At 45.4% G+C, this 287,878-nt stretch overlaps 5 protein-coding genes across 6 annotated transcripts; 2 read left to right on the top strand and 3 right to left on the bottom strand.

Annotated features, from left to right (window-relative positions):
• Window positions 1-44,384: 44,384 nt before the first annotated feature.
• On the bottom strand, window positions 44,385-85,827 carry Pak (serine/threonine-protein kinase PAK 3-like protein). 2 transcript variants are annotated; one of them, XM_050187172.3, is made up of 12 exons: window positions 85,682-85,827; window positions 75,995-76,109; window positions 73,614-73,732; window positions 71,746-72,012; window positions 70,226-70,255; window positions 68,040-68,113; window positions 67,017-67,106; window positions 63,054-63,146; window positions 60,847-61,080; window positions 59,129-59,498; window positions 55,866-56,200; window positions 44,385-54,729 (listed from the first exon to the last, which is right to left on the bottom strand). In XM_050187172.3, the coding sequence occupies exons 2-12, from the start codon at window positions 76,051-76,053 to the stop codon at window positions 54,646-54,648; spliced, it is 1,755 nt and encodes a 584-aa protein (XP_050043129.1). In that variant the 5' UTR covers window positions 76,054-76,109; window positions 85,682-85,827; the 3' UTR covers window positions 44,385-54,645. The 2 variants fall into 2 exon arrangements, with proteins under 2 accessions (XP_050043129.1, XP_050043130.1); XM_050187173.3 differs by lacking the exon at window positions 70,226-70,255.
• A 3,312-nt stretch (window positions 85,828-89,139) lies between these two features.
• On the bottom strand, window positions 89,140-125,002 carry LOC126540380 (uncharacterized). The gene is made up of 6 exons (XM_050187180.3): window positions 124,778-125,002; window positions 122,045-122,359; window positions 118,605-118,760; window positions 107,688-107,861; window positions 105,250-105,622; window positions 89,140-89,235 (listed from the first exon to the last, which is right to left on the bottom strand). Exons 2-6 carry the CDS (start codon window positions 122,318-122,320, stop codon window positions 89,222-89,224), a joined length of 993 nt encoding a protein of 330 aa, XP_050043137.1. The 5' UTR covers window positions 122,321-122,359; window positions 124,778-125,002; the 3' UTR covers window positions 89,140-89,221.
• A 235-nt stretch (window positions 125,003-125,237) lies between these two features.
• On the top strand, window positions 125,238-143,854 carry TH1 (negative elongation factor complex member TH1). The gene is made up of 5 exons (XM_050187181.3): window positions 125,238-125,643; window positions 127,233-127,457; window positions 130,734-130,928; window positions 134,352-135,002; window positions 139,235-143,854. The coding sequence occupies exons 1-5, from the start codon at window positions 125,353-125,355 to the stop codon at window positions 139,652-139,654; spliced, it is 1,782 nt and encodes a 593-aa protein (XP_050043138.1). The 5' UTR covers window positions 125,238-125,352; the 3' UTR covers window positions 139,655-143,854.
• Window positions 143,855-147,203: 3,349 nt separating this feature from the next.
• LOC126540383 (E3 ubiquitin-protein ligase rnf168-like) lies at window positions 147,204-167,528 on the bottom strand. The gene is made up of 3 exons (XM_050187182.3): window positions 167,024-167,528; window positions 154,820-155,170; window positions 147,204-152,625 (listed from the first exon to the last, which is right to left on the bottom strand). Exons 1-3 carry the CDS (start codon window positions 167,358-167,360, stop codon window positions 152,375-152,377), a joined length of 939 nt encoding a protein of 312 aa, XP_050043139.2. The 5' UTR covers window positions 167,361-167,528; the 3' UTR covers window positions 147,204-152,374.
• Window positions 167,529-200,214: 32,686 nt separating this feature from the next.
• On the top strand, window positions 200,215-272,952 carry LOC126540384 (uncharacterized). The gene is made up of 8 exons (XM_050187183.3): window positions 200,215-200,682; window positions 201,275-201,349; window positions 244,999-245,076; window positions 246,935-247,036; window positions 248,763-248,847; window positions 252,328-252,534; window positions 255,806-255,918; window positions 257,745-272,952. Exons 1-8 carry the CDS (start codon window positions 200,374-200,376, stop codon window positions 258,024-258,026), a joined length of 1,251 nt encoding a protein of 416 aa, XP_050043140.1. The 5' UTR covers window positions 200,215-200,373; the 3' UTR covers window positions 258,027-272,952.
• The last annotated feature ends 14,926 nt before the right edge of the window (window positions 272,953-287,878 follow it).

Raw genomic sequence — 287,878 nt, 5'->3', positions numbered from 1 at the left:
GATTGATTGATTGATTGATTGATTGGATCATTCTAGGTGACACAGCAGAGCTTCTCATCTCTAGACTTCTACAGCCTTCGAGGCGGAGTCCGGGTTCCCATACATATGCAATTACGCAGGGGTGTTCCATGCTTAACATCTCACATTGTCATAATGTCTACAACTTAATTAGGTGATTTACTTAGGTGTTGATTGATTTTGCAAGATCTTTAGTAACGTTTCATGTACCGGGATGCATGAATGTACGAATGATGTGTTATGTATGCGATGGATCTTTCCACCTGTGTGAGCTATTTTATGCTAACCCATTGCTTTCCATTCAAGGGTGGCTGCGCCGTATGGTAGTTACTTTGTGACCCAGTCTGTTCTACTTCGACGCCAAAAAAAATATAATACATTGAAACTGAAGATTTTATTAGTGTGGATTTATGGGTTTCGTGTGTGGGAGAGCTTTTATGGGATTTACGGCTGTGGATTTATGACTGCGGAAAGTGAAACATTTAGGGGCATAGAATAGCTAATTGGTTTTTGCAAGACGTAAAACCAAGATTGCTGTGCCAAGTCCGGCGAATTCTCCTGGCTTTTCAATTTCATTGCCCCAAAGAATTGTTAGAATATTATAGTGTTTGCTAAAGTAAGCACTTCTATTTTCTCAGTATGGGCTCGAGGTGATCTAACCCATCTAGAGATGAAATAGCTTCAGCAAGAGCCACATTTATCACTAAAATTGCAATTTTTCAATTTGAATTTATTATCCTTAATAAAAACATACAAGGAAGGAGCAGCTACAACAAGCTACTGAGATCAGCAGCTTGGTGGGGTGGCTGCCCCTTTATAAAGCAGCAACAACTTACAAATACTCTTTAAGCATATGAATGCTTTTGCACACATTTACGCAAAATTAATTCACAGGGGAACTTAAGCATTTCACAAAACACGAGTACACATTAACACAGCCAAGACTTATAGAAAAAGTACAACCTATTCACAGCAAGCAATTTCGCACTTCCTTGTTTTGACAACTGCGACACATCTGCAGATCTTTCGCAAAATAATTGCAGTGGCTTTGAACCGTTTAGCTTTCAGTTCATGCATCAATACAAAGACATGACAATTACTTGCGCTTAATTTATAATATAGTGCGATTTGATTCGATCCAAGTCACTCTCCTCAGTTTTGGTCACCGTGGGCATAAAAAATGTGGCGGTGCTGGGATTCGTGGAAGTACAGCAATAGTTCAAAAAAGCACTCCTGGAGCGACAGTGTTATAGCGGCAAGTGCATAAAATATGATCGAGCGTTACGTATTAAACAGGACATAACATAGAGAAAATTAATGTCGTGCACTTGGACTCCTAAAACACTGTGTAAGGTTTTATGAACCCCTAAGTAACTGATGTGTGTGTGCGTGTTCATATGTGCCAGTTCTGTGGGTGCGAAATAACGTAGTGTATCGCTCCTTATAATAGCCCACTATTGAAACGCTAGTTAACTTCGAAAAAGCACGCCAGTAACTACTTTGAACAGCTCTCTCACCTAACAAAATGTTTCGGCATATCACATCACACACATTGCAGATAGCCCTCGCGCACGCACGTATTATGGGGCCTCGAATGTTGAGCTGCGAAAGCTATTAAATGCTAACAAAGTCGAGTGTGTCTTGCTTCCTGTGAAAACAAAAAAAAAGCGCATGAACTGAAAAGTACCTGACATTCATATTGATTCTATGTACATATATGTCTTTCCTCTTGCGGCACATGTGTGAGTCGAAAAGTATTTATGGCATTTTTACCGTCTTTCCCTTCTTTTCCAGCTATGGGCCTCGTTTCGACAATCAAGCTTAATGGCCTTGTGCTGCTTATGTTAAAGCGAAGCTTTCTTTGCCTACCCTCCTTTGCCTGCCTACACTCGTGCGGCTGCTGGGTCGGTAAGTATACCCGGCAGATATATGTGTGAATACGAAGGTTATACGAAGGTTATACGTGCGCCAAATGAAAGTAGCAGCGAACGGGCTTATTTACTCCTTGTATGCTGACCAACAAAGTAGTGCCAGAAAGCGCACCTTTGTTCTGCGCGACAAAAAGAAAAGTCCTGCATAATAACAGAACAAATAATATCGGCTGATAGGTATCTCCATAAAGTACAGCGGCCTGTTAATGGAATTGTAAATTGTATTTAATGGATACTTTAACTTTCTCTGATTTAGCCGTTCGGTATGTGCCACTGGGTGGTGCCAGTTCTTGGCCAATCCTCCAGATAAGGTACGTGCTACTGTGACGCAAGAGTTACACAGTCCTTAAACGTTGCCCTGAGACCGACAGCAGCAATAAATTAAAAAATAATTAAAAAGATAAGGTACGTGTCGGAACTTCATATGCGTACGCATATAAGCCAGCACCCTGTCTATCAAACGCGGAGAATTAGAGATGGCAGCAGTGCATGAGTGGCGATTCTGGCGTGCCACACTCCTAGGTCGGCATACTCGCCTACGGCCACACTGACTCATACTCGCTCCAGACTAATTTCACAGGTGTGAGGTTAGGCGTTAGTGGGGGAAGAATAGTGCGAATGTACGCGAGTATAAACGGGAGTGAGTGCCGATGAGTCTGAGCGAGCGCGAGTACGAACACGAGTGCCGTTTAACGTGAGTACGAGCGAAAGGAAGTGATTTAGAGTGGACGTGAATGTGAACTTAGGTAACTATCCGCGAGTGCTAGTGGACACAAATATGTGAGTGAGTGCCGGTTAGCGGGAGCGTAAATCACTATGAACGCAAGTGAGCGTTAGTGAGAATGAGCGTGCGTGAGTCGGGAACTTGAGTGAACACTCACAAGTGTAAGTACTTAGAACGACAGAAACCTGAGCTAGTTGGTAAGGATTCATTATGCAAAAAAGAGGTGAGGCGTGCAGACAGGACACAAGAGTAGAGAAATGGACAACACGTGTTGTCCACTTCTCTACTCTTGTGTCCTGTCTGCACGCCTCACCTCTTTTTTGCATAATGAGTGTAAGTACGCAGCCTGCGAAATCATTGGGGAGGGATTATAAGTGAGCATCTGCCTATGCTGCCGACCAATGCTTATGGTCACAGTCTCCACGTAAGAGACACTGAAAACAAGCATTTGTACCAAATGACAAAGTATTCTTTTACAACCCTATTTTAGTTAATTTTGCTGCAATAGGCCAGCTGCTAACAGATAAAATCAATGCCAAACTTTCTTTTTTCTAATTTGGAACCAAAACTCCATCACCGGCCCATCGGCGTGATGTCATTGACTTCAAAGCTCTTTAGCCGTGGTGGCTCAGCCAATTTCTCAAAACCATCCAAGTTCAATTTGTGGCTCCTTTAAATACAATTCCCTCTATCTTTACCGGGAAAAGAATTAGCTTTAGGGCCGAGCGGATGCCATCAAAATCCATGAGGTTTCAGCAAGCTGATGCGGAAACACCAAGGCAGTGTCATCCCCTGTCTATCGTTCTTGCCCAGTTTATGGCTTATCAAGCGTTCTCTCACGGTAACAGCTTCTTTTTTGTATTGTAGAAGCGTATTTACTAATAGAGCTCAAGATGTTCTTTTTTCTTCAGTTCTCATTTAGCCTTGCGTTGTTTTAAATGTTCCAATGGCTACAACCTAATGAACTATGCAGCGTTGCAGGCCAGATTGCAGACCGTTCAGCCCAGATTCACGTGAAAAGGATGCAGGCGGGCTTGCAAGCGTCCGGGATTAACGTTGTAAAAACGATGGCATGCTGCCTCTACAGCCAGCGTCAAGAAGGAGAGAGCACATCCTGCGACGTAGATGAGGATGTAATCAACAAACGGTAAGCCGAACGAGACAATGCCCGTCTTGACTATTTCAGGAATCGCGCTTCTTTTGCTGAACGTACTCAGGCCCGATTCTTCCAGCGCCATCAGCAATCGTCGGTGTTGGTGCCTGCACAAAGTAAAGGTGAAAGGTATCTCAACCTGCACACTACAATTCATACAAACTGCATGTTTCAGTTAAAGTACAACCGTAGTGAGCGCAGCGGTAAGCGCGCGCGTACGCTGATGCTGGTAACAGCTTGCACGCTCTTCTAAATTATTTCATTGGAAGTAGTGCGCAGTATTCAAAGCTCAAGAGTTGTGGTTTGTTTTAAAATCAAGAAAGGGACTGACAGATGGAATAGCACACTGTGGTATAAAGGTTATAAACAGGGATAAGGTGCCTTAGGCCAACGTTTCGACAGGAAGACCTATCTTCGTCAAAGGCGGCCTCGTCATCCTCGACATGTTAGTTTTAAAGGGTTAGTGCAGTGACGTCACTGCACAAACCTTCATAGACATCTTCTATGACAAGGAGTGCACGTTTTCGAAACTTCCTTACAGAGGCAAGATGTGGAAATAACTTCAAGGCTGAGAAAATAAATAAGCGCATATTATCGTTCACTCTGACCAGAAACGAACAAATGTCATAAATAAGAAATGCCAAAAGAAAAAAAATGGCATATTCTACTCCTGCTTCAAACGAAAATCAACGCGTAAATAATACTTCCTCTGGACAAAATATTGAATTTGCTTGTACATGCTACAATACTGCTCGACAATGTAAGCGCCTCAAAAAAAAAAGACATTCAGATTTAAAACCGCACGTTCTCATTAAACATTGTTTGTTGGCCACGAGCCCGGCAGCTACTGTATTCTCATCGATCTTCGAACAAGGCTCATCAGTTTCGTAACAAGCCATGACCCGCAGGAAGGAAACTGAGCACTAAGTCTGCCAACCTGAACGTTGCCAAAAATGTAACGCTATTTTGCTTTTCAAATTCTGTGGCACGCATGCTATCGCGTAGTTTAGATAGGGAGAGACAGCCAATCAGGGCCTATATTCTTGCGGCTATTACACTAGAACTGTTTGTAGGTTTCAGCCAGCCCTGGTGCTGGACAAGTTACTAGCAGAGACGGTCAACCAATCACAAAGAGCACTTACGAAACAAAAGCTTGGTCAATTCGGCCACAGGTGCGTGTGATCTAAAATTAACGGTTCTCAATCAGTCACCGAAGCCAACTGAAAAACCTGTAGCACAGCCTTGCCTGACCAGGCGTGCCAGCGACGTTGGTGGCACTCTGATTCAAAGATGTCAACAAGAAATAGCTGGTGCAAGCAGCTCGGCCTTGGCGGGAGTACGTGGTTCACCCACATTTGTCTCCGATTTTCGAGTGTTTCACGCGTGTTCAAGAGAAGAGAAGGTGTCTCAGTTTAATTGCTTTAAGCTGGATACCTTGCACCACCCCCGGCCAACATTACATCACCGTAAAGCGTGCAAAGCGTCCCTCGGGCAGCTGTCAAGGAGGAGGAATAAACTTTTATTTTGGAAACAGTGTTCCGGAGTAAGCCCCGGTTCTACTCTCGGTGGGAGGTCTCCTCATTCCAGGAACCCTCTGGCCTTCGCTGCCTCCTTGGCCCTGGCGACGAGGCGTCGTTGTTGTTCCAGGTCCTCGGAGACGAGCTTGGCCTCCCACGTTTCTATGAGGTCTTCGCTTTGTCTGGCGTTGTAACAGTCTCTCGGTGAAGGCAATGCGTCTTTGTCTAGATGCCATGGACATTCGATGATCAGGTGCGCTAAGGTGTCCGGTACGCCGCACATTGGACAGTGGTATCCTTGTAGCGTTGGGTACAGTCTATGCATGATGATTCCGTGGATGTAAGTATTACTTTGCAGTCTTCTGAGTATAGTGCTTTCTTCTTTGTTGAGCTTTGGGTGAGGTGGTGGGTACACCCTGCGTTCCAGCCTGTGATGTTGAAGGATCCCTGAGTACGTGATGGGTACGGTCTCTGCCTCCGCTGACTCAGACCGGGCGTCTCGAGAGTAGGAAGGGTTGGCCCGGCAGGTGTGGCCTCGGGCCGCGGCATGTGCCGCTTCGTTCCCCTCCAGCCCCTCGTGCCCAGGAACCCATGTCACGCAGGTGTAGGGGATCGGCGTACTGCGGTGCTTCAAGATCTTCAGTGCTTCTGTCGATACGCGACCCTTAGCGTAGTTCCTGACGGCTGCTTGAGAATCGGAGAAGATGACAGCTGCGTCCATGCACTTGGTAGTTGCTAGGGCGATCGCCGTCTCTTCTGCAGTCTCGGGGTTTTGTGCACGGACTGTGGCAGACGCTAGCTCTCTGCCCTGAGAATCTACGACGCTCAGGGCGTAAGCGTTTCTTTGTGGGTATTTGGCTGCGTCGGTGTATCTGGCGTCCGGATCTTGCCCGTGTCTTCACCGTAGAGCATCCACTCGGGCTTGTCTTCTTTCCTTGTGGTACGTGGGGTGCATGTTGCGTGGAATTGGGGCTATGGACAGGGATTCGCGGAGGTTTGAAGGAATTCTTTCTTTTCGGTCTGTGGTGGCTATAAAGGTTTCACCGTAGCTCAGCCGTTGCAGCACTGATCTTCCGGTGGGCGTGAGCTTCAGTCGTTCTAATTGACTGGCTTTGTGAGCTTCAGCAAGTTCTTGCCAGGTGTTGTGTACGCCCATCTTGAGCAGTCTTGTAGTCGAAGCCATAAATGGTAGGCCAAGGGCGATTTTGATGGCTTTCCGTATTTGAATGTTAATTTTTTCTACCTCTACATTCTTCAGCGCGAGGTAGGGCGTGCCGTATGTTATTCGACTGGTGAGGAGTGCTTGCATCCCGCGTAGAGTGTCTTGTTCTTTAAGTCCGCTTCTATGGCTTGCAACTCTCCTGACGAGATGCGTGAGCTGTGATAGCGTTCGCTGTAGTCGCGGGAGGGTGGCCGCCCCGGACCCGTCTTTGTGTATGTGTAGCCCTAGAACTCGTAGGGTTTCCACTTTTGGAATGGGCGTTCCATTGAGGGTGACGTTAGGATCGGGTTCATCGTACCCGGGTGGTCTGCCTCTCGTTCTTGACTTGAGGACGAGGTGTTCGGACTTCTCGGGAGCACAGCGGAGGCCGCATTTGTGCAAGTAGCTCTCGATGGTATCTACTGCTTCCTGTAGGCGTGTTTCTTGTGTTCCAGTGTTTGAAGCCCTTGTCCATAACGTGATATCGTCTGCATAGAAAGCGTGTCTTACGTCTGGTATCACGTCGAGGAGGCTGGGTAGTTTGATCATTGCGACGTTGAACAGCAACGGCGACATGACCGAACCCTGCGGGGTGCCTTTGCTCGGTAGTCGGAAGCTGTCGCTGCGCAGGTTGTATATTCCAACTGTGGCCGTGCGGCCCGTGAGGAAATTCCTGACATAGTCGTATGTCCGACAACCGCAGCCCAGGTCTTCGAGGTTGCAGAGGATAACTTCGTGACTGACGTTGTCAAAAGCTCCCTTTACGTCGATGGCTAAAATCGATGATTTGCTTCTGGTACTCAGGTGGTCAATGAGTTCTTCCTTGAGTAGAAGGAAGACATCTTGCGTTGACAGGTTCTGTCTGAAACCGAACATAGTGTTTGGAAAATATCCGTTGTCTTCGAGGTACGAGGTTAGCCGGTTGTGAATCATGTGCTCGAAAAGTTTCCCTACGCACGAGGTAAGGGAAATTGGGCGCAAATTCTCGATGCTGAGCTGTTTATTTGGTTTGGGGATCAGTGCTTCCAGGCAGCCGGTAGCTCTCCTTTCTCCCAGCATGCATTGAAGTACTGGAGCAGGGCTGCGGTAGCCTGCTGCGGAAGGTTCCGAAGATGCTTGTTCATGATCCGATCTTTGCCCGGGCTGGTGTTTCTGGTGAGCGTCGATAGTGCTGCAGAAAGTTCAGCATGCGTGAAGGGTTGGTCAAGGTCGGGGTTTGGTTTCCCACCGTAAGCTTTGTCATGTGCCATCGTATTAACGGGTGGGTCGCTGCACAGCTTCTTCTGAATTTCTCGGAGGAGGTTCTCTTCCGATCCGGCGTGGTTGTGCACGAGCCTACAGAGGTTCTGTTGCTGCTGCGTCTTCGTAGGGCCGTTGTCGAGAAGGGCGCGCAGGAGATGCCACGTCCTCTTTGTGCTCAGGGTTCCCTGGAGTTTGTCGCAAAATGCGTGCCAGTTCTGTCTTCCTAATCTCTCCGCGTATGCCTGTGCTTGCTCGGTGAGGAGGGCAATTCGCTTCTTTAATTTCTTGTTTAACTTCTGTCTCTTCCACCTCTTGAGGAGAGCTCTTCTGGCTTCCCAGAGGTGGAGGAGGTGCGTGTCGACGGCTGGCACTACTTCATTCAGCTGTATTGTTTTCGTGTGGCGTTCTGCTGTGTCGAGGACTTTCTTCAGCCAGTCATCTATGTTCTCGATGGTGGTCTCGACATTTAGCACATCTCTGAATGACTTCCACTTCGTTACCCGGGCCGTTCCAAGGCTAGCGGGCTTGCGAGTGTGAGCCACGGTTAGTTGGAGGATGTGGTGATCGCTGCCCAGGGTTTCTGGGAGTCGACTCCATTCTGCCGAGGGCATGTTTAGCGTGAAAGTGAGATCCGGGTTTGTGTCTCTGGAGACACTATTACCTATCCTCGTTGTTTGGAGTGGGTCATTCCATATGGTGAGTCTGTGCTGTTGTGCAGTGTCGTGCACTCGGGCTCCTTTCTTCGTGGTGGTCTGGTATCCCCAGGCCGTGTGTGGGGCGTTGAAGTCCCCTACTATAACGACCTAATGACCATCGGTGCGCTTCTTAATTTCTCGGACAAGGTGGTCGAAGTCTGAAAGGGGGTCTCTGGGAGGGCTGTACACATTGACTACAAATACGCTCTTGAGCGATTTCCTCTCCGGTATGATTTCGATGAAGGTGTGTTCGATCGGTGTATTGACGGGTTCCAATTCCTGTACAGTGAGATTCTTCTTGGTGAGAATTGCCGTGCGTTTTGTTTGTACGTGGGCGTTGTACCCTTGTAGCCGGACGTTTTGTGTATTTGTTTCTTGCAGCGCTATGAGGTCGGGTGGGTCTTGCTTGACAAATTCTTGTAAGGTAGCATGCCGTGGTCGATAGGAACGACAGTTCCATTGCCATATGCGGAGAGTCGAGAGCACATTTGTAGTCCTGCGATTAGGGACCGCCATCTTCAGTTGTTTCTGTTCCCTGCCGGCGCTCGCGGGTAGGTGAAACTGAACGAGAGGCACTTCGGTCATTTGCTCGCGGCCGCTTTCTGTCGGGCTGAATGTCATTTAGTGACGTGTTGAGGTGCTGTTTTGTTACGTACGTCTTCTTGATGTGGGCTATGAAGTTGTTTTGTTGCGCTGCAAGTCCATCCACCTTGGCGTCTAGCGTGGTGACCTTATTGGCTATACTTGCGGCGAAATTCGTTATTGCTGCCTGGACGATTTTCTCAATTGTGTCGTGGGTACTTTTCATGAGAGTTTCTTGGAGGATTTGGAATCTTGCGTCCACTACGGGTTGAACATCTGCGTCGGGAAGTGAGGGTCGCGGCTGTGCAATGTTCTCTTGGACCTTCGTACATCTCTGTTGCAGTTTATCAATGATACCTTTTTGCTCCTCGCACTTTTGTAGAAGCCTGTTTATGTTGTCTTGCTGTATCTGTTGACATTGGATTAGCTTGTCGATGAGGGCCTGTTGGCTTTGTAGTTGACTGTTTTGATTGTGCAACGTGTTTTGTTGAATTTGCACCTTATTTTCGAGAGCCTGAAGGGCCGCAGTTTCGGCCGACAAGAGTTTGGAGCTGCTCGTGGCTCTCGATCCACTCGATCCGCTTACCACATCCGCGTAGCTCACGCGTTTGGGCGAGTGCGAGCGTGAGCGTGATCGGGAAGGCGATCGGAGTATAGATCTAGAACTACTTCGTTTGGGGGTGCTGCCATCACTGCCCCTCGAGCTGGTGGTTGAGCTTCCTAATTGTGGGAATTGTTCGCCGCCTGAGCTCCAGCGACTGTCTCTCACTTTGAGCCTGTCGATGCGTTGCTGTCGTATGTTGAATGGCGGCGGGTTGGGTTTCAGTCTTTTCTTGCAATCTTTGCTTGCGGTTTCGTGCCCTTCTCCACATAACTTGCATGCGGGTTTGCACTCGTGGTCGGGTAGTTGATCGGTTTTGCCACATTTAGAGCAGAAGGCTGGCAATGGTCTTGGGCAGACATCCTGGCGGTGTCCCGTGTTGCCACAAGTTCTGCAGTATTGCACTGACTTGCGGTAGGGTCGGCATCGAAAGTCGAGACTCTGGAAGCGGACGTAATAAGGTACGTGCGGTCCTTGGAAAAAGATCACGGCCGCGGACGATTGCCCAAGCATACGAGCGTGGAGGACGGTGTACCTCGCTGGTGCGCGAAGACTTGCCTTGAGTTCTTCTTCACTCGTGCCGGGCAAGAGCCCGCTTATTACGCCTCTGGATACATCGTCCGGGGTTCTCGTGTTGCCTTTTACAGTGAAGAAAGTGCCGCCAAGTTGTATTCTGCTGATATTTTCGAGTTTCTTCGCGTCTTCCCAGTCGGCCGTGCTTGCAATAATCAAGTTCTCAATTCTCTGCACTTGAACACACACTTTTGCGCCGAAGTCTTGCTGCGAGAAACCGCTGGCTCTTCCGATGGCGTGCATAATGGCGACATTGTTCCACTTTGCAAGCTCGAGGCCTGGTTGTGGGCGGAATACGACCTTGTAGTCGTCGACTGGTAGAGGCGGCATTCGGGGCTTTCGCTGTTGCGGTGGTGGTGGCTTTCCATTCGTTTGTTGCTTGGCTGGGTTGCTTTCTTGTGCCGTTTGATGCTCTGCGTCCTTCTTGCCTTTTCTGCCCCTCGTAACCCAGATGCTCTCATGTTCAATAGTTCTTCCGCTGCTTGCGTCATAATTCCAAGCAGTTTCTGTGTTGCTTACTTCAGCCGGGTCCATCTGCATTGTGTTTGTATCTTCCAGTTGTTCTCTTGGTATGTTGATTGCTTCTATTGCTGCTTCGCTCATCTCGAGAGCTCGTCGCTGCGTGGGCAGGCGCCCGTGCTATGCTCGCAGATACGCTCGAGCGGCGCGAGCACGCGCCACGGGGTTGCAGCCGCTCGTTCGGCGTTGGGCTTAGCTAGGCGGCTGTGCAGCTGTTGCAGAAATCAGTAAATATGCCACTCACTTGATGGTGGCTAGTGTCCGCCGATTCCTCTCGTCTTGCCGGTTATGCAGTTGGCAAAATTAAGTTGGTCGCTGGCCGTGATCCTGGTTGACAGGCACGAGAAGCGGGAGCCCATGTGAAGCGCGTCTGTTCTCCACGGCCCCCTAGCGAGATTCACCGGGCAGCTGTCAATGCCGAAATTAAAATATACATGGCGTCACAACAACCTAGAAACTACCGCGTCAGAAACGGACACGTGTTTTGACGTTCCACGCCGCCTACCGACGGGCACACACATTGCTTGTCCAAAACAGGCGTCCAATTAAGCAAAGTGCACAAACTTTGCCTATGCATTTTAGCCACCGGCCGGCAGGCTTCACTACTATGCCCAACACCACGGTTAGGTAACACCTCCTCTCACGACCACTTCTAGCATAAGAAACTGATGGTTTAGTGACTACGGGCAAAGGATTTCAAGTTCTCAAGAGAACTCAATATGCCCTTCCTTTATTTCTTTATGTTTCGCTCATTACTGTGTACTGACAAGCAAGTTTTCTTCTCATTGGTATTAGTTACAATATTTTAGTTGACATTACGATAAAATAATGGAGCTGGGTGGACCATGTAATCTGTAGGGTAGATAACCGACGGGCCATTAAAATTACAGAATGGGTGCCAATGGAAAGGAAGCGCCATCGAGGCCGGCGGAAAATTAGGTGGGGCGATGATGAAATTAGAAAATTTGTAGGCGCAAGTTAAAGCAAGCTAGCGCAAGACAGGGGTAATTGGAGATAACTGGGAGAGGCCTTGGTCCTGCAGTGGACAGAAAAATAACCTGCTACTGCTGCTCATTATGATAATGACGATGACGAAGACAATATTTTATGCTTTCATCACCGTCCAAAGAACACAACACATTTCTTTCCGAAGTGAAATTTTGTGACACAGGCGTCTCGAACTTAATTTAATCGCAGTTTAATTCAGTGTGAATGGTTGTGCTTTTCTTTTTGTGTAATGCCGAAGGAAATTTAATATAATAAAGAAAAGCTTTGTGGAAACTTACCGCAGGGAGAATCTACCATGCACCGCTGACCATCCGAAGTGTGACAGGAAGCGATCCTTAACCGGCTCCATTCCGCTCTTGAATGCCCGTGCCAGCAACGGTACGACGCATGGAATTAACCCGACATGAGTGCCCTTCTTAATCTTGTCAGTACAATAATCCCAAGAAAAAGGAGCGAAACAATCTCGATTGCAGCTGTCAGCGGCTCTTCGCAGGGATACCAAAAACGACACGTCCGAGACGACATCTCGAAGACGGCTGGCCACTTGTTCATTAGTGCATAGTAGGACCCTTCCAGCGTTAAGAGGCGCTGTGAGCTCGTCGACTTCTTTTATTTCGGGCGAGTACTCAGGAACCGCGCGAGATGCTGTTATCTCCGTCTGGACGAAGTTCAAGAGAAAGAACGTGCCCATCATCCAGGCGGCAATCATCACGCCTGCGGACGCAGAGCTTGGACCCAGGCTCCGCGGCGGGCTCCGGCCGAGGAAAGTGCTCACGAGGAAAAGCCCGACCGACGAAAATCCGATCGTTGTGTCGGGGTTAATGCGACGCCTGACGGTGATTATCAGCGAGAACGTCATTGCAACGGGCATCAACGTGCAACAGAGGAAGAAAAACGAAAGCCAGTTGTGAATGAAAGATGGATGTACCGGACGCCTGCGACGGACAAGCATGCAGAATGCCTGCGGCTGCCGTACGGCGTACGCGTAGAAGTAACAACGAAGCGAACATTTAACGGGACGTGGGCCGAGGACCATATCAACGTTTCGGTCAAGAAGAAGCGAATCAGTGCGGGTGGAACTGCTACATGATTCAACCATCGTGTTGTTAAGTCTGGCATAGACGTCCCTTATGATAGGGATGTACAGAAATCTTTCCTTCCCGCAGTTTTTATTACGCCCGTCGAATAACGTGTAAATTATTCGACTGTCCTTGGGATATGTGCCCCTCGGTGGCGAACGGTCAGTTGTGATCGTGTCTGCATTTCTGAATATTTCACGTTCCTCGCAAGATCTGTATCCATCTCGAGGCGCGTTGATCTCGTTTTCACTCACGGTAAGCACCTGGCATTTTGGCTTTAACTCTCTCAGCAGGTCTTCGTGTTGGTCCACTGAAAATATCCACTGGACGTTCGAGTAGTACTTCTGGAACCGTGCCACTTCGCGTGAAAGGCGAGAGGGGAGCGACCTGTGACGTGGTAGAAAGACAAACCCCGGTCTAGCAAATACGTCCTCTTGCGACACGTAGTGACGGAAAGAAGCGTAACACGAGCCTGTCGTGCAGGTCCAGACCGAGCTTGCTATGGTAAAATTCCTGGCGACGTTTCCTGGAAACATGCAGTTGCCCCTCGAGCAGAACAGAGCAACGCGAGATGCAGGCACATCCAGAGCAGACATAACAGTGAGCATCAGTGAATTCATCTCGTCTGATTCTGTCATTGATAAAAGCACCGAAAGCACAGTTAATGCGAATGTCAGCGGTGTTCTCTGCATTCCAGTCATTCTTGAACACGAGCCGCTCATTTTCATATTTGCAGTATAACGTAGGCAGGTGCTCCTTTGCTTGCTATGCGATTAATTTTCTTGCCGTACGCACGGTAGGAAGCTTGTGTATCGGTGCAATTAAGTCCTTTTTTCTTCCTTGATGTCACTGCCAACACGGGTTAGCACAACCACTTATGGGAACGGAACTGTATCGTTCAGTAAATAACCTTTACCCGTGCTTTCCTATTTCTTGGCGCCGAACTTCAGGTCTGTTGGGAAAAGTGGCAGAAAAAGAGAAGAAACACGCACAACGTTATTTACGTAGTAGCCGCAGGTGGTTATGCATGCCATTTCACGCGAAATCCCACAGGAACAATAGAAACCACAATGACAAATGGGAATTGCCACGATAGTTTCGCGCCTATAGTATTCCCATGGTGGCAGTAAGGCATTGTAACGCAAACGCTGGTCTACACAGGGCGGTTTTAACACACGAATCAAATGTCTGCCTAAACGACCGGAGCGGAATCGACACCCCTTGGCCTGACTCCATACGTATAAGGATTCACAAACATGGCACTCACATCTGCTCGCTCAGAGTTTGTAATACATACTCATAAAAGCAGCAGTCAACTCAGTCCTATATAGCAAAGCCATTGCAAGTTTGGCCGTCAAACGAAACTCGAGAGCTTGCGTATGCGCGCGACTCCACGAGACGCTATGCGTAAGCTACGTAAACCAAACCTCTGAACCAAGCAGGATACAGGCGCTCACTGCCGCTCGTCCTTAGGACGTGGAGAAAGAGAAAACGAAACCCAGCACTGCCGGTCAAGTAGCAAAACCACTGCCGCTGCACGCAAACGCACGCCTTTATCGAGCGGCGGTAGTAAAACGACCCGTTTACCCTTTGCGCTGTCGCGTGCTTCTCGACACGCGGAAATCTGTTTGTGCAAGTGTTTGGAAGCACCTTTTGTTTCAAAGCTTTCTTTGTGCTTGTTGCCTCACCTCTCGAAAACTTTTTGAAGTATTGATTTCAATTGTTGACTTGAAGTACTTACACTTGGCAGCGTCTGCGTAGGAGAGCAGCACTTCTGTTTTTTTTTCCTGTTTTTTTCTGCATACTTGAAGGAACTAGGACTTGCAGAGGGCTTAGTTGAAGCATACTTGATGTAATTAAAAAACGCGCAAAACAAACACGGCACGAAAAAAAAGGTGCATGGACACGGGACAAGCGCTACTCCCAACTATTTATTACATAGTGTTGTCATGAAATACAGTATATATATATATATATATATATATATACATATATATATATATATATATATATATATATATATATATATATATATATATATATATACCTGATACGCGCACGCGCAGATGCGTTAATGAAAACAGAAATAAAGGGAAGGTTTGACTATTTGATGTACGCCTCGAGGAATCTCATTCCTTTGGCGTACAGAGAAATATAAGGCTCACTGATGCGTCACCCCCCCTCTTTTTTATGTCAAATCCTTCCATATAAGAAGCAGGCTTGCTCACTGTAGCTTTCCCCAGAAATATTTGCTTTCCATAACAATGTCCCATAACCGCAAGACTTCACATGCTGCGCCAGATGCGCGCGTTCATTCTTTCTTACGTTCGAAGCGCGCTCCCGGAATCGGGAAGCTCACACTTGAAGAAAGTTGTACGTGTCATTCGTAGCGTGAAGCATCCAAGGGACGGCGCCTACAATAGCGACGTCTTCCGAGCTTTTACGGAAAGAACTCGCGCTTGTTCACTAACTGTGACGATTCTTTTAGTTCGAAGGAGGAAAATATTCGGCTGTCAGGCGACCAGCGATCGTCCTGGGATGAGGTCATAGACGAAAGAAGGGACGATATAATGATCCTTACAAAAAAAAGAAACAATTTCTCTGGTGATTCCCCACAAGACCGCAGCGTGATGCTGGCTTGAGCCTGTACGCTGTATGAAGAACCTCAGGAGTAAGAAAAAATTCCTCAAATAAATCACTTATTATACGCGCCTGTTCTCAGGAGCGCTCTTTCTACGCGGTGCCCAAAACGCACGAAATTATTTCTTTAATGATATGAAGTGTGCACCAAGGCTCTCTGCAAGTCCTTTAGGGGGAAGCTGTCAGCCTATAGTTGGTCGGGATTTTTCGCGGTGCGTACTCACGGGGAAAAAATACCATCAGTAATTAGAAAAAACCTTCATCGATTGAACCGAAAAGTGCATACATTCTTTGGTATCACGCATGCAACATACAGCACAGCATTCGTTTCAGTAAAGAACAAGCACAAAACAAGCGTCCGAACCAGATCATTGATCATGCCTAGTAACTGATTTCATTGGGCGCGGCCGCGCAGCCGGCCGCAGCAGCCGGATTTCGACGGGGCTGAAATGCAAGCACGCCTGTGTATACCGTGCACTTGGGAGCACGTTAAAGAACTCCAGCTGATCAAAATTATTCCGGAATCCCTCACAACGGCGTGCCTCATAATCAAATCGTGGTTTTGGCACGTAAAACCTGAGACTTTAACTTATTTCGTTGTTGTTGCAGCACCACTATGGGTAAGCAAAGCATAGTTAGGACTCCCGAGTAACAGTGCGAATACGAGGAGCGGCATGAAGAGGAAAGGAATGGCAATACGACCAGCGGGGTCGTGTTGTCAAAATTACCATTACTCCCGTTACTACCATTACTCTAAAGCAATAAAGCATTGCATAGCCCCCTCAGCAGATGTAGTGGAGGTTTTGAACAGCTTTGCTGGATTTGCACTTTCGCAGGGCCGGGATGCCAAGTCAATTTTTTTTATTTCCTTCAACTAAGCCGCAAGAAAAGTTCTGCCATGCTGCGCGGACGCCGCGAAGTAAAAATACTTGAAATAAATACTCGAAATTATTTTCGAGAGGTGCTGCGACTAACACAAGAAAAAAATTTTTAAAAGCTGTTAAGATCGGCCTGCAGGGGCACTGCTCTGCAAAGCTATTTCAGCCCGCTGCACGTGCTTCGATCGACCCGCGGTGGTGGCGCCCTTCAGAGAACCGGCGAGGACGAACGCGCTAACCGACCATGTACTTCCTTCGGAGAATGGAGACTACGGCAGCGTTAATCCACCATGCGCCTCGTTCGGAGAATCGGCGACGGCAGCAGGGCTGGCCACGTCTGGCGCCCCGTGTATTGTTGGTTGATTTGCCGGGTCTTCATGGTCTCTCTGCAGCAAGAAGAGCTTCCCTAACAAAAGTGTGCTTTGCGGTACGTTTTCCTCGGGCCCCAGGATTCGTCGCAGTCTGCTGACACTCGTGTCTACTACAGGAGAAAGGCAGCTCTGGAATTTAGAGGCGCCGGCTGGGGTCAGGCGTGACCACCTGGCTACGAGGACGCGCTCAACTCGGGTTCTGGGAATCCAAAGTGCGTGCGTGTGTACCATGCCCTCACACGATGTCCCCTAAGCGGCTTGAAAACCCTCGTGTGGACCCCCGCTCACGCGGCTGTGCCCGGCAACGCGTCGGCTCACAGTTTGGCTCGAGATCTCGCGCGCCGAGCCTCGTCCGCAGATGCGGACGGCGTGAATGAGGAGGAGAGACACGGGGAACCCTGCGACACTTATCATGAAATAGCCCATAGGTATCGCTTGAGGCGTCGCGCGCTCCCACTACCGGCCAAGCAACTCGATAAAACGCAAGCGGTCGCGTTTCGGCGACTTCAGACAAACACATACCCACACCCAAAGTACATTAACAAAATCACAGGGGGCAAGGAAAGCGACCAATGTAGGCTCTGTTCAGAAACAGGAACACTCACACACATAATGTGGGAATGCACCTCGCTCCCGTTTTCTCATCCCCCCCGTCAGCAGCGAGACTGACTGGACAACCTGGCTCAGTTCCGGGGACGTCGACCGACAGCTTGAACTGGTGGACTGAGCGGAGAAGGCCAAGCAGGCCCAGGGCCTTACTTGAGCCCAATCCCTCAGCCACGTCCCCATTTACCCTTCCCCTTTTCAATAAAGTTTATCACCACCATCACCTGCTCCAAACAGGCGGGTCAACTTCGATGACGTTGCAGGCTACGAATTGCCGGTGAATTGCCGTTTCCCTCCCCTAGGCATCGAGGGAGCACGGAGTGTTTATAAGCAGCTCTTTGTCGGCTGCTAGGGTGTGCTCGTCAGTGTGCTCGTGATCGTGCTCGTGAGCTGTGTGCTCGTGCTCTATGCTGCGTGTTTGGAGCTTCATGCTCGTATGCTGTACATTTCGTCTTGCGTGCCCCATTTGGGAGTCACGCTAGACTGTCAAATGTATCTTGTTCTAATGTAAGTATCTGTAAATAAATCCTGCTCGCCTAGTCCTGTCCCCCCAAGTTCCTCCCTACGACCTACAGCTCTTACAACTGGTGGCAGCGGTGGGATCGGCCTACGGTGGCGAAGGATTACCTTGGACCTCCGTTGGTGCAGCGCGTCGGCTCAAAGCTCCGCCATCTCGTCAGCCAGGGCTGCGATTTGGCGTTGCAATGGGTTCCAGCGCACATCGGCCTGCTAGGGAACGAAGCCGCGGACGCTCTCGCAAAGCAGGCTCACTCCCTGCGCTTCCCCCTCGCTACCTCGGTCAGCGGCTTCGACGTGGCCAAAGCAACCATTCTGCGAACGCTCCGTGCGCAGCATCCGGACCAGCGCATCGCCGCGGGTGCGTCACTTCGACTCCTCCCCCGCGTGGGCTTCTCCCGGGCGGACCGCTCTTTCCTGCTTCGCCTGCGCGTCGGCTGCTACAGGACGGCTGCTAGAACGCACAGGCTGCAGGGAATTGGCGACCCCGCGTGCAGCAACTGCGCCGATTTGGAGACGCTCGACCACTTGCTACTTCGCTGCCCTGCCTTCGATGTGGAGCGCACGGACTTGTGTACAGTCTATCGGCGACTGGGACTGACTTACGGTACGGCGACCGCGCTGCTATTCCCTGCAGCCCACTCGTCCATCGTGAAGCACGCTCTTTCGGCACTGCTAGACTACTGCAATGCGACGCACTTGAGAGCGCGGCTCTGAGCCCCGCACTCACATTTTTTTTTTCCCTTGCCACGTTCGACCTGTCTTTTCCTCCTTCATCTTTTTCTTCCCATTCCCCCTTCCCCGTGCAGTGCTGTTGAGGTGTCCTCCTGTGAGAGACAGTTACGGCGCTGCACTCATCTCTTCCGTTTCCTTTCCTAAAATCACTTCACACACACACGATCGGCCTACGGCTCGTAGATCGGCCTACGACTCGTAGACAGCAACGGTAGCTCACAGACTTTGGGACATGGTGACCGACCGGTATCCTGATCAAGTTGGAGGCGACTTGGGATTGACCACCTCTTGCAAGTGACTGGATACGGCGGAGAAGGACTGGTGATATGGTGCTGCTTCAGTGGGTAAGCGTTTGGTTTTGGCTGTAAGATTTACCAGGCTTCAATTTCTCTGTGTGTGTAGATTTGATTCGCTGGGATCTTTTACTTGTATTCTGATTTGCGTGAGTATCGCAGCAAGTATTGTGTGACAGCAGAGCCAAAGCTTAAAGTAGCGACCATGGTCCTATTGTGTTTGACGATAGCTGACCTGTTGTGGTTGTGTGAAGAGGTCGAGGTAAACATAGAGGAGGACTTCACAGAATTAGAGATTCGTAAGACCATTCTGCAAAGTGGCAATGATTTGAAATTCATAGAACAAATTGGTAGACGAATTATAAGCAAAAGACAGGAACAGGAATCAATTAGGCAAGAACACCAAGAGCGCGAGCGAAAACGCCGAGAGCGTGAGCAAAAACGGCAGGAGGTTGAAAAAGAAATTACAGCAGTACAGAAACAGATAGAGGATTTGCAGCAGTTAAGCGCACGAAGTCAACAGCGGCTGGAGAAATCTGTAGGCTGGACGTAGCGAAAGTGGCAGGAAATAGACAGCAGATTTCAGTCGAACGCCGGGAGAAGGAGTACCTGTGAGAGTAGCAGCACGTTCACAAGTGAACTGGAAGTGCTAGCAGCTAACGATGCCTTAGTGGCAACAGAGGCCGTTAAAGGCCAGAGTGAGAGCGACGAGGTGTTGTGCCAACAGAGGACTGTAGAGACAGCTAGGCCAGCTGCGAATGAATTGGCACAGTTACCGCGCGTGTGCGTCGCTTGTAACGTTAGCGAGGTACAGAGTACTGTTGACCCGACAGACTCGAGCACCCATGTCAGGTCAGATCTGCGTGCCGAAGTGAAGTGCCAGCTGGACGATGCAGTTGAGGGCAGTTCGCAGGATTGCGAGCTCCGTAGCTCAAAGGAAGACAACTGCATTGTTCAGGGATCGGTGCAGCTCTCCGCCAGTCTAGTCTAAGTAGCCAAGAGAGGGATGATTTAATTAAGAATCATTCGAACTGTGCGGGTGAGACAGCGATCGAGACCGACGGGCTGTGTGCCGATGCACAGCGTGAGCTGGGCGATGCAGTAGAGGGCAGTTCGCAAGAGTGCGAGTTGCATAGCTCGAGTAAAGACTGCTGCATTGTTCAAAAGTCGGTTGATCTGTCCGCCAGTCGAGGCAAAGTGAGAGTTGATTTAAATGAAAATCACTCAGACTGTGCGGGTAGGAGAGCAATCCGGGCCGACGAGATGTGTACCGGACAGCACGAGGTGCGCGAAGGCGGCATGAAAGAGAATTCCAAGAGAAAGCGCCGCAGAAAGAAGCGCGGTAAAGATCGGGAAGCCGGAGATAATGCAGCGCGTCCAAAGTCGGCGACAGGCGCAAAAAGGCAAGGCGCGAAGAAAAGAAAGATGCGGTCGTCGTTGACGATGTTGGCGCCTCAAACACGTTCGAGCCACCGGTCAAAGAGAGACCGAGAAGCATCTTCTGCACGGACGCGGACAAAGGGCACGGGGCAGTTACGTTTCTCGTCGTTCCGTCGTTCTTTTCGGACTGCAGCATGTAGTGCGAAGGAGCGCAAGGTGGCAAGGCGAGACGAGGTGACAGGGAATCGCGACGCGGTCAGTCGAGTTCGTGATGAAAGCGTGGCGCCAGGACGCAAATTGGCAGGAGACTGTAACGTCTTGAAGGAGCTGATTGTGTGTCGGTCCTTTTGTTGGTCCTGGGCAGCCAGAATAGCTTTCGAACCGCGACCACCTCGAGTACGGCTCAAAAGTATGAGTCAGTCGTAAGCGTTTGGAACGGGAGGCCAAGACAGCTTCCTTAGAAGTAAAACGTGTTACTTTCTTTTGTTTTTGAGCATTTTGAATATTTTCGCGAGTTGAGACTGGAATTTCTTTAATTATGTAAGGTATGGGTTTTCTTTATGTTTTCGTTTGAGAAGCTCCGAAGTTAGAGATGTTTTATGCAAACATTTAGTCTCGCGAAGTGTTAATTAATGAGTAGATAGGCTTTCTTTCTTTTTTTGTGTGTGTGAGTAACCTGAGTGTCAAGGTTATCGGTGAGAGGCCTATGGTAACGCGCATGTGTATTAGTTAACCTTCCTTTTTTTATAAGTGTTTTGAATTTTCTAAAGGTTAAGCTTGTAGGCTTTCAGTTAGTGCACAATTTGCATTGAGAAGAGCTCTTAGGTCCATTAGCGCGTGTCCTGTGTGGACGGAAGGAAGCAGAAGGTTTATGAATGGGTTGCTCGTGTGTGTTTAGGGCGGCCGTGTTCTGACTTCTCTAGTGAGCGTGTGTGCAACTTGTTGTTAGAAGGCGCATTTTTTAACGCGACATCGTTAAGGAGCTCGTGTCGCAGAAAAGCCGGTGTCGTCGGCGTCACCGGCGTTGACCGTGAGCGATAAATACCAGAAGGCACGTCATAAATAAAAAAAAAAACATCTTGCAAGATGGGCTGCTGGGATTCTAACCAGGGTCTCCGGGGTGTGAAACGGAGACGCTACCACTCAGCCACGAGATCGCTCCTTCAAAACGGGACAAAATCGCCTCTAGTGAATGCGGTGTTGCCTTAGAAACGCACCGTAGAAAGTTATACTGCGGTATATATCGGTAATTATGACCATGTAACTTACAGAAGTCGCAGTTTCACGAGTAGCGAAGTACGTTTCCGCTACATTTCTTCTGCGCTCTGCGCACACGCAGAGCCATCTTGCGGCAAACACAGAAGACCCCCCTCCTCGCAATGCACGGCGCTGCCCCGACACGTGGCGCGCCACTCGCCCCATGATCGCGTCCGCCTTGATGGCGCGTCGGGGCCCGGCTATCTGTGCCGATCGCGACGTTTGGCTGGCGTAGCGCGTTTGAGTAGGCGGTGTGAACGGGCTGCGATAAAGCTATCGTGTTCTACTCTTGAAGGCGAAGCTTAAGCGTCCTCCAATTTTTTAAAGGTTCCTCTGAGTTACGTAAGTTACGCAAGTTCGGTTGTTCGTTTAAGTAACATGTCCTGTATGGACTGAAGGAACAAATGTGAGTAAGCGTGATGAAATGCTTACGTACGGCACAAGTACGTGTTCGGAATAGGGACCACAAAGCTAGCGCGATTGTGATTACGTACCTGTGGAGTTGACCAGACTGTTCAGTGGCAACAGTACGTGAGATAAGTACGCCACTGCGATAGGTTAAGAACAGGCTGTTCGTGAACTTAGGCTGCTTAAAGGGAAGCTGAAGAGTCTGTCGAATTCAATAAGACGCTCATATACGGATGCGGGAGCCTTATAAACCACGAATGTACAATTTTGGAGGGGATTTTTTACTTAGGAGCGACGCAATCGTCGGTTAAAATTGCGCTGTATAGCTCCGCCCCCCGTCGAGCGCCGCGCGCTGCTGCTGACGCTGACGATGCGAGCGGAGACCGGAAACGGCGGCGTAGTGACGTCAACACTGGTGTTCCGCTCCTTCGCAGCCTCCGCGACCGTGCCTGACCGGGCTTATTTCTGCGTGCGTGTCGTCCTAATCTGCTTCGCTCGACCCTACATTCCTTTATTTGTGTGTATATAGGAGTGGTAGTTGACGTGCGCAGCATCAATTGAACTTGTAGGCCGATGATGCCGGCGTTCTGTGCAGCCTACGCTTGCACGAACACCAGCGGCTGCGACGATGTTCCGATGTTTCATTAGTTCCTGCAAGACAAGAAGCTTTCAGCTAAGTGGGAGGCTGCTGTGAAGCGAAACAACTTCAAGCGCTCAAGAACAAGTGTTGTGCTCTAACCACTTCCGTGACGATTACTACCGGAGTTTATCAATAATGCGTGCTTTGGGTTCTCCTAAAAAAATAGTTAGCACGCTGAACGGAAGGTGCATGTTTATCGCCCACCCTTGACGCAGGTTTTCTCGCCAAGAGCCGCGAATTTTCTATTCGCACGTGTGTTGTGAAACAGCCTGCATGCAGCTACCATAACGCAGTGCAAGCGTAAAGTTTGCATGTGTTGGAAAGCGTGCTCACACCAAGACGCTGCACTCCCCCTTCTCTCGCACACATAAGAAACCGACCATCTCACGTAGCTGATGGAATTCGCCGGTTACGAGTAGCGTGCGGATGGCGCGCTGATGAAGGTTCTATAGTACACGTGCTACAACAGCCGGTAAACTTTTCCCGCGTTTAAACCGTCTGTGTAGATTGCCGACAGCTTTGGGGCAGCGCACAAATGCTGAAGATCGCATCACCGCTTACGTTCTACGAGGAGGCATGCAGGAACATAACACTACAGTTGTTTGCCCGGAAACGTACTCACTGGAACGCTGAATGCAGCTTAGCAAAAAAACATACTCGCCAAAGAACATTTCCAACACAAGGAGATGCTAACACTTCGCCTTCGTTCCCGTGGAAAGCAGTGCTTGCACCAGCATTTTTTGCTTCTTGGAGAGGCCGGCTCTTCGCAATCGGCTCGTACATGTAGTATGTACAAGTATAAACCGCTTACAAGTGATCTTGCACGCGACAGCGACAGCGCTACAAGCGAGGCGATGGCTGTCGCGTTGACTCATCGTCTGCAAGCCGAACTCCACGCGAGCGACGGCTTTGAGCGACGACTTCCCGGTATGAGGGCAGCAATATACGCGCCGAAACTAGCGTGACGCATGCTTTATCAATTTAAGTTGATGTATTTTACTGAAGAAGGAGCAGAAAATATTTCTGAAGGTCTTGCACTTGGTTCTTATTCTTGCAAATGTAAAATTCAATAGTTTGCTCGTTCCGTGCGACAAACAGCAGTATTTGAGTTATGTACATCCCGTTTCGGCTTCGCACAATTGGCTAGTCACTCATAGCATTTCCGAGCGACGAGCGATGAGTTCTAGGTTTCTAGAAACGAGCGATCGAGCGACAACACCGAGCGATTTGTTCAAGCGACGACCCGTTTTGTCGCTCGAAGCCGTCGCCCGTCACCGTCGCGCGCAAAATCGCTCTCATAGAGTTTGGACTTAACGCCGAACTCCTCAGAGAAACGTAAGCTCTCAAAAATTTCTATGACCGTCTCAGCAAAACACCACCAAACTACTTTGCACCGTGCTTCGTGTGTAGCGGCAGCAGTCAGTCCGGACGAACGCCATTGTTGACGTCACGAGGCGCCCGGCCAATCACAGGCGGAAACGAGGCGCGCGAGCTGGGCGTGTCTGCTGCTGCACTTTTCGTCGAAATAAAATATGTTCGCGCTTTCTTTCACACAATTTCGATGCGATATTCGAATTCAGAGGGTTGAAAACCACGGCGTACTGCTCTTCACTCATTTTTTCTGGAAAACCTTTCAGCTTCCCTTTAAGTTATGTCGGGTATTGGTGGTTGAGAGCCTTCGGTTTAGTTCTGCGTAAACCTTTGCTCTTGTGCAGCACGACAGTCAGATCTGATTAAACTCAAGGGGAACGTGATCGCTCGCTTTGGTGGAACAAAATTTTGGGGCGAAATTTGGGGTTCCCAGTTGAGCGGCTTGCAGATAAATTTTGATAGGAAGCCTGGTGGGTTAACAGCTGATTCCGGGCGTTTGCATGCTGAGTGGTATTGTGTTGCTGGGATCGAATCTTCTGTGCCGGTTGTTGTGAGATGGTTGAAGGAATTCCAAGTGCGCAGGGATTGCAGAGAGCAAAGCCGTATTCTTGCTCGCCAGCCATTCTCTTCCTGCCCAGCGGTTGTCAGCACTGGCCAGGCGAGATTTTCCGGGCCATGGAGGAGCTATTACGATCGGCCTGCAGGGGTACTGCTCTGCAAAGCTATCTCAGCCCGCTGCACGTGCTTCGATCGACCCGCGGTGGTGGCGCCCTTCAGAGAACCGGCGAGGACGAACGCGCTAACCGACCATGTACTTCCTTCGGAGAATGGAGACTACGGCAGCGTTAATCCACCATGCGCCTCGTTCGGAGAATCGGCGACGGCAGCAGGGCTGGCCACGTTTGGCGCCCCGTGTATTGTTGGTTGATTTGCCGGGTCTTCATGGTCTCTCTGCAGCAAGAAGAGCTTCCCTAACAAAAGTGTGCTTTGCGGTACGTTTTCCTCGGGCCCAAGGATTCGTCGCAGTCTGCTGACTACTACGCTCATTGCTACTACAGGAGAAAGGCAGCTCTGGAATTTAGAGGCGCCGGCTGGGGTCTGGCGTGACCACCTGGCTACGAGGACGCGCTCAACTCGGTTTCTGGGAATCCAAAGTGCGTATGTGTGCGTGTGAGCCCTCCTCCTCCAAAAAGGCGGGTCAACTTCAATGACTTTGGACGCTACGAATTGGCGGTGAATTGCCGTTTCTCTCACCTAGGGATCGACGGAGCACGGAGTGTTTATAAGCAGCTGTTTGTCGGCTGCTAGGGTGTGCTCGTCAGTGTGCTCATGATCGTGCTCGTGCTCTATGCTGCGTGTTTGGAGCTTCACGCTCGTATGCTGTATGTTTCGTCTTGCGTGCTCCATTTGGGAGTCACGCTAGACTGTCAAATGTATCTTGTTCTAATGTAAATATCTGTAAATAAATCCTGCTCGCCTAGTCCTGTCCCACCAAGTTCCTCCCTACGACCTACAACTCTTACAAGGCGCTTACACACATCTGACCAGAACGGATTTTCGCATGCCGTGAGGCACTAAACAAATGACTGCAAAGCGCGAAGGGTTTGCTTTGCTACGGCCGCTCAATACCAGCATACGTTTTCGCCAAAATTTCATCGAGCGGGCGTATTTTTGCAGCCTGACCGATAGTGCTCGACCTAATTTTCTCTTTCTTCACGACCCAAGGACGGACGACAAAGGGCGCCTATTTACATTTTGGTTAGATGTCGAAATGTTGCAAGACCTTTGTTACTTAGGGTGTGGTTGACGTTGCATTTATGAGCACGTATACGAGCCGCCAGGGAGAAGATTTGAACGCAGTGTATCTCAATCTTCATATGATCGAAGTGAGTTCAGGAAGCGGTAAATTCGCTTTGACCACTTTAAATTTTGTGTGACTAAACATACCTGTGTAGACGGTGTACAACAGTGCTTTTACAGCCAGGAAAAGAATCTTAGGGGCGAGATTGTTGTGGAATTTTGCAAATGACATTAAGATTTCAATTGTTCTTATGAGATATCGTGTGAAATAGCATTGCAATACTGCCTGCAGATACTGTGCAAATAACATTGTGCGTGATTTTTATTTCTTTCTGCCACTTTTCCCAACAGACCTGAAGTTCGGGGCCAAGCAAGAGCAAAGCACGGGTCAAGGTTAATTCCCGAACCACACGGCTTCATTCACATAAGTGATTGCACTAACCCACGTTGGCAGTGACGTCAAGTAAGAAAAAAAAACTTAATTCCATCAACACACGAGCTTCTTACTGCGCGTACGGCAAGAACATTTAATCACATAGCAAGGGAGAGAGCACCGTCGTACGTTGGCCCGAAAATATGAAAATGAGCGGCTCGTGTTCAAGAATAGTTGAAATGAAGAAATCACCGATGAAATTCACAGACACCGCGCTTGTGGTGCTTCTATCAGCGATGAAGTCTAAGCATGGGAATTCACTGATGATCACAGTTGTGTCTGCCCTAGACGCCCCTGCCTCTCGCGTTGCTGTGTTCTTTCTGCTCGAGGACCAACTGCTTGTTCCAAGTAAATGTGTCCAGGAATTTTCCCATAATAAGTTCCGTCTGTGCCTGCACGACAGGCGTGTGCCGCGCCTCTTTTCGTCACTACGTGGCGCAAGAGTGGCTAGTGACAAGGACCGCAAGCCGCTTCTAGAGAACGGCCTCTCCACGAGTGACCGTTCCACGCTCCTGCGCTTGCGGACTGGCTAAACCTGGACTGCGGCCCGGCTGTACGCCAAGGGCCGCGCCATGTCACCTGCTTGCAAGAGGTGCGGAGACCCCGAGACTCTGAAGCACCTTCTCTGTGTCTGCCCATCCTTGGCGCACGAACGTTCCATAGTGATCAGCACTTGCAGACGCCACGGCCTTCCAGCGGCCACAGAGACTGACCTGCTGTTCCCAGTTTGTCCGTGGCTCCCTGCGCTGCGAAGCCTGCTGGAGTTTATAAATTCCACTGGAATAGACAGCCTGTGAGCGCCCGCTACAACGCTGGCCACTTTACTGAGGACTGCCACCTGTCGCGCATAGTGGAGTCTGTTAGGCCACATCCTCCCTCTTTCTCTATCATCTTTCACTTCCCACTCCCTGTTCCCTGCTTCGCCGTGCTCCCTCATGGGTCTGAGCCACATGTGACTTGGTTCGCTCGGCTCTTGCTTTTTGCCAACCTTTCGGATGTTTTTTGATTGTGTACCCCTGAACTTTCTACATTTCCGGATTCGTTAAGTCAAGAGGAACACGCCGATACCCGACTTTTATAGGTGGGTGGATGTTTGTGACATTTCTTGCCATTTTCCTTTCGGCTACGCCATGACTGTGCGTTGTGCCAACGCCTCCTATAACTATTATAGGAGGCGTTGGTTGTGCCTAACTGCGTTAGGGTTCGCGCGGCGAGGCATCGCTCGCCTGTCTCTTCTCGTCGGAAGCTCTTCCACGGACTTTGTGATGGAGTGTGAGGTGGAAGGTGAGTTTTTAGCCCCCGAGGACTTCACTAAAGACTCCGGGTGGCAGCTCGTTGCCTCCAGACGTTCAATGAGAATGAGAAACGCCCCCAATGCCAGTGCGATCGACGTTCAGCATAACATCGGTTCCAACACTCGGGGCCGCGCCGACCGCGCGGGCATTAAAAGCAAGATCATTCGAGGGGGCAGGATGCCTCCGCTGCCCAAGGAGGAGGCAAAGATCGTTGTGCGGCCCAGGGGAGGCCTGTGTATCAGCAAGTTAGGACCTACTGCAGTCGCCGACGCCATATGGCAGGCTGCCGGGCTCGATTCGGCGTCGCGGGACACCGACACGATGTGTCTAAACTTTCAACAAAATATAATGGTGATCAGCACACCAAACAGGCACAACGCTGAACGCTACGTCGGCATTGAGGGCATCTCCGTGGCCGGTCAACAGTTCGAGGTGAGCGCTTACGAAGCCGCCCCCCACTCCACGTGCAAGGGCGTCATCTAAGGCATCTCCCTTACCGACGGGCCCTCGGCGATCGACAAAAAATTCGTCAAACCGAGAAATCCCACGGCGCTGGGCGCCAAAAGAATCAAGAACACTCGCGGCACCGTGGTGGTCCTGTTCGAGGGGTACAGGGTGCCAAATTTTGTCTCGTACGGCGGCACTATTGTCAGGTGCACTTTATTTCGCAAGCAAATGGAGGTGTGCGACAGCTGCGGCAGACTCGGGCACCGCTCCGACGTCTGCCCTTCGCCCAACGACGCCATCTGCAGAGGATGCGGAGAAGCAAACCCCGACGCTCAGCATAGGTGCCCAAATGCAAGCTGTGCGGAGGCGACCACCTTACCGCCGCCAAGGAGTGCAAGCGGAGATTTCAGACGCCGTATCTCGTAAGGCGCAGACGGGGGGAACACTCCCGCGCCCTCAACGCCGAACATTTCCCGCCCAGGGAGGGCGCGAATCAAGCCCGGCAAGCATCGCCTCAACGCCGATATGGTCGCAGCCGCTCCCGCTCCAGGGGGAGATTCAGGTCTCGTGGCCGCTCCAGGGGTCGCACCAGGAACCGCTCTGTTTCCAGGGCCAGGTCGAGGTCAAGATCCCGGGTGCGATCCAGATCCGGTTCCAGGGGCCGCCCGGGTTCCAGAACCCAGCCAGCATCCGGGCCTCAGCCCGCCTCCACACGTTGCGGAAAATAGCCGACCCTTGTTTGGGCCGATCTGGCACGACCCAAGCCCGGCACCAATACCGAGGCTGGTCCAGCATCTCGTAGCAACCCCCCCACAGAGCAAGCTAGAGACGCGGAAGTCATTCGCTTACGCAAAGAAAACGGCCACCTCAAGAACACGATCAAGAGGCTAGTTAGCGAAATGGTAGAGATCAGGAAACTCGTTTCGAATGTGTCGGGTAACGGTGCGTCAGTCACGGCCACCGAGACTCCAATCCCAGCTCCGGTAGACGGTACTGCGACGTCCTCCAAACGCAGGGCAGTACTCAAACAAACATGTGAATCGGGAGCGTTGTCTGCAGAAGTCAGCGAGATTAAGTAAAGTCTCATTAGGCCGGCAGACGGCCTCAAACAGGTCACCGCTAGCGTCGCTTGCCTCAGTGATAACGTTCGCCAAATTCAGGTTGCGCTCGGGGCCTCGGAGCTCTCGCAGATCGCATCGACGCCATTGAGACGCGAATGGCTTCATCCGCCTCCGTCGTACAACCGCTAACCGTTCCCGCCATACTAAAGGAAGCTAGACTTCATTATCCCACCAGCGCGGCGACAGGAGGTCCCAATCTTTGTGCAGGCATAACTACCCCGTAGGTGTTAGTCCGTCAGGTCAGCCATAATGGATAGACCCAAAGAGAGTTTTCGCATTTGGCAATGGACCTGCAGAGGGTATTCTAACAAAAAAGCCCCTCTGCAGCAGTTTTTCAGGTCTTTCGCTGCGAAACCTCAGGTCATTGCTCTCCAGGAAACATTAATCTCCGCCGCCTCGCTCCAGGGCTACACGGCCGTGTCGGGCCGGCCCGGGGGCGAGGGATTTGCACCTTGATCGATAAACGGCTAACTCATATCACCCACGACCTCAAGCTGGCGAGTGATAGAATCGAATATGTCATGGTTGAGATCCTGCTCGACGTTCCGCAGTGGAATCAGCGCAGAAACAGCGTGTTCGTCCTCATTGTATATAGCAACCCCAGAGACTCGCGCCAGCAGTTCAAGACCATTCTCAAGAAGGCAACGGACTTGGCCGGCCCTCGATCCTTGGTCGTCGTCGTCGACTTCAACGCACCATACGGCATCTGGGGTTACGTCTACGACATTACCAAGGGGCGCAACCTGTGGCAAGACGCCAACGAAATGGACCTCACTCTGGTCACTGACAAGAATTTTCCTACGCGCATCGGCACTTCCGTCACCCGGGACTCGACACCCGACCTCGCCCTAGTGAGGAACGTCGAGGACGTGGGTTGGGAGAACACCGCCATGGAGTTCGGCAGCGACCACTACATTCTCGAGACCAACTTCAAGGTGTCTCGGAGTAGGGTCAGGGAATTCACGTTCATCTATTGGGACCATTTTCGCAAGATTCGCGAAGAACCCGGGAGAGCCAGGTCACCCGCCATTCTCGAAGAATGGTGTGAAGGCATCCTGAACGACGCTTCCGCGGCCACCAAGAAATTGGAAACAGATCTCGACGTCGAGCGGATGGACAGCAGACTCGCCCACCTGATCGAGGCCAAAACCGCCCTGCTACGCCGATGGAAGGGTCAAAGGCTCAATCGCAGACTCCGAAAGAAGATTTCGGAGCTCAACAAGGTCATCGATGACCACTGCAAGGCGCTATGCCAGCAGCAGTGGGACGAGCTCTGCGAATCCATCGACGGACAGATGCACAATGGCAAATCCTGGGGTATGCTGAAGCACCTTCTCGACGAAAGCGGCTCGAAGTCAAATGAAAGGCATACGTTGGCCCGGGCCCTTCACGAAGCCACCAGGTCTCACACGGTCGATGAACTCATTGCAAAACTCATAGAGAAGTACCTGCCTGTCCGTCGCGACGGAGATCCGTCGACCCAACTCCCGGACTACCGAGGCCCTCCACGCCCCGAGCTGGACGAAGACTTCTCCATTGCCGAGGTCAGACAGGCCATCTTCGCGCTCAACCGCAAGTCTCCGGGTCCAGACGTAGTCACCAACAGAATGTTGAGAAACCTCGACGACACGTCGATTGTCTTTCTGACCGACAAGGTAAATGAGTCCTGGAAGAGCGGCATTGTACCTGCACAATGGAAGACGGCCTGCGCGGTGCTCATTCCCAAGCCCGGCAAGGCCCCGAACATCGAGAACTTGAGGCCGATTTCTCTGACCTCCTGCGTCGGCAAGGTCATGGAGCACGTCGTCCTCAACAGGCTTAACGTGTAGCTCGAAGACAACGAGGTTTACACATACAACATGATCTGCTTCCACGCCGGACTCTCAACGCAAGGTGCCATGAGACTAATCAAGCATCAGATTGTGGATGGCCGTTCCAGAGACGTCAAGGCTCTGCTCGGTCTGGACCTCGAAAAGGCTTTCGACAACGTGCTCCACACCTTCATCGTCAAGACCATTTCAGACCTGGGTCTCGGTTCCAGATTCCACAGCTACGTCAGCTCTTTTCTAACTGACAGGAAGGCCAAGTTTCGCATTGGAGACTTCCGCTCCGAAGATGTGCCCCTCGGAGGGCGGGACACTCCTCAGGGCGCCGTCATCTCCCCAACACTGTTTAGCATCTGTATGATCGGTCTTTCCGAGAGGTTGGCGTGCGTCGAGGACGTCAAGCGCACCATCTACGCCGATGACATCACCATATGGTGCTCCGGCGGCTGCGAGGGCAGAGTCGAAGAAGCCCTGCAGGAGGCGGTAGACGTGATCGAGGAGTATCTCCGCCCCACCGGACTTCGATGCCCCCCCCCCCCCCCCCCCCCGCCAAGTCGGAGCTCCTTCTTTACAGAAAAGAGAAGGAAGGCAGACCCAAAGATTGGAAGCCAGTCTCCGAAAGCAGCATCAGACTTCGCACTTGTGACGGGGGGTGATACCCACGGTCGAAGTTATTCGGGTCCTGGGCATGTTTGTCGAATTCAATGGCGGGAACGGAACTGCTCTCCGCAAGATCATCGCAAAGACGGACAACGCTTTCCGCCTCGTACGCAGAATCGCAAATCGGCATCGAGACATGAAAGAAAACAATCTTCTCAGGCTGATCAACGCCTTCGTACTCTGTCACCTCACGTACACGATTTCTATGCACAACTGGCTCAGAGCGGAGCGAGACAAGCTCAACATTCTCATCCGCAAAGTAGTCAAGAGGGCTCTCGGGCTACCCATCAGGACCAATACCGAGGATCTCTTGAAGCTGGGGATACATAACACCACCGAGGAGATTGCCGAAGCCCAAGAACGCGCGCAACTCAGTCGCCTGACCACCATATCGCCTGACCACCATCCTCGAAGAGCTGGGTTACCACCCTGCGGAATTCCCGATGGTCAGCACCCCGATCCCTAGGTGCATTCGAGACAAGTTCGTAGTGGCCCCTGTGCCCCGAAACGTTCATCCCGCCCACAACGAGGGCAGACGCAAAGCCAGAGCAGCAGCCATTCTCAAACAGATCAAGCAGCACGACATTAGAGCAAGCTTCGTCGACGCCGCGGAGTACAGTGAGGGGAAGACCTTTGCCGTCGTTGTGGTCGACTCGAGCGGCAAGATTTCCAATAGCGCCTCGATTCGCACTTCAGACCCCGGAGTCGCCGAGCAAGTCGCCATCGCCCTACTAGACGGTCGTGGGTCCGAAATCTATAGTTATTGCAAAACGGCAGTTAGGGCTTTTCAGAATGGTTGCATTGCCAAGGAAGCTGTTCGTCTTCTTAGCGGCTCGAGTCAATATGCTCTCACAAACCATTCAATTCACTGGTTTCCCGCTCACGTAGGGTCGGTCGAGGGTGCTCCCCCGAATCTCAATGAGTCTGCTCACGAGGCTGCGCGTGACCTCACCGACCGCGCTTCCTCTATAAGAAGCACTGACTCCCCTCCTCTCTACGATCATAGGGACGCTCCCGCTACTCACAACGAGATTATTAAACATTTCTACATGTCCAGAAGGGTCTTTCCACCCCCTTACCCCAAGTTGAATAGGGCGCAAGCCGTTTCGCTTAGGCTTCTACAGACCAGCACATATCCGTGTCTGTCCGCTCTCCACGAGGCTTACCCCGACGTGTATCGCGACGACGCATGCCCGTCCGGCGGCCAGGCCTCCACTCTACCTCACATGCTCTGGGAGTGCGGGTCGACATACCCCAAGTTCATCAAGGAGGAGTGGGACTCGCTTCTGCGTAGCCCCGCTCTAGAATAGCAAATCCTGGCCGTCCGGCGTGCCCGCGACCGGGCCGGTGGGCTAGACCTGCCGGTCCCGACGTGGGACTAGCCGGGTGCGCGAGTTCGCGTCCTCGCCGGACCTGCAATAAAGTTTGTTCACTCACTCACTCACTTCCTCATGGGTTGTAGAATCAAGCGTCTTTCCTTTTTTTAGATCACTATCACTATCATCCCTTTCGACCACTCTGCTCCGTCGAGGCGCGCTCGTGCCCGGCGTTCCAGCCCAATTGGTACGATCGCATTGAAGGGGCGGGATTAGGCGAGAAAATCTAGCAATTGTCTACTAAGGCCTAAGCATTCTTTGCCACCGAAAAGGCCACGGGTAGACACGTGTAAGCTAGAAAAAGCAAGTAAGCAAAACTAAGCATAAAAGTGGCTAGCTGCGGCTTAGCTCAGCTAACCATGGATATGCAAAGCAAAAGCTTGGTTTAGCCTGGTTAAGTCTTGGTTTCACTTGGTTTTTTGATTTAGCTGTAATTATTATACTTAGGTATAGAATCATCGTTAGGCCAAATATGACTGCTCTGCCTAGGTCGGTGGCTAGATATGACTGTGATTTAAAATTTTAATTATGGGGTTTTACGTGCCAAAACCACTTTCTGATTATCGGGCACGCCGTAGTGGAGGCCTCCGGAAATTTCGACCACATAGGGTTCTTTAACGTGCACCTAAATCTAAGTACACGGGTGTTTTCGCATATCGCCCCCATCCGAATTGCAGCCGCTGGGGCCGGGATTCGATCCCGCGACTTCGTGCTCAGCCGCCTAACACCATAGCCACTGAACAACCACCGCGGGCCATGACTGTGATTAGGCTTGGGTAGACACGCATCGTTCGACAGTGCGACGCCTGTTGTGCCACAGGGAAAGCGCAAGTGCTAGACATGCAAACAGACGCCGCGAACATGCGCAGCATCGAAGCACAAACGGACAGCGCTCGAACGCGGTCGCTACATTAATCTCGACGGTGATACACCTCTTGCATTTCGGACCCTCTCCAGTAAAGCAGTTCACCGGGCGATGCCCGCGGGGTGGTTACACGCCGCTTGGCAACGACGGCTCAAATGCTCCCGCTTCCGCGCAACGCTCAGAGAAGACGGGCCGGCCTCGCTCTCATCCATGGCCAAGCTCGCACTGCCTAGGCGAGCGTGGCGCTCCTCTTAGCCAGGCGCGGGACGAGTCACGTGGTCTAGCGGCGACCCAGCTGCGGAGAGCGCATGCGCCAAGCCGGTGGCTGTGGAGCTCGGTGAGGCGAGTCACGTGGCGCGTTGCCAAGGCTACGGAGCAGCTGCGGTCAAATGAAGGTCAAATTTGCGGCGACGGCGAAACTCGGCTCGACCAGGTTAGTAAAGTTTTCGCGTTAAAACAAAGTCACAGCCGAGCCAAACAATGCTTACGCATTAGTAGAGAATTCTCAGAATTTCTGTAGCTTTTTTAGAAGCGCCATTAGCACCAGTGTACAGCTCTGCTCATTACGGCTGTGTGCTAACTGAAACAAAGATGCGTTTTGAAATGCAGACATTCAGCTTGTCAAATTTTTTGCCGTGCAAGTTGCGATATCTTACACATTTGGTTTGCGCAGGCACCAACACTGACGACTACTGATGGCACTGGAAGAATCAGGACACAGTATGTTCAGCAGAACAAACGCTATTCCTGCAATATTTAAGCATTGTCTCATTCGACATACCGTTTGATGATTACATGCTCGTCTACGCCGCAGGATGTGCCCTCTCTGTATTCACACTCGTTGCAGAAGCTGTTTGCCGTTGCTGTTATGCCGTTAAGCGCGGTCACCTGCGAGTATACCTCTGGTCTTTTCACGTAAACCTGGGCCGAGTAGCTTGCGACCGCGGCACACTCTCAACACTCTCTGCGGCACACGTCTCAACACCTTGGGGAGGGCAGGCGTAAGGAAGAAAAAAGAGAGAGAAGGGCGTCGCAGTCACCGCACCCCTGACAGCGGCAGGCAGGCGGTGCATTTACAGCTTGGACTCCAGCCTTGTATCCTCCAGGAGCCTAAGAAGCTTCATGAACGCGGAGCTGTGGTGCCGACCGGGGAAGAGAAGTTTGCGGCCCGCGCGCAGTGCAGTGTTGATACTTCAGCAATTTTGTCGCTAGATTTACTGACTTTCATTTCATTTCATTTATTGAACCCTCAGGGCCAAAGGCATTAAAGAAGGGAGTGGTTACAAAACAGAAATACATAAATAAATACAATGCATATTACAGAACAAGTATTATCATCTTCCTGTTATACAATGTTAGCTAGTGCAGAACGAAAATGCTGGTTATCAATTATGTCGACGATATCTGCGGGAAGGCGGTTCCATTCGCGTGATGTGCGAGGCAAGAAAGACTGAAATGCAGTTGTGTTACATGTTTCAATGCCAACTTTGTGACGATGGTCAATGCGATTTGACACGTATCTGGGGGACGAAATGAGGGAATCGCATAGCATGGGGTGATGGTATAGTTTATGAAAGAGGCTCAAACGAATTGTCTGCCGGCGGGATGCTAGAAGAGGTAAAAAAAGATTAGCTTTCATGCTTGTTACACTTGCGGTACAGTTAAAGTTGGACAGGATAAAACGAGCAGCGTTATTTTGAACCAGCTCAAGTAAAGTTTTCAGTTTTTCATGATGCGGATCCCATATCGCAGTGGCATATTCCAAATTAGAACGTATTAGTGTTTTATAAAGCAGTAATTTCAAAGAAGATGGAGTTTTGGAAAAGTTACGGCGCACGTAGCCCAACATGCGGTTAGCTTTGTTAGTAATGTATTCAATATGGCGCGTCCAGTTAAGGTCAGTAGAAATATGAACACCTGCAGGTATTTATATGAAGTAACCGCCTCTAACGCAACGTTATTTAGGTAGTATAGAGGCGGAGAGTTGGCACTTCTTGATATTCGCATAATTTTGCACTTATTAGTATTAAGTTCCATAAGCCATTCATTCTTCCCAAAAGAAATGTTAGAGAGGTCACGCTCAAGACTGTTAGCATCGTCGGGGGATTTTATTTCGCGGAAAACAACACAGTCATCACCAAACAAAAGAATATTAGATGATACAATGGAAGAGAGATCATTGATGTAAATAAGAAATAAAAGGGGTCCAAGCACTGACCCTTGTGGCACGCCCGAGTAAACTTCGCTGAAAGGTGAGTTAAAATTATTAGCGTAAACGAACTGCGATCGGTTAAGAAGAAAGTATTCAATCCATTTCAGAACATTGTAGTCGATATTCAGTTGGGTTAGCTTTAAAAATAATAAGCGGTGACATACCTTGTCGAATGCTTTCGAGTAATCTAGGAAAATGCAGTCAGCTTCTGATGCGCGATCTAAAATATGGTGAAGTTTGATAGTGAAACTGGCAAGTTGTGTTTCGCAAGAAAATGACCTACGAAAGCCATGCTGTGCGGGTGTAAAAAATGAATTAGACTCGAGAAAGTTCACAAGGTTAGTGAAGATTACATGTTCTAATAGTTTGCAACAAGTACTAGTGAGCGAGATGGGGGCGATAATTTATAGGGGATGTTCTATTTCCTGACTTGAATAATGGAACCACCTTCCTGACTTTCCATTGTGTTGGCAGAGTGGAACTATCGAGAGTCTGCTGAAATAACTTTGCTAGTATTAAGGAACTGTGGACAATTGTATATTTAAAAAATTTAGCATGAATGCAGTCAAAACCGGGCGATGAATGAAATTTTAGGGCATCAATAAGTTTAGCAACGCCAGATGAATCGATGAAAATTTGAGGCATAGTTGGGAAATTATACCGGAGTGGAACGGGATGTTTGGTGTTTGATGTGCGCGAGAAGTTTAGAACAAAGGTTTCGTTAAGTTCTGATGCGCATAAATGAGCCGGAATAGGGTCACCTGACGCGTCAGTTAATAGATTCTTCGGTATGCGGGTTGATGACGCGCCAAAATTTTTTAATGTTGGTAGATAGCATCGATGGTAAAGTGTTAGAGAGGAAGTTATCTTTTGCTTGCTTAAGCGCAGTTATATACGCATCAGCGGCAGTCTTGTATGCGTCCCAGTGCGCGTTACATTGTGATAGCCTGGCTGTACGATATCGGCGCTTTTTTCTGTTAGATAGGCGTCTTATATGGGCGGTATACCATGGAGCTTGAGGATTAGAAGTGATGGTGCGTCTTGGAACATATTTTTAAGTTAGTTCGTGAACTTTGGCCGTGAACATATCCCAGTTAGCTTGCACAGAGCGTTCGTTAAAGTTTCTGAAGAAGTTTTGAGTAAAAACTGATAATTCATTGTTAATGGCATCGAAGTCTGCTCTAATATAATCTAGTATGGTCTTTTTCTTTCTTGCAGGTTTAGGACAGGCAGTGTTAATGTTGAAAATGAGCAAAGAGTGATCACTTATGTTAGGTAAATAGGTGATGGCTGAAGCAAAGTTGGCTTGATTGGTTAGGATCAAATCTAAAGTGTTGGCTGTGTTGACAGAGATTCTGGTAGCGTTAGTGACTAATTGGGTAAGTGAAAAAACAGAGCATAAATCAAGAAAATCGCTGGCGTCGGATGAAAATGGAGACAGGGTGGGAGGCTGGGTAACCCAAGAAATATTCGGAAAGTTAAAATCACCTAGTAAAAACAAGGAAGCCGATGGAAAGCTGGTGTGTATTATGTTAAGTTCGTCATGAAGGTCGCTAATAAACCAGCGTAGAGAAGGAGGACGACGATAGCATACGCCGTATATTATTTTCTGATGGTCAAGAGTAACTGATGCCCAGACAGTTTCCAAGACGCTATTAGTGTAGATGCATGATGACAGTATGTCTTTCGAAATAGCAAGGAGTAGCAACGTGGTGGAACAATTGGCGACATTTTAGCGACTTCGAATTAAGTTAGGAAAGTTACTTCGAAAACAGCCTTCCAGAACGCACTTCACTATTCAAAAGTTACAAGTAAGTGGCCGAAATTGGCTGCAGAGGGCTGTGTGACCATGATGAAACTAGTCCGGCGACTCTAGATGAAACAACGGTCGCCTTCATAGCGGTGGCCTTCATACTGTGCCTCACAGTATACCCATTGTGCTGCCAACTTGAATGTTATTTATTATTATTAGTTACAAAACGATTTAAACGAGTCTTAATGCTGCGGTGCAGCTTCTGCCCAATCCCCAAATACATTCAATTAGTGGACATTTGCAAAAGTTGCAGTCAATAGATTTACCAAAATGTATTGCGCTAAATTTCAAGGTGAGATTCAGAGCACAGCAGGTGAATAGTAAGACAGATCGACCGTGGAAAGGCGTAGAAATTGGAGCAGCTTGGCTCATTCACGCAAATCTCGTGGCTTTTGGACAAACCAATAATACTGTGCTCAGCTTCAGGTATATATAGAGGGGCGGAACCGTGGTATTTGACCCGTATTAAGTTCATGTAATTGTCATCACCATGTTGACATGTGACAAAATTCATGTCGCAGGATTTAGCTTTTCTTTCAGGAGTGCCGGGAACTAGAAAATTTGCAGGAATAATATTGATCAAGTGTCTTTCTGTACTAGGAAAATCAGATTCTTCTTGTTCTTTTGAGTCGTGCTGCATTTGTAACCTCACAATCACTTGTAACCTCACAACTTCAAGTACGCTGAAGTTTTTTTCATTGCCAATAGCGATGTTCAAAAGGCAGATACAGCGCACCATACACTTCACTGTCATCTTTCGGCGCTGAGCACTGAACGTCAGCGATCCACGAGTTTTGTGTCGCCTCGAGAGATGGCGCCACGCTGCGTGGCACCTTCAGGCGCTTTTTGACGGAGGCGCTGGCCCCATTTCGATGGAGGCAAAATGCAAAATTGCCTGTGTCCCATGTATTTGGAGCACATTAAAGATCCCCTTGGTGGTCAGCATTCGTCCGGAGTCCCCCACTATGGCGTGGCCTCAAAATCAAATTGTAGTTTTGACACGTAAAACTCCAGAATTAAATTCGTTCTTCTAGCTGGGCAGTGAGTGCGTTCTCTCTCTGGCGTCTTTCACTGCCTGTCGTGCGTTCTTCAGCCGATTTTCTCAGAACGACAGAAAGCCGAGCTAGTTGGTAAGGATTCATTATGCAAAAAAGAGGTGAGGCGTGCAGACAGGGCACAAGAGTAGAGAAGTGGCCAACACAATTTTTTTCTTCTAGCTGGGCACCGTCCATATGGACCAGTGCACAGTATGACATCGTGCAGTGGGGGGTAGTGGGGTGTACCATTACGAACATGCACTGCACCCATTTTAAGATTGTGGCATTTTAAGCATCATGTCCAACCAATCTGCTTTGCCGGTTGCCATTTCATGCTTGCATCTACTTTCGATTACGGGAGAGCCAGCATTTCATATTTTTTTTACTTTTCAGAAAAGGAAATTATTGTAATTGTGGCTTAAATAAAGGCAAGTGGAGACACGGTAATTTCATGCTTCTAAATAACATTCGAGTCAGCAGGTTCTTATATGTTCACTCTTAGGAGTCTGCAGCGACTGCGGGTACATATATTTATTGATCTTGTGTGCGTCCTTAAAAGATCCCCTTGGTGGTCAGCATTCGTTCGGAGTCCCCCACTATGGCGTGGCCTCAAAATCAAATTGTAGTTTTGACACGTAAAACTCCAGAATTAAATTCGTTCTTCACAGTTCACAGCAGTGTGAGCCCAAGTAACCATGGATATCCGGGGGACGTCCACCACAAGTCCCAACATCCATCCACTACGTTCATGCTTCTAAATAACATTTGAGTCAGCAGGTTGTTATATGTTCACTCTTAGGAGTCTGCAGCGACTGTGGGTACATATATTTATTGATCTTGTGTGCGTCCTTAAAAGATCCCCTTGGTGGTCAGCATTCGGATGTCCATGGGACATCCCGTTTTGTATGTCCGCTGGTTGTCCATAAATAGGCATGTCCAGGATATATACACTAGTTAATTATGTAAACTAACATAAAAATGTTGCTGGAAATTTTAGTCTGTTCATATTTACTTGTTTTGATTCTCTGTCAGACAGAGTAACTTCCTTTTGCAAAGCAAAATAACCATCTTTCCAACTTGATATCAATTCCGCCCACTTTAATATGGACAAACATGTTTTCATTTGGCAGAGCTTGAAGGTAATGCTTGAAATGGAGTTTAATTATTACTTGTCTGCTTCTTTCAGATGCGTCAGAGAAACCGAGCCATTCTTTCTTGCAGAGCCAGGAAGATGGTGCTAAATTAGGTGTACAGAAGTCGCGAACAATGACTAGTTCAATTATGGAATGTTTTACTGAAGTTTTACTGAATTTACAGGCCACACTTTCAGAGCCGGAAGGCTGTGATTTAATTATTTGCACTCTGTATACTGCCTTTGTTTTGCGATAAGTATGCAAAATGAACGGATGATTCACACTATTTTTCCTTGCTATGCCACATGTGATAAACATATGCATAAAGTTGTGTTGTTCTTCCAGTTCACAACAGTGTGAGCCCAAGTAACCACGGATATCCGGGGGACGTCCACCACAAGTCCCAACATCCATCCATCCAGATATCCAACAGGACATCCATGGGATGTACAGGAGATGTCCATATTCTGTTCGGATGTCCATGGGACATCCCGTTTTGTACGTCCGCTGGTTGTCCATAAATAGGCATGTCCAGGATATATACACTAGTTAATTATGTAAACTAACATAAAAATGTTGCTGGAAATTTTAGTCTGTTCATATTTACTTGTTTTGATTCTCTGTCAGACAGAGTAACTTCCTTTTGCAAAGCAAAATAACCATCTTTCCAACTTGATATCAATTCCGCCCACTTTAATATGGACAAACACATCATAGTATTAGAACAAGGATTTTTTTTTTTTTTCGGAACAGCACTCCAACTGTCACAAACAATTTGGACGAGTTTCCTTTAAAAATGCTTGTAGATGACTAGCAGAATATATGAGTGCCACTTATTTGACCTAGAGCCAGGCACTCAAGTCTCCCGCATTATGAAAAGGTCCTGACCTCCGTACACGTCACTGGGACTTGTGCTGCTATGTAGGTTCAGATGTATCATTCAAACAGGAAGTAAAACACATTGTTGCGCTAGCTGGTGCATTATATTAAGAAAAAACCAGCCAAGAAAAGACGCACACAGGAAAAATACAAGACAGGAAAGAGGCTGGTTCCTGCCTTTCCTGCCTCTTTCCTGTCTTCTTGTATGCTTCCTGTGTGCATATTTTTTTGGCTCGTTTTTTTTCTTAAAACAGGAACTAGTTTACTGTGTTCAAATTTGCATATAATTATATAATTGCACGCTACAAGTGGAGAATTCTCATTCCGTGTCACTTTGAATCCTCGATCACTATGTGCAGCCAAACAGCTCTAGTAAAACTTCAGTAAAACATTCCATAATTGAACTAGTCATTGTTCGCGACTTCTGTACACCTAATTTAGCACCATCTTCCTGGCTCTGCAAGAAAGAATGGCCCGGTTTCTCTGACGCATCTGAAAGAAGCAGACAAGTAATAATTGAACTCCATTTCAAGCATTACCTTCAAGCTCTGCAATATGAAAACATTTTCACATACACTTTTAGTCCTTCGCAGTGGCTGCACACCTTTCTTTGGCCTTGCGCAGCTACTCCTTTACGTGGTATAGGACATCATCTATCGTGCACTCTTTATGGTGGCGTGTCCGCCAAGCAGCTGCTAAAAGAATGAGTGCGTATTAAGTTTCAAGCAACAGTCACTCTCTACCAAATGTAAATAGGTACACTAGCAGATCAGAACTTTGATGAGCTTCAGATCTCTAAATCTAACCTTGCCTTTGCGGCCATCCAAACTGAATACTGATGCAGCCCTATCACTGATCATATAGGCCATCATTGCCTTGATAGTCATGTTGAGTGTTCTAGTTCCATAGGCCATAAGGTCCAGAACCTAGAAGAAATTTAGGAAATGTATGTAACTCTCAGCACGCTATTTCGTAGCATACTTCCGAGATGTAGGTGTGTCAGTAAAATGGGTTTACACAGATGCAAATACCAGGGACATTGAGCACATGTATCTATGAAAGCAAACAAGACGAAAATTGTATGCACTGACACAAGTGGATCAAAATTTGAAATCATTCAGCAGGCATACTTTTTTGAAACAGGTTATACATATGCAGATATTCACCAAAACCAAAGGCACTAGCATCTGAAACGAAATGTCTTACTGAACCATACCAGAGCTTTTTTTTTGCTTCAGTCAATGCCTCATTGAAATCTAATTCTGCTTGTACACTGTCTAATGAGCTGAGCAGCGCAGCCCTGGCTCGGGCGTCTTCAGTCTCTTCTGAAGTTCTCTGTAGGGCGACTGAAAGCATCTGCATAATTGCGACCTTGTTTTGCCTTATCATATTTAAACCGGTCACTAACCACCACATAAACTCTGTAAGAGGGAAAACAGAGCAATAAATAAATATAGCCAGAGTACCGCTGTTTGAAAACTTGCCAGTCCAGCTCAAGGCCGTCCCAGAACTTTGTTGGCCACCTGGAAAGTGTGACACAGCAATTAATGAGCAAGCACCCCAAAAGTGTGTTGCAACTGTGAGAAATAGGCAAAGTGAGTATTACAATTGGCACTGCGGCTGGCGTCCAAATGCTGCTGACTCTGAGCTTCTGTGATAATAGCTGCAGTGTTATGAAACTCGGTTCTGAATGAATGAAATGGATATGATTATCTTTCATGTGCAAGCAATAGACAGAACAAAATACCATGAAATTGGGAAAATCCTTTTACTTTCAAATTGCTGCGCCTTGTCACTCACACAATCCATATTTAGCCTAACCTCGTTCCCATTTTACATTTCCAAAGGCAGAACAGGTGTCTCCTGACTAGAAGCTGCAGAAACATATACGCTCAGTGCTATCAAACTACACCTGGCACTGAGCTGCGATGTCATCTCTGAATTTAGTTACAGAGGTTCCATTCTGTGCTTTTTTGGGGCTCTGCAAGCTGAACAAAACCAATGAAAGCTCACATTGAAAGCAACAACCAAATGGTGTGCCAACAAAACAAGACAATTTTATAAGCTTAGGGCCACCATTTAAAATTTACTAAGTTGCTCCTGCTACTGCATCCTTATCTAGTGCACCACCTGGCAATCAGTTTTCAACATGGCCTAGTATATACACGAGTGCCAGTAAAAGTAGCAACTTGACCCAGGTACAATATGAAAAAAAAACGTCTTACGTGTCTTGTGCTGCATAGAAAGCTGCAAGGCGGTGTGCGGAAGGCCATTGGAATCTGATTCAGAGCTGTAGCGCAAAGGCTTGAGCCTCTTCCACTTTCCACCACCATCAGACCCCGATAAATCCAACCTGAATCGGTCCTCATCCAACTTCGCATGGCCATTTTCATATGCGCCTGAGGTATAGTGCATTGCCAATAGTTAATAGGCCTAATTATGCACATGATTACATGTACCCTGAACACATATTAATTGGTAGGTTGCGTTAAATTTTTGGGTTTGTCTAGAAGCTGAAAAGTGAACTATGAGGGACACCATGGTGGCCTCCGTATTTATTTCACCATTTGGTATTATTCACTGCACACTCCAAACATGGTACAAGAGCATCTCTTGCACTAAATCTCTCTGAATGCAGCTGCCGTGGCCGCAGGAATCGAACCGATGGCCTCGTCCTAAGCAGCGCGCCATGCTATATAGCCACCAAGCAGATTGAGTAAGCAGAGCCAATGTGAAATGAAAGCAATGGTTTTGAATACAGGTCCATTGATATAACTCGCTTTCTGTTAACCTGTTCTTTTTTTTTTAATTTTTATTACTCAGCTTTAAATGTCAATGCTGTATCTCTCTTCCATGAAACATTAGACCCCTGGGATTGAGAGGGCCTGCTTACATGCGAAGAGTCTTGTCTATATTTTGTATTCTTGCTACCACTTGAAAAAAATAGGTTGCACTCCTTCCCCTCACCCCCCCCCCCAGCTTTACCTCCCACCCCGCTTCTGTGGCTCACACAAATAAACACTCTTGTTTTTGAACATTTTGACTTCTGTCATCATACTCTACACACCCACATAGCAATTTCACAGCTGCGTTAATTTTTTTTTGCTTAAAAGCTTCCATCAGCGCACAGCGATAAGCATTGTACGAAATCAAAAGCTTGTGCAGTTCCGACGGCACGCTCATGAAATGCTGATAAGACCTGTTGGGCGGGTACTTCTGCGTGCACGACGACGATGAATTAGCGTGGAAAGCTGCGTTACAGACAGCAGTCACCTCGATGACGATGCAGCAGCAAAACTTCGGCAGTGTGCAGCAGGATTTTGAATCAGTTTCAGCTTAGCCCTTGACAGGCAACATTTGCCTTGAGGGATGGCAATGATTACAATGAAGCAACATTCTAACAAAGCAACTTTTTCCGATCCTCAAATTTCGTTATATCAAGGTTTCACTGCATCACCACAGACGGCATCAACACTTGTACTGGAAAATGTACATAGGCTCACGCAGCACACGTCTGGTGACGAAAGGAAGCAGTCAACAGCCCACCAATCGCACCTCCTATAAAAGTCTTTATTCACCCAGCATTATTGCATCCTTGTTGTTCATTACCTCTAAAATAAAAAGTCACATGCAAACTAACACTTGCGCACACGCAAACACGCGCACACACTTCTCAGAGAAAGCCAGTTCCAGGTGTAGCTAGAGGTCAAATGGACCGTTCCAGCACCACACCCCCCCCCCATTTCACAGGGCAGTGGTGACAACGGCACTGCAGCAGGTGGCACAGTATGTGTGACACTTCATAGCAGTGTCAGTGGTACTAGCATAGTGGTTGACAAGAAAGAAGCAACAGCCATAGTGCTACAAGAATGTAGCCGGCAACATTTGCTTTGCCGCCAGTCAGCTGCACACAATGTGCAAAAGGCATCCACACATATGCCTGTCCCAAGAGACACATACACTTTCTCGATCCTCACACAGTGTCTTCAAGCTCACTAAAACAGAAAGGTTGTGGGAGCGAAACCACAGAGTACTTTCATATTGTTGGGCGTTTGCTGAATCGCCAAACCACACCATCGAGGCCAGCATCAGCGACCAGACAGCAGAAAGGTAATCACACTGTGCTTTGTGCCAATGCTTTAGGCAAGCGTCATACAAGAACAACCAAGCCTTCCATGTAAGTGACACAAGTGATACGCAACCACTAGCGCACCGCACCGGAACTATAGAAGGTTCACTTCCAAGACACTAAGGCAACACCATGAAGACAAATGAAATAAGAACAATGGGAACAAGTGATAAAAGCCACAATGGGCCTCCCGACTGAGTATGCACCTTCGACCAACATCGATAGTATGTTGCAGTCAGTAGTATAAACCAGTGATGCTAGCCTCGGCTACGAGCCATCATGGAAATGGCAACCAGCAACTCTGAGAAGTGCGACAGCAAAATGCATGTGCACTCCGCTTTCAGTACTGTTGGGTGTTGAGGCATGATATGGTTTTAGGGGCACACAAAGAGTGCGTACAGCTAAAACAGCATGCTACAAACTGACTCAGAAGCTTTACGTTTGACAAAAGGAGCTATCCATTAGTCTTCGCTACATCAGTCAGAAATGCAAGACTAATGACACCACCTAAGCTGATATCATTACATAGTAATGAAGCCAACCTTGGAGCCTGCTTGTAAACCAAACATGGTTTTACAAGCCACAATGAAAGAAGCTGCAACCTTGGTGGTGTGTTTGGTCACATGTCAGTTCTAGCAAAGACAGTTGTCATAGTCGTCATCATGAGCTGGGCCAAACGAAGGCCAATATTTCTGAAGATTCAGCTAAGAAGATAAGGCTGTCAGAACCGGATAACCCGTACCTTCACACTAAAAGATGACCAGAGCTGATAAACCACTAGCACTAGCCAACATGACTGTGCCCTTAGTAGGGAACACACTCATGCAATAGTGCATTTAGTAAAAGCCTGCTGAGAGTAAAATGATGTTGACAAATGCTTCAACGTTAATTCCTCGGTAGACTCTCTCACCATTAGTTCAAGTTGGACTGCAATGCTCTCAACTCATATATAATGAACATACTATTCTTTTACCTCTGTTATGCCGAGTCAACCAACTTGCACATTCTCTGCTTTGAAGGCGCTCACTTCAAGGTCTGTTTAGACTGTAGCATATCTTAAGAATTCTCATATGCTACGTTTAACAGAGCCACTACTACCACTTTAGTTGTGCATACATTTAAAGGTGTTCCTTTTCACACAGCGCATACTACCGTAACAGACTGCTATGCTGCAGGTACAGTCAACCGCAAAAGTTTACGGGACGCAGGATCGGCCAATAAGCTGAATTTTCGCGAAGCGTGGTCACACAGCCTTGAATTAAATGTTCCAGCCTTCGCCACCTACAGAATGATTCATTAAATACAAAGTGTCATGCCCTAACAGCGCAGGAATTCACATTTGAAGGGGAAACCGTATCCCGTAAACTTTTGCTGTTGACTGTACATACAGTGCACTGCCTCAAGGTAAAAGCAATGCTGATCTGTGTTTGCCCGAAAACCAGTCTTCTGAAGACTTGCTGTTCTGGTATAATTTGCAGGCCATGAGCAAGCAGTAAGTCTTTGAAGGCCACCAGCAATACTGGCAATTTACACAAATTGGACTATGCAAGGTGCCTTGTCTTGAAAGGCCTAATAAAATGGCAGATTAGTCATTTCTTCATTTGAAACAGCAAACAAAGATGAAACCATGAACAGTAGTGCAATACAGCTGCAGAATAAGAGCTCCAACCTCCAACCAAAATTGATTAAAACCCAATGTTTCAAAGCCTCTATGGCTCCTTCTTCGGGAGTCCTTGAAGGAGGAGCCATAGGGCTCTGAAACATCGGGTTTCATTTAAATTTTGGTTGGAGTTTTATGAGCTTTAATTCAGTCAGTTCAGCCAACCAGGTAGGTCTCTGTCGAATATTTACCTTTGAAAGCTGCAACTGTATATGTTCAGATCAAACATGAAAACTGCAGACCAAATTTAAATGACTTTTAGTCAGGCCTTCTTTTGTTGTTAAGCCAGGTACTAATGGCAATTTTTATGGGAAAACGAAAAACTCACTTGTCAGATAATCATGCCTGCAAGCAACTTCACCACAATTAGTTTTGCTTCCCTCCTCGACAACATAAAAAAAAAACTACTTTATCAAAGAGCCATGGCAGTTACACAAACCTTTCAGCAAATCTGTCTTTGAATACAATAGGAATGCCATGCTCTGTTGTCGCAGGGCTGTAGTATCTGAATATGTTACAAAGGTATGCCAGTACAGGCATGACAGCACAGGCACCAGAGTGACATGGTGCCGAAGCAGCCCTGCTTTATATGTACCTGCATAAAGATAATGCATGTTTTTTTTTTTTTCGTGTGTGTGTGTCAAATTATTAGCTAACCATCTTGCTCTGCGTTACACATGCATCTAAGACTTCCTCGAGGAAAAAAAGCAAGGCTCGCTGAAACATGAAAATTTGAAGAAAGAAAATGACTTCAACACAATACTACTGTAGAGAAAAAACGGGCACCATCATAGGCGCCAATATATATTTGCATCTCATTCGTGACTCACAGCTAACACAAGCTTGGTGTATGCAAGAAATTTGGCAAAAAGTACACCCAATGGGTAAAGCCCCGCACAATTAACATCGCTGCTGATAAAATCCACTCGCTGCACATCAAATTGAGAGGGTTGTTTGTCCAGAAGCCATAATAAATCAGCAGAAGCAAAAACAGCTACCTAAGCAAAACCTATGTACATGCAAACATTCCATGTCAGCAACCATTAATGAACTTAGTTCAAATAGCTACAAAACGCTTAACAGATAAAGAAAGATGGCACTCGGAAAGAACACTTTTTTTATGCCATGCAATGGTCCTTTTGAATTCAAATTTCAGTGACCACAAAAGGTTTAGAGGATTCTTGAAAGTAAGAAAACAGGTGGCAACTTTCTGTAGTGCTTTGCCCTATAGCAGCAAGTAGACAAATAATTTAACAGCCAACAGTTCTGTTTTTTTCTTTCCCCAGCTGCCAATGAGTACAACAGTGACCTTTTCTGTCATTAACCATTTTTGAAAAGTTTGGGGAAAGCCTAACGTACACTGTTAATTACGACTGTTTGACATGCATAAAGGATGTGTGCAAGCAAGGCCAGTATCTCGCAATACACTTCCCCAATAATTTGAACAGGACAGGTATAAATAAAACTTCAAACAATTTTCAGACGCAGTCATACAATATGCACAGTACAATATGCATACAATTTGCCTTTCTTTTCTTTAACTGTAATTTTTTTTCTCCACACCAAAATAATGTTTCTTGCTGCCTCAGATGTAGACCACAACATCGAAGATATTCACTGTGATTTAGCCATAACTTCTTATGCTGCTGATCAGTTGACAGTTAGTTGAATGAATATACCACAGAACAAGAAAAAAAAATACAGAGCTTCAAAAGGCACAATCAGTAACAGAGCTGCCTGACTACATGCAACAAAATAAGAGGTAAGGCCCTATGCAACTGCATCATTCTTCTTTTTGAAAACATTTGTACAAGAAGACTGTAAGACTGCATGTAAAAGCAGAAAGCTAGGTGGTGTCTGCTAACGAGAATTAGGCATTAAATGCAAGACACAAATGCAAATGCTTGTAAGACTTATCCAGAAAAAACATCAAACAATGCGGATGGCTAAGTGCGCATTGATGTGTAACCTTAACACGATATTTCTTTTAAAGAAAGAACCAACAGTCAAACTCATAAGCACAGACAACCCACTGAAAGTTCGTCTATCAAATCGTCATCATTGAGTGCTGCATTCTATCTTATCTCAATGGTCCAAGTTTAACGAATGTGCACTAGAATACTTAAAACAATCCGTAACTAAAGAACATGGTACACAACTTCACATTTGTGATGCAATGATAAAAGAGGCCAATGGCAACACTGAACCACAAATCACAAAGTTGTTTCAGTCAACAAGGAAAAAAAAAGCTTCAAATGTGACTATAAAAAGTGCAACTATGTGTCTCATCAGAAAGCAGGAATGCAAAAAAAAGAAGAAAAGACATAATAAGAACAGGACAGCAGTAGCACAATACAAAATACAATAGGTTTAAAAAGAGGACTAATGTGCAACTAAATGTGCAAAAATATAGAAGCTACCATTCCACAGCATCCACGTGTGGCGACCACTAAAACTGGATTAGCCCACGGATGCCACAGTGACACTCATGTCCACCATGTTTCTCTTTGTTCATTTCGTGCACTACACGACATTCTCAAAAAATTCTGCCGGAAAACTAAAAGCGGTGAAAACGTGACATTCGCTGATATTGCACAAGGACGTTGATGTGACCGAAACATCTTTCAAGTGTCTGGGCTGCTAAAAATCTAGTTTTTCAAACCTTTTGTGCAAGTTCGAGAAGCAGGTCTCAAGCAGAAAGACAAAGGAAACAGGTCTCACCTACACTGCTTCAGATTACAACACATGACCTGACTACAGTCACAGTGGAGTGTTTTACAAAGAGCATCTACCAATGCTTTCACTGCCACTTACACTAACTTTTCTCGGAGCCCAGCAAGCAATCGTGAATATTTCGGTCACTTCCACAATAATTTTTTTTTTCTGCCGGCATTAGTAGTGCATTAAAAATTGCAAATGATTTTAAGAACCAAATTACAAAAATGACAAGGACAATGCTGCAGCCAAAAATATGGATAAGCGAACTGCGTGCTAAGTTACCGATCTCCTCATCTCTTCTTGATCTTTGGTACCACTTGCATATTCGACTAAGACACTGCCTGGCGGGACCGCCCCTACAGGCAACTAGTCCCATCCCATTTTCACACCCAGCTAGTTCACTTAACAAAGCTGCAGAGGTAGGGAAGGGCTAATTAATAAAATAGCATAAATATACATCTGTAAGATAAATAATAGGCAGCAAAGGAGTAATAGCATCACCTGCTCTCATAAAACTGAACAAACTGCAAAAGGCACAGCTTGATGCAGCATCGTGAACACAACTGAACGAAATCGTTGCTCGAGGAGTTTAGAAAGATAAAAACACATCTAAGAGATGAAGTACTCTATGCAGCATATTCCAGCTATATGTGCACAATACCGACAAAACACGGCTGCATTCTCATTTATGAAGAAAGCAGTTTTTTACATTATTTCAAACACATGCCACAACCCTTTCACTACCAAACAGCGACTTGCATGCTGCAATTCTGTCCCACAGTGGCCCCCAATACCAAAGCCAACGAAAACCTTTGCCGTTTTCAAAGCTGCTCAGACAGTGAAAAACTTGCACTGTCACACAGAAAGCTGCCAAGAGAAAAATGAAACCGGCATGTACTGCCGGCCTAAAGCACCCATGGGGTTGCAAGGAAAAGGTTTTACTTGTCAGCGGAACCCCCAATAGATGCGCAAGGTTGCAAGCAGCCAAGTGAGCCAAGTTGCTTAGAAGAGTAAAGCTGCCACAAAACCAGCATCATCCTAGCAGAACCCTGGTATGTCTAGAGCACGTCTACACTAAGTTCACAATAAAGAGGTGCCTCAGTGTTCAGAAGACTTGCAGACTCATACCCTTGTGAAACTAGAAAAGTTATCCCTGCCGATACCGGAAACCAAAAGGTGCAATAGTAGACTCGGCGTGTGTGCTTCCAATGGCAACACGACGAGGTGCAGCTGCTCCAGAGTTGCAAAGGCAGATAGCACTTGTCGATCTCCTGGGCACACAAGATGATGAAGAATAGTGAAATACTGACGCCTTTTTCCTCACATTCTATGCTAGCGTCTGTGGTAAAGTGCCAACAACATTGAAAATGCAAGTTGTACTGTCTCCATCTGAACTTGCCTCTCAACATGGGCAGCGCATGAAAGTGCTGTGCATGTGCCGCTTCTCACGTCTCTGCCGGTTTCGTCCGCACTCGCACTCCACCTACAAAGCAGCAGCTCTCAAACGACTCAAGTCGGCAGCTATGCTAGTGCAGCTGAAACCAAGCCATCAGCCATCAGCCAAATAGGTTCATGGAGACTGACACACCTGTAACATGTGCCTGAATGAACGAAACCCACAGTGACATGTATCGGGGACACTCGTATCAATCATGGGTTGATCCACTGTCAAGGACTGTGTCTTATTCTGCAAAGTTGTAGCGTGCCTGTGACATGGAAAAATTTAATGTCATTTGTGTTAAATTCCACCATACAAGTGGTTATTTAATTTTCCCACATAATATTACCATTCAGAACTGAATGTGTTCTAGGAACTCATATGAATGTGTTTCAGAGACTTCACTAAATGGCATGAAAAAAGACAAAAGAATAACAAGAGAAAATATACATAGAATAATCCTTTGATTTCTAAGTAATTTACCTTTGTGGAATACAAGGACTTACTAAGCATCCCGCCTGCCACTGTGTGTTGCTGCATATTTATCGCACTCCACCATATCAGTCATGTTTGTTGCATTCATACCGGGTTGTGGAGTGTTGTCTCCATTTAGTATGGATAGATATCATTTCATTGCTTGTGTAAGCATCACATAACAGTTCCAGGTTATTACCATAAAACATCAAAATTATTTTAAATAAAAGCATGCACTGTTGAAAATATCTTACACACATGCTTTGACCTTTTTTTGTATTCTATTCACTGATGACACTTCACCATCACTGTCTGGTGCAAATTATTATTATTTTTTAAATCATGTAATGCCAGTACCTAATGTGATCTGATCAACGCACTTAACTACAAATGACAATGAATTTTCTTGTGTGACAGGGGCATTACTGCATCATGACGATGAAAATAACAAAATTCAATCCACAAGCACTCTTATGTCATCATATTCAGCATATGTTTTCTACAACAGTGTTAGCAAATCATAGTGCATCCTAGAAGCTGCACTTCATAGGGTTGCAAGCTCTTACTGCTCTTATTTAAAAGAACCTTTCAAAAGCTCAAGAGTGACATGACAGCAATCACAGCGTATCCATAAAGCCCACTATAAGCCTGCTCTGCATGGCAAAACAAAACAACTCACACTCTTATGCGTCCAGCACAACAGCATACAGCGTCGATGCCGCACCCACGGATTGAACTTCCACAAGCCAACTTGGTAGACTCCCATTAACGCAAATGTAAAGACACTTTGGAAACCTCGGTTGCATTGTTGACCTACTACTCTCAGGAATACATGACATAATGTCCAGCAGGACACCTCACTGAAGTGACTTGAGGGCTATGCCACGTGAAAATCATTCTGATAGGAGGCATGACATTCCCTTCGCAATGTACAATTCCACTGGCTTAGCCAATCAATACACACTAAACGAGATATCCCTGAAAGTGATTGATCTTATTATTAAAAGTTTGGCTCAGCATGAGTGTGCTGAAAGCTGTCTAGCATATTGCAGAAATCGGCTGCGTAAAGCTCATGTTAAAGGGAGTCTATCACAACACCTACCATACAGACACATCTGCATGCTTACAACGTTGACACTTCAGTCACACTCAGCAATGACAATGATCCTGGAAGATGCAGCTGCCAAGAAAAGTGGCAGAGCCAATTTCAAGACATCTGGATGCAAATGATTACATCACAAAGAAATCACAAAGCCATGTACACTAACAGTACAGCCACCAGTACTTGGCTAATGCTAAGCTGGACTGAGGGGATGTTGTCAAATTTTTTTTTTTTCTTCTGGCTAGCATTTAACACGCACGCGTTTTGAATGGTCAGTCTTTCAGTCATTGCAATGCCACTTTAACGTGACAACTGCATACCGTGACTGCCTTGCCCTCTACAACCAAGAAGTATCGCAAAGGAGCTCATTGTGCATGCATGTAATTCGCTCGAACAAAAAGAAAAAAAAAAGTGAGAGAAGGTTGCTCTAATGTGTGAAAACTATAAATGCTGAAATTCACGAGGTGCCTGGTCGTACAGATTTACAACCTTTGCTTGGGAGATCATTGCTCCCCTGTCACTCGCCTTAAATCAACTTTATCTACTGAAGAATACTTTCCTCGTGTCACTGACATGGAGCACAGTGTAAGTGCAGGAATATACAGCGAAGCCTGTTTGCAAATGAATCGATGGTGAATTGCAAGACACTGCTCTAAGTTTATATTTTTATCTTAACTGGCCTGTTCTTGTTGTAAATTCTGGCTAAACAATCATAGGCATAAAAAAAAACCTTTTTTTTATGTTACAGCTTCCGTAAAGTTTACTGCACTGTGACAGGGGTAAATTGAGAATGAATTTCTTGAGTGAACTAGTGCCATGTATCGTGGAGGAACGTCTCCTGTGTTCTATGAACAAATGCAAACGCTGCTGGCCACATAGAGCTGCATTTTGCCTTGCTGTCATTTGATGTAGTGCATAGAACTCCGTGAAATACAGCCTTGTTTTGTCCTGCACTCTTTAAAAAATTTTATACATATTTTAGGATGCATCTTTTCTATACAACAATTTAGGTGCTTGCGCTTCTGATGCTATCCTACTGTTGCTTATCTGTCATGATTGCTCAAACATATAACCATTCGCAAGCGTTGTGTTTCATTCACGAAAAGAAGGCATTTGGCAAACATCATTATGAAGGAAGGAATTCTCACTGAGAGAACAGAAGTGATTATTGTTGTGTGGCCAAAGCCCACCCACTGTGTCAAAGAGCGTATGAAAGTGCAATAAATGTGTGCTGTTCAGAAAGCCCTATGCCTGACCACTCACAATGGCTAAGCTTTAAAAGACCATGTTGCAGGTGGTTGCCGCATGTGATTCCGATGTGCTTGGTTTTGACAACTTGCACTTGTTTGTAAATGCAATGTAGCAGTCACTGCTTTAAGTTTTTCCTTCCAAAGGCTTTGCCGCAAAGCTCATTTCGCAGCCCAAACACAGCGAGTGCTAGGGGCACAAGAGCACAAGCACTTTGCACAGGCTCACCCAATCCCTCTGCTTGAGATCTTTCTTGCAACATGTTGCATGCAAGGCTGCCGAGTCGCCCTCGGTGACCGTATGTTGTACCTTCAGCAGCAACGTGAACATTTTCCCAAGCTTGGCCTTAGAGTGAAGTTCACAAGGCATTGTTCCATACGTTGAAACTGACAGCAGAAGGCTGAGCTCAACCCGAGAATGCACGTGCCTCTGTCTGTCAGACTTAACAGAGCAAGTGTGATCAGTATATATAGCTCTGCACGGAAAAAGAAGAAACCTCAAGAAGGCATCTGCAGGGCATACAATGAGAGTGCCATTACACACAAGTATTCTTCACTGTGGTGGCAGGTTGCAGCAGAAGGCTTTCCCAACACCGACAAAGAAAACAGATCACCATCACCATGTCAGGTAACAGGCGCCTGCAGTTCGGTCCCAGTGTGCATCTACCAGTTATATCACTGCTGGTGAAGCTTCACCGAAAAGTGACCTCAGCACTGACCAGTCAGAGCGACCGGGCGAACGCATCGGGCTTTTGGACACCAGCGCAGGAAACGAATCACCATCACCACCACGTCTGGCGGATGACCCTTGCTCCGCCAGCACGCTAGATCCTGATTCCCGAGGCATTCTGACACACGGCTGAAACTGCACCATCCAAGGTGATGAGTGCAGGCTCAATCTTGGCCTTGCTTTCTGGGAGTCAAAGCAGCTGCATGGCTTTCTTTTGGAAATGCAGGGCACTGTCTCAAGATCGCTCGGCCGTGCAGCAGAAGGCAGAACCAGAACAGCAGGGGAACCTGCTTGGCGTTTAGTGCCGGGCACTCAGTGGCTCTTGGCTGCCTCCTTGGCGGCGACAATGAGCGGGTGAAGGCTGGTAAGTGGGCGTGCTAGCTTTAGAAACGGGTGCTGGGAACATGGATGGGCAGAAAGAGGGATAAGAAATGAGGCAAGGTTGGTATTGCACAGTTTCACCGTCCACTTCTACTGCGATAGGTTGGCCTAACTCTAAAACCTAAATTAACAGGTTCACCTTAACTCCACAACCTCTTCCATCACTTCACCAAGCAATGGGCCACTGTTACCCTTTGCAAGGAGCGGTCACTGGACTTTGCCAGCACTCCTTTTAAGCAGTGTTGTCATGTCCCAAGCTCAAAAAGTAGCCTTGAAATTCCAAAACTAACTAAAAAAGTGCCCAGTTTAGATTACAAATGAGAAAAGTAGCAGAGAAAGTAGCGAAGCTGCAACTAAATGATGCACGCGGTACCCACACTCCACACTAGTCGATGTGGACATGAGACAACTCGCATGATCATTTGCAGATTGCAAGTACACAGAAAAATGTACATACAGTAATTTAGAATAACAGGAAATACACATTCTTGTGAATTTGTAGATATTGCATTTGCAACAAACAGAGGCCTGTACATTTATTTAGAATTGGACACTGTTTTCGTGGACTTAATGACAATGTTTCTCCACAGAGTCGCTTCTATGTCATATTTGCACGAGTTTCAGTGCCGATATAAAAATAGAATTTCTTATTTTAGGGATAAAAGTACGCTTGTTCCTAACATTGTCAGTCACAATCCATAGGGACTATAATCTCATGACACATCCTGGACGGTTGTTGGTCCCTTCAAGGTTGACTCAATTGTTACGTAATTATATGTGGTTTTTCTAAATTTAGTCTGCTTTCATTATTTTTATGCCCTTGTAGGTCAGTAAAGCCATAATGGATAGCGATTCACGAGTGAAAATTAAGCTGCGAGGTGAAAAGACACAAGGACGGAAAAGAAACAGAAGAAATCATAAACAGTAATGGCCGCATTGTGATTGGAACTGTTTTTTCAGCCTTGTCTCTCTGTGCAGCAGCTTAACCTTCAGACAAGGCAGTTTTGGAGTAATAAATATTGAATTTATATTTCACATTTTCCCTTTCTTTTGCTAATTTATTCTGCGATGGTAAGGCTGTACCTAATAGGGCAGGAAAGAGGGAGCCACCTGTTCACTTTTGAGAGAAGAGAATGAGAAAGCATATGCACCTTGAGCAGCTCAGCAGCCGAGTATCGTCGGTCGACGTCGACCTCAAGGCAGCGATCAAGCATGTCCTGGAAGACGGCGCTGAGCTTCTCACGCTCCTTGATCTCAGGCTTGCCATTGGTGGCGATGAGGTAGAGGGCGCGCAGGGGGTTCTCATTGAGATAGGGGGGCTCCCCTTCGACCATCTCGATGGCCATGACGCCCAGCGACCAGACATCCACCTTAGGGCCATACTGCTTTCGTGTCACCACCTCCGGAGCCATCCAGTATGGCGTGCCCACCATCGTGGTGCGCTTGCTCTGCTCCGGCGAGATCTGTGCGCAGAACCCGAAGTCCGCTGCGTACACAGGGTAAAGTGTTTCAGCAAGGGCAGCACAAGGATACGAAAAAAGGCTGTGTGCCTAAAGCAACGTACATTTGCACCTTTTGCACGGAAGTACTTAGCCATCGTGAATTTAACACAAAACCTCATTGCAGTGCAATATCATGGCAAACTCCAGCTGCACATCTCCCAAGAGCCTAAGTTCCACTTCCCAGAAAAGCATGCAAATATGGTGCAAAACATACAATAGCGAAGATTTACACAATACAGTAGAACCCACTTACAATGATTCCAGATATAACAATCTATCGGTTATAACAACATTTCAGTTTCTCCTACTCAACCTATTCAGTCTGCATCCAGATATAACAAACATCTTTTAAATCAAGGTGCCCACTGTTACAACAAACACTCCAAGCATGGTAACGGTAAAAATATGGAGCAGGCAACTGGAAAAAACGTCAAGGCGGGCCTTCTGAAGCACAAAAGGAGTGTGCAGCGCGCCGCTCCAGTCCAACCGCAACGAAGATGCAACATCCTAGATGAGTGTGCGCCATGCACAAATTTGGGAAGCGGCAAGCAAGGTCCCTCACTTTTCAGGCGCTTCTTTAGGATTTGAGGCTGTGCTAGTTGGCGCTCCATGTTATTGTGAATTACAGCGCAAACCGGATCAAGGACAGGGGATGACGAGGACAAGCGCCGACTCCCAACTATATTTCTCCCGTGGGTAGCATATGTATCTAGGATGCACGGAAAGCGAGGCGCCCACTTAGGGTGCTTCCCAGCCAGCACATAGTCACACGTTGATTATCAGGATTTGGTTGTATCATTTTCCCACGATTATGTATTTAATGTGTGCGTGTATATGTTGCTTGCGGGAAATAAAACACGCAGTTGGAAAGTCAGCGCATGCCTTTATCATTTCCTGTCCTTGTCCCGGTGTGCACCGTAATTCACAGTAACTTCTATAGGAGCAGTGCGGCAGTGACGTAAAGATAAAACTCGGAGGGAGCATGAGGCAGTCTGCTTACACGAGGCGACCTCCTTCGACGCTGTTCTCCACCTACCCTCCCTCTGCTTTCACTTGAGACAATCATGCGAAGCGCACAATGTGCACATTGAATCCTGCAGCTGAAGTGTTGCTATTGCTGCTGTTGATGCTCACGTGACCTGAGTCGCCATGAATGCGTTGCACATTAATGTGCAAAGGGTTGGCGGTTACTGCGCCATTATCTCAAGATCCCGGTTTGTCGACACTTCGTTTACATCATTGCTGACAACAAATTGCAATGACATTCAACCTTTCTTACTTTTCCATCGAAGTGATAGAGAAAACATAACTTCACGGCTCTCGGCGTGCGCAGCCTCGTGCGGCTGATTCGCAGGCACTGCGAGACCTTTGCAGAATGTCGGCACACACGCCAAAATAGTTTCCGCTCCCAGCCAACTAAAATGTTCCGTTCTTGTACCCAGAATCCCCCAAGTCTCACCAATTGTAAAGCAATTACACACTCTCAAAGAAAAATGGCGACTGTGCTTACAGTCTTGAAATGAGAGATGATCGAAATCAGAAGACGTTTTGAAAGAACTACGACAATGGATTTCGTTTCTACATTGACGCTGTGCACAAATTAGTAGGATGTTTTAAACAAATATTTACAGCTCCATAAAAACTGAAACATAGGTCGTGCTTTTTTCCAAGAAGTTTTGTGGAAATGTGCCCCCTCGTCTTATAGCAGTCTTTGGAAGAACTGAAATTGTCTGGCCACTACTGGAAAAAAAAATTAAAGAGAGAGTGCGTCACCATTTTTGTTGTTGTAATTGTGAACAAGTGAACTTTGAAACTCTGTGCAAACATGCTTTACTACTGGCTTGGGTTGCAAAATTAGCAAACCTTAGCTAAACTTTAGTGCTACATTTGAAAATGATTAGGTAAATTATGCGGAAGTGAATTCCTATTCACTTCTGTCGAGCAGGGCTTCGACTAACAGAAAGTAAAATGGTGCACCTGTTGACTTTCAAATGTCTTACTGAAAACAATGTTTTGTGATCGCTACACTACTTATATTGAACTTAAAGACATTCTGGAGGAATTTCTTCGCCGGCATCATGCACAAGTTCTGGTAACGGCAGACTCGATTCATTGCAAACGCAGTTCAATATGCTCGTAACCTCGCAGCAGGCTTCGTTGCTTCGTGAAGCGAAAAGGCTTGTCTTATTTCGAAAAGGGTTGTTAGCACTTAGTGATTAGACTGCTGTCGGAACGATGGTGTTGCTAATTTCTGCATGTTTTAAAGGGCTAGACAACATATAACAAACTACTGATATAACGACCACATTTCACATCACCATTGAATTCGTTGTGAGCAGGTTCGACTGCGTGCACACTGTGTGTTGCACTGCACAGCACACACCAGTGTTGCCAGCCATAGTGTAATTACCTTAGACACAAGTTTTTTTCCATAATTTTCAGTGCTCGGTAGGGTGGTAGGGCTGCCAGGCCATTTTGCTCCCTCACGTAGGGGTCTTTTTGTTTCCCACATTTGTTCAGAGTCAAGCAACACAATAGCCTTAAAATTGCACTGCAGCAAACATACTTAGCACATTGTCTTCCTCTTTTGACTGCAAATATCTCACAACAATGCAGTTTTAACGATGGTTCTAGGCTTACCTGTACTTAGTGACAACAACATGTCAATATGTCTGCTATCTACATGCATCTCATTTTCCCATTTTGTTGTTAAACTCTTGAGTCATACGATACAGCTCGACATCAGAACAAGTTGCCTAAAGAACAGTGGAAGGTGACAGAAATGCAAATGCAAGTGAGTCTAGTTTGCTACCAGTGGTATGTTTTTCTTTTTATCTCTTCTGCTCTGCTTTTTTAGCTTGCTCAGCTGTTGACTTGCATTCAAGACCAAACAAGTGAGGCATGGAACTCACTCAGCTTGACACTGCCATCCATGCCAAGTAGGATGTTGTCGCTCTTGATGTCGCGGTGGATGACGTGGTTGCGGTGCAGGAACTCGAGCGCTTGCAGCACCTCGCGGCAGACGGCTGCAATCTGGCCCTCATCCATGCACGTCTCAGTGACGACATCCGTCAGCGATCCCCCCGCCAGGTACTCCATGACAACCCAGAGTTCACCGTCACCTACCAGATAGCTGTCTAGATAGTTGACCACGTTTGGATGCTTGTTCTCGCGCATCACCAGTATCTCGTTGATGATAAGCTCCTTCTTTGGCTGCTGCGACAGATTCATCTGCTTGATGGCCACTTCCGCACCTGTCGACGTCTCGATTGCCGTGAACACCTGCAAGACAATGCATGCATGAAACCCTGTAAAGCATCCACATCAATCATAGAGAGATGCCAGTGATGATAAAAGGCCTAGTTTACAAGACAGGGGTATGGGTAATTGCATATGCAATGAAAGTACAGCCTATGAAGGGTTTTAACATTCAATAGTTATGAGAAACTTAAATGAAGATGCTGAGGAATTTGAGCGGAGTATAAAGGATGCACTCAATTAGTGTCAATGACTGTTACCTTACCTAATAAGCTAAGTGATGCTAACTTTTCTGTAAGCACCACTATAGATAATTGGCAGGAATAAAACCTGGACCCTCTCAATTCTGAGACATTCACTTAAAGCGAAACAGCAGTGCTGGTAAAACAAACAAATAGGCCATTAGCTGCCCCCTCTGGCATCAACATGATAAGCCCATGAACGCATCACACTTGCTAGGGACATGGCCAGCTACTGCAACTTTAGGACATCATCATGCTGCCCAAGTCACAATGCAAGACCAAATCGTGAAAAATAGCTGAATGGCACCTCGCATCGCACACACTTCTTTTTCATACTCCCTCCTGTGAACAGATAAGCATGGAGATATTTTAATGCCACCCTTCCCTTCACACACCTACAGGACATCCTCTCAATAAAGACATTTTTGCTACTACAACTAACAACGCTTACCAATGTCATACCAAAATTTTAATTAGAGGTTTGCAAATATTCGAGACTTTGAATATTTGATTCGAATTGGTTGCTTTTTGATTCGCTTTGAAAGACACTTCATTAGGCTCGTTTTACTATTCGAAATATTCGAACCACCGAGAACTGCTGTTGGTTCTTTAAGTCAGTTTCACCACAGTACAACCATGTTATGCGAAAAGTCATAGAATGTATATTGCAGTGAAGCACATAAAAGGTTAAAAAGGAACACTATCATGGGGTCACTGCTGGTGCTCATGGATACCAGACAGAAAATTCTGTGTCTACTATTTATCTGGCTAAGTGCCTAGAAACACGTTTTCCAAACTACAAATTCGACCAAGTAGCAAGCTTGGCAATGTTTTTAGACCCTCGTACTAAAGTACCTAGTTAAGTGCCCCCAGGATGCTCCAATGGCAGACTTGGTTACAAACCTGGCTTTAGAAAAAGCAAGATAAATTACAACACGAAGGAACCCAGATATGTCCTTAACAACAAAAGCTTCTGAAGAGGCTCCTTCCATGTCAGTACTGTGGAAATACTTTGATAAGCTCATCAACCAGCAGCAATTTTCATTGCCACAAGCACCGTTTGAAAGAAATGCGGACAAGGCTGCCGCTCCATGCCACACTGGATGAAAGCAATTAATTTGGGCACTTACCGTGCCCGAGGCGCCCTGCCCGATTTTCTCCATCTTGGTGTATTTGCGGTTGGGGTCGCCTACTGACACGATGCTGCGCAGCTTCTCCATAATCTCGTCGTCGGTCATCTTCTTCTTGCGGGGTCGTGTCACTGCACCTGGTGCAGCAGCCGTGCTGTTGTTGTTGGCGATGTCGCGTACGTCATAGCCAAAAGCCGCCCCATTCTTGTTCTCCTCCTCAATGGGCTTTGTGTACTGCATTTGGAAAATGTAACGGTAATCCTGTTAGGCTCCAGTGGTAGCAAGGGAGTAACAATGGAGTGAAAATCCAATGGCAACAATGCCCTGGGTGCTGTAGAGAATACAGCATGAGCTCACTGAGTTGAAGTGGTGCAATCAAGATTTCGATGCGACATCGTCTAGTCAGGTTATATCATCAACAGGGCACGGCCTATCTCATAAAGCAATACTTTTTTGAATCAGTACGAGCCCCTCGTTCACAAAGACCACATGATTTGCTTATACAGTAGACTTCCGTTAATTCGACATCTGCTAATTCGACATCTGTTAAATTGAATTCACTTAATCTGATCCTGGCTGTAGTCCCCAGCCTACACCTGTACAGTTTTAATGGGCCCAAAGTTTTGTTCATTAGGTTATAAAATAGGCCTTTGCAGGATAATTACAACTTGAACAGTCAGCACACACGCGCTTGACCTCTTTGGCGACCCATTCAGTGGCAGCCTCTGTCTTGTGGGAAGCACCCGCCTCCATTTCCTCCCGCGTGCCCGCGGCGTCCCGTTCGCACATGGCGACGGGACGGGCCGGCGTAGACATGGGAGAGAGGCACTACGCGCCCTCCCTTTCTCCGTCGCTCCGATGACGCGCGTACCCCTCTTCCCCCACGCGGCTCACGGGAAAGGGAAACGTATCCGGCGGGCGAGGAGGACTTCCCCTCACAAAAAGGTAAAAAAGCATAAAAGCGCGCGACCGGGAGAGACTTCCTCTCTTGGGACGCCGACACCTTGGACTACCTGAACCACAGCACCTGCCGCATCCCGTGAGTGATCTCGTTTGTCTGACCCACCCAGACAACGAGGCAAACCTTTTACTACTATTACTGAGAGGACGTCCCTCTGCGAGTGTTCGCTATTGCTAGTCGCAATAAACGTTGTTACCGTTGACACCGCTGGTTGCCTTATTCGTCCGAACCCGGCGTAGTCGCGATTCCCGCGCTACGGGTTGGGAGTACCACGAAGCGACTGCGTGGGGCTAGATCCGGAGCTCGCCTTCAGCCCTAGCCGCACGCAGAGTGGAACCCCCCCAGTCTCAGTGAAGCTTAGGGGACAATGAATGCGTTGAACATACGTCATCTCCCATCAAAAATGCCTACTTCCAGCGTGCCCTAGGAAGATTTCCTAGCTAGCTCACAACGTCTGATTACGGTATTTACCCCATTCTAACACGCGCCTTTCATATTTAGAAGTTGCTTTTTTTTTTTTCAAGAAAATTGGGCCACAAGTTATCTGTGCTGCGCAATCAAATATGAAACAAAAACCACCTTTGAGGCATTTGTATGCTTTACTGCACAACAATAATGTATTGCGGCAAAGCTAACTTTAAAAGTCAGTGCAGAGAAGCTGAATTTAGGAAACACCCTGCCACCAGTGAGCAATACATATTGGACCCTTGCCCATCTTTCTTGCTAAAAATTCAGGTGCACATTAGATTTCTACTTTGTTTAGGCATTTTAATGTCATTTCTATGAAAGTGTTCTACTTCGGACACATAGCAATCAGGCGCACATTTGATTTTGGGGCATGTTAGAATCTGGAAGATACTACCAAATGAATCAGCTATGTGTTTTGGCGTTTTTTCTGCATCATCTTTAATTCTACTCACTAGATAATTCAATCAGTTTTGCCAGTCCCGTCAGGGTCGAAATAACACAAATGAACTATACTACATGCTTGAGTATTCGACCCAAGGTTCAAGAATACACAATTTTCAGATTGCCATGCATCCTGTTTAGCGTGTTTTTCTGTGGTTTGGATAACCAGCCAGTTCAGATGTAGTGTTGCTGTTATGTTCCTTTCCATGATAATGGACTTCGCGGTTATTTTTTTTTCACCTTAGTCACATGTTGCATGAATGAGCTGAACCAGCAAACGCTCTACGAAGACTGAAGGGTCACAAAGTCATGTGCACAGAAGCTTGAAATGGCTTACAATGGACTTGGTCTTGTCTGGCCGTGTGGCAATAGGGGGCGGCGGGCCTGGCTCATCTTCTTCTTCCTCAGGAGATGAGGGTTCCTGCTGGGACTGCGAGGAGCCAAAGTCGTACTCGAAGCTGTTATCAAAGCTGAAAGCTCTAAACACAATATAATATTTGGTGTTCTACTGCAGATAAATGAAAAACGAACAAGTAAGAGCTAACTAAATTTCATTCTTTTGCTTCCTCTTTTGTCACTTTGTGTGACGTTGGTATGGTTTCAGATTTTACACTTAGTAGTTTGAAAGGTCCTCATCATCTTGGCAAAGGGATACCAGGCTGTGAAAAATAGCACCGGTGAGTTGTTACTCTGAAGTGTTCCAACTAAATCTATACTTTCCTGTTCACATTTCATTTGCCCACAATAGAACAGGCAATGCACTCATGCAGTGTCAAAACATGTGGCAGGTGTATCCATGTCTCTAAAGTTTCTAGTAAGTTGGTGCAAGCTATACAAGCTATGCAAGCAAGAGTCCTGAGAGCTGGAAACCAGAACACCCTTCATACAGCACCGAGGCCTTAAATTTTTGCATGAAGCAAGGACATAAAAAAAAGAATTGCAGTTTTGACCGTAATGCAAAACAATTACATGGTAGCTGGAGAAATATAAAGTGCAGTAAGTGTTGCACTGCTTCACATGGTGTCAGTACAAGTAAATGTTCACAGCTGCCTGTGAGCAATCTGCTTTCGAGAAGAAAAAGAAGACAAATTAGTCTTTATGGAAGTGACGCTCCCCAAGGGAGAAAAGTGGAGAAGCAGGCAGGCAGGCAATGACCTTTACTTAGGTCCTGAGGAGCGACTCCGAAACGCCCTTACGAGGGAGGAGCCCCTGCGGGCCGCTCCCACGTCAGGACAAGCAGACCGTTTTTTTTTCTTCCTCCTCTTACTGTCCTGCCTTTTCCTTCTCACCGCTGGCTTCGTCTGAATTATTTTAGTACTGATTCATTATGACAAATAAACATCACAGAGCAATGAAGTTTTCAATTTTCCAAGCACCTTGATTGTTCGAAAGATTTTAAAGCACTTGTGCCATGCAGAGCACAGTACATGATTTTAACTTTCAACAGCATTTACTCTATAGCAGTCCTGAAAACTAGTTATAATTACAACTTGGAATAATCCACCCATTTCTTGGCCAGTCCTCCATAATGGGTATGAGCCACATGTTAGCTGTACTACAGCTACATGATCTGTGAGCACAAGGGTGCCACAAGGTGCAGGGATTCAGTGATAACAAACACACAATCAGACCCAAAGAGAGGACCCCAGTGGCCACTGTACTCCTGCCACCAGAGGTTCTTGGCAATTAATGTGCCTGGAAAATCGCGGCCATGCTCATGTCCACAGCCTACCAGCTCACTTCCAAAGCATTCGGGCCACTGACATTTTTGGACCATGCTCGTGTCCAAGGCCTGCTGTCCTGCTACATGTTGTGTAGCATCCCCTAAGGCATTAGTACTATGTAAATACATTTTCTTCTTAAAATAGCCCTGCTAAATCTGGCTTTGGACAAGGTTAAAGTAACATCCTACATGGCTAAATCACTGTGTAGCACAGTATTGCGACAAAATTGATGTGGGCATTATGAGACCTCCCCAGAAGAACTGACCATATGACTTCTCGCTGTTGTGTTGGCCCATGCCCTGCTATTCTCCAGGCCACTAGGCCTTTTCACTGGCCAGCTTGGCACTGCTACTACACTGCCGAAGGTTGTGTTATACTGACCCCACACAGAAACAGCAAGGGGCCATTTATTGATGGCCAATGACTTCCCATGGAACTGCGTGGATGACAGCGTAGAATCCTTGCTGTTGTTGTCCCGCAACTGAAGCCGTGTTTACATGAATGCGACAGTGTCGCATCGCATTCACGTAAACAGCGGTAATGCGCTAGGACGGCGCATCGTATTAATGCACCAGGCGAGGGTAGATTTACGGGCGCGAGTCGACTCTCGCGGAGCATGTAAACGCAGGATCGTCGCATTAGGAATTATGGGAAGGAATTAGCTGCGGGACTGCCGCGCTGGTGAAGCTGCGAGACAGCAACGCCTGAAGCAGAAGCAAAATGGTGTCCCCCACGGCAACTTCGCTCGCCACAGCGTGCTCTACGCGAAACTATTTCTCGGCACTTAGCCACCAACGTGCGCTCAGCCCACTACCGGAAACCAGTTACACCGGAAGTCGGCTGCACTTCCCTTATACTACACCGTGTGGCGCTACATTCTCACGAGAGTTAATGCGCTACATGTAAGCGGCGTCGCATCGCCTTTCCCAAACGTGCTTGGAAATGCAATGCACCATTGTCGCATTCATGTAAACGGGGCTTGAGACAAGGTCCATAAGTGAGCCTTCAATGCAACCAGGAATAAGACATATTGCATTTGCTGAGCACATCTTGCCAACGTGCTATAGAACAGTTACTGCAAGGCTGGCAGGCATACGAACAGTATTAATATGTATCGCATCCATATGTTGTCGTTTTGTCACTCAGTACACGTCCCAGTCCTGGTGTAATCCAGTTGTTTTTCTTTGTGTCTCCTGGGTCTCCTCCCTTTGTCTGAGTCCAGGCACTACATAAGGACAAGCACCAATAGCACAACTGCACTCTCTAGGCACAGTATTATTTTCTGCTGTAGCATCAATACCACATGAAACAGTGCAAAACTTACTGCACATTATACTGCATCAGCTAAGGCATCAATGCTGTGCATTACAGATAGAACTGCAATTTTTATATTTATTTACTGTATTTAGGTACTCGCATAATAATCGCACTCGCGTAATGATATCACCCCTAAATTTTATCGTCAAAATTCGATTTTTTTAATTTCCCGCGTAATGATTGCACCCCGAACTTGCCACAGCGATATGTCATGTGCCAAGTCTAGCTAATAATGATCACGCTTACCATCTGTCGACTGCTATGCGAACGACTCTTCAAGACAAACCAAGCGGTCTGCACGCACCAAACATTCTTAAGCAGATGCCCCATTTCATTCCTTTCATCACTTTCATCACTTCTATGACAAAAAAAAAGCTACAACCAAACTTGCCTTTATTATGTGTAATAATGGTTTATAATGGTTGTGGTCAACAAAAATAACAAAAAAGGCGCCTTTCGATTCTTCTCATCTGCACTCGTGGGCATGCAACAAATCGCAAGTGGCAACGATAGCAGCCACGTTTACACTGATATGTTAGAAGTGTACCGTATTCATATACCGTCGTTTGTAACACAGCTAAGATATTCGCCCACCCTCAGCAGAAACGTGCCATATTAGGATAGTGGTGAAGACAAATGCCGCAGTTTCCGCAGCATGCCCGCCATGTGTTCCTATGTCACTGGCAGCTAAGCGTGCCCATCTGCTTCTGTCCCCTCAAAGTGGATGCGGCTATGTTATTGCCGCAAACTTGCCGATATTATTCATTACTGATACGGAAGAAACTGTTTGAATGCACGTAATGTACTCACGAGAAGAAAAAAAATCTCGTTCGGCGCGTTCGACTTGCTCTGCCAGCCGCCATTTTTTTTGGTGTCCCGTACCACATACAGCGACAGCCTCCTATTTGTTGACCTGTTGTCATCCCGTAGCAAATGCCAGATGAAATTTTTTTTCTTCTTGCGGGAAATTTAACCCGTGTAATGATCGCACCCCTGAATTTGAGTCAATTTTTTTTAACAAAAAAGTACGATCATTATGCAAGTAAATAGGGTATTTATAACATACTCGCAGACCCCTTTGGAATTTCTGTGATGAAAATTCGCGGACATTAAAACAAGTAAGTGAGTGACCCCATAACAGCTATCGCTGTAACATGCTTCCAAGGACTTCTTAATGAGCACTTTGGACCTCGCATGCTTGTTTCAAGTTCTCGTGGTACATGACAAAACAAAGGTGCAAGATGAGCAAGAATACTGACCTTATAGACAATTTTCTCAGAGACATTCCTCCTGGGCTCATGGGGTGACAAAAACTTGGGCGCATTCTCTGGCTCAGATATGCTGTCCTCCTGAATACCAAAAGGCAGGAGAGAAAAATTCTGAAATTTTGTGCTGCGTGCAACCTCTCTGGACATTCAACTTTTGCGAAACTGTCCCCCTTTTCCTCTAGCACAAAACGTAGCTGTATGCTCATGTTACAAAGATTAAAGCAAGTCAAGCATTAGACAACTGGCGCAAGCAATTGTAGTATTTCAATGTTGCTGCCCAAGAGTGCATAGTCTTACTATGCATCAGTGAAGTATCCTAGCTTCATCAGTCTAGATTTAAAACCAACTTCTGCATAAAAAAAAAGAAATTTCTTCTAACAAAACTTTATGACATTGTGCTTGCCCAATTACAGAAATCCTCCAGGGTGGCCAAGGTTCCCAATTAACGTCTAGCCAGATAGCTCTCGTTTTAGAAATGCTATTCTTTTATAAGAAGCCTCAGCGTATCTTTTGAGATTCGCTGTACTGAGATAGTCAAAGTGCTGACAGACACATGAACATCAACAGCATGACCCTGCAACACACGTAAGACCGCTGTCAGATTTACCCCAAGCATGTATGCCACAATTTGTGCAGCTTCGCATAACAGAGGCAGCGTTTACAAAGCAAACATAAGTGGTTCTGTGATAAAGACAGACCAAGACAGGACTATCAAGGCACAGTCATAGGAACACTCTGCCTTCACTGGCAGGAAAGAAGACGCAAGTAAGCCACGCTTGAGTCCTGCTCGACTGTAGCTGTTATGTCAGCATTGCAGTGGCAATCTTACTTTAAGTAAAACAGGCCAAATGTTTGCACCTCTCAGGCCACATCTCAGCTTCAATTACCATTACATTATTCAACACTACCTTTACTATTCAGCATACGTTGCAACTGGGCCCCTCATCATCTACACACAGCAAATGTTTACTGTGGAACAAAAAAAAGGCACCTGCAATCCTGCTGACAACTCACCGAGGTGGATGATCCGATCACCGTCGTTGCAACAGCATACTTGTCTCCCAAGTAGCTTGGCCGGGGAGAGGGATCTGCGTGTCGAAGGCATAGAGTCCTCAGATGAAACGCGTCACCTACTCCATAGGCAGGCTGGAACCACCACCATCATCAACACATGCTGTCCAACTCCCTCAAGATGCAAACATACTTGGCCGTCCAACTTCTTAAGCCCAAAAGTCATTGGCAGGCCACATTTCAGCAGAATAAGAATGTCTGACCAAACCCATATGACCATAAAAAATAAGGATGTTATACTGAAAGCCTGTTTGCTACACCCTACAGTCTAATTTTGCACATAAGGTAAAGTGCAATCACTCATGTTAGCAGGTTGGCACGCTACAGTCAAGTCCACTCATAGACGCCACACAAACTGCAATGTATAAAAACAGCTCCTCATCAATAACCCATTTTGAAAGAAGGCTGCGAAGGGCATCCCATGAAGACTCGGTCATCATGCCAGTTAGGTTACATTAGGTAACTGTGGTGCAGCACTGTCAAAACTAGCCAACACTCTTGAATGCAAAGAGTTTCTAGTACTATCTGTACCAGGAAATTGGCAAGAAAGAATGCTAGGCAAATAGGGGAGTGCTGGCCACTACCTGTGGAACTGTTTCGAATTTCAGCATGGCCTATCAGATGTGCTGGACAATGCAGCGCCTAGTGGTTCCACAATGACAACATTACATTTTTTTTTTTTCACCTTTCTACGTTTCTCCATTCCTTACAAATTTCTTCAGAGTCTACTGGCACCATCAAGCAGCCTTGGGTCACTCCTTTCTTTTTTATTATAGTTGCTTTTGAAGCAAGTGTCGATCCTCTGTGATCACTGGTCTGTCTACTTTCTTCGTAAACACTACTTTAATGAGGCCAGCACCCTGACAACAGTTTGCGCCCTTTGGGGCTTCTCTTGTCCCACAACAGTAATCTTAATCTGTCTTGCATACCTTTCCTTTCTATAACGCTGTGTGCCTGGCAATTTCAGGTCACCAACGGCATGCGTATTATCAACGTGACACTGCGCTCTCACAGGAAAGCATCAAGAGCAGAGTTTTCAAGAGGATGAACGCAAGCAAGGCACATAAGGGACAAGATAAGCCCCAAAGAGTGCACACATTTTTACGGGTGAGGCGCTGAGCATGGCCACGAAAATGTAATGATGTCTAAATGCTAATCTCTGTGTCATCACATCGTCTTCAGTTCACACTGCCGCATGCTTACAACGTTAGAAGTAATTCACGCAATTAACCCGACAAATCTCATAAGCCATCAGACATCACACCGTTATACTTGAAAGGGAAGATTTCTCTTTTGTTTGGTGGACAAGTCCAGTTACAACGAACTTATTAAAGTGAACAACTTTCTTTGGCTGTTTCATTTCTCGTGGGTGATGGCTGGAGGTTGGACTTTCACCACAATGCAAAGGGCTTGTGTTTTGCTGCAACCAGGCGGCAGGCCGCATTTCCGCCGAATGTTGAGCTATTACGGACACACGTGCTGCCCACCGATGTTACTGCCACAGATATGCTGGTTAAATGCACTGTTCTCTACAATATTACGCAATGAAACAACAACCGCTACCCAAATATCCTCACTACAACAAATATACGCTGTCAAGTGCACAGTTTCTTTAATAAAGTGAATAGCCTTCTAGAAATGTTTCATTATTTCGCTTATATTGACAATCATCATCAATGGTTTCTGCACTAATTTTATACTGAAACCACAAAGATGCGCCAAGTGGGCTTGACTGTAGCTGCAAATGATTCTCACATTACAATTCCTTCTTTATAAGACATTATAATTGGTGTTTTCAAGAAGGTATTTGTTTAACCACACACATAACTCTGCAAAACACTTAGTTGATATTACTGAGCACACCAATGAAGGAAAATAAATGGCATCCCATGTTAAAAAAAAAAAAGCCAGCCAGACAAACCTACATTCGTGCAGTAAGTGAAGGTAACTATGCTGTCAATAAATAAGAATAATGCAAGAACAGGGCAACTACAGAAAAAGGCAAAAAAGAATGCAGGAGAGAAGACACAAGACGAAGAACAACCAAAATAAATACAAGAATCTACATGCTCTTGCATGCATGAGGGCCGAGATAGAGGGGGATGAGACAATGCCAGAGTGTTACGTACGTGAGATCTGCCACAGCTCTACAAGCTCGGCTGGAGTGTTCCAGTGTAAAGCAGGTAGAAAGTAAGAAATGTGAGAACAGAAAAGGTGATGGGAGGTAGGGATAGGTTAGAAAAAGAAAGAGAAAGACAGTGAGAAGACAGGGTAATACTGCAAACACAGCAGTTAACAACAAAATTATCACAAGGCCAATGACCTAGCAACGCCCTTGCAGACAGGATGTTTTTCCTTCTTATCACAGGGACAACAATGCAGGGGCAAAATCAGATGCAAGCTTGTCCAAAACATGCCCCAATTTTTAATTGCTAGCTTATACCTTCCATTTTGCACGAGTCAGTCTGACTGACAGGAACACGCAAATGCAAAAAGTCAATAAAGATTTATGTTGAACATGAATGCTGTGCACACTACAGTACTTGCTTTCTGGACCAGACAAGTGTAACATAAGGCCTACTTGTAAGCCGTCTTCATTTCTTGTCAAAATATCTTTGACACTGACCATTTTTATGCACACAAGCCTGGGGACATTTCACATCTCAATTGATCAATATGCTTGTGCCTAAGAGGACACTACTGCCTACATTAAATTCCCACGCATGTTCCACAGACTGCGCTACCCTTGACACAAATTCAACAGTGAAATGACTGGCTTGGTCCAGTGTGTCCCACATTTGCAAAGCCAATAAATTGCCCAGACCCACACAGTGTACTTATAGGAGAGAAAAGCTGTTGGACCGATGGGAATTTTGACAGCCTCTTCATACATTTACTGAAGACTTAAAAAATGGTGTACGTATTTACTTTCATATCTTGCGCAATGTCACATGCATTTTATATCAAACAAGGTTTGCAACGTCCAAAACATTTTACACATAACAAGGACTTCTGTAAGCCAAGCGTCCAACCCATTTTGACCTACCTGAACAGTTACCACTGCCTTCCATGTACACTAAAAAATTAGGAACATGAGTAGGCATATAGCAGAGAAGCATAATGCTCATTTCATGGATCATGTAATCTTTGGAGCAAACTAGTTGTAGAAATCTTACAGCTAAGAAGGCAAACTACATATGCATGACCAACGCTCCTGAAAATAGTAATTAGATATAAATAGTAATAATATAATGCGCCCCATAAGTGCTAGTCTTCATACATATCGATGAGCACAACGCACATAATTAAGTGCCAGCTTGATCTTTTTGGCTACTTGGTTCATATTCATTGAATTGATTAATACAGCGTGATTTGAAGACTGAGATCAAGGCAAGAACATGTCGACACTTGTCTATGTGTCTCTACCTCTTAATTTTCATTTCACACTCTTCTATCTTTTCAATAGCTTGCTTACAAGTTAGTTAATAGCAACTGACTGTGCAGCTATTGAGAGCCGATTAGAAAGCAGTAACCAACAACCCACAAGGCAGTGAATAAGCTCCAGAGGCACAGTTGAAGGTGCATAGTCACACATTACACCGTTCCTGGGGGACAAGGGAATGCGACAAAGAGACAGCAACCAACTCACCGAGCGTCCGGTTCATGGTCATGTACTTGGAGGCCCCCTTGTCCTTGGTGGAGGCATCGTACCAGTTGAGCACATCCAGCACGGCCTGCGGGTTCTTCTTCTGCTCCAGCTTGGTGATGTTGGAGTTCTGCAGCAGCCGTGCCCATGAGTCCGGCATGCCTGTGAATTCGCCCGTCACGGCGTCAAAGCCCACGTGCACTGTGTGCTCAAAGTTGGTCGGCGGCGAGATGATGGGCTTCTCAAGCTCCTTGCGCTCTTTCTTGGCACCTGAAATTGCATGCGAGATGCAGATAATGTCTCAGCAGAGTGTCCCATTTCGACTACTATGGTTGGTCGCTGTGCTAAGGCACCTCACCCTGCACAATATCCCTTCATTTTCCCCGCTCTATTTGTTGGTTTTGCACTGTTTCAGTTCCCACTGTACAGTAGCAGCAAGTTCTAGTTACTCATCAATCTGTCTAGCCAAATACTAATGAGTGCATTGGATTAATTCGAGCACAGGTAAACTACCACTTCAGGTACAAATAACAGGGCAACAGTGTGCTCATGCAATTGCCAGACAACATCTCACAAGCTACAGTAGCCACTGCTGGGGACCTCACAATGTGTTACTAACAAATGCGACCCCAAATGTGTTCACCATCAAGCGTCAACAGTTGTCGAACAAGGAAGGTCCTGGGCTGGAGCTAATGTTACGACAGAGGGACTTGTCTTTTGACGAAACAGACAAGTTTTAAGAAGCAGAGAAAGCGAGAGCTATGGTTGCACGATGCTAAGCCAAAAAAATTTTAATATATAAACGAGTGTGTGAAGCCCTTGATTTTGTGAAGTCCTGAAGTCATTGAGTGAATGCAGGAGCTCTTGCTGCGACATTTGGTGAGGCTCCTATAGCATACTTCAGGTATCGTGAGACTGGAAGAGAGTGAGGACGGTGCCACACCCCTGAACCTTGTGAACTCTGAGTCCCCACAAGGAAAGTGCAAATGGCCTGGCAACAGCTCCATTCAACAGGTGGCCAGATTCAAATTGATTAGTGAAGGCTAGACCAAACGGAAACCAGCACTCCTTACATGGCCCAGATGCAATGCGCTGAACAAGCCAAATTCAACGTCTTAATTAAAGGGACTGTCTACAAGTCAGAATATGTCTGACTGCAGTGGGAATGAGAAGATGGTGTGTCATACTGATGAAAACAAGCAAGCTTGTATCCCATAATAAAAAAAAGAGACTATTTTTAATTTGGCTCTGGAAGTGGTGCGAGGATGACATGTGGCCTTGACTTATGGCGAAACAGTGCAACCAATCTGTGTACCGTTGCATAACCAGAAAGCCACGCAAGGAGAGTTTTGCTTGTATACAATATTGTATTGCCTGAAATTGTATTTTACACGCTTCTGCCAACTTTTCTTTACATGAAAAAGTAATTTCTTTCTTGTTTCTTCCAGCTAGCACATGTTGAAAAATGGTGCTGCCTTCTGCAAAGAGACGGAGTCGTGGGGAATGGAGTGGTGCACTGATATGTGGCCTCTGAGATTGCTACCGTGTCTAGTATAGAAATCAGTGTGGTCGGCATCTGTACACAGTTTTCACAGGAGACTATGCAGACCGAGAAATTCTGTTTTAAAAGTTTCTACACACTTTCCAGAGAAACCATTGCATGTTTATACACTTCGAATGGTAGGCTTTCTATAGTGCTAAAAAATAGAAGGTACTTGAAGAATGGTAGGCAGTCCCTATAGATTAACGACAACATCAGGACAATTATGAGATTGCATGAACCTCACTGACAATGAATGTCTGCTGGTTTTGCCTGAACATGTGTATCACAGATAGAGTCAGCCCGAGGAGAGGCAAGACAAATGAGGCACCTTTGGAAGGCTTGAGTTTGCCCTTCTTCTCAAGCTCGGGCTCTTTGGGTAGCGGCCGCATGTCCACAGGTACCGAGGAGGAGTCCCGCACAGGCGTGACGCTTGCGCCTCGCACCGTGCTGCAATGGAAAATGCATACACATGTAAGCCATTCATGACCTATGACTATAAAGACAAAAGTTTCACTGATGTCGTGTGCGCACAGCGACTGTTAGGCAAGAGAGTGAGGGAGCGGGTCAGTGCTTGAAAGGCAGACTTGCCCTCACTTGTAATATCCCGAGTTACCACCCAACCCCAATTTGCTAGAAAATGTGCTAGTGACAATGCTTCAGTGTAAGTAAACGCAGAAAGTTTTTACAAGCAAAGCATGAAGAATTGCCACAAGTGACCACATACCTGCATGCTTCAGGAACTATTTCCAGTGGCGTGTGTTTCTCACAGGTCACTTACATATGCGTGCTGTCACGAGCAACATGTGCAATGTTGTTAAACTTTGTTCATATATATTTCCGCAGAAGTGCTGCTGATATTATTATTATTGTTTCGCGAATTATAACCCCCCCACCCACTGGGCCTTCTTAGCGCTGTGGATAAAGCATAACTAAATAAAGTAGTACCTTGGTAAATGGAAATCACTTAAATTGAACAACAGCGTTACGGCTGGTTGGTTCTGCATAAAGGCAATGCAAAAGATATTTAACGGCACCACATTTTTCACAACGCTGGATAAACGTAACTAAATGTATTACCAAAAATGAAACTGAACAGCCAAACAGGCATCGCTGTTTATGGCTTTTATTTCCATGTTTTCTCAACAGTTCTATAGATGAAAAATTTTCATATCGCTAAGGCGGCCTTTGTTGGTGCCTTGCTCAGTGTAGCTGTACCTTGGTCATGGCTTCCTGTGGTTTCCTTGTGTTGGCAATATCAGTGAGCTGTGAGTTTGCTTAGCGTTTCCGATGGTGACACAGAAACGCCAACACAATATGCTCGTGGTCAGGGTGAAGATCGAACTTATCGATGGCTTCAAGAGTGGTTGCTTCACTTAAACAGCTACTTTATTTACTAAATGGCTCTTCGTTCTTTTTGGAATTACGTTTTGTGCTGCTACCTCTAGTTGGTGTCTGCATGCAAGTAGAAACTTTGTAATAAGCAGCGTTGTAATATCAAATATGCTACACCTACTGCTGACAAAGTATCTGCTTCTTTCGAAAAAGCATCTCGAGTACCTTTGAACTCAATAAATGGTACTTGTTAACCTGGTCCCTTGAGGTTCTGTTTAACAAGATTCCACTGTAAATAAATACTAAATAACATGCACAAAATTGCAAACGGGCTCTCGAGTCCTTCAGGTAACACTAGCCCAGTGACCTAGAGCTTGACCAGGTTGATCAGTGGCAGAGACGAGGCAAAATAATGAAAACAAAATGTTTATTTATATCTCTACATAAAGAACGGTCAGCTCGACAAGCTGCTCGTAACTAAGAGCGATGGTGAAGGCTCTAAAGCTGTCGCTGGCAATGGGCACTGTCTTTTTATAGCTTCCCAGGAACTTTCTTGCCCAGGAGAGAGAGGGAATCATCACTGACCATGCTCGCAGCTTAACACAGCCGACTAGTCCAGGCAGGCAACGCGAGTCAGATGCAACATTGAGTCAGAGAGGACAGAAGGCTCTGCGCTGGGGCACAAATGCACACACGGATGGCAGTGCACACGGACAGCTTTGTGCTCACTAAAAGCACTGTGTTTTCTGCATTTTTAACCGTCCAAATTGTTGCTGTTGTCCAAACAACAGCTTGAAGAACTTGGCATCATTTCTAGCCATGTGACATGAATTTTCGTCAGAGACAAGCTATAACAAGTAAATAATAAAATGCAGCATAGAGACACTATTGGAATGGCGATAAATATGTACATGGCTTTGCCTAAACTTCAGCCTTCCAGCTTCAAATAACATTAGGGATCTGCAAATGGGCCATATTCAACAAAACATTGCATTTTACTAAATGCAACAATTGGCGATTATATATGTGTGCAGAGATTTAGTGCCTCTATGCAATAGGAAAATATGATTTCCTTGAAATTTAAAAAACTTAACAAGAAAATGTGAAGTCACAAGTCACAAAGATTATACAAAATCCTTCATTCCCTTGGTAGAACAATCACGTTGCCAGAGTTTCCGCTAGTAATTTTTGTAGCGAGCTCCATGGTGATTAAGACTCAAGCAAGCAATTGTGGCCAGGAAAGCCACCTGACATCACTACAGTGCGTGAAAACAAAATCTAATGGTGCTTCTGCTAGCCGCGCTCCTGTTCATGGCTGCAATGTGGTGCGGTTTCTATAAACAACCTCATCCTCAGAGAGGATACACGTGGCCTCACCTGGCGCTGGTGAGCCGAACAGGGGGTGCCGGCGGTTTGTCATCCATTTTGTCAGCCATCTTCCGCCACTGCTACTGACCCTGGGAGGGAGGCAGGGTCAGGCCACCAGCCGTTTCTGCAGGAAATGTGGACCATGCATTGGTATACACTCACATAAGCTGTTGCCACTTGATGGCGTGCAACTGTTCACCTTGAGTACAAGAGTCCATCCACCGCTACATGCAAGAGGAGTAAGAGGAGCATTGATGGAAATGGGGCAATGAAACAGATTTGCTGGGACATGAAGGAGTGCATTTCCCTTCAAGGTAAGGTGACCTCTGTCACCACCTCGATTCAAAGAAGAAGCCTAAAGTACAACATTTGTCAAATGTACACAGGTTAGTCCATGGATTCGCTTTTTATGTGGTTCAGCTGTGTGGCATGGTTATCGTGGGGCTCACGACAACCCAATCCACTGGATGTTAAGCACAATGGTTCTTTTCATTCACCAGGGCATCAGAACATCTGGCATACCACAGAAACTCCTGCAGTTAGCCCAGTGGTTATAGCCAATATACGTTGTTCAAAGACTGTACCTATCGACTTACCAATGATTATTGGCACAGAATGAACTGACCAAGCTACAAATGCACGGGCCACATTCTGGAACAACTGCTTTCACTAAAACTTCACATAAAAGAAGATGTAGCCATCTGCTAATCCTCCTCATGGCATTTCTCTCTCCGATAACTGTGTTGCACTACCATCAACGGACCTTGCGAATAACCCTAGGATACGTAACATGCATTGTGTCTTCCATCGCACTGATGGCACTTCAAAGTATGAAGTGGCTACCTTCTAATTTTGAGCGCATCTGGAGTGATGGCACTGCTACACAGTGGCAGCCTTTAAACTTCTGACAAAAACTTGACCATCAAGAACCAGGCAACTCCTGTGGCACTCAAGCAAGCATTAAGGCACCAACAATAACAACTCCTTTTTCTTCTGAGCCAGTAAAAGAATAGAATTCATCAGTGTTGACAACAGCTTGTCCTAACAGTTCAACCTTATTGTACTGCAAGCTTTGTACAACAAGGTTTAGTGCCAGCATGTATAAAGAAGGCTATCTCATACAAGAATAGTTAGGAGAACTGTTCTGACAAAAATTATTAGTGGGATGTGTAACAACTGTCCTGCTTTTCTATGTGCATCTGTGCCAAAGGTCCAGTCCAGTACGTCTTATCAAAAACAAGGATAGTGATATACATGAAGAGTTCATTGCCTTTTGGGTAAAACCCAACCATTCTAAACTTTTGCACCCCAAACGAGTTTTTTAAAATCTGGTCAAACCAGATTCCCTCCTGAAATTTGCCCCGTAATAAAGGATAATAATAAATGTAGGTGTGACAAAACTAATCAACACTGCCCACCTTATGTGAGCAAGTGGTCAAGATGCATCATATTATTTACATATGGATGTGGTATATGTCTCCTTTTCACTTAACACTAAAGAGAAAAAAAGCACTTGTGGCCTTCAGTGAACAAAACCTTATTGCTCTCTACATGAATAACCACAGTTACTGAGTTTAGATGAATACGACAGTGATGTATCGTATCACATTTCCCACACTACGTACATGTAAACAGCGGTAATGCGCTAGGAAGCGAACACAGTGATGACATTGCTCTGCATGAAGAACAGTAGATGTGATGTTAAGAAGGTGTTCGCCCAACTGTGTTACATTCAAGGTGTAGCAGATTTGGCTAGTTGTTACTTCATTAATTTTATTGCAAAGACCACATAGCAGGAACCAGTAATACAGGACCATAACAGACAAGGTCCAGGATAAAAAACAGATATGGTCAAAATGCATATGATAATGCATGTCAACAAGGGCTTGTAAGATAAGGAAAGCTTGGCCGAGTAGGTGATTCAATATTGACATGTCTGCACAGCGCAAAAGACGAGGAAAGAAGACAGAACACAACACAAGAAAAGCACCACATCTTTGTGGAGCATGCCCGTGTGCACTACTATTTGTGTTTCATTTCCCACGTTAAAAAAGTGCAGAGAACAAGGTAAAGAAGGGATTGCCAAACACCTCTCTAGTTGTTCATGCGGTTTCCTTTAAATGTATAAGTAATGCCTGCGAATGAGAATTTGTACGGATGATTTTATCACATGATTTGCGAGCAACTCGCTTTGTCACCGTGTTCCTGCGAGTGATTGCGCTGTTTTAATGAAACTTATGCCTCTGAAAGGAAACAACCAGCTATGTTAATAGTTTGTGAACGTTACCAAGAATATCCCAAAGTTTTAAAGATAACATTAGACTATTACCTACCAAATTTCTAAAAAAAAGAAATTAACTCGTAAACGAAACAGATTTTTTTCATAATCTGTGAAGCTGCAGCCTATTCTCGATGACAGAGTTTATTGTTGTCTGCCGTGTTTTTTCCTCACTTTGCATTGCAATGATTCATCAATTGATATGTCTTCCCTCACATTTGTGTGGCAGCCCTGTAAGACATTGATCTTCATATAATATATACATGTTTCATTCTGCATGAATTGTCTTCTGTTTTAGTTTTCGTATTAATTGAATTTTTGTACTGACTTTTGACGTTGTGTGCTATTGCATTGTATGAACAGTGCTTTCATTACGCTGATGCCTTTTTAGTCATTTTGAATAATACTTGTATTGCGTTTATGCAACCACAGTCCCTCCTTACCCAATGCCTTTTTAAAGGTCTGTAAGGTATTCCTAAATTAAAGAAAAAGAGGACATATTACTGTACTAATACTACATAGTGGCCCAAATCAATAATAAGTAAATAAGCAGCACTTTCTTCAGCTTCTTCAACCCTTTTTACCATCTTCAACTGCCTGTACACACGCAGGTTATAGGTGGTTCTTAAGAGTAGCTCTCCTTCAAAGGTAGAAACATTGTTCTGAGGGCACAATATTGATGTATGCATTGCTGCCATGTTGCAAGTCAACTTGGTGACATGTTATAAACCATGTCTCAATCAGCTTTTACAACTGTCTTTGGACATCCTCTAGCACCAGTAATCACATTGAACCTGTATGACTTTCGGAAATATCACTACAGCTTCCAAAGGCCACACTTATTTCAATTATTTTTAAAGCTCTTCTGTTGTTCCAGCACAACATCGAAATTCCGACGTCTGGCTTGCTGGAAAGTTATCTAATGTGTCAAATGGTGCAGCTATGGTGAAAAATAGTCAGAATCCAACGGGAGAATGGAAAATGTTTGTCATCTTCCGATATGTACACTAACTGAGTAGTACAAAAACAAGTAAAGAACTGAACCTTAAAATTCAGGTAGTAATGGGCAAGCACTCAGCAAAGTGAAGTGAACAGTGATTACATTCTTTCGAATCAAGCATACAACATACAGAACAGCATGTCGAAAACAGTCATTATCAATGGCTCACCCACCCCGTAAGCAAGCAATTTGGACGAGTTAGTTGCGATAATGCTACTCCTGTGGTTGTCGTCAGTGATTTCAATGTGGATGTGTCGGCACCGAAAAGGGAGTGGTGTACACGTTTCAGATTATGGAAATACCACTTGCGATGCCACAACAATCCGGCCCAACCAACCACCCAGCGGTGTAAGTCCATCGCTTTGACATTATCAAAGAATATGTCTGCGGTTGTGAGTATGCCGATCACTGTATAGCATAGCGACCATAAGGCCATTGTGACTTGTTTTTAAGTGACAATGAGTGATGCAATAAAGTCTTTACCACAAGTTTTCTTACCACAATGTTTACAGCTCCACTAGTCATTCACGCTCGCAAGGTGGAATGGCCTTGGATTTTTTTATAATAGTTTTCCCATAAGAAACAGCCTTTCTTACCATTATTATAAAGCAATAATCCTATGCTAGCATTCACAACACTAGCAAGTTTCTATTAAACTGTGCATTATGAATCATTTAAAATCATTTAATACCTCAAATGGAGCATTAGGAACAAATTAGCACTCCTGTGTGCTGCCTGTGTTGGTATACGAACTTGGATAGCATTTTAACGCCAGCAGACAACGACAAAAGGAAGACAGACATCACGATGCACTGACTTCAACAGTTCAACAGGTGAGGAAAATTCAGGCATTTAACAACATGCACTACCCCACCACTCTGGGTCAAAACTTCATACTGCTTTTTCAGAAAAGGCCATCTCTTCAAGCAGGTTGGCAGATGCAGCACTAACACACCTTTTACCGTTCCGCACGATAGCTGCTGCCTCTGTAATTTCACGCACGTCAGCACCTCTGCTGCTGGCAAGAATAACACAATTATTAAACAAAAGTGCAGGGCCACGCTCTTGACAATGAACGGACAGATGACCCTCCCAGTAATTCCTCACATTTAAACTATGTTCTCTTTTAAGCTTTCATTACGGCATCATCCCGCTTGTCCTATGCATTTAATACCACAAGACAATGGCAGTTCATACACTACAGCCTCTACGCATTCTATGAAACAATTTCGATGCAGCTTCGAACAACCAGGCACGGTTTTATTACGGCAAGTGTTTGTTAACCGCCACTCTTTGTTCAGCTTATCCCATGCAGAAAAATCTACTCCTGCCTTCCCCCAACTAGCTATCTTCTCAAGGTAGTGTGCCATCCTACAAAGGTAGGGCACAACCACAGTCTTTTGTTAACTGACCCCTGTTCATTTTCTGCATATTGATTGCCAGGTTTGCCTTTGCCAGTTTTTCTACTGGACTTCCTCGGGAAGCCCTCTACTACAATTACCTGCAAGCTCTTCGAATAGCCTGCTATGGGCAAACATTAAGACTGTTTCTCTAAGCTTGTATGAATCTTATGATGGCACAACTTTTTATGGCATTGCCAGACGCAAGTTGGCAATGCCCCTTTTAGCCAGTTTTGAATGAGCTGAATAATGTGGTAACAGGGGTCTATTGGCTCTAGGCTGATATACCCAACATGTGTGCTGGTCATATAAGTGAAGCCTTATACCTAAACACTGAAGTGAACCCTCAGCAGGCGATTCAACAGTGAGTGCTAAACAATGAATAGCTTCAGTAAAAACCTTTAAGAGATTATCCACCATAGAGTTTAAGTCCAGGTTAACAAGAACTAAAGGGTCATCGACATACCTGAAGACATTAAGAACGCTAAAACCAGTTAATTTCTCTGACAACTGTTTATCATGATGGGCTAAAGATATATCACCAAGTCCAAAACATGAGCCAATGCACACTTTCTTGCTTTTGAATAAAAATAGCATATTCCACTCTGTGAACGTAGAATTAAGATAAAAGAGGAGCAAATCTAAAGAGCCTTGAATGGATAAACCAGCTGAGTTCCGGAACACAACTGTGCCAATATCATCATTGCACTCTCCTAAGCAAGTTAGTAATTCCCCAAGCAGCAAGGAATAATGCAGGTTGCGGTATCTATATTTCTCTTTCGTCCTTGAATGCTGGCACTAAAATGTTATCCAAACAAATTAGCAGTTTGTTAACAAACTTGTAATTTTTTGGAGCATATGTTCATTATCAGAGTGAAGGTCTAAAAAACAGTCTAAAAGATAGTTTACAAAATTTGAGCACACTAGCAGCTGTATAACATTCGACACGAAACCGGCAATTTGCATCATCTGTGGCAATGACACAGAGAAAATGCAGTTTCTTTTTCATTGTTATATGAAACAATGTTGCAATGAGGCCTATTCGGATTTAATCTAAATGCTAGTCATTTAAACCAAACAATAGCTATTTTCAAATGCTGTGTCCAAAAATGTATGAAAGTCAATGATCACAGTTCAGTAAAAAAAAAAGACTGGCAGCCTGAGTGATGCAATTTGCTATACTACTTTATGTGAACTATCTGGCCGGGTTGAAAGTATTTACATTTTTTTTCTTTTCGGTTTCATGTTAGGTCCTGCACAATTGACGAAGTGAAGTATTCGAAAACCATTCAGGTGTGCAAATAGTGAGTGTTCAATTTGGGGACCAAATCATACAGGACATATTTGGTTTATTATTCTTAACTTTTGTGCAACCATGATAGCAAACAGCCCATTCCGATTCTTTTTTAATTTTTCAATTGTCTCAACAGGCTATGCTATGGACCTGTAACAGAAACTACTAATGGTTTATGGAGAAGGCAACAATGTGGTGGTGTTTTCTGATCAATAAAAAACTTCAATGAATGTGGCATTTCATAACTAACACAGAGCTGGAAGCCAGGTGCAGAAGCATGGGCAGGCAAAATACAAGTTTTTTGGGAGGTGACAAAACTATAGCAATAAACAGGCAGCCATTTCAAAAGAAGGCAAAATAAAAAGTGCAATGGCTTTAAGCACATATGAAAGCAAACTGAAAACTTTACCTGAATAATATTGCATGGTTCCAAAATTGTAATGAAATTTAAGTCCACAGCACATGACTTCACAAAACCACAACAAATGTGTTCCCCATTGTGCCAGGTGAACACCTGGTAGCACTACTAACCATGTCCACAGTCAAATGTTCATGTTCAACAGCGCCTCATATTGCATTCATTCCTTCAAAACAAAAATCTATCCCTGTGCACAGAATTAAGAACTTCCAGAGCAGTAGGAGAAGTGATAATGCCACAGCTGCCATTAATTCCATGAACAGCCACAAGAAATCTTACTCTGTAGCGTTCCCGAAGACGAGTCAGCGTGTTATCTGTGACATCCTGCCGAACAATCAACTAAGGCGCCACAGCTGACCTGTCCTCCACTATGCATCATTCCTCCTGTTTACAATGCAGCATTTCCAAGTGTTCTCAAGTGGAAAAAAACTGCGGAGCATGTTACATATTGGCCAGCAGGAGCTATTTACTAGCCGCACAAGACCACCATCTTTTCAGAATTCCGTTAAGTGTCTGTCGAGAAAGGACTATTGTGAATAATGACAGGAGATGCTATGAACAAAAGAAACCAAAAAAGCTTTCATCTTCACCCGTCCCCCCCTTTTTGTTATCATCTGTCTTTCCTGTGCTTGCTTTTTTGTTGTTGTTGTTGTTTACTTCATTATGTTGCTGGTGTATTCTGCTTCAAAGCACTAGACTACAGGTTCTTTTTTTTTATAGCCATAGGAGCTATACTTTGATGTAGAATGCATTATGTGCTAAAGTCTTAATCCATGGTAAAGAGCTCTGCATGGTCAAAGCAAACACAGAACTGCTTACTATGTCTAACTCTACGCACAGCTCTATAGACCATGTGCTGGTGGTGTGCCCTGCGTATGCACGCGAAAGACTGACACTGGCAGCTACCTTGAGGCATTTAGACAGCAGACCACTATCGGAGGACCTCCTGCTAGGCACACAGCCAGAGAGTTGGCAGACGATAGAGTCAATGCATGCTTTTTCACGCTTCTTAGGCAACACGGGCCTGGTCTTCCGCTTGTGATGGTAGCAATTAAGCAATGTGTTCTTTCATCTCATTTCTCCCACCATAATACCCCATTGTGAACCTCTTTCTGCTCCTCTTCCCCTTCCCTTGCACAGAGATCAGGAGAGATACTCCACTTTCCGGCCAACCTCACTGCCTTTTGCAGTCTATAATCTTCTTCTTCTATGCACAGCTGAAGTTGTAGTTAAAAAGAAGGGGGGAAAAAAAGGAAAACATGAGGGACCAACTATTATACTTTAAATGGCTTAATTATGAAAATGTCATTAAATATGTAGGTTGAAAATGCACACCAGCTGGTGCTTCAAAAAAAGAAAGAAACAAATGACAAGGATGGTAATAAAAACAGGCTATGCTATCTATACTGTCTTTAAATTAAGAGTTAGACATTGTGAATAAAACCGCTACAGACACAGGACGGAGAGAGACGACAACAAAGGGCGGTGTGTTGTCCTGCGTCTCCGTCTTGTGTCTGCGGCGAATTTATTCACAATGTCTCACCAACTGGCCTACAACTTTACGTTGCTAAAAGAGTTAGCTTTCTCCTTTTTCTTGGAATGTGTACATCTCCACACTTAGAGATGTAAATGCATTTGTCATCTACTGTTCTCCCAAAGTGAAGCTGGTCAGAATGTTGTGAATCAGGCGAACCAGTCTACCATTGATTTACACGAAATTTAGTACGATTGAATACACGAGTCATGTCATTCTTTCGAGAACAAAAATGTTTTTATGAAACTTGTTTGTTCTACACTGCAGGCAAGTTCAAAGGTAGTACACTCATTGCTGTGTCAACCTTACAAACACTCTTCGCAACAACAACGAAAAATTGTGTAGAAACACACTCCTACCCCACATAATTGCTCTAACTGTAGCTAAAGACCAGGGGTAAATGCATATTAACTGATGACAGATTGCAAGAAACTATTTATCAACCACTGCTCCTGCTGTTTGGTAGCGAAAACAGCGTGCAGTTCCCACCGGACAAGCCTGCTAAACAGTAATCAAAATTTCTGCGTTAACGACAGCTGTCGAAACGGTGTGCTGCAAAACTAGCATTGTAAACTATGCCATGCGTTAGTTAACTAACAAAACTTACTACGTGGCTCTTCTTAAGGATGTAGTAGATCATGGGCTGCTCAAGCTCGACAACGGATATCTGTGGCATCGAGACCCGACGCGGCTATGCGTAAACTTTTTACCGATTAGATTAAGCTGCGACTGTGATCAAGATATGCGGTCGAAGAATCCACGCCGGCCACTTTTTGCGTCCCTCACCATAAAGACAAAATTTTCTGTTCCACAGCAGTTTTGCAAAACGACTGGGACAGAAGCCAACGGATCGGTGTCAAGCAACGCAGAGCCGAGTGGCACGCCTGTAGGTAAAAGCGAGTGCGCTCGGGTAACAAAATTACAAAGAAACGCATCATTCCACACGATTGCCAGAACAGCGTTTTGTTCACGTTACAGGCACTTGCAGAAGCTGCTTTTTTTTTTTGCCAGCTTCGGAGTTTCGGCATCAGGCGCGAACACATCGTACGACAGTATACGGTAACCGCGAAGGCTATTGGCGGAGGTGGCGCGCGCACTCGCTGTGCGATAAATCGACGCTAGAGTCGAGGAGAAGCACACCTGTCCATGAGTTGGCCTCAAGATGCGGCAGCAATTCTAGCCGGAGGAATTGCGCGATAAGGGTTACATGATACGAAGACGCCTGTCCCGACATCGCCGCTCGCTAGAATAACGGCACCGTGGGGACACGGGAGACGACATGGAACACACACGGACAAGCGCGGTTTACGGTTTCCCCCGCTGGCGCACGCGCTGGCTCCCCGCGCAACTCTTCGGGAAGGGTCCAGCGGTTCAAGCGCGCGCAGAAGCCACTCGATCTCGAGCCGAGTTTCAGGCACTACGTGGGGGATCGCGAGCCCAGCTTCGCACGTCAATCAACTGCCACACATAGGAGAAGCAGCAAAGCTGCACATGGATCGTAGGCATCGCAGTAGCGATGCTGCTGGGGTCGCGTTTAAAGGCGCAAAGAGTTCCGATTCCATACATTCGATAAGATGTTGGAAGTGCAAACCCAGCAAACGTATCAGACATCGAAAGCTTTCGGTCTGCACGGCGTTGTGAGGCGGCAGCACCCGCCTTGCGAAGCGAAGCAAGCGAAGCGGTGGCGGAGCTGACGTCTTCCCGTGTGCTATACAGTACTGTTATCTCCAGTTCCAGCGACGCATACTGAGCAATGTGTCAAGGCGACTCACCTTCATCCTAACTTATCCACGCCTTAAGATCCAGGGCCATTCGTCGCCACTAGCATCTCCCACATTTCGCTGCCACCACCACCGCGACCAACCGCCACACGCACACACACGCACGCACACACGACCCGAAAGCGGGGAGAGAGAGAAAAAAATGCGCGAACTGACGGACGCTGCTCCAGGCTGTGACGTCACAAAATAGACCCACCTCCACCCCTCCTATGAGTCATCTCAGCCGAACAACAACAGCAAATACATGTCTGGCATCAAATCATTATATGAAATGAAATAATGCCAGAAAGAATATCACCATCTGCATTTTTTTATTCGCCGCCAATGCGCCTTAGGCTCTGCTGAGCAATAATTCTTTTACAGATACCAGTGAAGTCGGGCTACAAAAAATCAGCAGCTCTGCTATGTTACTGCTTGCCAAATAAAAAACGCTTATTTGCACTAAAAACGAGAAACATTTTACGCGCCAACTTGAGAATGTGATCGTGTCAATAGTAGTTACGGTTTTGATTACAGCAGACGATTGCGAAACAAATGGCTGCCGCGCCGGTTGCCAAGGTGACCGCTAAAGTACCGTTATCGCCAACGTTTTCCGTTTTTGTGCGCGCCCAAAAATGTCAGGATATGTCAGCGTTGTGACATACACGCGAACCGCTTTCATAAATTTGAGAACGCGTCGCGTGCCAGTTCTTTTAAACGTAAGGCGAGTACGCGTGCGCATTTTCAAACTTGTTTACAACTCCGCGATTACGTGCGGTGTGGAAAACCCTTGCCAAGATCACCGGGAAATAACCACTGCCACTGACTCAAGGTCGTGTTGGAAAAGCTCGCAGTGGATACGTGTATTATCTGCTGTTTTACAGGCAGTGGCAAAATATTAGATTTACGATGGGAGACGCAGACGTCTCACAGCATGACAGTTCATTTGGCGGCTGGGTCACAGTCACTAGCAGAGTTCCTGCGTACGCATGCAAACCCCCATTTGCGTCCGCCAGTTTAATACTCTCCCTTGACTGATAGGAGCTGCAAGGAGTAGCATAGTGTGAAGCCCTTCTCGCCTATACATACAATTGTGTTGTGCCCCACTGCCATGTCTCACAAGTTACCCAGCACCCGCCAATGTCGTGTTATGAAAGATTTTTATGCGGAATAATACGAGATTACTTATCGCACTTCGAGCCTCCATTTACTGTCCATAACCTTGCAGGTATTCAGCACACACCAGTAACTGGCACATGTTCTGTCAATACCTAGTAACACCTCGAAATCTCTTATTACAATGCTCCCACAAAAACTTGATAACCCTCAGCAGTGGAGGAAGAATACAGTGGCATTAAGAGGTTCCATAATGTCCCGAGGTGCCGGTGTTGTCTACAGCCAATACAACAAAGGGATGGTATAAACCATTTTGAACGCAGCCATTTGAATACTCGTAAAACTAATGCCACTTTCCTTCTCATGATCAGGGTAGCCTATGGGAAGGAAATTTACTGAATAATAAAAATCTGTTGGAGTGCATACGGCAGACATTGCCAGATCCTGACTGGAAGCTTACCTTTATCATTGAAAAGAAAGGTGTACAAGCAATGCATTCTACCAGTGATAACACATGGGGCACAAACTTGGAGGTTGACAAAGAAGCTTGAGAACAACTTAAGGACTGCACAAAAAGTGATGGAATGAAGAATGGGCCCGTATGGCTTAATTTTTGTCCAGCCTGGTTTTCGTAGCCAAGCCATCAAAAGTAATAATTGAATGTGCACAGAATGTAGGTGCCCGTGATTTGTGTGTGTGCACGATTTCATATATATGATCATTTTTGCATATACACATCTCATAGCATCACTACAAAATTATGTGAAGTGTCTGTCACACATCATCATTGTGCATAACCATTGTGTACAATGTATATACAGTCTCGATAAACGGAACTGCCACTTAAACGGAACACTATCCTCACGGTTGGTTGGTTTTGTATTCATGCAATGCTCTCTGCAATGTCTCTCAGTAAATGGAACTCCAGATAAACAGAACAAATTTCCCTGGTCCCTTGAAGTTCTGTTTAAAGAGAGTCCACTGTATTGAACATCATTTTATATATGTGACAATTAGTTTATGTGTAACCGTGCGTTTCTGTGGCTCTACGTGGTTATAAGTTGGTGAGCAAGGACTCGAACACTACTATAAGAATTTGCTGTTTATACAATGCTTCGGACTTTGCATATGTTACCATCTTGGTTCAATTGTGCTGCGATTGCGACTCAGTGTTCATATCGTCTCTTGTTGAAATAAACTTCTTCTAAAAGGCGTAACATTTTGAGACAGGAAACAAAGGTGTGGATCAGAGGGCAAACGGGGATAGCCGATATTCTAATTGACATTAAGAGAAAAAAATGAGCTGGGCAGGCCATGTAATGCGTAGACTAGATAACCGGTGGACCATTAGAGTTACAGAGTGGGTGCCAAGAGAAGTGCAGTTCGAGGACAGAAAACTAGGTGGCGTGATGAAATAAGGAAATTCGCAGGTGCATGTTGGGATCAATTGGCCCAAGACAGGGGTAATTGGAGATTGCAGGGAGAGGCGTTCATCCTGGAGTGGACATAAAGTAGGCGGATGATGATGATGATATTACTTTCAAACACTCTCATTGCAATGTCGTCGGTGCTTCTAGGCTCAAATGATGCACACAAACTCTACACCATCAACGTGACATACATTGTCTATTGAGGTGCACGGTACCAGTGGAGACGCAGCTGTTGACTGCACCCTGCACTTGCATTGCTCGAGGCTGGAAGACAGCCAGTGACGGCTGTGACACGTGAAGTATGCAGCAGTAAATGTCCTGAAAGAGAACATGTATACATGTGCCAGCGAGTCACCTCGTCCAAATAGCCCTCTCCTTTCTTTTGTATCCATGTTTCCACCTTTGCTTTCCTCAGAACTGGTACCCCTTACCTGCAGAAGCTTTTTGTGCTTCACAAACGATTCATAGGTCTGCGAAGGAATCGAGTATCAATCTCTCCATTATTCAGCCTTTCCCGGTACACCTTGGCAGTGGCAAGCATCTACACACAAGGAGATGGAGGGAGTTAACGAGGAGGTACTTTAAGCACAATTAAGGTGCTCAAAGTGAACCTCTCCCAATGCCCTTTTCAAACAACTCATTTGCACAGCAAGCTGTCTTCATTCCCACACTTGGGACATTTTGACTGTTCGCATGTGTGAAATGTACTCATAGTTGCTGAACAACTAGGTAGATCTGTTTATGCTGGTGGCATTTGTAAGGGAACTATCTGCAAGAGCATGGTGCATTACGCATTTCTTTCTTCCGCAAAATGCATTCCTCCATCCTTGAATTTTCACTGAAAGTGCGTTCCTGACCACCAGGTAAAAGAGAGTACACAGGCACAGCATTAGCAGCAACAAAGAGGCAGGAGAATATGCCAAGTACAAATATTCAATATATACTTTATTCTTATATATGGTGAGTTCGTTGACTTGTCCAATGTCGTGGCCTATGGTGCAAGTGATTACATCCTTCGTCCTGCATCAAGACAAAAAAAAAAAATGTTTCCACAATCCCGCTAAACAGCGTGCATTCACATAAACAATTATGCAGATCCCACGTGATGTGGGAATCGCTGTTTAGAATTCTTGCATTTTATGTGCCCAAACCACGATTTCATTATGAGGCACGCCGTTGTGGGGGATTCTGGATTGATTTTGACCACCAAGAGATCTTTAACGTGCCCTCAACGCACGGGACTCGAGCGTTTTTGCATTTCGCCCCCATCAAAATGCGGCCACAGCGGCCAGGATTTAATCCAGCGACCTAGTGCTTAGCAGCGCAACACCATAGCCGCTAAGCCACCGCGGCATGTAGGAATCAGTGTTACAGGGAGCATGTTGCAGCTAGCTGGCTATCCAGCATTGTTTGGATTTCTGCAAAACTTTACCAGATAGAGCGATGTGAGCATGTGTGTGACGACTCCAGCAAGACGACACATAATAGTGGCCGCATGATGGTCAATTTTTTTGTACTCTGATGAAGAAACAGTAAAACCTGTTCCATTACAATGTTGACCGGTCTCGAAAGCAGCGTAATGTTGGGCAGGGTTTACGTAGCGTTGGCTGCCACGAGGAAAGGACTGGGAAAAACTGGCATGCTCTCACATTTATAAGCAACTTGTTGTTATGTTACGTCACAAATGTGAGAGACCTGGCCAAATGAAAAGTAAAGCGCACACATGCTCTTGCTTGTGCTATGCGATGCCATACGTGCACCAATCATTTCAAAAGGTTGCTGTTGGCACAAAAGAAATATGCATGCGATTGTGGCTCTTGTGCTGGGAGACTGAGGTTAAATCTCCCCATCAATCAGTTAAATTTTGTTGTTTAAGAGGCCCAAAACAATGAGAGATGGACAAAAACCTGCCTCCCTACCACAAAGTGCCTGGTATGAGACAAAGAATGTGCCCCATTAAATGGGCCCTGCGACCATTTTATACCTGCATCACAACACATTCCTTGTGTGATCCCAGAGAAAATGCAAAAAGAATGATGAAAACTGACGTGCCAAAACAAAAGTTATTCAACTTGAAAATTGAAAAAAATCAAAGCCCCTTTCTTAAAAAACGATGGTTTAACACGAAGCTTTCTCCCAATGTAAATTGAATCAAAGTCCAAAGCCAATGACCATGCAACGAACCCAAGAAATGCTAAGCGACCCAATGCTATGCATATGTGATTTGATTGCTTGTTTAGGGTTGCATTTTTTGAACGTTGAAGTTGAATAAGGACATTTCGTTAAGTTGCGTAAGCCTTTATTTTAGGTCATGGAGCCGTTGATTACACGTACACAAACTTCCATGGACGACTCTACAATTGCACACTATTGCCTTGTGATCGCTGCGGTAGACGGTCAGAGGCGTGACGCAATGCAATGCATTGCGCGATGCAAGATGCTATGCAGTGAAGATATATACAGTTTGCCCGAGTAGTGTGGTATTCAACCATTTTTCTTTGAGAAAGAGGCTTTGATATTCTTTTTTCCAGATCCTAAGACAAGCCCATGTTCACACGCACTTGCTGTCTCCATAAGCAGGGAAGCTCAATTAATCGTGACAGGGGTGGTGTCACAGCTACAAGATGCAACTTGGGCTTTCAGTGAACTTTGAGCGCATGCCCTACTCTTGCTGAGCTCGTCGCTTCGTGCCATCAGGCACCGGCCAGCCGGCCAGTCGGCACTGGTGCAGTATTGCAAGTGTAAACTGTAGTGTTCTAAGCACATGTGCAAGTTGGCTTTCCTGCAGTGTTTTCGGCTCACAGACGAATCAGCGCTCACAGACGAATCAGCGAATTGCTCACAGACGAATCAGCGAGACATAGAAAGCTTCGCTTTAATAAAATCAGACAACAGAAGGAAGCATACCCTTTCACATTTCACTCACCGAGAGAGGACTTACACCGCTTCCAAGTGAAATACAACTTGCATCCCCCAGTACCGGAAACTTTCTTTCCATTGTGGCCTTCCCACCACAAGCCACACTAGTCGTGCTATTTGACAGCATATAATAATATTACAATAATCCCATACGCCACACAACAAAAGTTGACAGTCACTTTAGCATACGCTACAGAGGATGAAAGTGAAAGCCTGCTCATGAGACGTTCATTGCATTACTTGACATTTTCATTTTAATGCGTTGTTACTTCCTATTACTTGTTCTTTCCCACCAAAGGTCATGTGTTCGAGTGCCTTAATTAACTTTGCCCTAATTAACACCAAAGGCTGTGGGTTACTCTCACCAAAGGTTGTGGGTTAGAGTGCCATAACTCTATCTTAATTAACCATGTCTTAATTGACTTTGACTTGACACCAAAGGTCGTGGGTTCAACTCTCACCAGAGAATGAGGGTGCAACTCCCACCAAAGTTCCTGGGTTCGAGCTCTTTAATTAACTCCATCAAGTTAACCCTGCCTTAATTAACTTTGTCTTAACCCTTTAAAATTCAGAACTTTTACCCACTTTCTGGTCGTTCTGGTTCGAAACTATTTCTGCTTCTTCAGTGTTTTTCCTCCAGCTTTCTTCCTTGATATTTCTTTTGTGGACGCATTGTGGGGTGAACTTAGCTTTGTGACTTGATGCTTGTCCCACAAGGCAAGCACCATGTACGAGTTCCCTTTGCGATAAGCCACCACTTCACCTTTTTTCAGCTTCTTCTTGAGCTGCTGGGGCATTTGCTCTTGATTTGTCATCACAGTCTCCATCCGCAATACACTCTGCGAAAGTAGCTCTTTCACAATCATTGGGGACATGTGAAATCTGTCCATATACAGATTATAGCCACTGCCTGGCACAGCTTGCTGCACTTTCTCCAGCAGGTGGAGCACAATCCTGCATGTGAAAGGAAGCTAAGGACTGCACAGGCTATCATTGTGCTGCCATAGTATGGCTCAAAGGCAGAAATGCACCCTGTTTGGCAGTCATCAAGTGCATAAATGTGCATGCCCCATTTTGCTGGCTTCTGAGGATTACAGCTCTTGAATGAGACTCGACCCTTGAAGATGACAGTGCTCTCATCTAAGCACATCTGGAGGCCGGCATTGATATGCTTTCTGCATTTTCCATCTATGTAGGTCACAACATCCCTGACCTTGCTTCCACAAGTTGGTCGACCTGAAGAGGCACCTGGGCTTGGTGCAACGTGCAGCATGCAAAAAATTTGAAGAAATCTCTTTCATTAGGAAACGTTCAGGAAAAAAGGCCTCTTCTTGAGGAGGTCATTGCTGAAGTATTCCTTCAATTCTGGCTTGCAATTCAAGGCCATGTTGATAATTACACCTAGGAAAGCTTTAGATTCTTCCAAGAACACATATTCCCAGCCCTTCCAAATCAAGTACTTCGAAAGAACGCCAGCACTCGAGATTTTTCCATGCGTGTAGCGGTTCATTTCAGGCTCTATTTCCTCAATCAGCTGGTCTGTGAAGAACAGCTGAAATTAGTCCAACTTGCAGTTTATAGATTGGAAGAGCTTATTTCGGATCCTGGGTTCGTGACATAAACGGAAGAGGGGCAAAGTCAGGAAAAGTTATCCAAGTACACCTGCCGGTCTGCTCTACGTGGTTCTGTGTTGCTGTTCTTGTTGCCACTTTCTCCAATGTCGTCGCCTTCTTTGTCGCTGGCTTCTATAGAATCACTTTCTTTTTTATCAAATGGAGGCACATAGTTCTCTTCCTCACTAAAATCGTCGTCGCTTTTGCTAAAAGCTTTGCAATGATCGCCGTAGAACGCACTAGGCGTAGAATCTCCGCTATGCAACACTCGAACAATCCAGGCTTTCAGCTGCGTAAGCTGCACCATCAAGCGTAAAAAAATGACAAGCTCAAATCAAAGAAGTTTACTGACTTTTCTAAGAGATGCCACATCATGCATAACTATAGAAAACATGTGCAATTCAACCGCAAGAAAGCGTGTCAGGCAGTGCCCAACAGCGCACCACTGTGGCCATGTTGTATTATCCGGCCCGACAAACTGCGAAGGGTTAGGAGGAAGCTTTAGCTCGGGTGCTCCTATCTAAATACATGTAAAGGGAGAATTCTTTTTTCTCGGCAACCACAGCACTAAATTTGACGATGTTTGTTGCATTTAAAAGAAAAACGTAAGATCTAGTGACTGTTGGCTTCGAATTTTTTTTTTACGTCATCAATGTTTCACTAAAAATTGGCAAAAATTGCAAATTCTAAGAAAACGAAACTATCAAGTTTACAACTCTATAACTCAGCCATGAAAGATGATATCACAATACTGTAAATTGCATCTAACAGTACACCTAAAGTGGACAAAATTGATATGTTATACATGGATCTCAAAAAGTTTAGTAATATGAAAATACAGCTTTTGCAGAACCCTTGTACACAACGTAACAAATTCATGCAAGATATAAATTGGCATATCGAATCTATCTGCTTTGATTTATCTAATGGATGTCATATACAGAACCGCGATATCTGTTCTTGATGCAGAGCTATTAATTTGTAAACTTCGTGCTTTTAGTTTTTTGAACTTTCAAATTTTTGAAAATTCTTGACAAAATTCAGGCCCTAAATCGAAATTCCACTACGAACAGCCACTAGAATTTAACTTTCTCAAATGTAACAAATTTTGTTAAAATCTCAGAAAAGCATTTCTGCGTTTTACATGTATTTGAATAGGCCACGTTGTAGTTGGGCCCGAGCTAAATCTTCCTCTTAACACCATAGATAGTGCGTTCAACTCTCGTCCTTCCCAATGTCAACTGGAATCCAACTTGGAGATATGGCTGGTTTGCCCATAACTCCATGTTGTGCCACGGGTTCGAGTGCCTTAATCAACTTCGCCTTAAGGGGGGACGCGGGGATCAACTATGGAAAAACGACCCAAAAATCACTTTTTAGAAAGTTGCAGATTCCGAATCTCTGACCCCTTTTCTATAAGTTTTCCAAGTATTTCCGCTGAAAACGACTGCTAAGTACCATAAATAAATATATACACCAGGCAATACAGCGAAAATTTCGTGAAAATCGGTGGAAAAGTCGCGGTTTTCGAGCGCCCCTAGCTCCGGAACGGCAGTACGCGGCGCGGCCATGCTGGTACCGTTGAAAAGCGCGCCTCTTCGCCTTTTGACGCCCCTCTTTCATTTCCTGAGAGAGAGAAGAGCAAGCATAAAAACATAAAAAGTCTGAAGGTCGCGGAGCTGCTTGTTACGGCCGCCGATTGGCTTGCTCCGTCACGTGCGTTCTATGAGCCGCCCCATTGGCCGGGTCTGGAAGCGAGCTGCTGCGGCGTCTGCTTCTCCCGTTTCTTCGCGCGCTGGCTGCTGCGCCTTTGTTTACGTGTTAGATATTCGAGGTACACCGCCGCTTCATCGCTTTATTCCGATTTGAGTTTTCTATTTCATTTTGTGGTTTCGAACATGACTGGGCGGACGTGGACGACGAAATACGCGACCAAGCACCGCTTCGGCAGCCGCAAGCGCAAGCCGCCGAACATCCGAACGATAAGTAGTCCTAGCAGAGATGTGTCCGCGCGCTAGCTTGCAAGAGAGACTGTCGACGCATTGCCGGGCAGTTCGCAGGCTGTTGCAGCCTTGAGCTCCAATGGTGATGATACCGAACTAATAACGGCCGTTTCCGATGCTTCCGGGCCTGCGACGTCCCGTAAATACTCCGCGACGTACCCCGATTGTGCCACCGCCGTCACCGAGATGAACGACTAAAGTGCGGTCCAAGCGCGTGCGTCTGCCGGCCGTGAAAACGAACCGTGCATCAGCAACGGTCGCACCATACAGTCGCATCTTGAGTCACAATTCATCTTGTCGGAGGTGTTGAACATGACCGCCGCCACTGTCCGCGCGTCACTTGGTTCTGTGCCGGCAACCGAACGGAAGATAGGGTTTACGGCGGGAGGAGCATGCTCGGTGGTGACGGACTCAAGCGAGTCGAGCGGCTGAGAAAGATGCCTTGAGCAAGAAGAGGGCACAAAAAGCACATGAAAGCAAGCATAAAAGATCCAAGAAGCCAAGAGATCAACCTGACACCTGCACCTACAAGGCCGGTGGTTTCTACTCGAATAAACATGGCTCAAAACTTCGAACACCTTTTTCTCAAAACTTTTTTCTACCACCAAGGTCAACTTGCAAAGTCAATATCTCAGCCGCTGTTATGAATATTTTTACACCGTTTGTTTTGTTACACTCATTGTGCACCACTGCACACAGTGACATGTTTTGTTTTCAAAATAGTAGCTTCAATAATTTGTTATCTTTTGTTTTCACAGTCGAGATTTTCATGCAACTGAAGTAGCTACCAAGGAATGAGAATATAAAAAATCTGCTAGGCTAAAAAAATTACAGGAATGTCACTGTGTGGAGGATACATATAGGAGTGCTATCAATGTTTGCTTGAACTCCTACCATCAATATACAGGTGTGCAGGCATTTTGCAAAAATGAAAGCAGAAAAATTTTGTAAACAAAAAAGTACTTCAGATATTGCAGCCATATTTTCACAGTTTTGTTTATGTGATGTTATTAACACCTGTGCAAAATTTCATCAAAATCGGCTGGTAAATAAAAAAGTTTGCTTTCATCCCCATGTCCCCCCTTAATTAACATCAAAGGTCGTGGGTTCGGCTCCCACCAAAGGTAGTGGGTTCAACTCTCAACCTTCACAACATCAATTGGAAGCCAACTTGGAGATGTGGCTGGTTCACCCATACCTACAAGTGGGTTCGACTCCTACCAAAGGTTGCGGGTACAAGTGCCTTAATCAACCCTACCTTAATTAACACCACAGGTCGTGGGCCCGACTCTCACCAAAGGTTGTGGTTTCAAGTGCCTTAATGAACTCTAGCTTAACGAACTGTACCTTAATTAACTTTGCCGTAATTAATACCAAAGGTCGTGCGTTTGACTTCCACCAAATTACGAGGGTTCGACTCCCAATTTTAGTGCCATTGAATTTTAGTGCCATAACGCCGAACAGTCAATTGTCGTCTCATGAACTGTCTAAGGCTTTAGCCTTAATGAAGGTTTCTCATATTTAACAAAGCTGTGTTGGTTACATCTAGTCATGGAAAAGTTCAGTTCTCGCTATGAGTCTACATGCAATTGCGCCTTGCTGGATATGGTGGCACCGTCTAGTTAAGGCACCTGCAAACACATCCTCTCATGCACAGGAAATTTTATAAATAGCCATCGAATGTTTATCAAAAATATAAGGACTGAGCTTTACACACTGGTTATACTACGACGTACAGAAGATGTGATGTGCCACTTTCATATATATGCAAACGCAACTACTAAAACTGCAACAAGCTTTTGTTCATTTAAGGTCAGCAGGCACTAAACAGTTAAACCTCAATACCTCGATATAACGAACTTCAATATAACAAAATTTCCTATATAACAAAGTATTTAACTTTTCATAACCTCTTGTCCTTAGAACAACATCTGATCAGAACCTCAATATAACAAAGTGTTTGTATGCAATTTAAAAATGACAAAATTTCAGTTCCGCAGCAAAGGAATGCTGAGACAATAAATGGAAACTTCTGCGAAAGCAGGTGGTCAAATGACTGAATTACAAGCAGCTGCTTGCAAACGCACCTCTCAAATAACACCGGACACGACAAGAGCGACCACCAAAGTGAAGCCGCATCATGTTCCGTATAAAGTCCAAGTGCGATAACATCCTATCGCGCCCTGCGCACTTTGTGCTCTGGGTGCGAGTGAAAATGCGCAAGGGTAAGAAAGGTGGTGGCTTCAGGCACAAATGCCACCTCCAAGTGTGATCAAATGGAAAAAGAGGGAGGGGAACGTGCTCACAGTAACGCAATCAAGTGTATGAGAGAGGTGAGGCAGGGGGAGGCAGTTGGCAGGCGTCGCGATTTCTGGAACACGTCTCGGCCGTGGCTGCACATAACTGTAAGTGCGGCTGAGCGCGTATGCAGCCATGCACTCTGCTTTAGAGGTAATCTGCCGCATGTGCAAAGAGTCGGCATGCCAAGACGGCATAGCACCATGTAATCTGTATAGCCAGTATCGAAGGTTGCATAATCTCGAGTTTTGTTGACCCGTTGGAGCGTGAGGCAGACGAAGCATTTGCTCCCCGCTGCTGCCGCTTTTCATGATAGCGTCGTCCCAGTGCCAGCGACACTGTCAGCCACGAGAGCGGAGCGCATGTGATAGCATGGCTGGCTTCGCTTAATTCGTACCGCCTACGTGAAGATATTGTCGACGTGGCATGAAACCCTATCATTCGTCGCTGGCTCCCAAATTTATCAAAATAAATTATTTTCTCGATCAAATTTGCTTTCTTCGACTGCCCAATAATTCGGAAAATCCTGTGGCCCCCCTTTCAGTATAAGAAAAACTTATCAGCGACAGTACTTATTTGCATAAAAGGGCGAATTTCAATACAACAAAACTTCGATATAATAAAGCAAATTGCCAATTTTACCTACTTTGTTATATCGGGGTTTAACTGTATACCGTATTTACTCGCGTAATCCTCGCACTTTTTTTCCCTGAAAATCAACGCGAAGTTTGGGGGTGCGATAATTATGCGGGGAAAATTTTCAAGCAAATGTTTCGGAGTGTTAAATGCAAAGATGAATGGGCGCAAGATCAGGATTGTCAGGTCCGCAATTGTAAATATAACGAAAACATTACTTTCAAGCGTAACTTACCTTCGTTATGAAAGTACAGGGTGAACGTAAGCTCAAGCTGCTAAAGCACTTTATTTGCCGCGCGCAACCTCCCCGTCACTACTCGCGCTGCAGGCAATTGTACTGTTCATCAGAGTCCGTGTCGACACTGGAATCGATGGTTTCTTCATCTTCCGATGCTTCTTCGTTGTACCACACCAGGTGGTCCTCGGTCGCATCCAGGGTGTTCGAAATTCCTGTTTTCTTGAAGCTTCTGGCCACCATGTTTACATCAATCATCCCCCATGCCTCTGATACCCAGCTCCACAGCAGCTCCACGGACGGTCTTTTGATCTTGCCGCCCGGCGTCGGAGCATGTTCACCTTCGGCCATCCATTCTGTACAGCACGCCCATCCACTCGTCGAGCCTTGATATATTCCAGTAAAGAGGATTCGACGGCAGGAAATTTCCCAGTCTTCGGTCCATGGAAGGCCCGACGCGTCTTACCAGTCTTGAGTTCGTTGTGCTGCCGTCTCCAATACCGGACGCAAAACTTGTTGACGCCGAAGTGTCTGCTGGCGACGCTGTTGCCATGTTCCAACGCATACTCAATAGCTTTTAGCTTAAAAGCAGCTGTGTAGCTTGCATAGCGTCCCATGGCAAAGTGGCACAAAGAGCACGGTGCAACACGCGAACAAGGCAAACGAGGCCTATGAGACACCGGAGAGCTGGAGACACCTTCGCAAAATGGCATAGCGGTGGTGAGTGGATGAGCGGTGGCAGCGGATGATAGCACAGTACCGCCGCCTAGTAGCACGCGCGCCCAACCATGGCGATCGCTAAGACAAGCAGACGGCTTGCGGCAGTAATTTTGGGGGTGCGATGATTATGCGGGGAAAAAATTTTTTCAAATTTTTGATAGCCAATGTGGGGGGTGCGAACATTACGCAAGTGCGAGCATTATGCGAGTAAATACGGATATTTCTCAGTTTTCACTTGAGCATCAAAGAAGCGCAGACACCGAACTCTCCAGTGATAATTTTTTACTCTTGTGTCATACACAACATCTAGGGGACCCTAACGGCAGCCAGCATATGCGCGATCGTCTCCCCAGTAATTCAATGCAAAACGATTTCCATCGCAGAATTACGGATTTCAACATTCTTGCCAGTAGGAGCGGATATACTTTGAGGGACAATGTCACTCAAGTACCCGATGTCACAGAGTTCATGTGAACCGGCACAGCGTTTCCTGCTACAACCTCACCTGTCGTCAGCTCAATTTCACAGGCGCACCCATGTTCACATGTACTCACGTGGCAGAACCACCCTTGCGTCTCCCAGCAGTGTTTCAGCAAACACACCTGCAGCCACTTTCAAAATTCATCGCCACCAGTGTCTTTAGGGTCACACTATTTTCCTCAACAATGACATTTTCATTAAGCCTATCGTAACAAGTCTGGAGAAGAGAGCCATGTTTAATTTAGAGACATTAAAATTGAAATAAATTACCTTTTAGTCATCTGCTGTCAGTCATACTTCACGAAAGCTTTCCTTGTAAGCATGCAAAGCTTATGCTATAGTCAACTTAGCCTATAAATTTGGTGTCTACATTCCTTTTAGCGAAAAGAAAGCATATATAATATTATTACTATATGATTAATATTGTTACGGAAGGATAAAAAAAGAGAAAGGAAGACGAAGATCGGAGAGGCTGGCTGCTGCGTCTTGTTGCTGGTCGGCCATCTTAACCACATTGACTCTGCTTGTATATATATTGTAAGTACAGTCTGTCTATACTCCCAACATCCCCGTAACATATTGGTGGCAGGTGCTGGGTACCACGGCTAGAAACGGTGGATGTTGCAGTGGATGTCGCATAACAGTCCTCACCATGAATGATGGTGAGCATGCGGGATCAACGTCGTTGCCGCCTTCAACATCACCAGCTACGTCGCTGTCCCCTTCGGTTGTGGTTGTGCAACCCAAGGATCCTGGAACTTTCTCCAGGACCGATGGCGCTGACGTTAGAGAGCGGGTGGCTATGTATGAACGCGTGAGTGGATTCAACAGATGGGACCCTCCGCTTACGGTAGCTAAGCTGTTGTTCGACCTAAGAGGCATGGCAAAGGTGTGGTACGAAAACCACAAAGAGGAGCTAACCAGCTGGAACCAATGCAAAGAGAAGTCGACAGAGTTGTTTGGCAAACCAGCCGACCGTAAAATTGCCGCAAAGCAGGAACTGGCCTCCCATGCCCAATCCCCCATGGAGTCGAATGTCTCGTACATCCAGGACGTGCTGGCGCTTTGTCGTAAAGCCGATCACGACATGGCAGAAGCTGAGAAGGTCGGGCACGTGCTCAAGGCAATTGATGATGATGCCTTTCATCTGCTCATGTGCAAAAGCTGCTCTACAGTTGACGCTATCATCAAAGAGTGCCAACCATTCAAGCAGGCCAAAAGCCGACACGTCCTGCAACCATTCGCCAGACTTCTCAATAGTGCCGCAAAGTAGTGTGAAGGTCAGCCTGCACAGCAGTATGCGTCGCCATCAGAGGACGCGGTGCGAATCGTTCGACTGGAACTGGATGCGATGGCATCCGCAGCTTTCTGCTCGCATAGCAACTGATGCTATCCTTTTTCAGTTCCCCTCGCACAAGCCATTGTTCGCGAGGAACTCGAAAATATTGGCCTACATTCTGTCTGTGCTGTCGCCAACCCCAGAGCCAACGAGCGCCCTTCTACTATTTTCACTCCACCCCGACGCTTATCTCCGCGATATCGCAACCCGACTGAGTGGAGAACTGTGGATGACCAGCCGATATGTTTCACCTGCCACCGCATTGGTCATATCGCCTGATACTGTCGCAACTTGTGGCCCTCAACACCTCACACGCCGACCAACCTGAGCCGTTTTGATGGGAATGCCCGCGATGTTTTGCCCACCGCCGAGTCTCACAGTGCCAACAACTCTGCTAGGGACACGTGGTACAGTTGCTCACCATCACCGTGTAGACACCAGTCTCGTTCACCGCAAACATGTTTCTTATCTTCCTGTCAGCCGCAGCCACATCACCTTTCGTCCCCTGTGGCTTTCAGCCGCACCCTTTCGGAAAACTAAGAAATGCAGCCCTGCAGCCCTCGGAGGTGGTGCTGCATTGCCTACTACTGCAGCAAATCCTTTGTCTGTGCCCACAAAGAGAAGTGTCATTCGTGTTAAAATAGATCGCGTACCTGTCCAAGCACTCGTCGACACTGGAGCCCATGTTTCTGTGATGAGTGCTAGCCTATGTAGACGTTTAAAGAAGGTCCTCACCCCAGCAGCTGCACAAGTGCTCCGTGTGGCCAACAAGGGTGTGCTGGTTGTTCTTGGAATGAGTACTGCACGTTTAAGTATAGCCGGCCACGTCACTTCTGCTCTTTTTGCTGTGATCAACAACTGCCCTCACAACGTTATTCTTGGATTGGACTTCTTATCCAATGATTCTGCTCTCATCGACTCACGGTTACTAATAACGGCGGCGTTCTTCCGCTTCTGAATTTCGACCTGTGCCCTCAAGTGCTTCTAGCCAGCATGTTCTTGGCCAGCGTTTCTAGAACTTCCGAATTTGACGTTGACAGTCTGAATGCCAAGAGTGGTTTCTTAGCGCCAATTGCAGCTCGCAGCTATGGCTCCTTAATGAATGACTTCACGAAGATGATTGCACGTGACCTCACCTCTGCACAGGCCACAGACATACGTCTCCTGCTCGAATAATACAGTGACATCTCTGATTTCGGCGACAGGCCTTTAGGCCAAACATCTGTTGTTCACCACTGTATAAACAATGGAGACATAAATCCTATTCGTCAGCGTCCTTATCGTGTATCGCATGCTGAACGTAGAGTCCTCCTACTATAAGTGGATAAAATGCTCCGCAAAGGAGTCATCGAACCACCAGCCAAGCCTTGGTCTTCGTCTGTCGTCCTTGAGAAAAAAAAATAAGATGGTACCTAGCATTCTTGTGGCGTTTCGATTACCACCATTTAAACAAGATCACGCAAAAAGATGTCTACCCACTACCACGCATCGATGACGCCTTGGACTGCTTGCACGGAGCTAAACACTTTTCTTCTATTGATCTTCGATCCAGCTAATGGCAGATTTCAGTCGATGAAATGGACCGCGAGAAGACGGCCTTCATCAAGCCTGATGGTTTACATCAGTTCAAAGACATGCCCTTTAGCCTATGCAATGCTCTTGCGACATTTGAATGTATGATGGACTCTCTTCTGCGAGGCTACAAATGGACCACCTTTGCTATCTTGACGACGTTATTGTTCTTTTCTCCCACGTTCGGCAGCCACCTTACCCAAATCACTACAATTCTTGTGGTCTTCTGAAAAGCCGGCCTTCAACTGAACTCCACGAAGTTTCAATTCGGGCGCCGTCAGATTACCGTGTTTGGACATCTCGTTGACGCATCCGGTGTCCAACTGGATCTAGAAAAAGTTCACGCCGTACGCAGTTTTTCAGTGCCGCATTCTGCTTCTGACGTGCGCTGCTTCGTTGGCCTGTGTTCTTACTTTCGCCGTTTCATCAAAAACTTCGCCGACATTGCTCCGCCTTTGACAGATCTTCTAAAGAACACTCCATTGTCATGGGGCCCGGAGCAGGCTCATGCGTTCGCTGCTCTCATCGGGTTTCTCACCACGCCTCCCATACTTGCCCACTTTGATCCTTCTGCTCATGCACACTGATGCAAGCAGCCACGGCATCGGCGCTGTTCTTGCCCAACAGCAGAATGGTACCGTGTGCGTGATAGCTACGCCAGCCGCCTGCTGTCACCTCCCGAGAGAAATTACTCAATCACCGAGCGGGAGTGCATGGCTTTAGTTTGGGATGTCGCCAAGTGCCGGCCATATTTGCATGGCCACATATTTTCGGTCGTTACAGACCACGTTACAGACTCTGTTGGCCGCCTTCCCTCCGGAACCCGACAGGGCAGCTTGATCGCTGGGCTTTGTGGCTCCAGGAATTTTCATTTATTGTCAACTACAAGTCTGGACGTCTGCACAAGGATGCTGACTGCCTCTCTCCTCACCCCGTAGATCCTTCTCATCCTGTTGTGTATGATCCGGTGACCTGCGTGATGGCTTTTACTGACATGACCGACATACGCACTGAACAACAACAACATGACGAATCCTTACAGTCCATCATCGCCGGAGTGCAATATGGCAGCATTGACGCCACGTGCCACATGTTCGTTCTGCACAACGGCATCCTCTATCGCCGCAATATCAACCCTGACGGCCCTGAGTTGCTTCTTGTCCTTCCTCGTCATCTGCAATCTGCCGCGCTCGAACAACTTCACGATGCACCGACGGTGGGACACCTTGGAGTTTTGCGTACATATGACCGTGTACAACCCCGGTTCTTCTGGCCGGGTCTCTACCGCTCTGTCCGTAGCTATGTCACACCTTGCGAATTGTGTCAGCGACAGAAGAAACCTCCCCTGCCACCGGTCAGACAACTCCATCCAATTGAAGTTCCCTCTGAACCTTCCTTTCACGTAGGCCTTGACCTGCTTGACCCTTTTCCCACGACAACTAGAGGTAATAAGTGAATCGCCATCACTGCTGATTACGCGACACACTACGCGATCACAAAGTCGTTGCTGACAAGTTGTGCAACAGATGTCGCCGATTTTCCACTCCACAACATCATTCTCCACCACGGTGCACCTCAACAGTTACTTACAGACCAGGGCCGCTCGTTCTTGTCTCGAGTTGTTGACGACCTCCTCCGCTCTTGTGCTACTGAGCACAAGGTCTACCACCCACAAACGAACATCTCAACTGAATACTCACAGAGATGCTTTCGATGTACGTCTCCAACAATCACAGTGACTGGGACGCCACGCTGGCCTACATGACATTCGCATATAACTTGTCCCAACATGACACCACAGGATTTTCATCTTTTATATGGTCATGACCCCACATTGCCGTTTGACACCATCCTACCTTCTGTGCCACGTGTTGCAACTGAATACGCTCGTGAAGTTGTCGATCGTGCTCGCATGGCATGTCAAGCCACCTCATCTCGTTTATTAGCCTCGCAGGATATGCGAAAAAACCATTACGACCGGTGCCATCATGATGTTAAGTCTGCCCCAGGTGCTCGGGTGCTCCTTTGGTCACCATGTCGTCGGGCCAGCCTCTCCCAGAAGCTTCTCTCTCGCTACACAGGACCTTACAAAGTCCTACGTCAAGTTAATGACGTCAATTACGAGATCGCACCGTTACAGTTTGATCCATCCTCAAGTCCGACACCTGTTGACATTGTGCACATTTCGCGGCTGAAGCCATATTTCGCTCGCAGTTCTTCGCCTAACATGCGCCGAGACAGCGTTTCAGTGCCAGGGGTCCTGTTACGGAAGGATAAAAGAAGGGAAAGGAAGAAGATCGGAGATGCTGGCTGCTGCGTGTTGTTGTTGCTCAGCCATTTTAACCACACTGACTCTGCTTGTATATATATTGTAAATGCAGTCTGTGTATACTACCAACATCCCCGTAACAATATTACGATATATGGTTAAATGGTGATATAGCAAAGTTGGTAAAATTGGCAACTTGCTTTGTTACATCGAAATTCTACCTTTTATGCAAATAAGTAGTCTCTGATGGTGTTTCCTTACATGGAGGAACTGAAAATTTACCCAAATTATTGGACAATCAGAAAAAGCACATTTGAATGAGAAAATTCATTTTGTTGAGTTTGACTAGGTCCTGCAGTAGGACGACGCTATCCTGAAAAGTGCTGGCAGTGGGGAGCAAATGCTTCGTCTGCCTCTTGTTTCAACGTGTCTCCAAAACTCGAGATTTCGCAACTTCCAGTACTAAATGTACGGGAAAACAGTGCACATGATGCCACATAATCTCGGCCCACCCACTCTTTGTACACATGGCAGATTACTTCTAAAACAGGGCGCATGCACGGGCTCAACCACGCTGACATCCATGTGCAGCCATGGTCATGCCTAGAAAAGGAGACTCGAAACTTCAAATCGGGTATAACCTAACTTCCATAAAGCTTGGTTGGGGTGCAACAGTTGGAGAAGCATTGGATTTTACCCAATGGCGAAGGACCCTAATTACATATAATAGTTTGTTGTATCGAGGCTTGATGGTACTAGCATGGCATAAACACGAAAACATGAGAAGTGCCCATGAACATGCAGACATGCTGCTTGCGTGTTCAGGAACATGGGTTCCCAAACGTGTTCACATGCCCTTCTCATGTCATCTCTTTTGGACTACACTACTATTCCGATGGCATACCAACAAGCCCCCATCTAAGCCCAAGTTGCCTTCGGCCTCTGCTTACGCCTGATAGGGGCCCCAAAGTGCGTCCTGGGCCGCCGCCGTGAGGCACGCCGCCTGCTGCCCCGCTGTCCATTGCCGTTCTGCTGCTGGTATTGTTCCTGGAGCTGGCGGCCCCGGGCACGCAGGAAATGGAGAAGACTGACGAGCTCAGACCGCTTGGCAGCACGGTCCCGCAGCCGCGGCCCAAACAGGAACTCAGTCGACTGCTCACCATCCCCGCCACCAACGCTGGCAATAGTTGGACGAAGCCCGTCAAGTAGCCGCCGCTGGTCGGGTGCAACTCGCTTCAGCACAAAGCGGCGGCGCTCTTCTGACAGCGACTCGAATGCCCGACCCAGGTGGGCCAGGGCTGCCCCCGTGCGCTCAGCAACCGCCTGGCACGGAGGTGAAAAAAAAAAAAAAGGAAACAGAGGGACCGATGACTCTTATGTTATCACCTCAGAGAGATGTAATGGAATAGCATTTAGGGGGGTTTTATCAGTCTATGATTTCCCACCATACATCAACACTGAATAAAAGTAGAATTTTCCACGAAATGCACACAGAGATAGATTTTTTGCAATAATTTAGTGAAGATTTCATGAACATTACTTTCTGTGAGTAGTCTGAGTGACAAAAGCTTTTATGAGACAGAAGAAAAAGGGGAACTGAGGCGCCAGATTTTTTTTGTTTGTCGCCAGACTCATCAGCTTGTCACCAAATTAATTCTGCATTCATTCTTCACTAACCAAGTGCCCAGAAACCTGAACACTGAAGATGGCTGGGAAAGGCATCAGCATACATTGCATGAAGCGCTTGCTCACTGAGCGTGGTAGGATCAGACACTTGGTTACAATTGTTATACGCATGTACATCAGCTGTCACTTTCTGTCTCATGGAATGCCTCAGATTTGTCTAGCACTCTTCCGCTGCAGCAGTTTCAAAAAGGTCACAAAGTAATTTTAGAAGGAATGCCTTTGTATATGCTCGCTGTGCAGTTGGCTGCTTTTCTTAGTAATACCCAGCTGGAAAAACTGGTTGGAGTTATACAGGGCTGTTTCTCTCAGTTAGCCATCTGGCCCATATTCTCTCCAGTCAGTCTTCAAATGCTTTCCTAAAGGTGACTCAACTGGTGGCACCTCACTTATATAGACAGAACTGTTTCCAACATTTTGACTTAGACTGCGCTTCAAGTAAACATGCCAGTTGTGATACACTGCAAAGCTATGAATGGTAGGGGGGATACTAGTTGCACTTTTTAGTTCCCAAAATGCTCATAAAAATTATTTGATGTAAGATGTAAATGATGATGATGTAAGTGATGCTTGCCAAGCCAAAGAAGGCAAAATCTTCCAACTTAAATTGTTTTATTCAATTTACAATAAAGAAACCAGAATTAATGCTTGCAATTCAGCCTCTGCAGTACCTGTCTTCACGTATGGACCATGAATTTAAGATCTGGCCTCGCACCTCCAGGACAGATCTTTTTACATATTCATTATTTCAGAGAGCCATAGATCAGTGGAATAAGTTGCCAGCAGATCTTGTTGGCCACAAAACGGCCGATTTGTTTTATGATGCTTTGTGTCTACCCGCAATAATGCCAAGGATAGTGCTGTGTGCGATATTAGAGTGTGCACTTCACAGAGTGTGCACTCTGAAGAAGGATGACCAGCGAAGCTGTGTGTGTGGGCCTCTTAATGGCAAACTGCACCTCTGCCGCAGGTCGGCCCGGCATTTCACTATCTTCGATATCAGCCCATGTATGGGGAGTGCTTAACGCCTGCTTCAACTCTGCCGCAGTTCGGCCCAGCATGGCACTATCTTCGGGATCGGTCTACATATGGGGAGTGCTTAAAGCTTGTTTCACCTCCGCCGTGGGTCGACCCGGCATTGTACTATCTTTGGGATCGGCCCACGTATGGGGAGTGCTTAATGCCTGTTTCGACTCCACCGCGGGTGGCTCGGCGTTGCACTATCTTCGGGATCGGCCTACATATGGGGAGTGCTTAACGCCCGCTTCACCTCCGCCACGGGTTGGCCCGGTACTGCACTATCTCCGGTATCAGCCCACGTATGGGGAGTTTTTTGCTTACCATGCCAACGACACAAAAATTTCCTTGGACGGAAAGGCATACAGCTTCACTGTAAAAAAGATAGCATTACATGCCTTGGGCTCCAAGATGTAGATTTCGCCTTTTTTTTTTTTACTGGTACTGCATCATAAAGCTTTCCATCCAACACAGTAGGCATAATTTGTTCATAGGTATACGTCCCAAAGCAATGTTGTAGCTATGAAAGACACCCCAGCAGTGGGCTCCACAACTCTGAGCTCAGCAGCGCAACACCATAGCCACCGAGCTGCCACAGCAGGTAACGAAAGGCAGTTTAGTATCAAACAAAGTTGTCAAAGAGCTTCTGCGGATCAATGTTATAATGAATACAGCATGCAATGCTAACCTGTCGGGCAACATTAGGACCTGAGCGATCGCAGCAGTCAAGCAGATCCACCAGGGCACCCACTGCACCCATCACTGATGACTGGGTGCAGCGGAATGCTTCGTCCCGCACCCGGTCTAAACCAATAGCCCGAAAGCGGCTGTAGCCCTCGAACTCGGGATTCAGTCGAGGCACCTGGCATGGTGAGCACAAACACACTTTCAAAGGTCGCATACACTGAAAAACCACGAGATAGAATTTGAACAACAAAGTACAAACTGTGTAAATGGAAAAATTGCTCTTGTAAATAGAACAATTGCATTTGAAATACAGCATGCTGTTAAAACCTTCTAAAGGGCCTCTCCCAGGCCCAGTGGGAAATTTAGTTCATACACTGGGAGTTATAGCATATTTCCCCAATAATTATCGAAAGGGGCTTGTAGTAGCCGAGCTTAAAGTATATCACGGAGGAAGAATATTTAGGAGTTGAAACTTCCGTCAGTGCGGGTGACCAGATAAAGTCACAAAACAAGCATACGCCGACAGGGGCGCATGCAGTGGCAGCGCTTTGCGACGCGTCATGCAAGCCGCAGGAAAAAAAAAAAGAATGCAGACGCCCGTGTGGGCAGCTTGGGCGCGCGCTCTTCAGCGGCACCCGTGTCTTCCGCTCAAAGCAGACGACATGGATGTTCGCTTCAGCGGGCACGGCGTAACATTGTATTTGTGCACCCTTAAGTCAAACAGCAACAGTTCTTGTCAATGTCTGTTACAGGGCCGTAATACTAACAGCACTGCTACGCGCAAATGCCCTTCTTTGGACTTTGCTAGCCTAAGATGGGACGCAGGTGTTTCGCTGAAAACTACAAAAACGGGCACAAGTCTTGCAGGGAAAATGTGAGCATCTTAAAGGCTCCGAATTTTCCTGAACGCCTGCAAGCATGGGCTGCGGCAATTCCTGGGGACGGCCGTCAGCTTACATAGAGAAATTACGTCTGCAAAAAGCACTTTATGAGCAACATGATGAGACGGGATAAATACTACGGTGAGCTTAGAGGTAAGGTAATCCCGAACCAAAAAAAGAAGAAAGAAACTGGACTTCATCCGGAGGCTGTTCCCTGTATCTTTCTTCCATCTCCAGCATCTTTGACATCCCTAAAAAAGAAGCAGACTCACCGGAAAGCGTCACCAAATATCAGTCATGGTACCATTAAAAGATGAAGAATGAATGTATATGACAAAAGAGGAACATCAATAGCAGTGAACGTCAGCAATGTTCACAAAGCGTGTGAGGCCCATGAGCTTGAAGAAAATCACCTTGATCATGTACTCGAAGAAATTGAAGGAATGTTTGCCTTTGACGAGTGCCAGCAGCGCTTGCACCCATCCAATCGAAGTTATCATGTGGGTGTCAAACAATAGTGCCATGCACAACCGGAAGCTACAGTTATCTTATTATAGCGGTCATCAAAAAGAATGCATTTTTGTTTTTTACTGTGCTCAAATGATTGAAGCATAGCACCTATCACTGTCCAGGTTACCAGCACTAAAGAAGCGCGAGTGCCCTCAGTAGAACGTGTGCCAGGCGCAATCGAACGCGAACAACACATGTGACCGGTTGCCTTGGCAACCGAAACGGCAGTCATTTCTTTCTCCGCCGCCAGGTACCGCCAGCATGATAGTGGCTGCATGGGCTTGTGACCTTTTCTGGTAGCCGCAAATAGTGCAGGTTCCACTCCTAGACGTTTCTTGCTCCGTGAAGTAGATACAGTTGAATCTCGGTATAATGAACGCTGATGTAATGAATTATTGGCTATAAATAAGTGCAAATATCTAAGGTCTGATTGGTCAAATTTAATGCAGTGTAGTCTTGACCTGCTACATATAAAGAAATTAAAAATGTGGGATACGATACGGTAGCAGTTATAGCGAAGCAATAAATTTGTGTTCACATTTACCTTGAAATATACAACCTCTTAAGGTTACATTTAATTCCGTTGATTGAAAATTTAGTTTCACCCCATTTATTGCACCTTCATAATAATTAAAAGCAATAAGGTACAGAACAAATTTGTAATTTCTTCAAAAACCTTTCTTGAGCTTACAGAATGTGGACTCCATGCAAGAACTCGATACATGAGCATTGGATACGAGCACATCAAATATATTCCGTATCCAGCATACTTGTAAGGCACTTATCCAACCAATTGAAGAATGTACCCGATGTAAAACACTATGAAAGAACAATAAAAAAAACTGAACCGACTACATGACGATATACTGACAACCGAGAGCAAACATGCAGCCACCTACTTTAAAACTTGTATTAACTAAGCACTTCACAAATATTACAGTTGAATCTTGATAATTCGAACTCAAAGGGGCCCGAAATTTTGTTCGAATTGAAAGAACTTTGAATTAAAGGAAGCTAATTGAATGGAGGACTTACCTGCAGTGGCCCATGAGCACTGAGCTACCACATGAGTGGGAACTTCCAGAAGACTTATTCACACGTACCTATACATTACAGTCAACGTCCGATTTTTCGGACTCCCTAGGGGCCGCGAAAACGTCTGAAAAAATGAATGCATGCTTTTTACTGCCCCTAAGGGCTCAAATCGCCACAGGTACCTCCGAAATAGCTCTAAAGACCTGCCAATACACTTATTAGGCGTATCGGTGCTCTTACTGTGACAGGGGATGGCGGATGCATGCGTGTACAATTAATGGAAACATACCATCTCCCGCGACGATTGCCCCCTTCTAACTTGCTGCTGGAACACTGCTGGAATGGGGCGAAGCCGACTTTCGGGAACCGGCATTATGCAATGCGCCATGCTTTCCACGCTCCGGAGCCATTGACGAGAATTCCAAAGGCGGAGTCGGCGCCATGGCTAACAGTAGCGAATGGTTTCAGTGAAACACGCGGCACCGAACAGCAAGAAGCTTGGTAGTGAAAGTCGAAGTAGCTAGACCGAGCGTTGTTGCGGTGTGGCCACGGCTGCCAGCAGATCAGCATGCGAGAGTGCCGGCTCGAGATTTCAGACGTTCTTATACATTGACTTTATGGGGTACATGGCGGTGCCACGAAGGTGTACGAATTATCTAGCATGTCTGAAAAATTGGGGGTCTGGAAAATCAGTTGTTGACTGTACAGGACACCCGTCATTAACAGAAGTAATTGGTTATACGTGCCTGCGCACAAATTTCTGCCACGGTTTTCTTTTTTTGTTCGCGTGCAGTGTTGAGAAGTCTTTCTCTATAACGAAGTGATGGGAATGCTGGTCGGAGGCGCCGCCGCATAATTTGACACACTGCTGAGAGCATTGTCGGAGCGCAGTACATTCGAATTAACAGTCGCAAATGCTTACGCATTCGAATTACTGAGGGTTTTCGCCCATTGGAATACACATAATTGGAATACACATAACTTTGACGGGACCACAGTGTAAGTTCGAACAAACCAAAACTTCGAATTAAGCATATTCGAATTAACGAGATTCAACTGTATTTAAATATCCAGCACAAGTCCAAACAGAAGTGTTTCAAGAAGTGTTTCAAGATTTTAAACGTAATTGTTTTCATCAGTGTAATGCACTGATGAAAAAATCTCCTGGTCCGCGACTTGTACCCAGGACCAACGCCTTTCCAGAACTGTCTATCTACCATATGGGCTAACCAGGAGGCTAGCCGATCACATAGTGAGGGCGAATTAATAGACAACTCTAGGCACTGGGACACTGAATATGGCAAATCAGTTCTGCAGAGGCCCACAAGGTTTTCTTCAACAGCGAGGCTTTCTTCCCGAGAAACCCGTGTGGGTTTCCTTTGTAACTTCGTGCTACAATTAGGGTGGATGCCAATTTTTTTCCCTTTCATGTACTTTTTTTCACCTTGTGGGCTTCTGCAGAACTGATTTGCCATATTCAGTTATTTTTTTGTGTGGCTAAAATATTAACTAGTTCAATATCAGTGCTGATAAAACCATCTCCAACTGCCAGTCTACGCAACCTGCAATAGAATACGGCGACTTGAAAAGCGTTCGAGGGCTCCTTAAGCAGTGTGGATGGGATGGGGAGCGACAGGTAACAAGGCACCACAGGAAGCTTGCCATCAATGTTTGTATTTGTAGACATTATCGCCAATAAGACGCGAGATCAGACGCACGGGGTAGACTGACAACTGTACTAGCAAAGTATCACGGTCGGTCCCAACAGTGTCCGAAAAGCCTGGCTTGCATTTCGTTCAAATAATCTGATCAAAATGGTTTTTTTTCTACCAATATCTAGGCGTTTGCCTACTATAACAAATGTCAGATACTGTACAGTTAAACCTTGGTATAACCAAGTTGGTGAAATCGGCACTTTACTTCGTTATATTGAAATTTTGTTATAATGAAATCCGACCTTTTATGAAAATAAGTACAGTTGCCATCAAATTTTTCTTACACGAAAGGAGCCGTAAAGAGATTAGAATTATCAGACGATTGAAAAGAACGAATTTCAATGACAAAAAACTTGCAGCTTGAACGAAACGCGAAGCATTGATAGTGATAACATTGTATCACACAACTACACGAAGTAAGGTTTGTAGTGTTATCAGCCATAAAAATTGCAGTATTAATAATCCATTAGGTGTTTTATTTATTTCAACCAAAAGTCACTGGATCTTGCTTTTTTTTTTCCATGGCTTATTTTCAAACTTCACTCCACCGAAAACCCCTCTAAAGCTTGTTTAACCAACTTCCTTTGTGTTTCAGGCACTGAAACTTCGTTTTACCTGTTCATTATGCAGATATGTGTACTTGTCAGTGACACAAATGGTACGGTTATTAACAAGGGAAAAATATTTTATTTTACCCTGTTTCCAAATCAACTGTTCTGTGAAGCAAAGTTCTTCACCGAAAAAGTCGGTCTCCAGACATGGAGAGGGAGAAGGGAGGCCTGTCAGCATCTACACAGCACCACTGTTGGGTCATCAATGGCATCTTCGCTTTCTGAATCACTTTCAGTAGAAAAAGCAATAAGAAGACTATTTTCATCCTCTTTATTCAAAGAAAAAAACCCTGGTGCATCCCTTTCACTTTCACGTACAAGCTGTCATGAGATTCCAAAAACGCGGTCTTCGAGCACTGATAAAGTGCTGCGATCTATCTAAGTAGAAAACAAAGACTGAAATAAACGCATCCCTCCAGCGCTGATGAAATGGCTGCTATCTATGATGCAGAACACAAGAGTTAAACCAACACAACGCAGCTTTACAGGCACTGAAAAAGTGCTTGCATCCATGTAATAAAACAAAAACTAGCGAAATAACCGTGGACTTCAAACGCTGCCACTGCGGCTGTCTATGCAGTAGAAGAAAAACTAAGTGGACATGCCGAGCTCGTCAAAACTGCTTTGAAAACGATATTGTCATGAACGACCTAAGCTCATCCAAAGCAAATTAACCAGGATTGCGCTGATGAGCTCAGCTTGTCCAAAATACTTAAGGAGTTAATAAAGTTAGCAAGCATGGCGTGATGTACACACAGGCAAACATTAACAGATCTCACTCGATGACCGCAAGCACTTCCTGTCACAACGCTGGCATGTGGAAGAGTGCAAACATGCAAACAGAGGGGAGCGAACGCTTCTACTGCCTCACTGAAACTTGAGATTACGCAACCTCCAGCACTAGGTGTGCACGAAGAAGAGCGCACATGCACAATCGGTATATGCACAGCAATGGCCATGAGCTTGATTCCCTCCCCGCTAGCGCACAGGAAGCCACCATCCTTCTCGGCATACCCTTGCACGTTTCCCTCGCACCCACAGCACATATTGCGCGAGCACAATAGGATTTTATCACACTGACTTTATAATGGAACCCAACGGAAAGAGGGTCTTGTATGTAGTACTAGTATTGCTGTTCTTACTTATCAGATGCTGCTCCACTTCAGCGGCCGCTCTGTGTCGCTCAACACATGGTTTGAGAGGTGCATTCGCAAGCAGCCGCATGTAATTCAGCCATTTGGCCATCTGCACCCACAGCGCTTTCCATTTATTGCGTCGGCATTCTCTTGCAGCGGCAGTGACATTCACAATATTGAAATTGCGCATAAACACACTGTTATATTGAAGTTCAGAATAACAGCTGTTCTATAAACAAGTTAAAAAAATGACACGCATTGCTACATCGAAAATTTAATTGTATTGAAGTTTGTTATTCCAAGATTTAACTCTAAAATGTTGGGAGGCCACAGTGCTATAAGGCCAACTGACCTCCATACACCAGCAGAGCCTCCCTCGCATTACCCGACCAGTATCCATAAGCCACACTCCTCTCCTGCCATCTCCAATACAGAAGCCGAGGGCCCTACTCCTTTGCTCTCATGATTGAGAACAAAGGAGTTGTACTGAAACACTTAAAGCACTTAAACAGTACTTAAACCATAGCCTTGAACAGCTTGCTACGTGCACTCTCACATGCTTGCTACTTAAACATACTGTAGAAAAAAAATGGAAACAGGGTCTCTGAAAACTTCAGCTCAACTTATTTCGTTGCTCAGCAGAGGCAAAAAAGATACAATCTGAGCTACTTTTCGTAACCACCACAATATCAACAAGCTCGGAATGCAATACAACTATAATTTCCATTTATTAGAACTATGTACAGAGATCATAGGGATGACTATGCATCTAAAAGTAAGCTAAATTTGTCCGCTTAAAATACTACAACACATTTTTGCAGTGCTAGCTTTGTCAGTCGTAGTTGAGCATTCTGTCAATTTTTCATGAAAATAGTAAGGATTCATTCTTTAAACGCCATTAAAATAGGCCAATTATTGCTAATATTGTAATATTGCCATTTTTCATACTTTATTACAAAATATGGTCAACGAGCAATTTTTTAGACATGCCTTATAATTTGGACACCTTCACAGCACAGGCCCCATAGAGTCAATGTACAAGACTTCTGTAATTTTAGACGCACTGGCCCTTGCACCCAAAAACCCCGCATCTCATCATTACGTTTCACCGTTTTATTTTTCAGCTTTTTGGCATAACAGTAGCTCCGAAACAGCATTAAATGAAGTCACCACTCATCATCATCATCAGCCTATTTTATGTCCACTGCAGAGCAAAAGCCTCTCCCTGTGATCTCCACTTACCCCTGTCCTGCGCCAACCGATTCCAACTAGCACCCGCGAATTTCCTAATTTTGTCGCCCCACCTAGTCTTCTGCAGTCCTCGACTGCACTTTCCTTCTTTTGGCACCCATTCTGTAACCCTAATCATCCACCGGTTATTTAACCTGAGCATTACATGACCTGCCCAGCTCCATTTTTTTCTCTTAATGTCAATCAGAATATCGGCTATACCTGTTTGCTCGCTGATCCAAACTACTCACTTTCTGTCTCTTAACATTATGCCTAGCATTCTTTGCTCCATCACTCTTTGCGCGGTCCTTAACTTGTTCTCAACCTTCTTTCTCAGTCTCCCAAGTTTCTGCCCCATATGTCTGCACCGGTAAATACACTGATTGTACACCTTCCTTTTCAATGATAATGGTAAGCTTCCAGTCAGGAGCTGACAATATCTGCCGTATGCACTCCAACCCATTTTTATCCTTCTGTAAATTTACTGCCACCACAGTAATTATTCCGGACCTCTGAACCAGTGCTCTCACATGCCAATCCATTGGCAGCCATAGTAATAACATATTGTCATTAGGCCTAGCTTCTTCGATGTTCACTATTAGGCTTCCTGCTGTTCAGTGTTGTTTTTTGTTTAAAGTATTCACTGCTGTCGGCAATGGCGTCGACTCCGCCTTTGCAGGAAGCACAGCAAGGGTCTAGAGCATTGCATATTTCCGGTTTCCAATAGTCAGCTTCATCGCAATACAGCGGTGTTAAGCTGTTAAGCATACGCAATGTATTGCGGTGAAGCATACCAACAGTGCAAAGTCACAGCACATAAAATGTGTTCCTTAATCCTCACGTCACCAGATCCGGCCATTTTGAGCTGACAAGCGCAGAGCATACAATGCATGCTGACGATCGTGTTTGCAAAGTATTAAATCGCTACACACTGCGGAAAGTCTGAAATTTCAATCCAAACGCCGCTTTCCCTTCCCCTCGCGGCGACCGCGCTCCAAGCCAGACGGTGACGTACATGTGTCCCTGCACCTACATACTTGTGTTTGCAGTGAGCTGTCAATCATTGAGACATGTGACTTCAAGAATTATTCAAGGCAACATCTGTTATTTGTGTGATCTGTTGCTTGAATTGACGAATGGAAGTTTAGAGAAATAAAACACACGAACAAAATGTCTGCATGTTTTTTGTTTTACTTCACACTGAAGCAAGAGAGATCCGCTTCGTCTGCTTGTTCCCACGGTAGTGCAGTCACGTGCGCAGGTACCTAAACTATGCCATTTTCTACTGTGTTCCAGCGTGTCATCACGCTCTAAGATCTGCTTGTGTCTGCCTCAGTATACATGTAGCACTAAATTATACTGCTAGTCATGCGTCCTCGGGCAAAGTGCACAAAATCGTGCGCTGGAGCAAAACGAGACAATCACAACAGCTTGCACGTGACCCCGTCAGCAGAAGAGCATAGTGCCGAAAAAAAAAAAAAAGCGAGGATAAAAAGACTGAAGGCGGGGCCCGTGACATATGCACCACGCGATCCTTGAGATCCGGTATGGAAGAATGCAGGGAAGGAATGTCGCTTGCAGAGGCTAGACGGGGTGAGTGGAGAGAGTGCCTCGCTTGGCAGTGGAGCTCGCCTGCTGAAATCATGGGTTCGTGGCACTGAACTATTTCTATCTCGGCTATTAATGAGCAGATTTGAAAAATTTTTGCAGCAGAACGCTCCCTAGAGGACATGTAACAACTTCCATAAATTGCTATGGCAATTTTCTATTATGCTATGCTATGCTAGCATAGCATAGCATAAATTTGCTATGGGGCCTGGTGAGGGGCCCTTTAAAGGGACTCGCAACTGATTTGTAAAGACAATTTTTATGACACAATGAGAAGCTCACTCTCAATAGTGTTTAAACATGCAGTAGTTACTTCTAAAAGCATGTGGATATTTTATAAGCAGAATTTTTCGATCTGAGCAGCCTCTAAAAAAGGAGAAGCCCCTCCTCCAGCAATGCTGAAAAGTGAGAGCGATGCCGATAGCCCGCCTCACAAATTGTGAAAGCCACCCATTGTTATACTTTCACAAGAGTGAGTGCAACTGCGGTTAACCACCTACATTCTGACCCTTTCAACCACTTTTGAAAATAAGAAGAGTGTACAATAGGTTTGCACTGTTCTACAGACCTTTTTCATATTTGTACCGCATTTTGCTCTCAGTACACGTCTACATCATGGCTAGCTGGCCCCTGGTGTCATTATTCTGTCAATAGACAAGCCAAGCAAACTCACTGAAAATGTAAGTGAAGGCGTTGCCTCCTACTCTACTCACTGCAAACAGAGGCTTATCTACACAATGTAAGTTAAAAAAACTTATAAAAGAAAAAAAGTGTCCTGCATTTCAAAAGAAATAATTAGACCAGGAACCATGTACACTAGTAGAAGGTCACGTAATAGGTCACTTATGCATCTTCATCTTTTTGCCGTATGGGGCACCAAAGGTCGCTTTTTATGACTTTTAGTGAACAATTAAAAATATAAATCCTGCTTAATGAAAAAAAAAAAACAGTGCTCATTTTAGCCAATGCGATAGGCTATCTTTCCATCAGCAGGGTTATCTCAATTCATGTTCTGAGCAATTGTCTGTCCCTTTAATAGTAGTACACATGCACGCGCACCTGCCATCTTCTGTCACAGTAAAAGCACTGAAATGCATTAACAAAATTGCATTGGCAGACCTTTAAAGCTATTTTGAATGCCGCTGTGGCGCAAATTTCTTAACATTTTCGCAGTCCCTAGAGAGTTTGAAAAATCAGACGTTGACTGTAAATAATGAGTGTAGCAGCATATTTTTTCTTTAATTTCCAGAACAACATTTTTAAACATTTGTGAGAAAAGTTTTCAACTTCATTGCCTAACTAAAATGGCCCCACAAAGCCATAATTTGAGGATCAATGAGCACTTGCTCAAAATGCGAAGTGTGGGCGACATAAGTCTAAATTACGGAAAAAAGGTTTGGCGCTCTACAATGTCTTAGTCTTCAAAATTGTAAAATAAGTCGCAAAAATGCTCTTTCCCCACTTTAAATGAATTACATTTTTTTTGCAGGAAATCCATGCTGCATGTCACAATACACGGGTTGATTCTTTTCTACACAGACATTTGCCCCCACCTCATAAAATTTTCAATAGAAACAAAGAATAGTCTGGGCCCCCTAAGTCTGACCTAAGCCTCCTATGCTTTCGTAGGCATCCCATGGTCAAAAGTAGCAAAAAACTGAGTCATTCGGTTCCCCTTACTCTTCTAGCTCAGTGCATAGCAAAGCTCTCGACTTTGGCAGGCTTGATGCCTTGAGGAGTGTGCAAGGGTTTATTGGTTCGCTGCCTCTTCCCAAGTTCCTGAACTATGTGATGCTTGCAGTTGAAAAGATGTTCCACTTCTGCCACTCCCAGGAGTAGATCTAGTGCACATACACATATACTAAACCCAAGAAAGTTTACGGGAGGACCATCACTGGGTAGCATAGCTGAAGGTAAAAGCACCGCATGTGTTATGTACAAGACGTGGGTTCAGTTCCTATCGGCGGCAAGTTGTCTTCTCACCCAGTTTTCCCTTTTCCTCATTGTTTCTACATTTCAGTTTAAAAAAAAAGAAGTTAACTTCCCCTATGCTTTTTCTGAGGCTATCATCATTGTCCGTCGGCTTCATGTGATCGTGACAAAAAGAATAGAGTCCCTCAGTTTTGCTTATTCTTTTTGCTCATTATAACCGGGAAGCCACAGCCAGTTAGTACAGCAGGCCCTGCACATACCTTCAGAAAAGGCAAGTTTGGGTTGGGGTAGGCTGCACGAGCCTTGCGACAGCGCACTGCTCGCCCACGGGCTTCCCAGCATCGGCGCACAAAGCGGCCTATGTAAGGCGCCACTGGACGGCTGGCATCAAAGTCTTCCTCCGTCCACTGGTTCTCCTGCATAGATGTCGGCACTTTTTCAGCACCTCAAAGGCCGCGTTAATTCAGAACTTGTGTTCTACAACATCGATGGCAGCCATTTTGTCAGCGCTGGAAGAGCGCGTTTATTGCGGTCTTTGTTTTCTTCTACATAAAGGCAGCACTTTGTAGCCGCTCAATGACCACGTTTTTGGAATCAAGCACTTTTTGTGCCTTTTGGCAAATGTGGGACGATGGCGTCTGCACTGTTGGTGGCAATGACAAGTACATGCCTATATATGGCATTGTGAAGAAGTAAAATTTTATTTTCGCGCTTAGAACAGGAAACAAATTGATTGAGAATGCTTTAGAAGGATTTTCGATGGAGCAAGGTTTGAAAATTAGCATTCGGAAAAAGACAAAGCAAAATGAAGGTCACTTTCGGTCAAAATAAAACACTTAAGCAGTCAATCAGCGAGCACCATGTAAATGCTACGTGCTGCAATAAGCCATAAACTCTCCAAGCTATAGCAGACAATGCCCACACACTTGGCACAAAGAACGATCGGAGCACTGCGGTGGCAGGAAAGGCAGCAGGCCGCCTACTCACCACAAGCGAAGCAGGAGTTGGTAACGTTGGTAAAAATGGCATTTTGGGTAAATTGTAAAAGGGGCAATCTTATAATACAGGGGAAATTATTTTGCTCTTTAGTGTCCCTTGAGCCCTGCAAATAAGATGGTGCCTTGCCAAGTTCAAGATTCCATTTTGCCTATAGCCTTGCACCCAGCAGAAAGGTTTGGTTGTAGAATGTTTAACAATCTCTACTTATCTGGAGATGCGTATGCTACAGAAAGGCGCAATTAATGCATGTGGCTCCATCTGGTCTTGTCTGGCCCATTGCTGTGTTGTCTATTGAAAAAAGGCCACTCAGCACTCTAGGAACGTCTTAGCAGACCCTACAGACACAACAAGGCACTCTACCACAGCTACACAGGTCACAGATGCCACTTTCAAGTTCACCCTTTCAAGCAGTCCTTTCTACCTGTCACCATTAAAGCTTGGAATGAACTGCCCAATTTCATTGTCAATGAACACATCCCATCAGCATTTGAACAGTTAGTTACCATTAATTACACCTGTTACATCTTGCATTACCTATGTATAACCTTATGTAAGTGCACTGCAATATGTAAATTTTGTGTTCACGTTTTGTAGCTTAACATTATCCTTTTTGTTGCTTCCATACTACTACTTGTGATACATACACTGCAGCAATTTTCTGAATATGTTTCCAAATACTGAAGAACTGCTTTCACAGTTACAGCTGCTAGAATTTAGTTGCTAGAGATAACACAGATTCCAAGTAAATATGCATAAATTCCTTTCATGTTGATTAGAGTCAGTCAAAATTTGTTCTATGTGTACCAGGTATGAAACACCATACGGTAATGGGTTAAGGCAGGGTTGCGCAGCTCGAACCCAGCGAGGGCCAAAACAAACTTCTCTGGTAGCCACATGGGCCATAACTTTATAGGGACATATTGCATCTTTTGCTAGCAGAAAGGCAGTCTGTTTAGTGTTATTCGGTAGAAGCATATAGGGCAAGCGCATGCTTGATTGAATTGTAGACGCTGCACCAATAGCACGGTCTTGGTGTGGGCAACTTTCTCCATGATTGCGCGCCTTATCTACTCCCAACAAGGGCTACTACGATATTACACCCTTCTTTTTTCAGGTTTATTTCGTGCCCTTGTTTGGCGTCAACATTGGCGTTTTTCCCGTCTTTGCCGCACCAGTACACTATACGTGTCTAAACTCGACTGCGGTCCACATGCGGTGCGCAGGCCCTATGCTGAGCAGCCCCGAGTTAAGGATTTAATAAATCCTGAGGATCACGATTGCCGACCCTTGACAGACTATAATGCGCTGATGAAGACGAGGTAAATGTAGTAGACTGAATGGATTGGTGAACCTCCTTTTTGGCCATGCCAAGGGTTTGCCAATATGATTCCTGCAATGTTGTCTGTGCGAGCTGCCTATTGGTGCCAATGCATAGGCAAATTTATTTAGTATTACACACTGCAGACTAAACTGGTCCAAGCAAGATGGCCGACACCAATTAAAGAAATCTGCATTTTAGAGAAAACATGGTAGCACGAGAAAAAAAAGAACTATCAGACAAAACAGATCAGCATCTATTCATACAGTGTGTCAGAATGTTCAGTTAGGTCATTCCAATTGTATAGCAAACGTGACAAGAAGGGAAACTTACAAATGTTAGTTCTTGCAATACAGTATATGGGGTTAGCAAGTGTACTTTAAAATGTTGTGTAGGTCTTGTAGACAACGGGGAAAGGTACAATGTGCGACCAATAGCCCATTTGCAATGAAAGCAAGCTCAAAAAGTTCAAAATTACGTCTTGCTCTTCTCAATTTAAGTAGTTCAATGTTGTTAGTATGATGAGATCAGAACAAGAATCAGTGTGCTTAAATTCAGAACAGACAGGCCTGACACCTTGCTGAATCCTTTAGAATTTCTTGATGTCAAGTTTAGTTAAGGAAGTAGTAGAAGGATGTAAATAACCTCATAAGCAGTACCACCCAAGTCAGTTTTTCTTCTCTTCTTCCTTGGTATTTTCGTTCGTTCTCAGCTTTTCCTAAGCCACTGCACTGTTCTCTGTTTCGGTATTCCGAGACTAAAGATGCTGGATGTCAATAATTTGGACTGAATTTAATTGCAGATAGACATTAGCAGTTACACTGAGTATACAGTAAACAAGGAAAGAGAGTTCACATTAACGAATGCGGCTGAGCAAAGGCCTCGGGCAATCCATCGCTCCGATCAGGCACTTGGCGAGATCGTTCCGTTGTCTCTCATGTCTCAGAACACACTGCCCGCTCAACCCCAGTCGTGGGACCATGTGTCTGGGCTGCATAACTCACACCGGTGGTGGCTGCTGCTTGAACCATCCAAGCTGCCCGCGCCGCCTCGGCCCAAGCCAACCACTCCCCAAAGACTCCCTTCTCCATATGCCGCTACAGCAGCACGCTGCGCGATTTATGGCACTCGCCAGAACCAGTGTGCGATAACTCCTGCCACTCCCTTTTTTCCACAAACAGCGTCCACCTGCCACCTTCCCAAAGCAGGCGTTCTCTGGAAGCGGCCCGGGTGCAAGCCAACAGCACAACATTGCAATGCAACAGATGCACAAACACAGAGTGAGCCTCAGAGAAGACGATCAAACAAGCCCTTCAACAAAATAAAAAGAATGCATACACGAGTTTAACCAAAGTGAACATTCACAACGACCTGACAACCCACCTGGGAATCTTCAGGGAAGTCGCCGCCACCTCCCTCATCATAGTCATCGGCAAAGAAGTCGTGCAGGAACTCCGACCCAAAGGAGGCCGATGAGGATGATGCTGCCCCCACTCCGGCTGGTGGCTGCTGGTGCTGTAGCGCCTGACTGTTTTCAAGGACACGGTGCAGCAGCGGCCGCAGTGTCTCCATCTTTTGAGACAGCACAAGCAGCGATGACTCCAGGGCTTCCAGGCGGGTCTCCGTTGACGGAGAAGCAGCACGACGTTGCGTTGACATGGCAGTTCCTTTTTGTCCTCTAAGTTTGGGTGCCTTAAACTACAAAGTAGGAAATGCAAAAATGCCTCGTAAATGACACAGGAGTGTGCATTAACTGGCAGAACACCCAGCAGCATCACTTTACATAAGGCTGACCCTTAAATTCCAAGCCTGCAGCAAGTTACTGTAGTCAGACTTTATACCTGAAGTCCTTCATTTGCGGGTTGTTCTTTTTTAATTTGGAACGTTAAAATTGCCTGTTAATTTTAGGAAGGAAGACCAGGGTAGAATCTTGGTATTTGTTGACTTGTAGCCCAAAGTCAACAACATTCCTGGTAAATTTCCCAAACCGTTATACAGTTAAAGGTATCCTTTAGACAAATGCTTCACTTTAACAATCAAGATTACTCACAGGAACATACCGGATTTCTTTTTTAGACAATATAGAATTTTTGAAAATTGCCTATGGCAGGCAGCACAATTTCAGTATTTCAGCTGGATTACTCGAAGAGGTGGAATTTACTTGCATGAGAAATTGAAGTACATATTGGACTAATTAACAAAAATTCCTTCTTCAACTTTTTATTTGATTACCTTGTGAAACATATTGCAATTTGCAGATTGCATCTATCGAGTTCACAAAGTATAGTCACTTGGAACCAATTTTCAGGATGACAGCAGTTTCAAGGTATTCATACCCCAAGTGTGCAATGAAATAATTTGGCATTCCAGTTACTTTTGTGTTTCGATGCATAAAACAGCGGTTCGTTAAAAAAGTAAGTAGAATACAGCACTGCATTTTTACCGCAAGTTTCACAGTGCATATCTCAAAACACGTGCTATCCTTAGCATTCATTCAAAGTGGATATGCCTTGCAAACTCACAGGCTATAATCGCTAACTGCAATATGTGCCATAAAATATTTAAAAAAAAACAATTAGTAAATTCTTGTTAAATATTTTATTATGCATTTCAATTGCTCGTGCAAGTAATGTCCACTTATGAGTAATCCTACTTGAGGACTACAATTACGTTATCTGCCACAGGCGATTCTTTAAATTCTGTATGATCTAAAAAGAAAAAGAAACGCCCTACTGACAAGGAGAGCTGCTCACAGTTTATGTGGCAAACTTATGTGAATGTTTGTAGGAAGGCATCATTTGCCCTTTTTAAACAAACCTCAAACAAAACAAGTAAGAGGTATGCTTGACACTTGCTCAATTCGTTCTCTGCCCTTTCTTAATGAAAGAAAACCACACAGGCATGCTTTGGAAAAGGTAGGTTGCTTGTAATTACAAGCCCCTGTTAATGTACGTTATCCTTTGCATTTTGAGCGTTGTGTCAGTCATAGACATGTCAGGGCTTTGACCATACCTAACATCCTCCCAGCATAGCATACCAACCAACATTCGCAATGTAAGTGCTATCTAAACATAGTCAAATAAGTTCACGTGCTAGCTAGCATGTTGCCCAGAAGTGACAGCATGAACCAGAGAATGACAGAAGAGCCACACATATATAACACGTATTCTTACTTTGCTTAAACAAAACTGAAAATAGCAAACGACATCGAATGCAATTTTTTCTCCACAATGCGTCAGCTTTAGCTTCGGCCACCTGTTATGAAAGCAAAATAAATATGAGCACCAAGTCGAGCCACACAAAGAATGCATGCGCTAGATACGCTGCCGTCTACACCAGTTAGTTTTCAAATTGTTGCGGCAAGCACTGACTGGGCTACATTCTAATACACAAACTTCGTCAAAAGACAACCAGCGCCAGACTACTGGGGCATTGGCGCTCTTTGGCCATACCTGGCCCTTGCGCCAATAAAAACCAAACGTTCATTCACTACTGGGGCAAGCCAAAATGTAGAATATATACGATATATATATATAAACGATATATATCGTTTGCTCGACTTGACAGGGCTCTTCTACTATTCAGCGCGTGTTTGACATTGAATAATCAGCATGACAAAGAGCAGTACGCGATTGAAAATGTAGAAAACCGAAAGAAACGGCCGTGCTGGTACGCCAGAGACGCCGCACACCGTTTGCCCAAAATCGTACATGAAACCATTTACGACGCAAAATAACCAAAGTTCGTGAACGTAGTTTGCGTGAGTGGACAAATTTTAAGACAAGAGTAAAGCTTCGTCAAGGTTACTTTTCTCGTAAATATTAGCGAAAATTTTCGCCTATGCAAAAGTTCAGCGACTGTACAGGTGCAGTCGCAAAGTCATATTGGTGGGAAGTGTTAGCGAACATTTCTTACACCGGCTGGGTCGTGTTGCAATAAAGGGCCGGAGATGCTCGTGATTGCATTCAATCTTTTCTTGCGCAGCATGCCACGTGAATTACGGCGAAAGAAAAAAAAATGGCAAAGCTAGTGAGAAACTGTTTAGATAGCTGTACGAAGCTCACACAAATTGTCAAACGACGTGTGGAGCGTTCTGAAGAGCGCAAGTTCACTTACCAATGGTAAAGATGCGAGCACGACAGTGAATAACGAAAAGCAAATGCAAACGGGAGCACGTGAGCTTGTTACTTCCAGTAGATGAGTAGAATGGCCTGTAGTGAGTGACGGAGTACGTGTATATTTCACTCCCTCTTGAGCAAAACTACAAGGGCACGATCTGAGAAGAAAAAAAAGCTACAAACCAAAACCAGCCAAAACTGTCAGCTGTAAAGTGGAGAGCGCGAAATGTTCCCCACACTGTTGCCTGATGCCACTAGCACCAGGGTCAAAGCTGCTGTAAACACGCTTCTAAACATTTACATAGTACCAGGATTTTATTGAATATTTTAAAGCGCCTTTCTTCTGAAGGCTTTGCTTGTTGAAGCAAGAATAAATATGTAAATCACACCTACCGTGAAAGCCCGTACTGTTGATATAACCGTTGAAGGAAGCAGTCTGTAGCCCACTGTCAATCCTATTCAAGTCAGTTTAGAGTTGGCGTTTTGTTTAGCTTGATAGGTTGCTTCAGTAGCGTCAGAGGTTGAAGTCGAGCTTGTAAAGTGAACCTCTTGAGTACTCTGTCCCGATAGAAGATGGAGGAATTCGACGAAGAAAGGACATGGGAGGAAGGCGACGCCGATTCGCCTCTGGGTGAAGATCAGGAGGCTCTTGTCGAGGGAATTCAACAGGAATGCATAGAGAAGTTCAGCAGCCTGGACTTTATAATGGAGCCCGGCATCTTCGTCCAGCTGAAGCGCTACTTCCAGGCGGGGGGCAACCCGGAGCAAGTCGTCGACCTGCTGCTAGAAAACTACCAGGCGGTCGCCCAGACGGCTAACCTCCTGGCCGAATGGCTCATCATGGCAGGGATGAAGATCACCGAGGTAAAACTCAGCGCACCAGCTGCATTGTTGTTGACCAAGCTCAGCCTGTTGCGTTTGTGGGACGATGTGTTTCTGTGCATAGACATGAACTTTGACCGAACACCCCCGTTCCTAGTGACGCAATGTGACCAACCTGAAGAAGCGACAGCGATGACGTTTGAGCTCTTGTCACTTGACTTCTACGACAATGTTTAGAACTGGTTACTGTCATCTGGCCTGTGTCGAACACCGACTGTCCTGTCAGTGCCCTTATCATTCATTCCGCAATCGCACTCAGGGAATTAAACACGAACGTGTATAATCCGTCAAAGATGACTGGCAGCCAGTCGGGTCGCAACTGGCTCAGCTGTTTACTTGTTCGTTTCTCACCACAGAGCCGCCAGCAAGGAATCCGGGCTCGCTTGCTTGCTTTACCGCATACTAGAGCGATTTCGCTGTTGACGAATTGGTGTTTTCTTGTATATCGAAACATCGGCACGAATTGAAATGCGACGGTCAAGTACAACGCGCTTTGCGTTTCCACACCCGCAGCCCTTATGGCTCTATACTCGCTCCTTACTTTCACACGGGGTTCTGCGACTACAGCATGCTTAGAAAACCAGTTGTGCGCCGACTGTGCGTCATAGACTGAAGTAATCACTTGTAAGAGCTGTTCTGACATTTTGTTGCGATAGCAGTTTACAGAGGACTGAGGCGCATTCGCGCTGCCGTTGTGCTGTCACGGTAGCAACGTGCAGGGCGTTTAGCTGCAAAAGCGACAGTCAAATGGACACACTGTCCCTCCACTGCAGGCATGAGCATTGTGCACACAACACATTAGCATTCCTGCTGAGCGCCTGTGTGCATACCACATCGTGGCACACTGGTCTGCGACAGTAAACTTAAAGCTAAGTCTTATGCTTTCTTATCTCAAACACCAATGAGATGCGATGGCTGCAACGCTGTTGGCAGCACTCTTCACCGCGCCAGCGTTCCGGGACCCCTTCAGCGCAACACTAAACCTTGCTATCACTTTAAATGCGTCACCTATGGCCGAAACTGGCTTTCAAGGCGAAAGCTTTACTGGCCGCGAATTTGCGATTTCGCCATGGCAGTGCCCCGAGGAGGCACATGACGTCACACCGCGTTCCTCGTCGTTGCGCTCGCTTCGCCAGCTGCTTCACATGCCAGATAACGTGTCGGAGGATTGAAAAGAAGAGCTCGCGTGCGCCACAACTACAGTTGAGGTGGCAGTATGGACGGCGACAATTCTGATAAGCAGGAGGAGGCCTGGAATCGACATTGGAATGAACGAGATGAAGAGGAAACGAATCGCCCAGGAAACAGACAAACAGCGCGCCTAACGACTGGCTAAACGCCGCAACATAGCTAGACAACCAGACTAACCTGGACTTGCAATCAAGATTAACCAAGGCTAACCATGCTATGCCTTAGCTTTTGCTAAGTATATCGTGGCATAGCCGAGCTAAGCCACTGCCAATTTTTTTTTTTAGTTCTAATTTCAATTTATTCGTGTAGTACAACAGAGATGTAGTGAGGTCCATTTCTGCTCACACCATCTCACTTTTTATTTATCCTTCCTGATACAGGTTCAGGGCCTGGTAGAAGACCACCTGAAGCAGATGATCCTGAAGCACTTTGACCCCAAGAAGGCGGACTCCATCTTCAACGATGAGGGTGAAACGCCCGCCTGGCTGACGGAGATGATTGAACACCCCACGTGGCGCTCGCTCATTTACAAGCTGGCCGAGGAGTACCCCGACTGCCTCATGCTCAACTTCACAATCAAGCTCATCTCCGATGCTGGATTTCAGGTAGGGGCATGACCCCAGAGGTTGAAAAAAAAAGTACATGGTTAAGTTTCACATTTACAGGAATGGTACATCTGAGTGGTTGCTACCGTGCTCCAACTCGGTTTGCAACCCTTTCAAGATTAGAGCCACAGAAAGTCCACCACAGCCAAATGTTCAGCTACTCCCAAAGCAATTAAAGGAGCCACATGACGAGAATATTCTGTTAGATCTTGGTCATGCTCCCACCTCGAAGGCGAGAATGCCTCCGAGTGCTCTGAGCTAAAGCACGGCGCTCTGAACGAACCTGCCAAATAAGTTCTGAAACGATATCAACCAGCCAAATGTAAACCACACAGTGAGAGCACTCGAAAGCGACCAGTTGAACGTAACATTAGGAAACAACAGAACAAATATGCTAATTTCCTTGTTCTCTGTAAGAAGGCCATTGTTTAGACAAAGCAAGACAGTGCGTAGTAGAAGCAATAGGAGGGAAAGTGATAGTTTTGTTGTACCATGTTGCCACGAACTAGGAAGGACAGGATCAACAGCCCATCTTCTGGCTGAGTTGATGTCGCACGTATCGTACATGTATTCGTACATGTGTTGGTGCGTTTACACATTTGTGCTTTCTTTCTTCTTACACTGCTTGATTTCAATACCTTCAGCCAATGTGTTCTGAAGCACTTCTCAAAATTCCAATGCAATACCCTCTTCCTCTTTACTGGAGACAGCAAAAAAGCCATCGTGGTAGTGGAAATGTTGGCTGGCCAGATATATATTTTTTTTGTCTTGTTCATTTTACCCAGCCAAGAAGGGCAATTGCAGTGGAGTGTTGTGCATATAAGAGTCAGTCCGCCAGTGTATAAATGGTGAAACAAATCGGTGAGATAACGGAAGGCATAAAGCACACTATAGTGACCATATTACTAGTCTTTCCTGTCACACAGCTGAGCAGCAACACCACAGGCGAATGCGGATACCGAATGCTTCACTGATAAGGAAGGCCAGTGTAAATGACTTTTCCAGTTAAACCACTGGCTTTGTTTCTCTTGAACCTCACACCAACAGGGCATTTGGCCATGCATTTCATTTTAATGCATTCTTTGCATGCAGTACTTGCCTATTTCAATCTCAATAAATAGCAAGTATGCAGTCATCTTTAGTGATGCCTGAACTGTAAAGTAATTTCCACAATGTAAAGAAAATGTGAAACTCCTTCCACAGAGAAGACAAAATGCAGGGGCAGTTCTATGCCTTTAGTGACAGATGGCTTCACTGTTCTTTAGATTGGAAAAAAGAAAAGTGGTTTTGCTAGTCCAACATTGTCGCAATCTAAAGGCACTTCTTATTCATTCTGGATGGAACCTCTTTAAACAAAGTCCAACACCAAGATACGTTTGTTATATTTGATATTTGCTATAAGGACCTATTTATTACAACCTGATATCGGTGAGAAGCATTTCAGACTTAGTTACTTCAGCTCACGTATATGATTATCTGATAATTTCTTCTATCTGTTTTGACTGCAATTAACGCAAAACAATACACACCACCAAATTCCACCTCTGTTCAAAATGTGAGCATGAAATAGTAGTCTTTGCGTGTGTGTGTGTGTGTGTGTGTGTGTGTGTGTGTGCATGTGTGCGTGTGTGTCTGTGTGCGTGCGCATGTGTGTGTGTGCAAAACAATGAGCACATTTGCTTTTGATCAAAGTTAGTCTTTTAGATTAGCTAGCTTCCTGTTGTTTTCATTTTTTTTGTTCACCTCTCTCTTACACTCTAAAAAAAGTTTGCACCCTTTGGGGTGTATATCTGCCACACAACAATAATCGTCATCTGCCTTGATGCGTTTCCTTTCTTGAAAACGCCACGCCCGCTACTTTCCTGTCGGAAATGCTATGTCATGCTGATAACGCGCATGCCGTTTGTTACTGGAAAGTACCGGGCTCGCAGCGTTAAAGAAAGGAAACGCATCAAGGCAGATGACGATTATTGTTGTGTGCCAGACATACACCCCAAAGGGTGCAAACTTATTTTAGAGTGTATGGAGGTTCGTGACGAAGTAACTTGAGTGCTCATGTTGCTATTGGGCAATAAAACCACTAAATGCTTAAAGCATGCTCAGTTACTAGTGGAAATCCTGTGACTAGAAACAATTTTGAAAGATTTATCCTCAGTGCCTGCCATGAAATATGCATTCGTGTTCCAGAAGGTTTTAACTTGTCGTGGGCAAGAAAGGCATGGTGGGAAAATTATAAGCAGAACGCCCGTGCATTTCACCTCAAGTGTCAAGGTGGATATTCTGGAACTTGTTGAAACGTCTGCCCTTACCAAAATTAACAGGCTAGTGTGTGCTTACTATGTAACTAACCAGATGTAATTGATAATTGTCATACAGTTTCTAATGTCGGCCAATACAAACAATGTGTTTAAAGAAAAAAAACTTTTTATATCAGCTGCACTGTTTGTAAGAACTCGCTAAGCCTTTTGCAGTGCTGATCCCCAGTAAATTTCGACCTATGTTGACATCCTGGCAAATAGTTATTTTGTGTTTACCACTGGCACATTATCACACTTAGATCTTGTATATCAAGCACACTTTGCAGTAGTGTAATTCGTATGTTAATGCATTTAATATAACTACATAATTCGTTTGTCTGGTAGAAAATGAAACCTGCTGGCGTTGTAGACCAGGCATTTAAACTGGTGTCACCAGTTATTTAACTGGATTGGCGACACCTGGAATTTTTCGTTCTTTTTCTCACTTTCTTGACATCATCTATCAGTGCTCATCCACTGATCTGGGTAAGTTCAAAATTGTTAAATGACAGGTTTGGAAATACCGGTGATTATTCTATTCTGGATTGATTGTGAATATTCAACACTACACTAGGCTGCGAAATGTTTTTTCTGTGTACCATTTGAGCATTAAACGGCATAAATAAACCAGAGGTAATGTTTTTATGGTACTGTGAAAATGAGCACTCGGGTCACATTCTTTGTGCACATCCAGGGTTATCCACTGCTAGGGAAAACACATGATAAATATGTAAGCACCCACAGCAACTTACCCATGATTTGAAGACCTGAAGATTAATCTTTCATCATTAATTACCAGCCAGCCAGATTTTGTCAGCCACATTTTTTTTTTCGCTCTCGCTCTCTCTAAAGCAAAAGAAGTGGTAAAATTGTATCTGCTTGTACACCTATCAAGTTTCTCCCCTAAGTATCGACAGCCCTACGCGTTTGTTCACTTGTATTTTCCTTTTTGACAAGCATCTCTGCGGTCTCTGTGCAGGCTGAAATCACATCCATCTCAACAGCATCGCAACAGCTGGAGGTGTTCTCGCGTGTGCTTCGAGCGGCCACGGACAACTTCCTCGAGGGTGGCGAGGAGCGCATGAGCCAAAATCTGTCCGAGCTGACACGCATGGTTTGCCATGGCGAGCACACCTATTTGTACAGCCAGTCCGTGCTGCACACGCTCGCACAGGTGGGTGCAGCCTCCCTGGTGCAAATTTTGCAGGGTGCAGAAGAGGCTGCCTCGTGCAATGAGCAAAAAGAATGCTACGAGGGGCCCTATTTCTTGTTCATAATTGACATTCCTGTGTTAATTGATTGCATACTTGCTGACTCTCCCTAATTTTCCTTAAATTTCATGAATTTGGGTTCACTCTATGAATATACGATGGTTGCATCATGCTTTATGAAAGATAAATTCTGTTCGCAAAAAAATTTCACTTGTCGGTCTCTGAACCTTCCTCTACAAGTCTTCTAGATTTGAAGGGATGCAAGAAGGGTACAAACCTAGAGTAAGTTTGTGCAGAAAGGCAGGCTAAATCAGCGACACCAAATTTGCTGAAGAAGTCAGTATTTGCTGGGCAATGTTTGTTGCTGCATATGTGCTGTGTCTAAATATAAGTCACCTTTATTAAAGTGCATATGTGTCCCTAAATTGCTGTGTTGAGGGCAAGCTATTCAAGAAAATGCATGCTGTCCGCCACACCGCCTTCTCAGCATCGTGTCTGCTGGATTTTACAAATTTTGAAGTTCCTATGTTGGCAGGTATGTTAAAATTAACTGAAATATAGAAATAATGATGACAACGGAGATGAATGTGGTAGCAAAGACAACTCGTCGCCGGTAGGAGCTGAACTAACAACATCTGCCTGACATGCGCAACACTTTACCAACTAAACTATTGCAGCAGTTGTAACTCTCTCCATTTTTCTTGGGTATTTGTGTACATATATTAAAGGGACACTAAAGGTTACTATTAAGTCAACGTGGACTGTTGAAATACCATCACAGAAACCTCGAAACGCTTGTTTCGTGCCAAGGAGAGACTTATTTTAAGAGAAAATGCGTTCTGAAGCGTCCGCGTACCTCTAGCGCAGTTCAAATCGCCCGCCCTCCGATCGAGGAGTACTGACATCATGGTCTCATAGTGACGTTGCGCCATCGGTGAGTAGAACAGCGTCCGCAGACGGCGCTACGGCTTTCCTGCGCAAAACGCAAGCGCACGGCCAGAAACAGAGCCAAGACAGAGCCGACAGCAGAGCGAAAGCGGGAGTATGGTGGCTAGCGGAAAGAGAAACGAATTACGTCCCACGGCACACGGAGAGTCCATTTTCGTTAAACTGTAGGCTGCAGCGAGCTCGCAGCGTGGTCGGCGTGGTCTGTGAGAAGTGACGAGCCTTTTCGCACTCGCAACAGGGCATAAAAGAGTGCGAATCGACGCAAAATTCGGCCTAGAAACGTGCTTCGCCACAGCCAGGGCTCAATACGACCCAAGCTGGCACAAACCAGATGTCGTTTCCCGCACTGCCACCAGGCGCCGCTACTATACCTCAAACTCCAGTGCAAGACGCCCAGAAGCTGGTACTTTATTCTATGACGCAAACTTCGACGCTCGTCGCAATGGACCCTGACACCGACAGATTGGCTCGCGATGGTGGGCTCAACTTCAGCGATTTGAGCACCGGCGAGCGCGACCTGCTGCTGAGGGCTCGCACTGCCGGCGTCGTTGCGTACTACGACGGCGGCCTCGACACCGGCTCTCCAGAGCGGGAAAGCAACGAGGGCTTCCCACGACATCACATGGACGTGGCATTCTCGCTGCTTGTTCCAAATGAAAGTTTCGCGAGCCAGCAGAACCCTCACAGCACGACGCGATAACGAAACTACTGAAACTCCAAAGTGTGCGCGGCGCAGAGTCGAGCGCGCAGAGTCGAGCGAAAACGAAACCTTTCGAACACCCATATTACTGAAGGGTAACGTCAAAATGTTATTTTTCTTAGAATCGAATAGACGTAGACAAGTAGCATTTTTTTCCGTCTTATAATCGAATGAAATGATATTTTTAATACGAGTAGTTGAGTATTAGTAACACAAATTATGAGGAGTGCTTTCGTCATTGGGCTAGTACCGGAATGTCGCTGGGGGGTCTCAAATCGTGTCATGCATTTACCTCAATTTCTCGGTTACTAAAGCTCTGTTCGCGATTACATTGACGCCTTAGACGTTCTAGAACATTGCTCTACCACTTTAACTTGAGTTTTTGGTAACCTTTAGTGTCCCTTTAAGCGTAGCTTTGGGGATGTTAGCCAGTACAACTCAAAACTGCAGCTTTGCTTATAGAACATTCTTTCAACCACAGACATAATGTAGTAAGTGATGTTGATGCAGGTTCTTATTTAGTTATTGTTGCGGGTCACTGATGCATGACCTCACAGCACCTAAACAAGGACAAAATCATTTTGTTAGCACTGGCACACAAGACATTTAGTGCTCACAAGAAACCAGAAGTAGCTAACAGACATTTAAAGCAGTTAACAGCGCAATATGTATCAAAAGGACATTAACAGAATGCTAGAATACCAAACAGCACAAAACAACGGACTGCGAAGCCTGCGGCTCAGTCTAATGAAGAATATTTCATCATTGAATGATAGGCGGGCAAGGTGATGAGGCTCAGCGACAATCTGGTGATGGATGGCTTGATGTAGAAGCCAGCTGAGGAGATGCAGGCGTCACAGGGGAAACCTTGAGGATAAAGCAGCTGGAGACTGGGACGTCCTGGCCAGGCAGCTGCATGCAAGCTCAGGGCCATAGCTCGACCGCTCACGTTATGCCTACAGGTGCAGGCATCCAGTCCTCGAGGCAGAATTCCGTCGCCTGGTGAAGTCGCAAAGGGAACGAACAGGTTTACCCAGTTGGCTTGGCCCTGATGGCTCGGGTCTGGAATTCTATGGCTTATTTTCAGCTCCCGGTCCAGTGGCCAACCTTCTTCCTGCGCCGCTTCCTGGAACTCTGCCTGCATTCTACAATGCGCTTCGCGATTTTGTCCTCCTCATAGCTTCATGTTTTTCGACAATTAGTTCTTTGGAACTTCTTATCTTTTCCAATTCGTTGATCAGAGCTTCGAGGACTTCCATAGTTGGCTCCTTTCCTTCTATATTTGTTTCTTGTGCCACGTTATCTTTTGCTTGGAGCTCTTCATCATCATCATCTTTTCCGAAAGAGGTGCACGTGCGTCCGCACATGCAGTCTTGGTTATTCACTTTTCTTTTATTCACTGCATCATTATTAACCTCAGTCTCGTGCACTTCATTCATTGCAGTGATCTTAGTAGCAAGCAACTGGCCAATAAGAAGAATTTGGAGAAGCAAGGGGGCATGATTTCTTGCTAGATTTCTCACTAGTAACAACTATATACTATGACGCCAACAGACAATGAAGCCAAGGAAAGCATAGCTGAAATTTAACTCTCTTTTTACTTTTTTCTTTTTCCAAGCTTTTCCTATTGCACATTCTCTTATGGGAGGTTGAGCCGAGAGTGAAGTTTTGTAATTGTCACCTGAGCCCATCACATTTTTCCTTCCTGTTTCTGTCCCCTTACTATACCTGGTCGCAGGAGCCCCGTGGTGGTTCCAACGTGAAGCGGCTCGCGCAAGAGATCAGTCGGTATGCACAGCGCACGGGCCATGACCCAACACCTATCACAATGGCACTGAACGGTGCCGCAGCCTACCCACGGGCCTGCCAGGCCTTGTCGGCCATGCTGTCGCGTGATGCACTGAACCCGGCTGACGTGACAGTGCTGCACAAGATGTACCAGGCACCCGACCCGCCACCTGTCGAGCTGCTGCGCGAGCCGCACTTCTTGGACCTGCTACTGGATGCGCTGTTCCGGCCAGGCTCACGACTCAACCCAGAGCATCGGCCGAAGTACGTGTACCTGCTCGCCTATGCGGGAAGCGTGTACGAGACGCGTCGCAAGGGGGTGCGCAAGTCCCTGAATCGGGACGAGCTGCGTGCCACGCAGCAGGCAGTGGAGAAAGTGCACATGCTGTGCCAGGAGCGCCGTGGCTCGTCAGAGCTGGTGCCCGAGCTGGGGCCTCTGTTCCAGGCAATGCGCTACCCCGTGGTGGCCCTGGGAGTGGTGCACTGGGTGGAGCACACCGTGTCTGACTCCTCCTACTTCAAGCTGAGCACCGAGCACACGCCGCTGCACCTGGCATTGCTCGACGAGGTGGTTGTCTGCCATACCACCCTGCACCAGAAGGTGAGACCTCTCCTCCTCGATGTAACATACTGCTTACATAATACAGTCAACGAACGATTATTCGGACATGCTTGATTATTTGGACAGCCCCACAGCACTGCCACTAGCCCCATAGACTTAATGTATAAGGGCGACTGAAATGTTGGACACCGTGCAGCACATTGTGTGAGAATTCAGACTCCGACTGCACAATTCTGTGCTAATATGGCCACTAAGTCAAGCAAAATAGCGATATTTTCATTTTTATACTTCATTTCATACATCAGGTGCAATGCCGTGGAGGCTAGAGATACTTTTTTCAGCGGCTGTGTTCGCACTTAGAAATAGTTCGGTGTTTCCTGACCCAATTTTTGCAAAAAAATTTCTTTATGTAAGCTCAGTTCCGAATGAAAAAGAAAAGTATTTACCCTTAAAAACAATCGATGTACTTAGGCGGCTGCTAACATGTTGTTTTAAATCAATTTGCTTTTCGTTATTTTTTAATTGCAGCCCGTCGCGGCAGCCTCACGTGCGTGGTTGCGCGAGCAAACGCCGCTAGCGCGCAGCGAAGCATAGACGGAAACGCGCGGAGTGATACATTTTGGTGACCGGACTTCTTGCATAGCTTCCACAGCATTGCACCTGATGTATTTAACGGAGTATAGATGCCACCGGCACTCGGTGAAACCGAAACTAGCGAAGCCTAGTCAATCTAGCTGTCACCAATGGGGGTTTGGTGCATGCATTGATTGTACTTATGGCTATATGCAGCCACAGCATGACAATGGTTAAGATAGAGGCCACGATTTTGTAGTTTCTTTTTTTCACTCGGTTCTATGCCACTCTTATCATCCATTGCTCATGGCCGGCTGATCCTGCTGATAACGCGTGTGGAGCATTGCTCCAATCACTGACAAAAGGCAAAAAGCTTGAAAAAGGAATAACATAAAAGGCACTGCTAGAAAATTGTGGCCATGAAATGTCTAGGCCAAAAGCAAGCATATGAGGTCGCAGCAACATGTGTTAACAAACTTGTGACATATTCTTGGGCGAACACTTTCGAAACAAACTTTCATTTTTGTAATAGTTCACATGACTAGCACTGGACATATACATGAGTAGGTGGCAGCATTTCCACACTGTGATAAGATAGCATGCTTGGCCAAGAATGGTGCGGCTTGTAGACGCCAACGTGCCTTGCGCTACAGTCACACAAAATTTAAGGTCACGAATAGTCACACGAAATCTTTGAAAGCGACGATTCGAGAATATGGCACACCTCTTTTGGCCATTTGTGAAATAAAGTCGCCTATTTTGGGGCAAATCCACTAATTCGGGCTTTTGATAATTTGGCTGTTTTACTGGTTTCCGTCGAGTCCACATTATTGGTTGTCGACTGCACTCTATGTTGAGGTATAGAGTGTTGGTTTTTCACACCAGTTTTGTCTAGTTTCCCAGCCAGAGAAGGCCTTGCTAGTTTAGTGGCCTGTTTCCAATGTATTGTAACCATTAGAAATCAGCAAAATATATATATATATATATAAAAGAAGCATACATCGTCAACTGAGAAGTGGACAAAAATTTAGTTCAGTTGTTCTTTACTGTTAGGCCTGTGTGGTAGTTACCATTGTCTAGTAAAAGGAGAGGGGGGAGCTGTAGTGCAGGCAATTCATGGAGAGAGGCTTAGCCTTGCTTGCATTTCTGCCAGCAACTATTCTGCCTATGTGCATCTCTACTTATAATAAAGCTGTCACTGCATCACTTGGCCATCATCTGTTGTACCTGCAAATTTTCTAATTTCATCCCCCCACATAACTTTCTGCATCCTCGACTACACTTCTCTCCCCTTGGCACCCATCATGTGGCTTAATGGACCACCGGTTATCTGCCCTATGCATTACATGGCCTATTACATGGTCCAGCTCTATTTTTTTCTCTTAATGTCAACTAGAATATCAACTAGCCCCTTTGCTTTCTGATCCACAGTGTTCTCTTTTTGTCTCTTCATGTTACACCTAACATTTTTTCTTCCATCTCTCGTTTTGCAATCCTTAACTCTTTGCCTACTGCGCCCATTGGGTATGGTTAGCCCTCTAACAATGGTTTCAAATGCCGCTTTCGAAGCCTTCCACGCCATTCACGGACACACTGCGCCATCTGACGTATGGTAAGAGAAGTAAACTTTCGTTTCTTATAGAGGTTTCTTTTCTTTTTTTTTCCCCACTTAGCAGCAAATTTTTAATCGGCTCTGGAGAGGCGCACACAATCGCTTATCGGAGTTGAAAGCGAAAATGGCTACCTCCAGAAGTGGCATGCACGCTCCAAAACATCGCAGATCTTGTGATAATTCTGCATCTGTGGCTGATTTTATCAATGGCTCAAGCAACAGCTAGTGAGAAGATGCTGCATTTTCATCTGACTGATTCTGTGAGTGATGACGACAGAAATCAACTCGGAACTTGAGGATGCACTGCTAGTTTGTGCCCCTCCACCAACTGAAGCCATTCAACACCAGCCAGCTAAAATGGAGACATACCGAAACTGCAAGAAATGTTATGACAGCAAACGCAGCAGAAAACAAGAGATTACTGCAAGACTTGCAACATTCCCCGATGTTTCACATCGAGGAACTTCTTTGCTGCATGGCATGCCCAACTGCAGAGCTTCCGAAAAAAGTTTTGTAGCGCAAGTTGCTTTCAGGGCAAATGTTTGATTTCTTTGCAGATAGTGGCTATTAAATATCAAAACATTTCATATATTTTAAAAAATTCCATTTCTTTTTTTCCATCATACGTAACTTTATGGTTTTGTTTGATTTATTTGTGTTTGGCAATTTCTATGTTAAAGCAAAAGCTTTACTGGCCGCGAACTTGCGATTGCGCCGTGGCCGTGCTCCGAGGAGGCACATGACGTCACACCGCGTTCCTACACCGCGTTCCTCGTCGTTGCGCTCGCCTCCGCTCGCTTCGCCAGCTGCGTCTCATGCCTGATGACATGTTGGAGGATTGAAAAAGAGAGCTCGCGTGCGCCGTAACCACAGTTGAGGCGACAGTATGGACAGCAACAATTCTGATAAGCAGGAGAAGGCCTGGAATCGACATCAGAACAAGATGAAGAGGAAACGAATCACCCAGGAAACAGACGAACAGCTCGCCGAACGACTGGCTAAACGCCGTAACATAGCTAGACAACCAGACTAACCTGGACTTGCAATCAAGATTAATAACCAGGGCTAACCATGCCATCCCTTAGCTTTCGCTACGTATATCCTGGCACAGCCGAGCTAAGCCACTGCCAATTTTTTTATGACATAAGTCTCATTAATAAAGTTCTATGCCTGAAAAGTGGATTCATTCTACTTTGCTTTCATGTACTGCATAAAATTTTGAGTGCCACAGTTCCTTTATCAAAAAAAAATCTAGTGTAACCTACAAAATATGCCCATTTCCCCACGGTAGGGAAAGGGTTAGTTTGTGCTCAAACTTCTTTGTTAACTTCCAAGTTTCTGCCCCATGCGTAAGTACTGGTAGAATGCAATGATTGTGCACTTTTCTTTTCAACAGTAGTGGAAAGCTCTTGCTCATCATTTGGTAATGCTTTCCCTATGCCCTCCAACCCATTTTTCTCCTCTGTAAGTTTCCTTCTCATGATCATGGTCCTCTGCGAGTAATTGGCCTAGATAAACGTGCTCCTGCACCAATTCTAGAGGCTGACTGCTGATCATGAATTCTCATGTGACTGTAGTGAAGTGTAATGCTCTCTCCAAAAGTGATTTAGAATATTGCCCCCAGTTTAGCCATAATTTTCAATTTTCTGCAGACATATTGCCAACAGGAACCAACAGCATTCTTGCGCACTTTCCCAGGCAGGCCAAACCAACTCGCCCTACCATGTGCAGGCAGGTTGACTCAGCCTGACCTTAACCGCAACTGGCTATTATTGAACGTAAGCATGACCAGCAGGTTTCATCCCAACAAGCCAACTCGACCTACTTTCATTGCGTTCATGTAAATGCCCTGACTGGCAGAGTTGCAACTAGAAGGCAGGAAATTAACACGGCTGCATGTATTGTACATCCAGCACACAGATTTCACCTTTCTCCATTTTCTGCCAACAACATTTCACAACAAGGCTGGCGTGTGCCTAAGTAGTGTGGAGAAAAAGCCGGTTTGCATATTTTTATTTATAATCAAGCAAATTCATCCGCAAGCCATTGTGTCAACCTGCTGGTGGCCATCGCCTTACACTTGCAGGTGCTCGACCTTCTGGTACGACTCTTTGAATCCCCACCGCACGAGGAGCTCGACGTGCTGGTTCAGCTGGAGCGACGCAAGATGCTCTTAGACCGCATGGTGCACCTGCTGAGTCGCGGGTGCGTCGTGCCAGTCGTCAGTTACGTCCGGGCCTGCTGGGAGCGGCAGGACACGGACGTGTCTCTCATCCGTTACTTTGTCACTGAGGTGCTGGATGTCATCGCACCCCCGTACACGCCCGAGTTCGTCCAGCTGTTCCTGCCCCTGGCGGAGAGCGAGGAGATCACGGGTGGCCTGCGCGGTGCGGCCGCGACTGCAGAAAGCAGCGGCGCCTCTGGCGGAGGAGGTGGCAGCGGTGAGGGAGACGCAGTCTCCGAGTTTGTGGTGCATTGCAAGGCAAACTACATTGTCATGAGCTGAGCAGTGCTGTTCTTTCGTGCATGTATTTCGTTTCCCCTTCAGAGATGGCATGGTGGCTTTCCTGCAATGTGTCGCTGCAGAGAACGTGGCACCCAGGACGTTGTTGGAATCTCAGTTGTGAGCGCAGTTCATGAGGTTTTTGCGCATGCAGCCAGTGTGTACTATCGGAAATTATTTTCCATGCGCTCGCCAACATCCTCACGCTTAGTGCTGACATTGATAGAGGGTCTTCGTGCCATGTTTAGGGCAGTGGTACTTTGCCAGAGAGCCAACATTGCACTTTTAAAAGAGTGTGCATATATTCAGTGGCAGTAAGCTGTCTCTGTCCTGCTGCCTTTTTCTGTGATGACTGCGACACAGGCAGTGTTGCACAGTAGGGAAGGGACTGTTCCCCTGTAAAGGAATGGAGGCACAGTTTCTTAGTCGAGTTCCCCGTTTCCCCATCTTTTCATCAGGTTTATGTATATACATGTTTGTCTTTAGCTGGTGTTTTAGCTAAGGCATCTGAAAGTCCTTAAAGATAAAGGAGTCTATATATTCGAGTGATCTTTTAAAGCGGAGCTGTTAAGGAAATTCCGTGACAGTTTTTGTGTACACGTGTGGTCGGCATTGAATGAGAGCCTGAAAACAGCCAGCATTGCAGCCTGTATTGGAAATTGCAGCGTAGCATGAGACCGTAGCGGCCATATGACCAGGGCATCAGTGACAACACGCAGCCAAATGCCGACATTGAGGATGAATTGTCACTAAGAACAGCCAGCAATGCTGATCCGAAGCGACTGTATAACCAGGGGGTCGGGATGTGCTTCCAGACGCTGGCATCACGTATTGCAGAAAGTATAGATGCTTGGATATAGTGTAGCATTTGAAAAGGCTTTAGTATAGTGAAAGAATTGCACCAGATATAGTGATACACTTGAAAGTCTTGGATAGGCTTAAGTCAATGCCAAATCAGACCTCTAGGACTTCCGAAAGGTGCGAGAAGTCCCTTATACAGGCTTGCTGTCTTTGATGTACGAACTACTCAGATTTGCGTAAATCTGTGAAAGGTTTTGTGTTATGGATGTGTCTAACTACAGTGACAACTCTTAATTATGCATCAATTTACCCATTTGAGGTGCTCATTAACAAGATCTTTGGTTAACCTTTTATTTAGGGTGGGTATGCAGCCTGTAGGAGCATCTGAGGTGCTTGCATGATGAGAACAAGGTAATGCTCCTCTGAATGTTTCCGGGCTGGTATACCAAGTGAGCATACTTTGCCTGACAAGGAAAAGCATGCTTTGCAACAGCGCAAGATACTGGTCTACTAGCAGTGGCACCACACACATCACCGCATGGTAGCTGTGCTCTTGATGTGTTCAGTCTTGGTTTGGCATGTCAGACATCCATGACTACACGGCGGCAATTAGTAGAATTATTGTCTTCAGTCTAAAAACTATTATGGGATACTCAGAAGGCATCCTGCACTGAACTGTACAAAGATGCGAGGAGAACAGGCAGCCTGTAAGTTTTACATTGTGAAAGACAGCATAGCTATTCTTATTTCCATGGCTCCTGCCACAGCCTAAAACTGAGGCTAGCAGTATGTGTAAATAAAGAATAAAGTTTTAAAAAAGTCCACTATTGTGATTTTGTTAATCCGTGGCTCAATTGGGAAAGTTGAGGCGTTTTAAATTGTTTTCCACTGCAATTATGGCCATCTCATAAAGATAACTCAAATATCTCAACTCGTCTATCTCTAACCTTTCATGGAAGAGTGTTGCGTACAAGAAACAAGCAAAAAAAATGAGTTTTGGTTTTGAGTATGGTGTTTCTGGCTAAGTAACACTGAATGATGAGCAGCAAGCATCATTGGTTAGTTTAGAGTGGGAACATAGGATGACGAAGTTTGGCGCATGAAGCCTTCTTTTGAAAGCACAGTCAGAGGAGATAGCCCGACACAATATCCCCGGCTACAGTGATATATTGCAAGTATTGTAGAAGAAATGCCATGTGCACCTCTGTTTCATATTCCAAGAGAACTGTCTGTGCAACTTCCACATGGGTCCATAGGTGGTTTGGGGCAAAGCCTACAGGCATCAAACCTGTTACTGAAAACGTTTCCCCCAAATGTCTCTTTTCGTTAAATGTCCTTACTTTGTGTATTTCGCACATTTCAATGAAAAACAAACATTTTCTTCCGGTATTTTTTATGCCTTATCATTAAAGGGTCAAGGATTTCTGAACCCTTAGTTAAAACACCTGGCATGTACTTGAGTTATTTTCACGAAAGGAAATTCATTGTTTGCACCTGCTAGTTGCTGGCATCATTGACTGTGATTTATGTTGGTTATTCAGTTTGCAAGAGTCCTAGATGTCCTCAAACAGCTAGCCCAAAGTTTTTAAGCTTTGTCAGGGCCTACATTTTAACCTGATGAATGGCACCTAGAGCTGAAATGTACATATGCTATGAAGTGGGCTTGATGAAGTACAGTCAAACCTCGATATATCGAACAGCTTGTTGATAGCGAAATAGTTCGATATAGCCAGAATTCCATATATAAAATCACCTAAAAAACACGTAAAAAACTTCTGCATATCAATCAATGAACCAAGGACTAACTGAACCAATGAACCAACTTCTGTAAATCAATCAATGAACCAGTGGCGCCGCGCACCATTGGCCTAGGCCACGCCGACTTCGTCAGCCGCGCGAAGTCAGGGCGGCCTCGGCCAAACGCGCGCAGTGCAGCCGAACGCGCGCTCCGAACAATGATCCCCGATAGCACCCCAATCGTGGCGCAGGTAATACACACTTGAAGCTTCACACAAAGTATTCATTTATTTGATTGAAGGTACTGTAGCAGTGTAGCCTGCTTTTTATTGGCAGCCGCATGCTTAAACACGGTGCCCTCTTCAACTTTGTCAAAACGATCCACAAACGATTGGCCGGCTATTGCGCCGCAGTAGCAGCATAGAAGGGCCAAAGCAGCTACAGCCTCAGTTGAAGTCGGGAGCGGGGCAACATCAGCACTTGCGGGATCAACCTTGGCAGCGTCTTCGTTTGGCCTCTACTTCTACTGCGATCTCCCAGTCCGTTAATGAAAGCATTTTGAAACACTGTCAACAACAAAGTTTAAAGTGGCGTCTTCCAAGGCGTGTAGAGTGAGCCCAGCGAGCATGCGCTGTCGCTCACCTTTGTGGATGCAAACCAGCAGTCCTCGCGAGTTGCGGCAGGTGCAGAGTGCGGCACTAAGGTGGAGTCAGTGCGGCACTGAGGTGGAGTCAGTGCGGCAAATGCAGTGCATCTATGAGTGCGTCGTTGACGTTGTCGAACTAGACAAGCCAGCACGATCGCAGCAGCGGGAACGCTATTGTGCCACTGCTATCTTTGAGGGTGTTGCGCGAAAGCTCATCGTCTGTCAAAAGAGCCCGTGTGGTCTGGGGTGGCGGAGTTAGGCATATCCATTTTACGTCCGACCCCATTAGAAATAAAAAATAAAAGTGCATGTGATTTTCCAGGTGATATAGAAAGTGTTCAATATACTGTATGCATGTTCGAGATATCGAGGTTTGACTGTACATGATAGACCTTTTTGATCACTGTAAGAAGGAATTCAAAGCGCCATTGCTGTTGTTGCACACTTTAACCTTTGTTGTACTTGGATGTTTTAGCAAAAGCTGATGCTTGTTTACAGGCAGCTGATGTACAGCCAGATTGCCATGCCGGTGTTGTTTCAGAGATGTTTTACTGAGAAGGCACTGTTTAGAGCACCTTCATGTTTCGATGTCATGCAACCAACGTTCTGTTATGCACCTTGATTTGTTTTCTCTCTCTACATATATGTTTTTCGGTTTTTTTTTTGGTACCAAAACATACACTTGTGTACTGCTTCCAGAGTTAGCACTATGCTCAAGGTTCATCATTTCCCAGCTAATGTGTTCTGTCACATGAACAATGGGATGTGGGCTACACAAATGTAGGCGACAGTTTGTCGTGTAGCTTGCTGACTCGCAAAGCAAGCTACCTTGTCTTAATTTTGGTGGAACAGCAATTCTACATGTTTTTTCCGTCGCATCACACCACAATTCTTTTCTTTTTCTTACTTTTGTACATACAAGTGGCACCATTCAAGATCTGTTACGAGTGTTAGTCCAAACATTGCTGTTGTTCAAAGGTCATTGTAGTCATTGTAAATAAAATTTCATATAAAACACACTGCCATTTGTCTCTCAGTTTGAATGCTAGCAACCCACCTCAATGGCACAGTGGCTATGGCTTTCTGCTGCTAAGCATGAGGTTGTGAGTTCTATATCCAGCCGCGGCGGCCGCATTTCGATGGGGATGAAATCCGAGAACATCATTGTACTACTTAAATTTAAGTGCACCTTGAAAAACCCCAGGCGGTCAAAATTAACCTGAAGCCCTTCACTATGGCATCTCTCACAGCCCCAGTGTTGCTTTGGGACATTAAGCCCCACGAATGAATCAAGTAATCAATCAATGCTAGGAGAAATCTGCCTAAATCTGTATCCATCATGCTTGGTGTTTAACTGGTGTTATTAAAGATCTAACATTTATGCTTGACATGGCTGCTGCCATGGTGAAATATCACCAAGGGGTGCAGCCTTTATCGAAATGTTCTCCCCTTTATGAAAAGAAACAAATCCCATCTTTGCCTGCCTGACCACAGCATACACAATGCGCAGTCGCCTTTACGTAACACTTGCACTGTTTAAAAGCCACAGATAGTATTATGCCTAAGGGCAACCTCCCGGGAAAAGAGAAAGCCCTTGTTCCACCCTGTGAAAGTGGATGTACAGTGAAGCTGTTGGCAACACCAGGCAAGCACAACCAACGATGAATGACGTTACACAACCACCACCACCACAAGCAACATATGTTGCACGCACTCGCATGTGCAAAAGTGCAGCACATATCCTCGTTATTCTAGGCTAAATGAACGAACTGATTGAATGTTTAAAAGTAAGTTGCATCAGAAAATGCATAAAGTACGACTTATACACAAGCTGCAGACATGATAACTTCCGATTGTTATTCGAATATATGAGAAAACAAATCTGTTATGCAGAAACTGAACGATAAAGCCCTTTTCCAGCTGCCCTTTGAGGTTTGTCCAAGTGGTTGCGGCTGCTAGGTGAAGATACCATTAGCACAGCATACATCTTCATTCTTACAGAGCCTCTGCCTAGCGCAAGTGCGTTGTTGAACTAATTGAATTGCTCAAACTAAAATGCATCAGAAAATTCGTAAAGTATGACTTACACACAGCCTGCAGACATGATAGCATTGCATCGTAATTCAAATATACGAGAAAATATGGTTCTGTTATGCGGAAACTCGAACACAAAGCCTTCCAGCTGCAGTTTTCTTTTGGGTAAGCACACCACGAAAAATCCCGACCGATTAGAGGGTAACAGCTTCACTGTAAAGCATAGCTAGGAAGGGGAGCTCTCCTCTTCGCTTTCCAGAGCTTCCTAGTGCCAGGCATTGAACAGGCACGACAAGACAGCTAGGACTGGGCACCATTCACGCTGCCAGGGGTTTTGTTTCTTCTGACAAAGGCTGTACACTTATTTCAACCCATTAGTATTAGCACTACAAGTTCCGAAGGGTGTCGGTATGGCGACAACATAGAAAAGCCGAGTCACTTTAGCTTACGCTAAGCGGATGACGGCGAAAGCCTGTGTGGCTCACGAGACATTTATTAAATTACTTGACATTCTCATTCAAATGCATTGTTACCTACCAGAGGTTGTGGGTTCAAATGCCTTAAGTAACTATATCTTAAAAAACTGTGCCTTAATTAACACCAAAGGTTGTGGGTTCAACTCCCACCAATGGTCGTGGTTTCAACCATCGATGGTGACACCATCACTTTTGGTGCCATTGAACTTTGGTCCCACCAAAGGTTGTGGGTTTGCATAGCTTAATGAACTTTGCCTTACTTAACACTATCTTAATTAACTGTACCTTAACTTCACCTTAACACCAAAGGTTGTGGGTTCAACTCCTACCAATGGTCGTGGTTTCAACCATCAATGGTGACACCATCACTTTTGGTGCCATTGAATTTTGGTCCCACCAAAGGTCGAGGGTTTGACTCCACCAAAGGTTGTGGGTTTGCATACCTTAATTAACTTTGCCTTACTTAACACAATCTTAATTAACTGTACCTGAACTTCACCTTAACACCAATGGTTGTGGGTTCGACTCCCACCAGTGGTCGTGGACGGCACCATCAATTTTGGTGCCATATCGCCGGACGTTCAATTTTTCGATAACACCGGACAACGGATTTTTCAACCCATCAGGCACTTAAGGGTTTCACCTTAATAAAAAGAGCAAGGCGTTGTGTAGACATCTTTTGTAGCACCACATACCTGACAGGCAATGCTGCACCACCTCATACTCATTGCTTTGTTACAAAGGCTACGGAGCTTTCCTTCAATGCTCGCATTCGTGACTGAAATGTAGTGCCTCACATACGAAAAGACATGTTATTCGATGTAACGCAAGTTTCGTTCTTTTACGTTGCAAAATGCGAGTATGACATAATGGAAGGCATTGCAAATATGAATTTCTTAACCACCAAAAGAGCAGAGTGACATGTTCTTGTGACCAGCAGCCACGACACACTTCCTCTGCTCACCATCATAGTGTCGCATGTTGGAAACAGGTAAGTGCACAAATAAGATTTTACGTAACCTCGCATCCATAATTTGTAGCTGTAACGTACGAGGCATCTATTTTGTAGAAAGCACCACACATCAAAACCAACGGCACTGAGAAATGCATAGAGCAAAGCATCCATGATTATACTACGTATGTAGCTTCCACAGTATTCTATGTTGAGTGTGGCAATTGTACCGAATGTCAGCACGGTCAACAAAATATGACAATACTTTATATAATGATTTGTGGCCTACAGCAGTTCAAGCCAGCACAGAGTTGTCCATTGGAGCCAGCCATCGTTGTGTTTTACAGATAAACATCTTAATCCTGGAAGAATGATATATGTATCAGCAATCTATACGACGTGGTCTATAGCATACATCCAAATTCGAAGTTCACTTTCACATTAAGGTATCAATTGATACCAAGACTGTCATGATTTTTTACCATCATGGTTTTTAAGATGAGGGGTCAAGGCTTTGCTACTCCAGCTTAAGCTTGTCTCCACAGCTGTACTTTTGCAGACAAGACTGGTACCTGTGGATTGAAGAACAACTGTAATTCTTTTGTCAAGTTGGAAAACTCCTTGCAGGCGTTTTTTGTCCTGTGTTGCCAAGCTACACTTCAATTTTCTTCAAACAGGTGTTCCTCATGGTTTTGAGAACAAGATTCTTGATCATCGACTCCTGGAAGCAAAGCAATCAGCGTAGTGCCACGATGTCGTTGATACTCCTTTTTGTTCTGTACTTGAGCACTGGTTACAAACATTAGTGGCAAGGACATAGCGAGCATCGGAGCATTAAGCAAAACGCTCTTTCTATGGACGTTAGAAATGTTTCAAGCTTTCATTAAAACAGACAATGCCTCCACAAACGTGGGTACACCACCTTTATTGTGACACTGTAAATATTAGAATTTCTATGGTCCACAGCACAACACCAAGAAAAATGGTCCCAATAAAAGCACACAAACCAGCACTTGAGTGACGTAAGGGAGTTTATTGACCACCTTTCGCAGTCAACACTTTTCCAGCATCATACTTGGAATTCTAGCATGAAATGCAAGCTTCTCAGCAACACAGTGTGCCTGCTCGTATTTATTAGAATGAAAGGCGTAGCTTCGTATCGTAATGAAGCGCGAGCTGCCAGCATACAATGCAATTTCTCAGTTATGCGATATACCTGCTTGCCGTTCTATAGAAGACAACTTTTCCCAAGTCAATTCAGAAGTGGTGACACGCAATCCAATTGCGTAAAAGGCTTATATAACTTCAGCTCGCATTGAAGAGTGTCATCACACACGGGTGGCCATTCCCGCCACCACTTTGGCAGGTGTCAGAGCACAGCAAAGTTTGTGGCAGCCTTACAAATATGAACATGTTAGCAGTACTGCTTCAAGAACAGCAATCCTTTGTCTGACCACAGAGCACATTTTGTTAACTTGTCTAGACTATTAGCCTCTACATTTTTACCTTTGATTCACTCTCCACAAAAATACCATCTTTTTCGTAAGGCAGTGTGGAAGCTAATTCCTCATCTGATGTTTGTCCCTGCCTTACCATGGAACAAACACCTTGGTAGAAAACAATGTGCCACTGAAATAACTCACGCACATTCCTTAGCTGCTGATTCAAACACACATTTCTGCGATGTGCAGTTAAAGACTGTTTTGGGCACACATGTCGAGCAATGTTCAGCTAGAATGCAAAAAAAAGATCACAGATTCACAGGGTGTTGCAGCACAGTATCAACATAAATGCAAATGGTATTTGTTCGTTAAATCATGAAACACAGAAAAACCAACAAATGTAACACTGTAACACCGTCAATATAAATGCACAGCTTATATGTAACCTCTGGCTACAACACAAGTCTACAAAATGTCCAAAACACTAGCGATTCTGAACTAAATGCAAAAATGACAAGTTAAAAAAAAAAAGTTGTATACATTAACCGCTACATATCAAGACAGATCATGCTCATACATTCAAAAATACATCATAATCATCATCAAATGATCATAAACGGTGCTAAACCATGACAATGTTGTCAGAAGCACGCTAAAAGCAAGGACAAGTTAAAATTAAATAAAAAATTATATTCTGGGGTTTTACATGCCAAAATGACAATATGATTATTTGGCAAGCCATAGTGGGGATATATTTTTGGCCCCCCGGGTTTCTTTAGTGTGCACACAATGCACAGGACAAGCATTTTTGCATTTCACCCCCATAGGATTTCACCTCCACAGGATTTGATCCTGCGACTTCGTGCTTAGCAGCACAATGCGCAAACAGAAATTCAAAATAATGTGCAGAAATGTGTTGTTGAAGGAAAGTCTGAATTACGCAACACTTGTTGCCAGCTAGTTGCCTAGCTATTATTGTGTGTGTTGCAGCATGACGCAACATACATTACTGTAGCTTGGAACAATCGTTCTAAATACAAGTTGAGAACGCAAAAATACCACAAAAAGTTCATGTACCATGTCACAGCAGACTTGGTGCAAGCAAGTTCAGCGGTACTCACAAAATAATATTTCCAGATGCTACAGATATAAAATGTGACCAGAGTACCTATCTATAAAAAAACAGCGCCACGCAAGTCCAGCGCAAAGACCACACGTCGCTTCAGTTTCGTGCATTTCCAATAGAAATATTGTACAACGTTCCCTAATAAGTTAAAAAAGCATGTAATGACCCGTAAATAAAACTATGCGCGATACTGCTGCGCGTGGTTAATGCAAGCAGCACTTGGCTTTAGTAGCGAGTGCCAGACCTCCCCTCCCTCCTACCCAAACCACCATTTAAAAACACAACTGAAATGAAGTTGTGTTCAGGCAAGGTTACCCCATGCCTTAGCACAGAAATGCCATGCCTCAGTACAGTTAAACCTCAATATAATGAACTTCAATATGAAAAAAAATTCGATATAACAAAGCATTTAACTTTTTTAGAACTTCTTGTCCATAGAATACCATATATAGGGTTTCCCGGCTAACGTTAGCCGAGCTGTTCAGACAAGAAATAATTAAAAACAAAACATGGTGAAAAACATGACTTTAGGAACTAGGTTGTTGAGTAGAGACCTCTGACGACCGAACAATGTATCACTGATGTGAAGATATCGTTGACACGGCATGAAACCATACCTTCCGTCGCCTACTCTCAGATTCAACATGATTTTTCTTTCCTCATTGAAATTTGCCTTTTCCAATTGCCTGATAATTCGGAAAATCTTGCGGCCCCTTCCGTGTAAGAAAAATTCATCGGCGACTGCAGTTATTTGCAAAAAGGCAAATTTCAACATAATGAAATTTTATAAAACAAAGCAAATAGCTGATCTTACCGACTTCATATGTTGAGGTTTAACTGTATAAGAATTGTGGTCTTTCATTCTGAAGTAGAGTCATTCTTACAGGCGCAACTCGCACGCACAGAGATATGTACAAAGAAAAAGAGAATATACAATGCCTCAGACTACTCACCACATAGGCGAAGCAGCAGGTAAGGTTGCCTCTTTGGAAATGCGTCTAGTTAGCCTCAGTGAAACAATGCAATCCTAGTAGCCCTCCCTTGTGTTTTGCAGTCCTAGAAGACCACTAATTACAGCAAGCAAAAAAAAAATAATAAAAATAAATAATACAAAAAATTGGCTAGAACCCATTTTAGAGGAGAGGTTAACCATTCAATGCCCCAAGATTGGCAACCCTTGCAGAAGGCACTTAAGCACCTGTGTAAAAGGTATCCGAAAAAAATTCCTGCAGAACCCACCTCCCGATGAATGTTGACATTAATGCAATTAGCATACTGAAGCAATGTAGCGAGACACTGTATTGCCACCACCGAAATGAGTCACGTGTGATGTGCGTACTGCAGCCACGCTCCTCTCTCGTACTTCCCACTGGGACACACTGTGCCGTCTGGCGGTGCTGCCGTGAAGAGCGCACGTGGCCCATGTGCAAATATATGTTCAAACAAGATTGTCTGGATAACTGTGATGCAGGTTCGATTCTGCCAAGCACCGAATAAACTTTAGAGGAACTTTTTTTTGTGCCATTAAAGCGCGGCACACACCTAGTGGCGCATACCCAGTGACCCCGAAGTTGGCGTCAAAGAGGTTCACTGAGGAGTGGTACGTACCCAGTGTCGCATACCGAGTGACTCTGGTAGGTTCGACGGTGGGCTTCGAACCCATTTCCCTCAGCACAGCAGCCGGATGGTCTGACCATTAGACCATGAACTACCCAGTGACTCCAGTTGGTGGGCAAACTGTTAGAGACATAGATAAGTCTCTCCTTAAGATGTGACATGTCTCCACAAGAGAAATAGGATTGCAACTCCTTCTGGTCCTGTGTCTTGGGTTTTCACTGGTTCGTATCTTTGTTTAGAACATGAACCAACCAAAGTGCGTGAAGTATCCCCAGAATGCTAATTGCATTAAAGAACTTAGATTCTGGTTTTTTTTTCATGCCAAAACCACAATCTCATTATGAGGCACACTGTAGTGGGGAACTCTGGATTAATTTTGACCGCCTGGGGTTCTTTTGCAATAGCCAAAAAATCTAAGTGGGATCATTATATGTGGACTTGAGTGTACAAGCAAACAGACAAGAAATAAAGGTTCATGAAAGGAATAACTGTCATCAACGTGACTGTAACACACAGCTACAAAGGAAACCCACATTAATTTGCCAGAAACAAGCCTCCTGGTTAGCTCAGATGGTGGAGGGAGTGCCCCGGACAAGTGTTAGTCCCAGATTCGATCCCAAAACCAGGATGAATTTCTCTTTTTCATTCTGAGAAATTCATAAAGGTTTCCCTCGTAGCTTTGTGCTACGATCGGCCGGATGACAATTACCCCTTTTGTGAACGTCCCCCTGCCTTGTGGGCTTCTGCAGAACTGATTTGTCAAAAAATAAATGTTGACAAACTAGCAGCAAAACAAACATGTACTGTCTACATGAAGAAACATACCAATGGTCATATTAATATTAAGCATTGTGCTCAAAGCAAAACCACTTCCTGTTTCAGCGTAAATTACAAATGTGGTATGGAAATCAGTCAACTCAATAACAGGTACTGTATATAGAACAAGCTTTAAAAATGTCATCCACCTATGTTAAAGAACTTTAAAATGTTCACATGGCTCTTCATTAAAACTCAAGGCAGAAAATGTATATATTACCAAAGTGCGAACATTTATGCAAAATCAGTTGATTACTTTAGCTAGTAGATGTATGCCATTAAGTTGTTCAGAATGAGCGTCAGTTGTCCATGCATCCCAGTACTCCGCATTAGATTTATCAACCCAACATTAAATTTACTTTTAGTGGGCAAGGACACAAAAGAATCCATTAAGCAATCCTCTTTGACACTTTTAAATAACAATACATCCTACTGCCAGAGGCCACACAGCCTTTGACCAATCTTGTTGATATCAAAATCAATATCTCCTGACGCAATAGAAAGCTAGAACTTTAAGATGAAGGGCAACAAAGTGCATTAAGGAGAATTAATATTAAACAGAACAACAGTAAACTCCAGTCCTATAATGCATGAATGCAACTTGAGCATACAGTTCATAGCAGTATGCAAGCACATAAAGTCAACAGCCAACAGCACCATATGTGCTGTGGGCTAATAACCACAGGTGTTACCTGCAAAGGCACGAGCTTGGACTGCAAAAAAAACCAAACACACACTCTTAATCCACATCCACCTTTCAAAGGAACCAGTTTCAGGCAAGCAGGCTAGATCCAAGGCAGGAAAGCTCACTTACTGACAACGGATCACTCAAAAGCAAATGGAGTGGGTAACTGCTTCAATGGCGAGCATCTGTGGCCCAAAATACCAGCCACTTCGGGGAACATCTTGAATATTGACAAAGACTGGCTACTTTTTAGGCTCACTGAATGACCTCTAAACAAAATTAGCTTGCATTTATGCACACTAGCAGCAAAGCACCACAGCCCACATTACAAGCAAACGCAACCAAACAAGTGCCACGCACGCGATAAATGTACAGTCGCTCTGCTGCTCTTTCAATTTGCAACACGAGAGCGCAGATTGTAAACGCGGCCGGGTGTCTGTCTGCTCTCCCGGTTCAGTTGCCGCTGGATGCGACGTGCCAGTTGCAAGTCTTCCAAATAGGAGGCTGTGTTGTTGCCACCGTGCTCACTGGTCTGCGTCTCCTGCTGCCGCATCTCCAGCAGTGTCGTCTGCACACTGCGTGAGCACAGCCTGTTGTGGTTTCCTAGTAAGGGTGTCGTTGGCCCACTGTCCCTTGTGGCATCTGCAACAAGAAATGCGGGTGCAAGAGACCTTCACTTCCATTTCCAAACGCTTCCATGGGACGTAGGAAACAACTTAAGCATTGCTCAAACGAGAGCCCATGGTAAGAGGCACTAAGGGCAGCAAAACACTGCTGCTATTCGTGGTCAATCACTGGATGCAATACCACAGCTATAAACAATCTGCAATAGCCATGTTCAGTGCAGCAATGTAACCCGCATGACTTTAAAACATTGTTTAAAAGATCTATTTTTCACACGCTTCCTATGGAATAGCTGCTTCATACAACTACAACTTGTGGCCATAATGTTACAACAAATCATGTATTATTTGTGCACCCTTATGCTTCCGGTATGTGACGTACAGTATGTGTGTTTCGGCTACAAGCATAGATGATGTGCTGGGGCTGCTGGTTGCAAAAATTTACCATTCCATTCGTTATATGAGAAATATGTCCATATCTTGGATGCCTTCCATGTAATAACTAGATCATATTTTGCACCATAAAGTTATCTATCTTAATGTTGAATTGAATTGCATGACACATACCTACACTTTTCTGGCATGTGACGCACTATTCTTGGCCACATTGCGAGCATTGAGAGGAATTTCTCGAGTCTTCGTAGCACTGACTGCTCTGTATGAAACAAATAGTTATAATATTCCTCACACCCAAAACATGCACAAGGACATCTTTGCAGGCATGCCAATTCCAACTTTAAAATATATGCTACAAAGCCAAAAAGTACTAAAATTTGGTCAAAAACACTAAATTTTAACTTAACGATTTGAGAAGTGCTGAGAAATGATTGAGAAATAATGCTTTTTAAACACTCAAAACACCTTTAGAGCTAAACATTGTGGGAAAAGGCGGAAATCCATTACTTCACCCGGCAGGAGGCACACCGATACACTCTTGCCGGATGCCCTCTCTGCCCTTGCTGTCCGAGAGCAGGTCTTGAACAGAACTGCCTACACCCGAGCTCCCGAAGAAGGTGCCAAGCGGAGAGGATGACTAGACATTGACTGGAGTGGAAGCAGCTCGAATCGACACCTTCCAAGTACGACAATTGAGGAAAGCATACAATAACAAACACTGTAAGCCGTAGCACCAAACCAAGGTGAATATCCTACTTCCTGCTAGACTGCCTTCTGCCCATTCATCAAGAGTCCCAGAAGCCAGCACGTACTGTTGGGAAGACCCAATAAGCTGTTGGCTCTGTTTGGTTATTAGTGTATCTGTCGTGTCTGCACTTGGAGTGTGCCTCCAAAGGTCAGTCGCATCGAGGTGCAGTTGTGCACTTGGAAGCTAGACAGTGCCCGTAGCACCCACGTAGGAGCTAGATCGGGTGAAAGACACTTTTTTGTTTAATTTTAATTCCGGATACATCTCAACTCTTTCTCCATGCATATATGTCAGAGAAATTGCGATTTTCATTTTTGGGTGTAAAGGTAGGCATCCCACCGAACACAGCAAAAGTACTGTGGTAGCACAGCCAAACTTCTATTAATGCCAACTTCAGCATGATGTCCAGAAACTGCCAGAGTTGTCTGAAATTTTAACAGCTGCATCGTGGAGCACACAACAAGTCACCCTACTCAAAGCCAAACTCGCACATTTTTGCCATCAGTGCTGTCCCAAGTGTGAGGACATGTAGTGACCACTTGCGGAGCACATGCAAGAGCAAACATGGAAGGGCGAGCCAAGAGGGATGGTGGCCTAATGTGCACCCAATGTTGGAGGTCACGTGATCAAGCCCACGCCATCTCACAGCCAGGCTAAAGGACAAGGATGCACTTCTCTCGCTAGAGGAGAAGAGCACTGGTATTTTTTTAGCCCAGCTATGGCAGCCCGTGGCTGCCTGTATGGCCAGACGCGTGTGCCACACACGTAGCCCGTTACCATGTTAGAGGCCATCTGCTTCAGGTGCCAGTGCAAAGATTGAGCGTGATTGTCTATCACTTTGCTATCACTACCAAACTTCACCTTTTGGGCGAAACAGACACTTGCTTAATGAAGAGATGCACACCCTTCCTTGCCTGATAAGTGCAGTTACAGACCAGCTAAGGATCTAGAATAAGTTGTTCCAACAACAGCATGCTGTCAAGATGGGTTGAAGAAGCAGCCTGAAAATCATATATGCATTGACAACAGGTTTGCGAGAAATAAACAGAACAAACAGTCGTAAGCGCACCTTGTGGCCTGTCCTCTGGAGGCATAAATGAGGATGCACTGTCATTGTCATCGTCCTCCTCCGGGGTAAGCAGGGTCCGGACGAGTGGGACAGCAGCAAGCACAGATGGCGTGTCCCCAAACACACCCCAGAGGCAGGCAAGGCGCTGATCCCGTCGCAACTGGCGCCGCTGCTCCTCTAGTGCCCGTTCCTCCTCAGACGCCAATTGCTGAGCGAGGGCTTCACCTGCTTGAGCCTCGAGCTCCCGCTCCTGGCGCCATTCTGCCTCGGCCTGCTGCCGCTGTTGCTCGTACTCGCGTCGGATCTCACCTGGCTCACACAGCGATCGCGGCACTATCCGCAGTGGGGTTCCTGCATGCAATTTTCATTTTTATTTTATATTTTGAATGATCTAAAGGCCCGTTGGGGCATTACATTGGGGGATTGAATAAAACATTATTGTCATACACCCTGGCACAAACAATCAGGATGTCGGGGAAAAGAAAACATGGGTTCGGCCTGGGCTCAATGTGCTGCGATTTTGTTTCACTATGGTAAAGTAAATAATTATAACGGTTTGTGAACAAGTTTGTGACATAGAACTGGTTCAGTGTAAGGCAAAAAACAGCGATGTCAGAATACTGCTCCTTCAAACAGGATATTGGAAAGGAGCACCTTTATCACAATTCCAAAGGAAGCATTCTCTTGTACGAGGCCCGTAGCAATACTTTACAAACTTGCCTTTTGCAAACAAAATGAACAGTAGATACGAGTAAATCCTGCCACCGCTGCAACACTGCTAAAGAGTCCATTTTCCACGCCGTCCTGGAATGCACGAATCTCCAGCCCAAGGCTACACTACTTGCAGACAAAAATAATGTACTGGCACTAGCACTGGGCTTTCACAAACACGGCCAGCAGCCCGACTGGAATACCATTGAGGCTATGAAACATCGACTCGAACACTGGTGGTGCGCATGATAACAGCCGAGTGGCCCAGAAAATGTGAAATAATTGCAATAGAAGAAAAAAAATTGTTTTTGTTTTTATTTCTTTTTTCTACAAGTTGCTTGTAAAATTTATTTACTTATTTAGGTACCCTTAAGGAGGGCATTACATAGGATGGCGCGCAAAAGAAAATCGTTGTGTCATTCATAGAAGCAATGAAAAAAGAAACAGAAAGGAAGGTCAGGTCCGAGCTTCATCCTCTAGTAGAACATCCGATACAAAGGGAAAGGCCGCAGCAATCATTACCATCATCATCATCAGTCCACATTATGCTCCCCCATGGCAACACACTGCATAGTGCTATCGACATGACTGCACGGTGCATGTGCAAAGATCAATTAATGAAGTTTAAATGGTGACTAGAATATACATGGCTGCAGGCAAGTATATTACAGGCACTATACTTATACACAGCTACAGCAGGCATGCACGTAAAGACAGCCATCTTAGGCAGCGGAGTCGCTGAATCTCTAGCATGTGATGCACAACCTTGATGTATCCATCCCTACACTCCTCTTTCCCATATTTGCTTTTATTGTCAGCCACATTGAGTATGTGCAATACCTCAGGAAATAACCTTCCAAGATGTATAAGCGCAGGGATTTCAGTATCTGTATACTTAAAAATGTCACGGTTACAACCTATTTATCATAAGGTCTTTCTTTTTTTTTTTTTGTATATGACAGATTGCAATTTAGCTATATAATGTTGCTGACTTAAAGAAACAAACACATCAAACATTATCCCAAAGATTTAAGAACTTTTAAGTCTATAGCACATGCACAGGGATGACTAGCAACAAATCTAAAAGAAACATGACATAGACTCAAACAAAAAACACCTTATTTTCCATGCATCACATGTCCACAAATCTACCATAAAAATGAGCAGATAATGTTGATGCAGCGTGATAATCAAGTGCACAGTTGCATCTTTATCTGAAAGGATCCAAAAGATAAAGAAAGAAAACACAAAAAACAATAGCTGCTTTTCATTTGATTGTACACATCTTTTGGTGATGCAGTGCAGCATGCTAACCAAGACTGCCTTGTAAATGAAATAGGCTGCCACCTGAATTTTGTGTAAAAGAAGCCTAAAGTAGCAAGATGCAGTGATATTACTGGCCCATATCGATTCAGAGCAGCTTTTGGAGCTGCCAAATGTGTGTTTCAGAGCAGCCAATAGGCTTTCTGAGCAGCTTTATTAAAGCAATTGCAGAACATATATGGAGCTTTAGCAGTGGACATGCTGTGTGAAAGCAACAAATAATCGTTTGTTCAAAAGCACTGCTTCATCGCAGTCCTCACGGTAAACTGCGATGAAGCAGTGGTGTGTCAAAGATGTACTTAAAGAGCACTTGAGGGGCTTAGAAAATCACGGCAACACTTGGATAGGCTACGTGGAGATTTCAGAGGCATTTGAGAACTTCAAAAAAAATTTAGTTCTGGGGTTTTATGTGCTGAAACAACGATATGATTATGAGGAACGTAGTGGGGGAGGGAGGGTCCAGGTTAATTTTGACTACCTAGGGTTCTTTAATGCGCATCCAATGCACGGCGCACGGCGTTCTTGCATTTTGCCCTCATTTAAATGTGGCCGCCATGGATGGGATTCAATCTCGCTCCCTCAGGCTTAGTAGCACACTCCAAAGCCACTATGCAACCATGGCAGGTATTTGAGAACTTTCAGCATGTCCCTGCAACTATAAACATATCCTCAGCACTCCATAAAACAAAAAGGCATGTTGGCAATATAGCGGAGGCTCATGTAACAATTTCTAAATAGAAAATTTGTGTGACTGCCACAACTCTATTATTTATCTTCAGATTGTACAAGTTGTTTAATGTAATGATGTTTGATTGAAGGCGAGAAACAGCAGATAGACAGCAGCCTAGCAGCAGCAAACAGCCCGAGCTCTCTCGCAAAAACATCGCACGGGTCGTCGTCGTCGTCTCTGAGCTGCTATCCGAAACACAAGGCGCGTCTGCTCCATTACATCGTCAATAATTTTTATAATCTTATGCTAGCTACACAAATAATTGATTGCATAGGTGGTTTATATGCTTTGCAATTAACATTTAGATTTCACAATTTATGGTTAATGTTTATATTAAAAACTTCCACTATCACATTTAAGGACTTCATTCTAGAGTGCTTCTATTCAAAATATTCCTCAAATTGGACACTCAGTGCAAAGGAAGCACTAGCAACAACTAAACATATTTTTCACAAGCTCAAAAGCATACCAGTCAGCCCAGTGTCATAATGCACTTGATGCACGGTGTGGCACCAAGGACTTGAGGATGCCAGATTAAGGTAAACTCTTAAATTATCCTTGAGCACCTGAAAAGATGTGTAGCTTTCGCTAATAACTGACAGTCATGTTTGAACGGTTATTAAGGGTGTACTACTGACAGTAAAATATTGCACTTAGCTTTTTTTTTCTAATTTTTTTTAAGCAACTGTTGACTCTATAATTACTGAACGAAGCCTCAATTCTTTGAGAGACGGTCACAAATAATTATTTGCAGCGCCTTTAGTGAAACTCTCTCAAAACAAGCACCAAAGGCAGCACAACTGCTGGCATGAAAACAAATTAGTTGTTCACACCATCAAAAGTGGAGGTGGTCATTCAAGCGGTATCACAAACAACTTGCAAGAGTACCAGTCAGCCCAGTGTCGTGGTTGAAGGCCCTACAATGACTTGTTGCCAAGGGCTGTCAGATTGGCCCTTACAATTGTTTGCTTCTCTTGGAAACGCTGGGGAACCGACTCTTCCCTCTTGTCCGGGTGAATGCTGAATGGAGTAGGCTATCGGCACACAATAGTATGTGTCTGTGTCAGTGGTGTCTGGTACCACAAGACTGCCATATCAGGTTCCAGTGACCTGAATAATTTATTTCTTCACATCTGGAACTGTGCTCCACTTAGTGCACACTCTGAACTAGTTTTATAAAAGATAACGTAATTAAGCCTTTGTTGCACACTCAAGAAATTGAGGCACCAGAGCGTAAATACTGGGTCAGTAGCTCTCCAATAAAAACATCAAAACGAGACAAAACTTTTGTTGGTACTCCTTTAAATGCAATTAACTACTCATGAAGCACGAGCTCAAAGAAATAAAAAAAAATATTTGAAACAGTGCTTTGCTGGTAAGTTCAGTTACAATTCAACAAAGCAGCAAATATGGTATCTGCAGAGCACATGTGCAAGAAATTCTAAGTAGGCAAGCACCTTGCATTCCCCGAAGTGCAGAATGCATCCTGCTCAAACTTTGCAGGCAAGCTAATTTGTTATATTCGATGGCGCCCTAATCACGGTACAGAGCATGCTTGCGTTTAAATGGGCATAGACATTTTGTATAGAAAGCAGTGATCCAAAAGGTAAGGCACACATGATGTGAAGGACCAAATGCCTACAGAATATCAAAACCAACAATCTCAAATATTCAAGTTGTGCTTTCTTAGTCACCTGAAGAAAACGAAGGCGGCAAAACCATCCTAATAATTCAGAACATTGTGTTTAATAAAGTTACATATTAACCTGATAGCGTAAAGGAGCCCGTGTCACAGAAAATCCAGCGTCGGCGTTGGACGTCATTTCGGCAAAAAGATTTTTGAACCACCGATACCCAGGCCCTCTATGTGACGCAAGGAATTTACTGAACTAATTGAATTTTTCAAGCTAAAATACGTGGAAAAATTGTAACCTATGACTTACACACAACCTACAGACATGATAGCTCTCGGAGCGTAATTTGACTATAGAAGAAAACAATTTTGTTACGCGAAAACTGAAAGAAACCCCTTTTCTAGCATTTCTACCATTCACAGACCAGCTGCAGTGTCCGCCATTTGCGCGCGCCAGCGCGCAGGTGTCTTGGGGGCCACGGAGCGGCGCGCCCAGTTCCTTCAATACCTCCAGGTGGTGCTCGCCTCCACCGCATCATGGCCCATGCAAGAGGCCGCATTTATGCAACAAAGCCCGCTTTCATGGATATCGTTCGCAGCCAGCATTTCCCGGTAAACATTACGGTTACATACACTCCAGTTGCCGGGAAACGTGAGACGCCGCAGTCAGGGATTTTTTAATACTATCGCGTTCCACTATTAAAGGTGAAGCTTAAGCGTCCTCCAAATTTTTTCTATGCATATTTCTGCAAGACTAAAATAACTGATGAGTTTTGGTGCCCGAAGCTGCACGGTAGGTCAAGAGGAACATAAAATTAAGGAACTTCCTTAAACATACCTATAAACCTCATAAATTTGTAACTTCACATGGCTTTAGAGGGATACAAACCTGCTAACAATAAAATTTGAAAAATACATTTCAAGTCTATAAATGCTAAAAGTTGATTTAGTACTTATTATGTGGCCATTTTATTAAAATAACTCACAGCATTTGTTTTGGAGGAACGCTGTAAACAGACACACTCCCCTATCTTCACACTAGAGTGATCTGTGTCACAGACAGTAATATTCGCGAAATATTAACGGAACAGTGGCCGAAGATATGTTTGCCGTTATACACAGGTTCAGAGGAGTGGGTGGCGTTGCTGTGCACCAAGCTAATCAAGCAGGTGTGAAAAAGATCCGGCTTTGAGAATCGGTCAGCTACTTTATTTGAACTTTTTAAAATAAATTCTGCCCTAATCACGACGAAAATATAAAGAATAATAAAACCTGCATCAGCGCCTTTTACAAGAATCTTGAACAAGTTCTAAAAGTCAGGCATTTTACGACAAAATCATGAAGGTTGGCAGCTATTTGGATACGTATGCACTAACCACCTTTACCTTTAGACAAAGCACACAAGCAGCAGCGAGCTTATTACAGCAGAGACTGATAAGCAACACAGTGTTTTTAGATCACAATGGCATTACCAGCAAATGTTGCCGATTTCACCTGCATCAGGAACTTGCTTGGAGCAAGTTAGCACCTCTCTGGTGTCCTTTCATTATCAAGTATCTATCAACGGAAAGTTCTGAGAACCACGAGTGTATCTTTTTCGCTAACAGAATTAATTTTTTATAAAATTTTAAGCAACATTTGTAAAGTTGCAAAACAAGCCCGTATCCATTAACCTTATGAACAATTCAAGAAGATTGGCGGATATGCCATTATGGGACACTAAAGAGAAGCACCAAATCAGCTTGAACTAATAAAGTATTCCTTGAAAGCTCCACTGTTAATTTCACAGTAAGAGCTTATTAGGAGAGGAAATGAAGATCAAAGCCCAATGTTTAAAATTTGCCTCCAAAGCCTCGTCGCTGGTGTGACCTCACGGATTTTAACATATTCTTTCATATTTGGCTCAGTAAAGGTTCCTGAAACTTGTCATGTTCAGACCTTGGGCCCTTTAGAACACAATGTAGTCCATTTTTGACTGGCAACAAATTAACTAAGCCCTAGCAGGTGCCGTCAAAATCCATGAGGTCACGGCAACAAGACGGCGCAGAAACTTTTAATTAAAAGCAGTATTGCCAGCCCCACCCCCTTTCTTTTTTTCCCTGGCTCACTAGTTTCTCCTTAGGGTAAGAGTGGTGTTCGGGGTATTGTAAAAGGGTAATTTAGTGATGCAAGTGAAATCATTGTTCTCTTTAGTGTGCTCTCACAGCTTTAATATTTACCCCTGGAGGGTCCCTTAGCATGTGCACGAATTAAGCGCACAAGCATTCTTCACATTCTGCCACCAGCAGAATGCAGTTCAGGGAGTTGAAGCCACAGCTTGTTGCTCAGCGACATCCACAGAAAAATGGGTTGCAATTTAGTAAACAATGTCTCAATAACTTCACTGAAATAATCAAACATAGAAAAAATATGTAATGCAGTTCCTACTCAAAGTTCCACTAAAAACATGAGCTTTGCCAAATGTTAGGTATCGCTGCTTGTGACGCCAACATGCAGGTGTACGGCTGTGCGAATAGCCACTTTTGAGACCGAATCAAATACAAACCGACTAATGTCAGGAGCGAATCGAATATTCTCCAAATAATTTTCAAATAAATGTACAGATTTCTTACCATTAAATGGCAAACAATTTTAAAAACCTGGCATTCACAACAACAGAAAGTCTCTGTCCATACACTACATATTATAAAGTATGCTTTATTAAAGCACAGAGGGAGCAACAGGTTTATCATGGTAATGTTGGGAACCAATTAATATCTCTTCATAATGTCGCGACTAGACATGCATTTCATCTGCAGTGGTGGCAGAGTGCCAAAAAAAAATAACTTTTTCTCTAGTTCACACGGTTGTGGTAGATGGTGTTTGTTGTATAGGGTACGCTGCAATCAAACATATGCTGACTTAAATATAATAAAAGGACACAGCTGCTGCATCTATATATAGTATCAAACTATGCCAACCTCTGAATGCCATGTCTAAACATTTTATTGCGAGCAACTGTCTTTGGCCGCAAGTCTGGCTGACTGAGCGACACAGCACGCTCTGGTATGTTATATACATTTAGGATGAAATGAAAAGTGACACATTTATGCTTCTCATGTTTGATCGGTGCAGTTGACAATGTTAAGTACTAAAGAATTATTAGAAAAATATTTGCATTTTCATATAGTTAAACCGAATTTAATAAGACATTTGATTCGTTACTGGAAATTTTCAATATTCGTGCACCCATATGCAGGTGCCCTGTAGATAGATACATGTGAACAATCATTAAGTTATTGATAGTTTCCATATGATGTCACAGACCCAGCTTTCCACAGTGCGGGTGCACCAGCACAGCGGCTACAATGGCGTCACTGCAAGCTAACATACTGATAGTGTTCATGTGTCATCACATACCCACTTCTCACTGTGCCAGTGCACCAGCATGGCACAGAAGGATATCATGGATAGTCTCGCAGCCAAATAGCTCCCACTTAAACAACCAAACGAAGGAGACGAGAGCCCTGAATATACGGGAGGCATATGTGAAGAACTTGATCGGGACTTCACTGAGAGTGAAATGAGGGCGGCTCTTCAGTCTTAATAGTAGATTGGCGGCTGGACCTGACGGAATAACTAACAAGATATTAAGAAATCTGGATGATGAATCAATTTCTTATCTAACTGAACATTTCAATGAATGTTGGAGAAAAGGGGTATACTCAGAGGAATGGAGGGTGCCAAAACTATCCTCATACCAAAGCAAGGCAAACAACTCACTCTGGACAACCTCCGTCCTATTTCCTTAACGTCATGTCTAGGTAAAGCTATGGAACATGTCATCCTAAATCGACTCACTAAATACGTTGAGCAGAACAACATCCTCCCATACAACTTGATCGGCTTTCGTTCCGGGCTGTCAACTCAGGATGCTATGCTGCTGATCAAACACCAACTTATACAGGTCAGCCCAGCACATACGAAAGCTCTTTTGGGACTGGATGTGGAAAAAGCTTTTGATCGTATGAAGCATAAGGCAATACTTGGCGTCCTCTCGCAGATGGGGTTAGGTAAGAGACTTTTTAACATGATTAAGGATTTTCTTAGAAATCGAACTGCACAACTCAAGCTGGGTGAGCTTAAATCAGAAGCTAAGAATTTGGGAAATAGGGGCACTCCCCAAGGGGCTGTGCTCTCACCCATGCTATTCAATTTAGCAATGCCCAAGGTTGCAAGAAATCTGGAGAAAATTGAGGGCATACATTATGTGGTATATGCCAACGACATAACCATATGGAGTGCCAAGGGTAATGTAGGACAGACAGAGACAAGATCACAGGAAAGTTTATATGTTGTAGAGAACACACTGAAAGACATGGGGTTGAAATCCTCAGCAGCCAAATCAGAACTCTTGGTCATTAAACATTGCAGCAAAGGTCGTAAACCAAGAGGTTACATTCCGGAAGATGAGCCAAGAGTGTGCTTATACACTCATGTAGGATCCGCAATCAGGCTAGCTGAAAAAATCAAGGTTCTTGGGTATCACACAGACGGAAAAAATGCTAACTATAAAACAATACAACATAGCTCGAATAAAACAGATGAAGTCATTAGGTTACTAAGGACAATTACCAATAGACACAGAGGCTTAGGAGAAGACAGCGCTTTGAGGCTAATAAATGCCTTTGCTCTCTGTCACTTCACTTATGTGGCTGGATTATTCAAATGGAAGCAGGCAGAACTTAACAAACTTAATGTGATGCTAAGGAAGCTCGTTAAAGTAGCCCTAGGGATACCTAGCAATGCTGAAACCGACAAACTCATGAGTCTAGAGGTGCACAACACAATGGAAGAAATCACGGAGGCCCAACAGCTAGTGCTACACGAAAGATTGACAAAATCACGAGCTGGCAGGAACATATTACAGGCAATAGGTGCAGAACTGAATACATCAAGGAGCCCAATAGAGGCTGAAGTAGAATTAAGGACTGACGTTAGGAACAAGATCAGAACCAACCCTCTCCCCAGAAACATGCATCCAGAATATAATGTCGAAAGGAGAAAGGCAAGAGCTAAAGCACTCTTGCAGGAAATAGAGCAGCAGCACCAACTGGCAGCTATAGTTGATGCTGCCTGGGTGAAAGGTAAAGAAGCATATACGGCCATTGTCTCAAATTATCAAGGGAAGGTGCAAGACGCTATCACTATTTTTACCAAGGACCCCGTGGTGGCGGAACAAGTGGCAATTGCTCTAGCCATCAGGAGTAATAAGTGGGCCTGCATTTACAGTGATTCGAAATCCGCTATAAGTGTTTTGATAAAGGCTATGTAGCTGGAGTTGCAGCTAAACTGTTTGAAAACATTGGGATTATGAGAACTGAAATCCGATGGTTTCCTGCGCATATGGGGAAAGTGGACGAGACTCGGGTAAACCTCAATGGGGTTGCTCATGACTTGGCACGAGGACTTGCTAACCGTGACAGTCACAACCGAGCCGTTCACCAGCAAGCCAGGGAAACTAGAGATAATTTAATAACATACAATGACATTATGAAACACTACTATTTAGGATGCAGGCAATTCCCACTGCCACATTCAAAACTGAACAAAGCGCAGGCAGTCTCACTAGGCTTATTGCAAACAGGTACAAATCCCACACCGTACACCATTAATAAAATATATCCAGAGAGGGAGATCAAGATGGACTGCAACGATTGTAATGGCATCATTGGAATCAGACATATGCCGGTGGGGTGTCCCGCGACTCTCCCCAACCTCATTGAAGAATGGACACAGTGGAAGAAAAGGATTCAAAGCCCATTGTTTCAGGACCAACTAAGGGCCGTCCAGAGGGCCCATGATGTCGCTGGAAGGCTTGGCCTGACGGTGCCAACGTGGGAGTGGCCCGCCTTGGCTTAAGAAGTCGAGCCTTCGGACCTCATTACAATAAAAGTTTTCACACACACACACACCAGCATGGCAGCTACGATGCCATTTATATAGAGGGCCTGCTGCACTAGAAAACATGGCGATCAGAATGATCAGGTAAGAAGCATGAAGCTGCAAAGCTTATGTCTACTTTTACAGAAGGTATTCTTTCTTTTAATTTAATTCTCAGCTTTTACATGCTAAACACCCACAATTTGATTACAAGATACGCCATAGTGCGGGGCTCTGGATTAATTTTGACCGCCTGGGGTTCTTTGACATGCACCCAATACACGGTACATGGGTGTTTTTGCATTTCACCCCCATCGAAATGTAGTCACCGTGGCCGGGATTTCGTTCCTGTGGCATCCCGCTTAGCAGCACAACGCACTAGCCACTAAGCAGCTATGGCAGGTCACAGAAGGCATTTTCCATAGAGGCTAAATGAAAAAAAAAAGAAATAATAAGGGTTTTATACTCTATGGCCCAGATGCCTGTGGTTCACTGCAGGCAAACTCAATTACCAGCTTTGGGCCATTTTGATTTTGAAGTTGTAAAAATTGCTACGGACAAGAGTCCCTCGCACTATTATCTTTTACGATTATTGCCCCTGGATCTGAGAAAGGAGATAAAAGGTGAGAAAACACTGATGACCATTTACAATTGTATCTTTTACCCTTCAACTTTGCCTTCAAACCTACCAAAGGTAACACAGGTGGCAGCATACAGCAAGTCAATGAATACTTCCCAAAATGTATTTGATCAGGCTAGCAAGGTCTAACATTTGTGACAACAGGAAATGCCAGCACAGAGTTAAACAGAAAAGGAACACAGCACAGTTACAGCACAGTTCTTGTTTTCAACTTCTTCACTATCACTGAGACAGTGTGTAGATGCAGTTCTCATGCCACAACCCATTTTCTAAGTGTGCTTAATCAGAGAAAAAATTTTCAAAGCCTAATTAAAAGCCTAAAAGGTGTATCAAGTAAGGACATGTATGACAAGCCGTCACAGTGTGTCATCTCATTCCTTGTCTTTTGCTACATTTGCATGCCAGTGTTATTTCCTTCACGAACTGATACCCTATGTGAGAACCCCTACTATCTGTCTGGATACAACTTCCTGCTGATACAGCTTCAGTTTTAAGCAGGGACCGTAATTACTAGCGAATGTTTTGTCTTTACACGCCTGTCCACTTTCTAGAGAGTTAGTTGCATGGCAGCTTGCATGTAGTAGTCATTTCATACGCTCCACGTCAGAAAGCGTCAATTTGGGCACACTGGAGTACTGCACTGCGACAAACTCACTAATGAAAGTCTAGTGACAAACATTGCTCTTTTTGCACCACGGGGTTCGGAGCTTTTTGTATGAAACCTGCTAGTGGTTAGAGCGTTCTCTTTGCGGCAACAGCACGTTCTGCAGATTCGAATGTGACATCGATCTTTACGTGCCACTACAATCATGGCTGTCGCCTGGCTCGTCGCCAACTCCGCTACACGCGTTACAACTGGCCCGGTAATGGACGCGCACTTTTTAAATGGCTAGCATTTTAAGGAAGAGGGAGCTACTCGACATACTACTGTGCGTGCCCCATAATTAATTGTTTTAGGGTTGGGTTAAGTGGGCGCTCTTGGGAACCCATGGAGCACTTTTTTTTACACAGTGCCAGCAAGATTTGCTCAGTTCACACTGCAAACTAAAGCATGTATGTGCTGAGCAGATCAACATCGAGTTGACTGCAGCTCGGTTCACGCTTGCAAGCCGTGCTAGCACAGCGAACAGGACAGGCGCAAAAAGCCGCACTGCGGCTTCCCTTCGGCGGTCCTTTCCCAAAGCCCGGATAAATGAGGTCATGCACACTTATTGGGGTCATCGACGGGGCAAAACTTCATGTTACCTGCTCGACTGTCATCTCCGCTGAGTCTCCTCGCGACCTGCTGCGGAAAACGACTCTTGATGAGCTCCCACCGTGTTCGATTGACCAGGGTGCCCTCGCGGACCGCTTTCCGCGCCCACGAAGCGATGCGCATCCGACACATGGGACACTCCTTGTTGGCCATGAGCACGGTACTCGCGAAGCATGAATTACACACTTCGTGCGAGCATGGCATTGTCACGGGTTCCACCACCATGCTCAGGCAAACCGGGCACGTAACGTCCGATTCGGTCAACGATTCGTCGCTGCTGCCGCCGCTGTCCGGCGACGACAAGAGCCGCTTGCGCCGCGGCGCCATTCGGCTGGAACGTCGATGCTGTAGTTCCGCGCAAGCGATGGTCTTCAGTGGTTGTGCTAGCGTTACTGTAATTTTAAATTTAAGCCTCGTTATTGATACCGACTCCACAATTATCGCAACGGCAGTTACTCATGGCTGCACCGATAACGACGCGATGTTCGAGCTTGATATTGTCGCTTGCGCGCGTTTTTTCGTTCGCCGTGCCGTGACGCGCCAGTCGGCGAGCGTGTTCGGACTGCATCAAAGCGTTTAAAAAAAGCTGCATCATATAGTGCTTTAAACGCTCTGAGCAATTACTTACTTTAATGAATGTTAAAGTTGGATTGAATTAAAGTTAATTTGATATGCATTAATAAACGTTTCTACTTTTGGTTTCGTTTTTAACAATGTGTTTTTTTTGTGTGTGTGTGTGTGTCTTTTATGCTATAGTTTGTTATGTTTACTAAGGGCATACGGCACTATAGAGCTACAGTTGTACATTTTTCTGAAGAAAGAAAAACTGCAGCGGTAACATATACATAGTATGCACGTACTTCATTCAACGATACTCCGCGGCTTCCGGTTTACGGCAGCGCCATGTTGACCATACTATCACTCTACACCACGTGCTCTACACTCTAGTTACACCCACGGAGGAAGGAAACTAAGGAGAAGCCCTGACGTCACTCTTTGTGAAGCAAAAGTGAAGCCGGAATTTGGCGTTGCTCATGGCGATGCTCCGCCTTTTGGGCCACCCTCCTCTCTTGTTTACATCTTTCGCGAAACCACGCCGCGCTGCGCGTGGTGTCGCGCGCTCGCGCAACATCTGGCAGAGCACGGTGCAGGTAACACAGCGCAACAAGACACGGTGACTAACGCAAACCCGCCCACTCAGCGCCTTTGCCACGGCCCGAAACCTACCAGAGCAACACGTGTGAGCGCTCAAAACCATAACAATGCCGCCATTGTGGCCCAAAAGGCGTGGCCATACAACAAAAAAAAAAATAAAAAAGCAGCAAAAAAATGAGAACCTACTACGTCATTCCGCCACACTTTTCTCCTAGCGCGCGGAGGGGGTAGGGCCTCTCCTTAGTTTCCTTCCTCCGTGGTTACACCTTTTGGCTTGCCCCTTCTGCCACACAACAATAATCGTTATCTGCCTTGACGCGTTTCCTTTCTTTAACGCTGCGAGCCCGGAACTTTCCAGTAACGAACGGCACGCGCGTTATCAGAAGGGGCACTTCAAAGGGTGTAAACTGTTCTATGCTGATAACGCGCGTGCCGTTCGTTACTGGAAAGTTCCGGGCTCGCAGCGTTAAAGAAAGGAAACGCATCAAGGCAGATGACGATTATCGTTGTGTGGCAGAAGGGGCAAGCCAAGGGGTGTAAACAGTTCTTATGCCAGCCTATGCGCCATAGAGTTTCCTACAAACATTTTTGTAGGAAACTCTATGCTATGCGCGCGCGTGTTGATAATTAAGGTACCCCAAGATGGCGGAAGGTATTGCGGAAGCCGACGACAGCGGCGGATGTGATGACACGTGCATACTATATATATTCGTAAGAGAATCCGTACAGTGTTGAGCACGATTCTTCCACCGTGGTGTTGAGCACGTGGTGGCTGGTTCGTCATCGTGAGTTAACAGCGTGAAGGCAAAACGCAAGATCTCACCTATTCCTAGAAGGTAGCTCCCACATCTCATACTTGAAGAAGAGGCTTACCTCTATCGCCCATATAATAAGGTTTCTTGCCGGTAAACCGTGGGGCACATCCGTGGCATCTATTCTTCAACTATACACGACGCTCTTCTTAGGATATAGTTGCAATACCAGGAACCTTTGCATTGTTCGTACGCTAACCGAATCCATGATTAAACCCCATATTACTTCCTTCTAGCGCCCTCTCCATCCTCACCATGTACATCATAAACAGCAGAGGGGATAAATATAAAAATAAAATAAAACCCCTGCCTCAGCCGCTTGTTGATATCAACTTTCTCCTCGCTCCGCATCCCTTCCCATTCAGTGCAAACGGTATTTTCTAGGTAAATCTCTCTCAAAAGCTGTAGAAAGTCGTCGCCTAGGCCTTCCCCTTCCAGAATATCCAACGTTGTCATACGCTCCTGTAATGTCTAAAAAAGCCACATGTACGGTCTCCGTTCTACTTTAGATCTGGATATTTCAATACACTGAGTAAGAACTAATAAGTTATCATCCAGGCGCCTACCGATTCTGAAGCCATTCTGAAGTTCTCCCAATATGCCATTATTCTCTGCCCATGCTTGCAGCTTTAATTTAATCACCTGCACTGCTACACTGTATATTACTGATGTAATGATCAACGGTCTATATAAGGGAATTCTATCCTTTTACCCCTTACCTTTATAAATTAATTTCATTCCATTTCGCCGCCAACTGTTTCGTATTCGTCTGTATTTTAAGTTTTTTTCCCACTGCTTTCAACATAGCTTCTTTTTGGTCCTAGTTCATAAATCAGCCTAACGGGAACCTCGTCTAGCCCTGTGGCTGTGCCCTTAGGCATTTCCCATTCGGATTTCTTCCAGTTTAAATTTGTCAGCATCAGCTCTTTTTCCATCTGGTTCTCTTTCATGCTCTTTTTTCCCCTAAAATACAACCTCATCATTGCCTTGGAAAGATTCGGCGGTTATTTGTCGGGTGGAGCCGCATCCCCTTCAAGTTTGTTTCCACTTTCGTTTAAGATATGTTGATTGTCCCAGCCTTCCTGCCTAATAAGTTTATCTGCTTACAAAGTATTATAGGTGTGGCCTTCTTTTTCTCACGTATTTCTGACAACCAACGTTCACTTTCACCTTTTATCTTTGCTTGCACCAGTATTTGCACCATAAACTTTTTCTCCCTGTATATTTCCCATTTACTGGCTACTTCATCCCGCAGCTCTGCCCTAGGGCAAAGCTGCCTGCCTGCCTGCCTGCCTGCCTGCCTGCCTGCCTGCCTGCCTGCCTGCCTGCCTGCCTGCCTGCCTGTCTGTCTGTCTGTCTGTGTCTGTCTCTGTCTGTCTGTCTGTGTCTGTCTGTCTGTCTGTCTGTCTGTCTGTCTGTCTGTCTGTCTGTCTGTCTGTCTGTCTGTCTGTCTGTCTGTCTGTCTGTCTGTCTGTCTGTCTGTCTGTCTGTCTGTGTCTGTCTCTGTCTGTCTGTGTCTGTCTGCGTCTGTCTGTTTGTCTGTGTCTGTCTGTGTCTGTCTCTGTCTGTCTGTCTGTCTGTCTGTCTGTCTGTCTGTCTGTCTGTCTGTCTGTCTGTCTGTCTGTCTGTCTGTCTGTCTGTCTGTCTGTTTGTCTACTTCATCCTGCGGCAACTGCGCCTTGTTTGCCTGCCTCTGCTCTCGGGATGCTTTCTGCCGTTCGGTGATTGCTTCTCGTATCTCCCTGTTCCACCAGCTTTTCGGTTTCTTTTTTCCTTTCCAACGAATATTTTGTTTCTCTTCCCGTATTTCTGTCGTTATTACACTTAGAAGCTCACTATATTCCCACTCTTTACTTGGCCATTTGCAAAGTTCTTCCTCGACTCTTGTGACTATATTTGTTATTTGTACAGCGTTCAAATTTGAATTGGCCATTTTGCACTCCTTGCTCTCTTTGCTGCTATACTTCCTCGTCGATGACCATTTCTCTCAACTTATCATAAATTCCTTCTGTCATCAGACAGTAATCAATGGTCGATTGCCGGTTTCTCACTTGCCCGTCACACTTAGTCGCTGTATTCACAATAGCGTGGTTATGTTGCTCACAAAGATCTATCATTGTCTTCCCGTTGTTGTCGGTACAGCCACCTAGATCCTGTATGTGGGCATTCATCTGTCACCTAATAGGATAATTTCGGCATCATTCGCGGAACCTTCATTATAAGTTTCGGTTCAAATGGCAGTGGGCTCAAAACCACACTGCCACCTACTGGTTGACCCAAATGGGCGCAACCGTCTCTCGTCCCGACACGCTGGTCTACACGTTCAAGACGACCGCCGGATCGTTATCCTCAGCAGAAGACTTGTGACGCCCTTTACGCACCACCACAACCACCACGCCGCAATATTTCTATCACTCGGCTCTTTTCCTTTCCCTTTTACTTCCTTGAGGCCAAGCGCACATAATTGGCGGCGAGGAGTTACGGAGTCGCCACCTGTCGGAAGCGCCTCGCTGGCGTAGTATGGGGGATCACGCTGCCCGCTTCTCATAGGATTTGCTGTCAGTGCTCACTGAAAACACCACGCGCGAGCTCTCCCGGACATTTCTGTAAGTACTTATGAAACGAGAGATGTTTTTTACTGTCTAAATAATAATCTTGGGCAAACTGAAAGCACAGAATCGTTTACAGACGCTATCTCTTTACCGAATACGTACAGTGAACGGCACTGCGCGCGGTCTCCGCGATTCTCCCGAACCGGCTTCTTGCGTGAAAGATTGGTAAACGCTGAGAGCAAACTATGTGAAATATGTTCTTATAGTGTTTTTATAACTAAATGGAGCGTAATAGAATGAAGCCTCAATGTAGCGATCACACAGATTCGCAGCGACCGACTGCGCGTCTGCATGCTTGTCCGCGCACTGTTTCGTCTTCGCCGCGTGCGCGTTTTCGCGCCGTGCCATGAGCTTTAGGCCGCAGAATATGAGCCTTTGACAGTATACAAGCAACCATTGTTGCGTGGGCGCTATCAGAGCTGTTCAAAAATAATTTCATTGTAGAGACTTCGACGCCTGTGATGTGCCGTCGCGACGATTCAATCTTTTTTTTTTTTCTTCTAAATTCTTGGACGTTTCAATATTATTTCTCGAGTTGCGTCGCACTGTATGTTTATCGGTGTTCTCAGGGTGCGATTTCCCGCTGCTTCTTTTTTGTAATACAGTGTATTAATTCATAATACAAGCGCTAGCATGACCATATGTCATGCTTTTTTTTTTAATGTGCTTCTTACCGCTCCCTTTCCACTCCAGTGAATTTGCCAGTATCTATAGCATCGACAAGTTCATAGACCAAACCGTCATGAGATTAGTCGGGCGAGCGTCTCAGTGCGCGTTTTCCGAACATCGCAGACCCGACGCCGTAGCAGAAATCTTCCTCGCGTTTGTGCTTGCTGCATACCCGAGTTGTAGCCGATGACTGTTTGCCGGTTTTATGTTTCGCGAGCCAAGCTTCACGCAGCTTCTTGTCCTCCGTTGCGTACGTCCGGCACTGCGGCACTGAGCAGTAGCCTGCCATGTTGCGCGCCTTCAAAGGCAGCCACTACCTATTGTAGTGCTTTCAAGCGTTGTAAAGGAGACACTCGAAGCGGGAAAATCTCGCCACTATATGAGGACCGCAGCGTACGAGGGTACGAGGGATCACTAACCTACCATGCTGCACGCCTCCAAAGGGCGCCAATACCTATTATAATACTTTCATATGTTGTCAAGCAGACACCCAAGGCGGCAAAGCCTCACCACTTAATCAGAACCGCGGCCCAGGTGGGACTTTAAACTTTCGTTTTCAGCTCGCTTCGGCCCTTCCGAAGCAGCCGACGCGGCCGCTGTGTCCACGTGATCCCTCATGCCACGTCACGCCGACGGTGGCGCTAGCTTTTCCAGTGGTGGAGCTCGCCCCCAATAGCGCCTGGGCCAGCAATAGATGAACTAGTCCCGGGGAAGCAGCTCTCGAATAGGCCGAGGAACTTGCGTGGGACGTCCAATGTCGAACACTACGACGTCCAATGGACATCCCCACAAATCCGAATGACATACTGCGAATCTCTATGAGAACGTCCTGTGCAAAAAAAAAGAAAGAAAAAAAAAAGAAAGGCATCTGCAGACGTCTACCAGATCCAACACTCGGTACATGACGTTCATGGGACATCCACGGAGCGTTATTTGGCCGTTATGGCCTATGGCGGTTTTAGGTGGTGGTATTTCAATACGTTCTGCGCATGTTGATGCGCCGCAGAAATTCGCATCGAAATGCAGCTGGCCACCATATAATGCAGCGGATATTCGTAGCGTAAGTGGTGTACTCAACGCTACACATGACACTTTTTTATATTCCAAATATACGGAATGCATAGCAAGAAATGTCTTCCACGTGCTAGGAAGTGCAAATACGTCGCGTGCCAAGGAACGTACACGCGCGTGGTATAGCATGGAAGTTTCTTCTTCAGGACCTTTCACCTGGCACAGGTGCGATCGACATTCAACTAATGAAAGTACCTAAGGTAAATGGTATCAAGAAATACACGAAGTACGGTGTATTTATGAGCTGGAGACGTTATAGCTTTGTCCTATATAATTTGTCCCTATCAGGAAACGCGTTTGTCTTTCTAAAAAATTAAAAGACCGAACCTCTGAGTGGCCGAATGTTTATATGTGTGGGCCGAAAAAGGTCCAGGGGCGATATATGTCTTGGGACGTCCCTATATATATAGTAACGTAACCGAAAACTTTATCTAAATTGAGAGAGAGAGAGAGAGAGAGAGAGAGAGAGAGAGAGCCGTCTTGCCGGCAGACACACAGCCACCTGGTAGGCCGTCTCCTGGTATACGTTTGCAGAAAATACTTCGTATGCTGATTCAACATTCCAATAATCTCCGTGATGACGCGTCTTCGGGACCTTGCCGATTAGGACGTCGCTGTGAGATCTACTAAGCGTCTTCATTTGTATGCGGGACGTGTGGATCTCTAGGATGTCGATGTGACTTGCAAGCTGAATATACGACGGTCGCTGTACAGTATGCCTGTTATGAAGAGACAAGTGATGCTACATATATTATCGTATAAAAACACTGAATTTTTTCTGTGAGACCGCAAAAAAGTATACCTCCTTGCAATGTCCACGGTCAGATACCCTAGTAATGACGGCCGTAAGTTAATTGTTAAGTAAAATTTATCGGCTGTCCTTAACGATCCATAATTCCACGTCCGTTGTTCGTCCACACAACTTTCGTATTGGGCTTACATGTTCGGTTCTTATCTGGCTATCAGTTGGATATTGGTGGTCCAATGAACTGCGCCATGTGCAAATGTCTCTAACCATGTGGGCACGACAAAACACTGCAAGTCTGGGTGGGGCCGTTCCCGAAGTGGCGATTTCAGGCGCCCCAAAGCACCTATAGGTCCCGTAATGGTCGCAATCACCTGTCCGTGAGCGCCCTTGTAAATATTTTATTTAACAAGGACGACCAGAGACCCCGCGTGGAAATTTTGATAGGGTCTCCTTTCTAGACGATCCAGAGCACCCACAAGCACAGCCGAACACCAAGCCAGGGGATATGTCTATCCATCAGAAAAATTGCGGCAGAACCCATTTCACGATGTTTGTCGACGATGATGCACAATTATCATTGAATCTATATAGAAACCACACACAACCAGTGGTGTAGCCAGGGGGTGGGGGGCTACCGGGCTTCGCCTCCCCCCCCCCCCCCGCCGAATATTTTTTGGCCGGCGCCCTGCTCCTTTTTATGCCTGGCGCGTCGCCTATGAAAAAAGGCGCATATTCTTTGAACGCCCGGGCCAGACACGTACGGGATGGTTCACGCCTTCAAGCAGACCAAGGGCTTGCCCAAAGTAATGCACCATGCATGGGAAACTTAACAGGAAATAATGCTACCCTGCTATTTCCGCACAGCAGCCCGATGCGCTACTTATTTCACCACTGAATTCCCACTGACCCAGGAAGGTGGGAAAACGGTTAGATACAAACATACATAGATATATAGACAGAAACATACATGAATATGTATACATAGCCTCCGGAAAGTTCGTGAAGTACGCTAAGAATGTTACCGGCAATTTGCCAACAGCTGGCTGTCCTAATATGTGTCTGCAGATGGGCCGCTCCCGTAGCAGCAATTTCCCATATCTTGACATCCCTGCGTAGCATCTACTTGGAAAGGAAAACCCATAATCCAGTTGAGGTTCCGTAGGGGCTGATAATGTCTCTGGGACGCGCTTGTACCACTTTGTCGGTAGGTACACGGAAGCCGCTCCTGTCTGCTTCCCCCAGCCGCTGCAGATGCCAACAAGGCCGCCTGTGGTTTGGGCCCCCGTTTGAGATCAGAACACCCACAACTAACCACGGCCGAACCATACAAGCCCTCAGTTTGCTACCCTACTCTATAGGTATAAGAGAAAGGGGAATACAGAGAGGAAAACGATCAAGAAAGAATGAGCACTGCACGCTACAAAGGACACACAGTATAGGACTGCAAACGGTCATGGAGGCCGGTGCACTTCAAGAACTGCGGTGGCATACTAAATGCTGTCTAAGGAACTATAGTGTCATCTTACTGATGGACTGCTGACATAATACAGGATGACAATACATAGGATCACTTGAAAGGTATTAGGATAAATTAGAGGGGAAAGAAGTTATACAGAGCCAGGGGCAATAAAAGCAAGAGAAAGGACAGAAATAGAGAGAAAGGTAACTAGAGAGTTCGCGAGTAGCCATGGATAGAGGAGTGGATTTCGGAGGATAATCATCGAACGATAGAGAGGTAACGCTTACGCGTTAAATTCACTTTGGCATAGCTTGAGGACTAGTTATCTATGCTGACTAAAACGACACCACTTTGCTAGACACCACTTTGCTATTTAAATCAAACGATGCACGTAGCCTCATAACGACAGCCAAGCTTGTTCTAAGAAAGCTCTGGTCTGTTGAAAATGACCCTAAAATTATTGCAAACAAAAACTAAAGTAACATTGTTTCAAGCTATAAATAACAAAATTACACCAGTAACAGATTTACTTATAGGGGGCTCAAAAAATTGTAAAAAACAATAAAAACGCTAAGTGCCTTTTTTGATGTGCATGTGACGTGGAACACCCATTACGACTTCCTCGCTGGAAAACTGTCCCAAGTTGTAGGCGCGCTGTACTGCCTTAAATATATTCTACGCAAGATAAAAATACTAATTTGCAATGCTTTCTTCTTATGTCATATAAATTACTGCGGTCAAGTATGAGGGCACGGCATCAAAACCAACATACACTGTCTCTCTATCTTGCAGAAAAGAAATAATACGATTGATATGCAATAATCCCTACGATGCTCTTACTCAGCCATTGTTCACAACACTTAATCTACTTAGAATTCAAAATCTCTTTCAACACTGTTTGGCACTGACGCGTCGCAAGGAGCTCAAGCACGCGGTAAACGGTATTCGAAGTATAGCTCGTCTACATAAACATGTAACCTATGGCGCAAGGACAGTTGACCAATGGGACATTTCGCACTCTAGAACGAATTACGGTCGACGAATGCTTCGACGTACACTTCCAAGTTTACTCAACAACGTCGCCTTACGGAAAATAGGTCTTCTGTTCTTATGGAGTTTGCAAAACTTCTTCCAGTCAAGCTAATCCTTGTTATTGTTTATTGCGTTTGTGCTTATGCTATGCTGTATATGACCTTTTTTCCTCTCTCTCTCTCTTTAGTTTGTGCAGTGCTGAATATGGTGCAATGTTACGAATTTTTCAGTTTTTGTTTCATAGCAATGCTTTAACTAATCTATAATGCTCATGTATAAATTTAATTATTTATTGCGCGCACAGACTGCATGTCTTTCTGATTATTAAAATGTATTCCTTCACGTATGTATGCATATACATTTTTGTAAATTGACGCCTACCAACCTGTGTACTCACACGTGAGCGACTGTTGCCTTCTGTTGTCTTTCATGAGTTTTTGGGCTGGTCAAGTTCCCTGCACGCAACGTTTTACCCAGAACCCCACCATGGCATCCTTCTGATGGGAAATAAGGACATTCATGCCTCGTGACCTAGAGCTTTTACGCGTCACCGTATATCCCCCCACTTTGAATATTCGCGATGCGGGTGTATGAAGCTCGGTGTTGAAGGTTGGCACAGTGCCATGAAGGAGGTAAGCGGCGCAGCTGTCACGACGGATGATGAATGACCTAGATAAGAATAGGCGAGTGGCGCTGCGGATGACGTCACCGGCACAGCTGGCGCGGTGCCAACTGGCACAGGTAGCGCGGTGCGGATGGCTTCAGCGCCCGACATAACTCGGCGCTCGGAGAGGCACGTAATCAGTTCTGTATCGGCGCTCGGAAAGAACAGTTAGATCAACAATAAGATAATAATTAGATAAGCAATGACGGCAGAAATTAGAGAAAGTACGCTCACGCGATATACGGGTTCATTTCGTGTAACCACGGTCGTTTGTCTTCCTTTTTTTATTTATAGTTTTCGTTCTCAGTACTACTACTACTACTACTACTACTACTACTACTACTACTACTACTACTACTAATCATAATAAACAAGTGGCAGCCCGGTGGATGCATTTCTGTTCACCGCACGATGTACTCGGAAACCTTTCACTAATCCGGCGTACTGCGGCGTAAAGCAAAAAAAGAAAAAAACCCGAGGGAAAAGGACGAAGATGGAGGCGCTCTTTGTGTCTCCTTAGTTTTTCCTCGGGCTTTTAAGTTTATTCTCTCTTTTTATTTTGCGTCACAGTACGTCAGATTAACTATGCACTAACTCGCCCAACATACAGCACGTTTACATGGACCCGACAGAAGCGGGCCGATCGGCTTGTCGGACTGGAATATTCCTGTCGAGTTCATGTAAACGCTAGCCGGTCGGGCTTAAAGCCCCTGCATCCACGCGCCACCGCCCGGCGGAAACGTGTATGGAGGGGCTTTAGTCGGGCTGAACCAAAGGTGTTCAGGGGGTAATGGATGAACGAGCGTCGAGTCGGTCTGAGTGAGCCTGAGTGCATGAGGTATATGGTTGACCCAGCGCGACGCGTTTGCAGCGTGCATGTAAAAGCAGACTAGTCGGGCCCGCCAGCGCCGAGACTTGCACGGGATCACTGTGACGTCGTAATTCATGCGCTGGCAGCGGGATTAGCATAGCATCAGGAATAGGCCAGGACAAGCGCTGTGTACTTCACTGCGGTGCGAACTAGACACCGCGAGGGTCGAGCGCTGGCATTACGTTCAATGTACTGCGGGCTGAAAAAATTACAAATGGACAGCCATTGCCCTGAAACGTGTTTTATTTGGTAATAAACACGAAATAGCATCAGCAGCTTACGAGGAATTACACTGCACACGCACCCATAAAGCGTACATCACCTGCGCGGTATCAGTCGTTGGCAGCGGTCGGCACCCCTCGCTGCAGAACGCGGTTCAATGGACGAGTGAGCGCTCGCGACCCGGTGACTCAACCGATGTCCTCGCGATTTACCGCCATAATCGGTATTCTCACGCTTCGTTCGTTGAAATGACGGTATACGCTGGCCGTGACCATCAAGTCCCTTTCAAAGCGGAGCTTCAGTTCGACCAAAATGCGGTCAATTATTCAATCTTTAAAAAGGTTGCATCCTATCGGGGCTTGTCCCACAACAATAATTGTCAACTGCCTTGCCCGCGTTTCCTTTCTTGAAAACTCAGCGCTCCCTACTTTCCGCTCGAGAATGCTATGTCACGCTGATAAGCCGTTCGTGACTTGAAAGTACACCTGGTTCGCAGCATTAAAGAAAGGAAATGCGGACAAGACAGATGACCATTATTGTTGTGGGACAAGATAAGCCCCAAAGGGTGTAAATATGTAAATAATTTCGTTCGGTTAGCCCCTGAAAAAAGCCGAAGGACGCAGGTTGATCTTGGTCCCGAGCAAAGCTGTTTTGCGCCTCTGGAAGGTTGTTCGAGAACAACCCGTCTCCTACAGCTCAGCGCTTCCAGGCGAGGAGGCGACGCCGGAGGCAAGTCAACCCTCGGACAATGGAGCCCTTGGAGCGTCCCCATTGGCCGAATGTGACGGCATTTGCACGGGCGCCTGCCATTGGAGGGAAAAGACGGCACCTGAGCTGGCTCGACGATTGACCGAAAATGACATGACCCCGAGAGACCGAAGGGGTTAAAAGCGAGAGACAGGGAGAGGAGTTTCTTTCGTTCTTCTGGCGACGGGCCGCAGCGTCCGATTTGGTACCGGCCGTCGATGACTTTATGACTGTTCATTACTTTGTGTTATTACTGTAAATAATGTAAATAAACCTTCAGTTCTCAAAATCCTCCTCAACGTCAGCCCACTCCAGCACTCAACGGCAAGATCTAATACCCCCGGAGTTCTTTCACATGTACCTAAACGGAAGTACACGAGTGTTTTTTCCATTTCGCCCCCATCGAATTCCGCGATCTGGTTTGAACCGGTGAGCGCGAGTTTAGCAGCGTAACGCCATATTCACTATAGCCACTAATGGGGCTACCGCGCCGCTTTTTTTTTTTCGTAGTTGTTAAGCATGGACTAGAAAAGAAATCTATCACGGCTTACAGGCCAAAGATTAGCACATATATTGGCTACATAAAACTGTTTTCGGTGCCCGATGTCTGACCGCAATAAAAAGAACCCGTAGGCAATTACTGTGCATTCTGTTACGCGAGGAAGACGGAAACATGAATGGAAACTTGCACCGCAGTTTTTTTTTTTTCTATAAGAATACTTTCCGTAAATCCGAGTACAGGGTGCCGGATGGGGCAGCTCTGTTTTATTTGTTTGAAGCGGCGAGCAGGAAGTCTGCATATGTTTTTCTGTCTGCGTGCAAAAAAATACAACACGACAGATACACGCTGCTTAAAGAACAAGAAAAAAATATGCAGATCCCAGGCACCGTGGGAATCGATGTAAGCGAAGCTTTCCGTGCTGGATGCTTTAATAATTAACGGTCATATTTACGGTTAAGCTTAATTTCTTTAACGTTTAGTCTAACACGAGAGTGGTGAATTGATGTTAAACCTTACCTTGCGGGCACCAGTGCTGTTTGTCTGCGTAGTACACAGAACACGCAGGGAAAGGTGTTTGCTTGAGGCGTTGTTGGGTGCCATATTTCATAACCTCTTGAGAGGATTGAGCATAGTCATTGCCTCACATGGCACATGGTGCTAAAACCACAATCGGATTATGAGGCACGTCGGTGTGGCGCACTCCGGATTATTTTTGACACCATGATGGTCTTTAACGTGTCCCAAAATCTAAGTGTACGTGCGTTTTCTATTTCGCCCCCGTCGAAATGCGACTACCGTAGTCTGGATCAAATTCGCGACCTCTAGCAATGCCATAGCCGCAGAGCTACCGCAGCGGGCACTGGTTTGGCGGTCGACCGCTTCCGTAATGTCGTCTGGACCCTGAGGTGCGCTTTAACTAATGCGGCCACGCTTATGCACGCCCTGCGTAGTTTGTCCGCTTGACATATTTGCATGATGCTTATTTTTCAGAAATAGCAGCAACGTACTATACCGTACCTTGAACTTAAGCTTATCCAGTGTCCCCGCAACCACTTGCCTTCTCATGTCACCCCCCTCCCTTGTATGGGAACTGCCTCTTCCCCTCCCTCCTCCCTACAGTTCTATCTACATCCTCTCTGGACTCGCAGTTAGTACATATAGAAAGCGAAGCGTTGCAGTTTCTGCAATGCTTCTGGGGGGAGTCACGGATAATTACAGCTGTCAAGAGGCTTAAGTGGCGACGGCCAGGGAGATCCAGAGGGAATTATGCATATTCGACGCGGTGGGGTGAAAACGAGTTTCTCCCGTCGCCTTTCATCTCTTGAGAAATCGTAATGCTTTATTGAACAAACTTCGAGTGGCCGCGCATCACTGCGACAGCGCGCCGGCGAGGAGGCAGAATGTCATTTCTGACTCCGCGTTTAGATTCGTTGACTGCGGCCTGAGGTGCCTTCTTACCACGGTAAGTGAAGCATGACGGAACCAAAGTTTCGCGATAGCCGGCGCACGGTGCAGAACAGTACGCGCGTAGAACCGGCCTACATGCGACCATGGAACAGCCGTTTGATGTGTTCGCAGGCGTACGTTCTGTGGAGCCTTGCCGACTCTTGCGGCGCATCCGCTAACCTCCACTTCCCTGCGCTTCTCGCGCGCACAGATAAGATACCCCTGCGGTAGGGAGGATTCGTTCCTTAAGTCAAAGCAGCCACTTCTTTTCCATCTTCCATGATGAAGCATCGGCTGGCAGGCGCATGGTGCCGAGGGCAGCAAAATGCACATATTCTGCGTAACGTACGCTCTATCAGCACGTGTATTGAGGTACACCTGTGCGGGTGTGCATGAACCTCGAACGCGCTCTGCTTAAAGACTTCGTGCTGTCGCGAGTACTGCGAGGAACAAGCAACAGTTAAGCAACGTGTGTTTTAATATGCACAAAAGCAAGTTGTTACTGAACATGAACTAAGCATTCATAACCTACGTTCTACGTGCCGCAAATTCACCATATGCGCTGTCAAATGCAAGAATCACTGACCTGCAGGGTGTTAATTGTACATATTCTGAAACGCATTGGTTTCGGCCTGCGATAGCACGTTAGCATGAATCTGCCAAAGAGGGCAAAATTTCCCGCAGATATTCCTTCGTCCGTTGCCATCGCCGCGGCGCGGTACATTGCGTACAGCGTTGCATGCGCGTTCATTTCACGAACTTTAGTTCCTCCTGTCCCACCTGACCGCAGCAACGTTCGGGAGAGCACGGTCCAGATAACGCAGCGCAACAAAACACGGAGACCAACGCAAACCTACCCGCACGGCGCCTTTGCCACGGTACGAAACCTACGGAGCAACACGTGTGAGCGCACAGAACCAAAACAAAGCCGCCATTGTGGTCCGAAAGGCGCGACGTAGTAGGTTCTCCTCTTTTTTGTTGATTTTTTATTTCTTTGCCGTAGCGGCCGCGCCTTTCGGGCCACAATGGCGGCTCTGTTTTGGTTCTGTGCGCTCACACGTGTTGCTCCGTAGGTTTCGTACCGTGGCAAAGGCGCCGTGCGGGCAGGTTTGCGTAAAACCCCTTGATAATTTGAAAGTAGCGACACTCTCTTCCTCACGACGCTTTCCTCCTCGATTCTCCTCGCCCGCCGGCTGCGCACGGCGCGCTTTTCCGCCTCGGCTCCCGCGGACGGGCCGCAGGATTCTATGGAGACGTGTTATTTTGGGCCAGTTGAGCGCCCCAGTGGAGTTGAAAATTTTGAGAAATTCTAATACCAGCATCGATAATGCTGGAAGCAACGTTTATGAGGAGGTTCGTTTTCTCTTAAAGCCGTGTGAACGGGGTATACCGATGTAAAGGGAGCTTTGAGGCGAGTTCTATACACCAGATAATTTTTCTGCCGCATGATCAAATGCTTTACTTCGTGCGTCTGATCTAGTATTGCTTGTGACACATCCCTTTGTGTGTGGCTTATTAAGCGAAAGCCTTAGACCTCTGTTTCAAGGTCCCGTTGTGAGCTACAGAAAAGATCACGTGACCGAAGGAAGGCGGGAAGCGAACAAAAGCATGTGCAGCCGCGTATAAGAGATGATTAATGATTAGCAAAGTAATGATAGATTAATGATTGGATTAAGATGAATTCGGATGCATTAAGGAGGATTAAGGTGTATTAAAGTCGATGAAGGTGCATTAGGGTGAATGAAGGTGGATGAAGGTGCGTCGAGGTGCATTAAGGACGATTATATTAAATTAGGGTGGATTAAAGTGCATGAAGAAGGATATAGGTTGAATTAAGAAGGATTAAGGTGCATTAAGGAGGATTATGGTGGGATAGGGTGAATTAAAGTGAATGAAGGAGGATTAGTGTGGATTAAGGAGGATTAGGGTGGACTAATGTAGGTGAATGTGGATTCGGGTGGATTAAGGTGAATTAAGGTCGATTATAGTAGATTATGGTGGATTAAAGTGAATGAGGAGGCATTAGGGTCGATTAAGGAGGATTAAAGTGCATTAAGGAGGGTTAGAGTAGATTAAGGTCGATGAAGGTGAATTAGGGTGCAATAAGGAGTACTGTCGCGGATTATGGTGGATTAAAGTGAATGAAGGAGGATTAAGGTCGATGAACATGGATTCGGTGGATTAATGTGCATTAGAAGGATTATTGTATTCTAATCGGTCTTAATACTCAATGAACCCTAATTCACCTTAGTCCACCTTAATGCTCCTTCATCCACCCTAATCCAGCCTAATACTCCCAATCCACCTTAATACATAATCAACCTACATCGCCCCTAATACACCTTAGCCTACCCTATACGGTCTTAATAATCCTTTATCAACCCGAATCCATCATATTCCGCCTTCACCCACCTTAATCCCTATTCATGCAGCTTAATCCAACGTAATCCTGCTTAATAGTCCCAATCTATCTTAATACACCCTAATCCACCTCTAGCAAACCTAATCCAGCTCCATGGTCCCTAAGCCACCTTAATCTACCCTAATCCATCCTAAGCCGCCTTAATCCTCATTTAGCAACCCTAATTCACCTTAATCCACGTTAATCGACCGTAATCTTCCTTTATTCATCTTAATCCCCCCTAATCCCTGTTCATGCACCCTAATCCATCCTAATCAGTGTTAATACCTTTTCATCAACCCTTCACCTTAATCCACCATAATCCGCCTTAATCCTCCGACAACCCACCTTAATCTTTATTCATGCATCTTAATCCTTCTTAATGCACTCTAATCCACCTTAATTTTCTTTAATACACTCTAATCAACCTTGATCCTCCCTAATCCACCTTATGTCAATCACTAATGATTCATTAATTAACGTGGGTAATCATTCTCTTACACAGGGGTGGACATGCTTTGGGTCACCTCTGGCCTTCCTTGGGTCGCGTGATAGTTCCAGTTTACAACGCGACCTTGAAACAGAGATCTAAAGGCTTTCGCCTTAGAACTTAAAAAAAAACTCATTGTTGACTAGCTAACGCTCATAACCTGCAGTACCACGGATATAGTTGCCACTAATTTTTTTCAGGGCGCAAAGCAAAATCTATAATGCTGCACTTCCGATTGAATAACAACAGTTAGCGACATGCTGCCCCAGAATATTAAGCATACTGAGGACAACCGCAACAGAAACGTTGGTGAGCAGGCCGGAAGCGTGAAAAAAAATGCAGCATTACGGGATGCTTTGCTACGAGCTATATGAAAGACGCCTCAGCTCGCAAACAACGCTGTTCTTTGTCGGAACAAAGTTCTTTCGGCCAATGTCATGCAGCCACTGCTTCCTGCGCAAGCCGACACGCTTTCCTTGTGGTATCATAAAAACGGCATAACCATCTTCAGGCTTCTTGCTGCAGTTATATGCGCAACAGCCCGGCATAGCGCTAGCAGATAGAGCAGGGAACACAGCGTACAACGTTCGCTACGCCGAGCTAAAGCGCCGAGCCAGCCGTGCTCAGGAGGAAAATGGCGCGAACGAAAAAGAAAAACACAAGCAAAACTCAAGATCCGTGCGTTTCCAAGGGCAACGGCAGCAAGACCAATCGTCGTGCAGAAAACCGGGCGCAAAACTGGTTGCCGCGGGGGAACGCGCAAGGGGGGAGGAGGAGGCGAGGAGGTCGCGCGGCGGCGGCCATAGAGTTTCTCACTATAACACCTAGAGGGTAATCTGGCGCCACCGTCTATGGGAGTTTCTTAAGGGGGCACCGTGCCGTCATGGGAATGATGGTATGTGTGTCTGCGAGGCTCGTGTTGGCTGGTGTTGTAAGAGGCTTCGTCTAAAACGTGGATATGGCTACGCAAATAACGCGTTCTCAATGTAAAATCTTCATAAAATGTTTCCATTCACGCATATTACATCTTTACTCACCTACGATGCATGACCAAGCGAAGAAAAGCAAGAACAGACGACCAACTGTTTCAAAGCGAGCGCGAACCTTGTCGTCTGTTCTCCAACTTTAGCGGCCCGCGGATACTTCTTACGTAACATGTAGTCGTACACAGAATAACAAGTTCTCATAGTTAAACAAAACGTGTTTTCACGTAGTAATAAAGCTAAAACAGCTTTTCACGTGCTGTTCTAGTAGAAAATGAATCATTGTGACAGACGGAACGGGGCTTGCCAAGCGCGTCTTCAAGGTGTCCTGTCTCTCCGAGAACAATGCCAATCCGAAGTCACAACATACCGGCATTCCCTTGCATACCACAGCGCAGCAGCGCCAGATTTCGCTCTAGGTAATGTAGTGAGCAACTCTATGGCGGCGGCAGAGTTCAAAGAGTGTCGCTACTTTCAAATTATCAAGGGATTTTAGGTTTGCGTTGGTCTCCGTGTTTTGTTGCGCTGCGTTACCTCCCAGATGTTGCTGTGGCCAGGTGGGACAGGAGGAACTAAAGTTCGTGAAATGAACGCGCATGCAACGCTGTACGCAATGTACCGCGCCACGGCAATGGCTACGGACAAAGGAATATCCGCGGGAAATGTTGCCCTCTTTCGCGGAATCATGCTAAGATGCTAACGATTGCTTCGTATTGCTGTGGAGCGCGCGGGTCCGAGCAGCACGGCAGCGCGGCGTGGTTTCGCGAGAAATGTAAACAAGAGAGGAGAGCTGGCCCGATAGGCGGAGCAACGCCATGAGCAACGCCAACTTCCGGCTTCACTTTTAGCTTCACACAGAGTGACGTCAGGGCCTCTCCTGAGTTTCCTTCCTCCGTGGGGTAGGGCCTCTCCCAACGTTTTTAGATTTAACCAATCTAAAAACGTTGGCCTCTCCTCAGTTTCCTTCCTTCATGCCCTCAGTTTTCCAATGGACGACCGCACGCCAAGTTTCATCCTAGACGCCAGCGCTCGCTTCTCCCCTGGCGGAACGATTTCACCTCCAACGGGGGTAGGTTTCCGCCGCCGCTTCCCTTCACGATCGCGCCCGCGTTCAGTTCGCGCTGCGTGCGAAACGTCTCTTGTTTGCGACGGCGCCTCTTCGGATGACCGGAAATTATTATTGTGTTGTTAACTGTCACCAGAGCAATGTAAACATGAAAGGGTTTATGCCACCAGTGAAATTCTGCCGATTGACAAGAAAATGGTACGAAAAAAGCAGACGACAGACATGGATTACTGCGGTGCGCCGAGCGAAGTAAACAACTGGCAAACGAAGCGAGCTCGTTCATTGATCACTCCTAAGTGTATGACGGTTTTTATATGTAACCCACATGAATTTAAGAATTAGTCGGTACATAATCCTTTCATTCATATAAAAACTTTCAGTTGTTCGACGAGCGCTTGTCCTGTCTTCTTTCTCGTGTTTCGTTTATGTGTGCGCTGCCCAAGAATGGAAACCACTTCTGTTGTATGCGCTAGCAGTGGCCGAAGTTCACGCGTGCCGAGAAATTGAATATGTGCACGATGCATTGAACATGACCGGAGTTCACTCCCGCTTCACCACTGCACCGATCGATCGAGTTACTGGACGATACGCGGCCCGTGTCTTGGTCGCGCCGGCATTGCTGAAGCAGGAATGGTTACTAATACTTTCAACTTCCGTCTCTTGAGCACTGTTAAAAAATGGCCAAGCTGTCTACATTGCTGCTTCTATTCCATATTGTAGGGGACGCACTAGTTAAAGTTGTGTGCGCATGTCGTACTTGTGCTATGCAGCGATATATTTTGTTTATTTCCGCACAGTGTCGATGGAAGACCGTTGTCGCCATCAGAGACAACACGGATTTGTAGCAAACATATTGTGAGAAACTGCAAAAATGACTTTAGCTCGTATGTGCCGTATGTATGTGGCGCATCGTATGTGCTGACGGTTTTTCCGGCGGTACATACGATGTCGTTTCCAATCACCTGCTCAGCGTCACTTACATGGTTAAGCAGACGCTGCCCTTTCGCCGCATTGCAGCCATAAAAATAATCGTCAAGCCTACCGATCTTCTTAAAGGCAAATAGAAGCGTGTACAGTCTGTTTCACACTTAGGGGAAAACTGGGAACGTATTGCATCGCGATGCGGCAAGCAATGCAGTCGTGCGGTGGCAGCAGCTCGAGCAGGCGCATGCGCTCGAGGGGCGGAGTCGTGATCTGCGTCGTCTGCTACGGCGGCGCGCGCTGGCCGCATTGTCGGGAAGCGTGCTACTGTCAGGGGCAGTGTACGTATATTTCTTCACTGTGTGTGCTACCGTAATAAGCAGCGACAAGACGCACCAAGATGTGCGCGCAACGTGTTCAGTCTTTGTTTGACTCGAAAGGAAAACAAAGCACTCAACAATGATAACTATGGGAGTCGAACACGATGAAACAAACGGATACGATTAAATGAATGTTTTAGGTTCAGACAATGAGCTGGAAATGGCTTTTCTCGACAATCATTCGCTACACCAGACAGACTCTGCCCACCGGCGGGGAATTGGACACGTCACGCTCGGAACTTCAGTTAGTATCTCGTCATGTCCCCAGCGGCAGCGATGACAGCGCTCATCCTGGAAGGCAGTGAAGTGCAGAATGACTTGATCAGGGATGTGTTCATTCGCAGCACGTCTCAGTCAGTGACGATGGTGGATCGAAGCCTATCCTCGGGCAACTGATAGAGGGGACGGTGCGCCAGCGATACTTTCAACGAGCCCCAGACATTTTAAATGATGTTGGCGCCCGGGGATTGAGGCGGCCACTCCAAGAGAGTGACTGCGCGCTCTTCTAGCAGTTGTTGCACCACACGAGCAGTGTGGATCGGCGACCTATCGCGTTAGAATATATAGTCGCCTTCCAGAAACGGGCCGTCAAGAATGTATGGAATCAGTACGTCGTCTATGACTGCCCTGCAGCGATGAAATTACCTTCGAGGCGTATCAGTTGGCGTCGCACAACGCATAGTAAAGAATACCGGCTCATTTCACGCCGTAGCGATGAGATCGGCGCCCTGCAACTGATAGTAGAACGTTTCCCGACAATGCGGCCAGCGCGCGCCGCCGTAGCAGACGACGCCGTTCAAGATCCCGCCCCTCGAGCACCTGCGCGAGCTGCTGCCGCCGCCTGACTCAAGCGCTCGCCGCATCGCGATGCAATGCGCTGCGAGTTTTCCCCTAAATGTGAAACAGACTGTACACCGCCCTTCGAACGAAATCTCCACGCGCACACACGTAGGCACACACCGCGCGCGGCGCGAAACGTGCCGAAACACGCGCAGTGCAGGAGGCAATCAAGGCGGCACGAACGAGAGATGGGAGAGGGGTACCACCCGCTAATAGAATTTTGCTTCGCATGCGGCGCTCTCAACGCCGGCACAGCAGCGCCGCTCTCGGTGCCGTTCTTGTCTATAGTAGCGCCATTCTTAAAGCTTTCCGCCACCTCGCTCTCCTCGGATAGATGGATGGATGTTATGAGCGTCCCCTTTGGAAAGGGGTGGTGGGTTGCGCCACCAAGCTCTTGCTATAATACTGCCTAATGTCCTACCTAGGTTAAACAATAAAAGAGAGAGAGAAAAAAAAACACTATGACCTACCCCACCCAAATTTTCTCATCCCCTATTTCGAACTGTGCTTTTGTACGTCTCCGTTTTTTGTCGGTTCCCTACTTTTCTTCCACCAATCCTCTAATCGCCTCTTACTAATGCCTATTGTGGACATGTTTACTTTTCCGCTGTTCTCGCTGAATCCAAGTGCTTCAAGGAGGCCAGTGGCGCCTAAATCGACCGCTGGGTAACGTCTTCACATTCTAATAAAACATGCTCCATAGTCTCCCTAGCTTTACCGTGTCAGATTTGGCAGACGTAGCTGTAGAGATGAACTTGGGACGACAGGGCTAGGCGAGCAGGATTTAATTGCAGGATTTACATTTAAAAACAGGACATACATTGGCAGCCTAGCGCGACTCCCATATGGAGCCCGCAAAACTAACATACAGCAAACAGTTTACGAGCACACAGCTCACTAGTACATTTCTAGTATGACAGAGCACTCAGCTCCCGACAACGAGCACACTCTAGCAGCCGGCAAACCCTGCTTATAAGCTCTCCGCTTGACGTCATAGTTCGACGTCATCGTTCGGCGGAGACGGAGCAGGAATGGTCGGGAAGGTTCGTCCAATCATTGTAAACTTGCCGCCGCCCCGCAGTATGGCTCACACACACAAAGGCACACACGTTCGAGCCCATACACACAAAGGCTCCGGAGTCGACGACCGAGGGCTTCGTAGAACTGTGCTCCGTCTCGGGTGGCGCGGCGGAGTACCACATTCCTGAGCTGACCGCGCGCCACTTGGCTGCCGGTCATCCGCAGTTCTCGGTACCGCCCAGCTTTCAGTGCCGACGTCAGAGGGCTTCGTAGAACTGCTTTGTTCCGGGTGGCTCGGCCAAGTACCAATTTCCTGAGTTGATCGCGCGCCACGTGGCTGCCGGCCCTTCGCAGTTCTCCGAAGGGCGCCCCGTCTGGTCGGCTTGGAACACGTGCAGCGGGCTGAAAGCTGGCACGTTGTCACCCCGTACGGCCATTCCTAACAACCGCAGCAAGCACATGCTTCCTCTTCCATCTTATATCTCGCTTTATAGGTGCGTGTTCTAAGGCATCCTGATCTCGCTTCGAAAAGTAATGAGCTTCTCTTTGAGTTATCATAAATTGTTTCTTTCCTGATTTCGTTTTTTTTTCTCTTAAGTAGTTACTCATGGCAGGTTTCTTTTCCATTGCCGCCACCCATGAGATTATTTCAGCCTCTCTGACTTTCCGCTTGACGTTCTTTGTTGCTGTGTTGCCCACTCTACAGGCCGCATACTTGCTGGTAAGCTTCCTAGTTCTTTTCCTCCACTGTGAGTCAATCTTTCTCCTGTACAAATATCTGAACACTCTCTCAGCCCATTTAATTTCTTGCATATTCCTCAGTCGTTCTTCGTAATCAATTTTACTCTGTGCTTCTCTCACTTCAAAACATGTCCAGCACATGTCACCCCATTCATTTGTAGTCTTCCCCTGAGCGCCCAATGCGAGGCGACCCTCTGACCATTGGTTGCCATAAAGTACTGATTGTACCCCTAACTTCAAGTAAACAACCGTATTTCCAAATCTAAATCTTGGATTGTAGACCTTTCCACATATCCCGGAGAACCTCGTACCCCTTGTATCCCCACAGCGCTCTGTGTTTCATTATGGCCGCATTTCTTTTTCCCTTTGCTGTGTTTTTTTTCCTGTGTTTCCATATATCTATTGCCTTCGTTCATGCATATACAAAGGTATTTATATTCTGTTACCCGAGGTATTTCCTGGCCCTGCATCTCCACTGTCTGTTCACTTTTTTCATTGAATACCATAACACCTGATTTTCTAACACTAAATTTCAAACCTAAATTGTTGCCTTCCTGCCCACAGATATTAGCCAGACGTTGCAAATCACTTTGCTTGTTAGCTAGCAACACAATGTCGTCCGCATAAAATAAACCTGGGAGCTGCAGCTCTATTACTGTACCCGCCTGTTTGTATGAGAGATTAAACCCGATATTACTCCCTTCTAGCGCCCTCTCCATCCTCACCATGTACATCATAAACAGCAGCGGGGATAAAGGGCAGCCCTGCCTCAGTCCCTTGTTGATATGAACTTTCTCCTCGCTCCTCATTCCTTCCCATTCAACGCAAACGGTATTTTCTAGGTAAATCTCTCTCAAAAGCTGTAGACAATCGTCACCTAAGCCTTCCCCTTCCAGAATATCCCACAAAATGTTGCGGTCTACGTTGTCATAGGCTCTTGCAATGTCTAAGAAGGCCACATATAACGGTCTGCTTTCTACTTTTGATATTTCAATACACTGAGTAAGAACAAATAAGTTATCATCTAAACGCCTACCTATTCTGAAGCCATTCTGAAGTTCTCCCAAAATGCCATTATTCTCTGCCCATGCTTGAAGCTTTAATTTGATTGCCTGCATTGCTACCCTGTATATTACCGATGTAATGGTCAACTGTCTATACGAATGAATTCTATCTTTCTCCCCCTTACCTTTAAAAATTAAGTTCATTCTACTTTGTCGCCAACTGTCTGGTATTCGTCTATCTTTTAAAGTTTTTTCCACTGCTTTCACCAGAGCTTCCTTACTTTTTGCTCCTAGTTCATTAATCAGCCTAACGGGAACCTCGTCTAGCCCCGTGGCTGTGTGCTTAGGAATTTTCTCTTCCGCTTTCTTCCAGTTGAAATTTGTCAGCCCCAGATCCTTTCCCACTTGGGTCTCTTTCATGCTCTTTTTTTCTTCAAATACAACCACGTCATTGGCTTAGAAAGATCCGGCTGTTACTTTCGGATGTAATTTATTGCCGCTTCTCCTTCCAGTCTGTTTTCATCTTCGTCTAGGATATGTTGTATTGTTGTTGACTTCCTGCCTAATAGTTTTATGTGGTTCAAAATATTTTAGGTGCGGCCTTCTTTTTCTCACGTATTTCTGACAACCAACGCTCACTTTCACCTTTCAAATTTGCTTGCACCAGCATTTGAACCATAGACTTGTTCTCCCGGTATATTTCCCATGTACTGGTTACTTCATCCTGCGGCAACTGCGCCTTCTTTGCCTGCCTCTGCTCTAGTGAGGCTTTCTGTCGTTCGGCGATCGCTTCTCGTATCTCCCTGTTTTCGGTTTCTTTGTTCCTGTCCTACGAACATGTTGTTTCTCTTTCCGTATTTCTGCCGTTATTACACTAAGCTCACCATATTCCCACTCTTTACTTGGCCGTTTGCCAAGTTCTTCCTCGACTCTAGTGACTATATTTGCTATCTGTTCAGCGTTGAAATTTGGACTGGCCATTTTGCGCTCCTTGCTGTCTTTCCCAACTACATATACCATTTTCAAAATGATGCGTTTATGGTCACTCCCTATGCTGCTATGCCCTTCCTCATCAATGGCCATGTCTCTCAACTTATGATCAATTCCTTCTGTCATCAGACAGTAATCAATGGTCGATTGCCGATTTCCCGCTTCCCACGTGATCTGCCATTCACATTTAGGCCCTGTGTTCACGATAACGAGGTTATGTTGTTCACAAAAGTCTAGCATTGACTTCCCGTTGTTGTCGATATAGCCATCTAAATCCTGTATGTGGGCATTCATGTCACCTAATAGGACAATTTCAGCACTATTCCCGACACCCTTGTTCGAAATCCCGTCCGCTCCGGGAGCCGACTTGCTCTTAAGGTTATGCAAAACCGTGCGTACCTCTTCCACAGAAAAGTCCTCATCTAGGGAAAAGTTGTCCTCTCCCGTGTAGGCCTGCTCCGTCAGAAAAGCATCAATCATCAAAAGGTCAATCAAGTACCTTACCGGGGAGGTTAACGCTATGTGGAGAGACGGGGTGGTTCCGGAGCAGTGGAAGACAGCTCTCACGGCGCTGATTCCCAAGGCTGGCAAAGTCCCGAGCATCGATAACTTAAGGCCTATTTCGCTCACTTCGTGTGTGGGCAAGGTAGCCGAGCATGCGGTGCTTAATCGGCTTACAAGGTACCTTGAGGAGAACCAGGTCTACCCCCACACTATGATTGGTTTTAGGGCCGGGCTGTCGACTCAAGACGCAATGAAGCTCATCAAACATCAGGTCATTGATGGAGATGGAAGGGGCGTTAAGGCCATCCTAGGGCTGGACCTGGAGAAGGCTTTTGACAACGTTCGGCATTCTTATATTCTTAAGTCCATTTCGGATCTTGGCCTCGGCGCGCGCTTTCATGACTATGTCAGGTCCTTCCTGTCAGGCAGGAAGGCTACCTTGAAGGTTGCGGAGCTGGAGTCAAAGATGTTCAATCTTGGAGACAGGGGCACTCTTCAAGGGGCCGTCATCTCGCCCACATTGTTCAATCTGGCCATGGTCGGATTGACCAAGAAGCTCTTGGAGATTGAGGGGATTAGGCACACCATGTATGCAGATGACGTGACCATATGGTGTCCCGGTGGTAGTGAGGGCTATATCGAAAGTGTTCTGCAGGAGGCAGTAGATGTAATTGAGAATTATTTGGACCCGACGGGGTTAAGGTGCTCCCCCTCCAAGTCGGAGCTGTTGCTGTACAGTCCCACTAGAAGGGGACGCAAGCCAAGGGGATGGATCCCCGTGAACCAGCTGAGCATTCAGCTTCGTACAAGAAATGGCGATCTCTTACCTAGGGTTGATAAGATCAGGGTTCTGGGGATGATTATTGAGTCGAACGGCGCCAACACGCTGACGATCCAGAAGATCATTGCCAAGACAGAAAATGCGGTACGCCTAGTGAAGAGGGTGGCCAACAGGCAGACGGGGTTCAAGGAGGATAGTCTCATTAGACTTATGCACGCATTTGTATTGTGTCACTTTACTTATGTGGCGGCCATGCACAAGTGGAAACCATCGGAAAAGGAGAAGCTTGACACGCAGATTAGGAAGATCACGAAGAAAGTGTTGGGAGTGCCAATGTGCACCAGCACCGACCGACTTCTCCAGCTGGGAATTCATAATACCTTGGATGAGATAGCTGAGGCTCAGGAGAGGACGCAGATGGTGCGTCTCTCTACGACGAGCACGGGTCGGCAGATTCTGAGAGAGTTAGGTGTTCCTCAGGAGAAGATTTCGCAGCTTCATGTCGGTATTCCCGTGAAGGTCCGTAATCGGTATCACGTCAAGCCTGTTCCCAGGAATATGCATCCGGAGCGAAATGTTGGTAGAAGAAAGGCCAGGGGAGCTTGCCTACTGAGACTCATTCGTGATGAGAATCAGAAGGTTGGCTTCGTCGATGCTTCTTTTAACGAGCAGAGAAAGGTATTTACCATAGTTGTCGTGGACAATGAGGGCAGTCTCGTTAACGCTGCTACCGTTCGGACTGATAGGCCAGAGGTCGCGGAGCAAGCGGCTATTGCGCTCGCCTTGGTTGACAGGCGCAGGCCTTTTGTATATAGCGATTCAAAGTCGGCCGTTAGGGCCTTTGAGAAGGGCTCGGTGGCTAAGGTTGCTTTTAAAATTATGCAGACATGTGAGATCTCTCAACACTACTTATGTTGGTTCCCTGCTCACCTTGGGATGATCGAGGGAACCCCTCCGAATCTCAGTGAGTCCGCTCATGAGGCAGCGCGAGATCTTACCCTCCGCTCTGCCCCGCGCAACGGCGTGGCGGTACTCCCCGAGAATAGAGACTCCCCTTCCACATACAATGAAATCACGAAGTATTACCTTCTTAATCGCAGGGTTTACAGTTTGCCGCATCCTAAACTAAACAGGGCTCAGGCACTTACATTACGCTTACTACAGACTGGTACTTATCCTTGCCCACGGAGACTGAACATGTTTTATCCAGAGACGTATATATACAGAGCCTTATTGCCAAGATTGTGGTGCTTTAGCCTCGCTCGAACACATGCTCTGGTCTTGCGAAAGAATTGAAGACTCGGCGATCAAGGATGCGTCCAGGTGGGAGGCTGCACTTCGCAGCCCGGACCTGGATGAACAATTCTGGGCTGTCCAGCAGGCTCACGATGTGGCCGTGAGGCTTGGCCTTCCGGTCCCGACGTGGGAGCGGCCCGCTTAGTGATTAATTATCACTACTTGCAGGACCAAATAAAGTTTTCCTTCCTTCCTTCCTTCCTTCCCGACACCCTTAATATCAGCGCTTATGCATTCCATTAACTCTTTATTCTTCTCTGTGCAGTTAGTTTCGCGTGTACAGTACCTTACTAGGACAAGTTCATGACTTTCAATAGATGAAGCTCCAACACTGACGGTACGCTAGGAAGGAACAAAGACAGGCGAATTAAGGCGCTACTTGCAACTGTTTATTGAAGTCGAAGGTGGCTGATTACCATGCCATGGGGAGAGGCGGACGAAAAAAAGGAACACTGATTATGTGAATGCGCACGTGCGAGAACACTGAAGATATATAGGAAGGGAATCGTGATTAATCAAAATCTAAAACTTATATAAAAACATGCTTTCATTTGTGTAAATATTCAGAGACGGGGTGCTGGACACAGACGTTTCCTCTTTTCTTAATCTGGTTGGCCTCCAACAATACACGCGCCACAGAATCTTTACTTTTGAACATGACTGTTGTATCATGAAGCCTTGCTTCACATACTTGTTAATTTTCATTCCCGCAGGCCTTGCAATGAAGCGGCAAGTTTGAACCATATCCATTTTTCAATGGAAGCTTATGCTCCCGCAGGCGTTCGTTAATACATCGGCCACTTTGGCCGAAATACTCCTTCCCACACTTCAGCGGTATGCGGTATACGACCCCTTCTTCACACTTAACAAAAGGATTCGTATGTTTAATAGAACGCTCTACTTGCTTAGAATCACCAGAACCAATCAGGCGGCACAAAGTAGCAAGTTTTCGGGGCGCGGAAGAAAACACAGGAATTTTGTATTTCACAGCGACGTGTTTAAGATTATGTGCCACTTTATGAGAATACGGTATCACAATTGGTTTAGCTTTCCTTTCGGATGTGTGACCTTGTTCACTTTGTTTTCTTTCTTCTTTCACCTTTTTCAATAACGCCTCCGAAACTGCGCTTAAAATCGAACAAGGAAAGCCAGCTTACCCCAACTTCAAAAACTGTTTGTGAAAGCTTGCTTGTGCCTTATGACAGCACGATTTTTTCAAGGCGGATTCGAGGCACCTAGTGGCATTGGCACGTTTAACAGTCTTGGAGTGAGTAGACTCATACGGCAACAATTCCTTGCGGGGACTGGTTCGGTACATTCAGCAGGAACCTTCGTCAGTAACAGTTATGTCGAGATCTGAGAATTGCAAGCTGTTATCCTTGGCTAGTTCAAAAGTAAAATCTAAGCCTTTGCCTTGATGTTTAAAATCAGATAAAATGCCCTGCACAGTATGCGAGTAAGTCATGGGAGATCGTTCCATCAGTAAAATTTAAAAAATCATCAACATACCTAAAAACCTTGAGCACTTGCCTCCGTCAAACACCTTGGATAACGCTTTGTCGATGCCCGCAAGAAAAATGTTGCAAAGTACGGGAGCCACGCACGAGCCAATACAAATTCATTTCTTTTGCACATAAAACTGCCCTTGAAAACAAACAGCTGTTGAACACAAATAAAACTCCAGGAGGTTATCCACAGAAATTACTGCAGTATTCTGAAAGGATACCTGCCTGTTCATCTCAATGCATCTCAGGACGGCAGCTAACAATTCTTTTTGCGGAATAGAGTAAAAAAGATCAACAACATCTATTGAAGACAAGCATCCTAGCGATTTGGTCTCACGTAAAAAATCTATGATGTCAAGGCTATTCTTTACCATGAGTGGGTCATCTATAACCAACGTGTTAGGCTGCTTTAGAAGGTAAGCACTAACGTTGTTTTGCCAGGAACCTCTTTCACTCACAATACAGCTGAACGGTATATCATCTTTGTGCGTTTTTGCAGTAAAGAATACATTTGAACGGTTTTCCTTACATTTCTGGACACCATTAGCGAGCTTCTGTAGTCCAAGGTCTTCCCAAAGATTCTGTGGTGCGTGAATTGTTGGAGGCCAACCAGACTGTCAGCACCCCGTCTCTGAATACTTACACAAATGAAAGCATGTTTTTAGATAAGTTTTAGATTTTGATTAATCGCGATTCCCTCTGTATATATCTTCAGTGTACTCGCACGTGCGTGTTCACATAATCAGTGTTCCTCTTTTTTCGTCCCCCTCTCCCCATGGCATGGTAATCAGCCACGTTCGACTTCAATAAACAGTTGCAAGTATAGCGCCTTGTCCTGTCTTTGTTCCTTCCTGGTGTGCCGTCTCTGTTGGCGCTTGATCTATTGAAAGCTATGCACCAACTAGCCCCACAACGTGTTTTACTGGAAGTTCATGATGCTTTCTCTGATCCCGAGTACCATTATAATTCATTTCGTTACTTTATGGGATACTTTTGAGACACGCTCGCCGCGCCTGGCGTTGTGATACAGGTAGCGAAAAGCAGCTCGGACGCGTGTGACGCAGTTTTTTCGCGTGTAGTGAATCTTACTGGGACAAGTTCGTCACGCATTCTCTAAACCCCAATCATGATTGTAATTGCGTCACATTTTGGAATAATTTTGAGGCACACTCGCCGCGCCTGTCGTGACGCAGCGAAAAGCAACTCGGCCGTGGTGACAAAGATAGTTTGGCGTGTACTGAATCTTAGCGGGACAAGTTTGTGGCGCTTTTTATGGCCCCACAACAATATATACCTTCTTTCGGTACTCACGCTTGTCGAAAACGCGACGAGAGGTCGCCAAGAGTGATAACACGGGAGTGTGTTGCTTGCGCCGTCAAAACGCACAAAAGATAACGCTAATGAGCTCAAACACCAGGAACTTGAAACTCGAAAATTCTGTCTTCTGAACGACGGAAAGCAAGCTTTGCACGCACATTTGCCTTGAGTGCAGTAGAAGGAATTCTGCGAGCGTCTAGCATGGTCTGGTTGAAAGCCTGTAATTGTAATTATGGGGTTTTACGTGCCAAAACCACTTTCTGATTATGAGGCACGCCGTAGTGGGGGACTCCGGAAATTTGGACCACCTGGGGTTCTTTAACGTTCACCTAAATCTAAGTACACGGGTGTTTTCGCATTTCGCCCCCATCGAAATGCGGCCGCCGTGGCCGGGATTCGATCCCGCGACCTCGTGCTCAGCAGCCCAACACCATAGCCAGGTTGAAAGCCTGTGTTGTGGCCACATCTGTGTACGTAGCGTACTATCGCGTCGGTTGAAGCCAAGTTCTTTTAGAAACGCGCAGTCACCAGTGTATTCGTGCTCTTAAAGTGCAAGAGTTAAGGCCCGCGAATGGGGGAATGCTTAGAAATTGAATGTTCCCGTGATATGCATGGTATCATTTGGGATGAGTCGGGTATTTTCTACGCCATGTATGTAAAAGCGAATCGCTTTTGTTTGTAATGCTGCCCATTCGCCACTTTCGCGCGTTTCCCCTCTAGACGCATTAGTCCTATGCATAAGGTGTTAATACCAAAATTATGCATGCTTGTAATTTACTTTTTTCAGCTGACGTCGTCCGGTGGAGCTTCTTACGCGAACTGCTGCTGCTTACCTGCTGCCATAACGTTGGATGAATGCACAAAAAACCCGGAACGAACATTTATATAGAGCAAAATAAACATTTCCTAATTTCACAAGGCGTCTTGCGTCTTCACGAAATCGCGCGTGGCACATATTCGATGGAGGCTTGTAAATATTGTTCCCAATCATTTTTACATAATACTAAAACGATTCCGCGCCAATACCTCGCGCGGTTGAGCAATAGAAGCAAAAAGCCTTGCCGATCAGCGCAGCCGACGTGACGCGTTCCAGCTAGCGTTCAAAACGCGCGCGCCCAAAATCGAAACCGGAAGTGTGATTCAGGGATTTAATGCCGGCAGCTTGGAGCGCTACAGTCAATTAACCCCATTCGGCCGCTGGGCTCTGTGGGAGTGACCGCTCGTGTTGATTTTCTTTCTCTATGGACGTATGTTGAAGGCGATCTGCGACGTGGCCAAAGAGCAGCGCGCGCGGGCCTCATAGACGATCTGCGATGTTTGCAGAGTGCGCGTAGTGCCGGTATAAAATAGAGTTACTGTATATGCTACCTACTACCTGTGGTAGCATATACAGTAACTCTAGTATAAAAAATAGTTGCGAATGAAGGGAAAGCTACGGAGGCAAAGCGCGCACAAGTGAGAGCGCTTCTGAAAAGAGTCCCGCGTTTTAATCCACGCGGTGTTAGGCTGAGGAAGAGAAAACATAAAAACCTTATTAGCAACAGTTAAATAAGACCGAACACACTACCGAGTGTAAAAGTTTACTTATTTTGCAGCTTTTCTCTTCCGTGTCGGGGCAAACGCGAAACCGTCGCACGTGGAAGCTGCGTCGATTCAGCGTCTGTTCCAAGCAACCAAAATCTCTACTGTCAACACAGTCAGCTCTACTCGGTGCAGTAACACATGTGCAGCAGCCATGCGCCCCGTAGCTTTCACTTCACAGCCACAGAAAGTTGTCCGCGAGTATTGCTTCGTATGATCTGTGCTTTCGACGTTTCGTTCGCGTTGAAGCGAGAGATTCACGAAGGTCAATTCGATCGCTGCTGCTGCCGCGATTCCTCACCCCAGCATTTTGACAGTGAGTTTCCGCGCTCATCGAGCGAGTAGTGTTCATGTTTACCTGTTCGCGCGTGACACCGTGCTTGTTAATTTAGTTAAAACACGTTGGCGGGCTAGTTGGTTTGAATCCATGATAGAATGCGTAAGCGCGACTGAATGAGGACGTAAAAAGAAACAGACACATAGAAACAGCGCTGTCTCTGTGTGTCTGTTTCTTTCTATACACACGTCCTCGTTCCTGCAGTCGCGCTTACACATTGTCATTGTTAATTTAGTTAGTAAGCGAAGGTTTACAAGTTTATAGGGCCGATAAAACTATAAATCCTTAGTTCGTAAACTATCTGCTAATTTGCTATATCACAAACGGTGCTTCGCATTTCTGACGAAACTGCGACTTTTTTTTTTTTTTGCAAATGGTTAATTCTTTTGTACAAGAAGAATCTCCTTGTAACATTTTCCTCTGTAACAACCAGTAACTAGGGCTGCCGGTTTGCGGCCTGGCTTCCTACACCTCCCCCCCCCCCCCCTTCCGTAGGGGAGCGATTACACATTGGCTAGATACTCAGATGTTCAGCTGAGTATCTAGCCACCATAATCTGAGGGAGCGGGGCGAAGCACCCTGCGTCCCCCGTGAGTGAATCATTATGTTGTGACCTTCGGATATGCCCGCAAACAATTACGCTTATCATAACGTGGGAAACATATGTTCGAATGAAGTGAAAAAAAACTTTAATGTGTACTAACCTGTGGATTTATTCTGGCTGCATTAGCATTTGTTTTTCTAGTTTACCACTGTTTCCCGAAGCCACCCTACTCATACTGACTGTGACGAAACCAAAGCCCTTTCCATTTTATATTTTAAACGATCAAATTACAAATGAACATTTAGCAAAGGCGCAGCGCGGCTCGCAGCTGCTGCAAACGTTACGCATCGTCTAAAATCGGCGGTGGCGCCGCAGGCTGGCCCGGAAATTCTAGCTCTACGTCAGCGCCACTCAACGCGTAGCGCAAAGCGCTGTGTTTTACGGGCTCCAGAGCCAGGCCTAGCAGGGATCTGAGACCAGCGTCAAGATGGCAGCGTGTTAAGTACGAAACTCGTAGCGATGCCCCTTAGAGCCAGTAGTGGCATCTAGTTAGGAGTGCGTCGGCGCCTCGATTCCGTCCACGATAAGAGCGCCGGGCGACAGCCACGGCCGCAGAAGAGCGTGTGCTCATGGAATGGTCACCTCGCGCGGCTCAACGGGATAATCCGCGACGGCCGCTTCAGCAGCAGCCGCCGCCGCCGCCGCATCACCCGCTGGCTGGCGATGGGACGGTGGCCGCCGCCGCGACGCACATCTCGCGGGGCGGTCAGGCGGACGACGGCTCCGGTGGCCTTAAGCGAAAGCCGCCCTACAGTTACTCAACGCTCATCTCCTTCGCCATCAACAGTTCGCCCACCAAGAAGATGACGCTGAGCGACATATACACTTGGATCTGCGCGAACTTTCCCTTCTACCGCGAGGCAGGCACGGGATGGAAGGTAGGTGCTCGTCGACTGCACGTCAACTCTCTTGGTTTCGGTCTCTCGATCGCGTTTTCGTGCCGTGGTCTCAGAGTAGAAAAGCGCGCACGCCCAGTATTACCCGCTGTCGAAAAAAAAAAAAAACGATCGAGGGGAGAGGTACGGGCGCGCGTCGTTTCCAGGCGCCGACCTTGGCACACGGCATGAAGCGCTTCGCGATCGCTGGTGCTTTTGGTTGTCTGTGTTTTTTCCGCGCCGCGAAACGCGCTCGTGCGGTGTCGACCTCGAGTCGAGGACGGCGACTCGCCGGGTCGCGACTCGGGGTGCAACCGCAACTTCGCGTTTGTTGTCGTACCCGCGCAACCATCTCTCCAGTGATAGTTGTCTGACCTTTGTGTTTACAAACGTTGGGGCTCTCCCGTGTCGATGTCCGCGCGCGGCGCGTGTTGGCGGCGGCGCGCTCGTCGTTCGGGCGCGCTGCTGACGACGCCGACGTCGAGGGTCCTTGACGTCGAGCTTCCGCCGCCGCGGCGGCGCATTGCCTTGAGCCGCTGGCGCTAACTCGGTCTTTATTTAGTATATTCTCCTTTTTTTTTGTGCCTCCCTGCAGAACTCTATCCGCCACAATCTGTCGCTGAACAAGTGCTTTCACAAGGTACCTCGGTCAAAGGACGACCCCGGAAAGGTAACGTGTATTGATCATCGCAGCGCTCACATCTTTCTCTCTCGCTCTTGCTTTTTAATCCCCTCCCTCCGCGTTGTTTTTTGAAGCTTTTTATGTCGCTCCTTTTTTTTTCCCTCCTTCACTGCCCCGGCCAGGGCGCAGGCGATTTAAAAAAACAAAACAAAAAGAAGAACGGTAAAAATAACGACTGCTGGCTTCGCGCTGTGCAACGGCGTCGGAGAAGCCGGGGTTTCGACTGTCGATGTGCGCGGACCGTGCGGCGCCCGTTTGCGATGCGATGCGAACCGTTGCACGTGCGTCCTTCATACGTGTGTGTGTACCTACGCACGCGGGCGTGCGCGCGACGCAACACTTGTGTGCGCTCTTTTCGCGAAGATGCCGTTTGTGTGTACTCCGCGTGGCAAGCACTGTTCGACGCACGTTGTGCAAAGCAAAGGTTAGAGAAGGCTGCAAGTTGAAGAGCGCGAGGAGGACGCGAACGCCGTGGCAACGAACGAGAACGTTCTTGGCGCGCGCTAGCGCCGCCGAAATCGCGCGACTGTGCGAACCAATGATTGTCGAGTCTCTAGGGGACGTTGCGATGGTGCGAAATGGGTGACGCACGAGGCGATCGTCAGCGCTGCAAACATTGCCAAATGAAATGGAAAGGGACGCTGACGAGAGGGGGTGTAGCGAGAGAGAAGGTAGTGTACAAACAACGCACGCATACCTTACGTGCTCGGCGGAGGCGGAACTAGCGCTTGCCTCCGCGCCTCGCTTGGCTGTTGCCTGCAAACACGTGCGATCATCGCGACCTTGGATGCGAGCGCAGGTTTCAAGGCGGCGCGCTGTGCGCTGCGCGGAAAGGGGGAAGCAAAAAAGGAGCGTAGGATTGTGTCGGGAGTGCCCGTGGTTTATTTGTGAAAGCCGGGTAGCGCGGCAAGCACTGAACAAGCAGTGTGCGGGTGTTCTTGTCATTACAGTGGTCTGCAATTGCTGTCGTTTTCGGCTGGCGGAGTTTCAGGCAGAGAGGATATACACACAGACGCAAAAAAAAGTACCATATTCTTTCGACATTTCATGAGACAAACCCATTACATGCCTATTTTTTTATTCTAAAAAGCCCATGAGCTGACCTGATTTGTCGCATGCACACTGATAGCAGAAGGCATGTCATACTAATAGGTACCTGCACTTCAAGGAATGTGCAAGGAAGTTCAGGGATCTGACTCTTAGTGGTAAACGTTGGTACCTGAATATACTTTTGGTACTGTTGAGTTGCAAAAAGAGGTAAAGATTTTGGAATTGTGAAAACAGGCATTCCTTGCTTTTCAAATGTCAGTTTTCGGGTACAGCTGGCTTGTTAGGTTTGAGACGCTTTGGTTGGTTCACGTGCTTGCTCATTCGGTGCTCTTGGCCACTAGAGTTCTGTTCAGAATTTTTGTGTTTGTGCAGCAGTATTTGCATGATTGTGTGCAACTCTTAACTGTTAAAGTTAATGTAAAGAACTTGTGCATTAAAATTAACAGGATCTGCTGTTGATAGCTCACTGAGTAAATTAGATTACATTTTAAGTCTTCTTGACTGAATGCTCTAGTAGTGATGGAATACTGGAACATTTTAGTTCGATACTTTTCTAGACACGTTGGTGTCTCCTGTTATGGGTCAGAAATAATTTTACCATTGTATGGTTCTTACGTGAAGAAGACTTAAGTTTCCCCCTTATACAAGTCATGAGATAAAGAATTATTTGTCAAATTACAGGTCTTTTGCTTTTAATGCGATGTCACCTTAAGATTCTTGAGGACATCACTCACAAACCTATTATTGAGAAACTCTACAGCCTCTTGACACAGGTTTACGTACAGATTTTGTATAGCGACTCTAGTAACGAAGTTGTGCGGGATGTTTCGCATAATCTGGAGTAAAAAAAAATCTGATCAATGACATATACATGAATTTTCGAAGGCACTGGGCACTTTATATTACTCTATATCACTCCCAAAATTTAACCAATCTAAGTAATCTGTGTTTATTATCTTGGGTTTCCAGGTTTTGTTTGCTCACAGTTTGTCTCACTTAACTGAGTAACCGGTGCTTAAAGGGTAATCAAAGAGCAGTGCTAAAATAATTAAGACTGGTAAAGTCTATTTAGAAAAATGGTCGGTGGTTTATTATTAGCCCCTTCAGACATGGCAAACACATAGGCAACTTATTTTTGCCATTTCTATGCAGTGGTGGCAAGGAATAGACCATGAACATCAAGCTTAGGGTAATTTGAACATTCTTCTTACCTAGAGAACCTTTTATTTATTTATTTATTTATTTATTTATGATACCCTCAGGGCCAAAGGCATTACAGAGGGGAGTGGTGTTAATATACAAGCAAAATGTACAAAATACAATATTCGCTCATTATACAATGTTAGCTATATCATTGGAAAAATTACGTAAAATATTAGCACAATAACATGAAAAAAAAAAAACCTTATTTATACATAGTTGTCTAGAAGATTTCGGAAGTGATGGTTATCAATGATAGATACAGCATCAGAAGGAAGGTGATTCCAATCGCGACTAGTCCTGGGCAAAAAGGAGTGAAAGAAATGCTTAGTGTTGCAAATGTCAATACCAACTTTGTGGCTGTGATCGATGCGATGGGATCGGTAATGAGGCCTAGAGATAAATTGGTCGCGCAAAACAGGATGATAGTACAACTTATGAAAAAGAGTTAGTCTGGAAATTTGGCAGCGCGCAGACAGGGATGGGAGAGCAAGATTAGACTTCATGGCAGTAATACTAGCAGTTCTATTGTAGTTGCACAAGATAAACCTAACGGAGTTATTTTGAACAAGTTCTAGTGCCGTTACAAGCTTGTCCTGACTTGGATCCCATATCGAGCATGCGTATTCCAGCTTGGAACGTATTAGTGTTTTATACAGCAATAGTTTAAGTGACGATGGCGCTCTAAGAAAGTTACGACGTAGGTAACCTAACATGCGGTTTGCGTTGCTAACTATATGTTCAATATGAATGTTCCAGGTTAAGTTAGTGGTAATGTGAATGCCAAGGTATTTGTACGAGATGACTGATTATAATTGAACATTGTTAAGGTAAAAAGGAGATATGGAGGTCTTAGTGCGGGAAATGTGCATTGTTTTACATTTGCTAGTGTTAAGTTCCATGAGCCACGTTTTGGACCAAGTAGCAACCGCATCTAGATCGGACTGTAAGTGGGTAGTGTCATTAACAGTTCTTATTTCGCGAAAGATAACACAGTCGTCAGCAAATAAACGAACGTTAGATTTTAAGAGAGGCGCCAAATCATTGATATAGATAAGAAACAAAAGCGGTCCAAGAACCGATCCCTGCGGAACCCCTGAAGAAATGTGACTAAAAGCCGAGCAGCACTGATTCGCGACAACAAACTGTGAACGATGTGTAAGAAAAAATTCAATCCATTTTAACAAACCAGTGTCTAAATTTAGTTGATTTAGTTTATGAAGCAGTAATCTATGTGAGACCTTGTCAAACGCTTTTGAAAAATCTAAGAATAAGCAAACGGCATGAGATGATCGATCTAAGATTTGGTGCAACGCGTGAGTAAAGCACATAAGTTGCGTTTCACATGAATATGTTTTGCGAAAGCCGTGTTGAGTCGCGCTAAAAATGTGTTTGATTCCAGAAAGTTAACCAAGTTAGTGTAGATTACGTGTTCTAGTATTTTACAACAGTTACTGGTGAGAGAAATAGGGCAATAATTACAAGGAAAGTTTTTATTGCCTGATTTGAAGATTGGAATCACCTTTCCTATTTTCCATTTTTCGGGGAGCGTACCCGTGTCCAAGGATTGTTGGAATATTTTTGTTAATATAGTAGAGCAGTAGGTACTGGTGTTTTTCAAAAATTTGGTGTTAATACCGTCGAAGCCCGGAGAGGACGAGTTGTTTAACCCGTAGATAAGCTTAGCGACACCAGATACGTCGATTCGTACTGAAGGCATAGCTACGTAGTTGAACGCTTGTGTCAGGGGTAATTCATTTGAGGAAGCAGAGGAAAAATTCTGTACAAATGTTTGATTAAGAAGGGTCGCACAAAGATTGTTGGGTACGGGTTCGTCAGAAGAATCATGTAAGGTGATAGTGTCGTGTGGTGGAGGGTTAATGGTGCGCCAAAATTTCTTTACGTTAGAGGCTAGCATCGACGGAAGCACAGTAGATAAATAGTTTTCTCTGGCGTCTCTAATGGCTGCAAGATAAGCGTCAGATGCAGCCTTGTGCGCATCCCAACGTAAATTAGAAGGTGAGAGCCTGGCTGCGCGATAAAGACGTTTTTTCTTGTAGGATAGCCGTTTTAAATGAATGTTATACCATGGTGCCTGCGAATAGGTGGTGATGACTTGCTTTGGAATGTGTTTTTTTATTAGTTCGTGCGCTTTAGTTTCGAATGCGTCCCAATTAGCGTGCACTGAATTATTGTCGAAGTTATGCAAGAAGATGTCTATGAATGCATGGAGTTCAGTATTGATTGCGTCAAAGTTTGCTCTGTTGTAGTCAAAGTGTTGTTGTAGTTTTCCTTTTGAGTGAAATGTATCGCTACAGACAACTGCTTTGGTGAAGTCACTTTGATGCCACTTCAGTCCATGCAAATGGTATGAAATAGATATGATGAGGCATTACAATGAGAAGCAATTAGTTTCATCATTGTTCGGACTAGGGTTTCTCTATCACAGCAGCTTTCTGCAAACAAAAGCCTCTGTTTCTGCCCCAAATTGTTTGTTTGTAACTTAAAACTCCTATATTGCTCTATAAACTTTTTGTCACTTTTTGGGTGCTACTTGCATTACAACCACTCACCAATAATTCACTAGAAGCCACGATGATGTGAACACTTCGCCTTTTCATTCATGCCCCAATACATTCAGATATAGCTTTCTTTCCCATGTGTTAACAGGCACAGTTTCCTCATAATCATCTGGAGTTCACAGACGGTACAGGAGGTGCACTAGTGTTTGCTGTCTTTGTGTTAGAAAGGTGTCATATGTAATTTATCTGTTGGCCTTGAATTAATATGTATACTGTCGCACATGATATGTCTCAGTATAGTTCACTTAATTTCCTTGTCCATATTCTCCATGTTTATTTTGTTGGTATCCAATTTCTGCTACAATTAAAATGGGTCACATTATGAATGAGTGAATGAATGAATGGATGACCCACCGTAGTAGCCATGTGGCTATGGTGTTCCAGTTCCGAACTCAAGGTTGTGGTTTTGATCCTGGCTGTGGTGGCCACATTTTGATGGTGCCGAAATGCAAAAACGCTTGTGTACTTAGATTGAGATACGTGTTAGAGAACCCCAGATGGTCAAAATTAATCCATAATCCTCCATTATGGCATGTCTCATTACAAGATTGAGACTCTGGCACATAGAACCCAAGAATTTCATTCAAAGTTTGGATGAATGAATGAATGAATGAATGAATGAATGAATGAATGAATGAATTATGGGTAATGTACAGACATTTCTGGCTAAAGATATACTGAAATGAGTAGGTGAAGCACATTTTTCAAAATGAGGTTTTCGCCGAGAAAGCGTCGTTTTCGTGGCAGGTACTAATAGACCTTTTCAGACTAGCCAGTGCTACCTGTGGCACCTAGTAAATTGCGAGAGCTTTGAGAGTTCGTTTTCAATTCTAGCTCTTCTGGTAGCGGTATGGGAAACCATCAGTATCTTGGAAAAACTGGTTTCTCACAGCGGATAGCCATTAGACAGCTGTACTCATACAATGAGAATCTACAAACAGCCAAACTGACGACAAAGTAAACGGTAACGGCAGTTGTTGGATGTTGAAGCTGTGGATGCTATCGGTGTAAAAGTTTTGTCTTCTCTTGGTATTCTGCAAGTCGGACGTGGCACTTTCACTGTTACTGTGCCACCCTCATAGCTTTTGTCATAGCTGTCAGCACTGTTATCATTGTGGTTGTCATCAGGCCAATTAACACTAGTTTGAGTTGCCTTCTACAAGTCTTTCCATAACATTTTTCATCTGTCGACACTTGTGCTTGTGAAGTTTGATGTTAATGCGACAGCAACGGCATGCCAGCATGAGAAACCAAAAAAAAAAAAAGTGTTACCCTGGGCATGTAGTATCTACCGTATTTTCGCGATTCTAAGACCCCCCGATTCTAAGCTCCCCCCCTCTATTTTCGCGAAAAAATTGGGAAGGAAGTTTGCATGCGAATCTAAGCACCCCCCTATTTGATAGGAAGAGCGTGTAGCCAAGGCCGCCAAGCGTGCGTGCTCACTCTGTCATCGAGCCGGAGCCGTCGGAGTCCTGAGGTGGAACGGCGTCTGCAGCGCGATCTCGCCGTACAGCGGGACTGCAGAGGCGTGTGGGCTCGTGACGCCCGCATGCCTCTACGTTTCAGTCAACAAGCCCTTCAAAGCCAATCTCCTACAGGAGTACGAAGCATGGGTGCGAAACCCTGACTGGAAGAAGACGCCGACGGGAAAGCTGCAGAAAGCGTCCCCATCAACCATCGCAAAGTGGATTTCGGACGCGTGGAAGCGGGTGTAAGTGGACGTTGTGGTCAAATCATTTAAGAAGTGCTCGGTCACGAGCTGCTTCGACGGAACGGAAGACGACCTGCTGTGGGATACCGAGAGCGGCGGTTCAAGCGGTGTGACGAACTCGAGTGGCAGTGTTAGTGGTGGCTTCACTGTCTGCACCGATTTTTCTTTTGAATTCTCGCAAAATAAAATGTTATTTCTCGCACCCGTCTCGTCGTGATGTCGCAGCGAAAAGAGGGAGGGGGGGTCATTCTAGATATTTAGAATCTAAGCACCCCCTTCACTTTGGGCATCGCGATCGTGAGAAAAAGGGGGTGCTTAGAATCGAGTAAATACGGTATCTTTTCTTTGTCAAGGCCCTTGTAATTAAGGCTTTGGGTTTTAGAACTGTTTGAATTATCCCTGCACTAACGTATACGGGCAGTGTTTATTTCTTGTTAAATCGTTTCTTACACTGTGGTCACTTTGCTCTTTTTGAACTCTTGAAAATTGCACTTCTACATATGAATACAGTCTCTTTGTGTGTTTTTGAAGCACCATTCATGTCTGTGCCGACATTCTCTTATCACTGAACTTGCGAACAGCATTTTGCGCTGACAAAGAGACGAACATACTTGTGCATGTGCAAAAGCAGGTATAAGTGGCATCATGTAGTGGTGGTTTCTGCTCTTCTGGATGTTGACAAGAAGCGGGTGCGGCTTTTCAGCACAAACACTTCACTTTAACCTTGCAACTGACAAGGTAAGAATTTGTCAGTAATCCTTTTATGGATTTCTTTTGTCACTTTATGTGTCTTGGATGAATATTTAATTGAGATCAAAAACGTTTGAGAGCAGGCTGTGTGAATGACTTTTGATTTGGTCCCCAACTTGGATAGCCACTCTTTGCAAACCTGAATACTTTTTTTAATAGTGTTTTTTAATGCTTCACATTGTCAACTGTGTGCAGTCAAATACGAACCTTGAGCAAAATGTGACTGTCATTATGGCTCTACTGGAGATAATGTAGTAAATCATGCTTTGTTGCTCAGATAGCCACACTTTCAGACTAAAATCTGATCATTTGCGCTCTAATTTAGTTCAGGCATGGCATTCAGCAGTTGTTATTGTTTGGCACCATACATGGACATAGGACTCTTGTGTTCTCTTTGTAATTATTATGAACAAGCTTCATTGCAACATTATTTCGTAAATAGGGGCTCCATTGGATGTAACCACTCCTATTAGAGATAAAGTGTTTCTTTTGATCTTCCATTGCTGATTACACACTTTTCCAGTTCCGTCTCAAAGGTATACACGGGTACAAAAAGGCTTGCAAGATTGCTTTTTAAAACTTCATTTTGATCATGCACGTGCACACAACCTCCAAAGTTTCTGTAGTTTGCTAACTACTTATTTGATCCTAATGATTGTGCATGTCAAAATAGTATATTAAAAGCAGAAGCACTGATAAAAGTGATATTTAAATTGTGTTCTGTACAGCTTGAAGCTTTTCTTGTTAAGATGAGGAACGTAAATGGCTGGCTGTTTGCTTTCGCTATTAGTATGTCATCATGTGGCGGTTTCAGTTCTACTGTTCTTAGCAGTGTTCAACATCCAGCATATATGTCAAGTGGCTGGGTGGGTGCCTTGCCAAGTATGTTAGACATGAAATAGTTGGGGTTCTCGTATCTGACTTTCCTGCAGAGAGTTCTTGCATAAAGTCAACATTCTGAAGATTCTTGGTCCCTTCAGCAGCTGTATGCTTTTCACGATTCTGAAAGTACAAAAATATGAAACTAAATTTGCAATGGACAGAATGATTTAGTGCCTGAAGGGGATGATGTTTATTGCGATGACAAACTTTCTAATGTTGTAAATATTAAGATGTCAGCATTGTTTTATATTGATGACAAGAGATGGCTGTTTATTATTAAAGAAATATATGTTTGATTTGATTAGATTTGCTTCTGGAACTACTTCAGTTTGGTTCCAAAAATTGATACTATATTCACACACCCTTAGTTTGAAAGAAAGATGTAAAATACATCAGAAGTTTTACTTAATGTTTGTAAATTCTTTGAAGAAAAAGTTGAGTAAACCATGTGTTGAGCATGTTTTGTAATGCACAGAGATAATATTAAAAAAAGAGAATTCAGTAAAAAATACTACATTAACAAATCATTCTGAATTTGGTATAAGGTATTTTCTATCAGCATCAGGTATGGAGAATAATGCGAAATGCCGTGGATTCCTTGGGCACCACAATCATTCTTTGGTCATTATATGAAATTCGAACCCTATAAATGCCGACCACATATAAAAGAAAAAGTAAGTGTTGAAGTACAGATTTTAATTCTTAAGTACTCATGTTTTGGCTATACTATTCTAAAGGGTGCAATATTCTCAATATGCCAGTTACAGCGTTAAACATTAAGCATGGTAAATTTAAAAATAGTTAATGTATACTGATTTATGGTATGTTGGGTGCAATTTCTTTGTAGAAGCAGTAGGCTCATCTAATTTCACTTAGGTTGAACATGGTTTGATATTAAAACTCCTTGCTGAATCAGTAGTATTGTGTTCAGCTGTACAAGGAGAAGGTTCGATGTACTTTAATTTCCGGATAATCCCATAACATGCAGCGTTAGCTGGCTTAAACATGCAGGGAAACTTGCACGGTACATCTCCTTTCTCTGGACCCTTTGTCTAGCAAAATGATTCGGCCTGTGGATGCTGCATAGGGCGATTCCATGACAGATCAAGTATGCATGTCCGCTTGATATTTTTGTTTCGTGTTTTTTTTATATGTTATGTAGGAATATTCAAACTACATGGAACCAAAAATTTTATTCGCAAAAGGCGTTCCCAGCAAGCCAAAAAACATTATTTGAGGGTGGTGGCGCGAGCGTCCTCCTATTGCTTAGCACAGTATTTTCTGATGTCACGGCCGAATTAAATGCAAGCTAAGAATGTTGTGTCGAAAAACTTTTCTGCTCATTTTATTATGTTTCACAGTAAATTAGTTCCAATGCGTTTTTTAATGCTGTCCACAACCTAAGAAAATGTAAAAGGAATTCCAAGCGTGGTCCAAATGAGAAAAATATTTGGAAGTTTGATGCGTCTTGGCATGATTTCTATTTCACACAAACTTGAAAAAAGTGTCAAACATAGAACATTCCCTTTGCAACATTTGTGCAAAATGTTATCTTCCTACATAAAACACAAGAGAAGAAAAGAAAGTTAAACAAACTTTTTTTAATATAGAAAAAACTCCGGTTCTAATTTCTTGAAAAAAATTTGGGTGGAAGTCTGCTTATGTCAGGCAAAACATGGATGCGATAATATATATATGTTTTCACATTTGCTTTATTCACAAAATATAATGGGCCAAAGTGGCCCATGTTGAGTGTGTTGGCTTTAGTGCCGTGATGGCTCGTTCCGGTTTGTTAACATTTACTCTCTTTTAAGGAAAGCAAAGACTGCAGTTGCCACAAATCAACGAAGGTTTACCTGGGTTTTTTATTGTGGCAAGAACAGAGAACACGGTTTCTGCTTGGTTTTCTGGAAAGCAGGAGAGAACAAACTCTACACCACTCGTGGCGCCCGAACAAATTTATTGCGTGACCTTTGCAGTTAGCATTTAAAAGGGTTTAATCGCTGGCTAGCGGCAGTTCTCGCAGTGGACAGCGCATGTCCGCTTGACTGATTGCTGGCACACATCCACACATGGGATGACTGAATTCCTGGCAGATGCTGTACTGACTTCCACTCCACTGACTTCTGCTGACGATACTCCTCGATGGCTGCAGCAGGCGCATGAAGCAGGGCCACTTTCTTGATGTTGCTGCCATCTCACGTGCCGACTGAATGGAGATGGTGCTTCCAGACCCCAGGCTGTGCAGGGAAGCTTGGTTCTTAAGGAGTCCACCCACGCCGTCGCAGGCGTTCTTCCCATGCCCGGTAGCGAAACTATCCACCTCGCGGATATATACTTGGAGTGGCACAACTCGTACAGTTGGTACCTATTTTTAAAATGGTTCGCTGCACCATCGCTGATGTATGCTACGTTACATAGATGGGTGCTTTTTCATATAAGACTTCGTGCATTCTACCTAGGGCATAGCAGGCGTGCCCTGCATTGTTGTACATGTCGCTTATGACAGCAAAGCTGTGTGTTGCTTTCCTTGTTGTGGCGACACAGGTGATAATGGAGATTTGTTTCTTGTGCCCATGGTACGATTGTGTTTCATTTGAAAGGATTGTCCAGTTCTCTGCAAAATCAAAATGCAGAACAATGCTTCCACGCTGCTCGCACTTCTTCGCCTCATGAACAGTGCGATGTATACTGGAGTGCGGTGTATGTATTTGTGAGGAGTCCATTTGGTCACCCATTTGCCGAGCTCTTTCACAAAAAGGGTTGGAGACGATGTCTTCTTGATCAAGTCACCGCTTTCCCAAACAGCAAATGTGACCCAGTTCTTGTCGACCATTCCAAGATTGGCCAAAGTGAGGCTTTCACTCCATGGGCAGTGCTTGCATTCACCTAACACACAGTCTGTGCTTGGGGAGCCGCAAAGGCACTCTGCTTTCATGCCTTCCAATGAGATTTCCGTGCCGGTTACGTTCTCAAGCACTTAGACGCAAAGGTCACAATAAATGCAAATAAGTGCCGCCATAAATGCAGGAGACACAATAAATGCAAATGCAATCCTCTTGTTGTGTGTGGTGTTGTTCGGATGCAGGCTGTAAAGCTTTGACAGGGCGATGGCACTTTTGGGGTAAACTGCTTTGAACATATGGAACATCTCGCAGATAGAATGTGTCATAAACTGCTTTGAGACATACTTTCTCTGGCCTTTCATGATGACTGACACAACGTCCTTCTTGTTTAGGCTCTGCCCAGAGCACCCAAGTTCATCCTTGGTGAAGTAGTCGGGTGCAGCTAGTACATCCGATGCACTTAACCTTGAGCTTGTGTACGGATCAAAACCTGACCACATTCCATGCTTCTCGCTCCAATTTTGGGCCTTTCTGAGCATGTACGTTGTGACAGCAGGGATTGCCTTTTGAACGCATTTGTTTTCTCCTTCTGGTGGCACGATGATTAAGAGACGGAGGCGCTCTTGATAGGACCTTGAAGCCTCCCATGCTTGCCTTTAACCAGCCTGCACATGCATGACATTCTGTCACAGACGGTTCAGGTGTACTGCCGCTTCCAGATACAGTGCTTAAAGTTAAACATATCTTCGTCACCAAGACACTTTCAATCTCAGACCATATTCTCTTTCTGTAAAATAGTCTGCTGCATTTCTGAATGGAAGATGTTGGCTTTTAACGGTGAAATGTCAGAAGAAAGGTGGATGTACATGTTCAAGTCCCCAATTGTTTCTTCTTCTTCCTGACGGAATGCCTTGTCTGCGTCGTTGTGTGTGTGTCGCTAAATGAAGACAGGATTTCCTTGAGGTGTGTAACGCAGTGCTGGCGTCACAAATGTCCTCAGCCTCTAGCAGTAGCTTTCGCAGGGAGGCAACATCCAAAATGTTTATGCAATGGAAATTTTTTCTTAGCAATGTTCTTCTTGTGAATGCATAAATAATTGGCACAGAATACTTGGACCGAGCTATGAGCTGCATGCATCGTGTGTGGTGAACAGCTAGTCCAAGTCAAAACGTTTTCGTCACTTTTACTGCGCCGCTGCCGTGACTGAGCCTCCAGAATCTCTCACGATTTCATGTTCTATGAACAAGGCCATCTAAAGCTTTGCACTGTGAAAACATGTGGGCCTGCTCATTATTGAAGTACAATGCCCGTCTGGCACTACCAATGACCTCTGCTGTTCTCGACATGGGAAAGCAAAGCACATCAGCAAGGTGCTGACAAAACATCATAAATTAGGCAACTTCGGCAGCCTTTGGCTCAGTCATGCTGCACTGCACTTTTTTGTACAGCTGAAACACAAGGGTGAAGGTCGAGGTAAGACAGGAAGACGCTGTCTATGAGCGACACAGAAAACATGTGATAATGGAAAACTAAATTAACAGCTTGGGAAATGACTCGGATAAGTTTTTAGAAAGCTGCAGTGTGAGTCGCACGTGGTGATGCCGAAGAAGGTTCTAGTATCCATTGCAAGTCGGGGATGGGAAGCAGGCAGTGAAGTAGGCACCTCCATAAGGGTGCTGCTGCTGATTATGGAAGCGCTTCGTCGCTTACAGATTAGCCTGCCTTGGCTCCGCTTACAGGTGATTTACTGTGTGCACCAGGCAGGTTTCGGCAAAGTCAGCCACAACATGCACTTGCGGTGTCTCGCATGCTGTTGACAAGCGAATAATGGAGGTGTAAGTGGGATGCTCACAGAGGTTCTAGGCTGCAAACTCGGTATGCGTTAGCATGTGCGGGGGTGGCAGCCCCCCAACTTGCACATGCTAGACACAAATAAATTATAACAATACATTTTTGTTGAAACAGGCTGCCAGAGCGAAATTCTAAAGCAGCAAAGAAGTTAGAACTAAATTTGTGTACAATGCAAAGTGATCAACAACCAGCAGAGGTACTGAAGCCAGCATGCTCAACGTGGGCCACTTTGGCCCGTTATATTTTGTGAATAAAGCAAATGAGGAAACATTGCACCCACGTTTTGCCTGATATGAGCGGACTTCTATCCAAAATTTTTTCAAAAATTGGAACCGGATTTTCTAAATAAAAAATAAATTTTGAAAATGACTTTTTTTTTAAAGAACTTGTTTCATTAATTATTTTTTTTCTTCTTTTGTGTTTCATGTAGGAAGATAATATAATAAATAAATGTTGCAAGGAGAACATTCTATGTTTGACATTTTTTGAAGTTTCTGTGTGAAATAGAAACACGCCAAGACGCATAGACGTTGCAAAATTTTTCTGATTTTGGCCATGTTTGGAATTTTTTTACATTTTTATTAGTTTGTGGACAGCATAAAAGAAGACGCACGGAACTAATTTACTTTGAAGCGTATTAAAATGAGCAGAAAGAGTTTTGGACACAATGTGTTTAGTTTGCATTAATACGGCCGTGAAATCAGAAAATATTGTGGTAAGCAATAGGAAGGTGCTTGCATTGCTACCTTCAAATATTCTTTTGGCTTGCTGGGAACGCTTCTCGGGAACAAAATTTCCGGTTCTATGCGGTGTAAATATTCTTACACGACATAAAAATCCAGGCGAAACAGAAATACCAAGCGGACATGCACTTTTGATCTCTCATGGAATCGCCCCATAGCTGTTTCCATTCTATCAACGCATGTTTCAAAAGGGCAAGGCACCTCTGACGCTTAGCTTCCTACAGGCATTTTGCCTGTCGCAATGAAGGCGTCGAGGATGCTCTGATCTTTGCGGAATTTTCTCTTTTATCACTTATCTTTCTTCGAGTGCGTCATTGGCATTAATGCCTTCTGCATCTCGACGTGCCATTGTGCCTGTACCATGTGCATATCTGCACATGCCACTCGCCTCTACTTAAATGTCATTTTAGCTCTTCTTTGCTTTCTTGAAGAACAGAGGTGCAGTTCTGCCATGACATTTGTGTTTGAGCTGTGTGTCAAAGGGCTGTTGAAGCATTGTTGTGTTTTCTTTTCTGAACCTTTACAGCTATTGGGCTGATGTGTGTGCCTTCTCTAAGCCAGTATTGTTTGTAAACTGAAGCCAGTTTATGTACCGGAACTAGTTTGTTATAGGTCTTGAAAGAAGCCTGTCCCAGAGCTGCAGTTTGAATTGTGGACCCTTGAATTCAGAAATAAGCACTTAAAGGGGCACGAAAGATAAAAATGATTTGAGCTGTATTAGTAAATTTTTTTTTTCTGCTACTGTACAATACAAAAAATGTGCTCTTATGGTGAGAAGCAGCTTGGTAAGCCACAGAAGTCACAGAAACAAAAGAAGGGTGGCAATGCTGTCTTGAAGCTCTCCTGCACCATCTCACCATGATTTCATAAATATTGACTGCACCTGCTCAGGTCTCGTTAATTTTTTATTAGTAAAGGTGAATTGCATTGTATCCTGTGCTTAACTTGCTGAACCACGACAACCCAAATATGAAAAATATGTGTTGAAATTCGTGATGTCAAATCGACAGTGGTGTAATCAGGGCGGGGGGGGGGGGGGGTCACACCAGACACATGCCCCCCCCACACTCTCCTCCCCCCCACCCCCAAAAAAGAAATCTGGCTATACCACTGCACTGACATACAGGTGCTGAGGTTTTGCCGGGAAAATCAACATGGAACGTTGGCCTGCACCTTCTTTTCTTGTCTAGCAATCAACCTATCGCCACAAAATTAGCAAAGATATTGTTTTGAAAGAACACATTGTCATTCTGAACTGATTGATGCCACTCATAACTTCGCTAGGTGAAGCTAGGCACCCTGCTTCTATCAATGCTATGCATATCTGTTCCCTGTCAAAGCTGCTGATAAGTGTTCTCCGCCATTGTGCTGGCACAAAGAGAGTGAAAAATAGTGTGTCACAGATGAGAAAGTGTTGGTGCTACCAGTGGTGTTTTTTTTTTTGCTTTGGTGCTAAAATACAGTGCAACCTTGTTAATATGTACGTGGCGGGAAATTGGCATAACTATGCACTAAATGGTGCTGCTCACTAACTGGCAAGTACAAATTTGAATTTCTTTATGCACAGCGTTGAAAAAAAATGAAATGTGACACCACAGTAAATGTTACTTAAAATAAACACTAAAAGATTTAAGCTCTTTTTTTCCAAATTTTTTTCATAAGTGGTGCACCTCTTCTGGCCATGCACGAGTGAGGCGGGTAGCTTGTTGCGCCAACACGATGACTGTGAGTTACTTTTGTTTCTGCAAGCAGTTTGCACATTTTGGCAGATAACGATGGTGCGTTTGCCTGTTAAATGCGTGCGGTATCCTTCCAAAGCCACTACACGTAATCATGCTCATTGCCAAGGAGACGGGTGGCGATCTTTGTCGCGTTAGGGTTGGTGGTGATAGGTCTTGCAGCTGCACCTTTTGGTGGCTATGTTTTTTGCTGAGGCTGCCATTACACCTCCGTGTATTTCTGATCCTTATCTGTATAGACCCTTTACAGTGAGCAATCTGCGCACTATGCACCAGAGGCCGCCACGGGCTCGCCGCCATTGAACACCTTCTGAATATAGAGCAAGCAGGCATCAGCCACCTACAGCCACTCCAGCAATGTTCTGCTGAGAGGCTTGGAATCGCTTAATACCATTTATTTAAAATGTTGAAAGGCAGAGGGAAGATGTGCTTTCTCAAGAACTGCGACAGAGACTTGAAGGTTTGGGATGAGACAGTGTGCAATCTTCACCCATCTCAGCTGCAGAAGGAGTGCCTGTATTTACAACCATTCATTATGCACCCCTTTCCACAAGATGAGCCGTACTGTATGTGCAACAGTATTGTTGCACATACAGTTAACGATGGTAACAGGCACATGGCTGCAACAGCCCTACAAATCTACCACTGTAGTTGCTAGAGTATAAAGAGTAAAAGCTAACATCATGCTGCTACATTTGCTGCGTTCAGTCGGTAACTGTTAAAATTGCAGCGCAGACAGAATGGATAAATGAAAGGGATACACTGCCCCTGCAGCTTTGGCCGAAGTCTTGGGTTCTCTACCCACTCACTGCTCATTGTGGTAGCCGAAATAGCTTCTGCCTGAGCCATGCCTGCGGTTGCCGTGGCCATTGCAAACATGCGAGAAAATGCTGAACAGAAGGCGCTGAATGGGGGCCTCTGTCACGTGAGCAAAATTAGTGGTGCCCAGGGGTATGGTGCTGTAAAAGGTCCATAGGCATCATTGTACCTGCGCCAAAGCCAAAATCATTGGTAGACCGGTCTCTGACCTTTCAGAAAAGACACAAGTTCCTTTATGGCACACAGCGATATCAGTGAAACTGTGAGTTTAGGTGGCGCAGTTAGCATCTATGCAACAAAAAGTATGCATTGGCCAAGCCTACAAGCTGCTAAAGCTTAAGCATTCAGCCAGTACATTATTAGGCCAGTACAACTTCCCCACGAGCCAAGGCACCATTGTAAAGCATGTGCTAACACACGCAAATGACACATATTGCAGCGCTGACCGGTTAGATTCACAGTGCGAGCCCAGTTCGTTCTTCCTCCTCTTTTCTTGAGTGATGGCACCCACACGCCTTGTTCAAACAGTCAAATACCACACGCGTGTAGCAATATTTCCAGGGAGGTTGGGTTGGGGATTTGTTGCAACTGCGTCTCGACCATTGGTACATTTTATGTGAGCACATAGGGTTTTACTGTAACAGCCTTTCATATCAGAAAGTAAAGCCGTTGGAAAAGAATGACTCAGACTGCAGAATTGCCAGGCATGTGAAACACCTAAGGGCCTACATTTCAGCAAATTAGTGAAGTTACTAAAAGAGTGGCACTCAAAGCATTATTCTGAAGCAAATATAAAATACACGACAAAACAAATGGTACAGAAGCTTCAAGTGCAACATGTTCCACATGAGGAGGAAAACACCACTGTCATATTATTGTGTAATGCAGCAAAGAAAAGCGAGGTGAAGCATGGCATCTGCTCGTAACCATTAAAAGGGCTTAGGAAAACATTGCGGCAGGAACCATCTCATGATGACTCTCTATGGTAATGTATCAGCATTGAATCAATATAATGACACAATGTATTGCCAGCGTCAAAACAAGTTATGTATGAGGTGTGTACTGCAGCAGAACTCCTCTTTTGTGCTTCTCTAAGAACATTCGGCGCCATCTAGTGCCGTTGCCGCAAAGCCTGCGCGTGGCCTCTGAGACGAGAAGCGTGGCGTGCCGGTGCCTGCGAATGCTGAGGATACTTCCCTCGCTTGGCCGCACACTCAATGCCACATACTCAGTGACCCAAGTTGGCGAGAGGGTCATTGAAGAGAGGTGCATACTCAGGGCATTCATGGGTGCAGTTTGCTAAAGCTCTAGCGTGAAAGGCGTTCATTGAAAAGCGGCACATACCCAGTGCATTCGGGGTGCAGCCTGCTAATGCGTTGGTTTGCTGTCCTTTAAGAACCCTTGTGACATGGGTTCGCTCAGCATCGAAGAAATTTAGGGGATCTTTTTCATCATTGTACACTGGCACATTTCTAGTGGCACATACTAGTTACCCAAGTTGGCATCGAAGAGGTTCATTGCAGGCCAGTGCAGACTGAGTGGCACGTACCCAGTACTTCGTGTTAGCATCAAAGACCTTCGAACTGCGGCACCTACCCAGTCCCGCATCTACAGTGGCCCATGTTGGTGTGAAAGGTTAGCTGAAGAGGGACATGTATGTACACATTGCCACATACTCAGTGACCCAAGTTGGTCCGGTCGTTCGAATTCTGTTACTTTCACACAGCAGACCGATGCGTTCACCCATTCCACCACTGACTATCCAGTGACCCAGGTAGGCAGGAAAAGGGTTAGATACAGACAAACACACATAGATAGCCCTAGGAAAGGGCATGGAGTACCCAAAGAATGTGAGCACATTGATGGGGCCCTGAACCACCTTTTATTGAAGTGGAGAAAGGCATTTGAAGTGAAAATAGGCTATTTCAGAAATTCTTTGCTGCAAAAAGTGCTTCAATATGTTCAGCACAAGCAGAGGTATTGGCAATCAAACATGGCCTCCACTGTGCTCCCATTCCTCCTTCAGCGCATTGCACTGCAAAGGCTACGGGTGTAGTGGGGCGTGCTCACAACACTCTGCCTCCTAAATGTCACCAGGATGCGCAGTTCAAGTTTCATTTTGGATGCTAACATAGATGCCACGACTTTCAATTTTGGTACCTACGGCTTGTTAAAGGTAAGGTAAATGTGATTGCCCTCAGCGAGCTGCAGTGCGCTTAGCCAGTGGACTTGTGGGGGCACCCCATGGAAGCCATGGTAATTACGCTGCAAAGCCAACTGCAGCTACCAATACCAGCCACATATGGAAATCCACTTTATTACAGAATAAAGCATCCAGAAGAGAGTGAGGGGCAGTCTTCTGTTTGAAAAGAGAGCATTTGAGAGAAAGATGACTTCGCACTCCACTTTCGAGCTCCATGCACTGTGCATGACAGCAAAACTTGTTGAGATGTTCACAGCAGCGTATGCTAGCTGCAGACTGTGTCATTTCAGCAAGCCCGAGGGGTGGTTCAGGGCCTCTTTAATATTAAATAAATTTGAGTAGGCTGTATCATTGACACAGTCACAGTGCAGTACATGAAATGTCTTGTGCATGCTACAGAGTGTGTACAGGTACTAGAGTACAGAAATGACGTAACCAAATCTACAAACTATGTTTATTCGTGCATTAGAAAGATTACGTGCTTAGCTTTTGATACAGCTAATGGGGGCCCTATGGTTTGATCTTGCAATCGTGCTCACTCCCCATTCATAGTGGGCTCGCCATGGCCAGATGGGGTGAGCACGAATTTGTATCCCTCTGTCCTACTGCTGAAGTCTGTGCATACTATTTCTGCATCCTGCATGCCGAACGCAGAGGTGCCATAACCGACCAAGTGTGAAATTTCTGTACAAAAAAAAAAAAAGTGGAAAAGCACTCTAGTAGGGCCTATAACTCCTGATGAGCACATGTTTGACTTTGACCAATTGTGCCTGCTATGGCTGAGTGAGCCCTTTCAAACGCAACCACTCCCGCTCAGATCAACAAGCATACTTCCAAGCTATGTTTTTCTGAACACTGAGCGAGAGGCTAAATTTAGCTACGATTGTATCATATGTGGCATGACAATGGCACCATCTGTGCATGCGACATCTACGCAGACAAGTAATGCCTTCTTACCTCTACACAAGGATACCAAAGTAAGGCATGTGGGTAGTACAGTTGCAAAGATATAAGTGATAATACCATAACATGCTTTTGTTACATGCAGTTTTAGCAAGTGACCACTCTGACTGATTTTAAAGATGTTTCACGTCAAAATTGCTTTAATGCTTTGCAATGTACGAGGTAGGCTTCAATTCTCAATCTGTGTGGTGTTGTCAATCCATGCAACAACAGCACAAACTACTGCTTTGGCTAACAGGCACATAACAGTTGTTGCACCTTCTTGATTATTTGTGAGATTGTGTTGCCTTCATGTTGTCCTGACAACGTTACTTTACGCCTGGAATTACGTCCTTTTGTGTGTTCAGTTGACCACCGGGAGCACATGTACGGTGCAGTCTGCTTATTAAGGGGAACACAAAGTTAGTATTTATGGTATGATTACGAGTCAGTTTTGACATGATAACCTCATCAGTAATTTTTACTGACGTAAGTCAAGGTAAAGCACCAGATTAAGCACTTTTTTTGCTATGAAGTTGCTTATATGTTCAAGTTATATTGCTTTGAATTTACTAATTAACTGTACTGTTTAAGAGTTCACCGTGCTGTACAAAAAGGGAATAAATGTATCAGTAGAATGTTGTTGCATGGCCTTTTAGCAACAGCCAGCTCGATGCTCGCCTGGTGTTGATGGTTGCGGTAATAAAATTGAAGAGTATTGTTCGCTTCAGCAATCTCGATTTCGAAGTCTTTCACTGTGTGCGAGTGTGAAGCAGGCGGACTTTACTTAGTAAGCACAATCTCCATTATGAGCTTTTGATGCAGAGTCTAACTGAAGTTGACAGATGACAGAGACACTAAAGAGAAATGTGAGTTTAATTTGATAAATTGAACTTGCAGACTGTGATTGTATTTATGTTACTATGAATGGAGGATGTGGAGGCTTGACATGCTAGAAAGGAACACACCTCTCCGGGTAGTCTTGGAATGAAGTATGATTGCACCAAGCTTGTGGACCACATACGAAGCTTGACTTTAGATGAACAGGGATGCTTAAGGTGTTTGTGTGCTGCTGCAGACATTTACTGCAGTCGGTATTTCATGAAATACCGAGAGTCTTAACTGCATGCTTTTTTCTTTCCATATTATTTGGCATGAGGTACAAGAAGGAGTGAGCTAAATAGTTGTGCTCGTGGCAGCTTTTCTTGGTGTTGGGGTAGTGCTTAAAGTCAGGGGGCCCGGGGGGCCTGGACCTCCCTCCAATTTTTAAGGAGGGGTTCAGCCCACCCTCGGCAGGTCAACTGTAACCCTGTGGCACCCATTCAACAAGTGCTGGAGATTTTATTACCAGTTGTGCCTTGTGCAGGGCAATTCTAACTTTCCACTTTTTTGATGAATGATACCATCTTGATTAATCGGTTGATGTGGCATGAACAAAAACAGGAAAGCAGATGCATGCATTTCCCTGAGGCACTGCACAAGTTGGTATGCCTTGCGTACTCACTAGCTGCAATTTGTACATTGAAATAAAGGCCATAAACTAATCAGATATAAAGTTTGTTAGCCTAATTAGGTTATTTTTTTCAATTAAGCATTTTGATTTCTCGTAGAAATAATGGCCACCTCATCAAGTAAATTAGATCAAGGGTTAGAATTGTGCCATCTGCAACAGGCAATCGTTAAAAATTTGGTGCAGCAGAAAAAAAAACGAACAAAAAACACTGTATATATGCAACATTTGTTACAACACCGTAGAGTAAACGTTTGTTAATCTGACTCCAGATATAAGATTCTTGAGTTAATTCAACCGCACTACTAAGGTCCTGGCCTGTGCACATGATTTCTGTGGGCCATAACTTTCATTATTTTGATCCTGAAATTGGCTTTTACCCATTAATTAGAACTTGGCAGGTTGACACAAATGCACCTGACCCCATTGTTGACTCAAATGGCGGCAGTGTCTGTCTTGGTGGTGCTAGGTAACAGTGAATACGTTGAACACACATCATTCGTCGCTGAAAACGCCAATTTTCGGCCTGCCATAGGAAGCTTTTCAAGTGAAAACTGTAGCTTATAGGGAGTGATTACAGTATTTACCTGATTCTAATGTGCACCTTTCTTTTTTGCAAGAAAAATTGGTCCTGAAATTGCCTGTGCATTGCCATCAGGTGTGAAGCCAAAAAAGCATTTCAGGTGTTCGTGGTGTAAAGCTAGTCTAGCCATTGTCATCGCCATTGCCATCATAAGGTGGTGAAGAACAAAGTTCTCATGTAGCTTGACGGCGATGCACTGCTTTTAAGTCATTGGTTATGAAAGCTTATTCAAAAGATCAGTTATGTAATGTACTAAGCTAGCTACAGCAAGTCGCATCACAGGTTTTCTGTGCTCTGGAGAATTTCATGTGTCGTGGGATGAACTAGCGAGGTGGTTAGCCTAGACCTGGGCTTCCATCTCATTTTTGGGAAGTCGTTTGATAAATGAGAGTTATTAAACACGCAATGGACCGTACAGAGAACGACATATTGTGGTTCATAAACAGTGATAAAGTGTAATCTGAGAGTGATGATGATGGACATTAAGTGCAGATAAATTTCTGTTCTGTGAAGGTCAAGTTCATTGGTTTCATAATTCTTTCCATTTCGAGAATTGGAGGCATGCTAAATTTTTCTTGCTAAAACTATTTGGTGCACGTTACATTTATACAGTAAACTCTCAGTTGTACGAATGTCGGTTTAACAAATATTTCAATATAACCAACCTTTAGAAAATACCCGGCAGTTTTCCTATGCATTCATTGTAAACAACTTTCAGTTAAACGAATTTCTGAATAGTGACTATTTCAGTTGAGCAAACTTGACCAGTGGACCCGGCCTCATTTTTTGAAATCAGTTCAACGAAGTTTTGCACTCTGCATTGCTGCCATAGCCGATGCCTGCCACCCCCAAATCGCCCCTCCAGCGGCGGCTATGTGCAGTGTGACAGTAAGCCAGTTACCTGTGCTGAACTATGCGATCTTCATATTGTTTCTAGTGTTCATCCCAAAGAAGAAGAGTGCAAGGAGAAAGATGCAATGGCAGAGGTACAAATGTTGTAATTCTAGCGGAGGCTGTAGGATGCCTTGGAAAGTTGCGAGACTTCGTGTCTCAGCAACAAGCTGTGCCAGGGGAAGGGCACTAGAACAAACTCTCTGGACAGCTTTGTTACTTTTGCTTTAAGAGTGCCAGTGCAAATCAAAATGAGAATTTTTTTTTCAAGATGGAGATAGGCAGCAACGTAACTGTTACGCACTTCGTATATATCAATGTACACAACTCCATAAATTGCATTTCATACTTTTGACTCGATGTCTGCTATGCCCTATGCTTTTCCATATTCTAGTGAACATTCAATTTAGTGAACTTTCAGTTAAGTGAACTATTTTCTTCGGTTCCTTGAAGTTTACTCAAGTGAGCGTTCACTGTACTTTGTTTAGAAGCTCCAATGCCATTTCTAAGTTAGTTTTTTCACATTGTTTGCCCCATAGAAACTGGGTCTGTGCTTGATTTGGGGTTGTGTTTTAATTGGGCAAATATTGCCGAATGAATCTGCCGCATGTCAGCATATTTTCTGCCTTCTGTTTAGTTCAACCTGCCGAATAACTCTTATCAATTTTGTTGGTCCCATCAAGGTCGGATCAGCAAAAGTCAACTGTACTTTTTGCATATTTGGGCAGTTTTCAGTGACAGTAGGATCCCCCGAGCGTTTCAGGGTTTAGTCTTTTTTATATTTACAATGAAATGCATCATTATTTATTGACAAATAAGATAAGTAGTTCCAAGCAGGTGCTGTCAAATTTTAAGGGTTCACCGGGATTTCATGGCCAGAGGCTGGTGGTTGGAGGTTGGAGTAAGAACGATGATGCAATGGGGGTGCGCGCTCACATTGTGGGGTGCGTTAGTTTCTAAACGGAAATTGCCACAGCTGTTAGAGAGGCACGTGCTGTCCATCTATACTACTGCCCGAAATGTCTGGTTAATGGCTCTGTTCTCTATGACATTATGCAAAGAAACAACAAATGGTACCTAAATATCCTGACTGCAAGAAATATATGGCTTCAAGTGCACCATTCCTTTAATGAAGAACATAGCTGTCTTGAAGCGTTTGGCTATACGCCTACTTGACAATCATTGTCAATGGTTTCTGCACAAATTTTTCTTTTTTTTTTCTTATTCCTTTATTTGTTTATTTTTTGTCTTTGTCTTTTGTATTTTTTTGTCATTTGTGGCTCACTAGGCTTTAGAGACTTGTTAGGCTGTATTACCCGTCTACAATAGAGAAAAAATGGCTTCTGAAAAAATGCAAGAACTAAGAATTGGCGGAGACACCATCTTAAAGTTCCCAGACCAGCATGCTGTGAAATCATGCATTTTGACATCCTTTACTAAGGCCTAGTCAATCTTTTTTTTTTTGTAAAGAAGGATCACATTGCATTTTAAATGAGCCAAAGGCTCCACATAACAACTTGCAAGAACTTTTGCTGTGCTGTAATGGTGCAAGTATGGCAAAATACCTTGCAATTCATGGCATTGCACTCATGCGCTGGTGCTGACATTTTGGCGTGAAATTCAAGAAGCAGCAGCTTGAATTTCACTTTCACTGGTAATCGTGTTTTCACCAGATTAATGACAATAAGGTTTTAAAACACTAGCTCACCAGTCTAAACTAATTTAATATTGCCTTTTAGTGTGCATTTAGCTTAGTCATTTCTATTTTATCCCTTTAATAAAGATATTTTCCTTAATTTTACTGCTTTTGCCCTAGTGCGTCCGTATGCATACTCTAGGTTGGCACTGTTCTTCAGTGCGGTTGAATGCGTGTTGCGAAGGATTTACCATGATTTTGCAGGCCCCTCTGAAACATTTATGACTGAAAGTCTTTAATATTTTGCTTGTTCCTGCTGTTGGTGCTAACTCGAGTGCGGGTTCGCATGCGTGTTTGCCTGGCATTTTCTCATGGCATGCTTCAAAGGCCATAGCTCCTGTAGCACCTTGCTTGTCTCTGTCCTTCACTTTTGGACTTGCCATTGAAACTTGCACAGCCTGTTTGTGTGCAGAAATGCGTGCTAAAGTGCAGCTGTCACAAGAAATGTCACTCGCTGCGCTGCCGCCAGAACTATTCTGAAGCTGCTAGCATGCTGTGATAAGCTGCATGAGGTCTGAAATCTCTTGGTGCGCATTATATCTCTGTGAATGTAATGCTGATTTTTTACTTTCGTTTGTGTACATTTAACTACTAGCTTGAGTTAAGAAAGCACATTGCAGTAAGTTCAGCCATACTCCCAACATAATGTCATTATTTTATTTCATTTTTTGTGTTCCTTAACTCTCAACCATTAGCCTTCTGAGCCATGTCAGAAAGCCAATCACATGACGTTTTGGGATGAATGCAGGTGTACATATGCAGGAGGAAATCTGTTTATGTGCGGAAGTGAGTGTGAAATGAAAGAAAAAGGCATTATTGGCAGGGTAAGGCGATGAATGCACTGTGGCCCTGCAAGAAGGTTGTAGGAAATTGAGATGGGCAGTCTGTTAAGGGGACTGACAACTGGCCAGAATGTGTTGTGACACATTGATGGAAATGAAATTACATGATTTATAGTGATAAAATCCAGTACGCATTTCACGATTTAAGTAGGAATTATAATTTTAAATTGGTAAAGAAAGTTTCAAAACCAGTAAGGGGCGAGACCTGGCGGTGAAATCTTGGTACTTCATATGTATTCAATGAGATTACTGTGCGTAAGTCAACTGTTAAGTACATGATTATTGCTTATAATTGCAGTTGGTATATTATTAGACACTCACGCATTATTCTGGGCTTCAGAAACCAAAACGCACGCGTGGTAATGGCTACATGCTGAACTCCTTATCACGTGTAATGGCATCGTTTCATTTTTGATCCAATTGGTTTCGTTTTGACTGGTTAAGTACCAAAGCAGTTGTACAAGAAACTGTAAGAACATGTATCTATTAGCGCAGAAATATTTTATTAATACTGAAAACATGAATCGCAGGAACATCAACTTGACAAACAAAATCATACTTTGTTACAGCTACGGCCACACTTGTCGTCTGCCTCCCACTAATGCTGGTGTATAATTGCTATTACACTCACCTATCACCGTTTTCAGCATGCTTCCAGTGAATGACTACATCCTCACTGCAGATCGAAAAGTTCAGATAAAAACATGTTCCATGGCGCTTTCCACGTTAGCACTTCATGATTAGACACTCTGACTGGTAAGCTTTCCATTGCAATAAAAAAACAGGTACCATGAAAATTGGTTGTCAGTCCCTTTAATACTATGCATGCCCACGCAGGCTCCTATGCATGGGCACATGGTACACAGGGACCTGTGTTGGCATACATTGCTGTAGAGGGCTATGCATCATGCCTTGGTTGCAGTTATTTGTTTGCCCAGCTTAGTTTTCTGTGTTTATGTTTTGGTAGTTGAAGCAAAGTAGTAAGGATGTATATTCATTATGTTAACATATATTCATCTCATAGGTTGTGATACTCAACCAATCAGTTCATGGAGAACTAGGCGCCTTGACTTGACAAAATTGACTGAAATCGCCTGATGCTGTGAAGGAAAATGTAGCTGGCACACGATAGAGTGCACACTGTTTCTTTTTAATTTTGTGAGCTTCCCACAGTGGCTGAAGTATTAGGCAGACATTGATAGGAATGCGTGTTATACGTGCAGCATATATTATTTGAAAAAAGTTGAAGCCTGCATTGAATTTCCTCAAGAAAATGGGGGCTAATGTTCATACCTAGAACTTGAGCTGCTGCCTTTTACACTAGTGCATGCTTATGCCAATAAGATGTGCAGCTACGCATTCTCTATGTCTTGGAAGTCATGGATGCTTGAAGGTGCACTTAGTGCTGTTACCTTTTGATGCTGCTCTATCAGTGCTGTTTGGAAGCATATGCAGGGACACTACTATTTGCGGCAGTGTGGTGCCCTCGCTGTGCAGCTCTACGAATTAAGCCCTTCAAACACAAAATATGATGGACTACCAATAAATGTGTCAAATTTACACAACTTTATTCCAAGCTGCTCGTCACTATTGCAAAAAAGACAGTGTGGTAGGATGGTTCTTTGCACTTTTTCTAGTGTACCATCATAATTAAAAAGTGATTAATTGTCTAGTTATTGTGAAGCCAGTTGTAGCTTCGACGGGGCGGTTGGACGGAGGATTTACGGCACGAGGCCTAAACCGCCGGGGCGCGCAGCGCCGCAAGAAAGAGCCGGACTGCTTCAATCGGGGACCAGACAAAGAATGCTCTTTTATTTCTGCGAGGGGAAACAGGAGGCAACTTACAGCGTTTGGCGCTGAGTGGCGCCCTGACGTAAACGACCCAAAACCAAAACCAGAAGCCAAAACAGTATACCACATCACCTCTCCCTTAAAAGGAAAATGCGCTACTCGCTCTCCTCGCAACAAAAGTAAGTCATGAGTTACAGAACACATGTTAGCACTGTAACACACGTGTTTCGTGATGACATCTTTACACAATAAAAAATGACATCTTTGGCTTCTCCATTTTAAGAAAAACGCACAACATGAAAACTGAAAATGAACACCATTGCACTCCTGTTCTGCAGATTTTCAGTACCCGTCTTGGGAAGACGATGAGATGCAGCCTTGCACACACAGATCACACATGAAAAAAAATTCAGAGTACAAAAGTAGACAGTGCAAACATCTATGTGCTCCCTGGGGGCAGCACTGACGGGTGGCTCATTCGCCCTGAGCCTTACTCGACACAGTCTCTGTGGCTGTCGTGGATTGGAGAGAGTGCGTACAAGCACTTTATACTCCCAAGTTGCGATAGTCCCCCCGTAAGAATGCTAATGACCTAAGTGTTGAAAATGTTGAAAAAGCTTTTTTGGTATGAAAGGCCAATTCGTATGGCGGTCAGCACCGTAGTAATGATGTGCGTACTGCATGATTACGCTACAAGAAACGTGATGTATTGGACCTAAACGTGAAGTGGACCTATACCAGTAGTGACAGGAAGAAAAGGTGGGAGACAATCATCAAGGGAAGGGTAGTCACTGGAGTGACTCTTCTCACTGAATTTTCCAAGAAAATCCTGTAGTGCAGGGCATTTCACAAGTTTGGATGCATTCCATGGTTTGCCATTTTCAAGCGTGAAAGTATTGCGACCTACCCTATGGTAAATCTTAAATGGACCCGAGTATTTAGGATCGGACGTTCTCGAGTTACGTACTCGGACAAGATCTCCTGGATGAAATTGAGGGCAATTTGATGCACGACGGTGGTCCACGTACGTCTTAACACTTTTGGCGTAAGAGCCGTATTCGCATGCAATCGCTTCCTTAATAGTCTGGAAGCTATACTCGGTATCCTGATCCCAGACAAACGGTTGTCCTTGCTTTAGCAGTTTCCTAAGCGGTTCTACCAATTCAGCGTACTGCGGGATCAGTTTAGCGTAGTATCGCGTGACACTGAGAAATGAATGCAGCAACTTCTTGTCAGTTGGCTGCGGTGCCTCAACAACTGACTGAACTTTGTTTTCCAGGGGCGAAATACCATTTGCAGCGCAGACTTGCTCACGGAGAACCTGAGATTGAGGACACAGTTTTGCCGAGACTGGTTGCACTGAATCTCGAAGATGAACGTCGTGGATGAAGCCTTTTACAAGTCCCAATTGTCCTGAGAACAGACGGGCGAACTCTGCAGGGGCGTTGGGTGGAAGAGATGGAAGGTGGACGCTTGGGTCAGCTGGAAGTCCTGATACTTGTTGACACGTGAGCGAAGACCCTTGAATATCAATGCCCAAAGCTTGAATGGCGTTTAAGCCCAGAAGAGAAGTGCCTTGGTTCGTGACGTGAAATGTCACTACTGCAGCCTTGTTGCGGTACTTGACGAGCATGGAGAAATGTCCTGAATGCAGAATTTCTTGCTGCGAATAATTCTTGAGTCGAAGACTCGAAGGAGATAATGGAAAAACCTTGAAATGTTCATCGTATAGGGAGCTGTTCATCAGCGACACTGTAGCTCCTGTGTCCACGAGCAACTTGAGTGTAGTATTCGCAATGAGGACTTCAGTGCGAATTGTTGCCGGACGGAAATTCGGTGCTTGAATTGTAAGCACAACCGGGACTGTAGAGGCTGATTCTGTATCAGCGGTAACGGAAACAAGCTGCGTTCGAGCAGGAGACTGTCGCTGCGTTCGGTTCCTGGAACGGCAAACCGAAGCATAATGTCCCACTTTTCCGCACGCACGGCAGGTAACGTGCTTTGCTGGACAGGCTGGATCGGATGCGATGTGGTGAGGTGAACCACATCGGTAACAATGGGGTGCGAACTCTCGACTTTCTTCGCAGAGTTCGGGCCGGTTGCCATGTTGGCCGGTCGCTCGAGGATGCGACTGTCTGCCACGCCGTTGATAGCCATCTTGAAGGCGCCGTGTCGAGGGAGAAGGGGGGTAGGAACCGCCATCTTGCGCGCCCGGGCGAGGAAGGACATGGCTGGCGACACCATCTTGGCGTTGCGTCGAGACGCGCTGAACAGACGAGCTGCTGAAGAATTGAAGTTCCTTGTCAACTTGCTCCACGCTTCGTCCGGTTTCCTCGGCTTTCTTGAGCGTGAGGGACGATCCTTCGTAGAGCAGCCTTTCTCGTACTCTTGTTGATGAGACGCTATGGAGGATTTGGTTGCGAAGAGACTCGTCGTGCCAAGCGCCTTTGTAGCATGGCTCGACTACCTGGGGAAACCTTCCAGGACTTCTTCACCGCGCCTTTGTAGCGCGGTGACGAAGTCCTGGAAGGTTTCCCCAGGTAGTTGCTTCCTGTCCCGGAAGATAATGCGGTGCACCAGGGGATTGGTGCTTTCTTCGTAGTGCTGGTCGAAGATGCGAAGAATGTCTTCGAACGTAGTAGCCGTCTGGTCCGTTTGCGACGCGAGGTCATAGTAGAGACGCTGGCTTTCTTCCTCTCGTCTTGTAGTGCTTTCCATCTGGTTGCCTGGAGAAACGTGCAAAAAAATGTTTCCATGTGAGCCACGGTACCGAAGGAGTACCGGGTATGCATGGAAAGGCGGCATGGGGGGTGCGAACGCCATGCTGGGCACCGAGAACAAAGGCGGGGGAGTTGTGGTGGACGTCGTTGAAGTGGACGTAGCGTCTTGCATGCCGGCAGCAGAGGAGCAGCAGAAGTAGAAAAGCAAGGCGTCGTAAAAAGTAAAGCGAGTGGTTTACCTCGTCGCCAGTTTGTTGTAGCTCCGACGGGCTGGCCGGACGAAAGACTTACGGCATGAGGCCTAAACGGCCGGGGCGCGCAGCGCTGCAAGAAAGAGCCGGACTGCTTCAGTCAGGGACCAGACAAAGAATGCTCTTCTATTTCTGCGAGGGGAAACAGGAGGCAACTTACAGCGCTTGGCGCTGAGTGGCGCCCTGACGTAAACGACCCAAAACCGAAACCAGAAGCCAACTCAGGATACCACACCAGTCATGTTGCATTCTTGCATTAAAATAATTTAATTACAGGTTTGAAGCACTTGCACAATTTAATTATTGGCTGCATGCATTGAGAGTTCCAGCCTTAAAATTCAGGTTGCGTCTTCCCTCACTCACCTCCCGCCGCAGAAGTGCTCGTCTTCTTTCATTCTTTAGGTTCTTTCATTCACAGCCCACAGGTGACCAAATCATCATTCCAGCCCATCATTTCTCCTGCCGCATGCATCCTAATGCTGTGTATCTACCACGCGCCCATCCCACTACGTATCAACATTCTTTTCTTCTACACACGGGCCCGTAAATGGAATAAAATACCCTTCCTTCTGACATCGCCCTCATCACTGACATTTCTCGTTTCAAAGCTGCCATCGAAGACCATCTTTCAAGTCACGTTACCTAACCTTACCTAACCTAAAAAAATTAAATAAATAAAAAAAGAAAGATTTCCTTTTGAAATTGCTGCCAGAGTGCTGCATGTCAAATGTCGCATCAAACATGGTAGTGCCATCAGCAATGTGATCTTGTGTAGGAGTATGTAGCATATTGAAGTGAAATGAAAGCACTTGAATGTGCAGGGGTCCCAATTCAGCCGAAGCTCAACGTCCATTGCTTTTTCTCTGCCGCCACTCACCATAACTGCCAAAGGCAATTCGCATCCACAAGTGTGGACACTGCACCTGGAAGGGTTAAAGGAGGCATTAACGCCTCCTTCAAGTCTATCCTTTAAGATTGGTGGCACAGTGTAGGGTTCTTATGTCAGCCACGCCATTCATCATAAGCAATTTGAATTGCACAAAGATTGTGCATCCCTCTAAGTCTGCAACTAAGCCACCTCTGTCTCTGACGGTGGCTATAGCGTTGTGCTTGGGAGCATGAGGTCATGGGTTCGATTCTGACTGCAGTGGGTGCATTCCGACAAATGCTCGCGTACCTTTGGTTGCCTTGGGGGCACATTAAAAAACCCCGGGTGCCCAAAATTTATTCGGAGCCCTCCACAACAGTGTCCCACCTAAGCCACTGCGCAGTTTCAGGACGTTAAACCACACAGTTTCATTTTTTTAATTAACTAAGTCATAAAACAAATGTTGCAAGGTTGGCTAGAAGGCTAGTGTAAAGGTCTAGGTTTAATTTCATTTGATTAGCTTGAAAGTCCATCAGTTAAGTCATATTCATCACAGTCATCAGTTAAGTGATATTGCATATGAGGTGGGTGCTCATGTTGTATAAAAATGTTTGCAGAATATACACAACTGATACCGATATAGTTTGGTTGAATTATGAACAGTAGTAATGTGAAATGTATGGCAGGCAGTGTATGCATATGACACTGCGTTAAAAACAAGAAATGCTCAGAAATTATTATTTATGGCATTGAGAAATGAGCTTGAGTAGCTGATAGTAGCATTGTGTTCGAGAGGTGCTTTATTAGTTTTTCATTAAACGGGCTGCAGCTATTGCACATTGTTAGTATGTATAGCCATTTCAAATCAAACTTTTCTTCCATTTTGATTAAATAGTGGCCTCAGCAGTATGAATATCATATTTATGCTTAAGTACTTTTGAAGGAGAAGCTTGTTTTTCATAAACAATTTTGTGAAAAAGTTGCTTTACAAAGGGCTCTGGTGGTTTGTGAACCCCGTACAGCATGCATTTCTTGTCTACTTTATATGCACAAACCACTTAATTGGGATTTTTTAGCACATTTAAACACAGCAAAAGAAAACAGAAACTGTAACTTTGATAAAGGTCGCTTTCAGTAGCCCTGCATTGACTAAGGCAGCTCCTCATGAAAGCATTATTAGATGCATAGTTAGATGGAAGCATCTTGCATGTTTTTCAAGTTTTCGTGCAGGGAACGATATGTGATGCTACACGTCATTACAGTCAAGGGCTCGACGAAACCTCGTCTGGCTATAGGTGGATGCTATAGGTGTCCTTAAGTGTCTCTAATGGTTTCACGCTTTGTACTCTGGGCTTTGCTCTGGCATTTTCACATTCCTCAAATGCATTCGATCTCTTAGACTTGCTGTGCAGCTGTTGTTTTTGCCTGGGGATGCAGGATCACATTCCGGTGGCTGCATTTCGATGGGGGTGAAATACAAAAATGCCTGTGCACTGTGCACGGGGTGCACATTAAAGAACCCCAAGTGGTCAGAATAAATGTGGAGCCCCCCAATGAGGCATGCCTCGAAATCATATCATATGGTTTTGGCACGTAATATCCCAGAAATAATTACTTCATTTCTGCCAGTAGGTGTATGGAAAGGCCTATGATGTCATATTGTACCAGCTAAGCTGTGTGGCCATAGATTCAATATTCAAGGGGAAGAAAAAGAAACAAGCTTTTCATGAGTATTTTGATGCCCAGAATAATATGTGACATTTGTTTGAGGCATTGGAGAACACCATGTACACTAGGTTTAAGAATTTTCGCAAGTAAGGGGCTTGTCTATGCACATTTCGTGGCAAAAATAACAGGGCTGTCCAAGTGCATATGCAGAACATTAACCATTGTTCGGTGAGTGTACACGTTGACTTAGAAATGCGCATAGCTCAGTCGATTCTATTGAGAAAGTCTCTTGATGTATTCATGTGGCCTTTGCTTGTGTGCATTGCTGAACACCTTACTTCGCTCTGTATTATGCACTTTTTTTTTTAAGTGCAACAATACTTCCAAGTGCCTTTGATGCAGTGGTGCTGCTGCGCAAATAACATCGCATCTTTGAATTTCTCTCGTGTGCATGTTATAATGGTGGATACGTAAAGTACAAAATGAAAATGACACGCAGGTGGCATCTCATGTGACTCTTGTGGACTCATTTTTAGTTGAGAAAGGCCTAACCTCCAAGTGCCCTTATATGAAAAAGAAGTGTCATCCTTTTAAACAAGAAGCTACAACCTAATTTTTCAGCATTCAGGGTGGCATATTATGGCAAGCTTCCCTGTTCTTCCGTATTTCTGAAGACCTTAATTGAAGGACAATATCTGTAAATGCGTTCATTTGTGACAATTCTCGTTTTAATTGCAATATCAAATACGCAGGTCACTCATGCTTGGTAGCTTAGGTTTGTTGTTGGTTATTGGAAACGTGGGTCTGAAAATAAATTCTAATCCGATCTGGCACTTGGTGGAAGAATTTGTCTGCTTGCAGAGGCACTAAGTGACAATAGTTATTGAGCAGCGCATAGTGGCACCGGCGTAGTGTTGCAAATGGAGTTAAGTGTGGCGCTACTGCTTCGCTAATCTGGAGATTACGAGAGGCAGCGCGTGGGTGATGCGTGGGTGCGATTTACAGCAGCCTCCGCAGAGAGACCTCCCAGATGATGTGCGCTACTCTAGCGCCATCTTGTAGTCATGGTTGCTGCACTACGCTTCTCACGCTTTCGTCATACCCTCCTCCTCTGCTTTCCTCTTCGCATCTTTCTTCCTCTGCTTTCCTCCTTGCGTCTTTCGTCCCCCGCTGCGCTCCACATTTGCTCATTGATCCTTGTGCTTTCTGTGCTGTGCTCGTTCGCTCGGTTACACTGACGCCGCTACTTGCCGCAGGAATGGGCACCTAAGAGCTGCTCTCTAAAACAGCAACAAAGAATGCATGATCGATAACAACACATGGCTTCTACTTGCCACATACCACTCTGGAAGCACAAATTATTCCCGAGAACTATCCTTTACACTGGAGCAAATAAAAAAAACTCAAATAATTTATTTGAGATGTGTCTGTATCCAACCATACAGATAAAATTGCCCCATTGCGAAGTTGCGTGAGCCTACGAGCGTAAATGAAAGCAACAAGAAGCAGTAACCGGCACCTTTTTTATTATTCTTTCTTTTCTTCTCCCCCTTTCACTTTCACAATAAAGCAATAGTGTATGTTAGCACTGCTTTTGTTTTTCTGTAGGAAGACGGCTGTTTCTCCACAAGCCTCATCAATACATTTATCACTGAATTTTTACTCACACGAGTGGCATGATGTCGCCAAGCCGAGAAGTACATCAACGACTATGGTGTCATGACAGTGTGCTAGAAATCTTATTTTGATTTGCTCATCTCTCTCCTGTAGTGGGTCAACAATATTGCCATTGTGGGTGACTGACAGCGGTGCTGTGATAGGAGATGGACTGGCACGTGTGGCATGTGCATGAGAAGGATTGGTATGCTGGTGGCGCTCCCTTTAAGTAATTTAAAAATTTTTCATTTATTACGTACTTCAAACAACAATATAGTCCTTTCAGGCTGGGCACTGTGTAAAACAGCAACATGAGAGAGAGAAAAGGAAGAAAAGAAAATAGAGAAGCACAAAGCAAATATTACAAAAGGACATAAATATGCACACGAAGGAACACGGGGAAAGTGTTTCACTTGGAATGTTAGTTATTACGTCGTGGTTCAGGAGTTTCACTTTGTTGCAGTTCGAGGGAAAAAATGAAGATTTGTAAGTATTTGACCTGACAAAATAGGGGGTTAATGCATTTGAGTAATCATGAAATATATGCCTTGTCGACAAAGGGGTTACATATAATGTGGGGTCTAGGGGTAACTCCCGATTAATGAGTGAGTGTAGAAAGTTCAGGAGGAGCATCTGTCTCCATGTTTCGAGGAGGGTAATGTTATTTGCCACCATTACTGTATAAAGGAATTGGTGCGTTTAAAGTTAGAATAAATAAAATGAATAGCCTTTCTCTGCATTCTCTCAATTCCTTTAATGTTAAGATTGTTGTATGGATCCCATGTAATACAAAACACACTCCAGTTTGGGTCTAATGAAAGTCATATAGCTGTGTCATTTAATGCTGGCAGGTGAATTTCTGAGCTTGTGTCTTAAGATGTAAAGCTTGCGGAAACCCGAAGAACAAAGATTGTTAATATTGTTAATATTGTTACGTGGCAGCACAGTAGGGAAACTATTTACAATGGTATTTACGAAGTTAGTAAGTACTGGCCAATATGGAAGCCTGCCAACATGAAGCAAGGCACATCGTCGTCCTCGGATCTTTAGTGGTAGAATGGTGTGGCAATATAATCCGCATATACCGCATGTGATATAGCAAGGCGTGGCATATACATATATCTAAATATATACGGAAGTTTTTGTTCACGGACAACTCCACGTACACTGAGACCAGATTTTCTTCGACACCGGGCCCTTAACGCTATCACATTAATAAGACGCACTCATCTGCAAACAGTGTAATTTGTGTACCTGGTGGGACAATGGTGACAATATCATTTATGTACAGTAGGAACAGCAATGTATCCAGATGTAATGGGGAGATACTGGAGTTGTTACTGTCAATTGAAACAAACTGCATACGATTGGAAAGACTACCCAAGAAACAATGGTATTAGAAAGATTAATATCTTTTAGTTTTTGAGGAAGCTTATAATGAGCTACTCTATCGGAGGTTTACTGAAACCTAAGAAAAAGGCATCACTTTGACTGTTATTATCTAAACTTTTTGCAAAAATATGAATTGCAGTTAACAATTCTGTTGTAGTGGAATAACCTTTTCTAAAGCCATGTTAGCAATATGTTAATTGGACAGCACCATGCTACGTGAGCATGATGTCAGAATGTGAGCGAACAAATTAAAATGCAGCTATTCTAGCTGGAGCATAGCAGACAAAGCCGAGTCCCCCTGCTGATTTCACTGGAGTGCCGTTCGCAGCACTGCTGTTGGTCAGGCATGAGGCCAATATCGTCCGTCAATTACAGGAAAATGAGCAAATCGAAGTGAGCATTCTAGCACATTGTTATGGCACCGTAACTCTCGAAGCACTTCTTGTCTTGGCTACATCACGCTGACTCCTGTGTGTGTGAAGATTCAGTGAAAAAATGTGTGGATGACTCTTGTGGAGAAACACTCTTCTTCCCACATAAAAACCAAAGCAGCGTTAATGTGCGTTATTGCTTTATCGTGAAATCAAATGAACAAGCGTTTTCTTTTTCAGAGTACCCCTTAGTGGAACTTAGAATCACTGTGTTCATATTCCCTGTGTGTTGTTTGCTGCATACCGTTGGAAAGAATGCAGAGTAAACTGCACCACCTTGCCCGACAACATGCCCTTTCGAATTAAATATACCACTGGCACAGAATTGAATAGCAGAGGAATACTGAGGTCGTGAAAACCCACTGAGGTGGCATAGTGGCTTTGGCATTGCACTGCTAAGTCCGAGGATGCGGGATCGAATCCCTGCCGTGGTGGCCTAATTTCGATGGGAGTGAAATACAAAAACGTCTGTGGACCACGCATTAGATGCATATTAGAGAACCTCAAGTGGTCAGAATTAATCCGGAGGCCCCCACATTGGCATGCATCTCATCACATCATGGTTTTTCTGCGTGTAAAACCACAGAATTTAATTTTAATACTTATAGAAATGAGGACCATCTATAAAGCTCTTTCCCAACCCTGTAGCAATTTCTCTTTGCTTGCCAGCCATGTAGATAGCCAAATATGTTTCCAATCATGTGCTCCTTCTGTACTTTTCTTTTTCTCTTCCTTTCCAACATCTCTCTCTAGTGCTTGCCAACTTGCTCTTCTTTGCTGTTTATTTCTAGTCTAGCACTAGTTATATTTGTAATGCAGAAACATTTCTTGCTTGGGTATCCTACAAGATTCCTGTTTGTATCTTCAACATCGAATCTACAATGGAACCTGTGTTACCACTGGTGCCAATTTAAATTGTTGTGCGTGGCTAGATTGCTGCAGCAGAATTGCCACCAAGTATTCTGAAATTCCTGAAGCATGTAGCTTATATCTTTGCAAACTTAATTAGTACTGAGGTCAAATATCTGTATGCAATTTTTTCATGCGATAGCGTTTTTGCCAGTTCCCTTGACCTTGCACTGGTTTTCTTGCCTCTGTACGAGGCAAGGGCCTCGTACAGAGGCAAGATGATGATGCCACAAGGCTAAGCGCAAAGCATTTCTTGCCCCTTTCAGGCATATTGCGCATGTTGTCTGTCTGGCCTTGTCTGAGGCCTCTTCCATGAAAAAGAAAATGTGTCCGGTGGCAAGATTTCAAATGGTGTACCCCAGCTCAACAAGCGGACGCTCCCATCAGGCCACAGACTTGTGCATGCTTCCCTCAAGCCAACTAGTGCTTTTAGATTATTGTTCTCTTGCATCTTGTAACATAGCAATAATTTGCTTATAAAAGCTAGAGCTCCTGCGCATGTGTTACTGTCCTGCTTGGGTCCTAGATTAAAATTTGGTGCTCCTGAGAAGGAGGTGAAGTAGCATAATTGCTAGGCAAGCTTCGTGCCACTGTCATTGCCCTGTCGCTGTCACTCTGTTGCCATCATTGTCATGCCTTCATCATCAAGCCATGGTCATCAAGCAACTGTTGCAGTTGGTGTCATGCCACGCAATCTTGTAAATTGCCTAAAAAAAAAAAAGAGCACCGTTTCTTGCAAATACAAAACAAAAGCTTTGCCTAAACCTATTCCCATAGTGCGTGGGATCCAGAAATTCCTTTTCCCACATCCTGTGGTTCATATATGATGCCGGGGACATTATTGGATTTTAAGAAATGCGAAGGGATTTTTTATATTTTTTCCCTTTTTTTTTAGCAACTTGTTTTGGTTTCTCACTGAATTACTTGTGTTGCTCTGCTGCTCCCATCCATTTTTTTCACAGTTGTCACAGTGTCTTGTGTCATTATTTCATGCCTCTGCACTCTTTCTTTTTCCTTTTCTTGTTGAAGCTGCTGTATTGCAACTTGAGTTTGACAAGTGAAACTGTCAGTTTTGCTTGCGGCAATTATGCTGATATCTGCTGTTATCATAGTTCACTGTATTTTGCCATGCATTCACTGTTGCAGAATGCATTTGAGTAGAAATCATTTTATAGTTATCCTCCACTTGTTCTTCTCATAATGATCATGCAATGCAATCACCTGCTGCTTCATATATGAAAAAAAATTATCCCATGGAAAGGCTTGAGAACAATTACTTTGCATCTTGGGGTAAAACCTGTCAATTGGTCCATATACGAATGACACCACTTCCTATGCATTTTCTAGCATGCGTCTGCCATGTAGTTGCATGCCCGCTCTTTCTTGTCGTCTCATTTGCCTTTTGAGCACAAACGACTGATTTCGTCTTGTTTAGTGTGTTTTGCACAGCACGTGTGTGGCTGCAACAGTGTGTAGCCAAAAAGCAGTGGAGTCCTGATAAGAAAAAAGTTGGTAGTGTTTTCAAGCAAGGAAAAAAATTGCATCTTCACCCGAAAGGGGAAGCATCGATTGCAATAGCAAATTAGTGGACAGCTATACGAAGTAAGGGCAGTAGTTTCGTCGGGCGTATAAACTCGTAAACATAGGCATACTAAGTAAATTAACAAGCATGGTGTCATGCGCGGACAAGCAAACACGAACACATCTCACTTGATGACTGTGGAAACTCGCTGTCAGAATGCTGGTGTGAGGAAACATGGCAGTGGCAGTGAGCGACTTGACCTTCATGCTGCCTCTCGCATCAATGCGAACTACCCATTGAAAACACAGCACAGCGCGAACTCTGTACCCGTCGCAGATGGCTTTCAAGATGCGGTAACCCGGGCGGCCGCACGTACCCTCCCGGGCCACCTGGAGTAGATCGCGCCCCTCCCCCTCCCTACTCTCCCCGCGGAGCCTTGCATGCAAGGAAAGAGGATGGGCTTCCTCCCTTTCGTATGCGAGATTGAGCTGCGATTGCCGGCTCACCCTCGCACGCTTTAACCCGCACATGCAGCACATGCTGTGTAGCAATGATTTTCTTGCTCTTGAACTTCACATGGGACCTCACAGCGATGACAGAAGTGCACATGGAGTGTCCATATAATTGCTATCACAATAAAAGAATGCCAGCGTGACATTTGTTACTGACGTAGTGTCCACGTGCCTTTAGAGAAGCACGTAGCGAGGAGAGAGCATCCTTAAGTAGGATAGTGAAGTGAGAGGCAAACTGCATGCTCACCTTTGAGCTCAGAGAGGTTTAGGGGCCCTCTACTCACTTAAAACACATTCATCTAATTGCTCTCTGCAAGGTTTATTTGCCCAACAGAAAACTGTTGGGTAAGTAAACCAAAGATGACTGCGAAGTTGCGCTTCTCATCTTTCTAAATACGTTTGGCCCATTGAAAAATTTAGTTAAAACACACACACACACACACACACACACACACACACACACACACACACACACACACACACACACACACACGCACGCACACAGAGAGAGAGAGAGAGAGAGAGAGAGAGAGAGAGAGAGAGAGAGAGAGAGAGAGGCAGGCAGATAGAGGTTGTACGCAAACTCCTAGCACTCCCCGGACAAGAATGCTTTAACGACGAGGACGCATGTTTTTCAGCTGCTGAAACAACACTCTGCTTATTTTTAAATGCGTAAGCATTTCTATGCCTACCCAATGAGGAAACCCATCCGTCATACAAGACGAATCACTATAAAGGAAATAATGTATAAAACATTGTTTCTGTGGAGGCTTTGTTGAAATATTTGGTGATGGTAGAATAGAAGTCATTTCTAGAACACCATGTAGAGCCGACTTAGTGCATTGCAGACATCAGGAAAATTCTGATTTTGTGAATTTGTAATGCCAAACACGCCACATCCCCATTACGTTTCGGTGGTCGCTGGATGCACCTTCTGTCGGAGCGTCCCATCACCGACTGAAATGCCACCGCTCTATGAGGACTCATGTGCTTCACGTTGCACAACACTGACAGATAAGCAGTCAGTGACTTGATAAGGAGTGATGAGGGTTTACATGGGTCTCAACACGGTTGATAGTGGTTTGACATGGATGTATAAGGTGCTAAGAGTGATACGGGCTTATAATGGTCGAATCAATTCTGATAATGTTAATAAGCACTGATAATGGTTGATAAGGGTCAGATCATGTCCAATAAGGTTGATAAGGACAGGTAAGGGTTCATGAGGATTGGATCGATTGCATTAAGTTTGATACCGACTGAAAATGGTTTATACGGCTTGGATCAAATCTGATAAGGTTGATAAGGGTCAGATCTAGCCTGATAAGGTTGATAACGACTGATAAGGGTTGATAAGTTTTATACTGGTCAGATCAAGTTTCATAACATTGATAATGATACCAGGCTGCATGGAGATGAGCAAGCGGCACAATGATTACGCATACTTACACTACTCCCAGAGGAGTTCCTGCGCCAATTCTTCATTGCTAAGCGTGCAGCCACCTTGCATCAAATTATGCTGTCATCTTTATGCTATTTCTAAACATGATGATATTAATAAAAATAAATTTTGTTTACGAATGGATTCATTTATATAATGTATGTTGATGACCTGCTGGGACATGACTTGGAAAAACGAACAGCATTAAAAAACAGGACCAGACAAGAACAAAGCCGTACACTATCGCGTGTATTCTTGTTTGCAGGCCAGACTTGTTGCAGCATAGGTAACAGGGGAGATAAATGTTGTTTTCCAATTCTTCCAAGAAATGGTACAGCCATGCTTACGTACGGAAGAGGTCGGGCACTATTTTGGAAGTCGCCTATCACTCAGTCACACTTTTGGCATTGCGGGCATGTTATATTACTCTAGATTTAACAATACAGGGATGAAGCTTTGCGCCAGGACTTCAATAGTATCATATCATTCATGTTTCATTCACTTTCAGTGCTCTGCTGTCCAACTTGTTTAAAGGGACCCTGAAACGATTTTGACGATTTTGTACAAACATGCTGAGTTGTTAGAGTAGGTCCTTGTGATCATTCATTGATGCATCTAAGTGCTCTGCGTAAAGCATGTAATTTATTATAAGGTTCTAAAAATGTACGTCGCTGCCGATTGCAGCGCACTGCTTGGCGGAATTTCCAGCCGCCCCTACCCATATGACGTCAATCACCCAATTGACATCAGTAGGGCGAGCTATCCGATTGGCTGCCCAGGGTGCGTCATCAATAATTTTTCCACCTTTATGGTGAACAAATGATGTTTGTAATAGTTGTAATGTTAGTTAATTTGTTTCTATAAAAAGAAAGTAACAGAAAGAGAATGCACAAGAACAATTTCTCACTACACTTAAGCACTTCCGGCACACAGCAAGCGTCGTCTGCTTGTGTTACAACGTGCTCCATTTTGACGAGAGCTCCGCGGTCAGAGTCGGTCTCAGTCTTTTGCGAGCACTATAATTCGACTTTGTTGCGTTGTGGACTGCAAACGTAGTGAGTGGCAATATGTCAAGCTGCGACATCGTGTCCCTCTGCAAGGCAGCAGATGAGCGGACTGGCTGCAGTGCATCGGACTGCCGCTATCCGATCGGTGCCAGGATTTGTGCGTCTATGGCTGTCACTTTACACCGGAAGATTACTAACGCAATAGCGTTTCGCGAGTCCGGTATTAGAGTAAATGCAAGTGCAGGGTAACAGGGCCTGGCCGTTTGACCAAGTCGTTCATGGGATGAGCAGAAGCACAAATGGGAATGGTCGGCACGGTGCAGCCACCTGGCGGCACAGAGCTCAACCACACACACTAGCAGTAATGAAGTGTATTCTTCTTTGCTGCTGGTGTAAATTTTTTGCAGGAGTGTAATTGTTAACACATTGTTTTTGTAAATGTTTAAGATGTTCTACACTTGGTTAGAGCAATATTAGCTCTTTGTTTGGCTGGTTAAGCTCTGCACCAACGGGTGGCTGGACCGTGGAGACCTATCAGGCAGCTCACGTACGTCTACGCTAAAGTTCTTTCATCAGCTTGAGTTTATGCTGCCACTGTTCCGTCGAAACGCCCGGCTAGCCTGTGGTTACCGGAATACCAGACCCATTCGGCGCGGCGACAGAATGCTCGCAACGCACGCTGCTTCGATAACTCTCGCTTGGGGTCGACCGCCAAGCAGCTGGTGGAGTTTGGAGGACGGTGACTTGTAATCGTCCATAGCTCTCTTAATATGAGATGTTTCACACAAATTGTGGTGCGAATTATTAACTTTAGCTGTACCCTACGCATCTACAAAATTTGTCCGAACCGTTTCAGGGGCCCTTTAAATAGAAGTTTGGAAGTAAGTTGCTATCATGGTATTGTAGTCTTTATGGGATGCACATTGTTATTTGATCACACTCGGGTATTCACGAGGCAGACAGTCCAAAGCAGAGCTGCTTCCTATTCAGAAGCGTTTCAGAAAGTTACGGCATCTGTAGTTTGCAGTAAAATAAGGGCCAATAGATCCAATAGATTTGAACGTGTCATGTCTCCTGACACCCGTTTATTCTGAAAATTGCCGAGACGTTTAGTTAGGATAGGCTCTGTGCAGAAATTAAGCAGCACAAATGTTACGACAGTGTAGGGGAGCCTCTGCTAGGTTACTCGCCATGGCCGTCTGCTGTTGAGCGATCGGGCAGTGACGAGACGTACTCCCTATGTCCACAATTATCTATCAACTTCGTTCTTGACGCCTTTTATATCGCCCCCCCTCCTCGTATCCATCACCTCACTACCTGTCTTAAAATTATTTTCCGTTAGTCACTGTGACACCCTTCAACATTCACCGGGTTGTTGAACGGTGCGGCGGCCCCTGTATTTCTGTTTCTGCATGGACTTCGAGGCCATTCACCTACCTGCTGTTCCACCTGTTTGTTGTTGTGGTTTCTTAGCTTCCCTGGCCCAGCACCCCCTTCTTTGATATATTTTGCTGTGCGCAGATCAGCATTCTGTAGCCTTTTTTTCTTGTCCTGTTTCTTTTTTTTCGTTTTCATTCTTACTAATGTGTACAAACTAGCCTAACAGCAAGCTCTCCTTAAGTTTATTAACATAATGAAAATCAGAGACAAGAGAAAGAGAAAGGACGAAAAAGAAAGGGGGGGGGAGTGCATCAGAAAATTTCTAAGGGGTGAGGGTTTCGACGCCTCCCTCCCCGCACTTCTGGCTATGCCAGTGCCTCACAGTGAGACTGGTTGTCTTTATTTGCATACCAAAGGGCATGCTTGTATGCCTGGCTAATGTGTTGTACTAACATAGGCAGGAAAAAGTTCAGCAGCCTGTGCTTGTTCTTTTCACATATGAAATATTTGTGGCTGATTGTGTAGTTAGCTTCTGCAGCCCTCGAGCACTTGGGTAATATCTAGGGCTGGAGAGGTCGTTTGGCAGCATTTACAGAGGTTGACACTAGGTGACACCACCAGTATAGTGGTTGTTCCTGCTTTACAATTTAAGAGCTTTTAAACCACACTGCAAAAAGCTGTTCTTAGTGCAGTTATTTCCCATATTAAGTGCAGTCGCACTGTACCAAGCCTGCTTGGTATGCTCCTTGCTATCGTTTCAGAACACAGTAGTTCTCTTCATTAATTAGGTTAAATCTAGCGTAGGAGGAGGTGGCTTGGTTATTTTCCCAAGTAAAGGGAAGGGAATTTCGATGTTACAATTTCAGGATACTCATTTCTTGTCTGATCCTGCCAACTTCTCAAGCCCTATTTCTAAACTGATCCAAATCCTTGATTTAGCTAGATCGGACCTAATTAACAAAGGGCACTACTGTGTAAAGAAACGGCAGCGCAGAGCATACCAGGCAGGCTTGGCACAGTGTAGTTGGCGTGGGGAAAAAAAGTGCTCTCAGAACAATTTCTTCTGGTGTGGTTTAACAAGTTTAACAAGTAACGATACAGATTGAGGATGCCTGGTGTATGAAATGAGCTGTGCACGCCACTTTATGCTGTGCCTACTGCACTGGCTTGATGACATTCGTGTATCAAGAGCATTTTGATTCTTCAGCCTTTGGTGTACATTTCTGCGGTGTTATTGTTTTCTGTACAGGGTTCCTACTGGGAGCTTGACCTGAAATCTGGCAGTGAGCTTCCCTGCAGAAAGAAAAAGCTCAAGGCTTACGATTCGGTAAGTGCACTTGCTGCTGGTAGATGTGCCACACAGAATGAGGCCTGCCACAGTGTTCCAGTGGCTATGGTGTTGCGCTACTTAGCTCGAGGTCGCGGGTGAGATGTCGGCCGCGGTGGCCGCATTTTTTAGTAGGGGCAAAATGCAAAAGATGCTTTTGTGCTTAAGATTTAGGTACACGTCAGAGAACCCCAGGTGGACAAAATTAATCTGGAGTCCCCCACTATAGTGTGCCTCATAATCAGACCGTGATTTTGGCACTGCTGCACATTGGTACATAATGCTATGAAAAAGAAAACACCTGGACATGAAGGAAAAGTGAACCAACAACTTGCGTTATGTCTCGTTTTTCTTTTTATGGGTCCCTTGTGGCATTTTTTTTCTCTTTCTATAGCATGTGATTTGTAAGTTGATATTTACTCGTACTCACTCACCTACATTTTCGCTGACTGCCTGCTCGCTCACACTCATGTTCACTCACGTTCCTACTCACTAACACTCACTTGCATTAGTAGTCACTTGCATTCACACTTACCGGCATCCACGCATGCTTGTACTCACATCCACTTTCACTCACCGGCGCTCCTTCACGTACATACTCGTGCCTGCTCAAACTCGCCGACATCGTGTTCACTCAAAATCCCCATCACTGGCTATCGCTTGTACTCATGTTAACCGGCACCCACTCGAGTTCATACTCATGCCCATTCAAACTTGCTGGCACTTACTCAACATATATTCTCATCCACTCACACCTTGTTTTGGAAAGTTGCGAGACTTCGTGTCTCAGCAACAAGCTGTGCCAGAGGAAGTGAATGAAATAGACTCTCTGGAGAGGTGTGTTACTTCTTGCGCTTTAAGAGAGCACCACTGAAATTGAAAATGAGATTTCTTTTTCAAAATGAGATAAGCAGCAACGTAATGCATCATGTGTGATGCAAAGACGTGAGATCGTTCCCCCACCTGTGGCAAGTTGCTTTCTTCATCCACTTTCATTGCCATTAATTTATCATTTGTTTAATTCAGTTATTAAGTACAAGTAATTTCCCCTATGTTGTCCTTATTGTCTTTGTTTGTTGGCTTCTCATGATACGATAAAAAAAATAAAATATCGGACCCCTCAGTTAATTTTCTTCTCCTTTTTAAGATTAGATGAATTTCTTAAGTCCTTGAAAATGGAGTTTGAGAGGGTTCATAGTCTGAAAACCCAACAGGCTTCAGAATGAGGTGCGAGTTCAGAAGCTGGTAAGCACATAAAATACCCAATTGTTACTTGTCTAAAGAGGGCTACATTTCCAAATTTTGACCTGCCACAATGGCTTAGCGGCTATGGTGCTGCACTGCTAAGCATGAAGTCGCAGGATCAAATCCTGGCAGCGGTGGTCGCATTTCGATGTGGACGAAATGCAAAAATGGCCGTTTTCTGCGCATTGGGGGCACATTATAGATCCCCTGGTGGCCAAAATTAATCCGGAGTTCCCTACTACGACGTCCTTCATAATGAAATCGTAGTTTTGGCACACAAAATCCAAGAATTCATTCATTTGTTTCGAAGTGTTGTTTTTGTATTTTGGAATAGAAGCACTCCACATTTATTGCAGGAATAGTGAACCATATGGCAATATACAGTATGCCAGGCTCACAGCATGTCTTAATTTTTGGTATATGTATATTTTTTTTTCTCTCGTTTTTATGCAAGTTGTGTTATGCATAGTTGTAGATAACTTAATTAGCACATAGCCTTACATGTGGCCACATATGATTATTTTGTGGCTACCTAATGACCCATACACTGTTGTCACAGTCCTGTGTGCGTGTGTACTAAACAGTGCTTTATTATTTTTGTTGTTGCGGCTAGGTGTACCCTTACAGCCCTGAAACGGGTATCAGCACCTGGACTCCAGAGCCTGAGGGCCACTCGTCACCTCCACAAAACCACACCACCATTCCAGAGATAAAGGTTAGTGTCTCGTTAGGAATATTTCTGCAACAGACACCCCAGAACCAATTCCTCTTGCTTTTTTGAGCGGAGTTTCACTGTGCTTCTCTCCAGTACACTTATCTTGGCTTTCCACTTGCCCCATACTTTGTCCTCAGCGGTTGTCCTTTGTCCTCAGCAACACCTTTTAAGCAAAGTGTTTGATATCGCTGTTATTAAAGGGAAACTAAAGCAAACTACAGCCTGTGCAGCAATATGTTTATCTAGGTCAATTACTCACAGCTCATGAGAAGGAAATTCACAGAAGAATAAAAATGGGTTGGAGAGTACACGGTGGGCATTACCAAATCCTGAATTGGAACTTATCAGTGCCATTCAAAAAAAAAAAAGAAAGTGTACAGTCATTGCATTTGTACTGGTGCTAACAAATGGGGCAGAAACTTGGAGGTTAAGAAAGAAGCTTGAGAACAAGCTGAGGACTGCACAAAGAACGATGGAAGGAAGAATATTAGGCGTAGGGTTAAGAGACAGGAGAGCGGTGTGGATCAGAGACCAAACAGGGATAGCCAATATTCTAGTTCACATTAAGAGAAAAAAGAATGAAGCTGAGCAGGTCATGTAATGCAAAGGACAGATGAACAGGTGGACCATTACAGTTACAGAATTAGTGCTAAGGGAAGTGCAGTCAAGGACAGCATAAAATTAGGTGAGGTGGTGAATTTAGGAAATTTGCTGGTGCAAGTTGGAATCGGCTAGCACAAGACAGGGGTAATTGGAGATAGCTGGGAGAGGCTTTCATCCTGCTGTGGTCATAAATATAGGCTGATGGTGATGAAAGCAAACATTGAATTAATCTAAATTTCTTACTTTAATCTTGATTTCCTTTTTTAAATTAGCTGTGTTGCAGGAAAATTCTTTAATATTGAAGAAGATGCATCTATTTTGTGTTGAAATGAAACATTTTATAATTTTAATTATCAGGTTTATTTATCAGTTACGAAATTTAAAGTTATATCATGCAAGCTGGTTGTATTTACTTAGCGACTGTGCCAATCGCTTCTGCATTTACGTAACTTTCTCGCTTGTGAAAGCTTTATTCTTAGTAAAAGTTGTGCTTTGGACATCTTTGCATACTTATTTTAGCTTGAACTAAGTAATACTCAATTGCCCCTAGTGTTCTTTAATAAGAACGGAATAGATTTGTGATCGGCTCATACAAATAAAATCTTACTCCTGCTACATTTTTGAGGCCTTCCCTTGTTATTCCAAGTGCGCCCGAAGTTATTTCGGTCAAATGTACATACATGTCACTATGCTGAGCTTTGGGTGTCACGCAGTAGTATTGTTTCTTACCGACAGGTGGCACCACCTCTACTGTATACCGTAGAAACTCGTTCCATCGTTTCGAGGGGGGGAGGGGGGAAGGGAAAACATATTAATCGGCAGAACACACGATCCTAAGTCACTAAATATCTGGTTGACTGAACTGTAGCTGACATCTACCTAAAGCAAAACGCGTGTTTACGTTTTAAAGCAGTGATGGGAAACCGAAGTTTGTGTTTGAATGTGTGAATGCTTGTTGCAGCTCTTCCAGCATTCACTGAGATGTGTATTGAAATGTTTCCTCTGATTAGCATCTGGGTATCCTTAGCACTATGGTATGCATGCTCCATAAAGTGGTAGTGCAACATCATACAGCAGTTACATACTGCCTAAGAATAATGCTCTTGTGATTTTTATTCTGCAGCAGGAAGTCCTACGGCCCGAATACGAGGTTGATGATGACCAATCAAGAGTGTCATCGGAATACTACGATGAGCCTGTCAAGACAAGTGAGTTGTGGCCTTCACTTTCAGCATGCTCCTAAAATATTCTATTTCTCCGAATACATGTCACTATATTCAATGCAAATGTTTAAGCAAACAGAGTTTATTCAAAACATGAAAAACCATTAGACAGAGACCCTTATGTAGCCAAGCAGATTGCTGCTGGTAATTTACTTTTCACCTATTATAATAATTTGATTATAAGGTGATCACAGTTGCAGAGTGAATGTGGAAGTTAGTACCCAAAAAATAGAAATAAGTATGTGTGCTAAAACAAGGCAGCATAATCTAGAGCACTGCATGGGCAAAGTTTTTCGTCCCAGGCCTGGCTCGGGCCCATGGCTCCAAGCCCGAGCCCGGCTTGTGCCTGCATGATGAGGCCCGGCCAGGGCCTGCGACTATATGAACAAGTCCTGCCCCGGCCAACTGGAAGAACTTGCTCTATAAATGCCTTAAAGCTGTCGTTGCCTTGTCGGTGTGAGATATTACAATAAAACTACATGCAGTCACAATAAAACAATGCGAACAGCTGTTTCCTACGAAGCATGTTTCCTACAAGCTAACCTGAAAAGGCCAACAGAGGCAAAGTATGGGTTAAGAAATTTCTGGCAAGGCATTTCGGTGTGCACAAGTATACGGAACTCTTGTGCACATTGCATGTTGTAAACCCCAAGAATTATGCGCACTAGTAAAATATTTTACAGTTTCATCAGAAGGCGAAGCATCGACAGTGATAATTAGGTTTAGCATTGTGCTGTAGCTCCTTGCTCGCTGTTCTAATGGTACACGGTGGCAACATGGTGCTATGCAGCATGCGAGACTACTGCTGTTGCATAGCAGGAACAGGAGCGGTTCCTGCCATGTCACTATGCTCTAGCGTGAGGAATGTTTGCAACAACATTACTGGGGTCACACCTCAGTGGTGCATGAGATAGGACGGGCGGAAAACTAGTAAACCTTTTGGCACTTTGCAGTGCTAGATTTAACTTTACATTCACTGTTCCTTCCACCCAGACCAGTGTGTGCCCCAAGGTGTGGTAAGCACACAACTTCTCACTAGGAACGCTAATGTGTGAGCGCACAATGCTAATGACAGCTGTAGAAGTGAGAACACGGCCCTGGTTATGGAAGAGTCGATTAAGCGGAGCGCGAGGGCGATTCATTTTGTTACGCAGCTTGGAACAGAGTGGAGCACTAGCTAGCCCAGTCTCATGCCCTGCGTGAAGGTGATTTGGCTTGGACACTTTTGCAGCTAAATGCAACCCTCCATGCATGGGCTGCGCCTGCGTGTCGGTACTGTGAAAGCACGATGGCGGTGGTGCGAGTTCCCCTTCATTGTCCTAATTGCTATTGCTATAAAATACCTCTTGTAAATAGTTCTTATAGCAAGATAAAGCTTAAAATTTAGTAGGTGTGAAATCAATTGAATGTTCAAATGTTCATATTCTAACTGACGCGCGAAGAGAAATTAAGGGGGCAAATGCACAGCCGTGCCAAACCATCTGAGCCTACAATGAAATAATTCTCATGCATAAACTTAAGGCTCATGAAGAGCATTGCGAATACTGTTAGGGCAGAAGCTATCTGTTCATACTGCGGGGACCATAAAGCATTATACTTTGCAACTAAGCCACCACCTGCTGTGGTGGCTTAGTTGCTATGCTCTGGCGCTGCTAAGCACGAGGTGGCGGCATCAAATCTTGGCAATGGCAGCTGCATTTCTATGGGGGCGAAATGCAAAACCCTGTGTCCCGTCCATTGGGGCACCTCATAGATCCCCAGGTGGTCAAAATTAATCCGGAGTCTCCTACCACGGTGTGCCTCATAGACATATCGTGGTTTTGGCACATAATACCTTAGAATTTAATTAATTAAGCTTCTACGCATGCATTGATGCAATTAAGCATCGATGCAATGACACATTTAGAATAAAATAAATTTATTGAGCGATAAATTAGTGCAGTCGCAAAACGTGCAAACAGCGAGCCTGTATCATGAGTGTCTTGCAGTATAACTTTTCTCCTTCACCAGAAGAAAGCTTGTTTCTTTAGCAACAAGGCAACAATAATAAGAAAGCTTCTTACACAAGGAAATCAAACAAAAGAGAATTACCACACTTTTTTTTATTTTGTTTGCTAAAGTAAGTAACAGCCAGTTTTCCCAACTTGTCACTTTAGCTTTGCACAGTATAGCTCAATTCTAGGCAAAGTGGCTGCATGTGTTCAAAAATTCGACCTACAGGCTCATCAGTGAACGGTCCCGGGTTCGTGGTTTTAAGCCCCGCTGGCCCATCAAAAATTGCTTTACCTGGCCTGGCCTAGGCTTGTGCAGTGCTCTAGTAGGTGGTCTTGCAGGCTGGGTCTGGCAGTAGTAGAAGTGATTGTGAGCAAGACCGGTTGTGGTGCAAGCATGTGAAAACGTAACCTGGAAAATGATAGAAAAGCAACAATACAGAGTTGACAGTTAAGGCACTTTAATGACCAACAGCAGGCTGTGCTGTTCAAGCTGCTAGCTGGTTGAGAGGTAACGCAGTATATAGTGCCACTGCTTGGTCTTTGCCGACTCTTGTACAGTGACATGTACAGTGACAATCAAAATTCGCGGCCCACGGCTCTGGGCGCAGGAGCGGCTGCGGGGCCACGTTGCGACGCTGTCATCTCCATCGGGTGCCTGCTTTGAGGGTGCACCGAGTGATGCCAATTTTCGCCCTCACTCTCGTGCAGCCAAGCCACGCGCTTGATAAATTTCAAGTACGGCATTCGGCTGTTTCACAGCTGATGGTCAGTGCACAGGAGGGCGCTTCCATTTTGCTTCGTTTGCGTGCTGCTGTAGTTCTTTGCACGGTAGTGGCGGACGGCTTCCGGGCACGACTGGCAGGGGCAGTTTCTGCAATGTGAGCCTAGTAATGCTTTCGCCTTAAACGAGAATGGAATATTAGTCAGGACGGGTGTTGAAACGAACAAAGTGGTGGCTCTTTGCTTGCTGCTCCTATGCACCAATGCCTTGCCATGGCATCTTTTGTTGAGAGCCTGCATGCACGTGCGCCGTCTGTTCAAACGCCAAGCACGGAAGTGCGGCATACACGGGCACAAGGCGCACGTAAACATCAAACGTGAAACCGAATCGGGCACTGCCAGGCATAAGTTCCGTGTGCTTAGCCGAATGGCCGAACACGGGCTGGCCTTAGGAGGAAGGCAAGCGCGCACTGACAAACCCTCTTTCCAACTTACCGTCAGCTGCAAAACAGCCGAACGCCGCACTTGAAATTTATCAAGCATGTGACTTGGCCGCACGAGAGTGAGGGCGAAGATTGGCTTCACTCGGTGCACCCTCAAAGCAGGCGCCCGATGGAGATGGCAGCGCCGGGGTGTGGCCCCGCGACCGTTCCTGGGCCCGGAGCCATTGGCCACGTATTTTTGACTGCGATTGTACATCTGCAAGTGTCATCTCTCTCAGACATTGTTCTGCTGCCACACACTGCTGCAGTCATGGAGTCATTCACACACGAGCAGCTAGTGGAGCTGACTGCCACACTGGCGTCCCTCCAAGAAGCGGAGGCCACAGGCTATGCCAGCCACCCAGGGGATGCGGGCCTTCTGGCGGCCACCACGCCCAACTTGGCCCCACCACCCCCTGCTCCAACCACCACGCTGCTCAGGCTCGAAGCTGCTTCCCAGTCTGCCGCTGTGCCCGGTAAGTGACTACTCATTCGCGTGCTGTCTTCATGAAGAGATGCACCGCGCCACTGTCGCAGTGCATGACTGCGACACTTATGGCTGTACTTGCTGCGGTAGCTCTGTGGCTATGGCATTGCCCTCCTGAGCTTGAGGTCGTGGGTTCGGTGCTGGACGTGGCAACTGCATAGGCAGCTGCCATGTGAAATGCGAAACTACTTGTATAATCAGATTAAGGTGCATGTTAAGTAACCCCAAGTGGGCAAAGTCAATCTGATGTCCCCCATTATGTGGTACCTCATAATCACATCATGGTTTTGACACTTAAAAAACCCCAGAATTCAATTAATTTTAGCCCCTTTGGGTGCCAAATAATTCTGTCCATTGAAAATATAGTTTTTTAACATTTCTTGTACCATTAGAATCGTGAAAACTGCGCAGCTGCAGAATAAACTGGGAATTTTCAATTGTTCAGTGGGTTTTGTTAAGTTTACAGAATGTGGACTCCTTGCGAAAACGTTTTACGGTAACGTCAGATATGAGAATATAGACTGTTTTATGTCTAGCATACTTGAAAAACATCTATCTAGACACATCATATACTATATACCTGATGTAAAACACTGTGAAAGCAATTGAAGAAGTGAACCAGCTACATGAGGACAAACTGACACTGTGAGGTGCAAACATTCAGCCGTCTACCTTCGAACTCATTTTACTAAAGCACTTTACACTTATTATTCAAACTTGCAGTATAGGTCCTATCAGAAGTGTTTCAAGATCTTTGCGACACATTTTAAATATTGTTGCAGGGAGAAAGCAGGCCCACAAGTGTAAAATAATGTATATTTACAACTGGTGTATATGGCATTCAGGCAATGGCCAGTCTTCGTCTTCCTCTAGTTCATGGCACCTCCTTCTTTCCCTTCACTGTAACAATATCATAATTTTAATTGGTGCTTTTGATATTGATGCACTATCTTCACATGCACAATTGTGCACGTAGCACCTGAAGGGGTTAATGAGTCTGATAGCTATGCTCTTGGATAGCTGGTGCAGCCATGTAAGGGACCCAATTTATCAAGGGTGATAGTGCAAAAAGGCCTTTTCCGTCTAAATTTTCTGTGCAACTAAGTCATCTTGTAGCATGAAGCAAGCATTATGAGGTATCTACAAGGGTAATATATAGCAGTGTGCAAATACACAAATATCACTGAATCGAGTCGAATAGTGAATGTTTGAAGAATTGGATGCAAGTCGAATCTCAACAATTCGATTTTTCAATCATTGGATATATTTGGCGTAGAGACCCATGTGGCGTTGCTTATCACGTGCGCCGCGGAGCCCTTCGTGCTCAAAGCGAATGTCTCGCTTCATTGTTTTCTGCGCAATAGTAGTGCCAAGCGTGCCGTGGACAGGCCGCTCCTGCTGACATAGTAGCGGACTGTCTCTGTGAGTGCTTCTGTCTTACCGCTTTCCAATGTCGGCCTGATGTGGGGGTCGTAACAATGCCTGAATGCCACATTTCGCAAAATGGCACCTTTTAAACCGGGGACGCCTCTGACGGTGCAAAGTGGTCAACAGGACTGATAATGTGGTGCATACAGAGGGAACGGCAGCAAAAGCAGCGCATATTTCGTAAAGTATGCACACATCAGCGAAGATATGGCCACTTAGCTGTTGGAAGGCACAGAGATTGTGTTGCATATGAGGTGGCGTACTTAATGCGGCTTCAACAGCCATCAATCTAACAGGTACACGTGATCTTGGGACTGATCACTGATGAGCCAACCATACAAACCTATTAGCAGCAAGCATTCTGTGACGACTTGCAGCCTGTTACCACATTGGCCAGCGGTGAATTTTCGTCACGGCCCTGCTGCCTGGGCCATTCGGCCTAATTGGTGCCGCTGATTCTCCAGTGTTGGGGACTGAATTTACAGTTTGGTGCTGAATTGATGCAGTTCTGTTCACAGCAGCTGCATCACTCTTGGAAAGCCAACGAACTGCCTCTCAAATGTAAGCAAGTGTGCAGGAGGGCAACAAAGTTGCTCACAGCCACCATATCTTTGCGACACCACATGGCAGCCTCTCGTTCCCCTACGCTGTTCATAGACGCACGTCGGTCGCTTTTTGTAGCGTAGAGCCACCTGTCACAGCACACTTTTTGGATTTACACTACAGGTTCAAAAGTATCGTGAATAGCGCGCTGGCTGCCTGGTTGTATACATTTGCGCGGATGGTAGATAGACGAATGGAGGGGCGTTGCACAGACTTGCACTTGACCCTCCCGATTTCAGAATCTTTCATGGGTAGCGAATCACCCTTAACCTGGCGATGAAAATGCACCTACACTTAATGTCGATCTTCATAGCGTCAATGAAGGCTACCTGCGGAACGGTGATCATATCACGTAATGCATGGTCCATGCTTTCGTCTGTCGCGTAGGTTGGCCTTATGATAACCCACCTGTTGTAAAGATGGGAAAGCTCTTTTGTATCGTGGAGCAAAACTGGAAAAGCGATATTTTCTATGCAATAAAAGGCTGCTATAAAATACAGGTCTACTATTAAACTTGAGTACCTCATTGATATTCAGTACAACATAACGTCACTAACTCTTTAGCTTCAGAGGGAGAAAAGCACTTTATTCTGTTCAACAGACAATCTATTGACAAAAAATATCTTGCAGACCTTCATATACCAGAACTGGTGCACGATCGGAGATTAGTTTGGAATGTGCGTTCAATTTGTCTTCGTTTTTGCCTCGTGTGATTGGCCTAGACCTTGGCAGGTTGTCAGCTGGTGCGGATCAGTCGGCGTGGACTCGACGAGTCGTCACTGTGGCTGACAACTTGGTGTGGCCTAGGCCAATTGCGCGAGGCGAAACTGAATGTAAACTGAATGTGTGTTTCGAACAATGGTCTCTAATCATGCCCCAGAGCTGTAATCAATGCTGGCATACTAATTTGGAGTTCCCTTTAATAAGAGTAGACCATACTGTATAGTATCTTCATTTCTATCTGATAGCTTGTTACATCCGTTTTTTGCAATGCTAGGAGACTTCCAGAGATGGGCAGGACAGTCTTTTCTAGCACAAAATTTGTAAGCATTAAATTTTATGATAAATTTTGTGATATTCGATATTAGGTTCGACATTTGGCTTTTTGTTCTTGATTTGATTTGTTATTCGATTGAAAATCTACTAGTATTCAGCATTCGCACACCCCTATCAATATAACACTCTAAATTGAATCAGGGCTCATTTTTGCTTTATTTTTGTTCTGTCAGCGCACCACCGGTCCATGTGCCACTATGGAGGTGTCACCCAGCCGGACGATGCTTCCAGGGAGCGTTATGGCACTAGTAGTAGCCCCAACCTTAGCGGAGGGTTCCTCGATCAGGTCAGTTCCTCAGATGCCTTGCTTTTGCACCTCCAGTTATAACACACCTGAGAGTTGTGATGTTGTTGATCACCTAGCTGAAAACTATTTTTCCTGTCTCCTCTTACTTCTAAAGTCTAACGGTTGGGAAAGCAGCACTAAAAGACACAGGGACAGAGACGCATAGTGTGCATGATGATCACTGTCTCTGTCCTGTGTTTTTCAGAGCTGCTTTCCCAGCCGTTCGACCATGACCCAACTTGCCCAAACCAAGGTTCTCCTTCTAAAGTCTGCTGTAAGTTAAAAAATAATAGAGGCAGAGGTCTTCACTGGATGTGACAGATGTTTCAAAAACAAAATCAAAGCAAGATTAGCAAGTAAAAAAGATTAGCTTTTTTCCAAAATGGTCGAGATGCCGTATATTTATGGCACTATCTGTACGTTTAAAATGTGCGCCAATTTCCTAACTTTTTCTTTGCTGGCATGTGCTGCCACTATGTGGGAAAACAGGGAATTTTTTTCTCGCGTCTCCCTCTCTTGGTTTTCATTGCATGGTTTCTTTTAGAGCTAGTTTGCTCCGGTGCGTCTATATACTACTGCTCGCGCATTAGCGCGCGCGCTGGCGGGCAGCGGTTTGGGTTTTATTCCGCGGGCGGTTTCAGCTTCTTGTGCTTGCAAAACTGATGGCTATCTTGTTACTAATCGCTCAAAGGGCGACCGCCTGTTTCTCGCACGTATAGTGCTCACAGGGGTGCACATAGGAAGGATGCCGCCGTTCTTGCATTTCCTTTTCTTTTCTTTTTTTGGAGACTCACGAAAACTAATTGCCTCTGGTTGGCGATAAGATGAAGATTAGCGGAAGTTTATCACACGTATTGCTTTTTTGACGGGCACACAGCCACATAGTTTTTTTTTAGTGCACTCACCTTCGCAGTTCGATTACGCTATGGACGTAAATATTAGTGTAAGAGCAGGAACATTTGAGACTTGCGAAATATTCTCGTGTGCGCATTTTCTAAGCCTTATGTGTATAACAATGCATCAAATTTTTAATTATGAGTTTATTTCCCTTTTTTTATTGTTGTTTTTCATGAATAAACAGTACACATAAACCAACGCAAAATATGTTTTTCTCACTTTACGGTCACCCTAGAAAAATTACGGTAAATTTTTTTTTTATAAGTCCCTCAGAAGAATTGCAATCTGCACTAAAAAAATTGACCCTGGGCGGTCGCATATGGCGAAAAAAAATTTACCCTGATAGGGTTAACCATTTGTGGAATGACATTGTGCTTGTTTCAATTACATGTAGCGTTATCTTTTCATTGCACATTTGTTTTTGCTTTTTTTTGATGTTGGTACCTTTAACTGTACTACTGTACTGCTAAACATGAAGTTTCCAAGTGTGTCAGCGACAACAAGCTTATCGGTGGGCTCTCTGTGGTGAATCGCCCTGGTTTCAAAGTCTGCAGGTACTGCAAACCTGTCCCACTGTTCTTGCAGCATCTATGCCTCCCCTACGCTCTATGACTTGATGCTTCCGATCTTGACAATCTTATGCTTCTAATGATCATCTACTGTCGTGCACTACTTTGCATCTGTTTTCAAGGTAGCTGCAGTCACTGCTTCTATAGGTGCTGTCAGTCTTCAGGGTGGCCGACAGCGATGAAAGACGTGGAGAAATGTCTCTCACAGAAAGAAATGAAGAAATAGAATATACTGTTTTTCTGCTTTGTCTTTCATGCTTTTTCAATCTCACCATTGCATGTTTCATTGCAAAGAATTTTAGTTGTCCGGCTTTTTAAATTGTGGATTACATCATTTTTTTTTCTCTGCATCATCCACAGATTCCGGACATAGTGAAGAATGAGCACAGCGAAGCCCTTACGTACGCCTCGCTGGGCTACCCACCATCCCTGTCCCCCGCAGACGCCGGTGCCAAGAGCCAGCACCATCACCAGCATCACCAGCCGCACCGTCATCAGCCGCAGCAGCACCAGCCACCGCCACCCCTGCACCTCCAGCACCAGCACCACCACCACCATCACCACCACCACCAGCATTACCACACCATGCAGGTGCCCATGCCTTGTGGTACTGCCCCCTACGCGTGGCACCACCCCGCCTGAGGAGGCGCATTGTCTGTGCGACCTGAGCCCCTCGGGGCTCTTTCGAGCCTGCGGGCTAGGACTCCGCTCGACAGGTGACAGTTAGGGGCCTCACTGTGATGATGTCACACAGTACACACCACCGCGCCTACCTCCCAATCATTGCCGGCCTCCTCAAAAGAGAGAGATACTGTAGGGCGGCAGCGGGACTACTCGCCGCGTTCATACCGTCTGTCATAGTGCCGTTTTTTTTGGTCGTCGATGTCTACGGACGAGGGTGCGTTGGCAAAAATGACAGTGACCTTGCCATGTCGTCTGTGATTACTGCCTACCGGGTTGCTAAATGGTCTTGCAAGGAGAACAACGGGTCCCACTCCTGCCGTGTTCTTGACTGCTGCTGCACTCCTAGTTCTGCCTGATTGCCTTTTCGAACGAGGTCAGGCAGAGGCCTCGGCGTGCCGCCGATGCCCTCCGGTTTGAGATTTGTGTTCACTAGGGAGCTGGGTGCACTTGCCCTTGTGTGTGTGTGCACGTGCGTGTGTGTAGTCACCACCGCTGTGGAGATTGTTCCTGAGCGGGGGTCTCTCTGTTGTGGGATGATGTTGGAGTGGCATTGGCCTGCGCTGTGCCTACAGGTTTGATATCATCTTGCTGGAACAGACTTTAGTGGCACAGGCTGTTTCGTGCAATGGCAGTAGTAGCAGTGTCAGTCGGTGAACTTGTTCAATATCTCTTTTGTCTTGCAAATACTCCACTGGATGAACTTTCAGTTTCACTAAAATCTACTGGCAAGACTTTCAGATTTGCTAAACGAATCCTTTACGAAGAACCTCAATGAGGAATGACTTCAGGTATTGTTAAACAAGCATCTTTAGGGCCTGCTAGTATCAGTTATTATGGTCATGATACATCTTATACAGGAAAGTCTGATATTAAGACACTTGTTTTGGTAGATGGAATGAATACATTTTTGAAAAAAAAGTTCCATTTTTTATAACATGATTATATCCTAAACGAGTTGTGCAACTAGTGGTTTTATTGCAATTTTCATGATTATAAAGAGCTGCCGCAAATCACAGTTGTCATGCCACTGAAGCATAAGACTTCACAGAAAGTGCTACAAACTCCCAAATATGGGAATGTTCTTAAAAAGCACTAATAAAGGTTAAGGTGAAGGCCTATGTTTACTCTAAAGTGTAAGGTAAAACTTAAGGATGGTTTAATTCTGCTGCTGAGAGCGCGATGTTTCTTGATTTGGTTTCCTGTCACTTTCTTGTTAGGGGCTGGATTACGTAAACATTTGTGTACTTCAGTTTGAGTGCACGTTGAATAATCCCGGGTGGTCAAAATTGGTTCATAGTCCCGTGGCATCCCTCATACCTTTACTGTGACTTTGGGATGTAAAACTGCTTCACTTGTTATGTTATGCCTCATGCTATGATTCTTATTTGGGTGCATTTTAAAGAACCCCAGGTGATCAAAATTAATTCGGAGTCCCCCACTACAGCGTGCCTCATAATCAGATCCTGGTTTTTGCACGTAAAAGCCTAGAATTTATATAGTATTATTCTTTTAGATTAATATTTTTGTTAAGTTGTGGTTTCCAAATTTTAGCGGTGCCAATAGTACGAGTTTACAGTCCTGTTGGCTATGATGTTGTAAATGGGCATCTCATAAGTCGATTGAGTGATAATTACGCATTTTAAATGTTTGTACAAATTGCATCTTTGTCGCCAAGCGAATTGGAGAAGAAACGAAGGTAGCACGACTCCTGACACATTTAAGTCCTATAGTTTGAGGCCATGGTTGGAAAAGCACCAGCATGACATTTTGTTGACAGATATGTCTGTTATATATTGAATATTTGTTGTAAGTATACATTTGTTACAAGCATATATTTGATACACATTTATATCAGTGACAAACTGTTTAGATTTACTTCGTTACATCTGATAATTTGCTATATTTGGGTTTGTTACATTGAGGCTTGATTTGCTTGCCAGTCATGGCAAAAGGCATGCCATGTTCTGTTGTCGCTGCCACTGAACGACTCTGTCTGTCCCAGCTGTCTGCTCAACCAGGACTGCCTGTAAGCATGGTGCGGACCATAAGCTGCTACGGTTGTACAGAAATGTCACGGGGATATTGTGGAAATTGTTGCGCCTTTTTGGGAGCCCCGATGCTGGTGGACACAAAGATCACTTGTCAGAAAGGCCTTTGAAAGTTTCTCCTGCCCTGTGCACACAAAACAGAAAATAAAAAAAAAAGTAGAATGGAGTTGCCTGGTGCCACATCACATCAATCTGAATTAAGGTGCAGAAAAAAGAATAATTTTAATGGCAAAAATTTTATGCCTATTCTTGTACTATTGCACTAAAACAACGACATGAGTCACTTCAAAAGAACCTCTTCTTTTTAACAGCCTTGGACATTGTGTGCCACTGTCAGTAATGTCATTGAGGAATACAAAATACTGTTGCACTGAAAATTCAAGTGGTTATGTCTTCACCTACCACAATCAATTATATGCAGACTTTATCAACTGTCTTGTCTCCATTTGAATGTTTTATGGTTTTTATGAAATCGCAGCCTATGTAGCTGCCCTACTGATCCGAGTAGTTCATTCGGAAGGCTCTGCGTGTTTTCACAGGTTTGAAGATTTGCTTGCAAATGCAAGACCATAGACTGAGGCAAGAAATGCCCCTTAGGCAGGTATCTAGGACAAGGCACCCTTGATGGGCTGATGTATTATTAACTGCGTTTTTAACCGCACGACCGTGAAGGCATTGCTCGAAGTACAAAATACTTTTCCATCTCATTTCATGCTATTTTCCTCTTGTGTTTGGCAGTCATCTGTCATTGTGTGGTGCCATAGCAGAGGCTGTAATTACCGCCTAGTTACTATTGCATCTATATTTTATGTTAGCTCATCCACTGCTCTCCATGAGTGCTCTCAGAAGATGTGTTATTAGGCCAAAAATTTTTTTCTTGTGTTTGGGTGCACTTACAGTAATGTAGGAAAGGTGGGACTGTTATCACTTGTTTGCTGATTTGCACTTTTCCTGTATCTACAGGTTTAGTACTATTGCAGTGGACTTATAATCCAAGTCCCTTTATTGACTAAGCTGAATTCTTTGATGAACTGAACAGCCTGAGTACATTTGCTTAGGTTCCCACAGGAATGCAGTACAGGGGTTATTCTGGATGTAACTGAGAAACGTTAGTCCTACAATGGATGTAATTGGGCTCTTGTTGTTGCTGGTAATAAACGAGATTCGGTGCATTTGCGTTAAAGCGAGTTTGCGTTAAGCTCAGCTTGCATTAGGCTGGGCTTGCCTAATTCTCAGCATGGAGCTGTGAATCCACTGCCGTGCTTGCATGGGACAGCTAAAGAAGTGCTATTTGTCGAAAGAACACTAGGTTGCGTTATGTTAATTTAAGCTATGTTGCACATCTGCCCCTGTGCTTGACTTTCTGAATCAAGGCGCACACAAGAAATTGGAGGCTAATACTTCTTACATTTCTTTTTGTCCAATTGCACAATGTTGCAGCGGTTGAGCTTAGTAGGATGAAGAGCTCTTGCATTCCATCAGAACATATGTCATAGTTGAACAAAAAAGAATGATGAGAAAAAAAAAAGTTGACATTAAAATTACAGACAGAAGATGAGATACAAAGGAGTTATAGGAAATTCATAACCAATAGAGATGTGCTGATCCTTATGAGCAGTTGCGCCACTAAGGTGCTAATGGCGGCTGCAGATGAGAGATTCTAGCAGCAGCACGAGGAAAAAAATATAGAACATTCATCTGGGGAGCTCTGAAAATGTACATGTGCAAGTTGTTTTATTTTGTAGACATAAAATCCTTAGTGTAGTGTTTTGCAGTAGCAAGGAAGGTGGAAAGCTGCAGTGTTTTATTTTGGTTCAAGGGAAAAAAGCTGTACCTGATTAATATGTATTGAAGCGGCACGTTGGCCTGTACTTTCAAGTTGGCACTAGAAGTTCAATGATTGCCTGACGTTGTTGTTGATTGTGATGTAGACATGATAATGCCATCTGGAAATCAGTTATGAAGAGTGTTTGATGCTTGTTCATGAGTATGTGAGGTTGCTTTTATTTTTTCAGCAGATCTCAGAAACTTTGTGTTCATTGAATATCCTGCACATTAACATAGCTCTGACAATAATGTGCTGTCCTTGGGATATTTTTTTCCCCTTGCAACTTAGATTCTGAAGCCTGCACTCAGCTCCGTTTTTGCGTAAATTCTTGTTTTTAATTTTTGTCTTTAAAATCAACATCCATCAGTTTGAAGTAATGAGAGAGGCCAAGCGTAGGATGTGCTGGTACTTGAGAATCGCAATAGGCAGTGTAGCTGTTTGCAAATTTTTCCTTCCCGAGGTGGAGGCAGCGTCACGATTGTCGATAAAACCTGCGATACATGAATCCACAAGACGCACTCTGCTCCGCACCCAAGCAATTTGCCTTGCTGTTTCTTGGCGCAACTGGGTTTTGTGCTCGTACCTTCAGCGCCACCTAGAAAGGTTGTGAACCTCCATGTAAGGGCACTAGTGATGCAAAACTATCGGTACATTGACTATCGATGGCATCGATAGGTGTTTGAAATCATTGATAGTGTAGTGTAAAAGAGACCGTTGGTAGTATTGCCACTGATAGCACCATCAATATATTACAATATTTCACTATAAAACTCGATAGTGTAACAAAATCTATTAATAGTATTGTGATAGTTTGCTGTTAACAGTGTGATTGATAATTTTGCAATTCTTGGCTAGTGATATTACCAGAAATTTTGCGATAACTGACCATTGATAATGACAATTGGGAACAGGGAAACGTCGGCAATTTTATGTTGCAGTGTTTACGTGCGGTATGTCGCACAAGTTTACATTATTGATAGTGTACTGTCAATAGTACTGTTGACAGTGCACTCATTGTAATAGCAGTATAGATAGTGCACTATTGATGGCGCTATCGAAAGATTGATAATGACTAAACTAGTGATTGTGTTGCATCACTAAAGGGCAAGCCGTCAATGCTCACATTCACAACCTGAACTTCTTGACTGTGGTGCTGTTTTGTTTGGAACCGGTCTTTAGGTTTGAACTTGGGTGCATTCTTTATGGGCTCATAGATGGGGTTCTCTGTCAGTAGCTTGCCAGGCTGTGCTGGCTTGCTGGCTGAATGTAGCACACTGAGGAGAGCATTTTGTCGCTGTGCGTGGCAACACCAGAAGGCGTGCTGTGCGTGTTGTTCCCATTTCCTGCATGTTAGTTTTGCTCAGATTTAATTAATTACCCGTGATACGATGCGAAGGGCCCATTGTTAATCGCCAGTTTTAAGACACTGTTCCCAAGTGAAGTTACGACAGTCTAGTGCTGGTGGTCTTCTCAGTGGCAGTAATGGCTCTTATTACTTGAAGCTTGAGAAATAGCAAGCTGTCCAGCCCAGCGGTGCTCGACCGATTCTCTCATTTTTTTTGGAGTATGATTCTTAAAAAGAGTTTTTTTTTGTGTGTGCATGAATTTTGGATCATTAATAGGCACCCATTTCATCTTAAAGGGTAAGAAAATTTAGATATGGAAAAAAAAACGAAAGGAAAGGAAACATTAAAAAAATTGCCATGCTCTGGTCCATTCTTCTATATTTTTAGTCTGTGCATTGGCATGGCATGTGGAATGCCTTGGGCTTGCCAGATGGTTCAGCTCTCTGTGCTGTTGCTTATAGATTTTTACTATGTGTTTAAAGTGCACATGTAGGATGCTATTTTTGGCTGGTCCTTGATTTTAGTACTGCTTGTGATTAGTACCATTTTCTTTTTGAAGGTGTTTAGATGCTTAGAAGCATGTACATATAAAGCTATAGGTAAATACAGTTTTCTTTTGTCATGCCTGTGATATTCCGCTAGGGATAAAGGGCTCCAGTACCGTTTAGGTTTGGCTGGTATTTTCATTGCCTCACTTGCCGTTTTGTGTGCATGGTAGTACAGGCATGTGCCATAAGACCGGGCATTTGCCTGACTCTGTATTGTGAGCACTGGACAGAGAATCCCACGTGCATGGTGAAGATGGCGTTTCTTAATTTGGTGGCGTGCTCACTGTAGATGCCACACATGTATAGGGGTCCCTGGTTTGAAACATCTTAAGAGCATCTGTATTTCTGTCTGTACCATGTATGACATGCGTGATAGATGGAGTCACTTAAGATGTCTTGTTGAGATGTTTGAGGAGCTTTCGACATGAATCCAAAAGGAATGTGGTACGTAGCGTAGCAGCATGCTTTGTGACGGTTGCTGCTTTGCAGGTTAATGGTTGGCATTTCATTATGAAGTGGTGCAGGAAGTTGTTGAGAATTGTTTTATTGTCACTGGCCCGAAGCATAGTTCCGTGTTGATAGTGTACAGTGTACTGCAGCTCTTTAGGAACGGCTCAGCCAACATGCCTCTGATGTCCTTCGGGGACAGTCTTTGCGGAGATGGGACATGAGGGCTCTGGGAATTCTCTGAGAAATCCAAGTCAGTGATCAGACCGCACAACATCAGCTCTTGCTCTGTGTTGTACAGTGAAGCTGTTAAGGTGCCTCTAAAGATGCTTTGAAAATCTGGCGTGTAGTATGCTGTGTGAAAGCCACGAGCCAGTGTCATGGCACTAGGTCGGAAAAGATAAGCAACAATTTGTGACAGACTTTTTGGCATCTGAGAAGAGGTGTGCTGCGTGTCAAACATGTTCGTCACTCATTGGTCAAGTCTGCAAGCTGACTGCCAGCATTTTTTTTTATTGTAATCTTTCCTGGCACCAGTATACATCTGGAATCGTGAAGCACAGCTCAATTGTTGTTTGGACGTCCACATACACACAACCTTATTGCATGTGAATCAGCTGGCTGGATACTGGTAGAGCCTCGGTTGAGGCGCTATATAGTAATGTTGTAATTGCAGTGTGCTTAAGGATGGTGGGCTCTAGTTGTCTGTATATATGCGTGTATGTGTACAATTCTTGGCTGGTTTTGTGTAACTCGCATGTTTGCACTCGGAGTGCAGTAATTGTTCTTTGTTGCCAAGGTATTGCATGTGCAACCAGAAGTGGTGGCTTCAGTGTCGGTTACCAAAGTGTTGTGGCTGCACTGAAGTTCGTGTGTGAAGTCTGAGTGGTATGGATTGAAAATGCAGTGCCCAGTTTTGTAGGCACTTGTGTCCTGCCTGCAATGGCATGGTGGTGGGTATGGGACATGTGATTGCCATGCCAGACGGGCTGGTACTGTGAAACATCATACGTACGGTTGCTTTTCTCAGAAGAGCTCGCCATGCTTACCAGATTATTGTGATGGGATCCAGCTGTCATGTACGGAGGATTTTAAAACAAAATGATTAGCTAGTGTATATTGAATGCTTTTGGTGCTTAAGGATGGTCTCATGCACCGGAAGGTTTTCTTGTTACTGCCGACCTGTTTTAGTCACTTTCCAATCAAACTGTTCAAAGCTTTGTGTGAGTTGTTAGTTTTATGCATTGATTGGAGGCATAAGTTCATTATGTACCCCAAGAAATCTTTATATAAGCCTTCCTTGTTGTTTAAAAATTAAGATGTGTTCTCGTGTGCGACGTTTCGGCAATGTTTTTGGCCTGAAGCAACAGTGGTTGACTTTGACATTGGGTGCTCGTAAGCTGTGACAGTGCATTTGAACAAGCATATAAGCTTCTGTTCTCTTATCAGCAAAGTAAAGTAGGATGTGCAGAAGAAATGGAACATTGGCAGCAGGTTTGTTGTGCTGTTCACCGAATTGTTAGGCGACGCCAGGCATCCTGGCAAAGACACTAAGCATACTAAGATGCTAAGCAATGCACTGTTTGAAATTAGTGTGGTGAATTTGAGCTTGTTACTGTTTGATTAGAGACAGATAGCAAGTTTTCATTCACTGCAAGTTACTGCTGCTGTGTGAATTGTCTAACTTCACTAGTGAAGCTTGTTACCATAAAATGTTATGCGGAAGTGAACGGTATGCTCCCCGTTGAAATTGAAAGGAATCCAAGAGTGAGACTCCGGAAAGGTGGTTCAGTTTTACTCAGACAAGGTTTGTTGTGATCATTTAGCACTGCTTTCTTGTTTCTGAGCTCTTGCTGTTTAGACCAGCGTACACTTTTTTTTCATGCCGGCGACCTACCCGTATCGCGGCTTGACTAATCAGCTCGCATTGCCCAGGTGAGGTGAGGCACGACGAAACAGCTAGTTGTGAGATCATCAACATAGTTTGTGCGTTCCTGTTAGTGTCTAGACTGCAGGAGTGGTTCAGTTGCGTGTGTGTACATGTTAAATACCGGAGGGCTCTTGCTTCAGTACAGCTTGCTTCTAGCATGCCCTGCAGGATGGGTAAAAATTTTTTACACCCTTTGGGGTGTTATCTTGTCCCCAAACAAGAATCATCATCTGCCTTGCTTGCATTTCCTTTCCTGAAAGTTCCACGTTCACTACTTTCCTGTCAAGAATGCTATGTCAGGCTGATAATGTGTAAGCTGTTCGGGACCTGGAAGTTCCAGGTATGTGGCATTAAAGAAAGGAAAGGCATGTAAGATAGATTACAACTGTTTATTGGGGGCAAGATGAGCTCCAAAGAGTGATAACCTTTCTTACAGTGTAGGCCACGGCTACTCGAACTTCAGGTTTACTTTACATAGTTTACTGTTGTCTAAAGCTGTGCTGTATATCAAGGAAATTGTGTGGGTTTACCAGGATGCGAAATGAAAGCAGGAATCGTTGCCATGTTTATACTCCACTGCAGAGGCCATCTTGTCTGGATGGTGAGAATCACTCCATTGACGCCTTGTCCACTCAGCGACCTGTATTCTGAAGTGAGCCATCTCATAACAGCGTCACCTGGTGGACAGCGCATACACACAGGGCTGCCTCTCGTGTTGCAGACTAGAGTACCACTGCTGTATTGCTGGCAACTCTTCTGGGACACTAACTATGCTGTGGTGCGTGTACTAGCTGTCGATGCCATTACTTGGGGCACCGAGGTGTAAAACAGTGCTAGGTGTACATTAGAGCAAGGAAAGAAAGCACTGTTCTGCTTTTCCGCATTTGTTTCAAGCGAACCTTGTTGTTTGCCGCCTGTTTTTCTGCCCAACAATTAGCAGCTGAACTTGCTCACAGCCAGCATGACCTCTCTCCGCCCACCCCATGACGGCAGTGGCCTGGTCTTGCAGAGCTCTAGCATCTCCTGTCTTTCGTGTTAGCTACTTTCTTGATGCGTCTTCTCGGTACGTGGTGCACCATTTCACGAGACGCACACCTTGCCATAAGGGCATGTCATCTCGCTACTACCTCAAAACTTGTTTGTGTCGCACAAAGCCACTTTCGGCAGTTCTTTTTTTGTTTATTTTCTCTGGTGTGCTGGTGTCGGGTGTATGGGCGTTTTACTGCTGGCCGGTCAGAAACCCTCCTGAGTACTGCTGTGGTAATATTTTTTTTTTAATGGCAATGCATATTCCAGTTTGTTGTTCAATGTATTTATTGAAGTGCACATGCGTCAGACTCTGTGGTCGCAGTGCCATGCCACCTGTACCAATCTCTTTCAATGTCATTGGGAGAGGCCCTGAAGCATTTGGAACTGCGAAGCATGGTTTGGAAGTCTGTGCATTCTGTCCTTCACATTGGCCTTGTATCTTTAAAGTGGCAATGATTCAGCTCCCTGTAGTGCTCATTTTCCAAAGCTGTCTTTTCCTTTTTTCAGTCATCTTTGCTGTTTTTTTTAATCATTTTAACAATTCCATTGTTCCATCGTTTTCCGTCACCCTTGTCGCATTGCTTCTTTTGTTCATTGCGCTGCAGTGGGTTACGTGTGTACACCATTTCTGCTATAGTTTTGTGTCACATAATTCATCTGAGAACGAAGTTGCTGCCTTGTGAAAAAAAATGTGTTCATAAAGTGTGCTTTTAAATGGTGTTGTGATTTGCCGATAAGTCTAGGCTGGTTTCATTGAGAAGCCCCTGTACGTAGAGTGGTCCGATGCCTGTTGTTTTGAGCGTAATGGCTGCTTGTCGTCAATTTCTTGGTGCTTTTTTGGCTCAAGAGGGGTAGGTGCACATGGACTGATTTATGACAGCATCAGTGTGCGCATGTTGTGGGTCTTGGCAACACCTTGTCAGAACTTGTGACACTGTCATCCACTTGCCAGATGTAGATGCCTGTGTGTCAGAGAAGTTTACAACGCTGGATTAAAGTCTGCTTGCTCGCTAATTTCTACTGTGACCCAAGCCGTCATTCCTTTCTTATTTGTGCGAAATCGTTCGAGCACTGTCACACATTATCTGTAAGCTGCATGTTGGTACTCAGAATTGCCAATTGATACATAATAGGAGGAACTGTGGGACAAATTACATGATCCATGCTAAAGTGCCTATGTACTTTGGATAGTTAAATTTGTTGTTTCTTCATGTAATTCCACACTGCGCTTAAGACAATGTTTATGTGGTTCATAGGTACACATTCTCTCTCTAGCCATCATCACTAAGCTCTTGCACTGCATGTGGATAAACAGCACTCCACCTTTGTAGAACTGACCTTCTCCAAACTACTTGTTTTTCTTGATTTCTTTGTTTTTAATGATTAAGGAAGTCGGAGTAGCACATTGGCATACGTACATACCGTATTTTCCGGTGTATAAGCAGTTTTTTTTCCTGAATTTTTGGTTGATGCTTCTTATAGAACGGTGCGACTAGCATACATTTCTTTCCGGAAAGAACTGCCATAAAAATCATGCAGATCCCACGCACTGTGGGAATCGATGTAAGTGAAGCTTTCCATGTTGGATGCTTTGATTGACGATAATTAGCGGTAATGTTGATGGCTAAACCTTAATTTCTTCGACGTTTAGGCTAACATGAGAGTGGTGAGTTGATGTTAAATGGTACCTTGCGTGCACCACTGCTGTTTGTCTGCATAGTACACAGAACACACGGGGAGAGGTGTTTGCTTGAGGCGTTGTTGTACGCCATATTTTATCTATGTGAGGGCTGAGCGTTGTCATTGCCTCACATGGCATATCGCATTGTGGCAGAAGTATTAAACTTGAATTGGGTTATGGGGTTGTACGTGCCAAAACCACACACGGATTATGAGGCAAGCTGTAGTGGCGCAAAGCTAATGTAGCGGGCACATAAGTGTTGATTTGATGGTCGACCGCTTCCGTAGTGTCTTCTGCACCCTGCGGTGTGCTTTAATTAATGCGGCTCTGCTTTTGCATTTCCTGCGTAAGTTACCCGCTTTACATATTTGCACGGCATTTATTTTTCAGAAATAGCAACGTACTGTACCGTACTTTGAACTTAAGCTTATCCTGTTTCCCCGCAACCGCTGTCGTATAGTAGTGGGGTTTCCTTGCCTTCTCACGTCGCCTCCCCCCCTTTCTTATATGGGAACTGCCTCTTCTCCTCTCTACAGTTCTATCTATGTCCCCTCTGGGCTCGCACCTTAGTAGAAAGGGAAGTGCTGCAGTTTCTGCAGTGATTCTGAGGAGAGTCACGGATAATTACAGCTGTCAGGCGGCTATTGTGGCATTGGCCTGCGAACTCCAGGGCATTGTGCACATTCGACGCGGAGGGATGAAAACGAGTGTCTCCCGTCGCCTTTTCTCTCTTACTCTCACCTGTCATCTATATACATGCTCTGAATGACCCCCCAACGCAGTTTGTGCGACAGCAGCAGCAGCAGCAGTAGCAGGGGGAAAGTCGAAGGAAGAGGCAAAAAAAGCTTCGCTTTAAAATTGGATTGGATGCTATGTCTGCGAAGCGCACTGGGTTGACCTCCTCTGGCAATTGCTATGGGTTGCATGTGCACTATGGAGGTGCCGGCTTCTTTTCTTGATTGAGCAGCCGAGCGCCGTGTGAGAAGGACGGAGCAGCAATGCAAGCGGCGGCAGGCCGACCATGAGTTGACTGATTCTGAAGTCGCGTCTGCAAATTGCTTTCAAGATTTGGCGCCCATGGCTGCGCAAGCTACGCAGTTGCTACCAGAGTACAAGCCATCCCCCTCCCTCCCACGCTCCCTTCCCGCTTTTGTTCACCATTGCACGCTTTCACTCGCACATACATAAAGCATACGGTGCGGGTATGATTTTATCGCCCTTAGACTTTATAGGGAACATCGCCGGGACCACAACAACAGAAATGCGGCCAGATTGTCCATATCATTGCTGTTGCAATTCTTTAGGAATGGCACCGATATGTACGCTTGTGCGTGGCCCGCATTCACAAGCTGAAATGTCACTATATATCTTTTTTTTTTAAATATCGCTTACCGAATGAACAGGTGCGCCTTATACACCCGTACGACATATATAAGTTTCTCTTTTTCCAGAAAAGCTGCCATTTTGAGCGGGGTGTGACTTATACAAAGGTGCGACTTATATACCGGAAAATATGGTATTCATGTCAAAAAGGATACATTTGTTTTACGTCTAATGTCACCTCCCAAAAACAATCTGCACTTCAGGAATTAATTTGCTGCAGAAATTTACTGGCCGAGTGCTGTGCTATCTTGGTCTGGCTAATTCGCATCAAGATGCTCATATCAGCTCACTGAATGTTTACTGTCAAAATTACACTGCTTTGCTGTTAACATCTTGCTAACTGCTGTGTTAATGCTTTGCTGTCAGCATCTGCACCTTCTTTGGTGACGTTTCCAGTTCAGACTTCCCTTGATAAGTACTTTCAGATGTTTTCATACATTCGCAGAGGTGTCTAGAGGAAAGAGTGCCAATCTGCATAAGTGCAAGTCTGTTAAGTGTTACCGAGGTGTTGCATGCTGCCCTGTTCGCATGCATTTCACTGAGAAATACCGAGGCACAGGCTGAACGTCAGAGTCGCGCATCTCCAGCTTGATAACTAGAGAGAGCTGCATGGAAAAGATCGTGCACATTCGCCATCAGAACAGGCTCCTCGCGATGTTTCCTGGCAAAGGATTGTCAACCTTACTTTATGCTTGAACATCTGGCGCATGGTTCACGGTGCTGCAAGCCAGCTAGTGGGGCAGTCCTACCGCACTTCATGCATCATGCTCGGTTGGGCAGTGTGTAATGTTTCACAGGCTTGAGCACTCGAGGTGCTGTTCTTGTGCTCGATAGGCGTGAAGATAATCCTGCGCTTGCACTGGACGTTTTTGTTCAGTGCCGTTGGGCTTACTGGGGTTGTTTGATGCCTTTTGGGTGAATCCTTTAAGTGCACATGTGTGCATGTAGGGCACGAGGTGGCGACATTGTCTGTACAGTCTGGCTTACTTGGACCTCTCTGTTGCTCTTATGTATCTCTGCCTTCCTTTTCTCCTTTTTTAAATGGCTCTGCTTCTGTCTTCGCAGTTGTTCAAACCCACTTACATTTATTGAGGTATGTTGTGCCGTTCGGAACACAGTTGCATTTAGTGACTGCCTGCTCACTTTTGTGGTGCAAATATGTCATGGCATTGGTAGTGGCAGTATCACAGGCTCAGTGCGTTTAACGTTGCCAGCATGACCAGTTTATGCTTGTGAAAACTTTGTATTTGCTTTTTGACTGAGCCTTTTGGTCGCCACTGTAATCTGCAGAGAAAGTTTGTCCTTGCCAATGGCCTTCAATTACTGCTGCTAGAATGTTTGTGAAATGTACGGTATAGAAAAAGAAATTACAAAAATTGGAGATACAGTGTAGTCGTTGTTGCATCTTGTGCGGTCGTTACACAACCAGTGGCTTCTCATCTAGGAAGATTTGTTTATATCTTTTCTTTCTGGTGATCTATTAGCAAGGTGCAGAATTATTTTTGCAGAACTTCCGTCAACTATCAATATTGTTAAACTCTTTCCACAACTCGCACATGTTCCTGAAGGAGTTGGTCTGCACCTGGAATTATATGGGTGCTTGTTATGCCTCCCTTTGGGCAGAGGCATTCCTTGTCGTGTCAACGGTGCTGCAAACTGCTCTATGGAAGCCCAGATACACTGCCGTCCTGCACTTGGGTAATTTTCTCATGCAGAACCCTAGCAACCTGTATTTTTTTTGTCTCACCACGCTGGGTAGACAACAGGCTTTCTTATATGGTGTTCTGCCACATTACTATGGAAGGTGATACTGTTTCACCTAGCTTTAACTAATTTATTAATAGAAATTTTGTTGTCAATGTTTTGACTATTTAATGTATACAATAATTTGTGTTTCTTTTCCCTAAGTATCTCTAAAAGATACTGCTGGGCTTACCACTGCTCTCTATGCAGTGAAATTTCACAGCAAGCTTGAACTTTTTAGTCCGCATTGTTCAGTAAAACACTTGGCTTCGTTGCTTGGCTGGTTTGCCCGAAAAGAAAAAAAGAAGGCAATCCTGTAAAATTTGTGCCAAGACAATAAGGGTAATATCTCCTAATAAAGTTGTCAGAACGAGACTGCAGGTTCCTTTAATACAGCGGCATGCACAGGCAACCTGCATTACTTTGGTCGTTTGTATTGCATGTCTACACATTGGAAGTCATCGGTCAGACAGCACTTGAGTACCGTTGGCACGACATGAAGGCTGGCTATTTGGCGGTGATCCTCACATTATTTTGTCTGAAAGTTTAAGAAGAAAACACACTGCCAATGTTATTCTCTGCATGTGTGCATGCAGGTGTGGGCTCTGCATATGCATGCAACATGCAAGTTAAGTTTGTTGTCCTATGTACCGTGTACACTGACACGTATATATAAACCATTGTACACATGCGATATACTCTAGCGTTTTCTGATTCTTTTTGCCCCCCATTGCCACCACTTTCTCTGTACCTCATCTTTGTGAAGGAAGGTTAAAAAAAAAGTACAGCAAAGCGCGTCGTGCTGCTTTGAGTTTTGCGGTGAACCTGCGTGTTCTGTTTGGTTGTATATTTTTGATATACAAACATGCACTGAAATAAATGTCAGAAGGTGTGCATCTACTGTTTGTCCCTGTCATTTCCTTCATACATGCTCATTTTTTACAGAGTGACAAATGTAGCAGTTTGGGATACTTGGTGCTGCACAATATTTGGTGTAGGTAGCACACGAAAAAAACTGTGACAAAGAGAAGAGACAGGAGACACACCGACACACACGAAGCACCAACTTTGGACTGCTTATTTATTGATCATGGCACGTATTCACAAAAAGCTCTTAGCTAGAATTGAAGATTTCAGCGAATTCTGATGTGGGACATGCCATCTGCAAATGCGGCCAGCTAATGACAAAACACACTTAAGAATAAAAAGCTTTGCGAATTCGTCACCAAAAGCTTGCACCGTACACAGGGTCATCAGTGCATGCCCAGCACATTAGCACATTTGGAGATTAGCTTTCTTTTTTTTTCCGGAGAGCTCGATCCATGGCTTATAAACTTATTACATTTATCAAGTTTATCATTTCTGCTTCAATGATCTCTCTGATGAGCTGGTTATGGCCTTTCCCGATAATACTAGTTTTATGAACATTTGTTCGACAACCTTGCTCTCTGAAATGACCAAGAAAGCTACCGTACAGTGGTGGTCGAACTGCGCCATTTTGCTACAATCCGACATGCTTGCTTCCGGCTGCACCCATTCAAGCGCCATTTGCGCCAACTGCGCAAAAGTGCGGTATTTTCTCGTTTTCACGGTAGTGCAATGTTTTGATTAGGGTTATGCAAATACAGTCAACGACCGATTTTCCGGACGCCCGATAATTCGGACGCCTTCGCGGCAGCACCATGGTTCCCCATGGTGTCACTGTAAAGAACGTCTGAAATTTCGGGCGCAGAAACCCCTCACTGTCCCATTTTCCGGACTTCTTGCCATGACCACAGGTCCGAAACGGCATTAATCGAAGCCACCATAGCCGTCAGTTTGATTATGTAGCCGCCTCGAACAGACGCTCTCGCACGCAGATCCGCTGACAGCCGTAACCACCACCGCGGCAACGATAGGCCTAGCTTCTTGCTGTTCGGTGCCGTATTTTTCATTGGAACAATTCACTGCTGTTAGCAGAGGCACCGACTGCGCCTTTGTAATCCTCGCCAATGGCTTCGAAGCTCGGAAAGCACAACGCGTTGAATAATGCTGGCTCCCGAAAGTCAGCTTCATAATACAGCAGTGTTGGGCGGTGAAGCATATGGGAAGCTTTGGTGCGGTGAAGCATACCAAAAATGGGAAGGGGCACCTGTCACGGGGCGCAGTATGTACTCCTTACATACTGTGCCCGCGTGCACCCGCCCTCTCCTGTCACAGTACGAGCACTGTTTCTCACTCATACGAAAGGTACTAGTGGCAAGCTTTCCGGTCACATCGGCCTACAGCCAATTTTCGCCATGGCGCACTACCTCAGCCGTTAGGCCTAATCGATAGTGCTTCGAAAGGTCGCGCGGGTATCGGCGACAAAAGTAACGGTTTTTACGCCGAATCGGCTGGTATCTATTCACAGACGCCACACGGGAAGCCGTCAAACCGCCTCGCAATGAAAATGAGTGTACGGCATATGGTACGAACGTTGTTCTCCACCGCCATCACCATCTTTGCGACACACCGTACGGAGGCATCTCATCTTAGCTCCGTTCATAGACGCACAGTCTCTAGCATTGTTATTAGATGTAATGCACATTTTGTCTAGTCTGTAGAGGATGTCAAAGCACATCGGTCATTTGGAATGCACACAAGACATTTGCTACCACATCTTGTCTTGTGCCTGACGGCGCAAATTGTTTTAACACATTTGTAATTTTATGTCACTGTTGGCTTTGTATCTTGCTTCACTGTTGAGTAGCACTCACTGATTCCAAGCTTCGCCAAATGGCTACAGATTACTGGTGTGCTAATCCAAGCGTTCCAAAAGGACAACTTTTTCTGCTCCGAAACTGCTCCAAAATACCTGTGTAGCTCCTCCTAAACTGCTCCAGAACGACTTTTTTGCTGCTCCAAAAATTGCTCGAATTCTGGCTAGATCACCACGGACCATATCATCTCTGTCGACGTCATTGCTCTCTGAGACGATGATTCACGCATTCATCCGTTTGGCCCAGGGCCGGCCACATGACATTGGAGCTTGATAAAGGACGTGCTTTGTCAAACCAACAAACTTGTTTTAGAGCGCAGGTATTTGGCGCCCGTTCCTGCGCTGCTTGTTGGCGTCCCTCGACGTAACCGAGCGAATGAGTGCACCGGGGGGGGGTTGAATGAGTGAACGCGTGGCGCAGCGGAGGATGAAAGACCGCGATAGCGAAGAGAGCGCGAGGAGGAAAGTAGAGAAGGAGGGTATGGCTCAAACGTGAGAAGAAAAATTCGCAGTTCGGCCGGCAAGGCGATCGAAGCGCCGATTGCGGTAGCAAATTAATAGACAGAGGTTAATCGGTCGTATAAACTTGTAAACATTCGCTTACTAACTAAATTATAACAATCATAGAATGTGTAAGCGTGACTCAACGAGGACGAAGAAAAAAAAAACAGACACACAGAGACAGCGCTATCTTTGTGTGGCTGCTTCTTTCTACGTGCTTGTTCAGTTGCGCTTACACAGTCTATCACGGATTCAAACCAACTAACCCGTCAACTTGTTTTATATAAATTAACCAGCATGGTGTCACGCGCGCGCAGGTAAACATGAACACACATCGCTCGATGACAGCGGGAACTGTGTGGGAAAACGCTGGAGTTAGGAATCGCGGCAGCAGCGGCGAGCCAATTGACCTCCGTGCACCTGTCGCATCAAGGCGTACGAAACGTCGAAAGCACAGCGCATACGAAGCTACCGGCACTACGCGCACTCTGCAAACATCGCAGATCCCTTTGAAGATGAAGCCTGTGCCATCGCGCACTTTAGCCACATCGCAGACCGCTTTCAAGACACACGAGCGCCGTCAACGCGTCCGTCGTCCGCCGAAGGTGTCTACTACGGCGTCTGCGATTCGCGTGGCCGACGCCGGAGTAGACGCCGCGGTTGTCTTCACTTTGTACGTAGCGGCGGGCGAGGAGGACATCGAGGCACCGCAACGTCAACTAGAGGAAATTCTAGGTAGCGTTTGGGCACCATAGCAGCCGCCGGAGAAGAACGCCCCTCCTCCCTCGACTCACCCCCCTGCGTCACGCGCCACAGGAGAGGGCACACATTCGGGCTACGTTCCTTGCTCGCGCACGCGAGATTGAACCGCGTTCGCCGGCTCACCCTCACGATTTCACTCATACGGAACCTCACGGCGACGGCGACGCCGACAGCAGCAATGCGCCTGGAGTGTCCACATAATTGCTATCGCAATAAAAGCGTAGTGCCGTGCAAGACTGGATCAGCGGCGACGACCGCTACGAGATGGCGTCAGAGTAACGTGCCGTCGTCTGTTCGCTGATGACACCATCGATAAAGCATGCGGCGAGCGCGTCCACCGATGCCATCATTTGCTGTACCCACCTATTGCTTTTAATTAGAAAGTTAATTATCGTAACTTTGCTAATTACGCATGTAGTTGCGCAAATTGCTCTGTATCCAGAGGCTGCCAATCCGTACACTCGAATGGTAAATACATTACCGTGATATATATTTTTCTAATTTGAAAAGTTTGGTGCAGAAAAAAAAAAGAAAAGCGCTCTGTATATAGGTATGTAGGTACGTTTCTTAATGATTATGGTCCCTAGAATATTCTAGGAACCATACTATGTTCAAGTTACTAGACTTCTTTTTGGAAAAGCCAGCGCCACCGGTGGCGCCCAAGGCAAGCCGAAAATCATGGAGCTTTTGAGATCGCGGTTTCCGGTTTTTGCCCTTACGATAGAGTGTCGGGCCAACGGCCGCTGCCAGTGACGTTGCCGATCGCGCGTAGCGTCTACGTAGAACTACGGCCCTTAGTAGAACGAATCGGCGGTACGGAGTCGGCGTGCCGGTTCCTTGCCGATCGCCTCGACCGAGGCGCTTGCATGCCCTTTCGCTGTTGACGGTGGCATAAAAGTCGGGTACAATTAGTTTCTGACACGAAATAACTAATGAAGTGACGTCGAAAGAGTGCGTATTATGTAACGTGGTACTGGCGTGGTTTGACTCGCAAGGCGATCAGTACAGCTACACAGGGTGTCCCAACTAACTTTAGCCAGGGTTTAAAAATACGCGAACGCCACGTAGCTGGACAGAACCAAGGTAATGTTGTTTGCCGTCGCTTGGAGATACTGAAATGATTTTTTCATTCGAGGTATTTGCATATTTTACAACTCTGGCTGAAGTTAGCTGGGACACCCTGTATATAATAAAACCGTCACGGCGATCGTTTCCGCGAAGCGGCTCGCCCGTGTTGCGTGGTCCCTCTTCGCTATCAACGACATTGAGAAAACAAATTGTATTACGACAAAACTGTGCAGGTGTTAAATTGTGTTGACGAAAATAAACGCTTCATTACGAGCTGCGGCCCGATTTCTAGCGTCGTCGGCCGCGGATCCGACGACCAGCAAGCTAGGCCTATTGACTATCGGCTATGGACGTCAGACTCTGGAGTTTTGCAAGACGCGTGGCGCCACCTGCCGTTGCGAAGAGGCAGTAATTGAGTAGTGCTAAGCCCGACTCCCTTGCTAAGTTGCCTATGCAGCTAGCGACTGCGAAACGACGATTTAACTAGATTTTGGTCCATATTGCGAGTGTGTTGCGCATTTAACACCCAGACAGAGAGCTATGGATTTCTACGCTAGTCGGACGCGCCGCTGAACTGCCATAAAGCGCTTGCTGGCTCACTCTTCAGACTGATGGCGGAAATGACGGCAACCGCGATAGCTCGTCGCGCTACGAAAAAACGCCGCAATCGACGCTACTGTTGTGTTGTAAATTGCCGTGAACGTGAAGGACGGAACAACGTTCAGTTTTACCGATTTCCATCGCGATCGTATGAAGGGGAAAGGAGAAAGCGCTGGATACGGGCTGTTCAACCTGTTGGGTAATCGAATTACTTACATTCCCCACAAAACAGCGTCTCGCATGAGAAAGCGCGACGATTTTGTTCTTCTGTAATTGTGTTGCGTAGCCCTGACGGAGGACCGTGGTAACCAAGCGAAAACTCAAGAATCTGCAGCCGCGAATTCGTTGGTAACAGAAAAAACAACGTTGCGAACCATCCTGCTTATGTGCCATCGATATCTCCACCTTTTAACAAACGTCCGCCTCCGCTTGACTCAACAAGTGGAACGGAGAGATTTGGCAGGTCAGCTTAACAAAACATTTTGGTTCGTTTATGAATTCAAAATCCTGTTCTAGAGCATCGTTGTATCGCGAGCTCATTTCTACTTTCGGTATATTGTATGTCCTGCGCCGATACAACAAGCACGCTTAATTCGCGATGTGCTGAGCCTGCTCGACTGCGTTTTTCATATGTGAGCAATAATGTTGCTGTAGAGCACTGGATGAGTAATTGCGAAGTAACGCACGTGTGTAAAGAAAAAAAAATGTCGCGCTTATTTACATTTACTTGTGCGCGCTTGTTGCTCGAAGCGTCTGCGAAAAGTTCAAATTAAAGTACTGAGCGACGCTGTAGCTCCTGCGAGAAAGAAAGATGCAGCGTTTAGGCACTGTAGGAAGCTTACTTTCGTTATGATCGCACGCTGTTTGCTGCCTTGGAAAACGTTTTCTGTTTGCTGCCCTGGAAAAAGGCTATGAAAGGATTTACCCTCTATAAATAATTGCGAGACAAAACATTACGATAAAATACATAAAAATATAGGAGATCCTTAAGTCTTGTGTTGAGGACATATTTAATATGAACCAATTTGAAATGCTTAGTTTTTTATGCTGATATGCCTATAGACAAACCTGATGCTCTCTGTACTTGCGAGTTGCAGCACGCCGAAATAACACTCGAGACTTTATTTTATATTGTACACGTACTTCGTCCTGCTGAGCTTCCTTTCCGAAGCGTGGATGGGCAGAAGAAGCTTTCCAGGTCCTTGATTTTTAGGAAACCGTGCCTCAACACAAACGAAAGAGAAGGGTCTATTGTGGCCTATGCACCTTCGCTTGCGGACAGCTCTGATTGCACTACTCAGTTAGCGCCAAGGCTGCGATGGGGGCGCTGATGACGGGTTTTTCCGCAGCGCCGCCTGGGCAGAGTCTGAGGTCTATTGACGGCTGTCGCGGGATGCGAGACGGGAGTCGGGTCGGTGCGCCGTTGCGGTTTTGAATAGTCGATATGCACTTGCTGATACAAGACGGACAGCGGATAGTACTCTGTCTCCTCGCTCGCAATGCGCATTGAAGACAAAATCTTAGCTGACTTCACACGGTTTTGGCGTATCTGAGATCATGGGTATACACTTAAAAAAGTTGGCCCCCTTTGGGGCTTGTTCCACAACGATATATAATCGTCATTTATCTTGCCCGCATTACCTTTAACGCTGCGCTTCCGGTACTTACAGGTCACGAACCGCATGTGCGTTATTAGCGTGAAGTCGCGTTCTCGACGGGAAAGTAGCGAGCGCTGAGTTTCCAATTACGGAAACGCAGGCAAGGCAGATGACGATTATCGTTGTGGGACAATTAAGATAAGCACCAAAGTTTGCACCCTCTGGGGCTTAACTTGTATGCACTTTGTAACAGCTTGTAGCAGTTACTTATTATCGCTAATCGATCGCTTATTCTGTGCAACGTTGCGAAACGTTTAGCTTCGAACATTAGTTTGCTGTCGGTGTAGTGCCATGCCTCGGCGCATTGATTCATGTATATGCCCGTTCATTTATTCTTGATACGTTGGCGATAGAGTGGGCGTAAGCTTGCGTGTGAGGGTGGATGTGAATACCTAACGTGAGATAAACCTACTATATGCCAAGAAGCAGCGCTGCTTCCTTTGTCAACGTATAAACGAGCGGTACTGACTTGTGCAGATGTTCTGGGATTGAAGTCTTTCCGTGGAGGTTAGCGATGCAACGCTACCCGACATACATGGTTTATATGAACAACTTCGTGGGGGCCTTCATATAACCTTTGTGTGTGCATATATATATATATATATATATATATATATATATATATATATATATATATATATATTGACACCTGTACTTATCTTTATCGGGCAACCACGTTTCGCCGCCTAACAAATGTAATCGCACAGCGTGGGACGCGCCTGCATGTATCCGAAGTTTCTGGAAAGTTATCGATGCTTCTATCCGCTGTCTGCTTTCGCCGAACCTTGTGTTATCTGATTTCATCGCGTGACGCGAATGGTGTAGAACTTTGTGGAAGGCACGTGGGTCCGAACGATTAGTCTGGAACATTCGACGACTGCTGTATAAAAGCCGACGCGCTTGACCCGCAGATCAGATTTTCGACGATCGCCTACCGTGTTCGCCGCTATCGTTGTGCTATAAGTGTAGCCTGTTTTTGTGGGCACAGGTTCGCCCAATAAAGGTTAGTTTTGTCTTTCACAGTATTGCAACTGTGTTATTCAACGTCACCACCACGTGACAATATATACGACGGCACCAACAGCATCAATTGTCGCCGTCGCTAGCCTCCAAGATCAGTTGTGTATTCCTAAACTTTAGTTTCATGAATGTACCCTTTTTAGAATACTCTTCCTGTAGCTCTAAGCTGTGGATTAACAGCAATGAGTAGTTACGAAACATATACACACCATGATATCAACGTGGATACCGTGCTTCTATGGACTAAGTTGTGCCGTTTGCTTTTACAAGCGTTCAAATTTTCTGCAGATATATTGCGCGACTACCTCGTTTATATGACGCGGTTTTTGCTTACGAATAAAATTATTTAGGTCAATAATAACAGCATACCGCATCATTTGAATTGCACTTGTCTAGAGTGGTCGAGCGGCCAGCTGCGGACTGCGCGAACGTCCGATGCAGCTACTTTGCAGTGGTTGACCTGTTTGTTCTATAATGCATGAAGCCAGCATGCGGTGTGACCATATGGGGTCTTATTGCAGTGTTAGCTTGCGCTTTTTTTGTTTGTGCAAAAGATGGCGATCAAATCGGCTAATTGACTATGTCTCGACAAGCGTGATTCACACTGTATATAAGCCGCATATGGATGGATGGATGGATACAACTTTCTTGTACGTCCGGCAAGGTTTAACGCGACCCGGGCTCAGGTCTCCCATTGGGGAACGTCAAGGCCCTGCCTCAACGCCGCCTCACGGGCTTGCTGGACTACCCACGTCTGGATTCTGAGGTCTGAGCTGCGCAGAGCGGCGGCCCACCTCGACGACAGGGTCTCCGGAGTAACTGCCATCCCTCCTATAACTACATCGCACTCCCACAGCATGTGTTTGAGTGTTGCTGGTCCTTCCTGGCACAATTTGCACGTGTCGTCCTGATGCTTATCTGGGAAGATACGTTTCACACGGAATGAATTTGGGAAGGTGGTCGTCTGGAGTTGTCGCCAGGCGACGGCCTGCCTCCTGTTCGATTTGGGACTCGGCGGTGGGTATATCCTTCTGGCCTTCAAATATGCATTGGTTATGTCGTTGTATCTGGTGAGCCTGTCCCGTTCTGCTCGAGAAGCGTTCGTTATCGCGCGAGAGGCGTTGCCCTGTTCGGCGCGGCGGGTCATGTCTCGCGCCGTCCTGTGCCCCGTCTCGTTTAGGTTCGGGAGCGCGTCGCCTTCCGTGGTGACGCGCGCGAGGAACCATATGATCCTCGAGCTCGCGGTTTTGGATCTGCCCGCTTTGGCCAGAATGGACAGGGCTTCCTTGGAAATTCGACCTTTGGCGTAATTCTTTACTGCCGTTTGCGAGTCACTTAGTACGACTTCGCATTCCTGTTCTGTGAGGCCCAGCGCAATCGCTACTTCCTCCGCTATTTCCGTGTGTTTGGTGTATACACTGCATGCGATTCTGATGAAAAAAACAAAATTCTGGGGTTTTACGTGTCAGCACCGCAATACGAATATGAGGTACGAAGTAGTGGGGGCGTGCACCTAAATCTAAGTACACGAGGTGACGAAAACATTGTTCGTTTCGTCTTGTTAAGGCCCGCCCACGACGCACTTACTCGTTTTTCAGAAATTATGCCCGCACAAATAGCCATCGCATTCTTTTTAGGCGATCCTCGTTGGCTATTACTGCTTTGAAGGGCAATGACGGTTGAGCAGCAGCTCAACGAACGAGAACGAAATCTAAGAGAAAGCGACAGAAAGAGAGAGAAAGAAACACAAGAGAGTAAATTCAGAATCGTTGACTATATTGGTCCAGTTGGTCCAACAGTCAACGGAAAGAGGAAAAGCAGGGAGGTTAACCAGAGGCACGTTCGGTTTGCTACCCTGCACCAGGGGGAGAGGATACATGGATGAAGGGAAAGAGCACAGTTTCGCGCATATTTTGAAGGGGCGTGCCGAGTCTATGTACGGTCGCCAAGACCTGTCCACCTGAGATACTGAAATAACGCTTTCGTAGTTTTGTGTGCCATCGACGACGCAGTCTAAGCCTCTTACATAGGCATCGAGTTTTCAGACCGCCGGGGGGAAGACTGGGGCCCGATTTGCACGCTCTCTTTTTTCGCCCCCCCCCCCCCCCCCCCCGCGTGCACCTTGGCACGAGATATACACAGGCGGTGAGACAGTTTATGTAAACATCGGTTTTATTTTTGTTTCCAAAGTCGAGCGACTATGCTAAAAAGAATGAACGCATGGTTCTCAAGGTAGTAAATACATAAGCGAAAGAAGCAACTAAAGAACACGTAAAATCTTGGTAGACATTCATAACGCCCCTAGTCAAAGCGAGAGAAAGCACTGGACAACGCGAACATTTCCTCAACAAGCTAACAATTCGAAGATTACAAACTCATTACAGACCCCTCGTTTGTAAGAGCTACTGAACATTACAAACATTTCGACAATAAGGTAACAGCTCAAAAAGTAAAAGGAGATTTTAAACTGTTCGTGTCTTAGAAACACTGGGTAGTGCAAACATTTCCACAGAGCTAAGAATATAAAATTTCAAGATAGATAGTTAACTCTTCGTCTTTCAGAAATGTGAACGAACTACCAAAGCCGATACAAAACAAAAAGACAAGAACAATACTCAAAGGGCAGAGGTTGTAATAACGAATCGGCAAGATGCAGATTTTATGGGAGGTGATAAATTAAAGCCAGGGGTTGTGACAGCTTGAATAAAGCTGACGCAATTATGCTGTGATGAAGTTCGCTGTCCATTAATTTTATACAAAGGCTACCGCACAATCTAGAATGTGTTTCTACGCACAGTTCATCTCCGAATAAACTTGTCCGCCATGTCCCTGAGATTTACTTTGCGGGAGAGCTCCACAAGTCCATGGAGAACTGCTATGTGATTTAAAGGCGCTAGGTCCCACTGTTGACCTCAGGTACGTTTTGACGCGACGGAGGCATGGAAACAATCTCTCAGATGTGCATGACGTGACTGGGATAGTCAAAGCAATTTTGACAAACTTAGCCCCCTCGGGCAAAAGATTTCTCAACTTCTCATACTTATCGCCCGAAAGCATCTCTAAAACATCATAAACGTTTTCAAGGGAGTATAGCGCTGCCTTGCTATATCTATATGAGCATACTATATACGGTGAAGGCTGAGCCGTTCAGGCTCAAGATGTTGCCCATAGAACTTCATCAGGTACGTACTGTCACCATTCCCAGTCAAAAACTGCTTAATCTGTGTCCTGGGCTGCCACATTTCCGATGGATACTTGTCCAGCGAGGAATCTACTGTGTCGAATACCTTGTAGGACCCCTGGCGGTACATGTCCTCAACCGAAGGATGACATGCACACCGTACATGTCCTTCGTCATACCGTCGTGGAGTCTTCTTCTTCTTCCTATGGTGTATGTTGATCCTACTCACTATGGAGGATTGGCCAAGAAACAGGGGGATCGTTCGAATTTATGAATAAATGTCTTCTTTTGCCTTGGCACAGGAGCTTTTTCTCTTTATATATATATATATATATATATATATATATATATATATATATATATATATATATCAAAACGTTTATTTAAAAGAAAAAAAAAATGCGAGTGGGTGGAGCCCCTATCCAGGGCCCCACTGGCTTGAGCGGTCCGCCGTGCTTGGTCGAGGAGCGCTAGTTGCATCTCCCGATCCTCGCTGGCGAGCCAAGTTTCCCACTGCTCCCTTCCGGAAAGCTTGCCGGCTATTTTTGGTGTATTAATTTTGGGTGGCCTGTTCTGGCAGTCCCACGTAATGTGGGCGAGAGTTGGCCGGCCTCCGCACCAAGGACAGCGAACGCTGTACAGCATGGGGTGAATTGAATTTTTCAAATAAAGGTTTGGAAATGTATGCGTCTGTATTCGGCGCCAGTCATAAGAGTCCTGCCTGGATAGGTCAGGGTGTGGTGGACTGTACTCTCTTCGCTCGCGCCGCTGGTGCTCAAGGATGTCTCGTGGTAAAAAGGGGTTTTCGTCAGAGTGGTCGGCCGCTCGGTTGACAAAATCACAAGCTGCGCCGTCCGCTCTCTCATTGCCCTCAAGTCCTGCGTGACCCGGGCACCAGATGATCATGTGTTTCTGCGTTAGGTTGGATCCTAATAGGTGAGTGGTGCTGTGTGGTAGCCTCCCGGTGAGGAATAGTCTACATGCGACTTGGGAATCTGTAAGAGTTATCGACGATTGTCCCAGAGCGTCCTTAGTTTTAATAGCTAGTGCGATGGCTGAAGCTTTTGCGGTATTCGCAGATGCAACTCTAGCCGTGGCGCAAGTCACAAGCCCTTGATTTGCGGCCGCTCCACCACTGCGAGGGCGTATTTGTAAGCACCACATCGAGCGGCATCTGTGTAGACTGTATCCGGGTTTCCACCGCATTGCTGCATTAACTTTCGAGCTCGAGCGCTTATACGTCCCCGGTGGTATTTCGGACTGATGTTCTTAGGGATTGGGGCTACTATGATCCTTTCACGAAGGACTCTGGGCAGAGATTCGAGTTCTTCTCCCGCACACTGTGGACGAGTAGGGTAACCCACGCGGCAAAGTAATTTTCTGCCAGAGGAGGTTAAGCTAAGCCGCTCCCGTTGAGATATGAGCGTCGCTGCCCGTAGCTCCTCGTAGTTATTGTGAATCCCGAGGGCCAGCAGGCGTTCAGTAGAGGTTCCCTGTGGTAGGCCGAGAGCCGCTTTGTACGACGTTCTAATCAACGCATCTAGGGCCTTTAGTTCTGTTTTCGTGGGGTCCTGGAAAGGGACGCTATATGTGAGACGAGTTAGCACAAAAGCCTGAACGAGCCGGATCGTCTCTGTTTCCTTGACACCTTTTCGGTGATAAGTTGTTCTACGGATCATACGGGAGATCTGTTTCACCGTAGTCCTAAGGGTTTTAATGGTGTGGTCTACTCGTTTGTTGCTTTGCAGCCACAGTCCGAGGACTCGCATTTTCTGGACCTCCTTTATCTGGCTGTCTCCTAGAAAGAGGTTCACCGGCTCGTGAGTTTGACGGCCTCAATCGTATCCTGATAAATTCTGATTTATCGGGAGCGCAGCTCATTCCACTGCTGCGAGCGAAGGTTTCAACAACGGTCGCTGCTTCTTGCAGGATTTCTTCTTTTTGTCCTAACGAGCCGCTGGTTGCCCATAGGGTAATATCGTCTGCATATAACGCGTAACCTAGCCCAGGTATGACGTCGAGTGTTTTGGCTAAGCGTTTCATGCCGATATTGAAAAGAAGGGGGGAGAGTATCGCCCCTTGTGGTGTACCTCTATTGGGCATGGGAAAAGGGTCTGAGCGCGTAGTGCCAATGCCTATTACCGCGATGCGAGAGGTCAGGAAAGAGCGGGCGTAATCATAGATTCTTTGTCCACAACCGATCTCATTTAGCTCAGATAAGATAAGTTTTTCTCTTTAACATTGAGTTACAATTCACGCAGCTCTGCGTGTGTGTCGTTCCAAAATCGGCAAAATCCTTCTTTCCTAAGTCCGCTAAGACTCTCCCTGACGGGCTTGACAATTTTTTCTGCTTGATCAAATCTCAGCGCTGCTTTCTGCAACGCAATACTTACTTTTCTAATTGCGGAAACACCAGTGTCAGGAGCTTGACATTCGTGTTTGCGGGACGCTATTCGATAGAGCTAAAACTCTATCGAACACCGTCCCGCAAAGGTTTAGCGTGCGGAACACCCTAACGCTAACGCAATAATTTTACGCTACACTAAAACTGTCTAATAATAGGAAGGTAAGACCACGAAAGAGTGGAGTGCCGAAAGTGTGTTCCAGGCTTAAGAGAAAAAATGGGGGCCAATCTACTCTGTGAAGGTGGAATGACAGCGGGGCTGTCTTTGTGCTCCCGAATTCGCACCCAATCCATGGTGTGAACATGGTTGGACAGAAAAGCTAAAGGAGTTCACGAAAGGAAACACGATTGACCGGGGCGCAGTTCAAAGGAGTGCACGAACCAAAACACGTTTGCTTATTATTTGGGATTGAGCATGCTTCTTAGTTAGTTAGCTTAATGAAATTCTGAAGGACTACAGTTTTATCCTAGCAGACAAACATGTGGCTGTCCGTATTCCTCCCGTAGAAGTCCGTGTATTGGGAGCAGACACAAATTCCACAACATTTACAACTTCACTGCGAACTACCTAATTATGAAAAAAAAAATGACACTCGGCGGAATGATAGAGTCGTCTTAGCAGACAATTGTCATATAATTTTGGGGGGATAGTTTTAATAAAACAAGCGTTACAGCCGTTTTCTGCAAGAATTCGCGATAAGGTTGTCTTTGGCGCAAGGAGTTTTTTTCTCTACGCGGGCGTTAGCCAAACCAGGTACAACCCCCCCCCCTCCCCCCCCGCGCGCTACGAAAGCACACATGCGGCTTATCTATACGGAGGATGGCGCTAAACAGCTTCGCTGTAAAAACATAAAAAAACCTGCTCCAATCGTTTGCTCGTGTTAACAGTGTTGCAGTCTGTACGCACAAAGAACAAAGTTCAAGGTTCTTATTTCTCCACTTCGGTACCTACGTTCGAGGTGCACACTGATTTTGCGTGGGACGTGTCACAGACAGACTTGCAGACGATGGACGGACGACACAGGGAGAAACAGAAGAACTTGATTTATATAGTACTTCAATAACAATACAGTAACACACACACATAAGTAACAAAAGTTTCGCACTCAGCTACCAAAGCTGACTGAACACTTGTTGCTCAGCTACCAAAGCTGACACAACACTCAATGCTTGAGCTCAGCGCTCACACTCTACGACTTCCCGTAAGCGACTTCGCTGCTCGAATCCTGACCTAAAAACCAAATAGCAAGATGCAGCACACCGAGCAGGCTCTTATATAACACGACCCGAAAATTCTAGCAACGGACGGCGGCGCTGGAAAGGGAGTAGGCGCCACAGCGTGCACTAAGTTGCTTGTCTTTCCTCCTTGTTCTCCTTCGAAGAGCTCGAGCCTTCTCGAACCGTCTGTCCGAGCTCGCGCACCGTCGTCAAGGTCGCCGAGAGAGGAGGGCCTGGGTTGTGCTCTGGGACGCGCTCGCGGGCGCGCGAGCCATCCAGTTAGAGAAAATTCTAATCTTTCTCTTTCTCCGGCGGCCGCGCCGAAAACGCCCGGCGTTACCCATAGTGGCCTTACAGGTCACTTCCAGCTACAGCGTTGGCATACCTTTCCGTGAGCAGAGCAGGAGTGACGTCGATTATTCACGGAATATGCAGCCGTTGCTTGTCGAGTCTGCAGCTTTAATGGCCACGTTGATTATGGATGTCGATAACGCACTCGATTTTTTTTTGTCCCGTGATGGTTGCGATTCATACGGTTGGCAGCAGGTTTCAGTTTAATTTCGATTGCTCTGGTTGCCATATATTCTCTGGATCAGAAGTTGAGGAAGGATAAGCGCCAGAACTGCTGCATAACAGGTTGCCACGCCACAGTGGCGAAGGAGACTCAGGCGAGAA

This window comes from Dermacentor andersoni, chromosome 2, assembly GCF_023375885.2.
Source record: "Dermacentor andersoni chromosome 2, qqDerAnde1_hic_scaffold, whole genome shotgun sequence".
Lineage (NCBI taxonomy): Eukaryota > Metazoa > Arthropoda > Arachnida > Ixodida > Ixodidae > Dermacentor > Dermacentor andersoni.
The sequence above is the reverse complement of the archived record's forward strand: the minus strand, read 5'-3'. Positions and strand labels throughout refer to the sequence as shown.

Bases quoted from the DNA above. Each gene is read 5' to 3' on its own strand.
- Pak (XM_050187172.3), bottom strand. From the start codon at position 76,053: ATGGCTGACAAAATGGATGACAAACCGCCGGCACCCCCTGTTCGGCTC. The intron at 67,107-68,039 runs GTGAGTTGTCAG...TTTGGTATTCAG, and splicing joins TGATCGGATCATCCACCTCG to GAGGACAGCATATCTGAGCC. The intron at 63,147-67,016 runs GTCAGTATTCTT...GGCTCCTCGCAG, and splicing joins CTGAGAAAATTGTCTATAAG to TCCCAGCAGGAACCCTCATC.
- LOC126540380 (XM_050187180.3), bottom strand. From the start codon at position 122,320: ATGTCAACGCAACGTCGTGCTGCTTCTCCGTCAACGGAGACCCGCCTG. The intron at 118,761-122,044 runs GTGGGTTGTCAG...ACATCTATGCAG, and splicing joins ACTTCCCTGAAGATTCCCAG to GAGAACCAGTGGACGGAGGA. The intron at 105,623-107,687 runs GTTAGCATTGCA...CCTCCGTGCCAG, and splicing joins GTCCTAATGTTGCCCGACAG to GCGGTTGCTGAGCGCACGGG.
- TH1 (XM_050187181.3), top strand. From the start codon at position 125,353: ATGGAGGAATTCGACGAAGAAAGGACATGGGAGGAAGGCGACGCCGAT. The intron at 125,644-127,232 runs GTAAAACTCAGC...TTCCTGATACAG, and splicing joins CAGGGATGAAGATCACCGAG to GTTCAGGGCCTGGTAGAAGA. The intron at 127,458-130,733 runs GTAGGGGCATGA...GTCTCTGTGCAG, and splicing joins TCTCCGATGCTGGATTTCAG to GCTGAAATCACATCCATCTC.
- LOC126540383 (XM_050187182.3), bottom strand. From the start codon at position 167,360: ATGGCGCCGCGGCGCAAGCGGCTCTTGTCGTCGCCGGACAGCGGCGGC. The intron at 155,171-167,023 runs GTAACATGAAGT...AATTGCATGCAG, and splicing joins CGGAGATGACAGTCGAGCAG to GAACCCCACTGCGGATAGTG. The intron at 152,626-154,819 runs GTGCGCTTACGA...TTCTTGTTGCAG, and splicing joins TCCAGAGGACAGGCCACAAG to ATGCCACAAGGGACAGTGGG.
- LOC126540384 (XM_050187183.3), top strand. From the start codon at position 200,374: ATGGAATGGTCACCTCGCGCGGCTCAACGGGATAATCCGCGACGGCCG. The intron at 247,037-248,762 runs GTTAGTGTCTCG...TTTATTCTGCAG, and splicing joins CCACCATTCCAGAGATAAAG to CAGGAAGTCCTACGGCCCGA. The intron at 248,848-252,327 runs GTGAGTTGTGGC...ACACTGCTGCAG, and splicing joins CGATGAGCCTGTCAAGACAA to TCATGGAGTCATTCACACAC.